General features: G+C 42.3%; 1 protein-coding gene across 2 annotated transcripts; it reads right to left on the bottom strand.

The window, feature by feature from the left end:
- Positions 1-87,468: 87,468 nt before the first annotated feature.
- On the bottom strand, positions 87,469-211,604 carry LOC148011904 (Pyridoxal phosphate (PLP)-dependent transferases superfamily protein). 2 transcript variants are annotated; one of them, XM_087669849.1, is made up of 9 exons: positions 211,446-211,604; positions 163,466-163,513; positions 163,047-163,175; positions 160,904-160,963; positions 142,349-142,505; positions 142,088-142,200; positions 141,852-141,910; positions 140,545-140,653; positions 87,469-87,884 (listed from the first exon to the last, which is right to left on the bottom strand). In XM_087669849.1, exons 1-9 carry the CDS (start codon positions 211,506-211,508, stop codon positions 87,852-87,854), a joined length of 771 nt encoding a protein of 256 aa, XP_087525975.1. In that variant the 5' UTR covers positions 211,509-211,604; the 3' UTR covers positions 87,469-87,851. The 2 variants fall into 2 exon arrangements, with proteins under 2 accessions (XP_087525975.1, XP_087525974.1); XM_087669848.1 differs by lacking the exon at positions 87,469-87,884 and adding an exon at positions 88,417-89,264.
- Positions 211,605-288,358: the final 76,754 nt, after the last annotated feature.

Raw genomic sequence — 288,358 nt, 5'->3', positions numbered from 1 at the left:
GCAACTGTAGGCTGTTTCTTGCTGCTCCAAGTGACTACAGCACTCCCAAAAGAGAACACATATCCACTGGTAGATCGTCTATCAGAAATACTACTAGCCCAATCAGCATCAGTGTATCCATGCAGCTGTATCTGAACCCCAGTCTCATAAAATAGACCATACTGCAATGTGGACTTCACATACCTGAGTATGCGTCTAGCCGCATCCAAATGCGGTTTCCTTGGAGCCTGCATAAACTGACTTACCAATCCAACAGCATAGCTCAAATCTGGCCTAATAATAGTCATATAAATCAAGCTTCCTACTATGCGTCTGTACATAGTAGGGTCTTCCAGAAGCTCACCTGCATCTGCGCTCAGCTTCACATTCTGCTCCAAAGGAACTGAAATAGGCTTACAGCCTGTCATCCCATATTTGGACAGCATGTCCAATCCATACTACCTCTGTAAGAGCTGTATCCCACTTGGTGATCTAATCACCTCAATGCCCAAGAAATAACGCAGCTCTCCCAAATCCTTCATCTCAAACTTCTGCTTCAATATAGCATTTTCACATGAAGGATATCTTCATCACCGTCACCTGTCATAATCAAATCATCAACATAAATGACAAGTAGCATAATACCTTTCTCTATTTTTCTCACATAAAGTGAGAAATCTGCCTTGGACATCTAAAAGCCAATAGTGACAAGATACTGTCCTATCTTGTCAGACCATGCTCTAGGTGCTTGCTTCAATCCATACAAGGCTTTCTTCAACCTGCAAACAAATTCAGGATGAACAGCATGCACATAACCTGGTGGCTGCTCCATATAGACCTCTTCTTGCAAATCACCATGCAAGAAGGCATTCTTTACATCCATCTGATGTAAAGACCATCCCTTTGATGCAGCCATAGCAATGACTGCTCTTACGGTTGCCATCCTTGCAACCGGACTGAATGTTTCTTCATAGTCAATGCCATATGTTTGTGCATACCCCTTGACTACTAATCTTGCCTTGTATCTGTTCACAGAACCATCTGCATTGTGTTTCACCTTATAAACCCACTTACAACCAATTGCATTCTTTCCTTTAGGCAAAGGTACCAATTCCCATGTAGCATTTGCTTCCAAGGCATCCATTTCTTCATCCATGGCTTTCTCCCATTTTTCTTTTCCCATGGCTTGCTCAAAAGAAGTGGGTTCTGGTTCCTGTATCACTTTGACCATATATGCATAGTGAATGGCTGTAAATCCATCATATTTCAGCCTATCCACAGGACACCTAGCTCTTGTAGACCTATGCAAAGTAGGTTCACTCCCAGGTGCTCTCAAAACATCCCTGGTCTTCCTTACTCCAGGTGTAACAATAGAAGGAATACCCAACTCATCATCAATGCTCTGTTTTGAGCCACTGGATTCACCATCCACATAAGAGTGACCTGCATTCACATCAAACATGGGCTGATCAACCTTCTCTTTTCCTTTTCGTGATACCTGCATACCACTATCTGCATTGCTTTGAGAAGATTCTCCTGATCTCAATCTGCCTATCCATGGCGAAGAATGTGAACCACTGCTAGAGGACGCTCCAGGTCCACTAACATTTTGTGACTGTTGCTGTGAATTCTGTGCAGCATTACCATTTTGTGCATCTACATCATCAATCACATTTACTAGTTTATACCAGCTACTCATCTCATCAAAAACAACATCTCTCGGGAAGAGAGTCTAGAAAGCGCCACCTCGCACTCGCAAGGAATGTCACAGGGTTTGTGATCTAGGTCTTCTCGAGTCTACCTCGCACGGGAGTATCCGACCATTCCCACTAGGATCAACTTGAAGTCCGGGTTCCTTGTAGTCGGGTCTTCCTAACGGTCTTCTAGCGTCGGTCTACAACTGCTCCACTTTGCACAGATGCAACTCTACCCAAACAGACTTATACCACACTTGGTTCAAAGAGAATGGAAAATGAGAGGGATGCATCGCTCGACCTCTCTGCCCATAGGGCATAGCCCCATTCTGATCCCCTAAAACAGTATGAATCAGGGTTCTAACCAACATTGTCTAAGGTCATCGTTCGACTTTTCCTAACATTTCTCATTGACATTTCCTTTGAGGAAAGCTCTCAGCTAACCAAGACCACCCTTCCGTAGGATAGACCCATTGGTCACATCCACCACACTTCCCTCGGGGGTTGTTTTAGTTATCTAATTACCTACCACATTATGTTTGACACACAAAAGTAGCTTCCTTAATTAACCCGTTAATCACAGGCTCCTTTACATAATTTAGGGCACATACACAAATACAAGATAACAAGATCAAACACTTAACTTATCTTCAGATTAATGTTTATCTCCCGCCCATACAGGAGAATTAAGTGTCCCTTTCTGCCTCCGTAGAAATAATCCTTCCATATCTCGGAAATAAAAACCCGAAGGTTTATCCTACCAAGATTCTGCCTTGTAACTAGTATCAAGGCTTAGAGATCCCATCTAGAGTCACGTAGAACACTTGTGTAGGGTCCGGAGGCATTGGGATTTATGGTCAGAGCCCCCCCTGGCACCCAAGCATCCTGCTACGCCAAGTAATTTCCACGGAGAGACCTCTTGCAGCGGGTTTGGTCCACATTCCCGGTGCAGATTCATAACCCCCTTGGTTAGGGTTTGGCGGTTTGTAGGGGTAGCTAGTGCCATCCTTCCTTAATTATCCCTTTAGGATATCATCCACAATTGAAGCAACTAGCCTAATAACATTTACTAGGGAAAACATCCCTTTTGTTCCCATGGCAATTTATCCTTATAGTTCCCGCCATGAAAATATAATCACTTGGATATTCATCCAAAACCACAACCAATCCTTAAGTATCCTTTTGGAAACAATCAAGATGAAAAAACCAACCTAACATCCTTTAACTAGGAAAACATCCTTTCCTAATCTAGCAAGTAACCACTCTGCTTACTAACCTCTTTTCCATCCTAAACAAGGTCAACCAAGGAAATGGACAAGCCTTATTCGCAACCCAACCAAGGGTATTTTATTCTTCTAGTTCTTTACTCATCTCCCTCTAACCAAGTTCAGTTAACACACTTGGCAACGCAAGACTTTTCATCTAGGCCTTCAGGATACAGTCTAGATGCATGCATCCCATCCATCTCTCTTAGTGCGGTACTATGCAAAATTTTCCAATCATACTTACCCATCATGCACATGGTGCGTTTAATATATTAGTACATCCTAAATGACCTTTAAGTCTCTTCAAACCTGACAAGGAATACTTATTCCTAATGCATTGGATCTCATTTGACTTGCGTATATGAAAGTCTAGGTTTCTATCCATCGGTGCATTTGCATCCTATGAACGGAAACTAATATTTTATGTGTTTAACTTTTATGCAGATGCAAATCATGATTTTTATTGGTTAGTTTAAGCATTGCTCTATGCGAAGGTCTATCATTTTATGTAAAAATTTATGAAAACCTTATCATTTCTGTAATATGCCATGCTCCCCCCCCATAGGAACTCCCCCCTTTAATTGGAAATTTTTTTTATTAAGTTAGTTATAAAAATTTTAACCCCCCTCTCTCTCCCCGCTAACAGCACATCGGGGAGAGAGAGAGAGAGGGAGTGAAGTGGTAGTATGGGGGGCATGCAGCCCCCGAGGTGGGAGGGGTGGCGGCCATGCCACCCATCTCCTCCCCCTCCTATAAAAGGGAAGGATCCTCCCCCTCCCTTGGCTACAGACGGCACCCCCCTAGATGACGGAAAACAGTAGCGCCCCCCACCTTCGTGCTCGTCACCTCCTCCTTGCGGCTACAATAGTGCCCCTGGGGCTTTCGACTGAAGCCATTCCCCCCTCTGTTCAGCAGTAACAGCACCTCCCCCCTCTCTAGGGCTTTCGACTGAAGCCACCCCCCTCCTTGATTGCCAGTCGGTTGCGACCCCCCATGAGTAGAAAAGAGGAGAGGGAGAGAAGAAGTGAAGGGAGAGAGAGAGAGGGAAGAAGAAGAAGAAGAAGAAGAGATAGAAGGAGAGAAGAGAGAAGAAGAAGAAGTGGAAGAAGAAGAGGTAGAAGGAGAGAAGAGAGAAGGAGAAGAGGGAAAGAAGAAGGAGAGGAAGAAAAAGAGGGAGAGAAGAAGAGAAGGAGAGAGAAGGAAGGAGAAGAGGAGGTAAAGAAGAAGGAGAGGAGAGGAAGAGAAGAAGAGAAGGAGAGAGAGAGAAGGAGAAGAGGAGGAAAAGAAGGAAAGGAAGAAGAGAGGGAGAGAAGAATAGGAGAGAGAGAAGAGAAGAAGAGAAGGAGAGAAAGAGGGGAGAGAGAGAAGGAGAAGAAGAAGTAGAAGAGATAGAAGGAGAGAAGAGAGAAGTAGAAAAAGAAGAAGAAGAGGAAGGAGAGAGAGAGAAAGAAGGATAAGAGAAGAGGAAGGAGAGAGGGAGAGAGTTGGAAGGAGAAAGAGAGAGGAAGAGAGTTGGAGAGTGAAGACGGTTTGAGGCGCCACACTCAAGCCACCCCTTCATTGGCAAAGGATCCCCTTCCTGTGACCTTTCCCTCCCGAACCGATCATCTTGAAGGCCGCTAAGGCCCGGACTATCCAAACCCCGAGTTGAAATGGCTCCCAAGAAGAAAATCACGGGAAGCGTAGGTGCCAAAGCTACCATTGGTATTGGTAATGCAGGAGAGGCAAGTAGAGCAACCTATGCGCATAAGATAATATGCATGAAATGGTAGAGTATGGAAGATCACATAAGTTTATATGCATGAAATGATAGCTTTTTTCCACATAGAATGATAAGGTTTTCGCATTATTTCACATAAAATAATAGCTTTTAAACCAATTCAGAGCATGAATAGTCATTTAGAATTCATGCTTCGCAATCATGATTTAAAAAAAACACATGAAATGTTAGTTTCCATTCGTAAGATGCATTTGCACCATTGGAAAGAAACCTAGACTTCCATATACGCAAGTCACATGTGAACCGGTGCATTAAGAATAAGTATCGTTTCCAGGTATGAAGAGAGTTAAAGGTTGTTTAGGATGTACAAATACACTAAATGCACCATGTGCATGATGGGTAAGGATGATTGGAAAACTCTGCATAGTACCACACTAAGAGAGAGATGGAAGGGACGGATGCGTCTAGACTGTATCTTGAAGGCCTAGATGAAGTGCCCTGTGTTGCCAAGAGTGTTAACTGAACTTGGTTAAGCTATGCAAGTCATATTAATGTGATATGGGGAACGGTTGATAAGATGTTAACATAAAGAATCTTATTTTCCAGATGCAACCCCAAGCGTAGGTTCCAAGTCCGACTCCTGCACTAAGTATAGCTGTGATTCAAGAGAAGAAGTTCCTTCTCAAACAAATTAAGCCACCCGAGTTTGATGGCAAGGGAAGGACTGTTCAAGATGATGCCGAGATCTGGATCGAGTCCATGGAGGACTATATTGAGGCAGCAGGAATTGCACCTGCTAACCAAGCCATGCTCGCCAAACATAAGCTTACAGGCGAGGCAAGGCTTTGGTGGAAACAGTGGTGCAAAGACCAAGAGATATCGGAGGGAACAGTCACTTGGGAGAAGCTTAAGGAAGCTGTGCGAGGGAGGTATCTGCCACCTACCTACCACACACAAAAGATGAACAAATTCTACAACTTGAAGCAGCTAGGATTATCCCTTGATGCATATTATTCAAAGTTTGTCTCACTCCTAAAGTACGCGCCTCCAATGGATATAACACAATAGGTGTCAAAATTCTGTGCTGGGTTGAATCCATCCATAAACACCCAATTGGAATCCATGTGCCCAAGGGACCTACAAGACGCACTCATTCGAGCTGCTCCAATAATACAAGAGGTGCAGACCAAACTAATGAATAACAGGACTTGGCCTTACAAGGATCAGAATAAGGGTATGTCTAAGGCTCAGACTAAGAGGGCGCAGAGTCAGAATCAAGGCCAAAGAAAGAAAGCTAGGACCAATGCTCTCAACAAATTTGTTCCTACACAAAGTAATGATCGCAACCCACGTTGTTTCCATTGCAACGAGCCCAGACACTTCAAGAGACAGTGTCCCAAGCTTAGTAGAGGACATCACCAAGGGCAATTCCAAGGGAAAAATAGAGCCGGTCATGGCCAAGGAACCACTGTTATGGCCAGAGGGAGAACCTCCAGTGTTGCCAACAAAAAACTAGACGATGAAGAAGACCCATACATGGATGATGACATTGAGAGGGCAACAGTTCACGCCTTCTTCACAAGAAAGGTCCGAATCGCCAATTCTCGGTGATTCAAACTCCATCAGATTATGAAGGTAAAAGCTTCAAAACCCTGATTGACTATGGCAGTACACATTTCTTTATTTCATCGATCTATGCAAAAAGATTAGGGATAGCCACAATAGATGCACCTACTTTACTTGTGGAATTAGCAAATGGTCGAGTACTAAGCAAACTGCTAAGGTGAAATTCCTACTGGGTGGGAAGCCAACTTCGGTGAGATTCAGGATAATGAACCTAGGTGTCCACGAATGTTTACGTGGAATGGATTGGCTAATACTCAATGATTCCCACATCCACTGTGGGAAGGGCCAAGTCTCCTTCCGAAATTCTGAAGGGAAACTAGTCACAACTCAAGCAGAGGCTGATAAGCCAAAAATACAGTTCGCAAAACCAACACGGATAATAAAAGGTGTTAGAAAGGGCCTACCTGTCTATCTCATTAAATTGAATAAGCTAGATCAGAATCAGGAATCTGGGGAAGAACCTTCATGGTTAAAGGAATACGCAGACGTATTTCCTGAAGATCTGACAGAACTTCCTCCTCAAAGGGAAGTCGACTATGAAATCAAACTTGTGCCAAGAGCTGCACTAGTCTCACAAAGAGGCCATATAAGATGTCCATTCCAGAAGCTATCAAACTGAAAGAGAAACTCAAGCAATTGTTAGACCAATGCTACATCCGTCCTAGCAATTCACCATGGGGAGCTCTAGTGCTGTTCCAAAAGAAGAAAGATGGAACGCTTCATCTATGCATTGATTATAGAGGGTTGAATCAATCAACCATAAAAAATAAATACCCCATTCCAAGAATAGATGAATTACTTGATCGTCTTCAAGGAGCAAAGATCTTCTCCAAGATAGATCTTAGATCTGGATATTATCAGATAAGGATCAAGGAAGAAGATATCCCGAAGCATTCAACACAAGGTATGGACACTTTGAATTCCTAGTGATGTCATTCGGGCTAACAAATGCTCCTGCTACCTTCAACAGGTTAATGCAGAATATCTTGATGACTTCGTACTCGTATTCTTTGATGATGCCCTAGTCTACTCTAAATAGGAAAAAGATCATGAACCCCAGCTTTGCATTGTTCCTGAAACAATGAGAGCACACAAGCTTTATGCCAAGAAGAAGAAGTGTGCATTTTTCAGGCGAGAGATTGAATATCTGGGATTCATTGTATCAGCAGAAGGGATTTCAGTAGATCCAGCTAAGGTCAGAGACGTTCTGGAATGGCCAACACCAACTTCTATCAAAGAAATACATAGTTTTCTTGGGTTGACAGGATGGTACAGGATTTTCATCAAAGATTATGCTTTGATTGCAGCACCTCTGACTGATCTACTAAAGAAGCAAGTAGCAATTGTATGGTCACTTTCCAAACAGACCAGCTTTGACAAACTAAAGCAAAGCTTAGTATTAGTATCCATCCTGAAACTACATGATCTTGGTAAGGAGTTTGAGGTGGTAACTGATGCTAGTGCACTTGCTTTAGGATGTTTGCTTATGCAAGAAGTTCATCCCATAGCATATTCTTTGAAGAAATTGAAGAGCCATGAAAGGATCAAGACTTGAAGCCAAATATGAAGTATCAAGAATTCTCTTTCAGTAGTGGACTTGTCTACTTTAGGACAAGATTATGTATCCCTGCAAGCCAAACTCTCAAGCGGAAGATACTTTGGGAAGCCCATGACTCCCCTTTCTCAGGACATCTTGGCTATGCCAAGACCCTTAATGCGGTTAGAAAGAGCTATTATTGGGATAGGCTCAAGGGTGACATTCTCAAATATGTCACGGAATGTTTGTCTTGTCAATGCATTAAGGCAGAACATGTTAAAATGCCTGGGAAATTGCAACCACTTGACATTTCCCAAATGAAATGGAAATTCATTAGTATGGACTTCATTGTTGGCCTACCCCAAGTTCAGGGAGGATACAACTCTATTATGGTTGTAGTAGATATGCTTACCAAGGTTGCACATCTCATCCCTATCAAGACAAACTATAAAGCTTCAGACATCGCAAGATTATTCATCAAGGAAATATTAAAACTTCATGGGTTACCCAGAAGAATCATTAGTGATCGTGACTCTCTCTTCACATCACACTTCTGGAGGGCTATCTTTGAGCCTATTAGGACTCAACTCTGTTTCAATATAGCTTACCATCCCCAAACTGATGGTCAAATAGAACGAGTCAATCAAGTCATTGAAGATATGCTTAGGGCATACTGCTGTCATCGCGAACCCAAAAAGTGGATTCAATATTTGCCACTAGTTGAGTTTGCCTACAATGCTTCTTACCAATAGAGTATTCAAATGACCCCTTTTCAAGCATTGTATGGGCATGATTGTCATACCCCTTTGAGCTTCTCAGATCAACTTTGAGGGTAGAAGCTTCAAGGCAGATGCTGAAAGACATGGATGATCAAATCAAGTCAATAAGACAAGACATCCAAGCTACCAAGGATAGATAGAAGGCTTACACTGACTTGAAACAGCAAGACAGATCCTTCGTCAAAGGTGATATGGTCTTCATCTGCGTACGCCCTAAAAAGAGTTCACTGTCCTTGGGAGAATACATGAAGCTAAGTTCGAGGTATTGTGGACCTTATAAGATCACTAAGTTCCTAGGGCCTAATGCTTACAGACTACAGCTGCCCGCAACCCTAAAGATTCATAATGTATTCCACGTTAGCCTATTGAAAAAGTATCTATCTAATCCAAACCATGTACTTGATGATCAGTAAATTGTAATGCCTAGCCAAGGAGTCCTTGAGCTACGGCTTGATAGAGTCCTAGATGTCAGGGAGAGGCATTTGAGGTCAAGGACTTTCAGGTCAAGGAAAATAGCAGCGCCCCCCCACCTTCATGCTTGTCACCTCCTCCTTGCAGTTGCAACAGCACCCCTGGGGCTTTTGACTAAAGCCACCCCCCCTCTGTTTGGCAGTAACAACGCCCCCCTCCTCAATTGCCAGTCAGCTGTGGACCCCCCATGAGCAGAAAAGAGGAGAGGGAGAGAAGAAGTGAAGGGAGAGAGATAGGGAAGAAGAAGAAGAAGAAGAAGAGGTAGAAGGAGAGAAGAGAGAAGAAGAAGAAGTGGAAGAAGAAGAGGGAAGAGGGAAAGAAGAAGGAGAGGAAGAAAAAGAGGGAGAGAAGAAGAGAAGGAGAGAGAAGGAAGGAGAAGAGGAGGTAAAGAAGAAGGAGAGGAGAGGGAGAGAAGAAGAGAAGGAGAGAGAGAAGAGAAGAAGAGAAGAAGAGAAGGAGAGAAAGAGAGAAAGAGGAGAGAGAGAGAAGGAGAAGAAGAAGTGAAGAAGAAGTAGAAGAGGTAGAAGAGAGAAGAGAGAAGTAGAAAAAGAAGAAGAAGAGGAAGGAGAGAGAGAAAGAAGGAGAAGAGAAGATGAAGAAGAGAGGGAGAGAGAGAGAAGGAGAAAGAGAGAGGAAGAGAGTTAGAGAGTGAAGACGGTTCGAGGAGCGACACTCAAGCCACCCCCTCATCGGCAAAGGATCCCGTTCCCGTGACCTTTCCCTACCGAACTGGTCATCTTGAAGGCTGCTAAGGCCCGGACTATCCAAACCCCGAGTTGAAATGGCTCCCAAGGAGAAAATCACAAGAAGCATAGGTGCCAAAGCTACCATTAGTATTGGTAATGCGGGAGAGGCAAGCGGAGTGACCTACGCAACGAATGCCCCTACGATCACGAATCAAACCCAGGTTCTTTAAGCTTTATAATTAATTATGTATTATATCTCGTGGAAGAAATGAAGGGGTTTGCTATATGCATGAAACAAGAATGAGTCTTAGGATTTTTGTTTACTCTAAGAGCTAGGTTGCATGCGTGAAATGGTAGAGTATGGAGTTCGCATAAGTTTATATGCATGAAATGGTAGAGTATGGAAGATCGCATAAGTTTATATGCATGAAATGATAGCTTTTGCACACATAGAATGATAAGGTTTTCGCATTATTTCACATAAAATAATAGATTTTAAACCAGTTCAGTGCATGAATAGTCTTTTAGAATTCATGCTTCACAATCATGATTAAAAGAAACACATGAAATGTTAGTTTCCATTCGTAAGATGCATTTGCACCACTGGAAAGAAACCTAGACTTCCATACATGCAAGTCACATGTGAACCGGTGCATTAAGAATAAGTATTCGTTGCCAGGTATGAAGAGAGTTAAAGGTCATTTAGGATGTACAAATACGCTAAATGCACCATGTGCATGATGGGTAAGGATGATTGGAAAACTCTGCATAGTACCACACTAAGAGAGAGATGGAAGGGACGCATGCATCTAGACTGTATCTTGAAGGCCTAGATGAAGAGCCTTGTGTTGCCAAGAGTGTTAACTAAACTTGGTTAGAACTGGAAGGATAAAGGACCCTTGGTTGGGTTGCAAATAAGGCATGTTTGTTGCCTTGATTGACTAGTTAATGCTTTGGGTTAGGGTTAAGTTACCATAAGGTAAAACCCAAGGGAAAGAGCAAGTCAAAATAAGTTAGCTTACCAAGAACATTTGCTTGCATAATCTTGTTTGAGATTATTGGGGTCTTGCCAAGTCGTGAACGATCTAGGATCGGATGGGAGCATCCGGGAAAAAGACCCAAGATCGGATGCTGGGAGCATTCAGATAAAAGGAGTCACACCTTAGTAGGTCGTACAAACGACCTCCGAAATGTTTGTGCTTGTATACTTAGGTACATTATTTGATCTCCTCTGATCAAGGAATTAATCCAAGGAAAAACATTTAATGCTTCATATTAAAAGCCTGGAGGGAGAGGCAAGGACAGTTACCTTTGACTGTTTGCCCGGCCCTATCCAAGGGGGTTGTTAGCTGCGCCGGGTATATGGATCTAACCTGTTGTTGCGAGAGGTCTCTTCGTGGGTGCTGCTTGGAGCAAGAGGACGCTTGGGTGCCAGGGGAGGCTCTGGCTGTAAATCCCTTGCCTCCGGATCCCGCACAAGAGGCCAACGTGACTCGAGATGGGATCTCAAGGCCCGTGTACTAGTCAACGGGTGGAACTTGGAGTAGCAATCCTGTAGATTGCTGGGATAGCCTTCGAGCATGATGTTGGATGTACTCCAGAATTATGATAAATAAATATCAGATATTTGAGGAAAAGGAACTTGCTTGACATTGTTTTTGTGTCAGTGCGCCTAAGTTATGTGAAGGAACCAGTGATTAGATTGATTAAATAAGGAAGTTGCTTTTGCATGTCAAAACATAATGTGGTAGGTAATTAGATGACTAAAGGAAACTGAGGAAAGTGCGGTGGATGTGACTTAGGTCCATCCTACGGAAGGGTAGTCCCGGTTATCTAGGAACTTTTCTCAAATGATGAGATATCAAGACTATGAAGACCTAGTATCAGTAGAGTTAGAATCCCCGATTTATGTTGTTTTAGGGGAAAGGAATGGAACTATGCCTTATGGCAGAGAGGTTGAGCTTCGCATCCCTCTTGTTTCCCATTCTCCATGAACCAAGTGCAACATGAATCCACTTCCACTCTATTGTTCCTATGCAAGTGGTTCAGATGCTAGCTGCTTCCTAGAGACCTTGCTGATAGGAAAGAAACCCTAGCCTCAGGTCGATCCTAAGTGGGAACGGCTGGACACTTTTGCTCAAGGCAGACTCGAGAAGACCTAGATCACAAACCCTATGTCATTCCTTGCAAGTGCCAGGCGGAGCTTTCTAGACCCTCCTCCCAATGGGCTGCTAAGACGTGTCCCACAACGGACAAGCGGACACGTTACAATTTCATGTGCATCAATCCATGTAGAATCCATTCTATTTGTCCACTTGACTCCCATGCAATCATCCCATATTTGCAATATTTCATGTACTAGGCTAGTCAATATTTCATGCAACTCATGCACTTGACTTTTCATAATCATGCACTTTAAGTATGGAAGAAAAACCATGAACAATAAGCAATAAGAATATTGGGAGGGTTAGAGGACACCCTTTTCGAGTGGGTAGTTAATGTCATCTTGCTAGGTGTCACGAGCCATCCACGGACTTCCGGTCTTATGCGTCTGCGTAACCCTGAGTGTCCTTGATTTCTTGATGGCCGTGAACGAGTCTTCGTGCTTGGCCTTCTGATTTCTCTTCAAGTTCTCTTCTTTCTCACCTTCTTCTTCTTCTTCTTCTTCTTCTCCTCTCTCTCCCTCTTCTTCTCCTTCTTCTTCTCCTTCTCTCTCTCCCTTCTCTTCTTCTTCTTCTTCTTCTTCTTCTTCTTCTTCTTCTTCTTCTTCCTCTACTCTTCTTCTCCTTCTCTTTCTCTCCTCTTCTTCTTCCCCTTCTCCTTTCTCTTCTCTCTTCTTCTTCTTCTTCTCTTCTTCTCCTTCTCTCTCTCCCTCTTCTTCCTCTCTTCTTCTTCTCTCTCTCCCTTCTTCTTCTTATTTTCCTGTCTCTCCCTCTTCTTCTCCTTCTTCTTCTTCTTCTCCTTCTCTCTCTCCCTTCCTCTTCTTCTTCTTCTCCTTCTCTCTCTCCCTTCCTCTTCTTCTTCTTCTCCTTCTCTCTCTCCCTTCCTCTTCTTCTTCTTCTCCTTCTTCTCCTTCTTCTCTTCTTCTCCTTCTCTCTCCTTCCCTCTTCCTCTTCTTCTCTTCTTCTCCTTCTCTCTCTCCCTCGTCTTCCTCTCCTCTCTCTCTCCCTTCTTCTTCTTCTTCTTCTCCTCACTCCCTCTTCTTCTCCTTCTTCTTATCCTTCTTCTTCTTCCTCTCTCTCTCTCTCTCTCTCCCTTCCTCTTATTCTTATTCTTCTTCTTCTTCTTCTCTCTCTCCCTCTTCTTCTTCTTCTTCACGGCAAGGGGGGTGGCGCCTGCTACTAGAGGCCATTGGGGGGAGGGGGGTTGTTTTTGAGCCAGGGGAGGGGGAGGAGGCTACGCTGTCGAGACGGGGGGGAGGGGGGGCGTGCTGCAGTTGGAGGGGGGAGGGCTTGCTACCTTTAAGGTGGGGGGGGAGGGGAGATGGCCATCTAACGGCCGCCACCCCACTCGGGGGGCTACATGCCCCCCTCTTATTACTACTCTCTCTCTCTCTCTCTCTCTCTCTCTCTCTCTCTCTCTCTCTCTCTCTCTCCATGCACACGGCAGGGGGAGAGAGAGGGAGAGTAAAAAAATTTGCCTTAAATTTAAAAAAAAATCCTTAAGGGGGGGTTCTTATGGGGGGAAGGCACGGGGGGAGCACGGGGGGGAGAATATTACAGTATTTGTTGGCTTCCCTCCTTGCTAAAATTCAATCTTTGACTGCCCATAATTTGCAACTGTTCTAGTGGACTGGTTTGGCTGAAAATGTTGCCATGTTCTTTGCTAAAAACTCTTGTAATTTTTACCATATCTTTCAGCCAATTGTATGGCATCTTGTAAAGAGGATGGTTTCATAGCTCCCACTTTTGACGATAGAGAAGATTCAAGCCCAAATATATACTTATTCAACTTGGCATTGTCGAATACTCCATCCACATAGATGGAGAGGTTAAGGAATTGGTTCACTCTTTGGGTCCTCATGTGCAAGACAATACTCCAGGCTTTTCTTAGCGTTCGACCTGTCTCCCAAACTAATCAAAATATGTCTTCTGCACGATAAGAAGACTAGCTCTACCCCTTAGGGAGAGACCACATGAGAGGTCTTCCAATTGCAGGTATTAAAGACTCCAACGAAAGCGCCGTCACCTCTACATCAACACTCAACTCTGAACTCTTGTCCTTTACTTCATCATGCAAGACCACTAGAGAATCATCACAAGCAGAATCCACCATGAGCATTCCGAGAACACCAACACCCGTGCCAGCTATGAGTGACCATTCCCAATAAAGAGTAGCCCTATTGCCACCTACAACAATCATATCACCAGCCAATCAGAACAGCAAAGTGCCACCAACGACCTTCATCCGCACCAACATCAACACTCCTCCAAGGCAAGCCACAATAGTCCCTTCCACCCACATTTTCGGTGCAAGCTCCACATGCTATCTTCGACGAAGAGTGCCATGGGACTAGCACTCGTCTAGGAGGGGGTAATGTTAACCTTTAGACGAACAAGGTGAAAAAGCTAAAGCAGAAGACAAAGGCCAACGCAAAAGTAAAACGGAAGACGAAGGCGTGCCAAGAAAAATATGGAAGCATAAGAAATGCAGAAAAGTCCTAAATAAGGGAAAAGGGTGCACAAGAAAAAGCACGAATCAATACTTTTGTAAAAGAGCGCAAGCGCATCATGGTTTAATTTAAAGAGCACCGGGCTCTCACCCGTGCAATTTGTAAAGGTAGATGGGTGGTAGGAAGGAAGCTAGGAAGATAGAAGGGCAATGGGAAAAAGGGCCTAGGCCACGGCCGGCCATGTAATAAAGGGAAAAAGGGGATGTCCGCCCAAAAGGGATTTAGGGTTTTGTATATAAAGTTGAAAAGTGAATGAGAAGCTCATTCTTGTGTGTGGCCAAAAGTAGCTCTCCTCCTCTTCTTCTTCTTCTTGTTCTTGCTTGCTTGAGCTTGTGCTTGAGAGAGGGAGTGTGAGAGTGTGAGGGAGTGAGTGTGTGAGGGTGAGCGACCGTGGGGTGGAGAAGCTCTCCATCTTCTCCTCTCTTCTTCTATTCTCTTCTCTTCTCTTATCTTGCTCGTGGTGATGGAGCTTGGAGCTTGGAGCGGGAGGATCAAGCTTGCTTAAAGCTTGCACTTGGATCATGGAGCTACCGAAGTGTGCGCGAGAGGAGGCAACTTGATCGGCATGAAGGTAAGCGCACTACACCCAGTAGGCATGAGAGCACGTAGGCTATGTGAGAGGTAGACATTAGCATTCGGCTTGAAACGCTTGAAGTAATAAGTGGTCCATGGGTCTTGGCGGTTGAGCGTGAGCTCCCACTACATGAATCTCACAAAAGTTGGCTTCCCACCCAGTAGGAATTTCACCTTAGCAGTTTTCCTAGTACAAGTAACCTCACGACCATTTGCTAATTCCACAAGTAAAGTAGGTGCATCTATTGTGGCTATCTCTAATCTTTTTGCATAGATTGGTGAAATGGAGTGTGTATTGCCATAGTCAATCAAGGTTTTGAAGCTTTTACCTTGATATTCTGATAGAATTTGAATCACCGAGAATTGGTAATTTGGACCCTTCTTGTGAAGAGTGGCGTGAACCGTTACCCTCTCAATATCAACATCCATGGATGGATCTTCTTCATTGTCCAGCTCCTTGTTGGAAATACTAGAGGTTCTCCCTCTGGCCATAGCGGTGGTTCCTTGGCCATGAGCGGCTCTATTTCGACCTTGGAATTGCCCCTGGTGATATCCTCTACCAAGCTTGGGACACTCCCTCTTGAAGTGTCCGAGCTCATTGCAATGGAAGCAACGTGGGTTGCAATCATTGGTTTGTGTTGGAACAAAGTTGTTGACAGCATTGACCCTAGCTTTCTTTCTTTGGCCCTGATTCTGACCCTGTGCTCTCCTAGCTTGAGCCTCAGACATGCCCTTATTTTGATCTTTGTAAGGCCAAATCCTGTTGTTCCTTGTTTTGGTCTGCACCTCCTGTATTATTGGAGTAGCTCGAATGAGTGCCTCTTGTAGGTCCGTTGGGCGCATTGATGTCAATCGAGTGTTTATGGGTGGATTCAAACTAACATAGAATTTTGACACCTGTTGCGTCATATCCATTGGGGGTGCATACTTTAGGAGTGAAACGAACTTTGAATAATATGCTTCAAGGGATAATCCTAGTTGCTTCAAGTCATAGAATTCATTCATCTTTTGTGTGTAGTAGATGGGTGGTAGATACCTCCCTCACACAACTTCCTTAAGCTTATCCCAAGTGATTGTCCCCTCCGAGATCACTTGGTCTGTGCACCACTGTTTCCACCAAAGTCTTGCTTTGCCTATAAGCTTAAGTTTAGCGACCATGGCTTGGTTAGCATGTGCGATTCTCGCTACCTCAAAGTAGTCCTCCATGGACTCAATCCAGATCTCGGCATCAACTTGAACAGTCCTTCCCTTGCCATCAAACTTGGGTGGCTTAATTTGTTTAAGAAGGAATTTCTTCTCTTGAACCACAACTGGACTTAGTGTAGAAACCTGCACTTAGGGTTGCGTCTGAACAATAAGATTCTTTATGTTAACATCTTATCATACGTTCCCATATTATGTTAATATGACTAGCACAGCTTTTTAGCTAAATGATTTAATCACTTAACACCTTAGCTAACATTTATGATCAAGATAGACAATTGTAAAAAGTCTTATCTATTCATGAAGGCATAACCCCCTTGAGTACATTTATTTTGGATAAGTAGGACTGGTTGATTGTTACATCAGTTTGGGAAAAAAAAGATTGTGTTACAATCGGCTACAGGGACATAATAATAATATGGAGTGGGGTCATGGATTTTCAGGAAATGGTAAGTCATAGGAAGCTTGGGATATCCCTTCCTTTGATATCCATTCTTCTCATAGCGCCCTAACACTTTGATTCTATCAGCAGAGATCACCTAGGTCACTCCTTCATAGACATACTTGTTCTGCTTGACTTGCCGACTGCTAACATGCAAAGTTGCGTTTACGCAAGCTTCGACAAAGATGAATAGCTTCACGATCTTTAAATTCTCCATCCACTTGATTCTCTTCAAGTTGGTCTGAAGGTGTGTGAGTCGGTGGACTGCTATGTAGTATATTCCTGAGTCTCTCGTCCATCTCCGCTCTGCATACAGGGGCAAAGGATTATAGATGCAGTCCAGAACATTCATCATGCCAAGCCTCTGATGATAATTCAAAGTATGCATTGCAATCATGAACATGACCTGGAACACCAAGAACTTGCTCCATGCTTCCTGACTCTGCAACCCAGCATCCATAAGTGAGTAAAGAAATATTTTCAATAGAAAACACTGCTCTATTGCACTCACCCTCCCCTGTTTATCCCCTTATTTCCTTTATTTTCCTCCATTAAGTTCCCTTACCACCTTTAGATCTCGTTGGTTTGCTTTGATACCAATTGTAACATGTCCGTTTGACCACTTGTGGGACATGCCTTAGCAGCCCATCGGGAGGGGAGTCTAGAAAGCGCCACCTGGCACTCGCAAGGAATGTCATAGGGTTTGTGATCTAGGTCTTCCCGAGTCTGTCCTGAGTAGAAGTATCTGGCCATTCCAACTTATGACCAACCTGAAGTCAAGGTTTCTTTCCTATCAGCCAAGTCTCTAGAAAGTAGCTAGCGTCGAGCTCCACATGAACCACTTTGCGTAGGAACAACAAAGTCAAAGTGGATTTATGTTGCACTTGCTTCATGGAGAATGAGAAACGAGAGGGATGCGAAGCTCAACCTCTCTGCTCATAAGGCATAGTCCCATTCCTCACCCCTAAAACAGCATAAACCGAGATTCTAACTCATTGACTCTAGGTCTTCATAGTATCGTTATCACGTCTTTTGAGAAAAGTTCCTAGCTAACTGGGACCACCCTTCTGTAGGACAGACCCAAGTCACATCCACCGCACTTTCCTCGGGTTGCTTAGTTATCTAATTACCTACCACATTATGTTTGGCATGCAAAAGCAGCTTCCTTAATTAATCAATTTAAACACGGGTTCATTCACGCAACTTAGGCATTAACATTAAAAAAACAATATGAAGCAAGTTTCTTTTTTAAATATCTGATCTTTATTTATCATAGTCTTGGAATACATCAAGTATCATGCCCGAAGGCTACCCCAACAATCAGCAAGATTGTTGCTCCAAGTTTCGCCCGTAGACTAGTACACGGGCCTCGAGATTCCATCTCGAGTCACGTCGATCTCTTGTGCGGGATCTAAGGGCAAGGAATTTACGGCCAAAGCCTCCCCTAGCACCCAAGTGTCCTACCGCTCCAAGCAGCACCCATGGAGAGATCTCTCGTAGCGGGTTCGGTCCATGTACCCGGCGCGGCTAACAACCCCCTTGGATAGGGCCAGGCAGGCAATCGGAGGTAACTGAACCTGCCTTTCCCTCTAGGCTATTAACCTAAAACATTAAGTGTTTGGCCTTGAATTAGTTTCTTGAGCAAAGAAGTTCAACAATGTACCTAAGTGTAAAATCACGATCATTTCTGTGGTCATTCGTACAACCAACTACTAAGGTGTGATTCCTTCTTCCCGAATGCTCCCAACATTCGATCCTAGATCGTTCACGACTTGGTGAGATTCCAAAGGCTTGGCAAGCTAGGTTTCTTATTTTCCTTTTTCTTTGGGATAGGGTTTGTACCCTAGCAACCCTAATTATCCTTACCTTAGGTCTCCTTGTAAAATAGATCATGGACAACCCCGTCATCCTCAGTTCGTCAACTTGCTGCTTATCTCCTAGATCCCTTGAAGTACCTATGTACCTTTATCTTTGATCTTAATTGATCAATATTGTCTATCCCCTTGACCATAGTTGGTCAAGATTGTTCTGTTTAGAATAGTTCCTACTCTGTCTTAAGTATAATCTTCTTAAGCCCTCTTAATAATTCTCACATGCACTAAGCTTTTACCTATCCCTCTAGAAGTCACCGAGGACTTTGACATGGGACTCATGGATCTCAGTCCCATTTGGTAAATTACAAACAATGTTGAGTTTTTCCAACAACTTTAATGCACGCAACGTAATGCCATGCCTTCATTTCAATGCTTACAATTTTGATATAATCCATTCCATATTTTATGCCACACATGCAAAGGTATTTTCTATGCATGCAATATTAACATTATCCTCTATGTAATTATTTACACGATCTATAACCTTCTTGAATGATCTGATCTTTATAACTTTATGTGATTATTGTATGAGTCTAGCTGCACTTTAATCTTTTCTGCAGTTTATTACATGTACCTTAGAATCCATCTTGCGATATGGAGATGCACTTTCTTCTTTCTATGTCCTCTAAAATGTATTTTGTAGGAACTTGTGCAAGGAGCAATGCACTTTATCCACGAAATCATGCAAGAATTTTTTGGGGTAATTTATGATGCAATTACCTAATCAATTTCACCTATTATGATGTCATCTTACAACGAAATTTATCTTGTTTGTTACAAACATCACATTAAATTCATACCAAGGCAATTACCCATCAATCACGCAATCAATGTGATGCATGTGAATATGACTTTCACCATGATAATTATAATCTATGATTTAATAATAGAGCAACCTGGGTTTGGAGTGATGTCTTGATTCCAATGGTATTTACGCCTGATGATAGACCATTCGTGGTTGCGGTACCATCTTGATTCAAGCAACCATCCACTCTTGCGGGGTTTTTGGCTATCCTTGTAGATCTATGCTTCAGGGCCATATTCGAAGATGCACGTACGAGGGATAGAATTCTTGCACTCTCCTATGCAACTTTAAGTAAATTTTTGCAGCCTCTCCGTTAGAGCAGCGTGCCGAGGCATCTTCTTGCGATGATGATGAGGAGGGGGGTTGCTATCAGGCAAAGGGGGGGGAAAATTGCTCTAGATCACCCAGGGGGGGCTGTGTTTCAGCCCCACAAGGGGGGGTGTGATGTGTTAGGTGACGAGGGAGGGGGGGCTATTGAAGATGACGGGGGGAGGGTAGCTTTCAAAGACAACAAGGGGGGGCTGTTGTCGAAGATGACTAGGGGGGAGGGGGGGCTTCCCCTTATATGGTAGGGGAGGAGGTGGTTTATTGGGGGGGGGGGGGGGGGGGGGAGACGGCCGTTAACGGCCGCCACCCCTCCACTTGGGGGGATGCATGCCCCCCCTTCTCCCTCTTTACTCCCTCTCTCTCTCTCTCCCCGACATGCTGTCGGCGGGGAGACAGAGGGAGAGTAAAAAAAATTTGAGTTAAATTTAAAAAATTTTAAGGGGGGGTTCTTATGGGGAAGGTGCGGGGGATGTTACATTATTTGATTAGGGATAATCTACCTAACTAACCTTCATATGGAAAGATAAAGCATAGCTAATAGGCTTAACATCTTGCATATGGGTGCACTCAAGGATCTTCTGTATGTACTACTTTTGTGACAAGTAAAGGATCCCCTCAAAGCGATTGTGTGTGATGCGCATCCCAATAATATGTGAGGCCTGTCACATGTCCTTCATCTTGAAACTCTTCTTGAGCAGAGATTTCAAAGCTTCCAGCTCATCATGAGCTCTCCTAGTAATTAACATATTATCCATATAAAGTACTAAGATAATAAGGTTGCCATCATGATCCCTCTTTGTGTAGAGACACGAAACCATATCACTATGGGAGTAAAATTGCAACCACATAAATGCATTAAATTTATGATATCATTTCCTAGGTGCTTCCTTAAGAACATAAAGACTCTTTCTAAATTTGTACACTATGTGTTCCTTGCCCTTTTCCTAAAAGCCCTTAGATTGTTGTATATAAATCTCATGATGCAAGTCCCCATGTTAGAAAGATGCCATAACATCCATCTAATAGAGATCTAACTAAGCAACCAAGGCCAATACTAAGCATAGGGTAGTCATTTTTACTACAAGATAAAAGACCTCATCAAAGTTGACACCATGCTCCAACTTAAAATGCTTAGTAACCAATTGTATCTTATATGTTGGCTTGGGACGTCCAACGGTACTCTTTAACTCGTACACCCACTTACATGGTAATGCATGTTTCCCATGGGACAAAGAAACCAAATCCCATGTATGGTTTTTTTGCAATGATTCAAACTCAAATGTATGTCTCTCTCCTAAGAGTGATTATTACCTCTGTGCATGGTCTTCCCATAAGGAACCCACTAGAATTTATCACCATAACATAGTCCATGGAGGGCTCAAACTAATCAAGCTGTTGTCTATCTCTAATAGATAGTCTCAAAACAAGCTGTTGTGGAGCATGTATATCTTATCCAACATCATGATCATGGACCACTCGAATATGAGTTGTAGGCTATCTAGCTCACAATATGGTAATAGGAGATTCCTCCTAAAATATCACCTTGCAACCTCAATTATTTTCTCAGGTTGCTTGTGCATCTTCTCCTCACGAAAAACAACATCATGGCTACGGATGACCTTCCTGGCATGTGGATCCCATAAGCGATAGCCCATCTCACTTGCATCCCCATAACTAAGAAGATGTATTTCATTGATTTATGATCTAGCTTATTACATTTGTCCTTGGGAATATGAAAAAAAGTCTCACATCTAAAGACACACAAATGAGCATTTGACAGAGGTTTTGTAGACCATACATCCTTTATAACCTAATAATCATTAGTAGTGTGTGGGGATTTGTTGATCAAGAATATAGTGATAGTAACTACCTTAGTCCAAAAATACTATCGTAAGCTTGCTTAGCTAAGCACACTATAAACTCTTTCCTGAATGACCCAATTCTTATGCTTGGCAACACCATTCTGGAGTCGAGTGTAAGGGGCAATCAATTGACACTTAATACCCTACTCATTGCAGAACTGTTAGAATGCTTTAGAGACATAGCCACTCCCATTATTTGACCTTAGATATTTTATATTATACCCAAATTGGTTCCCAATAAGAGCAAGCTAACATTGAAAGGTATCTTATACATCCAATTTTTGCTTTATGGGATATGCCTAGACCTTATGCAAATAATCATCAATGAAAGTTACAAAATACTTCATGCCACCTAGTGACTAATAGGGCATGGGACTACATACATCAGATTGAAAAGAGCCAAAGGCTCACCCATGTGTGTAATGCCAGACTTCTTATGAGAATTGTGTGTCTACCTATCATAAAGATGATGATCACATGAATCAAAACATTTGTAGTCAAGAGGGCAAAGGTACTACAAATGCAAAAGCATTTTCATTCCTTTTAAGGACATATGCCCAAGGCAAGGATGCCATAGATAAACATTGGTATGTTAGCCATAGCTAAATATGGAAAATAGAATCTGATACAAGCAAGGGATAGAGGTTGCTAGCCTTGGCACCTCCAGCAAAGACAAAATTCCCACGGGTAATCTTCCATGTGAAATCACCAAAGGATACATGATATCCTATATCATCCAATTGTCCAATAGAGAGTAGGCTTTTGGTCACAAGCCAAAACATGACATACATCATGCAAAACAAGAGTGTTTCCTAAGGCAAACTATAGTCTAACATCACCAATGCCAAGTCATTTCCTAGTCTTGTAGCCTTGAAACCAATCCTTATGTAGGGTAACATGGAAAGATGCCCTTGACTCAAGTAGCCAATACTGAGAAAAAGTGGACGTGGCATTAACCAAATGACTAGTATCAAGAGAAAAAGCAATCAATATGTAATCATCATCAAACTCAAGATCTAAGGCATTTATCTCCTCAATTTTCATCCTAGACTTACTAGAAATAATGTTGCAATCATTAGGCTCATCCTACCCTTTGCTCTTTCCTTTATCTATGCACTTATAGTCGCACATCTTATGGCCTCATGACTAAATATGACTCTGCTTTCCACAATAATGATATATAAGAGAGGCCTTATGACCACATGAATTATGTTGAGACTGCCTAGGAGACTAAGATCTTTGTGATTCTCTACCATAGCAATCCTTGTTGTCTTATATCATGTCTACCTCTAAGAGCCAATGCATGAGAAGTACAGGTTGCATCCACATTCTTTCTATTTATCTCCAATGTGAGTAAGGCACCCTTAGTGTCTTGGAGTTTCAAACCATCATAAGGCATATTAGCACACATAGCAATAGGGAACCACTGCATGAGTAGGTTGGATCTGGAGCTGCTCAACCAGTAGGACGGCCTCCATCACTGCACGATGATGTTTTTGAAGTTCTGTGAAAAAACGTGTCGCATTCAGCCCATCCGAGTGACGGCGATTCTAGGCCGAGTCCCAAAATTGGCCCTCGAACCGCTTGGTCATTCGACCCGCTGCTGCTTGGACCACTTGACTCGGACCAATCGACTTGGATGCATCAAAATTTGGCCCTCGGCCCACTCAACTTGGACACCCACTGCTTGGCCCGTCCAAATCGACCATTCAAACCAACTTCGAAATTCGGCAATCAACCCACCTAACTCGGCCCTTGGCCCACTCGGCCACTCGGCCCCCCTCGAACGGGCTGAATCGGACATTCGGCCTTGCAACTCGGACTTGTTGGGCCGAATTTGGATTTTTTCAAATTTTAACCCGTAGACTTGAAATTGACCGAGAGACCATGTAGAGCCGAAACCACATCATAGATCTATTACTGGGCTAAAATCTAGAGCAAGTAGTTCAACACTTGGTCAAAAAAAGTCCTTCAAATCACCCACTCGTCCCTTGAAAAACCACTCTTAGACTGGCTAAATTGGCATTTGGACCAGTTACATTCAGCCCTTTCTCATTCGGCCCTCGGCCCTCAAATGGGCCGAATCGAGCATTCGTCCCCTGCAATTCGGACCTCTTGGGCCGAATTTGGATTTGTCCAAATTTTAACATGTAGACCCTCAAACTGACCGAGAGACCATATAGAGCCGAAACCATATCATAGATCGATCAATGGGCTAAAATCTAGAGCAAGTAGTTCAAAACTTGGTCCTTCAAATCACGCATGGCATTTATCGTAATGGCCCTGCGGGCCAGGGGGGACTGCCCCCCTCAGACCCCCGCAGAGGCCCCCTCTGCACCTCCCCCAAGTAAGTTGGAGAGAGAACGCATGCTGTGACAAGTCCTTCAAATTAGACCCTAGTGTAGTAATGGCTCTACACGAGCATGGATTCTCACTTGCAAAAGAGCAACCAAAATCCCGTACCCGAACAGAGACAAACAGAGACCCTAGAACCTCAATGGGCCAATCTAGCCAACAAGGGCAAAAAGGGCACACTGCAAAAACACATACGTGTTGCATTCGAACTGCATCTAGTCAAAGCGGAAAGCAACAACATCAAGCTACAATAGTGAGAATGACTAGATATGACAGTCATAACGATAGATGCTCCTTGAATAGCACTGCACTGACGATCCAAGACATCAGTGGAGAATCCACATCTGGTCGTGTAGTTGGGGACTCAAGGGCATTTGTCAAAAGGCCTAAATTTACAAGCCAAGACTCGGAAGATGAAGACATAATACCACCTGCTTATCTTAGGGTCAAACTCACTGCGAAGAGAGAGCATACTATCAATGCTCTGATTGATGAAGGGGCAGATTTTAATATCTTGACCTATGAGGCATGGATCCTACTAGGCCAACCAAAGCTCACACCGACTAATGCAACTCTTAGTCCTTATGGGGGACACCCACAAGCACTTATAGGGAAGTGCAAAATCCTCACGACAATTGAAACTAAGAGCTTGCCTATCCTATTTCATGTTCCTCCAAATAATGCTAATTGCGGAAAGGAAACCCTCCTAGGAAGACCCTTCAAAAGGGTGACCAAGTGTGAGACCAACTATGTAGCACAGAGGATACGCCTGACACTACCGGAGGGTGTGAGGATAGTCACAACCTTTAGCAAGGGTGACCTCATCGAACCTCGAGGGAAAGGCAAGGAAGGTGCTGACATAATAGTCAAGCCTACTAACGAGAGCAAGGACTTGTTGGAAGAGTTGATACAAGCACAGGTCAAACAACGAGAACTAGTGAGTGAGGCCGTGCTTGAAACAAGAAGGTCAAGAGATAATGCCAAGGATAGCCTTTGGACTTACAAATATCGTAAAAGACCCCAAAAGAAGCCCAAGCCTTATAGACGAAGGCATCGATGGAGGGTCAACACAACACTATGATGGATATCCAAAGCGTTGCTACGTGCTCAAGGATATTACGCAAGTGCCAAAACCCCCTGCTAAATCCCCTTTGTCAATTGAAGGCCAAATTGTATCAAGATCAAAGAAGTGTAGGAGGAGATCTAAACAAAAAACCAAGTCTCAAGTCAAAAACATTGGAGTGATCGAGCCTCTCATAGTCGAAATTAAGAAACCAAACGGGACTAATAGGAGGGTAGATCCTCGGCCTAGCATGCTTGACAACCAGATATCAGATGTAATCATTAAGGATACACAAAAGCCACTAGTGCCCAAGGAGCCTTTGATTCCCCAAGAGGATAACAACCATCATAGGCACAACATTGCTCATGGCAAGGTTAAATGCTCAACAAAACAAATGGTAAAATCATCTAATAGCCAGGACAAATCTTCCAGCCAATGTTGGAGCCACTTAAGAGTCCCAAGTCTCCTACACCCTCTTCCCCTAAACGGACATAGGAAACACAATAGTCGTCAAGTGTGCTACTCAATCCCAATCTCTACCTACATTTGAGCTTCCAAACGTCCAAGAGGTAGGACATGACACCACCCTTAGCTCCCAACCTAAGGATATGCCTGCGCAATCCACCCTAGCTACCTCAACTGATGCTCGATCTACACAAGTGAATGCTCTAAGGGAAACAAAAGACACGACCACTTCCAATCGACCTAAGGACTTGACACCACAATCCACCAATAGTAGCAAGTCCATTGAACTAGCTGCTACTACTTCCAATCAGGGATCACAGCAGTCACCACCCTTGTCCGTGACAATGCCCCTTGCAGAACATGTCCTTAGTAGTTTACTTGTGGAGGAGGTGTCGCAACCAACTTCCTTGACAACTCCAGCACTTCCAAAGTGCCTAAAGCTTAGGTTGGAGCAGTTAAATAGAAGGGAATTGATGGAAGAGATAGACTGTCCAAAAAGAGAGGCAGTTGTACCCTCACAACCTGGTGAGGCTATTCAGCAGGCCGCGGCTGGAGACACTAGAGAAAGAGAATGCCGAGGCCTAGCCAAGCACATCGATGAAACTGACCTAGTTCAAGGTCCCGAGTCTTCAAGGGATACACCTCAATTGCCTAAGAAAAAGAAAAGAAAAGAACGAAAATGACAACGGCAATTGCAAGTGGCTGTAGACCCCAAGAAGATTGAAACCAAGAGTGTCGAAGAGCTGAGGAATAAAGCATCAAGTCCATCCACCAATGAACCCATTGATGTCTCTCCTAATAGCGGTGAAACCTCAAACACATCCGTGTGCTCTAAAAAATCAAAGCAGTCGTTACCATCAATGGTTGCTTGCAACACTCAATCCACTCAACTGAACTCACAGTGACCAATCAAGAGTGGATACAACACTGTCACGATAGGGTAACAAATTTATACCAGTCACATCCAAGGAGAACCATGATGCAATAACAAAGCCTCAGGAGAAACATGGAAACCCCAAGAGCATAAGCAATCCTAGCGTTGACCAATCTTGCTCATCTAGGCCTAAGCCCCCCGCTATGCTAAAGCCTAGGCAAACTCCTAGAACCTTGCATGAGATAGCAATTGAGCAAGCCCTCGTTGAACATAGATGTAAGGGGCATAGAAACCCTCCCCTTAAATATTAAAGAAAAATGAAAAAAAATTATTTCATTAAAATCAAATTTTTTTACTCCCCTCCCCTCTCTCCCCGTTGACAACAGTCAAGGAAGGAGAGAGGGAGTGGGAGTAGGAGTGGTGGATTGGTAGGGGAGGCATGCACCCTCCAGGTGGAGGGTGGCCATGCCAACTATCCCCTCCCCTCCCCTATATAAGGGGAGGCTTATTCCCTCCCCTTGAGGAAAGGAGGAGGCTATGCGGCCCGCCATCCTACTCATTCGGACTGACAAATGCCCCTGCTACCTTCAACACGTTAATGCAGGATATATTTAGGCCCTATCTTGATGACTTCGTACTCGTCTTCTTTGACAATACCCTAGTCTACTCTAAGCAGGAAAAAGATCATGAACCCCAGCTTTGCATTTTTCTTGAAACAATGAGAGCACACAAGCTTAATGCCAAGAAGAAGAAGTGTGCATTTTTCAAGCGATAGATTGAATATCCGGGATTCATTGTATCAGCGGAATGAATTTCAGTGGATCCGACCAAGGTCAGAGACGTTTTGGAATGGCCAACACCAACTTCTGTCAAAGAAGTACGTAGTTTTCTTGGATTGACAGGATGGTGCAAGATATTTATCAAAAACTATGCTTTGATTGCAGCGCCTCTGACTAATCTACTAAAGAAGCAAGCAGCAATTGTATGGTCACCGCTGAACAGACTAGCTTTGACAAACTAAAGCAAAGCTTGGTATTAGCACCCATCCTGAAACTTCCTAATCTTAGTAAGGAGTTTGAACTGGTAACTGATGCTAGCGCACTTGCCTTTGGATGTGTGCTTATACAAGAAGGTCATCCCGTAGCATACTCTCCGAGCAAACTGAAGAGCCATGAAAGGAATTATGCTACCCACGATCTGGAGCTGTTACCTGTCATCCATGCTCTCAAAATTTGGAGACACTACTTACTGGGTAACAAATTTGCCTTAGTGACAGACCACAAGAGTCTTAAATGGATCTTCATCCAGAATGAGCTCAATATGAGGCAACGTGAGAGCGGAGTTTTGATATCGAGAAGTGCTTTAAAATAGCTTAAAATTATGAATATCAAGGGAAAAATATTCAACATCGAAGACGGCGGCTCGACCTAGGACAATTTTAAGTGTCAAGTGCTTGAAAGACGCCCGTGCGACACTTGCGAATTTTTAGTAATTTTTCCATGTGCCTGTGCGAGTCAGGGAAGCTACCAGCTAGTCCAGGATACCGAGGTGGACACCCAGAATTTTTCGGAATGCGATTTGGACATCGAACGCGGGAAAGGCCGGGAAAAGGGCCAGAATTGAAGAGGTGGCCAAAGAGGAGGGCCAAAGGGGGTGCCTCTTGGGACCCCCCCCCCCCCCCCCCCCCTTAATTTCTCGTGGTGTATGGTGGTATGGCGTGAATACGACGGCGAAAAATTGACCCCCCCCCCCCAAAATCGATTTGATGGTGGCTGCACATAAGCCATGGCAATGACAATGCAAGGTTGATGCACAAGTCCTTTGCTTTGTATCACCGGTCTTCGCGTAGACAATGATGACCTGGTTGGACAGAGATAAAATCAATCTTTCTCTCTCCTCCCTCTCTCTCCTCTAAGGGGTGGTGCATGCGGGAAGAAGAAAGAAGAAGAAGGAATGGCGGATGCTTGTCCGACAAAGATCGGATTGCTCTGTGGATGAAGAGGGGCTGGAGACGGCAATGCAAGGTCATGCTGAGCATTAAATGCATGCTAGACATCAGTCCCATAATCAAGACCGAGAAATCGAGACCTAAAAATAAGCGGTAATGCTATTTTTATGAAGAAAAATGATCTTTTTATGCTATTTGCTTTATGAAATCTTGTTCATATGGGATGAAACTTCTTTATGACAATGTTTTCCATGAGTTTAATTAGTTTATGCTCTGAAAATCAGAAAATATAAGGCTACATAGCCAGAAATAGTGTTAAAATACATGGAAAACACGCATTTTAAGGGTAAAATTGGGGTTTTTTGCTATGTATAAGAGAAATATGATATGTCACACCAACTAAATCTGAGTTTTTCTGTCAATGAACTTAAGGGCCACAACCCACAATCAACCTTCATTTTCAATCATTATTTATTAAAGAAAAATAGAGAAAAATACCAAAAAAGGGGGAAATGGGTTTAAAATTAGGGAAAAATAGAAAATGGGCTGAGGAAAATTAGGAAAATTATATCTATGTTTATGCAATGTATGACGATGGCAAAGCACGAGGTTGGCCTCAGTTTGTCCCCGTTTCTATGTTTTGTGCGTTTTTATCGTTCTTTTAAAAGGAAAAAATGCATAGAAACCCTATCTAATTGATCAATGATACAAAATGCTAAGAGTTGGATTAAGAGGGGCTGAACCATTGAAAGAAAAGATTTGATTTGATTTATGCATTGCACTTGGCATATAGGAACCGGTTTAAATAAAGAGGATGGTAGCATGAGCATATGGCTTGGTGCCTCTTTTCAACGCAGTATGCGCTAGTGAAAATTCATGGAAAGAATGTTTTATGCACTATGCACGATGCTGACTTTTCTTTTGTCTGAGCACATATCCATACACGATTTACATTAAGCATAATAATTAAAAGGTATCAGAAAAACCTCCTGGATGCATGGCACTTGTCTTCCTTAGGTTGTGACCAACGATGAGCGTGAGACGACGTCCCAAGCTATAGGTTAGTTGTTGGGTCCTAAGGGGAAAGTGTAGTGAGGAATGGTACATCCTGGAATGTGAAATATTGGTACCTTGAGAGGAGTTTGTGCTCGTTTGTGTTATATGTTTAGCAGCGCATCAAAGGGCCAATCCCTGAGATGTAGGAGAGCTGCAGTGGGGCTCCGACTATTAGTCGGTGGAGGGCCTCCTATATGTGTGTGTGATGAGGCGTTATGCCTAAGTACTTTGGGATCTCCCTCTGAGGAGTTTAAGAGAAACGTTGGACTATAAACCACAAACGCAGAAATTAAGCTTTAGGGCAGTTTGTCCTTCAGCCTTAGATTGACGCTCCTGGTCCGCGAGGCCATGAGGGTATTTGTGTGTCATGAGCATGAGGTCCGGCTAGTGCTATAGCCAGTGCCAGCCCATTTCAGGTCCCATCAGTGGTGCGTCTGCCAAGAGCCGCCTATAAGTGGTGGTTTTCGGATCTAGGGTTTCTAGGGACCAAAAGGAAGTTGGTTTATGTCCTCTGACAAGGACTGTCAAGCCAAAATCCAAAAATCAGAACGTGCTGAGAGGGCTAGGTGGTGGTTAGAGTTAGTAAGTCATTACTCTTCTCAAAGGAGTAGCCCAGTACGTATAAGAAGCAGTGGTTTTAGTCACTTAGCTGCTCCATATATTCCGTTAGGTGTAGGAGGAAGCGTAAGTTCTTCCTCCCCTCCACAATTTTACCCACTTCAAGTGGGGGTGTGAGTCTGTCAGTTCAAGCTCCTACTGCTAATCCAATTGTCACCATGGTACAACCGATTGCAATTCCTGCAGGGATGCTGCATTTACCAGCCTTAGGAGTTCCCTTACCCATTTTTATATGGGTTAGCGGAAGAGGATGCAGAATTTCACATTTGTAAATTTCAAAGATTGATGTTCAATTATCGCATCCAAGATGAGGAACATCTCATGATGTTCTTCAATATGACGTTAAAAGAAAGGGCTGCGGTATGGTATCACAGCATAGAGTCTGGAACCATAATCACCATTGATCAATTCTATGCAGCTTTTCGAGCGAAATATGCCCCTAAAAGAGGTAGCCAATATTGGTTGCAGATCTTGAATGTAACACGCCAAGACCCTCATGAGAATGTGAAAGCATATGCCAAGAAGATGAAGGAAGTATTTCGTAAGTTGCAAACTTACATTCCCATTCCGTTGGCTACCCAATTGCAGCCATTGTAGAAATTGGATCCTCCATCAATATTATGAGTTCAAAATTGATGGAGAGGTTGGGTCTAGGCATCCAGAAAGATAGCTCCACCCTTCTGAGAATGGCTGATGATAGTCTAAGACAACCAGAAGGTTGCGTTACTAGAGTCCATGTTACAATTGCGAGTGTAGAATGTTTCTTGGACTTTAGGGTGATAAGATTTGCAGGACGTCCTAGCTATCGAGTCTTTCTAGGTAGGCCTTGGATCTTACAAATAGACTGTCAAGTCGATATACCTGCCAGTCATGTTCTAGGTAGAGGTGCTAATCGTGTAATAGTCGATGCTTATCCTGAGTCTCCTCAAAGTGAGAGAGCTCCTTTATCTTCTACTGAATTAGAGACAGCAGACGATCCATCTGGTAGTGAGACATCATCCAGCAATGAATCTAAAGAGGGGTCCACTACAAAGGATATCTATCAGATAACTCTAAATGAGCCGATAGAGCCGCAAGATAGGATAAGAGATGTAGATGTGATTGAGTTGGACCTTGGCACGCCGAATGATTCGCGGCCAATTAAATTAGGTTCCATGCTCAGTTCAGCAGAAAGGGAGGACTATGTATCCTTGATTCAACAATTCTGCGATATCTTTGCTTGGAGTTATGATGAGCTGAGAGGTATTCCTCCTAGCCTGGCTATTCATACTATTCTTGTAAAAGAAGGCAGTTGTCCTGTGCGTCAGAAAGTAAGGCGTATGCCTTTTGAATTGAGGGACGGGCTGTTTGAGGAGTTGCAGAAGTTAAGAAAAACTGGGTTAATCTTCCCTGTACAACACATGGAATGGTGTTCACCAGTTGTTATCAGGAAGAAGAAAAACAACCAGATTCGATTATGTGTGGATTTTAGAGAGCTGAATAAGCAAACGGTTAAAGATTACTACCCGTTGCCGTTTATTGACCAGATTTTGGATCAATTAGCGGGTAGGAAAATATATTCGTTTATGGATTGCTTTGCAAGATACAACCAGATGGCAATTGTAGAAGAGGACAAGTTGAAAACAACTTTTATTACTGTCTTTGGTACTTTTGCGTACCATGTGATGGCCTTTGCTTTATGCAATGCACCTGGATCGTGGCAACGAATAGTGGATAAGACCTTTGGTGACATCTCCCCAGACGAGCTAAAAGTATTTATTGATGAACTAGGGGTAGCCACTGTAAGGGAAAGGATGTTGATTATTTTAAGAAAGTGCTTTGAGCATTGCAAACAATTTTGTATCGCTCTTAACCCACGGAAGTGTGTCTTTGGAGTGCCTTATGGGCTATTGCTAGGCCATGTGGTCAGTTCAGTGGGAATAGCAACTGACCCTGAAAAGATCAAGGTTATAGTTGCTATGAGTCTGTTGAGAATCAGCAATCACACTCACCAAACAGTCTCTTTTTATGGAGCTTCAGGGCCAAGGACATGCAGGCTAACCTATCCCATATGCACAGTGGTGCATATTGCCGTTTCCTACTTTCCTATAAAGCATTGTAGTTGCTTCCTTTTCTTAATTCAATGATAGTACTCTTTTCTTTCCAGTGAAGTGTCAGTGTCATTGTCCACATACACAAGATTGTGTTTATGAGTCCAAGTCTCAATCTTGGAACCTAATTCACTTGTGTAACAAACAGTGTCTTTGTCTTCTGCATCATGAGTCCACACTTCTTCTTCCATCCACCATAACTCACTGCCATGCTCTAGATCCTATAACTTTAACATGGTATCAGAGCGCAGTTGAGCATGGCTTAGCATGGTTGAGGTCCTCTCTCTGCTCTCTTAGTCTCTCATAATTTCTATCCAGCTCAGCTCAAGTGTTTGACTTCATCTCCAACTCCATTTTCACTCTCTACCCCTTGGTAGCCATAGCCAACCTGCAACCTACCTTTGTTGGAGGAGCTGGATCTCCACTTACAGGGCATATCTTCACTTGCTTCCTTCTGAGAAAATTTTCTTCACTTCAAGGCGCTTCATTCCAGTACCTCAATCCATAACATTGGTGATCAATAACTCCAGCATTGCGAAAATTCGTCGTCGCTGTCCAGACTGCGCTGCTACTGATTCGTACGTCATATTCCTCTTGCACACGTCGCGATGCTGATGAAGATCATAGGGCTTTGATAGGCCTTGGAAAGAGCTACATTTCCATTAAATTTTTTTTGGAAATGATCAACCATAGCTCCTGCAATCTGCAAAAAACCAGGCCTCTCTCTGAAACCCTAAACTGTCAGCCATAGCCAAAATCTCTCAAGCTTCTTTTTTCCTCATTTTTCTCACTCTTGACACTAAACCAAGCTAAAGCCCACTCTAATCCATTGACCCAGCATCAAATCAAGGAGGGGAAGGACTTGAGAAGATTGAAGAACGACCGAACGATCCCGAACAAGAAGAATCAAGCTCAACATCAACACTGACATAGTGTGTTTTCACACTGTCATTAACTGTGTCTCTTGACACATTGCAATTTGCCCTTCTACTGATAAAATTTTAGAATTCTGGTGTTGATTTGCTGCAACCTCAACATGGGAAAAGACTCTCCAAATGCTCGATTCAAAGGAGTCGGGTTTCACACCTGGCAAACCCGCATCAAGATCATCTTGATGAAAAAGGTCTCTGGGCCATCACAAATGGCAAACAGAAGAAACCTCGGGACGCGGACCTTGCAACTACTTGGCAAAAGAATGATGACAGAGCCCAGGCCATTATCAAACTGGAGCTAGACGGCAGTTATATCCACCATGTGGATAACTGTGAGACTTCACAGGATACATGGAAGAGACTTGACACCTTGTTCGGTGCACAATCTAAATCATCAAAGTATGGTCTCCTGATTGAGTTCTTCAGGCTTGAAATGAAGTCCAGCACATCACTTGCCACACATCTAAATTACATGGAAGGACTCCTAACCCAACTTGCAGGAATCAACATTAAAATGGACGAAGATGTTTTCATCGGTGTTCTACTTAAGAGTTTGCCTCCTGAATATAATAATGTATCAACAACTTTAATCAACATGCCAAATCCTGAACTTGTTGATATCCAGGCATCACTATTAGAAGAGGAAAAGAAGCTAAAAACTAAGGAAGAACCAAGTACCTCTAGAGATGAGCATGCATTATATGTTGGCAACAGGTACAAAGGAAAGAAGGATCAGCTCTTCAGTGACTTCTGCAAAAGGACCGGACACACCGAGAAGTTCTGCCACGCAAGAAAGAGATCCCAAAAGGCCTATCTAGTCATAGTCAAAGAAGAAGAAAATGGAGCAAAGGAAGATGAAGATGAAGATGAAGACCACCAGGATCGGAAGGACAAGACTCATCAATCCTTCTACTCTCATAACTTTGATAGACTATTTTAAAAGCCTTGTATTTCCTTGCCCTAATGCTTCCTGCCATAAGCTTTGTAAACTCCTCATGTAACTTGGCATTACAATCCCTGTACACTTTGTGAGGCCCCTGTTACAGCCTCTGGATGTCCATCATGTTTTGGTGCCCACACTTAGCCTTTTCTGCGACAGCCTCTAGTGTCTACCATGTTTGTGGTGTGCCCACACTTTGAAGGTGGTTCTCATTACAGCCTCTACACACTTTGTGCCTTTCTAGTTGTGATTGAGGAGGGGTGTTGAGAATCAGCAATCACACTCACTAAACAGTCTCTTTGTATGGAGCTTCAGGGCCAAGGACATGCAAGCTAATCTATCCCATATGCATAGTGGTGCATACTGCAGTTTCCTACTTTCCTATAAAGCATTGTACTTGCTTCCTTTTCTTAATGCAATGATAGTACTCTTTTCTTTCTAGTGAAGTGTCAGTGTCATTGTCCACATACACAAGATTGTGTTTATGAGTCCAAGTCTCAATCTTGGAACCTAATTCACTTGTGTAACAAACAGTGTCTTTGTCTTCTGCATCATGAGTCCACACTTCTTCTTCCATCCACCATAACTCACTGCCATGCTCTAGATCCCATAACTTTAACAGAGTCCACCATGCACTCTGAAAGAGGTTCATAGCTTTCTGTCGCGTCGATAGGATACTATCGGAGGTTTATAAATGCCTTGGCAAAAAGGACGTTGCCATTAACGAACTTATTTTCCTTTAGTTGTTCATTTGAATGGAGCGACCCTTGTAAGGTAGCTTTTGAGTATGTGAAATAGGAGCTAGTAAAAGCGCCCGTTTTAAAAGGACCTAAAAGAGGCGAGGTGTTCTACATATTTTCAACACAGCCACCATGCATAGTATAAGCTATTGTTTAGCCCAAATTTGGGAGGAAAAGTGGTATCATCTGATAGCTTTTGCTAGTCAAAAATTGGGCATTTCAGATATCAATTATACCTACATGGAGAAGCTGTGTCTTGCGATGGTCTTTGGGACTAAGAAATTCAGGCACTACATCCTTTATGAAAAGATAGTGTTCTATACGAAGGCGGAAGGACTTAGATTGCTTATGAACAAGCTGCAGCCACATGACTGTTTGGCAAAGTGGTTAATCACTTTGCAGGAGTTCGATTATGAGATTAAGAGTAAGCCACCAAGGTTGTAGGGTATTGTGGAATGCCTTGTGGATTTCAGGGAGCCCAAAGAGATTTTGGCTGAAGGAAGTGATATTGAGGAAATGTTTAAAATTGATATAGCTTCTATCCCATCTTGGTATGCTGCTATTCTGCATTATCTATCAACAGGAGAGACGGGAGCTGGCTTATCAAAGTCAGAAAATAGAAAAATTAAACAACAGGCATTGAAGTTCTCCTTGATCGTAGGGACACTATATTGGCAGGGTGTTGATGATATCTATCTCCGATGTGTGATGTCTGACGAGGTTCCTTTCATCTTGGAGGAGTGTCATGACTCTGCATGTGGAGGGCACTTCGCGGGACGATTGACGGCGCAGAAAGCTTTACGAGCTGGATATTGGTGGCCGTCCATCTTCCAAGATTCTTTTGAGTATGTTAAGAGATGTGATACCTGTCAAAGACATGACAGTAGAGAGAATAGGAAACGTCCACTTACGCCTATCATGGCTATCCTTCCATTTGAGAAGTGGGGCATTGATTTTGTGGGTCCTATTACTCCATTGTCTACTACTCAGAAGAGATACATTATAGTAGCCATTGATTATTTTACAAAATGGTCAGAAGCGCGGGCAATGAGGCAGGACAATGCAAAAGAGACTGCAAGTTTCCTGTTAGAGCAGATTATCTGTCGTTTTGGTCCACAGAAAGAATTAGTATCAGACCGTGGAACCCATTTTTTGAATAAAGTGATTAAAAGCTTGACTGAAGCTTGGCAAATCAAGCATAACAAAACGACTCCTTATAATCCGCAAGCAAATGGACAAGTCGAAAGCACTAATAAACAGCTTGTGGGGATCTTGTCTAAAATGGTCTCTGATAAGAATCGAGACTGGGATAGGAAGTTGTATGTGGCAGTATGGGCGTACAATACAATGTTCAAGCGAGCTACCAGCCATACTCCATTTAAATTGGTTTATGGGGAAGAGTGTGTGTTACCCCTTGAGATTGAGTTGCCAACCATACGATTTGCAATTAACCATTCTTTGGGAGATGAGGATTCCCTTTTTGAACACTTCACGACCATAGCCCACCTGGATGAGCTGAAGTTACAGAGCTTATTACACAGGAGGTAGCTAAACGTCGGATGAAGCAGTTGCATGACCTTAGAGTGAAGAAATATACCTTTAAAAAAGGGCAATTAGTCCTCTATTACGATGCGCATAGGGAGTTGTTTCTAGGGAAGCTGGAAACTAAATGGGATGGCCCCTACAAGATTGTTAGGCTAGGGAAAAATAGGTCTACGTCTCTACTAGCTGATCTACAGGGAGTAGAGTTTAAAAATAAGGTTAATCTTAATCAGATTAAACCTTATTATTTCTAAGTATGCTAATACAAAGGAAATGCATTGTAGGTCCATGCTGGGGATGATTTGAGACCTACAAAAGAGCTCAAAGCCGATTGATGGGTTAGTTAATTCCTTATTTGGAGCACCCATATCTGGAGCAGAGATACCATCAGGGGAAACTCATCTGGTGGAGCAAAGGATACAAAGTGATTGAGCAAGAAGATGGAACCTTTGTGTGGGAGATCAAAGTCTTTTGCCATCACTGCTTACGATTGTTGACAAGTATCCCTGTTGAGTTCAATGAAAAGGTGGGATGGAGCCGTCCGTTCATCCTCCTAACATGCTAAACTTTGATTATCATAATTACAAATAGAGGAGTTCGTGATGGCAGGCTGTGTAAACCCATTATGGACGTACACATTATATTTTGACGGAGCGTCCAGGGGCCCTAATAAAAAAGGGAGTGTTGGAGTAGAAATCCGAGATCCCCGACGTAGAGTTACGATGAAGTTAGCTGCTTATCTCGGGGTAGGATTCACTAACAATATGGCAGAGTATAAAGCCTTGATTATGGGACTGCATATTGCCAAACAAGGTGGTATTTGTCGATTGTTAGTAAAAGGGGATTCCCAGTTGATCCTGAATCAGCTAGATGGGACATACAAAGTGCGGAATCCCATTCTCCGTATGTATAATCGGACTACAATGACCCTACTTGAAGAGTTTGAGAGAGTGTCTTTTCAGCTGATTCCACGTTACTAGAATCAGTTTGCGGATTCATTGGCAAATCTCGCTTATGAAGAAGACCTCTTCTTCAATTGTGGTCCTAGTTTGGATATTGTTATTAATGATGAAACATGACCCGGTCTTTTGTGGGGAATGTTATGTGGCAAACGATGGTTGATATGGGTGATGCAAAGAGTAGCCGAGACCAATCTACCATTATTATCTTGGACCCATAGGTTAATTCGATAACATGTTATGCGTACAAGTCTTGCTATATATGCAAGAGGGATGGGTCATAACCTTATGCATTTAGTTTAGGGGTGCGAGCATGTTTTTCCTCCTTGGAAAGGAGCTTATTATTGTATATCTGTGCTATTCTAGGGAAGGATGTGTAGGTGCTATTCTGTTTGATCTCATTAGGCCAAGAGGGCCAGTGTTGCAAGGTTTTGAATGTTTTATTTCATTAGGCCAGGAGGGCCGATTAAGTTTTGTAGTGAAGTGCTTTATTTCATTAGGCCAAGAGGGCCAGTTGTCTGTTTAGTGCAGGTACAGTTAATGGTTTCTTGTTTTAGTTTTTGTGCTAGACAGGTTCGGCAGAAGAGCTTGGAAGGAGCCTTTGTTGCACGGAAGCTTCTCGTGGCCCTATCCAGGTGATATCTCTCCTTTATGAGTACTGTGGTTTTTGTGCTATATGTGTCTGTGTGCTTGTAAGGGGTTTTTCTTTTCTTGTTGGGGACCGGAGACCAAGGCATGAAGTCCCAGGTTTAGGTTCAGTATGTCTGAGGGAGGTTTGAGTAGTCATTGCCTCCTGTAAAGACATTGCCCGACACCAAAAGACCTGTTTTAGACGGAAGTCTAGTGACCCTGTTCTGCTAGCTTGCTAGGCGGCCGTTCTAGGAGTTCTTATTAGTTGTGGGACAGTTAGAGAAGCCTGCCATAAGAAGAAAAATAATGATAATCTTGAATATCTCAAAGACAAAAAATATATACACAGGTGTGTAAAAAGGGGTTTTAACCCCTATAAAAATCGAAAAGGAAAGAAAGAAAAATTTATGAGCAGTTGATCATCGCCTAGCGAGGGCTTGGTAGGTTCCTGGGGACGAGTCAGACCTGGGGCCGATGCCTTGTCTTCCTAGGGGTGGCATCTTGCTGGAAAAGAAGAAAGTCAGGAAGGTTGGAGCGAAAATAAAAGTGAGTGTCAAAAAAGGATTAAGTGTCGCCTTGCGAGGGCTTGGTAGGTTCTTAGGTACTGAGACAGGACCTGAGGCCGATGCCCTGTTCTCCTTGGGTCACTACGCTCAGCTCCCTCCTTTTTACATACCTGAGTATGTCAATAAAATAAAAACCCTAAAAGAAGAAATGTGCTAAAAGAAAATACCACTTGATCAGGCAATAGGAGTCCTCGCCTAGTAGGAGCTCCTAGTTGTGTTGTCCTTAGTTAGGTAGGTAGTTCAGACCATAAGTGGTAACCTCTTTGATAGTTCTTTTTAGTTTGGCCGTGTTGGAGCAGTCGGTTAGTGACTAGCTTTGGAACTTTTATCAGATTATGCTAGGCATACTCCTTGTGGATGTCATGCCTTGGTTTTGTCAGGGGATAGGGTGAGCACTGTGCTAGGTTTAGTATGTATCTATTTTGTATCAGCTTGATGCTCTTTTGGTTGTTTTGTGCAGATCTATTGTGGGATTCGATGAGCTGAGTCGCCCTATCCCGTGGTCACCAATGAGAGCGGAGTTTTGATGCCGAGAAGTGCTTAAAAATAGCTTAAAATTATGAATATCAAGGAAAAAATATTCAACATCGAAGGCGACGACTCGACCTAGGACAATTTTAAGCGTCAAGTGCTTGGAAGATGCCCTTGCGACACTTGTGAATTTTTAGTAATTTTTCCATATGCCTGTGCAAGTTAGGAAACCTGCCAGCCAGTTCAGGATACCGAGGCGGACACCCAGAATTTTTCGGAATGCGATTTGGACATCGGACGCGGGAAAGGCCGGGAAAAGGGCCAGAATTGAAGAGGTGGCCAAAGAGGAGGGCCAAAGGGGGTGCCTCTTGGGACCCCCCCTCTTAATTTTTTGTGGTGTATGGTGGCATGGCGTGAATCAGACTGACGGCAAAAAATTGACGCCCCCCCCCAAAATCGATTTGATGGTGGCTGCACATAAACCATGGCAATGACAATGCAAGGCTGATGCAAAAGTCCTTCGCTTCATATCGCCGGTCTTCGCGTAGACAATGATGGCCTGGTTGGAGAGAATCAGTCTTTCTCTCTCCTCCCTCTCTCTCCTCTAAGGGGTGGTGCATGCGGGAAGAAGAAAGAAGAAGAAGGAATGGCGGATGCTTGTCCGGCAAAGATCGAATTGCTCCATGGATGAAGAGGGGCTGGAGACGGCAATGCGAGGTCATGCTAAGCATTAAATGCATGCTGAAAATCAGTCCCGTAATCAAGACCGAGAAACCGAGACCTGAAAATAAGCGGTAATGTTATTTTTATGAAGAAAAATGATCTTTTTAAGCTATTTGCTTTATGAAATCTTGTTCATATGGGATGAAACTTCTTTACGACAATGCTTGCCATGATTTTGATTAGTTTATGCTCTGAAAATCAGAAAATATAAGGCTACATAGCCAGAAATAGTGTTAAAATACATGAAAAACACGCTTTTTAAGGGTAAAATTGGGACTTTTTGCTATATAAATGAGAAATATGATATGTCACACCAACTAAATCTAAGTTTTTGTTGTCAATGAACTTAAGGGCCATAGCCCACAATCAACCTTCAATTTCAATCATTATTTATTAAAGAAAAATAGAGAAAAATGCAAAAAAATGAGGAAAATGGATTTAAAATTAGGAAAAATAGAAAATGGACTGAGAAAAATTAGGGAAAATTATATCTATGTTTGTGCAATGTATGACGATGGAAAAGCACAAGGTTGGCCTCGTTTTGTCCCCGTTTCTATGTTTTGTGCGTATTTATCATTCTTTTAAAAGGGAAAAATGCATAAAAACCCTATCTAACTGATCAATGATACAAAATGCTAAGAGTTGGATTAAGAGGGGCTGAACCATTGAAAGAAAAGATTTGATTTGATTTATGCATTGCACTTGGCATATAGGAACCGGTTTAAATAAAGAGGATGGTAGCATGAGCATATGGCTCGGTGCCTCCTTTCAACGCAATATGCGCTAGTGAAATTCATGGAAAGAATGTTTTATGCACTATGCACGATGCTGACTTTTCTTTTGTCTGAGCACATAGCCATACACGATTTACATTAAGCATAATAATTAAAATGTATCAGAAAAACCTCCTGGATGCATGGCACTTGTCTTCCTTAGGTTGTGACCAACGATGAGCATGAGAGGACATCCCAAGCTGTAGGTTAATCGTTGGGTCCTAAGGGGAAAGTGTAGTGGGGAATGGTACATCCTCGAACGTGAAATATTGGTACCTTGAGAGGAGTTTGTGCTCGTTTGTGTTACATGTTTAGCAACGCATCAAAGGGCCAATCCTTGAGATGTAGGAGAGCTGCAGTGGGGCCCCGACTATTAGTCGGTGGAGGGACTCCTATATGTGCGTGTGACGAGGCGTTATGCCTAAGTACTTTGGGATCTCCCTCTGAGGAGTTTAAGGAAAATGTTGGACTATAAACAACAAACGCAGGAATTAAGCTTTAGGGTAGTTTGTCCTTCAGCCTTAGATTGACGCTCCTAGTCTGCGAGGCCGTGAGGGTATTTGTGTGTCATGAGCATGAGGTTCGGCTAGTGCTATAGCAAGTGCCGGCCCATTTCAGGTCCCATCACAACGTTGATGGATTGAAGTGCTGGAAGAATATGATTTTGAAATCAAATACTAGCCTGGGAAGGAGAATGTAGTTGCCGATGCACTCAATCACAAGGCATTTCTGAATTCTCTAATTTTGCAAGATCCATCAACAGCAAGATCTCTAGCCACAAAGGTATCAATGCCAAACAACCCAATTCTTGAGTTAGCTAGAGAAGAGGCATGTCATGACCCAATCTATCAGAAATTGCTAAGGGAGATCCCCATCAAAGATCAAGACCCAAAGCTAAAAATGAAGTATCAAGAATTCTTTGTCAGTAGTGGACTTGTCTACTTTAGGACAAGATTATGTATCCCTGCTAACCAATCTCTCAAGTAAAAGATACTTTGGGAAGCCCATGACTCCCCTTTCTCAAGACATCGTGGCTATGCCAAGACCCTTAATGCGGTCAGGAAGAGCTATTATTGGAATAGGCTCAAGGGTGATGTTCTCAAATATGTCATGGAATGTTTGTCTTGTCAATGCATTAAGGCAGAACATGTCAAAATGCAAGGGAAATTGCAACCACTTGACATTCCCCAAATGAAATGGGAATTCATTAGTATGGACTTTATGGTTGGCTTACCCCAAGTTCAGGGAGGATACAACTCTATTATGGTTGTAGTAGATATGCTCACCAAGGTTGCACATCTTATCCCTATCAAGGCAAACTATAAAGCCTCAGACATCACAAGATTATTCATCAAGGAGATATTCAAACTGCATGGGTTACCCAGAAGAATCATTAGTGATCGTGACTCTCTCTTCACATCACACTTCTGGAGGGCTATATTCGAGGCCATTGGGACTCAACTCTGTTTCAATATAGCTTACCATCCCCAAAACGATGGTCAAATGGAATGAGTCAACCAAGTCATTGAAGATATGCTTAGGGCACACTGCTGTCATCGCGAACCCAAAAAGTGGATTCAATATTTGCCACTAGTTGAGTTTGCCTACAATGCTTCTTACCAACAAAGTATTCAGATGACCCCTTTCCAAGCATTGTATGGGCACGATTGTCGTACTCCTTTGAGCTTCTTAGATCCAACCTTGAGGGTTAAAGCTTCAAAATAGATGTTGGAAGACATGGATGACCAAATCAAATCAATAAGACAAGACATCCAAGCCGCCAAGGATAGACAAAAGGCTTACACGGACTTGAAACGGCAAGATAGATCCTTCATTGAAGGTGATATGGTCTTCATCTGCGTACACCCTAAAACAATTTCACTATCCTTGGGAGAGTACAAGAAGCTAAGTCCAAGGTATTGTGGACCTTAGAAGATCACTAAGTGCCTAGGACCTAATGCTTACAGACTACAGCTGCCCGTAAGCTAAGTCCAAGGTATTGTGGACCTTATAATATCACTAAGTGCCTAGGACCTAATGCATACAGACTACAATTTCCTGTAACCCTAAAAGTTCATAATGTATTCCACATTAGCCCATTGAAAAAGTATCTACCTAATCCAAATCATGTACTTGATGATCAGCAAGTTGTAATGCCTAGCCAAGGAGTCCTTGAGCTATGGCCTGATAAAGTCCTGGATGTCAGGGAGAGGCATTTGAGGTCGAGGACCTTGAAAGAATACCTCGTCCAGTGGAAAGATTATCCCAAAGAGGATGCCACCTGGATGGACGAAGATACTCTCAACCAACAATACCCCCAGGTCCTCTCGAGATGAGGACATCTCGATTCCTCTAAATGGGAGAGAATGTAAGGGGCATAGGAATCCTCCCCTTAAATATTAAAGGAAAAGGAAAAAAAAAAATCTTTCAATAAAATCAATTTTTTTACTCCCCTCCCCTCTCTCCCCACCGACAGCAATCGGGGAAGGAGAGAGCAAGTGGGAGTGGTGGATTGGCAGGAGGCATGCACCCTCCAAGTGGAGGGTGGCCATGCCAACTATCCCCTCCCCTCCCCTATATAAGGGGAGGCTTCTTTCCTCCCTTGGAGGAAAGGAGGAGGCTACGCGGCCTGCCATCCTGCTGCACAATCCCCTCTGTATTTGACTGCCCCAACCCCCCTGGGGCCTCATCCGCAGCCAACCCCCATCGCCTGGACTACAGGCATTCGCCACCTCCCTGCACCCTTTCGAACGGGGTCTCCCCCCCCCCTCCCCTCGTGACGGATTGCAACAACAATGTTGCAATGGTCGCTCCGCCACCCAATTCCCCCATGTGACATTCCCCCCCTCCCCCCCCGTCAACTTCCCGCATGCCATCTGGGGCCTTTGGTCCTGGTCAACCCCCCCTTTTAAACTGCAGATGCGGGACTCCCCTTGGGCCCTCCAGATAAACAACCTTCCGCCGCTGGGCCCAGACAAGCTGTTTCCCCCCCCCCCCCCCCCCCCCCAGTATTCAGATGACCCCTTTCCAAGCATTGTATGGGCACGATTGTCGTACTCCTTTGAGCTTCTTAGATCCAACCTTGAGGGTTAAAGCTTCAAAATAGATGTTGGAAGACATGGATGACCAAATCAAATCAATAAGACAAGACATCCAAGCCGCCAAGGATAGACAAAAGGCTTACACGGACTTGAAACGGCAAGATAGATCCTTCATTGAAGGTGATATGGTCTTCATCTGCGTACACCCTAAAACAATTTCACTATCCTTGGGAGAGTACAAGAAGCTAAGTCCAAGGTATTGTGGACCTTAGAAGATCACTAAGTGCCTAGGACCTAATGCTTACAGACTACAGCTGCCCGTAAGCTAAGTCCAAGGTATTGTGGACCTTATAATATCACTAAGTGCCTAGGACCTAATGCATACAGACTACAATTTCCTGTAACCCTAAAAGTTCATAATGTATTCCACATTAGCCCATTGAAAAAGTATCTACCTAATCCAAATCATGTACTTGATGATCAGCAAGTTGTAATGCCTAGCCAAGGAGTCCTTGAGCTATGGCCTGATAAAGTCCTGGATGTCAGGGAGAGGCATTTGAGGTCGAGGACCTTGAAAGAATACCTCGTCCAGTGGAAAGATTATCCCAAAGAGGATGCCACCTGGATGGACGAAGATACTCTCAACCAACAATACCCCCAGGTCCTCTCGAGATGAGGACATCTCGATTCCTCTAAATGGGAGAGAATGTAAGGGGCATAGGAATCCTCCCCTTAAATATTAAAGGAAAAGGAAAAAAAAAAATCTTTCAATAAAATCAATTTTTTTACTCCCCTCCCCTCTCTCCCCACCGACAGCAATCGGGGAAGGAGAGAGCAAGTGGGAGTGGTGGATTGGCAGGAGGCATGCACCCTCCAAGTGGAGGGTGGCCATGCCAACTATCCCCTCCCCTCCCCTATATAAGGGGAGGCTTCTTTCCTCCCTTGGAGGAAAGGAGGAGGCTACGCGGCCTGCCATCCTGCTGCACAATCCCCTCTGTATTTGACTGCCCCAACCCCCCTGGGGCCTCATCCGCAGCCAACCCCCATCGCCTGGACTACAGGCATTCGCCACCTCCCTGCACCCTTTCGAACGGGGTCTCCCCCCCCCCCTCCCCTCGTGACGGATTGCAACAACAATGTTGCAATGGTCGCTCCGCCACCCAATTCCCCCATGTGACATTCCCCCCCTCCCCCCCCGTCAACTTCCCGCATGCCATCTGGGGCCTTTGGTCCTGGTCAACCCCCCCTTTTAAACTGCAGATGCGGGACTCCCCTTGGGCCCTCCAGATAAACAACCTTCCGCCGCTGGGCCCAGACAAGCTGTTTCCCCCCCCCCCCCCCCCCCCCCCCCCAGTATTCAGATGACCCCTTTCCAAGCATTGTATGGGCACGATTGTCGTACTCCTTTGAGCTTCTTAGATCCAACCTTGAGGGTTAAAGCTTCAAAATAGATGTTGGAAGACATGGATGACCAAATCAAATCAATAAGACAAGACATCCAAGCCGCCAAGGATAGACAAAAGGCTTACACGGACTTGAAACGGCAAGATAGATCCTTCATTGAAGGTGATATGGTCTTCATCTGCGTACACCCTAAAACAATTTCACTATCCTTGGGAGAGTACAAGAAGCTAAGTCCAAGGTATTGTGGACCTTAGAAGATCACTAAGTGCCTAGGACCTAATGCTTACAGACTACAGCTGCCCGTAAGCTAAGTCCAAGGTATTGTGGACCTTATAATATCACTAAGTGCCTAGGACCTAATGCATACAGACTACAATTTCCTGTAACCCTAAAAGTTCATAATGTATTCCACATTAGCCCATTGAAAAAGTATCTACCTAATCCAAATCATGTACTTGATGATCAGCAAGTTGTAATGCCTAGCCAAGGAGTCCTTGAGCTATGGCCTGATAAAGTCCTGGATGTCAGGGAGAGGCATTTGAGGTCGAGGACCTTGAAAGAATACCTCGTCCAGTGGAAAGATTATCCCAAAGAGGATGCCACCTGGATGGACGAAGATACTCTCAACCAACAATACCCCCAGGTCCTCTCGAGATGAGGACATCTCGATTCCTCTAAATGGGAGAGAATGTAAGGGGCATAGGAATCCTCCCCTTAAATATTAAAGGAAAAGGAAAAAAAAAAATCTTTCAATAAAATCAATTTTTTTACTCCCCTCCCCTCTCTCCCCACCGACAGCAATCGGGGAAGGAGAGAGCAAGTGGGAGTGGTGGATTGGCAGGAGGCATGCACCCTCCAAGTGGAGGGTGGCCATGCCAACTATCCCCTCCCCTCCCCTATATAAGGGGAGGCTTCTTTCCTCCCTTGGAGGAAAGGAGGAGGCTACGCGGCCTGCCATCCTGCTGCACAATCCCCTCTGTATTTGACTGCCCCAACCCCCCTGGGGCCTCATCCGCAGCCAACCCCCATCGCCTGGACTACAGGCATTCGCCACCTCCCTGCACCCTTTCGAACGGGGTCTCCCCCCCCCCCTCCCCTCGTGACGGATTGCAACAACAATGTTGCAATGGTCGCTCCGCCACCCAATTCCCCCATGTGACATTCCCCCCCTCCCCCCCCGTCAACTTCCCGCATGCCATCTGGGGCCTTTGGTCCTGGTCAACCCCCCCTTTTAAACTGCAGATGCGGGACTCCCCTTGGGCCCTCCAGATAAACAACCTTCCGCCGCTGGGCCCAGACAAGCTGTTTCCCCCCCCCCCCCCCCCCCCCGTTTTTTTTTTTTTGCCGTGGGGAGAAAAGGAAGGAGGGTATAAGAAGGAAAGGGTGAGGGAAGAGAAAGAAGAGGTAAAGGGAGAGAGGAGGAGGAGATGAAAAGAAGGAGTAAGAGAAGGGAGGAGAGAGAGAGAAGGAGGAGGTGAAAAGAAGGAGCAAGAGAAGGGAGGAGAGAGAGAGAAGGAGGAGGTGAAAAGAAGGAGCAAGAGAAGGGAGGAGAGAGGGAGGAGGAGGAGGTGAAAAGAATAAGGAGTAAGAGAAGGGGGGAGGGAGAGAGAAGGAGGTGAAAAGGAGTAAGAGAAGGGAGGAGTGTGGGAGCTTTCGCTCAACCGCCAAGACCCTCGGACCGCTTATTGTTTCAAGCGTTCCAAGCCGAGCACTAATGGCTACCTCTCACATAGCCGACGCGCCATCCATATCTACGGGTGTAGTGAGCTTACCTCCATGCCAATTGAGTTACCTCCTCTCTCGCGCACTCTGGTAGCTCCACGATCCAAGTGCAAGCTTCAAGCAAGCTCCATCCTCAAGCTCCATGCTCCAAGCTCCATTGCCGCGAGCAAGAGAAGAGAAGAGAAGAGAAGAGAAGAAGAGAGGAGAAGATGGAGAGCTTATCCTTTTCCCGGTCCCTCACCCTCACATACTCACTCCCTCACACTCTCACACTCCCTCTCTCAAGCACAAGCTCAAGCAAGCAATAAGAGGAAGAAGAAGAAGAGGAGAGCTACTTTTGGCCATACATAAGAATGAGCTTCTCATTCACTTTTCAACTTTATATACAAAACCCTAAATCTCTTTTGGGCGATCATCCCCTTTTCCCCTTTTTTACATGGCCGGCCATGGCCTAGCCCCTTTTTCCCATTGTCCTTCTATCTTCCTAGCTTCCTTTCCACCGCCTGTCTACATTTACAAATTGCACGGGTCAAAGCCCGTTGACCGGCGCTCCTTGAATTAAACCATGATGCGCTTGCGCTCTTTTACTAAAGTATTGACTTGCACTTTTCCTTGCGTGCCTTTCTCCCTTATTTAGGACTTTTCTCGTTGTGCGTCTTTGTCTTCCGTTTCTCTTTGCCTTGGCCTTTGTCTTTGTCTTCTGCTTTAGCTTTTCCAGATTTTCTACCTTCATTCGTTTGAGAGTTAACATTACCCCCCCTCCTAGACGAGTGCTAGTCCCATGGCACTCACCGTCGTAGGTTGCAGGCTTTAGCATGCACCGAGGACGTGGGTGGCAAGGACATCTGTGGTTGCCATGGCAGAGTGTTGGTAGTGGTGGGGAGGAAGGTCGTTGGGGGCACGTTGGTGGGTTAGGTGGCTGGTGGTAGGGCTATTCTCTGTGGGGATTGCACTGACATAGTACAAGTGGCGGTTTGTTGGAGATTTTGCACATGACAATTCTTGGCGGGCTTACAGGATGATAAAGGATAGGAATTCAGAGTTGAGTGTCGATGAAGAGTGAATGACAACTTCGTTGGAGTCTTCAATACCTGCAATTGAAAACCTCTCATGGGTGGTCTCTCCCTAGGGGTAGTGCTAGTCTTATCTATCGTGCACAAGACATAGTTTAATTAGTTTGGGAGATAGGTCAAACTTTAAGCAAACTGAGAGTATTGTCCTGCACTTGAGGACCCAAACTATGTATGTATTTTGGTGCAAATATTATATGAGTGCTCGTGCATACTTAGATATTACGTAGTTAGAAGACCGCGAGCTGGGTTCTCATAACAATGTGTGGATTAAGCAAAGTTGTCCATGGTGAGAAGAAGTACACGTGAAGGTGTATGCAACATCCTTTGCATTGTGATTGCACGACATAACATAATTGAACACAGGGACACTGCACTATCGGTAGCTGGTCGCTATTGGACCTATGTGATGAGGATAGTGTACTTTTCATGGCCATTCATGCAGTGCTAACCACAATTGATTGCAATGGTATTAAGGCAAAGTGCAAGAGGGAATCGTGTGAATGGGTCAGGCTGACAGGTCTAACCATAGGCGAGACAAGCTCCATAGGTATGTCCTGCCCTTGATGTGCCCTGAACTATTGTGGGTGATGCTAGGGGGCTAGGGAACTAGGGACGGAGCTAGCCGACCAAGGCCACTAGACACACCTAATTTGAGGACCCCTAGGTGCTGTGCTGTGATCGTGGGTGCTTCTTATCATTTCGTTCTTTTCTCTTTTTTTTTCTTTTTTTTTTGGTGACTTGCCTGAGTACAACCATTGCAATATGTTGAGGCTATCAGCCTTTCAATGGGTTGGGAAATGTCAAGCTTTGAAGGCTCAGGAAATGGATATTACAGTGATGATGGTGCCCTAGTCTCGTTGTTAGAGAAGCAGTTGTTGAGATAGGGAGATGTACTTGAGACACTGCAAACCTCTTTGCAACACACGATGTTGGTACAATTGAGGTAACAACCGTCGTGAGCCCACTGTAGAATTTGACCCAGGAAGAAAGCGCAACTTATCACTATGATTTGGTTCGTGCAATATGAGCACTCACAAGGGTGATTTTTTGTGCTCGGTAGCATGGCTTTGTCATAGTTCTTTATGAGGTTGGTGGTCTTGCGGTGACTTGGGCATTGCACACGTTCACATGAAGACTTGTGGCATCCTACATCCACTTGTCACTTCATGAGAGTATATGCAAGTCGCATGCGTCAAGTACAACGAACAAATGCAATCATGTCAAGATATAACTTTTTCAAAATGCTGTGATGCTGATTGCAATGCCTATTCCAGTGCTTGCTAAAGATGTGGCATATATTAACGATAGGTAAGGGAAGTGTGTACAAGTGGGGAGCCTGCCCCTTTAATCACCAAAAGACAAAAAGTTATGGCAGGATGGCTTGTTAAGCTGCTTGTATATCATAGGGGCTATTTGATTTGTATAAGGCAGGGTGAATCCGGGTGGTCAGGCAATTGGGGCTCTACTGGTGTGGGGCTCCTATGACGCTAGGCAGGGAAGATGTCAGCAGGGACCTGAATGGTGTAGTCTCTGGCCGCCACCGCTTCCAAGATGCTTTTGAACAATGCATCAAATTCTTCCCTGTCTCAAGCTACCCTTTCTGCTTTTGAGCACCTGGTGCCCGAGCGTCTGTTGGGGGTTTGCACAACCGGTGTTGCCACACCTTGTGTGCTTCTTCAAGCTTCTACTCCCCTGACCTGGGGATTCTTCGGCCTACGTCCGTAGAGTCCCTTGGGGCCTCATTTCTTTGCATACCTTTTGAGGGTAGGCACGTAGCGCACCGGCGGAGGAGCTTGTGCTGCATGTTCCCTTCGACAACGGAGAGATTCTTTGCAAGCCAGCTACCTAGGTGCTCCATGTCTTCCTCATAGGGGGACCTGCAAAATGCGAACCAAGGATTAGGCCTTGATATAGGATAAAACCATTCGCATGAAAGGAATTATAGTATGGGTTATCAAACGCATATGATGAGAAGGGGAGAGGTGAGGCATGCAGTGGTTGTAGTAGAGGGATGGCCTCTGTGATGATGTTCATTTGGCCTCTAGGCCATTAGCAGATATTGGCTCATGCTAAGTTACACGGACTATTGGTCATGGAGTGGGGTGGGGCTCATCCTCGGAAGGATAGACCGGAAAAGGGGAAAGGTGTATAGAAAGGGATGGTACCCTGTCTACACCATCACATATGTTGGTCAGGGCTTCCTATGGTGGTAATGAGGGTTGCATGCCCTCCACCAGGAGGTGGGAATGGTCACACAACTTCTAAATGTGTGGTGAGAGGAGGACCTGAGGAGCTTAACCTGTTGATCCCAACTCTTCTCCCTGCACTTGACTATTATTGCTTATGTGTGTTGATAGTGTCTATACAGGGTCACAAAAGTCATTGTTTATTTATATACATATCCATGAATCCATGTCACTTCACCAGAATAAAAGCCAATTGTATAACTCCGGATTGTACTGGAGCATGGCACACGCATCTAGTACTCATGGCAGCTTACTCAATACCAATAGATATTTCGCAACATCGAGTAGCATGGAACCTTGTCCGAGTCTACTGGCAACATGTAACTCCTCCTCAGTGAGAACCTTATGAGTTGTCTTGACTAGGTTCAGCTAAGCCCGTACCCCGAATGGCAGCCAGCACTCGAAGGGAAGTTGGTGCCACATAGGTTGGGTCTCTTTGAGACTGCCATTTGGCCAATCGCTCCTTTGAGACTATCATGGTCTGGGCTCCTATTTCGGCCATTGCAACGCGGTTTTCACACCAATGCTATTCAAATTGACTTCGGCCCTTTGATAGTCTCTTTAGTTGCTCTATCTCTAAGAGATTTGGTTGGCAGAGCACATCATTGAATGTGACAGTTAAGCACAGAACGTCAGCTTCCTCATCAGAGATGAGTCACATGCGTATATACAGGAGCCTGTTATAGTGCTCATCAAGATGTTCTTGCTCTTCCCAGGATAAGGGAAATGGAAAGCATTCTTCGAGCTGCTCTTTAGGGAATGTGCCCATGTCTGCCAGGACATAGACATGTGCGAATACTTTGAGCTTAGCATCCAACTTAGTTAAGCACTCTGTGACACTTCTATGTTCAACAAGGGCTTGCTCGATTGCCATCTCATGCAAGGTTCTAGGAGTTTGCCTGGGCTTTAGCATAGCTGGGGGCTCAGGCCTAGACGAGCAAGTTTGGCCAATGCTAGGATTTCCTATGCTCTTGGGGTTTTCATGTTTCTCCTGAGGCTTTGTCATTGCGTCATGGTTCTCCGTGGATATGACTGGTATAAATTTGTCACCTTGTTGTGACAATCCACTCTTAATTGGTTAGTGCGAGTTCTGTTGTCGGTGGATTGAGTGTTGCAAGCAGCCGTTGATGGCAATGACTGCTTTGATTTTTTAGAGCATACGGATGTGTCTGAGGTTTCACCACTATTAGGAGAGGCATCAATTGGTTGGACTCAATGCTCTATTCCTCAGCTCTCCAACGCTCTTCATCTCAATGTTCTTGGGGTCCACAACCACCTGCAACTGCTATTGTTTTCGTTGTTTTCTCCTCTTTTTCTTGGTCAATGAAGGTGTATCTCTCAATGACTCAAGACCCTGGACTAGGTCGATCGTTGATGTTCCAATGGGCTGGCTACCTCTGGTGGAGTGTGGTGTCAAGTCCCTAGGGCGATTAGAAGTGATCGTGTCTTTTGTTGCCCTTTGAGCATTCATCTATGTAGATCGATCATGAGTTGATCTAGTCACATTAGGTTGCTCAGGCATATCCTTGGGCTGAGAGCTACAGATGGTGTCATGTCCCACCTTTTGGACATTTGGAAGCTTAGATGGAGATAGAGATTGGGATTGAGTAGTTTCCCTTGACGATTGTTGTAGTGCTTCCTATGTCCATTTGGAAAAAGAGGGTGTAGGAGATTTAGGACTCTTAGGTGGACTTGGCACTGGCTGAATGATTTGCTCGAGGCTATTAGACGATTGTGCCATTTGCTTTGTTGAGCAATCAGCCTTGCCCTAAAAAATGTTGTGCCTCTGGTGCTCATTATCCTCTTGGGAAGTCAAAATCTCCTTGAGCACTAATGGTCTTTGTGCATGCTCAATGGTTACATTGATTTTTCTCTATTTTCCTTGTATTTTTCCTTATTTTTTGCATTATTTAATTACTAAAAAATCAAAATAGGTTATGGGCTGTGGCCCTTAGTTCCTTCTTGCAGCAAAAATGAAAATTTAGTTGGTGTTCCTATTCATTTTCCCATTTTTATGCCCAAAAACATCATTTTCCCTTGATTTTCCATATTTTACGTGTTTTAGTGTATTATTTTGAGCCACAAGATGCATGTTTTTCTGATTTTCTAATTATGATCAACAAGTACTCATGGAAAACAACAACATAAACAATTTTTAGCCCACATGAACAACATTTTATCAATCAAAAGCCATGAAATCTCAAATTTCCTTTGAAAATTTTGAATTACCGCTTATTTGCGTGTTTCAGGTTTCGTGTCCATGGCTGCAAATCTGAAAATCAGCAGTACTTCATGCTCATGACGATCACAAATAACCATTTGCAGCCTGTGGAGCAATCCGATCAATGCCGGACAAGCCTCCATCATTCTTTCTTCTTCCTTCTTCTTCCCACATGAATTCCCCCTTAGAAGAGAGAGAGGGAGGAGAGAGAAAGAATGATTTTCCATCTCAGCATTCAAGCCATCAATTGAGGAGCGGAGAGCGGCAATAAGATCAGCATACAGAGGGGAATGAGGGACCAATGCCTGCTCTATGGGTTGTATGCAACCCCCATGGTTGATCCATCATGCATGAGGCGCATTTTTCGGCGCATGTTGGCGTGGCTTCTTCTTCCTTCTTCTCCACGATTTTTCCTCCTTCATTTCATGTGGCTTTCATTTTGGGCCCCAAGGGTCACTTACCCATTTGGCCAAACTTTGGTCCACCCCTTCAAATCTTGCCCACTTTGTGGCTATTTCCCCGTCCGGACTCGGAATTGAGGTCTGAAAAATCCTGGGCGTCCGACTTGGCATCATGCATTGGCCAGTAGCTCGTGTCAACCCGCACGACTGTCTAAAAAATTATGAAAAATCAACAAGTGTCGCTCGGACACCTTTAAAGCACTTTGGCGCTTAAAATCGTCCTAGATCAAGCCGCCGCCTTTGACGGTGAATATTTTTCCCTTGATATTCATAATTTTTAGCTATTTTTAAGCACTTCTCGGCACCTAAATTCCGCTCTCATTGGCGACCACGGGATAGGGCGACTCAGCCCGTCGAATCCACGAACATATCTGCACATAAATAACCAAAGAAGCATCAAGCTGATACAAAACAAATATACGATAAAACTCAGCACAATGCTCCCCCTACTCCTGGACAGAACCAAGGCATGACATCCACAAGGAGTAGGCCTAGCATCATCTAATAGAAGATCCGAAGCGAGTCACTAACCAACTGCTCCAACACAGCCAAACTAAAAAACCTACCAAAGAGGTTGCCCTAATGGTAGTCTGAACTACTGACCAACTAAAGACAACACAACTAGAAGCTCCTACTAGGTGAGGACTCCTATAGCCTGATCAAGGAGTATTTTCTTTCAGTACATTTCTTCTTTTAGGGTTTTTATTTTTTGAACATAGTTGGGCATGTAAAAAGGAGGGAGTTGAGCATAGTGACCCAAGGAGAACAGGGCATCGGCCTCAGGACCTGCCTCGGCACCCAAGAACCTACCAAGCCCTCGCAAGGTGACACTTAATCCTTTTCTAACACTCACTTTTATTTTCGCTCCAACCTTCCTTGTTTTATTATTATTTTCAGCAAGAATCCACCCCTAGGAAGACAAGGTATCGGCCCCGGGTCTGAATCGTCCCCAGGAACCTACCAGGCCTTCGCAAGGCGATGATCAACTGCCTATACATTTTCATTCATTTTCTTTTCTTTGATAGGGGTTAGAACCCCTTTTTACACACCTTCATATTTATATTCATCTTACAGGATGTTCAGGGTCTCTTGGCATCATCATTATTATCTTCTGGCAGGCTTCTCTAACTGCCTCACTACTAACAAGAACTCCTAGAACGGCTGCCTAGCAGGCTAGTAGAACAGGGCCACTAGGACTCCCTTCTAAAATAGGTCTTTTGATGCCTGACAATGTCTTTACAGGAGGCAATGACTACTCCGACCTCCCTCAAACATACTTAGCCTAAACCTGGGACTTCATGCCTTGGTTACCGGTCCCCAACAAAAATGTATCCCCTTGACAAGGACAAATACACATATAACAGGAAAGAAAGGTACTCATAAAGGAGAGGTATCACCTGGATTGGCCACAAGAAGCTTCCATCGCAGCAAAGGCTCCTCCAACCGCCACCAAATTCCACGAATCACAAAACCTGTCCAGCACAATACTTAAAACAAAAACCCAATTAAATGCACCCGCACTAGACAGGGAAATGGCCCTCTTGGCCTAATGAAATCAAACATGACTTTGCTACAAAACTGAATCGGCCCTCTTGGCCTAATGAAATCAAACACTTCTACTCATAACATCCTCCTGGAAACAACTATGATAGACATCAAAGCATACCATTCCCAGGGGAACAGGGCTCGTAGCCCTAAACTAGGTGCATTAAATTATGACCCATCCCTCCTGCGTATATCGCAAGAGGTGTTCGCATCACATGTCCTCTAATCAGTCTGTGGGTCCAAGATAATAAAGGCAGATGAGTCTCGCTTACCCTCTGCATCACCCAGATCAACCATCGTCTGCCAAAGAGGGCATGGTCAGAAAGCATACCCCACAAACGACCAGGTCCTATCTCACCGTCAATAGATATATCGGGACAAGGGCCACAATTAAAGAAGAGGTCTTCTTCATACACAAAATTAGCCAATGAATCGGCAAACTGATTCCAATTTCGTGGAATCAGTTGAAAAGACACTCTATCAAATTCGTCTTGCAGGGCTATGGCAGTATGATGGTACATGCAAAGGATGGGGTTTCATACCATGTACGTCCCATTGAGTTGATTTAAAACCAACTGAGAGTCCCCTTTCACCAATAACTGATGGATACCACCCTTCTTTGCAATATTCAAACCCATAATCAGGGCTTTGTATTCTGCCATATTATTGGTAAAATTCACCCTGAGATAAGCAGCTAACTTCATGACAATGCGTCATCGGGGGTCTCGGATGACAACTCCTACACTTCCTTTTTTGGATGCACCCCTGGTCGCTCCATCGAAGTACAAGGTGTACGTCCATAAAGGGTTTACATATCCTCCATCTTGAACTCTACTCGTAATTATGGTAATCGAAATTCAACATATTCAACGGGTGGATTGTAGGCTCCATCCTTCCATCATCATTGAATTCAACAGGGATGCTCGTCAAAATTTGTAGGCAGTGATGGCAGAAGACCTTGATCTCCCAAATAAATGTCCCGCCTTCTTGCTCAATCACCTTATATCCTTTGCTCCACCAAATGAGCTTTCCCTGATAATACCTCTGTTCTAAATATGGGTGTTCTAAATAAGGGATCAGACGACCCATCAACCTCTATCACGATTCCCTTGCAGATGTTTGATCGAGCTCTCCTAGACCTGCAAGGCAGTCATAGTATTACTGCAATCAGAAATAATAAGGTTTAATCTTATTAAGATTAACCTTATTTTTAAATTCTATCCCCGCAAGGTCAGCTAACAAGACTGTAGATTGATTCTTTCCTATTCTAACGATCCTATAGGGCCCGTCCCATTTGGGCTCTAGCTTGCCTAGAAATAATTCACGTCGTGTGTCATAATATAGAACAAGCTGTCCTTTCTTAAAGGTGTATTTCTTGGCTTTAAGGTCGTGTAGCTGCTTCATTCGGCGCTTCGCCACTTCTTGGTGCAATAAGCTCTGCAGCTTAAGCTCATCTAAATGTGCCAGTGTCGTCAAGCGCTCAAAAAGTGCGTCCTCATCACTCAAAGAATGATTGATGGCAAACCGAATAGTCGGCAGCTCAATTTCTAAAGGCAAGTCACACTCCTCCCCATATACTAACTTGAACGGGGTATGGCCATGGCTCATTTGAAAGTCGTATTATAGGCCCACACCGCCACTATAACTTTTTATCCCAATCCCGTTTCTTTTCCGACACAATTTTGGACAGGATGCCCACAAGCTGCTTGTTGGTGCTTTTAACTTGCCCATTGGCTTGCGGGTTATATGGGGTGGTCTTGTTATACTTGATTTGCCAAGTCTCTGTCAAACTTTTGATCACCTTGTTCAGGAAATGGGTTCCGCGGTCCGACACTAATTCTTTCGACGGACCAAAATGGCATATTATCTGCTCTAAAAGGAAACTAGCAATTTCTTTAGCATCATCTTTCCTTGTTGCACGTGCTTCTGACCACTTTGTGAAGTAGTCAGTTGCTACAATGATGTACCTCTTTTGTGCAGTCGACGACGGAGTAATAGGACCCACAAAGTCTATTCCCCACTTCTCAAATGGAAGTATTGCCATAATAGGGGTGAGTGGTCGTTTCCTATTCTCTCGACTATCATGTCGTTGACAAATATCGCATCTCTTGACATACGCAAACGCATCCTGGAAGATGGCAGGCCACCAATAACCTGCTCTTAAAGCCTTTTGTGCTGTAAGCTGTCCAGCAAAATGGCCGCCGCAAGCAGAATCATGGCACTCTTCCAAAATAAATGGCACCTCGTCAGGCATCACACGTCGGCGATAGATGTCATCAACCCCTTGCCGATATAATGTACCTGCGATCAAGGCAAACTTTAATGCTTGCTGCTTAATTTTCCTTCTCTCAGCTTTAGATAATTCGGATCCTGCCTCTCCCGTCGATAAATAATGCGTTATTGCAGCATATCAGGAGGGAATAGATGCCGTATCTATTTTGAATAACAACTCCATGTCACTACCTTCAGCCACAGATTCTTTCGGCTCCCCAAAGTCCACAAGACATTCCACGATGCCTTGCAACCTTGGTGGCTTACTCCTGATTTCATAATCAAATTCATGCAAAGTGATTAACCACTTCGCTAGACGATCAGGCAGCTGTAGCTTATTCATCAATAGTCAAAGCCCCTCCGCTTTCGTATAAAGCACGACTTTCTCATAGAGAATATAATGCCTGAATTTCTTGGTCCCAAAGACCATCGCTAGACACAACTTCTCCATGTAGGTATAATTGATTTCGGATACCCCCAGCTTCCGGCTAGCAAAAGCAATCGGGTGATACCACTTCTCTTCCCAAATTTAAGCTAAACAACAGCTGATACTATATATGGTGGCTGCTGAGAATATATAGAACATCTCACCTCTTTTAGGTGCTTTTAAAACGGGAGCTCTTGGTAGCTCATGTTTCACATCCTCGAATGCTACCTTACAAGGGTCACCCCATACAAACGAACAGCTAAAGGACAATAAATTTGTAAGCAGCAATGTTCTTTCTGCCAAGGCGTTTATGAATCTACGGTAATAACCAACCGAAGACAGAAAGCTATGAACTTCCTTCGGAGTGCGTGGTGGACCCATGGCAACTATAACTTTGACCTTCTCGGGGTCTGTCGCAATTCCTACCAAACTGACCACATGACCCAGCAATAGCCCATAAGGTACTCCAAAAACACACTTCTGTGGGTTTAGGGCGATGTAAAATTGTCTACAGCACTCAAAGCATTTTCTTAAAATGATCAACTGCCTTTCTCTCACGGTGGCGGCCCCTAAGTCATCAATAAACACCTTCAACTCTTCAGGGGATATGTCACCGAATGTCTTATCTGCTGCTCGTTGTGACGAACCAGGCGCATTGCATAAACCAAAGGCCATCACATGGTATGCAAAAGTACCAAATACAGTAATAAAATTTGTTTTCAACTTGTCCTCTTCTGCAATTGCCATTTGGTTATATCCTGCAAAGCAATCCATGAACGAATATATTTCCCTACCCACTAATTGATCCAAAATCTAGTCAATAAATGGCAACGGGTAGTAGTCCTTAACTGTCTGCTTATTCAGCTCTCTAAAGTCTACACACAATCGGATTTGATTATTCTTCTTCTTTCTGATCACAACCGGCGAACACCATTCCGTGTGTTGCACAGGAAAAATCAAACTTGCTTTTCGAAGGTTCTGTAACTCTTCAAACAGCCCGTCCCTCAGTTCGAAAGGTATACGCCTTACTTTCTGTCATACAGGACGACTGCCCTCTTTCAACGGAATTGTATGAATAGCAAGACTAGGAGGGATGCCTCTCAACTCATCATAACTCCAGGCAAAGATATCACGGAATTCCTAGATCAAGGCCACATAGTCCTCCCTTTCTGCTGTGCTGAGCATAGAACCTAATTTGATTGGCCGTGAATCATCAGGCGTACCAAGGTCTAGCTCGATAACATCTGCATCTCTTATACAATCTTGGCCCTCTATCGGCTCATTCAAAGTAATTTGATAGATGTCTTCCGTGGTGGATCCCTCTTTGGACTCATCACTCGATGATGTCTCACTGGCAGATAAATCTTCTAATGTCTCCAATTCTGTAGAAGATAGAGGAGCTCTCTCACTCTGCGAAGACTCAGGATAAGCATCAACCACCACACGCTGGGCACCTCTACCGAATATTAGTCGACCGGCGGGTATATCTACTTGGCAGTCCACTTGCAAGATCCAAGGTCGTCCGAGTAATACTTGGTAACTTGGACGGCCTGCAAAACGAAACACCCTAAAGTCCAACAGTCATTCTACATTTGCAACAGTGACATGGACCTTAGTAATGCAGCCTTCCGGCTATCTCAAACTATCATATGCCATTCTGAGAATTGTGGAGGTATCTTTCTGGATCGCAAGACCCAACCTTTCCATCAGTTCAAAACTCATAATGTTAACAGATGATCCCGTGTCAACAATGGCATAATCTACTAATATCCCATCGACATAGGCTGCAACCCTTGGGCAATGCTTCTCAGCATGCTGGAACCAGTCATCACCAACTCGCGCAATACCCAAAGGTTCTACAATATACTCGGTACGTAGGATCTTTCTAAATTCCTTGCGTACTCCTGGGGAAAGCTTAATAAGCTGTAAAAGATTCACATCCGGCTTGACTTCACAAAGAGAGCTTGCCAAATCGAATTCATGATAGTTCGATAGAGCTCGCTTTTCACGCCATACCATCCGCTCTTTAGGTCGCTGAATCGGCTTTATTGCCTCTTTTTTAACTTTCACCTTCTTCTTCGATGGTTCTTTATCGGCTTTACTCTCCAGGGGCTTCAAAGGTCCCCCTTCCAGGGCAGGATCCAAAACTTGCGTTCCTTTGTCGCCTTGTTTAGGGTTTCCGTCGACAGGCTTATCCTTGTCGGCTTCTCTACCTTTTTGACCTCTTGTAAGAACAGCTCGCAGATTAGAGGTTTCAGCATCATTAACGCGTACAGCCTCAATCAAACTAACCCCACTACCACTTGGTAGCTCCTCTACTGTAGTCTTTGGTCGTTGAAGTATTTGTTTAGGCACATCTTCTTGCTGGGAATCATTTCCTTGGGCACGATGATTAACAAGCCCTGACTGCCGACTACCTCACTGGAGGGAACTGATCTTACTCCAGCAAGTAGCTGCTAAATGGTCGGATTTTCCACAGATGTCGCACTTAACATTTGGGCAATTTCTTGGATAGTGCTGCCCACCACACCATTTGCAACTAAACCTCGAAGGTGCACCCTCATCTGGGTTTCTACTTCCTATCAAATTTTGTTGTTTTTTAAGGAAGTTGACATCAACTGCTATTTGCCGATACTGCTCCGTAATCATATCGGTATAATGCTTCATCATGTCCTTAACCTTGCCAAGAACATTGGAAGCACTCGACTCATAGCCTTGGTCATTACCATGTCGTTCCATAGGCCTAACAATTCGATTAGGCACTGGTTGTTGAGCCACAGGCATAGTATTAGAATTGACCGCCTGGCCTCCACCATTTGGAGTCATTTGACTGCCCGTAGGCATCGACATGCTAGGGGGAGCTGGTAATAAAGGCACATTCTGCATCATATTCCCTCTCCCATTAGGGTTAGCCATCGCTATCCCTTGGCCACTACTGCCGTTGGTCGTCGCCATATTGTTTCCCAATACTAAACCCATATTCGAATTGCCTCGAGAAGCATAGGCTGCTTGTAGTCGGGATTCCACCTCTTGTGCTCGTGTAATGGCAGTATCTATATCCCCCAAGGGGACACTACTCAACTGCAATTGGATGTTAAAGTCCAAACTATGTAGGAAATATTGCAATTGGGCAGTTGCGGGCATAGGAATAGAGGTGTCCAACTTACGGAAAACCTCTTTTATCTTCTTCGCATAAGCATGAATATCCTCATGTGGTTCTTGGTGGGTCACGTTGAGTACAGGCAACCAATATTGTCCACCCCTTTCAGGGGCAAACTCCCTTCGAAAAGCTCCATAAAATGAATCAATATTCAATATGGTTTCGGCTTCTAAACCATGATACCATATAGCGGCTCTTCCTTTGAGAGTCATATTGAAGAACATCATTAAATGTCCTTCTTCTTGAATGCGACAGTTAAACATCAGCTTTTGAAACTCCCTAATGTGGAGTTCCGCATCTTCCTCAACTAGCCCATTAAAAATGGGTAGCGGGTAACTTAGAGCCGGCAAATCCGTCGTTCCTGCTGGAATTGCAATAGGCTGCGCCATGATGAGGATTGGATTTGCACTAGGAATAAGGGACGGTGGGGTTACACCTCCCACACTTGATGTAGACTGGCTTGTGGAAGAAAGGGGAGCACTAGAGCTTCCACCTTCTCCTAACTTATTGCTTGTGGCCCCAAGACCACTAGATCCTCTCCCTCATAAGGGTTCAGCACTACTACGCTTAGGGGAATATCTCCTAAAAATTTCAGCACGTCGCCTGGCTCTTTCGTCTCTCTCTTGCTTTTGGATTTCTGCTAGACGATGCTTATCGATAAATAACGGATCAATCTCAGTATCCTTTGGCATAAACTGCTAGTTGGTCCCTAAACAAGGAGGATTCGAGGACCGCCACTTTTAAGCGGCTCCCGACAGACGCACCACTGATGGAACCTAGAACGGGCCAGCACTAGCTCATGCACTAGCCGAACCTCTATCTCACGCGCTCAACAACCCCACGGCCTCGCGGCCAGGAGCGTTGATGACACATACACTGCCTTCCTAAATGTCTTGCGTTTGTATTACGTCGTTTGTAGTCCACTCTTCTCTCACCCACTACTCCTCAGAGGGAGTCCCTTACACATTGCCTAATGGCACGAAGCACAGACATAGGGGGTCCTCCAACGGCTGAATACTGTGTTGAGATATCGAGCTCCACTCGTGATACGCCAGGGTGACCGTTGTGTATTTATGTCATCGACTTGTCAGTTGCAGATGCGATTGGTACACCGCCCCTGAATAATAGCTACATGATAGCTATCCTTATCTACTCTAGTTCGTGGCTCAGTTAGTATGCCACCTTAGTTAGTTGAGTTTGGTTTTGAGACCCATATCTAGGGTTCTTCTATTTCTTTTGTACTTGAGTTCTTTTGGCTTACACAACTAAGAAGAGGAAAACTGTTTTTAGCCTCCACCCTTGTGTGTCTTCCCCCATTGTGCAAGCAAGAAAGCTTCAAGCGAGACTCCTTCCTTCTCTCCCACAATCTTTACATGGTATCAGAGCCTTGTTCGTGGTAAGGAGCTCAAGAAAGCAAGCCAAGCTCGCGGTGGTCTGGTAAGAGGAGCAGTGTTGCTTTCATTTTCTGTTTTGGGAGCAGATCTCTGCAGGTAGCACAGCCGGAAAGTGCAGGAGTGCATTGTCTCAGGTTGAGACGCCCTTCGCGGTGAAGCAAGAGGGCAGTATATGATGTGGGAAATAGCTTTAGCTCTTGGCGACCTTGTTTTTTTGATTTGAGGCCATTTCGGGGCCTGTTTTGGAGGCGGAAGTTTTCTGCACGCACTCAGGAAAAAGCCTGTTTTATGCTGTGCAACCACTGTTCTACAGGTCAGTGAAAAGTTACTGTAGAAATCGCATCGTATGCTTGTGCGCAGAGACATTGGGAGTTACAGAATCATCCCTGTTGCTTGTTGATGCAAAATCGTCACTAGGAAGTGACTGTGTGGTCAAATACCACTTTCGCCAGTTTTGCAGATTTGTCCTTGTGAGGGTGAAGCTGAGTTTTTGCAGTGACAGAATTTTTCGCAGTGTTCTGTAATGGCGTCTGATTCTCTTTCACAGATTGTAACTGAAAAGCTTGACAAGAACAACTTCCAGGCATGGAAGTTTAGAATGACGAATTTCCTTATGGGAAAAGGATATTGGGAATTTGTTGCAGGAAATGAAGAAGAACCAGTTCTTCCTGATGTTCCCAATCAACAGCAAATGCAGGCATTCAAAGCATGGCATGAGAGAGCCAGGAAAGTTATGTACTGGCTATCTATCAGCATTTCAGACTCTATGATTGTGCATATTCAGGATGCAAGTACGCCAAAGGAGGCATGGGATACTCTGTCAAAGATGTATAGCACAAATACGCAAGCTAGGAAAATGCAGCTCAAGCAAGAGTTGCACAATGTGCAAAGAGAAAATATGAGCATCAATGACTACCACATGAAGGTGAAGAAGATTGCAGATGCACTTGCTTCCATTGGGTCGCCGGTGGAAGATGATGATTTAGTTTCTGTGACCTTGAATGGTCTAGAAAAGGATTATGCACAGTTTCGGACATCCATTTCAGTTCGTGAAAGATTTCCTGATTTTGAGGAGTTGATTGCTCTTCTAATTTCTGAGGAGCAGAGAAATGGTGGTGCATCTTCTTTAGGAGGAACTTCAAAAGAAGCTGTCTTCTACTCAAATGCTGGAAGAGGTAGAGGCAGAGGTAGAGGAGGCCGATTTGGAGGCCGTGGTAGAAATTAGAATATGCAGCAAACTCAAGAAAACCAGTCCTATGGAGGAGGACGTGGTAACTCTAGAGGCAGGGGGAGCCAAAGAGGTCGTGGTGGATGGCAAAGAGGTCAAAATGCAAACAGTAATGTTGAATGCTACTACTGTGGTAAAATGGGTCATATGGCTAAAGACTGCTATAAAAAGCAGAATGACATCATGAATGGAAAACTGCAACAAGGGAATTATGCATCTTCTAGCAGACAGGGTGATGACAGAAATGAGCATTTGTTCATGGTGCAGCACATGAACAATTCTGTGACAAGTGCAGAAGAAAGCAATGATGTATGGTATGTTGACTCAGGTGCATCAAACCACATGACAGGTCATGCAGAATGGATGGAGGATGCAAGGAAAATGGAAAAACCAGGATTTGTGGAGACTGGTGATGATACTGCACATCCTATTGTGCAGATTGGAAAAATTCCCTTGTCTATGCAGGATGGGAAAAAGAAATACATGTCCGATGTATTTCATGTCCCGAATATCACCAAGAATCTGGTTTCTGTTGGTCAAATGGTTGAGCAGGGCTTGCAGGTCAGATTTAATCCTCATGGATGCTTTGTTGAGGATATGAAAAATAAAGGTCGCTTGATAGCAAAAGGAAAGAAGAAGGGCAGAATGTTTACATTGGATGCAGACATGTCTGAATTGAGTGCAGCAATGTTTGCACATGGGACCGGTGTAGTTGCAGATATTGATATCTGGCATAAACGCATTGGTCATGTTAATGTACAACGACTTAAATCAATGCAGGCCCAAAATATTGTTGCAGGTTTGCCAAAATTCAAGGTTGCAGAAATGCATAAGGTATGTGAAGCCTGTCAGTTTGGAAAACAGGCAAGGAAACCATTTCCTAGACATGTTCAAGAGAGTGAGAAGCCATTGGAATTAATCCACTCTGATGTGTGGACTACTAAAGCTGCATCTCTTGGAGGCTGTCATTATTTTGTCACCTTTATTGATGACTATAGCAGAAAAGTTTGGGTGTATTTTATGAAAAAGAAAAGTGAAGTTTTTGGGCATTTCAAAACCCTTAAAGCTATGGCTGAAAAAGAAACAGGTCTGCAGATAAAATGCCTAAGGTCAGATGGAGGGGGAGAGTACCTCTCAAATGAGTTTGCAAAGTTCTTGCAGGAGCATGGCATAAAGCAGCAATATTCATGCAGTTATACCCCACAACAAAATGGAATTGCAGAAAGGAAAAACAGGCATATTGGAGAGGTATCTCGTGCCATGCTCAATGAAAAAGACTTGCCAGATTTTTATTGGGCTGAAGCAGTTGCTACAGCAGTCTATATAATGAACAGGACTCCCACTGCAGCAATACATGGGATGACTCCAGAGGAGAGGTATACTGGTAGGAAACCAGATATTTCTCATTTGAAAATTTTTTGTTGCATTGCCTATGTACATGTGCCAGATGAGTTGAGATCCAAGTTGGATCCAAAAGCTGAGAAGTGCATCTTTATTGGTTACTCTCTGCAGCAAAAAGGGTATAGATGCTATAACCCTTCTACTTGTAAGTTTACAGTGAGCAGAGATGTTGTTTTTGATGAGATGAGTAGCTGGTATAAACCAGTAAATGTGATTGATGATGTAGATGCACAAAATGGTAATGCTGCACAGAATTCACAGCAGCAGTCACAAAATATTAGTGGACCTAGAGCGTCCTCTAGCAGTGGTTCACATTCTTCGCCATGGACAGGCAGATTGAGATCAGGAGAATCTTCTCAAAGCAATGCAGATAGTGGTATGCAGGTATCACGAAAAGGAAAAGAGAAGGTTGATCAGCCCATGTTTGATGTGAATGCAGGTCACTCTTATGTGGATGGTGAATCCAGTGGCTCAGAACAGAGCATTGATGATGAGTTGGGTATTCCTTCTATTGTTACACCTGGAGTAAGGAAGACCAGGGATGTTTTGAGAGCACCTGGGAGTGAACCTACTTTGCGCAGGTCTACGAGAGCTAGGTATCCTGTGGATAGGCTGAAATATGATGGATTTACAGCCATTCACTATGCATATATAGTCAAAGTGATACAGGAACCAGAACCCACTTCTTTTGAGGAAGCCATGGGAAAAGAAAAATGGAAGAAAGCCATGGATGAAGAAATGGATGCCTTGGAAGCAAATGCTACATGGGAATTGGTACCTTTACCTAAAGGTAAGAATGCAATTGGCTGTAAGTGGGTTTATAAGGTGAAACACAATGCAGATGGTTCTGTGAACAGATACAAGGCAAGATTAGTAGTCAAGGGGTATGCACAAACATATGGAATTGACTATGAAGAAACATTCAGTCCGGTTGCAAGGATGGCAACCGTAAGAGCAGTCATTGCTATGGCTGCATCAGAGGGATGGTCTTTACATTAGATGGATGTAAAGAATACCTTCTTGCATGGTGATTTGCAAGAAGAGGTCTATATGGAGCAGCCACCAGGTTATGTGCATGTTGTTCATCCTGAGTTTGTTTGCAGGTTGAAGAAAGCTTTGTATGGTTTGAAGCAAGCACCTAGAGCTTGGTCTGACAAGATAGGACAGTATCTTGTCACTATTGGCTTTCAGATTTCCAAGGCAGATTTCTCACTTTATGTGAGAAAAACAGAGAAAGGTATTATGCTGCTTGTCATTTATGTTGATGATTTGATTATGACAGGTGACAGTGATGAAGAAATCCTTCATGTGAAAATGCTATTGAAGCAGAAGTTTGAGATGAAGGATTTGGGAGAGCTGCGTTATTTCTTGGGCATTGAGGTGATTAGATCACCAAGTGGGATACAGCTCTTGCAGAGGCAGTATGGATTGGACATGCTGTCCAAATATGGGATGACAGGCTGTAAGCCTATTTCAGTTCCTTTGGAGCAGAATGTGAAGCTGAGCACAGATGCAGGTGAGCTTCTGGAAGACCCTAGTATGTACAGACGCATAGTAGGAAGTTTGATTTATATGACTATTACCAGGCCAGATTTGAGCTATGCTGTTGGGTTGGTAAGTCAGTTTATGCAGGCTCCAAGGAAACCGCATTTGGATGCGGCTAGACGCATACTCAGGTATGTAAAGTCCACATTGCAGTATGGACTATTTTATGAGACTGGGGTTCAGATACAGCTGCATGGATACACTGATGCTGATTGGGCTGGTAGTATTTCTGATAGACGATCTACCAGTGGATATGTGTTCTCTTTTGGGAGTGCTGCAGTCACTTGGAGCAGCAAGAAACAGCCTACAGTTGCCTTGTCGAGCACAGAGGCTGAGTACAGGGGTGCAGCAATGGCTGCATGTGAGGTAGCTTGGTTGCATAAGCTACTTTATGATATGCATCAGTCTACAGATGGGCCAGTTGTCATTTATTGTGACAACATGAGTAGTATACACTTGGCAAATAACCCAGTCTATCATGCTAGAACAAAGCACATTGAGGTGCATTATCACTATGTGCGAGAGAGGGTTTTACTAGGTCTTATTGATCTAGTTTATGTCAGCACAGAGGATCAGGTAGCTGACATATTTACGAAGGCATTGGGCGCAGAGAAGCTGCGCAAGTTCAGAGACCTGCTTGGTGTGCAGGAATTAGGATTGAGCTCGAGAGGGAGTGTTGAGATATCGAGCTCCACTCGTGATACGCCAGGGTGACCGTTGTGTATTTATGTCACCGACTTGTCAGTTGCAGATGCGGTTGGTACACCGCCCCTGAATAATAGCTACATGATAGCTATCCTTATCTACTCTAGTTCGTGGCTCAGTTAGTATGCCACCTTAGTTAGTTGAGTTTGGTTTTGAGACCCATATCTAGGGTTCTTCTATTTCTTTTGTACTTGAGTTCATTTGGCTTACACAACTAAGAAGAGGAAAACTGTTTTCAGCCTCCACCCTTGTGTGTCTTCCCCCATTGTGCAAGCAAGAAAGCTTCAAGCGAGACTCCTTCCTTCTCTCCCACAATCTTTACATACTGCCACCCCTCTGCGACTCTCCTACACCTGGGGGATTGGCCCCTCGATGCGTCGCTCAGCATATAAACATTTCGCACAAAATCCACTCAAGGTACCATTTAATCGTATACAGGAATGTACCATTGTCCTTACTTCTCTTTCCCCTAGACCCCACGACTAGCCTACGGCTTAGGGTGTCATGTCTCTCACTCAACGTGGGTCAAGGTCCTAATGAAAACAATTGCTGTGCATCCAGGATTTCTGATACCTTTAAATATTTCCATGATTTATGCATATTGTGGATGCTAAGTGCTCAAACAATTATGAAATCAATATTGTGCACATGTGGAAAACATCCTTTCAATGATTTTCAACTACCGTTCTTATGCGGGATTACACAAACCTAGCACCGAGGAAACCCTCGTGCTACTAGGCTCTTATTTTATAATTATTCACCGACCTATATGGCATGCAAACAAAAATAGCAATCTTTTAATCATGTTACTCTACATTTAGACACATTCTAACCACTCTACCCTTCCATCGATCAAATGTTGCGTTGTGGTATGGATTTATAGGGCATTTTGCCATCATTTCATGTGTAAAGAGCGGGAAAAACACACTAGAACAAGAAGGTGGGTTTGAACTGAGACAAATCCTCATGCTTCAGTCCCCACAACCATTCACAAACATTGTTCTTAATTTTCATTAATTTTTCGCATCCAAAATGTATTTTTTTCTTATTTTTAGTTATTTTTCTCTATTTTCCTTGTATTTTCCCTTATTTTTTGCATTATTTAATTACTGAAAATTCAAAATAGGTTATGGAATGTGGCCCTTAGTTCCTTCTTGCAGCAAAAATGAAAATTTAGTTGGTGTTCCTATTCATTTTCCCATTTTTATGCCCAAAAACATCATTTTCCCTTGATTTTCCATATTTTACGTGTTTTAGTGTATTATTTTGAGCCACAAGATCATGTTTTTCTGATTTTCTAATTATTATCAACAAGTACTCATGGAAAAAAGCAACATAAATAACTTTTAGCCCACATGAACAACATTTTATCAATCAAAAGCCATGAAATCTCAAATTTCCTTTGAAAAATTTGAATTACCGCTTATTTGTGTGTTTCGGGTTTCATGTCCATGGCTGCAAATCTGAAAATCAGCAGCACTTCATGCTCATGATGATCACAAATCACCATTTCCAGCCCGTGGAGCAATCCGATCAATGCCAGACAAGCCTCCATCGTTCTTTCTTCTTCCTTCTTCTTCCCACATGAATTCCCCCTTAGAAGAGAGAGAGGGAGGAGAGGGAAAGACTGATTTTCCATCTCAGCATTCAGGCCATCAATTGAGGAGCGGAGAGCTGCAATAAGATCAGCATACAGAGGGGAATGAGGGACCAATGCCTGCTCTATGGGTTGTATGCAACCCCCATGGTTGATCCATCATGCATGAGGCGCATTTTTCGGCGCATGTTGGCGTGGCTTCTTCTTCCTTCTTCTCCATGATTTTTCCTCCTTCATTTCATGTGGCTTTCATTTTGGGCCCCAAGGGTCACTTACCCATTTGGCCAAACTTTGGTCCACCCCTTCAAATCTTGCCCACTTTGTGGCTATTTCCCCGTCCGGACTCGGAATTGAGGTCTGAAAAATCCTGGGCGTCCCGCTTGGCATCACGCATTGGCCAGTAGCTCGTGTCAACCCGCATGACTATTTGAAAATTTATGAAAAATCAACAAGTGTCGCTCGGATACCTTTAGCACTTTGGCGCTTAAAATCGTCCTAGATCGAGCCGCCGCCTTTGACTGTGAATATTTTTCCCTTGATATTCATAATTTTTAGCTATTTTTAAGCACTTCTCGGCACCTAAATTCCGCTCTCATACTTCTCCAACCAGAAATCTGGATCTGTGCCCCTATTTCCCTATTTCAGTCTATTATATAGCAAAAGAAAACCCTGCTATTTTCCTTCTTTTTTCCTATCCTAACCTTATCCTAATCAACAAAAATCAAAACTAGAGATAGAGATGAATGGTCCTACTCTAATATTCAACAACAAATCAAAAACCTACTTGCTAAGGAGATCGAATACCTCTTCAAACTCCCTCGCTTCTACCTATCTACCTCAAGCACCGATTCAGGGAAAACCCTACTCCAATGCTCAATTCGAAGCATGCAAGCGCTCAAGGCTTGAATCCATTTGTCCTGGCAACGGAATCAAAATGTAGGAGCTTTCACTCAACCGCCAAGACCCTCGGACCACTTATTGTTTCAAGCATTCCAAGCCGAGCACTAATGGCTACCTCTCACGTAGCCGACATGCCATCCATATCTACGGGTGTAGTGAGCTTACCTCCATGCCAATCGAGTTACCTCCTCTCTCGCACACTCCGGTAGCTCCATGATCCAAGTGCAAGCTTCAAGCAAGCTCCATCCTCAAGCTCCACGCTCCAAGCTCCATTGCCGCGAGCAAGAGAAGAGAAGAGAAGAGAAGATAAGAAGAGAGGAGAATATGGAGAGCTTCTCCTTTTCCCGGTCCCTCACCCTCACACACTCACTTCCTCACACTCTCACACTCCCTCTCTCAAGCACAAGCTCAAGCAAGCAACAAGAAGAAGAAGAAGAAGAGGAGAGCTACTTTTGGCCATACATAAGAATGAGTTTCTCATTCACTTTTCAACTTTATATACAAAACCCTAAATCCCTTTTGGGCGGTCATCCCCTTTTCCCCTTTTTTACATGGCCGGCCATGGCCTAGGCCCTTTTTCCCATTGTCCTTCTATCTTCCTAGCTTCCTTTCCACTACCTGTCTACATTTACAAATTGCACGGGTCAGAGCCCGCTGACCGGCGCTCCTTGAATTAAACCATGATGCGCTTGTGCTCTTTTACTAAAGTATTGACTTGCGCTTTTCCTTGTGCGCCTTTCTCCCTTATTTAGGACTTTTCTCCTTGTGAGTCTTTGTCTTCCGTTTCTCTTTGCCTTGGCCTTTGTCTTTGTCTTCTGCTTTAGCTTTTTCGGATTTTCCACCTTCATTCGTTTGAGGGTTAACAAGGAGAGAGAGAGAAGGAGGAGGTGAAAAGGAGTAAGAGAAGGGAGGAGGGAGAGAGAAGGAGGAGGTGAAAAGAAGGAGTAAGAGAAGGGAGAAGGAAGAGAGGAGGAGGTGAAAAGGAGTAAGAGAAGGGAGGAGAGAGAGAGAAGGAGGAGGTGAAAAGAATAAGGAGTAAGAGAAGGGAGGAGAGAGAGAAAAGGAGAAGGAGAGGATAAGAAGGAGTGAGGAGAGGGAGAGAAGGAGTGAGTAGAAAAAAAAGAATGAAAAGAAGAGGGAGAGTAGTTGAAGAAGAGGAGGAGTAGGAGAGAGGTGGAGGAAGAGGAAGTAGAGGAAGGGAAGGAAGAGGAAGAGGGGTAGAGGAAAAAGAAGAAGAGGTAAAGGGAGAGACGAGAGAAGTAGTAGAAGAAGGAAAAGAGGGAGGAGTAGAAGGTGAAAGAAAGTGGAAGAAGGAGAAGAAGAGAGGGAGAAGGAGAGGGAGAGAGAGTAGCAGAGTAAGAAAAACAAGGAAGAAGAAAAGAGGGAGAGAGAAAGAGGGTAGTCACCGGCTACAAGTCACCCGAACCACTCTCTCGACAACGAACCCCATTCAGTGGGTTTTTCCCAACCAAACATATCTACCCAAAACCCGTCTACCCAACCCCCACGAGGCGAATGGCTCCCAAGAAGAAAGTAGCGGGAAGCATAGGCGCCTAAGCCATCGGTAATGCTAGAGGGACAAGCGGAACAACCAACGCAGCACACACGAATCAAGCCCAAGTTCCAAGCATTAAAAATTTAATTTAGGACTTAGTTCCCATGGAAGGATTAATGTCGTACATAAGGTTTTGTTTATACTAAAAACTAAGCTGCATGCAATGGCAGGGTTGAACTCGCATAAGTTTTTACTCACCTAAAATGATAAGGTTATCACCTTACCTCACGTGAAATGATAACTTCTACACACATAAAATGATAGGGTTATCACCTTATTTCACATAAAATGATAGCTTTTTAACCAGTTCAGTGCATGAATAGTCATTTAGAATTCATGTTGCGCAATTTTGGTTAAAAGAAACACATGAAATGTTAGTTTCTATTCATAAGATACATTTGCTTCGTTAGGAACAAAACCCTAGGACTTTCATAGGCGCAAGTCACATGTGATCCGATGCATTAGAAAATAAGTACTCATTGCCAGGAATAAAGGGAGATACAAGCTGTTTAGGGGACAACTATACTAAATGCATAACGTGCATGATGGTTGGGAACTCCTGCATAGAACCGCACTAAGAGAATTGGAAGGATCGCATGCATCTAAACCGGATCTTGAATAATTAAATGAGGAATCACGTGTTGCCATGTGTGTTAACTGAGCTTGGCTGGAATTAGAGATTATAAGACCCTTGGTTGGGTTGCGAATAAGGCATGTCCATTGCCTTGACTGACCAGCTAGTGCTTCAGTTAGGGACTATTATACCCTAAGAGAGTACGAGTCAACTTACCAAGACCATTTGCTCTTGTTGAAATTATTGGGATTTCGCCAAGTCGCAGAAAGACCCAAGATCGGGTACTGGGCATCCGAAAAAAAGGAGTCACACCTTAGCAGTTGGTTGCATAAACTATCTCCGAAATGTTCGTGCTTGTACTTAGATACATTATTTGATTTCTTCACTCAAGGAACTAATTCAAGGAAAACACTTAATGCTTCAGGTTGAAAGCCTGGAGGAAGAGGCAAAAACAGTTACCTCCGACTGTCTGCCTGGCCCTATCCAAGGGGGTTGTTAGCCGTGCCGGGTATATGGACCTAACCCTCTGCGAGAGGTCTCTCTGTGGGTACATCTTGGAGTGGGAGGACGCTTGGGTGCCACTGAAGGCTCTGGCTATAAATCCCTTGCCTCCCAATCCCGTGCAAGAGGCCGACGTGACTCGAGATGGGATCTCGAGGCCCATGTACTAGTCTATGGGCGGAACTTAGAACAATGATCTTGTAGATTGCTGGGATGGCCTTCGGGCATGATGTTGGATGTAATCTAGAATTTTGATAAATAAAGAATAGATGCTTGAGAAGAAGGAACTTGCTTGACATTGTTTTTGTGTCAGTGCCTAAGTTACATAAAGGAACCCGTGATTAAATTGTTTAATTAAGGGAGCTGATTTTGCATGTAAAAACATAATGTGTTAGGTAATTAGATAACTAAAGCAAACTAAGGAAAGTGTGGTAAACGTGACTCAGGTCCGTCCTACGGAAAGGTGGACCCAGTTAGCTGGGAACTTTTCTCAAATGATGAGATGATAAGACAATGAGGACCTAGAGACTTGCCGGTAGGAAAGGAACCCTGACCTCAGGTCGATCCCAAGTGGGAACGACTGGACTCTTCCGCTCGGGGCACACTCGAGAAGACCTAGATTGCAAACCCTGTCTCATTCCCTACGAGTGCTAGGCAAAGCCTTCTAGACCCTCCTCCCGATGGACTGCTAAGACATGTCCCGCAATCGGACAAATGGGGCACGTTACAATAGAAGTGTCGCAGAATGCTTAACTGAGTTGGATGCTAAGCTCAAAGTGTTCACACGTGTCTATGTCTTGGCAGACATGGGCGCATTCCCTAAAGAGCAACTTGAAGAATACTTGCCATTTTCCCTATCCTGGGAAGAGCAAGAACATCTCGACGAGCACTATGACAAACTCTTGCACGAACACATGCGACTCACCTCTGACGAGGAAGCTGACGAACTACGCTTAACTGTAACATTCAATGATGTTCTCTGCCAACCAAATCTCTTAGGGATAGAACAACTAAAGCGACAATCAGAGGGTCAAAGTCAATTTGAGAAACGTTGGTTTGAAAACCATGTTGCGATGGCCGAACTAGGAGCCCAAATCATGACAGTCTCAGAAGAGCGATTGGCCAAATGGCGGTCTCAAAGAGACCCAACCTATGTGGCCTCGAGTACTGACTGCCATTCGAGATACGGACTTAGCTGAAACTAGCCAAGAGAACTCTCTGTCTGATAAGGTTCTCGCTGAGGAGGAGTTATATGTTGCGAGTAGACTCACACAAGGTTCCATGCTACTCGATGTTGCAAAATATCTATCGTTATTGAGTAAGCTGCCACGAGTACTAGATGCGCGTGCCACACTCCAATACAATCCGGAGTTCTACAATTGGCTTTTATCCCCGTGAAGTGGCATGGATTTGTAAATATGTATATAAATAAACAATGAATTTTGTGACCTTGTATAGACAATATCAATACACACAAGCAATGATAGTCAAGCGCAAGGAGAAGAGTTGGATTCGACAGCCTAAGCTCCTCAAGTCCTCCTCTCACCACACATTTAGAAGTCATGTGACCATTCCCACCTCCAAGAAGTGGGGGCATGCAACCCTCATTACCGCCATAGGAAGCCCTGACCAACATCTCTGATGGTGTAGACGGGGTATCGTCCCTTTCTATACACCTTTCCCCCTTTCCGATCTATCCTTCCGAGGATGAGCCCTGCCCACTCCATGACAATCAGTCCACACAACTTAGCATGAGCCAAGATCTACTAATGGCTGGAGGCAAAAAAAAATCATCATGGGGGCCATCCCTCTACAACAAACATTGCATGCCTCACCTCTCCCCTCCTCATCATATGTGCTTGATAACCCACTGTATAATCCCTTCCATGCGAATAGTTTTATCCTACCTCAGGGCCTAATCCTTGGTTTGCATTTTGCAAGTCCCCCTACGGTAGTAGCCATGGACCACATAGTGCAGCTAGCATGCAAGGAAGCTCTCCACCGTCGGAAAGAGCATAAGGCACTAGTGGCCCCACCAAAATGCTACGTGCCTACTCTAAAGAGATACGCGCCGAAAAGAGGGCATAAATGACACCACCCAAGACGCAGGCCAAAACCCCCCCAAGCCAAGAGGACGAGGGCTCAAGGGAGCACACGAGGTGTCGCAACACCAGTCATGCAGGCTCCCACTAGATGCTCGAGCACCAGGTGCTCGAAAGAGGAGAGGGCAGCTCGAGACAAGCAGGAATTTGACGCATTGTTTAAAAGCATTCTGGAAACATTTGTGGCCAGGGACTACACCATCCGGATCCCAGCCGACATCTGCCCAACCTGACAAGAACCCCTCACTAGCAGAGCCTCAGCCGCCCGACCACCCGGATTCACCCCGCCTCATGCAAATAGAGTAGCCCCTATTATATATAAGTAGCTTAACAAAGGCCATCCTGCCCCATAACTTTTTGTCTTTAAATGGTTAAAGAGGCAGGCTCCCCACCTGTATACACTTTCCTTACCTATTGCTAATATATGCCACGTCTTTAACAAGCACAGGAATATGCATCGCAATTAGCATCATAGGATTTTGATAAAGTAATATCTTGACATGATTGCATCTGTTCATTGTACTTGATGCATGTGACTTGGATATACTCTCATGAAGTGACAAGTGGATGCAGGACAACGCAGATCTTCATGCGAACATGTTCAATACCCAAGTCACTGCAAGACCACCAATCTCACAAAGAGCCGCGACAAAGCCACGTTGCCGAAAGTGAAAATCACCCTTGCGAGTGCCCACATCGCATGGCCCAAAGCATGATCTTAACCACTTCCTCTTTCTGAGTTACACTCTACGTCGGGCACTCATAACAACTCTTACCTCAATTGTACCCACATCGCACGTTCCAAAGAGGGTTGCAATATCTCAAGTGTATCTCCCCATCTCAACAATTACTTCTCCAACAACGAGGCTAAGACACAATCATTGCTGTAATATTCATTTCTTGAGCCTTCGAAGCTTGACATTTCCTAAACCGTTGAAAGGCTGGTAGCCTCAACATATTGCAATGGTTGTACTCGGGGAATGCCAAAAATAAAAAACAAAACAAAACAAAACAAAACAAAATACAAAAAAAAGAGAAAAAAAGAAAGAAAGAAAGAAAAAAGAACAAGAAAAAAAAAACAAAAAGAAAAAAGAAAAAGGAAAAAGAAAAGAAAATAATGAAAAAATAAGAAGCACCCCACGATCACAACATATAACATTCACGGTCGGAACCCACTAGGATCAACCTAAAATTTGGGCTCCTAGAGGCTAACGTCTCCTAATAGCATTCTAGCATCGAATCCTGGACAACCTACTTTATGTAGAGATACCCAAGCCAAAGCAAACCCATGCCGCACTTGGTTCAAAAATAATGGGAAATGAGAGGAATGCGCCGCTCAACCTCTCTACCCATAGGGCATAGTCCCATTCCAGTCCCCTAAAATGGCATGAATCGAGTTCTAACCTAACAATAACTAAAGGTTGAACGACAATAAAATCTTGTGAGAAGCCTCCCAGTTATCTAGAACTGCCTTACCATAGGGAAAACCCGTCGGGGGTTCCGTCCAGCCGCTTCCCTTAGTAGCTTTAGTTTTCTAATTAGGTCCTACCACATTTATGTGTGACACTTAAAGTCAGCTTCATTAATTAAGCCTTTTAGGGAACAAGGTTCGAGAGAAGGGAAGAAGAGGGAGAGAAGAGAAGAAGAGGGAGAGAAGGAGAAGGAGAGAGGAAGAAGGAGAAGGAGAAAAAAGAGGTAGAGGAGAGGAGAGGAGAATAAGGAGAATGAGAGAAGTAGAAGAAGAAGAAGAAGAAGAGGTAGAAGGAGAGAAGAAGAGAAGAAGAAGAGGAAGAGAGGGAAGTAGAAGAAGGAGAAAAGAAGTGGGAGAGGGAGAGGAGAAGAAGAGAAGAAGAGAAGGAGAGAGAGAGAGAGAGAGTAGGAGAATAAGAGAAAAGAAGAAGAAGAGGAAGAGGAGAGGAAGAGAAGAAGGAGAAGAGGAGAATAATAGGTAGACGGGAAAGAGAAAAGGGAGAGGAAAAGGGAAGGAGAGAGAGAAAGGAAAGAGAAGAGGGAGAGAAGAAGAGAAGGAGAGAGAGAAGAAGAAGAGAATAAGGAGAAGAAGAGAGAAAGAAGTAGAAGAGGAAGAGAGAGAGAGAGAGAGAGAGAGAGAGAGAGAGAAAGGAAGAGAGGGAGTGCGAGCTTGTGAGTAACTTCAAGGAGCCACACTCAAACCACCCCTTGGCGAAGGACCCCCATCCAGCGATCTTTCCTACTCAAACATGTCATCTTGAACCCATTAAGGTCGGGATTGTCCAATCTCCATGAGGCAAATGGCTCCCAAGAAGAAAGTCACGGGAAGCATAGGTGCCAAAGCTACCGTTGGTACCGGTAATGCGAGAGAGGCGAGCGGAGCGACCAACACAATAAATGCCCCTACGAACACGAATCAAACCCAAGTTCTTTATGTTTTATAATTAATTAGGTATTATTTCTTGTGGAAGAGATGAAAGGGTTGGTGACATGCATGGAACAAGGTCTTAGGGTTTTTGTTTACTCTAAGCACTAAGTTGCATGCGTGAAACGGTAGAGTATGGAATTTGCATAAGATTATATGCATGAAATGATAGCTTTTACACACATAAAATGATAAGGTTATCGCCTTACTTCACATAAAATGATAGCTTCCTAACTAGTTCAGTGCATGAATAGTCATTTAGAATTCACATTTCGTAATCATGGTTAAAAGAAACACATGAAATGTTGGTTTCTGTTCATGAGATACACTTGCACCGTCAGACAAAATCCTAGACTTTCATATATGCAAGTCACATGTGATCCGGTGCATTAGGAATAAATACTCGTTGCCAGGAATGAAGAGAGATAAAGGTTGTTTAGGACGTTCAACTTTACTAAGCGCACCATGTGCATGATGGATAAGGTTGATTGGAAAATTCTGCATGGAACCGCACTAAGAGAAATGGAGGAAATGCATGCATCTAGACTATATCTTGAAGGCCCAAATGACGAGACTTGTGTTGCCAAGTGTAATAACCGAACTTGGTTAGAACTAGAAGAATAAAAGACCTTTGGTTGGGTTGCGAATGAAGGCATGACCATTGCCTTGATTGTCCAGTTAATGCTTGGGTTAGGTTAAGATACCATAAGGAAGAAACCAAGGGAAGAGCAACTCAAAATAAGTTAACTTACATTTGCTTGCATAATCTTGTTTGAGATTAGTGGGATCTTGCCAAGTTGCAAATGATCCAGGATAGGATGTTGGGAGCATCCGGGAAAAAGACCCAGGATTGGATGCTGGGAGCATCTGGGAAAAGGGAGCCACACCTTAGCAGTCGGTCGTACAAACGACCTTCGAAATGTTCGTGCTTGTACTTAGGTACATTATTTGATCTCTTTGCTCAAGGAACTAATTCAAGGAAAACACTTAATGCTTCAAGTTGAAAGCCTGGAGGGAGAGGCAGGAATAGTTACCTCCGACTATCTGCCTGGCCCTATCCAAGGGGGTTGTTAGCCGCGCCAGGTATATGGACCTAACCCGTCGTGAGGGGCCTCTCCATGAGTGCTGCTTGGAGCGGGAGGATGCTTGGGTGCTAGGGGAGGCTTTGGCTGTAAATCCCTTGCCTCCAGGTCCCACACAAGAGGTCGACGTGACTTGAGATGGGATCTTGAGGCCCGTGTACTATTCAACGAGCAGAACTTGGAGCAGCAATCCTATAGATTGCTGGGATAGCCTTCGGGCGTGATATTGGATGTACTCCAGGGTTTTGATAAATAAAGAGCAGATATTGGATAAAAAGGAACTTTCTTGACATTGTTTTTGTGTCAGTGCCTAAGTTGCGTGAAGGAACCCGTGATTAATTTGATTAATTAAGGAAGTTGCTTTTGCATGTCAAAATATAATGTAGTAGTTAATTAGATAACTAAAGCAAACTGAGGAAAGTGCGGTGGACGTGACTTAGGTCTATCCTACGGAAGGGTGGTCTTGGCTAGCTGGGAACTTTTCTCAAAAGATGAGATAATAAGACTATGAAGACCTAGTGTCAGTAGATGTAGAATCCCGGTTTATTCTGTTTTAGGGAAAAGGAATGGGACTATGCCATATGGCAGAGAGGTTGAGCTTCGCATCCCTCTCGTTTCCCATTCTCCATGAACCAAGTGCAGTGTGAGTCCGCTTCGACTTTGTTGTTCCTACGCAAAGTGGTACATCTAGAGCTCGACGCTAGCTTCTTCCTAGAGACTTTGCTGATAGGAAAGGAACCCTGACCTCAGGTCAATCCCAAGTGGGAACAGCCGGACACTTCCGTTCGGCGCTAACTCGGGAAGACCTAGATCGCAAACCCTGTGTCATTCCTTGCGAGTGCCAGGCGGAGCCTTCTGGACCCTCCTCCCGATGGGCTACTAAGACGTGTCCCACAAGAGGAAAAGCAGACACGTTACAGCTCATTGGGCATTAATTGGATTTCTTATCTCAGAAAAGAAATAGACAATGACTCTCTATGCTGACTACAAAAGGATTGTGACCATTCCACAAACCTTGACACAGTATCTTGATCCAAGCTAATCCACTCCTCTCGCAAAAGTTGCCATCTCCTATATTGAAAGTGAATGCACAAAGTTTGTCTAGTGATGAAATACATGTAATTAAAACAAAAAAATGATAAGTAAAAGTGACTAGCACAACAATTCATCTAAGCAATACCTATATCACTTTAATCAAGGCATACAATTCAATAAACAAGATTTACCTGAATGTAAGATCTGATTGGTTGACCCTACACTTGATTGTCTCATCAAAATGTATTCTTTTGACCTACCATGGCTTGCCCAATAGCTGACGCATCCATTCCTCAGGCACACACTTGCATTGATAAGTAATCTTTATTTTCTTCAGAACCTCACATGAACCAAATAAATGTGCAAACAATGAAAATGTGAGAGTTGGATTTTAGGACCCAATTTGGACCGGTTCTTGAAGCATTGGAGCCCGTGTTTGGAGTCGAAAAGTGCTCGAGAGGTATTAAAGAGCCAATTTTCATGAAAATTCAAATGATGGCGAATGGCTGAGCTGGAGTTTACCTAGATGCATTTCGATGTCAGGAATCCAACACAAGTCTCGGTTCATCAATCGAATGTCATTTGACCCCCCATTTAATCCCTGCAAGGTTTGGTGTTGTAAAGTAGCCACTAGATTCAAAAGCAAAAAAGTGTGAGACATGCCCAAAGTTATAGATTTCGACGTCACAAAGCCAGTCGTCCACTCGGATTATGAATCAAAGTCAGTTTGCACCCCCAAATAGGCCAAAAACCCTTCCATGGTAGTGTGAAAGTGGTTTTCTTAAAAGTTGACATTTTACAAATGAAATGAAATGAAACTCTAAATGAAGAAAACATGCAAAAACATGTCGACATGCAAGGAGGGGGCGTTTTTTGATTGATACCCCATTTTTTGGGGATTTTTGTGCCTCTTGGATGCTCAATCATATAGAGAGAGAGGGGGAGATCATTGATCTATGCAGAGATGGCAAAATTTTGATGGTAACCATGTGTAATATGATAAAGGGAATAAAATTCTGATTTTTTGTATTTCTCTCTCCCCTAAGAGGCAATTCTCATGTGGAAGAATCCTGATTGATGAATGTTCGTCCGGCGTGGTACTGGATTGCTTTCAAATTGAGTGGAACTGAAGATGGATGATTAGAGAAGGGCTGAGCATCAATGGTGGATTGTTTTCCTGTCCCGAATCAGACTTTAAAAAACCCGCAACAAGGAAAAAAAATGGTAACTCTCTTTTATGAAGAAAATTTACTCTTTTTTTATATTTTATTGGTCAAATTAACGTTCATATTGGATGAAAATTGATAGACATGTTGTTTGTTGTTTGTTTGAGGGCTATGTGGAAAAAAAATCAGAATACATAATGTGATAATGCTAAAAATAATTTTTCAAAACTCGAAAAACATGCATTTTACAAAGAAAATGGGGTGAGAGAAAAATAGCAAAAATAAAAAAATAGATTTTTTGTGATAAATAAATAAGAAAAAATATAATGAGTGTTTGTGAATGTATGGTAGTGGCGAAACATGAGGTTTAGCGTCAAGTTGCCGTATCTCTTTATCAAAGTTTGTGATTTATCGCTTTTCATACATCAAAACATGATAAAATGAACCCCTACACCTATCTCTTTGTCAAAGTTCATGATTTATTGCTTTTCATACATCAAAACATGACAAAATGAACCCCTACACCTATACAACGGAAGCAATACCTAAAAGTAAGGGCTGGGGTGTTTGAATGATTTAATTTGGGTGATGTTTATTGCTGATTTTGTTGATGCATACCATGATATAGGGTTCATTGCATTTTAATTAAGAGGATAATAGCATGAGTGTTGTCTCGGTGCTATCCTTACATTGCCACAACGAGTTAGTAAATGAGAATTGGAAAGCCTGATTGTGTACGACATGTTTTTAATTGAAAATTATGTTTGAGCAATTTAAGATCATCCACCTTTGCATGTGCATATCAACCATGGTATCAGAATACAAAAAACTGGATGTATAGCACCTATTTTCTATTATGATGACCTACGCTTGAGTGTGTGAGACGACCTAAGCTGTAGGTTAGTCTATCATTTTCTTAGGGAATTATTTGGTAAGGACAAATGGTATCTCCGGGAATACGTTCAAAATGAAAGAGTGGAGCTTGTATCGTGTGTTTTATATGTTGAGGTAGCGCATCTTGGGGCCAATCCCCTTGATGTAGGAGAGCTATAGTGGAGCTACGGCAGTCAACCAAGAGGTGCTTCCCTATGTTTGTGTTGTGAGGTGTTCTACCTATATGTTGTGGGATCTCCCTTTGAGGGGAAGGGAAGGTAAATGTTGGACTGTGTCCTGTTACAAACACAAAATCAATATTAACGATTAGTGTAGTGTGAGCCTTAGACGCTCCTGGCCGCGAGGCCATGTGGGGTGTCTTATATGTCTTATAGATCTGGCTAGTGCTAGAGATCCAGTGTCGGCCCCGTTTTTGGTCCTGACAGGTGGTGCATTTGCCCGAAGCTGCCTAGAAGTGGCGGTTTCTGAATCTTGGTCATATACGGGACATGTTAGCCTTATGCTTTAATTGAGAGCCACCTTGAAGCGATGGATGTTAAGTTAGATTGGTTAAAAATTTGGTCATCATTATGACGATTAATCCAAGAAATCCCCAAAACCCAAAAGATACTTTGTTTATCCTGAATGGTCTAGTGGGATCTTGGACACAGCATGCGATTGACTATTTTAGTCTTTGCCCCGAAAGTGACACCATGCTTGAGTTTGGGTCAGTATGGGAAAATATCCATGGAGCTACCTCTAATATTAACAACCCATGGGGATAAGAGAAACGAGAAAGTGAAAGTAATGCTAAGATGGCACAGTCATCTATGATCATTCATGATGATAATGTCATAAAAGAAAAGACTGTGACAAAAATGGTCAATATGCACATAGGAGGATAGGTTGACTATGATCTCAAGAAACATTCGATGCTAGTGCCCAACGTAGTTGGGTATCATAGTGTGATTGTTAAGATCCATAAATCATTTGATGATGTCTATGTGTGTGGAACACCATTGTTAGCACGGAATACTTTATTAGGATCTATCCTAAGTTTGAGCAAAGTGGGGCCAGATGAGAATAGGCTCACTAAAACACCACTAGCAGATGATGGGATAGATTCCATATTGCATAGTGTTGGCCTCCCTAAACCACTTCATGGCTAGCGGAAAGCGAAGTTCATGGAGTCAATGACTTTTCAACACCAGTAGTGAGCCTCTATTTGAGTTAGATGAGGACTTTAGGAGCTCTAACCTCTCTGTCACTTGTTTTGATGGAGGAGGTAGTCATTCTAGAGCATTCATTTCATTGCCTTTCAATGCATTTTCTCCTCCACTTGGGATTTTGTGTGCATTTCGCAGGTAGTTACTACTTTCCACAGTCTACCTACACCTATTGAACATTGTCATTGTCATCTAGGATTTTTCCATGGTCACCCCTATTTTTTTGGCATTTTATTCAGGCATTTTATTCATCATTGATTAGCATTTATTACTGATTGGCTAGCATTTATTACTAGTCGACCAGCATCTATGGCCTCCCTTGATGCAGGTCATCCATATTTAGACATTTTTGGCTATATATAGCCAGTCCCTCCCATCATTCATTCATCTTCCTTTTTCCCTGGCAACAAGTGCACACTTTTACTCCGTTGTCTTTGTCTCTAGTGATGTTGTCATCATCAACTTGATATTGTGCCCTCAGTGACACTATGGGCTACCTATAGTAGGGACTGATCAATCTCCTTTTACTTTCCCATTTGTATCATCATTCTTTCTTGTTCAGTGCATATTTTATTATTCTTTTCTTGTAGCCCCTCTTTGTTCCTTTGTCTTTGTGTTTCCATTCCTTTCTATTCCACACTCTCACATGGTATTACAGCATGGTATCATTATCTAAGAGAGAAAAAAAGTTCTTGATTCTTGCAAAGGAGGCCATTCACATCTGTGTTTTGCTAAAAACACAACTATTTTCTTGAAGGTGACTACTTCTTTATATAGGCAACCATATTTCTCCCCTATGCAGACCCTCTACATCAACTTCCTTATGATCCTGTAGCTGTTTCCTCTTGTTTTTCGAGGCTGTCTACTACCGAAATGCAAATTTCTTATGGGTGTCTTGCAAGATTTTGAAGATTTCTTAACACAAGTTTCATAGCTTTGATGATACAAATGAGAAACTTTCTCAGCACTCCTCTGTATGGCAATGAGATTATAGCATAGATCCTGAAGAATGGAGGTCACCTAGCCCATTTGTTCGAAAAACCTCTCCTCCTTGTTCTCTCCATGTCTTGTAAGAGGACCGTTCTATTGGCCTTCATATGCCATTCATGGCATCCTCTATGCAAGTTTCTGTACTCCCTTCTTTAACCAAAGAGGACTAGCTTGATGGTTCAAACTGCTTGCTTTGGTCATATAAGGTGGAGTGTATCCTTGATACCTTCAATCTTTGGCATTTTGTTACCCATCATGTTCCTCGTCTAGTGGAGGATCCCACCATTGGATCATCAATGGATCGTGCGGCCTTATGGGATTAGCTCAACTCTAGAGCATAATCTTTTCTCTTTATGAGCTTACAAGATTCTATCCTAGTGCATGTGAGCAGGTTGCGCAAAGCAACAGGAGTGTGAACAAAGCTTGCTTCTTTGTACCATTAGAAGACATTTGCCCACCAGATTACTCTCGAGAAGAAATTATGGATGCTCGCTATTGATGATTCTCCTTCCACCATGAAGAATCATATTAGTAGGTTGGAAGATGTGAGGAATGAGCTTGTGTCCCTTAGCAAGATGATCTCTTTAGAGGATATGGCTATGATTCTTTTGACTTAGCTACCATCTCCCTGGTTTAATGTCTTCTACACTAGCCTTCTTACATTGAAGACTTATGAGAAGCTTTTATCGGAGGAGCTTGCCGAGCATGACAAGCACACCAAAGAGGTTGCCAATGGATCCACCTCCATTAAAGCTTTTTGTTGTAGGTTCAAGAGGGGGAAAGAAAAAGAAAGGGAACTCAAAGGCTAATAGACAATAGTTCTTCATGCCCTGACTTCGATTCAAAGAAGCCTGAATGCCCATATTGTGGCAAGGGAACACATCTAGAGGAGAAATATCGGAAGAAGTACCCTCACATTCATCCAAGAGCAAAGGATGGAGCTAAAACATTCGAGTCTTCTACCTCTACTCTAGCAATTACCCATGAATCAATGTTGTTCAGTTGGAGGAGCCTTCTTCAGTGGTTGCCTCATCTTCTAGGAGGCCTTGGTTGGTTGATAGTGGAGCTTCTAATTATACGACTCCATGAGGTGATTTGTTGCAAGATTTATGCCCTTTTGAGGGTTTAGCCACTGTTGGTGACATTGTATTGGTGCCTATTAGTGGTGTTAGCAATTTTCCTTTGATTCACAACCACACTTAGAGCTCCCTTTCATAGGCCCTCTATGTTCCCAACTTGGGCTTTCCACTCCTCTCAATTTATGTCATTACTAGGCTTGGTACCCAAGTTATCTTCACACTAAGTAGGATGTTTTTATTGAGGATTCTTCTAAAGGGGTTGTTTTCCCGACAAATTGGCATTAAAAATTGGGCTTTATAGGCTCCATTCCACTTCTCTTATATAGGGTCATTTGAGCTAGTTGTTTATTGATACACCCATTCTCGCTCGTGTACCATCTATTCCACAAGTTCCTTCCCATCCCCCCTTCCTCCAGTGGTTCCCTCGTATCCCCGATCCCTTTTAGAGCGGGACGATCTCAGTGATGTGGCTATGGATTTCCTGGCCCATAGTGTTTGAAAGGGGGTTTCATATGATCATGAGAAGCTTCTTCATCAGTACTCTACATCAATGGAATTCATTGACATTGGCATTCCTCTTGCCACCCTACTATCCATTTCGTCATGCCTTGTCATGTCCTCCATGTGAGCCTTTGTATGAGTCAAACGAGGACTTTAGGGGCCCTGACCTGTTTGTCACTTGTTTTGATGGAGGAGGTAGATCATTCTAGAGCACTTAGTTTATTGCCTTTCTGTGCATTTTCTCCTCTCCTCAGGAGTTTGCATACATTTCCTAAGTAATTATTGCTTTCCACAGTCTATCTACACCTACCAGACATTGTCATTGTCATCTACGATTTTTCCATGGTCACTTCTATTTTTTTGGCATTTTATCAGTCAATGACTAGCATTTATTACTGGTTGATGAGCATTTATGGCCTCCCTTGATGCAATTCGCCCATATTTGGTCATTTTTGGCTATATATATCTTGCTCCTCCCCTCATTCATTCATCTTCCTCCTTTCAAGGTAGATGCACACTCAAACTATGTCATCTTTCTCCATCTCTAGTGTTGTCATCTAGTCCCCTCATTAACACTATGGGCTATATGCAAGGATTGATCAGTCTCCATTCGCTTTTCCATTTGTATCTGCATTCTTTCTTTTTTAGTGCAAATTTCATTCTTCTTTTCTTGCACTCTCTCTATATTCCTTTATCTCTGTGTTTATGTTCCTTTCCGATGCGCACTCTCACAACTTTAGAGCTCATTGACAACCTTCTAGACTACAACTTGATGGGGGATGACTCTCTACTTGGTTGCTTTCTTTTTCACCTTGCTTTCATTTAGCTCATAATTTGATGTATGTGTGTGTGTGTGTGTGTGTGTGTGTGTGTGTGTGTGTGTGTGTGTGTGTGTGTGTGTGTGTGTGTGTGTGTGTGTGTGTGTGCACGCGCGTGCACGTGCGCGGGTGCTCTTTTCTACTTAGAGGAGTAAGCTATAGAGTTCATCTTCTTGTGCCAGAGCTCATGGAGATGGAGTGTGGAGCTATGAAGAAGCATGGCTACTAGAATGATAGGGAGCTTCAAAGCTCATTGACAACCTTCTAGACTACAACTGGATGAGTTTCATCATCCCCATCTATTTTCTTTTTTTTGTTTCAAGAGTTATGCTCAATCATAGAATAGATCCATGGTTAGGCTAGGCTTGTGAGACAACCCTAGTGAGGATACTTTGTAATGTGAGAGGCCATGAGGCATCAATTGGTTAAGAGTGTTTGATTTATGTGTCTATGTCCATCTAGATCCAAAGAGCATTCCTTACTACAAATTCCAACAAGCTAAAGCTCAATCCCTCTTAAATATGAAACAACTTGTTGTTCTCTGCAATCAATAACCCCAATCCCCACTTTCTCCTATTGCATGCAATTTAACCTTATTATAAACCATTGGATATCTTCCATATTGCTATCCACTAGTGAATTTACAATCGCCACCTTTTGACATAGATGTAACATGTATGTAAGCATCTCAAGGTACCCATGCATACCCTAATTCATGTTGATAAAAAATTTGGGATCAACAAACTTGTAAAAAACGCTTCATGTCGAAAGATGAGGCTGCAACAAAGCATTTTTTCCACCAAATTGGTCATGCATTAGATGTGGAGGTGAGAGAATTAGTATAAGTGAGAAATTTCTAATCTTTTAGTGTGCAGTATCATTCTCTTTCCTAAATGGATACCCCCGATCATGTCACCAACCCCAAAATAGGATTTGTCTATTGTTGCTAGTCCTAGATTAGGTTCAATTATTGTCAATTGCTCCAACTGCTAGCTCTAGCCTTGAATGGGTGCACAACTATTGTGTCCAATCTTTGAACTACACTTTGCAACCTTGCATGGCCCCAAAATCGACTGACTGCCACATGGAAGGCTAGACACTAATACTTGGTAGACTTGCCCATACAATATCCAACCCACAATTGCATGCCTAGCCATTTAATTATTACTCCAACAAAATGTTTTGGCCGATGAGTAGCCTCAACTTGACATTTATAACTACTTCACATTTGAAATTACATATCTAACCATGATTAATTCAACAAAAACATTTCATACGATGCCTGATCTCAACTTGAAATTTGTAATCTCTTTGAATTTAAAAGTGTTCCAAACTCACCAACCTTTTGCAACATCAAATAAATTATCCCTAAACCCCATGTTACCTAAAATCTCACCCAAGGGGCTAGTCAATGTCCCTAGCCAAGATCCAACTCAAGTACCCAATTGCCTTTTGTCCTTCACAACTTTTACCAATGTTTCCCAATGCCCAAAATGGTTCTATTTGTCACCATGACTCCATTTCAACTTAATTCACAAGTACACAACTTAATTATCCCAAGAGTAGTATGTTAAAAATTCGTGATCCCATGATTACTCCTTGTTAGATATAATGAAATATTTTATTGAGGTCAACATCTCTTATGGCAATAGGTGGCACCTTTTGAATTCTGCTTAGAGAAATAAATGTCCTAAGTTTTATTATCAACTCAATTTTTACTTGTTGAGACTTGTCCTCTTTTACTCATTGGCACTCACTATAATAAAGATACTTCTTTGTGAGTTAAAGTATTGGTTGTTTCTAGATTGTTGCATCGGCCCAATAATTCCTTATTTTTAAAAACACTAAATGGAATAACAAGGTTGGGTCTAAACATGGTGGAAAATCCTACCATTCCTTGTTAATCAAGACTTTATTCTTCATGTCATTTGCAACATATTTTGAAATCACAAGTTGGTATGATCTAGGTTACACAATCCACTTCTTGAACTTGTGGACTTTATGCATTGGTCAGATTGGGGTTTTATCCATCCTAATGTTTTTTTACAACTTGTAGCAAATGCAATATCACTCTGGGAGGATAAAAGATGGGTTGCAAAAAAGCTAATAAGGTGTGGCTTTATCTCTTTAGAGATGACCATACAAAATGGAGGGATAGACTACTACAATGATGAAATCAAAGATCTTGTATCAAGTTAAACCTTTTTGTCTAGAGCTCTTATTTGAGACCTCCGTACTAGTGACATAGTGCAACCATGGAAGATTGCTAATGGTTGCCAGATCTTTTGTTTTATATATGGGCAAACTACATAGCTTATTTTTTAAAATGTATAGTTGCTAGATTTATTGAGAGAATTTATTCCAAGGTTTGGGTTATGGTGACATTACAGAGAACTAATCAAGCATTGAACTTGGAAAAGTTAACCCAAACTTGTCAAATTGGGTCAACCTTGAACACGTGTTGTATGAGAAATGCTTTTTGCCTTCAGCTTTACCTTTGGAATTCATGGTCATATTGATCGCACTAGAGGGCTACTATTTTGACAAGTGGCTTCTATGATACCAATGTTACACACATGGACTTGGATCATCATTTATGCATTATGGTGCAAGACAAGCTTTTAGTGCTCAAGAACTTCAAAACTATCCTCTTTCTATGAGTCATCTTGCTACTTTCATGGGTTTTATTCTTTCTAGTGGAAGGTGAATTTGGCTTTCGTGTGTTGTCTACGCAATTTGTTGCACATTTGATTCTTTAATTCAATAATCCGTGTGTGTGTGTGTGTGTGTGTGTGTGTGTGGAATAGATGATCCAATATGAAGTGTCTCTAGCTTAAATATTCAAGGTTTACCAAAACAGCTTGATTTTTAAGTGACTGTTAGAAATATTAGGCTCCAGCCTTACGCTAAGCAGATTAGAGCTAGGAAACATAGGTAAATTCTACTTGCACAAGTCCATGTGTGACCAGCACACTTCCACTGCAACATGTGTGTGAACACTTTGAGAGTCAATGCCATACCCTCTAAAAATGAGGGTACTCCATGAACTTGCTATACCGAGTACACAAAAACTGTGAATTGGAAATTGGGGTATAAGACCTCTCTCCTTTTGTGTTCTCTCTCTTGCCTTTTGCATTCTATGTCTGCAACTTGGACCTGAAGTCCTCATAGCACTCTCAGGTTGAGAAACTTGGATGTGGCGCATCTCTTGCTAATACATAATATGCCCAAGAAACTGACTTGTGCTACATAGTTTACTACTCAGTAGTACCATATACATGGAAGACAAAGGGCACCAACCACCACATTTGCTTCTAGTCCCCTTTTTTGAAAGTTTTGCACGCTGGAAAGATTTATGCAGAACATAGGAGCCCTTTCCGACAGTTCTGAAAAGAGTCAGCTTCAGCCTCAACAAATCAGAAAACTACCCACATTTTCTCAGAAAGACACAATTACAAGCTTCCAACTGATCTATTATGTAAAAGCTTCACAAGCAAATTGCTGACATAGAGGGTATACACCAGCAAGGGAGGAGCTGCCTTACTTGTTATTGGCCTGACACATCAAATAAGTTAGGTGAAAGAAACTGCATCAAAAGGAGTTACATGAAAGAAACCAGCAACAAATATAGCATTAAAATTCCCAAGGTTTAAGAAGCTCAAGCCACTCTCTTTCATTTGGTCTCTGCTGTACTTTCAAATTTTCTACATACTTGGAGAGGTTCAGGGGAATCATGATAACATTGGCAGGATCATTCAGTGGTGAAATCTAAAATGCTGACATTACTTCATTTTTAAGTATCAGAATATCCACATATCTGACAAGATTCTACTATGTTTCAACATGTATATAGGATTTTCAAAAGTTGACTCAGAATTTTGCATTTGCAAGTTGCTTAACACATCCAAGTCCATAATCTAAGAACACCCTTCGAGGTTAAACTCTTCAGAGGTAAAAATATATGTGCTTATGAGTTTCTTAAATACATTGTTAGTCTACAGTTGAGGGCATCAATGTGAGGTTAAACTCACAACCACAAGAAGGCTGCTGACATTTGGGAGTAGTTGCATTCTCACTATTTACAGTTAATAAGGAGACTGTTGCAGATTAACAGATTGAGAACTTTTCCTGAACAGCACAGCTTTGACACTTTTATTCACTTTATAGCCCAAAACTCAATAAGCAGGACAAAATCATATAGACAGTTTACAACAGTTCTCAGAGAATTCTCTAAAGACACATTAATTAATCAATGAGCTGATACTGGCACACAATTTCCAGCACCAGCATGGAGAAAGCTAAATTGTAATAATCTATAATACCAAGCCTTCCTTCACAAGCTGCTCCAATCCCTTTTTCAACCTTGCAGCTGCTAACCTGCATCCATCCTCAGGCAAACCACCAAACGATACCCGGATATGTCCCGGTCCACCACTAGCACTGCCGGGAATCACCATCACACCATGCCTTTTAGCAAGCCAATGTACTACAGCAACATCGTCTGTTGCATTTTCTGGCAGCTTTGCCCATAAATAGATTGCACCTTGACCACCTTTCACTGCTTCTGCTCCCAAGGGTGACAGAGCATCCTTAACAATGTCGATATTCTTTGAGAGTTCTTGCACCCTGTCATGCACCCAGTCTGGACCCACCTCCAGGGAAAAGAGAGCCAGCTTCTGTCCAATGATGGATGCACAGATTGGGATGTTGTCTTGAATCTTCAACAGCTGGGCACCAAGGCCACCAACACATGATGGATATGCTATCTGCTCAAGAGGGGTTGAATGAATCTCTCTCTCTCTCTCTCTCTCTCTCTCTCTCTCTCTCTCTCTCTCTCTCTCTCTCTCTCTCTCTCTCCACACACACACACAAACAATGGTGGTGGTAAAAAGAATTCAATTTATGATGGAGAACCATGAACTGAGGCTACTGTGCCATTCTAGGAACTCTGACCAACTGAATCCAAAGTGCCACCTTTTCTTGGTCAAAACCCCCAACTAAGATTCATCCGTCGTAACCCTACATTAGATCTTCTAGGATAGTAGGAAAGCAATTGGCTCTTGCTTCTTGTGATTTTGTTTGTCCATGACAAGACATACCACGGATTTGTTGTATTCAGTGTTTTGGTCTCATAAAGTCATTTTGGCCTTGAGTAAACCTCTCTCTCTTTTCGTAAAAGGTAATTGTATTAATTACGAAAAAAAGGTACAAGTTTACATGATTACAAGATACACGAGGGCCCTAGGCCAACGTGTGTAAAATCCCAGAGCTAAGCCACGAAAAAGTTCCACAAGTCATGGCAAAGACCCAGAGGAAATTGCCCTATGCCAGGGAAGCAAGTCCTCCCGAGGGAGCAAGTCCGAGTGCCGAATGAGATCTATCTGCCAATGCAGGAGACCTTTAAGCCGGGCAATGTGTCTCGGTACATTAGAGGCCGAATCAAAAAGAAAGGCATTCCGTGTGGTCCAAATGTGCCAGCATCCCCAGTATCTGAAAAAGTGGAATAAGATCTTCATATGCAACTGTGGCGGTGTGGGGTAATTTGGGCGCACAAAAACACAATCGAAAGGGGTTAGTGAGGACCCCACCACTGCGCGCCAAACTTGTGACAAGAGTGACCAGATATTCTTGGCAAGCGGGCAAGAAATAAACCGATGTCGGGCCGATTCCATAGTAGTGGTACAGAAGAAACAATTGCCGTTCGAGATTCTCCGCTTGGAAAGGGCCGAGGCAAGAGAAAGACCACCAATCATCACCCGCCAAAGAAAGACCTTGCATTTGAAAGGTGTCTTATTCAACCAGCCCTCCATCACAGTCGCCTTCCACCATGACTGAGATTTCCGCAATCCCCATACAGTATTAGCTTTCACACCCAGCCATTGATGATCTTTAATGAGAAGATGATACACCTGATTAGTAGAGGCCATAAACCTCTCTCTCTCTCTCTCTCTCTCTCTCTCTCTCTCTCTCTCTCTCTCTCTCTCTCTCTTCGTGAAGATAATTGAATTAAGTAAATATTTACATCAAATCATCAGGTCAATGATGAAAGAACATACCCAAATGAAAATCTACAAAGACCCTAACACAGAAAATTCACACAGAAAGGACAGTTGGTGTGGAGCGAACAATATCCACCCAGGGAGCAGCAATGTTAGGAAAAACAAGATCAGCTGACACCATAGAGGAGATCTGCTATAACACTAAACCACGAACACGGGCCACATGACCATGAATGCCTGATACTGAATCAAAAATAAAGGCATTCCGAGTACTGACCATGAATGCCCGATACTGAATCAAAAATAAAGGCATTCCGAGTACGCCAAATATGCCACAAGGCTCTCCATCTAAGGAAATGGAAGAGGCAGGAGTAATCTGAATGCAAAGTAGACATAGAGGTCATCTTTCCCATAATCCACGAATGAGCTGATATCCTGTGCTGGGTCGCAGAGAACCACACACGGCAAACAGAACTCTAAATCTGTCGAGCAATAGGGCATGAGACAAAGAGATGAAGCAATGTCTCATCACATGTAATGCAGAATACGCAACAACCAGCAGAGATCTTGCGAGCACGCAACAAATCGCCAGTTGGAAGACCCCTGGGCCCCAATAAGCAACCTCCACATGAACACTTTAGCCTGATAAGGAACCTTAGACTTCCAAAGTTGGATGAATCTTTCCTCCCACTTCTTTTTGCTATCCCGAATATGCCATAATTTATAAGCCTTCCACTGGCCCATCTCTTGGCCTCCACCATCTGATGATATATCTAGTTGGCTAACTTTTTCTTGAAATCATCAGGAAGCACAAACATCCAATCACGCCAAGGAGACAATGGCTATAATGCAGGCAAAGAAGAGAACCTCAAAAGCTTGTCCTGCATAGATGACCAAATGTCGTGGTATCCTCGAGGCACCCAAAAGTGCTAATGAATATGCCGGAAAGAATAAAGACGGGGCTGCCCAAGAATTACACCATCAAGAACTGTCTACAATTCCAAATGAGCCATCCGATTAAACTTATCTTGCTGCAAATCTTTATCAAGCCAATCCAACCACCTGGAGGTAGCCAATACTTCTCGTTGCAGCGAATTCTCCTCCTTACAAATCCAGAGGCTGCCAAACTACAAAATGCAACATCTCCTGCCAACATGCAATGATATGAGAAAGGAGAAAAGACTGGGAGACCTTAATAGGCCTTGTAGAATTAAGCACATGCCACCAAGAAGCATGAATAACCGTGCTACCATGAGAGATGCCAGCCCTTTCTATGAAAAATATTGCAATATCTATCCAGGGATGACTCTCTACACATAGTGCCTACAAAAGAGCTAGCCTCAAAGTGGCCATATGCAAATTAACATCCAATAAAGCTGTTGCCCCCATCCTTTTAGGAGTAGTCACATGCTGCCACGAAATCCACACTTGACCCAAATGATCGCCTTTCTTTTTCCATAACATGAATCGGATAGGCCGAACCAATTCCAAAAGAGACTTCTGAGTCCGAGGAAGAAGTGGCAGAAAAAACAAAATCATATTAATCATGATGCATTGAGCAACTTTAAGTCTCACATTAAGAGGCCAGCCTTGAGATTTCATGTACATAAACTGATCATGAATATGGGATGACATCCAATCAAGCAAGGCATGGTGAGCTACATCCACACCAATAGGATAACCCAAGTGTCTGGTTATATCTCCCTTAGAAATCACAACTCCATGACAGCCCAAGTCCTACAAATCATTCTTCGTACAAGAGAGCAGTGTACATTTCTAAGCATTAATATGAAGTCCCAATGCCATAGCAAAAAGATTCCACGCAAGCATTGCCCAATTAACATTAGTGTGATCAGCCTTAAGGAACATAAAGGAATCATCTGCCAAAGATTGACCCAGAAGTTGAGCACAACTGGGAAGAGACAAACCAACAATCTCGCCTTGATCAGCCAACTTATCCAACAATGAGAGCATTGAGTGAGTGACTAAAACAATAGCAAAGGACTGAGAGGGCAGCCTTGCCGAAGAGAAATCAACAATCTCGCCTTGATCAGCCAACTTATCCCCAACAATGAGAGCATCAGGTAAGTGACTAAAGCAAACAGCAAAGGGCTGAGAAGGCAGCCTTGCTGAAGAGACCGAGACAAGGCAATTTCATCTATGATCCCTCCATTAAGTGCAATGCGAGCCACAGCACCCTGACTAATTGTATCAACAAGAGAAATCATGCGAGGACCAAATCCCATGGTGGACATTAGCTGCCGCAAAAAAGGCCAACTAACATGATCAAATGCCTTTTCAATATCAAGCTGAAGCATAACAACCTACTAGCCTAGGGCTTTGGCATAATCAATCCCCAATTGAACATTTGAAATGTTATGCATTATATTCCAACCCTTAATGAAATCGTATTGACGTAGATGAACCAAGTGCGGAAATACTTTTTGCAATCTATTGGCAATCATTTTAGAGAAGATTTTATACAAAGAACCCATAGCAGAAATGGGTCTCCATTGCTTCAAAGAGGTTAGAGAGGAAACCTTGGGCAATAACCGAATAACAACAATCTTCCAGTCTAAAGGCATCATACCAGAATTCCACACTTGCTGACACAAGTGAGTTAATGGGTCCTCAAGCTGCTCAACATGGGCTGAAAACAGCTCATTAGGAAGCCCATCCCAGCCAAGGCTTTTCCTTTGAGGTAAATAGAACAACACATCTTCCACTTCATCCTTTGTAATATTACCGTCCATCAAATCAACCCATTCTAGCTTAACTTGGTTACTAACCAGATCGCAAATGTATGGAAGAGTAGAGTGAACAACATCAAAAAGAATCTCCTGTGGACCCAGCAAAGATTTATAGAAGTCAACACACATCTAAATGATGAAAGTAGGATCGGTCACCATAACACCTTGCTCATCCATTAGACACACAATATTTTCCCGAGAGTATTTCTGATGTAAACAAGCAAAGAATTGATGAGATTGACAATTATTATCTTCCGCTCTGGCCAGCAATTTGTATTTAGCATATTCCTCTTCTTAAAGAGATTGAACCATAGTTGCACTCGTACGTAGTACGAATTGGTTCATACTATACGGTTCGTACCGTACCGTACCGTACGAATTCGTACCAAAAAACAAGCACCTTTTTTTTTTTTTTTTGGGTGGCGCATGGTGGTTGTTATTCTACCAAATACCAGCTACCCTCCCCACCACCGAGCCCCCCCCAGCCCCACCGGCCTCCCAACCCCGGGGGACCACCTTAGAAATAGCCACAGTGAGAGGCAAAGCCCGGCGCCCACGCCCCACCGGCCCCCGTCCCCGCAGAAGACACATGTCGAAGATACAAGGGATACTACGCCGCCACCGGAGGGCCCTGCCCCGCCGCTTTAGTCTCTCCATGTTAGACCGACCCATGCGGGACATCCTAAGATGAACACTCCAGGAGCAGTTCCACACCGCAATGGGAGTACCTCTAGACTGTATCCAGTCTAGATATCATTTTGTACCCACTCAATTTAGTTCAACATAGCATAAATGTTAGCTTCACTGGGACTTTTGAAATCTCCCAGACATTTTGTATGCAACGTTTTGGTCTCATAGGCCAACTTGGCCTCTTGTAGACGTTAATATAACTTTCTTTCTTTCTTTCTCTCTCTCTCTCTCTCTCTCTCTCTCTCTCTCTCTCTCTCTCTCAAGCATATATGCCTCTTATTTGTATGATCATTCATGTATGATGTATCCACTCCTATGTATGTACTTGTAAGTTATAGCGCATGCAGCATATGCCATAGAGGTTTTGGCGTGTTATCCTCAAGTATTCATCTTATATACTCCAATAGCATTGCTATTTAGACTTTAAACATTTGTTCTATCATCTGTAGTTCAAAATAATGAAGTTAAAATTTTTTTTCGTACTAATATCGTACCGTACCTAAAATCTTAAGGTACCATTTAGTACCGCATTTTATCGTGTCGTACCGTACCGTGCTTTTTGTACCTGACAACTATGGATTGAACTCTACATTTCAACCATTCAATGCATGTGAGCAAGTCATCAGTGCTATGCCCTGACTGATACAGAGACAACGAGTGGACCAACAAAGATTGCACATGCTACAATTCAGCTCGTAAAGAGGAACCATGCTGAATACCATACTGTCGGGACAACGCTTGTGCATTATCCCTAAAAACACCCCATGCTTCCATCCCTCCAAATAGGACCCTCGAGCTAAAAGAAGCAATCAATTGCTGAATGCATTCCGAAAACTGATTTTCCAACAGAAAAGATTGGTTGAAACAAAGAGGCAAACGAGCAAGGAGAGCCTCAAAGGCATGAACAGGTCTGTGGGTCAACTCCAAAACCAAAGGATAGTGGTCTGACAAGACATGTTGTCACTCGACCTATTTATCAATGATTGCAGTAAGAAAATAATCACTCTAACAAATGTAGATCCTATCAAGTTTGGCCCAGGCATTTGGATGCTGAAGAGAACGATAAGTATATCCAAACTGTGAAGGATGCATCCAAGACCATATGTTCTATTTCAAAGACACAGCTACCAGAGTATCCCAAGCCTGTCACTCACGACCATCCATGACCAAGTGCGGTAAAGTCGTCTGATCCGCACATACACATGCATTAAAATCACCCATAACAAAGCCTTGACGAGCCATGACAAGGTAGTGCAAGTCATCCCAAAGCTGATGACGTTCCCAAGCAGTAGAAGGAGCATACATGTCCCACTAGCCACAAAACCTCTCCCTCATATAGCATTTCCAGTATCAGAAATCTGCCACGAGGGTCTTAAGAAACCAAAGATCGTTGCAAGGAAGATTTGACAGCCAACATAACTCCAAATTTATGTGGAGCCCGACCACTAAGGAAAATTGTATAATCCTTATATACATAAAAAGATCCTGCCAAAGCATGATGTTTATGCTCCACAACACAAAAAACATCTCAATTTCCAACTAACACAACTTTCCACAACTCATATTGCTTACAAACCGAAGAAATGCCTTTAACATTCCATAAAGTAAGTCTCATGATAAATCACAGAAAAGAAAACTACTAAATCGCCACTTTCCCTTTCCCTTTAACATCAATGGCTTTAGCTAAGTGAAATCTCTCCATCTCACTTCGAATAGCATCTACAAGATCTGCCCTTTGCAAACCAGCAATCGAAGCACAAGTAGGAAACTGATGTTGCTGAGAATGGAAAACATCCCAAAGAGGAGGCATAAACCTCCCATGCGCATCAAAGTGCAAAGCGGAATCAAAATCCCTTTTATCAACCGCACCGACTGCAAAAAGATGTGAAGATTGAGGTTTTGTATAAAACCCCTTACCTTTGCGTTGAAAAGTCTGAGTGATAAGAGTGTAGAGGTGGGTGGATAGGAGTCGAATGAGAATCCTGTCTAGCATTACATCTAACCACAATGACCCAAGAATCATCATGAGGCAAGTTCCGACCAACCAAAAGCAATGCACGTTCAATACTAGCTTGGGAAACATCCTTCTTTCCATCATCATGTCCATGTTGGACAAGAGGATAGGATCAGCTTTTGGCTGTTGAACCATCTGCTAGGGATGATGCTCTTACATATCCATGTCAGGATCCAAAGAATGTTGCAAAACCTAAGGGCTTCTATCACATTCTGAAATGAAATGGCCCAATTGGCTACATCTAAAATAGTGTCTAGCAAATGTGCTTACAACCAACGTTTGCAAGCCAAGAACCTCAAAACGAATTTTGGTCGAGTGAGGTTTCCCTATATCCCAAAGTATACAGGCCCTGTTCCTATTGCGGGAGGCCAACTGAGGCTCCACCAACATCTCACCAATTGTTGTCAAAACCGAAGGAAGAGTCACCAAAGATGTGCAAGAAAATCAACCACCTCCACCCAAATTGGGCATGTCTGCCTAAGTACCTCCTCAAACTCAGTCATAGGCTTCCATGGGACCATATGTACTAGCTGACCATCCATGAACAAAGGAATATGTTGCATAATGTGAGCACGTACTTCCGGGGAACGAAACAGGACCTCAAAAAAACCCCTTGGTCCATCATAGATCACTTCAACAAGAGGAGTTTGCACTTGCCTTGAAGCATCAACTTGACACACCTCAACACTGATAAGCATGGACTGCAGCCAAGCACGAATCCTAGTAATCAAAGAAGTCTTTCCTGTAAAGTAAAAGATGGCTGCCCTCTCATGGAAAGTAACAATCTGCTGTAAGACCAAGCCAGTTCCCATGACAGCAACCACATGATCCCCTTCCGATAAAGAGCTCGCTTTACCCTCATTTGGAATGAACATAATCCAACATAAGATTGTTGGCAGTGGCCAGCATAAACTGAAGAGACCCATCAGGTATCAAGCATGAACATCTTGCTGAGGCAAATTCGGGGCACATAAAACTGGTTCATCAACCACCATCTTACAACGTTTACCCATCTCATCCCCATCCATCCACTGTCCAAAGTCTTCAGCTGACGAATCACCATCCGATTCCGCCAAATCTTTGTGATCTCCATGCCCTATATGCTGGTCAAGAAAATCCATATCAATACCATTTGACACCTGCAGATTCGTTATAACAGAAATCTCTCTGTCTATCTCTCTCTCTTTTGTTCTCAACCCTGGCTGGCTGTCTCAAATTTGAACAGAATCGGTCTCCTTCGGGCCCTGCGTGTATACTACACCTAGTATGCAGTCAGACTGTGAAGGACTGGACTTGCGCAACTTGTGCAACAAAACCTCCCAATGTGCCTCTCCTCTCTCTTTTTTTTCGTAATGGATGTTATATTTATAAAGTCCTAAACGACAAAAGAGTTACAAAAGTCATGGCAAAGATGCAGAGGAAATTTCCATATGCCAGGGAAGTAAGTCCTCCCAAGGGAGTAAGTCAAAGTGCCGAATAAGATCTATTTGCCAATGCAAGAGAACTTTAAGCCTAGCAATATGTCCCTGAACATTAGAGGCTGAATCAAAAAGAAAAGCATTCCGAATGGTCCAATTGTGCCAACAGCCCCAGTATCTAAGAAAGTGAAACAAGATCTTCATATGCGATTGTGCCGGTGTGGGGTATTTGGGCCGCACAAAAACCCAATCAAAAGGGCTTAGCGAGAAACCAACCACTGCTCGCCAAACCGCTGACAAGAGTGACCAAATTTTCTTAACGAGAGGGCAAGAAATAAATCGATGATGGGCTGATTCCACACTGATGTTGCAAAAGAAACAATTGCCGTTGGAGATTCGACACTTAGAAAGGGCTGAAGCAAGAGGAAGACCACCAATCATCACCCTCCAAAGAAAGACCTTGCATTTGAAGGGTGTCTTATTCAACCAGCCCTCCATCACAGTTACCTTTCACCATGACTGAGATTTACGCAATCCCCATACAATATTAGTTTTAGTAACCAGCCATTGATGATCTTTAATCAGAAGATGATACACCTGGTTAGCTGAGGCCTTTTCTAAATTCAGCCGGCCTGCAGGGTCCCAGTCTTGCCAGGGACGATCAGAAGCAAGGGCAGGAAAGGGTTGTCTACTCTCGAGCACCATCAAAAGCTGTCCCCATAAATCACGGTATCCACGAGGGATCCTAAAAAGCCTCCTGGCTGTATGAAACGATATCAACACATTGCGACTGGCAAGGGTGGCATCTGCAACTGAAGTCAAGCCCAAACGTGCCATGCGTTTAAATTTTGGTCTGAGCTCATGTTTGCCTTCCCAAGTTAGTAATCGCGAGGCTTCGTGAGCATTGGCAACATAATTGTCTGAGCCACTTTGAGGCGAACATAGAAGGGCCAAGCCTGCGACTTCCAATACAGAAACTTAGCTGCCAATTTCTATGACATCCACTCTAGTAGTTACTTCGGCCGAACATCAACACCCAAAGGATACCCAAGATGCCTGACAATGGAACCACGGGGCACAATCATTCCCTGCCAGTCCAATGACTGCAAATCTGACTCCGTGCAACTGAGAATGGCTGATTTTAAAGCATTGATATGAAGACCAGAAGCATGACCAAAGAGAGTCTAAACATCTAATGCTTTGCGAAGATTATCCTTGTCCGCACGCAAAATCATAAAGCTGTCATCAGCCAAGGATTGACTAATGAAGTGTTGTCCAAAAGGAAGAGACAATCCAACCAACTGAGTAGAAGCTGCCATATGAGATAACATCGAAAGAACCGGATGAGTCGCAAGGGCAAAAAAGAGAGGACTCAAAGGGCAACCCTGTCTCACAGAGCGTGCAAGGACAAATGGCTCGGTAACACCACCATTCAGCATAACTCGCGAAGAAGCCGCAACACTAATGGTGTAGATCAAACGAGACATCCGTGTACCAAAGCCCATAGTAGACATAAGTTCTGCAATGAAAGACCAGTCTAAATAATCAAAAGCCTTTTCCAGGTCCAATTGAATCAATACCACCTCCTGATTAGAGTGCCTTGCATAGTCAATAGTCATTTGCACATTTAAGACATTATGCAGAATGTTTCGGCTCTTAATGAAACCATATTGAAGAGGATGCACAATGGCAGGAAGATGCTTATGGAGCCGATTCGCCATCACTTTGGAAAAGATTTTATACATAGAACCCATCAAAGAAATTGGTCGCCAATGTTTCAACATAGACGGCGAAGAAACTTTTGGAAGCAGTTTGATAAGTCCTTTCCATGAGGAAGGCATGAACCCCGTTTCCCAAACCTGCTGAAACATAGCCGTCAATGGTTTCACCAGTCGGGTAGCAAAAACCTCAAAGAATTCATTGGTGAGACCATGCCAACCAGGGCTTTTATCCTTGGGCAAGTGTAACAAAACATCCATAACCTCCGCCTCACGAATATCTGTCTCCAAAGTAGTTTGCATGTTATGTAGAACCTGATTGCAGACCAAATCATAGAAAACTGAGCGGGCATGAGTAATTTGGTCAGAAGGTGAAGGAGTAGAACCAAGAAGGTCAAGAAAATAATTCCTACACATATTCACAATAGTCTGAGAATCAACGACCATTTGACCTTCTGCATCCTTAAGTCTAGTCATATTCTCTCGAGCAGAAGATGCATGGAGAGCTCAAAAGAACTTATGAGTCTGGCAAGCACTATCTTGCAAATTCTCAATCAAATTTTGCAATTTGGCCTGCTGATAAGATTTCAACTGAAACTCTTTAATAAGATCAACTAAACGCATAGCCAATGGCAACAGAAATACATCATTTGAAGTCTCGACAGTAGAGAACGAACCAAAGCCAGTAATTCCTCCACTGCTTGTCGACGCCGCCGACAAAGAAAGGCATGATGGATCCCATACTGCCGAATAACCCGTTGCACATTAGAGAGCAATCGTTCAAAAGAAGCATTACCCTTAGAGAAGAAGTCCAATAAAAATCTATCAATCAATTGCTGCATATAACCCTGAAAGATTGAATGCTTCAAAACGCAAAGGGAGTCTATCCAGAAATTGCTTAAAAGGTGCAATGGGTTGAACAAGCATTTCAAGCTGTAGAGGAAAATGGTCCGACTAGGCATATTGCTACAACACTTTCATTTCCAGCATCTCAGGAAGAAAAGCATCACCCTGCATGATGTACATGCGGTCCAACTGCGACCATGTAGTTGTATACTGTGCAGAATGAAAAGTAAACCCTGTAGAAGAAGGGTGTAACCATGACTAGAGATCTTGCTTAAGTACAGCAAGAGCAAACGCATTCCACACACGGCTTTCCGGAGCGTTCATCACCAAATGCTTTGATGTGGAAGAATCAACACACATATTAAAATCCCCCATCAAAGAACCCCGTCTGCCAAGTGACAAGGAGGTCTACAAAGTATTCCAAAGATCCCAACAGAATAAAGGGTCATTTGGAGCATAGAGCCCAAGTAACCATAAGATCTCTCCTTCAAATAAAACTTCAATCACCACAAAATGACCATGTACATCATTTTTAATAAGAACAGGCTGATATTTCTCATGTACAATCATAAGCACACCAGAATAATGCATGGCATATGTCCCTGCATAAAACAAGCGAAACCCATGGCAATCCACAACTTTTCTTGCTTCACCGTGACTCTTGTGCTCCAAAGCACACAAGACATCCCACTAATTTTCATGCAATAAACTCCACATGGCATGTTGCTTATTGCGAGAACAAATGCCTCACACATTCCACATGGCTATCTTCATGTGTATTCAAAAAAGAAAATCAAGAACGAGGCAAAGCTTGCCTCGATTTAACCTTTTCTGCTAGAATGTCAAGGACTCCCTCATCCAAAAAATCAGCTAACACGGCAAAAGAGTTCTGACGGCCAAATTTAGAGGTAGACAGTGTATCCACTGTCTTGGGAATGGAACGGGGATAACGACGATCCCATGGGGTAATCACGTTACCTCTAGCGTCAAAAGCCAACTTAGCAAGTGGGCCCTTCGGACCATCCCTATATACTTTCCTAGTGGGCTGATTGCGAGGAGCAGAAGAAACCGTAGCATGAGTAGTGTGCTCTGAAGACAACATGTCCTTCCTGCACATATAAGTACACAAGGAATCTTGTGAAGCATTAGGCACAATATCCGCCATGCTAGCATCAGACCTTTTACCTTTTTTGGCACGTATATCTACCCTCTCACGGGAATCCAATGTTAGATATGATCAATGCCCCACCCTCATTAGGTGCTACCAATGATCCATGGTGCTCAAAGTTGTAAGGCCCCCATTATGAGGAGAAGCCAAATGTGAGCCTGGACATTGGTTGAGTCCTGACTTGTATATCAGATGAGGTCTATGTGACCGGATGGCAAAAAGGTGACTGTTGTGGGTCTAATCTTTGGGTTAGACGGAGTGGTTAAGCTGGTAGCAACTCGAGGCACATTGCATTGAGTTGCGTGGTAAGGGAGTTAAAAGGGGCCCCTATTGTGGGGTCCGGGGGCCGCGGAAGCGGCCCCTGGCTGGGGGGTCCCAGGGGGGCCAGCGGCCCCCCTGGCGGGGGTCCGGGGGCAGCGCCCCCGGCCCGATGGTAAAGGGAATATTCCCTGGAATATTCCCTGGCCGACTAGTGGAGGCTCATATGGTAGGTCGGTCAGCAGGCCGACCTAACGACCTTCGCGGGCTATAAAAGCTAAACCCCTTCGCAGCCATCTCACACTCATCTTTCACCCAGTCAGAGTTGTTGTTCCAGCTAGCCTTAAGCTCTTCACCTATCTTCTGTCTAGATCGCCATCTAAGCTTCATTCATTGGAAGCGCACGGGTGGACAGAGCCATCTTTGTATCAGTTGTTTGGAGTTAAAGAATTTTACTGATTCTCCTCTTATCTGTTGTGTACTCTCTATCTCTTTCTCAGATTCTGTTCGCTGCGCCGTGTAATATTTTACATCCAAACCCGAAACATGTTGTTTGCCTTTATCCAAAACTTTAGGTGGCGGAGTCGCATCCTGCGACGGAGCATCAAGCACCATATCTTCCATGGGAGGCAAAACATGCTCAGCATCTAAAGTCGGTTGCTTCGCTGGACATTCGGCCATAAAATGCCCCAATTTTCCACACGAAAAACAATGCCCTGCAAAGTTACCCCATTTCAAACGAAAGTGCAAAGGATGAATACCAGAGCAATTAAGACGTAACCAAGCAAGCCTTTTCTGAGCAGTGTCCCATAACATACACAAACGGTTACGATTCGTGGCCCTTAGGCATGGCATCCTTTAATAGTGGCCAATAGACAACCGGACAGTTTTCCACTTCAACCCACACCGGGCATTCGTGTTGAAGCAAGCGCTGAAAATCTGCCATTGGGCACCATGGCACAACATGGACCAAACGGCGATCAAAGAACAATGGCAATTTAGTCAACAGATCAGCACGATGCTTCTCAGATTTCAACAGCACCTCATAAAAGCCTTGGGGCCCAACAAAAATCTCTTCAACACACTCCCCTTGTAGTAGACTTTGCAGCCACTGGCGAATATAGGAAAGCACTAGGATCCTATCACTAAATAAGAGTATAACAGCACGTTCATAAAACACTGAGAATGAGCGCAAAACATTTTTAGGGTCCATAGTGGCTTCCAGAACATCTTCAGTTTTAGAGTCAGAAAACACTTCATGATTATGTTGAATATAATCACCAAGCAGAGTGTTGGCAAACTCCAACAAATGCTCCCAGTCAGCATCCTGAGAATCCACAGAATCCGAAGCAACCTGAGCATAAGAACGTTCCTGATGATCCATTGTACCTTCCAAAGTATGCTTGGTGCGTTTGCCCGCAGGCTGGAAGTCAGGACCAAGTGGCATCTCCTCTGTGCAAGGAACCATATCCTCTGGTTCCTCTGTTTCAGAATCCGGACCAAGGGCTGCCACCATTTGGTCAATAAAGGCCATCTCCAGACCAACCATGTTGTATCACCACTTTAACAAGAGATCTGAAGCTATTTGCAAGGCGCTCTCTCTCTCTCTGTGTGCGTATTTACAGATAGGTACAGATCAATAGTCTGTTGTCCTCAATAGGAGAATGACCAGTCCACAGGCTCTGCTCGACAGCAATCTTTAGCCCAGGCGTAGATCAGTTGCTGCCGTTACCTGACCTGTGGAGGGTCGCAGTCATGTGCTCCCAGATCCTGGCGGTTTTGCAGTACGCTGGCTCATCTCTCTCTCTCTCTCTCTCTCTCTCTCTCTCTCTCTCTCTCTCTCTCTCTCTCTCTCTCTCTCTCTCTCTCTCTCTCTCTCTCTCTCTCTCTCTCTCTCTCTCTCTCTCTCTCTCTCTCTCTCTCTCTCTCTCTCTCAAAGCAGGACTCCGCAGGATGGAATAACGCACACCAGTTCATAGGACGGTTCCACCGGCTGTTCACAGGTGGGCGAGGGCAGGGCTCGAGAAGGGCAGAACAAACCCTGCGCTAGTGACGGAAGGTGTTAGGCAGTGCACGAGGCAGGTACACACGATCGCTGGTCAGGGGGAGCACGTCCGCAGACAGGAACGCATGTCCACAGGTCCACCATCGCACGCTTCTTCTCCACCTCTCCCTCCCTCCCTCCCTCCCTCCCTCCCTCCCTCCCTCTCTCTCTCTCTCTCTCTCTCTCTCTCTCTCTCTCTCTCTCTCTCTCTCTCCTCCCCCCCCCCCACTCTGCCTCGATGCTGAGCATCTCTGGAGACGACGAGGGGTAAACAGTAATGATGTATCGAAGGTTCTGGAAGGTCAGTTCTCGTTGTCGACGATGGTGGTGGTGTTCCTCATCACTGTGATTCCCATTAATGGTTGTCAAGTCTGATGCAGGACAGGTCATCAGTAATGCAAGCATGATGCAAGACAAGTTGTCAAGTTTGATACAAGTCTGAGGTCGTCAGTAATGCAGCCGTGAGCTCTCTCTCTGATACAAGCATGACCTCTTTGATATAGTAATGCTGTACTGACGAATGTCCTGTGACAAAAATACATGGTGTGACGAATGTCCTGTGACAAATGAGAATGCTGTAGTGAGAATGCTATGACGAAGGTACTGATGTAGGAGCACTGAGAATGCTGTAAATGTACTGACGCAGGAGTACTAAGTGAACAGTGACGGGATGTACCTGCAGTAAACAGTGGTGGGCCTTGTGAACAGTATCTACAGGGATGCGTAGTGACTGATGGGACAATTTTGTGTCGTGACTATGATTGTATAAGAAATTTGTTGACTCTCTCAGACTGACGTGAATACAGACCTGTGTGAATGTACCTTGTATACTCTAAGTTTGCCCCTAAAGAGGCATCCCCGTATACACCACTATATGAGGACATAATGAGATTTATGAGAATTGGGGATGTTCTACGACTTTAATGCACGCACAGGAAGCAACCAATCTGCTTTCTTTGACACTAGTGATGAGATGTTCAGAGATATTGCATTAGATGAAGTGGGATTAGTTAGATCAGCCCAAGATAGAGAGAGAACAGAATATGGAACACACCTACTGGCATTGGGAAGTGCACATGGTTTGGCCATCCTTAACAGGCTGCCACAGTGGCCAAGATCTAATGGTTTCACATGTTGGAATAACAAGAAAGGGTTAAGCACAGTGGACTATTTGATTGGATCACCCAACTTGATACCTGACATAAAAATCTTTGAAATCTCAGACAGACCAATTGGATTAGCAGCAAACCATGCTATTCTAGCTTTCACAATGCAATATGGGCATATACACGAAGCACAGCCATACATACCAAAATTACCATGCTATGATTTTGTGGAAGCGACCTCACACATATACAGCACTACTGTGCGAGATGCATTGAGGGAGCTAGACACACACGCCACTCTGGATGAGTTTATAGGACAGTTAGCCGAGATAATACACACTTCAGCAGCCTACGCTTTCCCACACACTACACCGTCAGATAAACCTCCACGAGGTAATGCCCCATAGAATGGTTGGTATGATGATGAGTGCAAAGAGACACGAGCACGTTTTTAGCGAGAGGTGGCACTTGGCATACGTACACATAAGCATGCTCGAACACTCTTCAGACGATTGGTACGCAAAAAGAAGCGGGAATACATGAGCAGACTAGAAACAGAAATGTATTCCATATTCTTGGGACAGGACAGCAAGAGAGCATGGAAAAAGATGCATGAGAACCAGCCACCCTTACAGATTGCTAGACTGGATGATTGGCATGGATATGCTTGCACACTCTATGATGTTCTTGGCCAAGAGCCTATGCCACTCCCCTCAACCTCAAGACCAGCAAATTGCAGATTTTTCACAGAAAAAAAAGTGAGGAATGCCATATGGAAACTGAAAAATGGAAAAGCCCAAGATCATGATGGTTTAGTAGCTGAACACTTCGCGCATGCTTGTGATATCTTGGCACCAATGCTGGCTCACATCTTTAATAGGGCAGTTTGTGAGGGATTTCCAACCTGTTGGTCAAACCATATTATTGTGCCGCTCTTTAAGAGTGGAGACCCCACGCTACCTAGTAACTATCGAACTATCATGATTGGACACATGCTGGTCAAAATATATGGCTCTATCGTGGAACAAGCATTGAGTGAATGGGCCGAGATGCATGGCCTGAGATCAAAAGGCCATGCTGGCTTCAGGAGGGTATATACAACTCTAGACCATATCTTTACATTGAGGGCAATCATCGAAGAAGGCAAGGCATTCAAGAAAAAGATCTACTACTGTTTTGTGGACTTTTACAAGGCCTTTGACACAGTGCCACGTGCTAGACTCATGAGAAGAATGCAAAACATTGATGTGCCTGTAAAGATACAGTGGAGTATCTATGCCTTGTATGAACAATGACGGGCAGAGTACGAACACCTGAGGGCATCTCAGATACAGTCAATAGCACCATTGGGGTGAAACAAGGCTGCCCACTTTCACCGACACTATTTGGGTTGTACATAGATGAAATTTCAGAATATGTGGACAGAACTAGTGGAGCCGGAGCCAGCCTAGCTAGAGTGCTGATACCATTACTGCTTTATGCCGACGATATTGTACTTATATCTGACTCAGCTAAGGGACTAAATAGACACTTGGATGCATTATCAGCTTTTTGTAGAGATAGAGATCTTAAGGTGAACCTTGGGAAAACTAAAGTTATGGTATTTAACACTTCAGTTGCTTGGGTGACAAGAGCTGAGCACTGGTTTACTTTTGATGGAGAGCCAGTGGAGATGGTTAGGCAGTATGTCTATTTGGGGGTCACATTGAAGGAACCACAGTTCTCTTGGAGAGAGACATCAGAGGCTCGTTTGGCAAAAGCATATGCAGCCTTAGGTGCATTGGAGAGGCAATGTGCTCACATACAATTTCATGAGCCGCGCACCAAATTGTGGCTTTTTGACACCCTGGTTACACCCACACTCCTATATGGGGCAGCTATTTGGGGTCCGAATCTCTTTCACACGAGGAGACAGCATTTGGGAGACCAGGATGGACCAGAGAAGGAATACTATGACAGGTGGGAGCATATGGAAAGACCACTGGCCATGATGATCTCACGTATGATACGAGCGAAGAGCTCGACCCCACATCAGATTATTAGAGCTGAGTTGGGAGTATCACCCATGGTGGCTGAGGCCTTGGTCTAGGCAGTGACTTTCATACATAGACTATGGGAGCTCCCCCAAGATAGATACCCACGGCTAGCCCTGGCCTCTTCTAGACAACTAGCAACAGATGGTGATAGACATTGTTGGTATACTCAAATGAGTACATGGATGAGTCTACATGGGCTGCAGATTGACAGACTACCCCCCTTTGACTATAGCCTGGATTGCCCTACACTTGACCTAAGCCGATCAAAGCTAAACCATGTAATCAGAGCAGACATACTGAAGTTAGATACGGCAAAGACCTGGATCCGACCCCCCTCCCCCCATGGCACGAGGATGGCACACTACCAGACCCACTTCCTTCAGGTATCTGAGGATGGTTTTATCACCCGACCCAATTACATGGACACACAGCTGCCTCATGGACTACGCACAGTTATTGGTCAGATCCGCACCTCATCCCACCACCTGAGGATTGAGAGAAGCAGATGGGAGGGTATACAGACAGAGGAACGCATATGCCCACTATGCGACAGAGAGCCAGAGACAGAGGAACACTACATCTGCCAATGCATTGTATATTATGATATACGAGGTAGATACCACTGTCTGTTTCGAGAGGATTTTGGACCCCTGAGACGGATCATGCAATTTGAGGATCAGAGATGCTTGGGATTCTTCCTCTTGGAGCTCCAGAGGCACAAAGCAACAATTCTACGGAGTAGGAGGCCCCCACAACTCGGCTCACATAGACAGAGAGCAGTCACTGACTTTTTCACTGATACACAACAGAGTATGGCAGATACCACTACTACTGCCACACAGCCTACAGGAGTACATCATCATTGGACCTCATCTTCTGTAGGTGTCCCTTTGGATAGAGCAGTGGCACTTAGCCGGTCTAGGCACCCACGTCCACGCAGACGAAGGCCTAGACATCCACACCACACACAAATTAAAGCCATCAGTGAGCGCCACAGGAGACAGATGCCCAGACGCCTTAGCCATGCAGAGATACACCTCCTTAGAGGTCAAACATCTCATTGATGGAGGGTTTTCTTTTTCTACTTTCACTTTTAGATCATTGACATGTTTCCCTTTTATAGGACACTATTTCATTTTTTCAGTCTTATAGGCATGTTTTTTATCTTTTCTCGTTCCAGATGAGAAACACACCATCATCATTGTATGTATTGCTTTGGTCTCATAGGCCACATTGGCCTTTTAGAGACGTTAATATACTCTCTCTCTCTCTCTCTCTCTCTCTCTCTCTCTCTCTCTCTCTCTCTCTCTCTCTCTCTCTCTCTCGTGAAGATAATTGAATTAAGTAGCAATATTTACATCAGACCATCAAATCAGCTAAGAAAAACATAACAAACACAAATCAAGGCGAAAGGCTACCAATACCCTGACATACAAATATCATACAAAAAGGATAGTTGGAGTGGAGCGAACAATATCCAGCCAGGGAGCAACAATGTCAAGAAGAACCAGAGCGGCTGAAACCATAGAGGAGATTTGCCATAACACTAAACCACAAACACAGGCCACATGACCATGGATACCCGAGGCAGAATAAAAACTAAAGGCATTCTGAGTACGCCAAATATGCCACAAAGCTGTCCATCCAAGGAAATGGAAGAGGCAAGAATAATCTGATTGCAAGGCGGACATGGAAGGCATCCTTCCCATAATCCACAAATGAGCTGATATTTGCTGTTGAGTCGCCGAGGATCACACATGGGAAACAAAATTCCAAATCTGTTGAGCAACAAGATAAGAGACAAAGAGATGAAGCAATGTCTCATCACATGTAGTGCAAAATACACAGCGACCACGGGAGATCTTGCGAGCATGCAACACATCCCCAGTTGGAAGACCCCCAATAAGCAACCTCCACATGAACACTTTACCTTGATAAGAAACCTTAGACTCAAGAGTTGAAGGAATCTTTCCTACCACTTCTTTTTGTTGTCCCAAGTATGCCATAATTTATTAGCCTTTCCAATGATCCATCTCTTGGCCTCGACCGTCTGATGATAGATTTGATTAGCTGATCTTTTCTCGAAATCATCAAGAAGCACAAACATCCAATCTCGCCAAGGAGAAGATGGTTGTAAAGCAAACAAAGGAGAGAACCTCATAAGCTTGTCCTGTAAGGACGACACAAATGCCAATGATAGCCACAAGGTACCCGAAAGTGCTGACAAATGCACTAGAAAGAATAAAGACACAGCTGTCCAAGAATGATACCATCATGAACTATCAGCAACCCCAAACTGTGAGAGGCTGAGAGGATTGAAGTTCAACTGAGAGTGCAATAGACAGTGTGGAGAGGGAAGCACAACACCCAATGCAATAGACTGAAAGAGTGTAATCTGAAAGTACAAAGGACAAACATTAAACCTTAGGGTTGTAAGGGGTGTTCACACCCGAACATGATAAGTGCCCATAAATGTGTAACATAGGCACATAAAAAGTGCCCCGTGTCCTACTGATCATAGACACTTGTTAGATTACGGGTACAGATTTCTTGAAAAGATGGAAGCACGAGACCGTTCATCCTCCCAGCCACGCCTAGATAAGTGCTGGCCCTCAAGCTTATCTCTTTGCCAGCCGTCAACTTCCTGGAGTCCTACTATTCCTGGACTCCCTTACTCTCTAGGCTCCCCTTAACCCCGTTCGGGCGCCCAAGAGCCCGGACGGTCATGCTCGTGCATGTTCCCCTAAATTTACCTTAATGTAACATTAAATATCCCTTTTAATGTCACATTCTACACTTATGACCTTAATGTGACATTAAATATCACTTTTAATGTCACATTAATGTCACATTTCCTTCCCCTTAAGAATCGGTTTCGTCCTCGAAAACGATATTTGGAAGGTCTAACTGTAAATCGGGAAACCTTTTCTTTAAAGTACTTACTCGCTCCCATGTTGAGCTTTCTTCTGAACAATCTTTCCACTTAACCAAACATTCTTGATAAATAGTATTCCTTGTTCGTCTATTACGAACATTTAATATTTTTTCTGGTTCATGTGGATTAGATTGGTCATAGAATAACTCCTCAATATCATCATTTAAGATTAGATTATCCAAATCACCCAGCTTCTTCCTTAATTTGCTTACATGAAAAACTGGATGTATTTTACTACCAGCAGGTAGTTGGAGCTTGTAAGCCAATTCTCCCATCCTTTTAAGTATTATGAAAGGACCACAATACCTTGGTGAAAGCTTTGGACAATGTCCCTTTTTCATAGTTTTAGTTTGTTCAGGCACCTTAAGATAGACCAATTCTCCTTCTTCAAAGGAGATGTCTCTTCGGTGAGGATCTGCATATGCTCTAGCTCGACTTTGAGCCTTTTTAATATTTTCTTGAGCAAATTTTAACATACTATTCATATCCTCCAAAAAGTCTTTAGCTGCCTGAACCTTTTCCTTATGCAGTCCTACTGCAAAAGAAGCTCTAGGCTGAAACCCATACATCAACATAAATGGACTATATCCAGTGGAAGAGTGTTTGGCACTGTTATATGCAAACTCTGCTATCGGTAAATACTCTTCCCAATTAGTTTGCCTTTTGCTTACATATGCCCTAAGCATATCTTCAAGAATTTGGTTAACCCTTTCAGTTTGCCCATCTGTTTGCGGATGATCCGCCGTACTCATGCTAAGTTTAGTATCCAATTTCCTAAATACCGCACGCCAAAAATGGCTATCGAATTTTCTATCCCGATCAGAAATTATATTTGCCGGAAGGCCATACAATCGGTATATGTTCTCTACGAACAATCTAGCCAATTCTGGTGTTTTAACATCAGTTGAAGTTGGAATAAACCTAGCCATTTTGGTTAACCTATCCACAATTACCCACACAGAGTCGTGCCCCCTCTGTGTTCTAGGTAAAGCAACAATAAAATCCATGGAGATACTCTCCCATTTTCCCGAAGGAATTTCTAATGGATGGAGAAGTCCTCCCATTTTTAATTTTTCAGCTTTATTAACCTGGCATTTATTACATTTGACCACATAGTCAAGGACGTCCTTATTCATTCCAGGCCAATAGAACTGCCTTTTAATAAGACTATAAGTCTTATTAACTCCTGGATGTACCGCACTAGGGGTATCGTGACACTCAAAGAGTATCTGGCGCCTTATTTCTATATCTTTCGGGACACATACCCTACCTTTGTAGAGTAAATAACCATTATCAATGGTAAAATTCTTCCACTTGAATCCAGTTTGAGCAACCCCTGATGCTCCATTTCCTAGTTGAACATCCTCAGATATTCCTTCCTCAGTAGAAGCACTTTCATTTGGATCCCCATTTTTTATTGCTTCCCATATGTTGGAATATGCCGGATCAACCTGGCATTTCCCTTTTAAAGATTCAAGCAAGCTGGAAGTGAACTGAGTAAAACTCAGTTCATTAATGATGGGCATTCTGCTGAGTGCATCAGCTACTATATTATACTTTCCTTTTCTATATCTTATTTCATAGTCGAACTCTTGGAGGAGTTCGGCCCATCTGGCTTTACGCCCATGTAAATCTGGTTGATCATTAAGCCACTTAATGCTTTCATGATCCGATAAAATCAAAAGTTTGGCACCATACAAATAGTGCCTCCATTTCTTCATTGCATGTACTATAGCATACAGCTCCCTCTCATAAACAGAATAATTCTGTTTTGCACGATCTAATTTCTTGCTTTCAAAAGCAACTGGTCGACCTTCTTGTAATAAGACCGCGCCTATTGCCTTATCACTGGCATCAGCTTCAACCACAAATGGTTTATTGGGATCCACTATTAATAATACTGGAGCTGTAGCAATAGCTACCTTAAGTTTTTGAAAACTTTCATTTTGGTCTGTTCCCCAATTAAAACTTTTCCCTTTCCCTTTAAGTTGGTCTGTCATTGGAACAGCTATTTTGGCATAATCTCGAATGAATCTACGATAAAATCCAGATAAACCTAGGAAGATCTGCAGCTCTTCCAGGTTCCGTGGAGGTGGCCATTCAATAATTGCCCTTACTTTTTCTAGATCCATGTTGATTCCCTCTTTCGAGATTATATGCCCTACCTCTTGTGCAAAGAATTCACATTTAGTTTTCTTCCCATAAAGGGAATGTGTTCTTAACAGTTGGAATACTAATAATAAGTGTTCCAAATGTTCTTCTCTCGATTTACTAAAGATCAAGATATCATCCAAAAAGACTACTACAAAATGTCCTAGATAGGGCCGTAAAACACTATTTATCAGCTTCATAAAGGTAGCTGGTGCATTAGTGAGGCCAAAAGGCATCACCAAAAAATCATAATGCCCGTATCTAGTACGAAATGCCGTTTTGGAAATATCTTGGGCCTTAATTCTTATTTGGTGATAACCTGATCTTAAGTCTATCTTTGTGAAGAATTTTGCCCCTTGCAATTGATCAAAAAGATCTTCCATTCTGGGCATAGGAAATTTATTCTTCACCGTTATTTTATTAAGTGCTCTATAGTCAACACAAAGTCGCATAGAACCATCTTTTTTCTTTACCAATTAAATTGGTGAAGCCCAAGGTGAATTACTGGGTTGAATAAACCCTTTATCCAGGTAATCCTTAATTTGTCTTTCAACTTCTTGATGCTGTGTTTCACTTAACCTATACGGTGGTTTTGAAATTGGGTGTGTATCCTTATTTATATCAATTGGGTGATTTATTTCACCCCTATCTGGTGGAAGGCCACTTGGTAAATCAGAAGGAAACACATCTTTAAAATCATCTAACAAACGATTCAATTCATTATTAACATTCAATTCGCAAACATAGGAAAATTGTTGCTTTATATTACAGAAAGTAAAAATACTCTGTACAGGAAGAGACCATAGCATATATACCTCACAAACTTCCTTCTTTATCAGCTTCTGAACTTCAGTAGAACACAGCAAAGGATTATCAGATACTTCATGTTCACCTTGAATGACAAAAGTCTTACCATCCCTTTCAAATTCCAGTGTATTATGGTGATAGCTACGTTTTAAGGATGGTTCCAATCCCCATAGCCACTCCCTCCCTAGAGCAATATCAGCTCTTTCCATGTTCATTATTTGGAAATCAAGCTTATCTTTATATCCTTGAATCTCGATTTCCAAATTGGATACCATTGTATCCCATATTTTATTGTCTTGGCCTTGCATCATACGTACAACGTATTGATGCTCACTGTTTTGTTGGGGAAGTTTCAATTTTTTGACAAGTGCATAATTTATAAAATTATGTGTGGCAGAGTCATCAATCATGACTCTAACCCGTTTTCCAGCTATCAATACATGTACTCTAAGTAAATCATGTGGCCCAAAAGTAGGCTGCCACAAAGAAGTTGACATACAACACTTATGTTGTATATCCCTGTGCAAGACCTCTAAAGATTTATACTTTTCATGGCCCTTTAATTCTAAGGTCTGCACTACATGGATTTGTTTTTCTTTTCCCTTGCCCTTGTCCTTTTCTTTGTCTTCCCCCTTTTTCTTTTGAGGGCAATTCCAAGCAGCATGGTTAGGGGATAGGCAATTAAAACACAATTTTTGTTTTTTGGCCTTATCAAAGTCATCAGGACTTAGCTTTGGCCTCATATATGGTTTCTTTTCAAAAGGTTGTTTTTTACCCTTTAAAAATGGCATTTTTCTTTTAAATTTTCCCACAAATTTTGAGGTTTCTAATTCCTTAGACTTGGGCTCCATAACAGTGAGACTGGTGAGTGTACCTGGACGCGTACTATCTTCATAAATTAATGCAAATTTAATTGCCTCTTCAAGCGTCTTAGGTAAACTCCGTTTTACTTCCTTTTTACAGGCTTTATCCAATCCCCTAATGAATCCTCTTGTTTTTTGGAATTCATCAATTCCTTCGAGTTTGAGGATTATCTCACGATATTCCTCCAGATATGTCAGTAGGGGCCGTCCCTTTTGTCTAACATAATCCCAATCTTCCCAGTTTCTTTCCATTTCATTTTCATGAAGAAATTCTTTTAAAAAAACAGATTCAAATTGAGCCCAAGTTTCAGGTATTTTATTCGCCTCCTTTAAAGTTCGCCACCACTTATATGCTTTGGGCCCCAAAGTTAAACTGGCCTCCAATGCTTGGAGATGTGGTGGGGTGTTTTTTAATTTATGTAAATCTTCCCATTTTTGGAGGAAATTAAAGATTGTATCTTTATTCCTATCTTTTTCCTCCCCGTAAAATTAAGGTGGTTTCATATCCTTTAAAACCGGATTATCCCTCAATTTATGGTAGGTTTGGGGTTCCTTAGGATCTCGCATAGTCACATCTAAATCTTTCGATGAAGATGGGACATCCGAGGTTTCTATCTTATTTTTATCTCTTTCCAACAATAAAGTTAGTTGAGATTTTATTTCAGTAAGTGTTTGAGTTAAAAACTCCATTTGAACCCCCTGAGTTTGCACACGAGCAGAAAGATCATCAAATTGCTCTCTCGTGGCAAAAAATTCTTCCCATTGTTCTTCTTGTATGTCTGGTTCATGGGGATCTGCCATAGGTTGATCCCCGAAACTAGAACTTTCCATTACCCTTTCTTTCCCTTTTTCTGCCATTAATACACTGGAATTGGAAAGCAAAAATAAGAAATTTGCATACAAGATAAAATACTTCCCTGATTTTAATGGCAGACTGTGACTTCAGTTGTATATGCTGTTTTCTGTCTGTCTCACAGCAGTCGCAATCCTATCCGTCTACTGCAATCTGATACTGGCAGCTCTACTTCTGATCTGGTTGGTCCTCGTGAATGCTGGCGACTCCACGCCTGGTCCTCGCGGCCCACATTTTTTTTATTTATTTCTTCTTTTTTCTGCCCGTAACGAGACGGGTGGGTCACCTTTATGTGATATAACCTTCCCTGCCCGCAACGAGATGGGTCACATTAATGTGACGTGACGTGGCTTTTCCCTTTTTATTTCTCTTCACGGCCCGTTTTTTTCACGCGACGGACCGGACAGAAGTGACGGCCCGTTTTCTTACGTGACGGGGCAGGGCGTCTCGGGGTGCTTCTGACTCACGGCCCGCTTCTGACTGACGGCCCGTTTTCTGACTGACGGCCCGTCGACTATTATCGACGTCTTAATGATCAGCAACTCCAGCGATTATTTTCGTGACGAGTCACGTCACGTCTTCACAGCTCCTGGTTCCGGCTGCTCATGCGATATGACCAAAACTGACGACCTGATGGATTCTTGTTCAATTAATGATCAGAAACATAGGCTCTGGTACCAATGTTAGATTACGGGTACAGATTTCTTGAAAAGATGGAAGCACGAGAAACCGTTCATCCTCCCAGCCACGCCTAGATAAGTGCTGGCCCTCAAGCTTATCTCTTTGCCAGCCGTCAACTTCCTGGAGTCCTACTATTCCTGGACTCCCTTACTCTCTAGGCTCCCCTTAACCCCGTTCGGGCGCCCAAGAGCCCGGACGGTCATGCTCGTGCATGTTCCCCTAAATTTACCTTAATGTAACATTAAATATCCCTTTTAATGTCACATTCTACACTTATGACCTTAATGTGACATCAAATATCACTTTTAATGTCACATTAATGTCACAACACTACTCTATGAGCATAGGCGTGAGTGAAACCCAACAAACCCCCTTGGAATGAAGAGTGATAAAAAAATACAAGGATCATCTACCACCAAAGGAGATCAATTTAAAGCATTGCAAAATGCTTCAAATTTGTCATGAGGAAGAGCTTTGGTAAAGATGTCTGCCACATTACTGGTGGTAGGATAATAGACAAGGCTGATATCACCTACATGTAGCCTCTCTCTAGCAAAATGATAATGTATCTCAATGTGTTTTATACATGTATGAAACACTAGGTTCCGTGCCACTACAATGGCACTCTTACTATCACTGAACAAAGGAGTAGGCTCCGTAACAGATACATCCAGATTAGCTAGCAAGTGTCTAATCCATACATATTCAACTATGGTTGTGAAAGTTGCCTTGTATTCAGCTTCACATGATGATGTGGCAACAATGGATTGTTTCTTGCTAAGCCAAGATACGCAAGATAAGCCAAGAAAGAAACAATTGCCACTAGTGGAGTGACGTGAATCATAATCACCAGTCCAATCAGAATCACTCTAAGCATGTAAGTGCAGTGGTCCCCCCTTGGCATAAAGCAATCCAAGAGATCTAGCACCCTGCAAGTAACGAAAGACACGCTTAACAACTTGCCAATGTGACATGTGTGGTTGATGCATATATCTACTCAAGGCTGAAACTGCAAACTGTATGTCTGGCATAGTGTTGCATAGGTAAATAAGGTATCCAACCGCTGGAGCATATGAGTGTATATCAAACAAATCATTGTCATCATGCAATAACAGTTTCAGTCCAGGTTCCATTGGTGTACAGACTGGCTTGCAATCTTGTAAGCCAAACCTCTCAAGTTTACCAATGTATCTTGACTGTGATAAACCAATACCTCTAGCATCATGTATGAACTGAATGCCCAAGTAATAATGCAAAGACCCCAAGTCTGACATCTCAAAAGTTTGCTACAAATTTTGTTTAAATGCTGAAATTTGATCAACATGTGTCCCTGTAAGCAAAAGGTCATCAACATTCAGACAAATGATCAACATGGATCCCCTCTCTTTACATACATAAAGGGAAGACTCAAATGAGCTGATTATAAACCCTTGGTTGAGTAAAAAAGCATCAATCTTTGCATACCAAGCCTTTTTCAGCTTGCAAACCAAGTGTTGGGATCCCTCAACTACAAAACCAATGGGCTGCCGCACGTATACTTCTTCATGAAGTTCCCCATGTAAAAATGCAGTTTTAATATCTAACTAATGCACAATCCATCCAAAGTGGGCAGCCAAAGCAACCATAGACCTGATAGGAGTCATGCAGGAGATAGGAGCAAATGTCTCCTCATAGTCAATGCCTTTCTTTTGTGCATAGCCCTTCTTAGCTACAAGCCTTGCCTTATATTTGTCAATGGATCCATCTGCATTCTTTTTCAACTTGTAGACCCATTTTGTTCCAATGGCTTTCTTCCCAATGGGCAAAGACAGTAAATCCCATGTTTGATTCTTAATGATAGAATCAAATTCATCTTGCATTGCTGCCATCCAATGCACACTATGTTGTGCGTCCTCAAAACATTCAGGCTCCTCATCATCAATTGTACTTGCTGCCATGACAAACTCCATGGTATGTGCAGTATCATACATACGAGCTTGCCTTCTAGTAGGACCAGCCATGGGAGCATCCAAATGACTATCTTTCATAGTCTGTAAATACCATCTAGGAATTTGTCTTACCTCCTGACATACACAAGCTCTTGCTGAATTTCAGATTCAGCACTTTGCTGAATATTCAGATCAGCCAATGGCTGATTTTCTGCATTTTCCAATGGAGCAGTTGGCTGAATATTAAGTTCACTTGCTGAAACTCCAGCTGAATCGCCAAAAGAAATGGGCAGCAGCCCTTCAAATACAGCATGGGCAGCCTGATATGTGTCAAAACGAGCAAGGGATAATTCTGATTTTTCATCAAAGAGTACGGCACTGGGCGGAGCACAGCATCACGAAGCCTTTCCGGCGGACCTTCTAGCGCCGCCTATGGGACAGATGGAGGCCGAGGAGGGTATCGTATTTTCTATGGCTGGTGACACATGGAGGCTTGGCCGGCTTGGCAGTGGGAAGCAGGCTTGCCCAAATGCAGGAGGGAGGTTGTAAGCGCTGCACATAGCAACCTCTGGAAACCCCAAAGCACTGCCTTTGGGCATGTGAGGCGGCACAGCTCGTGTGGAGAGGAGCATGCCACATCCTTCGCCGTATAGCACCTAGCCTTCGATGTATCTCATGGGGAGCTTTCTGCTCGCAAGTGGTCAACCAAGGCCGTCACCTTCTGTATGAGGCCGGGATGTAGGACACAATATTCATTATCAAGGCAGGGTCGTGTGTAGTGGTCGGTTTAGAGGCTCTACCCATTCGTCAGGTTCTAGAGCCCACAGCAAACCGCTCTGAGGTATGGGAGATCATAGGGAGGAGTCTTACTGTTGGCATATCTAAAAGGCGCAGTGTCAGGAGGCTTTCGCAAAGAGGGACTTTCAGTACAAGCGACCTTAGCAGAGCTCTGGACCTCCATCATCCACTCCCTCCGCGGCCGATGGGATCAGGTGCAGGGCGAGTCCAAGGCTCGTCAAGAGCTCCGATGTCATTTCATGCGCACTTGGGGCGGCCAAGACCTATTTTTCGTGATGCAGGCAAGCAGCCGCAGATGGCGATACACCCCTCCCCCCCCCCCCCCCCCCCCCCTTTCCATGGCTTCTTGCCCCCATCCCCCCCAACCCACCTTGAGAGGCTTGTATACATGATGTACTTGTGACTTTATGATGTACTTGTGACTTTCATCAGCTCCAGCTAGTCTGTTGAGCATGAGCACTCCGTTGTAATCAGTTTTTTTCTGAGTAATATAATCAGCCACATTTTACTTGCAAAAAAAATTAGACCTCTCAATCTAAAGGAACATAAATGAATCATCAATGAGAGACTATCCCAAAAGTTTTCCTCTAGTGGAAAGAGAGAATTCAATGATCTCACCATCAATAGTAGCTAACTTATTAAGCAAAGACAGCATTAGATGTATCCACAAAGTAAACAACAAAAGACTAAAGGCACATCCCTGATGAAGGGAGCGATAAAGAGTAATCTCATCAATCACACTTCCATTTAGCACAATGCATGCCACTGCATCAATGCTGATGGTATCTATAGGAAACATCATTCTAGGACCAAAACCTATGGTAGACATTAATTGTCAAAGAAAGGATGAGCTGACATGACCAAGAGCCTTTTTAATATCCACTTGAATCATAACAACTTGCTGATTAGAGACTTTGGCATAATCTATCCCCAATTGAACATTCATAATATTGTGCATAATATTAATTGTATACAAGGATCCCATTAGATAGTATACAAGGATCCCATAATAGAAATGGGCCTCCATTGATTTAATGTTTTAGGGCACGGGAGGGAGGGAGAGGGGGGGTGATCTTTGGTAACAAACCAAGCATTGTAATCTTTCAATCCAAGGCCATACAACTTGATCTCCAAACTTGCTAACAGTCAACATATGCTGAGAACAGTTCATTACGCAAGCCATGCCAACCAGGGCTATTCTTGCGGGGGTAGATGGGACAACACCTCAACCTCCTCAGTACCTCCATAAGGTCTGCCCATTTAGGCTTCACCACGTCATGCAACATGCCTAAAATATATTGCAGGTAGCATGAACCACATTAGTGAGAATTTGTTGTGGACCCAACAAAGATTCATAGTACTAACAAAGACAGGCTAAGGACTCTAAGATTTTAGTTGCAATGAGTTGTACTTGACAAGTACTTGGTGGTACTTGGTTACAAGTTTTGATCTAGATCATTTTATGCTTCCATACCCTCAGATAGGACATGTCTACCAAACGAAGCAATCAATTGTTGCATGTATCGTGAGAATTGATCATGCAACAAGAAAGATTGATTGAATTGCAAGGGCAGACGCCCAAGTAGGGCCTTGAAGACATCCACCAGGTGATGAATAATTTCCAAGACCAGAGGATAATGGTTTGAGATGACATGTTGTCTCTCCACCCACATATTAAGCATTGCCAGAAGGAAGGAATCACTCTAGCAAACATACATCATGTTCTATCTAGGTCAAGTTCTAGAATGTTGAAGCGAACGGAAGGTAAAACTTGGCTCAAAAAGATGGAGCTAGGCCCACATATCTAGTTTCAATGACGAGGTTGCCAAAGTATCCCATGTCTAGCATTCCAAACCATCCATCACAGAATGGGGCGAAGTTGCCTACTCTGCATTACTCACAGGTATTAAAGCCTCCCATCACAATCCCTTGACAGGCTATAGAGACACACTGCAAGTCTAGCCAAAGCTACAAACTCCCGAGCTATATTGGGTGCACTACCCTCCCACAAGCTAAAAACCCTCACCCTCATACATGATCTCCACAATCATAAGTGTGCCTTGAGCATCTTGGCAAATCAAAGATGGCTGCAGGAAAGAGCGAAAAACAAGCATGACCCCAGATCTAGTAGGTGCACAACCAGCCATTTTGTGTTGCTTGTGCTCCGCTACACAAAAAATATCTCAGTTTCCAGCAAAAATAGTACTCCGCCTTATTGTTTTCTTCCAAACAAGACACCCTTAACATTCCATAAAGCTATCCTCATGATAGAATAGGCAAGTGAAAACTATTGTTGTTGTGCTTTCCCTTTGGCATCTACAGTTTTACCAGCCCGAAACCTCTTTATTTCAATCCGAATGACATCTACAAGGTCAGCCCTCTGCAAACCAGCAATTGACACCCGAAAAGAAAAATATTGTTTTGCTAATTATGAAAAGCATCTCTTGATGGAAGCAATCTTCCTCAAGTATCAAACCACAAGGTGGAATCTAAAGAAATTTTATCTCCCAAACCTATTGTAGGCACAAAATGATTGGGGCCTAGAATAAAATCCCTTACTAGGGTGTATGCATAGGAACCGAACGAGATTCTTGGTGAGCATGATACTTACCACTGTCACTCAAGGAGCTTCCTTAGAAGCTTGATCCCCATAGGAAGGAAGAGGCTCATCCACAGGCCTGCCATCCTCCCTCTTTTTTTTTCGCCACGAATCCTACCATTCTCTCTCTTTTTCTCGTACTAGGTAATTGTATTAATTTTGAATAAGTACAAGTACAAGGTTGCAAGATTACAAGATGCAAGATGGCTCTAGGCCATCATGCATAAAAAGATACAGAGTCACAGCAAAGGAACAGAGGACATTGCCATATGCCAAGGAACTAAATCATCTTTGACCAAGATACCAACATGCTAGAGAAGGTCAAGCTGCCATTGGAGAAGTCCCTTAAGCTTTGCAACATGATGCTGAATGCCCGAGGTGGCATAAAATATGAATGCATTACGAGTGACCCAAATATGGCAACAACCCCAACATCTGAAAAAGTGAAATAGGATCTTTGTATGAAGTTGCAACAGACCATGATATTTAGTTTTACCAAAAACCTAGTCAAGAGGATGCATCCTTGTCCCCACCACAACATGCCAAATATCCAAGAGAAGAGCCCAAATCTTCCTGGCAAAACTGCAAGAGATGAGTGTAAGGGGACCCAACTGTAGTGGCACAGAAGAAACAATTTCCATTAGAAATACATTTGTGGTGAATGCAAGGGGAAGGCCCCCACTTACATTCTCCAAATGAATACCTTGCATTTGAATGCTGTCCTATTGATCTAACCCCAAAGATAATTGGCTTTGGTGGTAAACCATGCGCAGTCTCTGATCATGAAATGATATATCTGATTAACTAAAGAGGACTGAAGGGCCAAACGCCTTGGAAGATCCCAATCCTGCCAACAGCAATCAAAATCCAAGACAAGAAAGGGTTGCCCGTCCTACAACATATTGGAGACTCTAACCCAAACATCACCATAGCCACGAGGTACCCAAAAGACTCGTTTGATGGTGCGAGAGGATATCAAAGTGCCTCACCATTCTCTCTCTCTCTCTCTCTCTCTCTCTCTCAACTTATATGGATCTATATTGGAGCATGAACTCAATGAGTGGGCTGAAATGCAAGGCAAGAGAGCACAAGGAGAGGCAGGTTTAAGACGAGGATATACCACGCTGGACCATAGTCTCACACTTAGAGCCATTATTGAGGAGGATTGAGCCCGAGACAAGAGGATCTTTTGTTGCTTTGTAGACTTTTGCAAAGCTTTTGATACAATGCCTCGTACACACATCATGCAGAGATTGCAGGGAGTACCAGAGGGTATACAATGGGGTGTCTATGCATTATATGAGGCAGTGACAGGTCATGAACAAGCACCTGGGGGGACTATCAAAGAGGATTGACAGTACCATAGGAGTGAAACAAGGATGTCCACTTTCAGCCACATTGTTTGGTCTATACATAGATGAAGTGTCTGATTACATAGACCTAGGAGGAGGAGCTGGAGCCAACCTAGCAAGGGTACTGATACCGATATTACTATATGCAGATGATATCGTTCTCATTTTAGATTCACCAGAGGGACTGCAGCACCATCTAGATGCTTTGCACATCTTCTGTAGAGATAAAGACCTCACAATGAACCTTGGGAAGACCAAAACCATGGTTTTCAATACTTTAGCAGCATGGGTGACTAGATCTATGTACCAGTTCACATTTGGGGGAGACATACTAGAGCATATGGGCCCACGTTTTTCTTTGAGAGGGGTATCAGAGGCACGTTTGGCACATGGATACGCAGCACTAGGGGCACTTGAGAGTCAATGTGCTCACATACAATTCCAGGAGCCTGGCACCAAACTCTGGTTGTTTGACACCCTAGTCACACCTACATTACTATATGGAGCAGAGGTATGGGGTTGCAGCTTGTACCATAGGTGTCTTAGCCCACTCACTGATCAAATTGGAGTAGAGAGGGATTATTATGATGGTTGGGATAGCATGGAAAGGCCATTGATCATGATGATAGCACGCATGATTAGGAGTAAGGCCTCCACCCCACATCCCATTGTCAAAGTAGAGCTAGGGGCAACACCTATAGTTACGGAGGCACTCTTCAAAGTAGTGACCTTTTGGCACAGACTATGGAAACTTCCACGCCATAGATACTCTAGATTGGAACTAACCTCATCTAGACAACTAGCAGCAAGAGGCGAGAAGAACTTTTGGTTTTCACATATGGCTATTTGGATGAGCCTACATGGTTTGGATATTGACCGTCCTCCACCTTTGGATTATAGCCTTGACTGCCCTACACTTTCTCTCAGCCGATTAGAGTTGAACCACGTGATCAGAGTTGATATCTTGAGGATTGAGACAGCAAGGACATGGATCCATCCACCACTCCCTCTAGGATCGAGGATGGAGTTCTACAAGAGTCATTTCTTGTCTCTCTGATGATGGTTTCACTATTCGGCCAGCATATATGGACGCCCATCTCTCCCATAGCGTACGGGTTTCTATCGGACAGATTCGCACCTCCTCACATAGGCTTCAAATGGAGACAGGCAGATGGACAAATACCCTAGCAAAGGATAGGACTTGCCATCTTTGTGGTTAAGAGCCTAAGATGGAGGGGCACTACATATGCAGATGCACAATATACTATGACATACAAGGACGGTACCACTGCCTCTTCCATGATGGATTTGGACCCCTTCGTAAAGTCATGGAGTACGAGGACCAAAGATGCCTAGGTCTTTTCCTCTTGGAGCTCGAGAGGCACCAAACTCCATTAGTGCGAGACAAGAGGCCAGCTCACCCAGAGAGACACACACACAGAGCAGTGACAGACTTCTTCTACAAAGCGGACCCTACTAACACTACCAGCCTAGCAGAGACAGAGCCACCCCGCCAGACACCTTATAGGCCACACCATGGAGTCACATTGGATAGAGCCATTTTCCTTCGTTGAGCACGACGACCCCATCTACTAGGACCATGTCCGAGAAGGCCACACCACAGCCGGATTAGAGCCATTATCACGAGGCACCGAAGACTCACCACCAGGCATATCAGTGAAGCAGCTAGTGACCGCATCATAGCTGAGATCATGTGCAGATCTTGAGATCAGCTATAGCCCATAGTCTCCACTACACTTTTTTACATGGTTCTATCAAACCTCGTTCTCCTTTCCTTTCCTTTTCTTTTCTATCAATGGAACAACACTACACATGGTTCAATCTTAGTATAGTCCCATCATATAGTTATTTTCAGTATTGTTTCATAGGCCACCTACTTATTTGTAATGTTATCTTTACCTTATTGATGTGATGACATTAGACATGGATGTACTCTGGATTTTGTCTCATTGGCCACATTGCCCTTATGTAGACGTTAATCTCTCTCTCTCTCTCTCTCTCTCTCTCTCTCTCTCTCTCTCTCTCTCTCTCTCTCTCTCTCTCTCTCTCTCTCTCTCTCTCTCTCTCTCTCTCTCTCTCTCTCATACAGAGAAGACCTGGATCCGAACCCCCTCCCCCCATGGCACAAGGATGGCACACTACCAGACCCACTTCCTTCAGGCATCTGAGGATGGTTTCATCACCCGACCCAATTACATGGACACACAGCTGCCTCATGGACTACGCACAGTTATTGGTCAGATACGCACCTCATCCCACCACCTTAGGATTGAGACAGGCAGATGGGAGGGTATACAAACAGAAGAATGCATATGCCCACTATGCGACAGAGAGCCAGAGACAGAGGAACACTACATCTGTCAATGCACTGTATATTATGACATATGAGGTAGATACCACTGTCTATTTTGAGAGGGTTTTGGACCCCTTAGACGGATCATGCAGTTTGAGGATCAGAGATGCTTGGGATTCTTCCTCTTGGAGCTCCAGAGGCGTAGAGCAACAATTCTACGGAGTAGGAGGCCCCCACAGCTCGGCTCACATAGACAGAGAGCAGTCACTGACTTTTTCACTAATACACAACAAAGTATGGCAGATACCACTACTACTGCCACACAGCCTACAGGAGTACATCATCATTGGACCTCATCTCCTATAGGTATCCCTTTGGATAGAGCAGTGACACTTAGCTAGTCTAGGTGCCCACGTCCACCCGGACGAAGGCCTAGACATCCACACCACAAACAAATTAAAGCCATCATTGAGCGCCACAGGAGACAGATGCCGAGACGCCTCAGCCATACAGAGATAAACCTCCCTAGAGAATAGACATATCATTGATGGAGAGTTTTCCTTTCTCTACTCTCACTTTCAGATCACTGACATGTTTCCCTTTTATAGGACACTATTTCATTTTTTTCAATCTTATAGGCATGTGTTTTTCATCTTTTTCTCATTCCAGATGAGAAACACACCATCATTGTATGTATTGTTTTGGTCTCATAGGCCACATTGGCCTTTTAGAGATGTTAATATACTCTCTCTCTCTCTCTCTCTCTCTCTCTCTCTCTCTCTCTCTCTCTCTCTCTCTCTCTCGTGAAGATAATTGAATAAAGTGGTAAATATTTTATATTAGACCATCAGGTTGGCTTAGAAATAACGGAAAATAACAGTCATGAAGGAAAGTCTACACAGACTCTAACACAGAAATATCACACTAAAAGCACAGTTGGTGTGGAGCAGACAATGTCCAACCAAGGAGTAGCAATATCAGGAAGAACCAGGTCAGCAGACACCATAGAGGTGATTTGTCACAACACTAAACCCCGGATTTGGGCCACATGACCATGAATCCCAGATACTGAATCAAAAATGAAGGTATTCCGAGTACACCAAATATGCAATAAGGCTGTCCATCTGAGGAAATGGAAAAGGCAGGAATAATCTGAACTCAAAGAGGTTATGGAGGTCATCTTCCCCAAAATCCACGAACGAGCTAAAATCCGGTGTCGAGTCAACGAGGACCAAACACGGAAAAAAAAATTCCAAATCTGTCTTGCAACAGGGCAGGAGACAAAAAGATGAAGCACTATCTCATCACATGTAGTACAGAATATGCATTGCCCAGCAGAGATCTTAGAAGCACACAACACATTCCCAGTAGGAAGAGCCCAATAGGAAGAGCCCCAATAATGGATAAGGCAAATAAAGTATGGCGCATTCAGGAAAGCAAAAAGAAGTGGCAGGACAAATTCATCCAACTTTGGAAATCTAAGGTTCCGTATCAAAGAAAAGTGTTTATGTGGAGGCTACTTATTGGGGCTCTCTCTCTCTCTCTCTCTCTCTCTCTCTCTCTCTCTCTCTCTCTCTCTCTCTCTCTCGTAAAAGGTAATTGTATTAATTACGAAAAAAATGTACAGGTTACATGAGTACAAGATACACACTAGCTCTAAGCCAACATGTGTAAACTGTCAGTACAAAACCAGGAAAGAGTTACAAAAATCATGGCAAAGACGCAGAGGAAATTGCCATATGCCAGGGTCTCTCTCTCTCTCTCTCTCTCTCTCTCTCTCTCTCTCTCTCTCTCTCTCTCTCTCTCTCTCTCTCTCTCTCTCTCTCTCTCTCTCTCTCTCTCTCTCTCTCTCTCTCTCTCTCTCTCTCTCTCTCTCTCTCTCTCTCTCTCTCTCTCTCTCTCTCTCTCTCTCTCTCTCTCTCTCCGTGAAAATAATTAAATTAAGTAGTAAATATTTACATCAAACCATTAGGTCAACAAAAAAAACAGACAATAGTCTACCAAGACTTTAACACAAAAAGATCACACAGAAAAGACCACTGGAGTAGAGCGAACAATATCTAGCCAGATAGTAGCAATGTCAGGAAGAACCAAGTCAACTAACATCATAGAAGAGATCTGTCATAGCACTAAACCACAAACATGGGCCACGTGACCATGGATGCCCGAAACTAAATCAAAAAGGCATTCTGAGTATACCAAATATGCCACATGGCTGTCCATCTAAGGAAATGGAAAAGGCAGGAATAATCCAAATGCAAAGAAGACATGAAGGACATCTTTCCCATAATCCACAAACAAGTAGATATCCAATGCTCAGTCACCAAGGACCACACTCCGAAAACAAAACTCCAATCTGTCGAGCAACAAGGCAAGAGACAAAGAGATGAAGCAATGTCTCATCACATGTAGTGCAGAAAACACAACAACCAACACAGATCTTTTTGGCACGCAGCACATCCCCAATTGGAAGGCCCCCAATAAGCAACCTCCACATGAACACTTTACCCTGATACGGAACCTTGGACTTCCAAAGCTGGATGAATCTTTCCTGCTATTTCTTTTTGCTATCCCGAATATACCATAATTTACTAACCTTTCCAATGACCCATCTCTTAGCCTCCACCATCTGATAATATATCTAATTAGCTGACCTCTTCTCGAAATCATCATGAAGCATAAACTTCCAGTCCCGCCATGGAGACAATAGCTGTAATGCAAGCAAAGGAGAGAACCTCTGAAGCCCAACCTATATGCACAACCAAATGTCACAATATCCACGAGGCACCCGAAAATACTCACGAACCGGAAAGAATAAAGACGGGCTTTCCCAAGAATGACACCATCGAGGACTATCTACAACCCCAAACGAGCCATCCGATTAAACTTATCTCATTGCAAATCTTTATCAGGCCAATCCAACAACCTAGAGGTAGCCAGTACTTCTCCTTGCAACGAATTCTCCTCTTTATGAATATCAAGAGGGCGCCAAACAACAAAGCGCAACATCTCCTGCCAGGATGCAATCAAATGAGAAAGGAGAAAAGACTGGGAGACCTTAATAGGTCTCATGGAATTAAGCACATGCCACCAAGAAGCATGAATAATTGTGCTACCATGAGAGATACCAGTGCTTTCTGTGAAAAATTTAGCAATATCTGACCAAGGATGACTCTGTACACATAGTGCCTACAAAAGGGCTAGCCTCAAAGCAATCATATGCAAATTAGTATCCAATAAAGCTGCACCCCCCATCCTTTTAAGAGTACTGATATGCTGCCACGAAATCCACACTTGTCCCAAACGATTGCCTTTCTTTTTCCACAACATGAATCGGATAGGCATAACCAATTCCAAAAGGGACTTCTTAGTCCAAGGAAGCAATAGAAGAAAAAACGATATCATACTAATCATGATGCATTGAGCAACTTTAAGTTTGATATGAAGAGACCAACCTTAAGATTTCCAATACATGAACCTATCATGAATCCGGGAAGACATCCAATCCAGTAAGGCATAGGGAGCTACATCCACACCAATAGGATAACCTAAGTGTCCGGTTATATTTCCTTTTGAGATCACAATTCCATGCCAGTCCAAGGCTGCAAATCATTCTCCGTGCAGGAGAGTAGTGTAGATTTCTGAGTATTAATATGAAGTCCCGATGCCATGGCAAAAAGATTCCACGCTACCATTGCCCAATTAACATTAGGGCAATCAGTCTCCTTAAGAAACATAAAAGAATCATCTACCAACGATTGACCCACAAGTTGGGAACCACTAGGAAGAGACAAGCCAACTATCTCGCCTTGATCAGCCAACTTATCCAACAATGAGAGCATCGGGTGAGTGACTAAAGCAAATAGCAAAGGGCTGAGAGGGAAGCCTTGCCGAAGAGACCGAGATAAGGTCATTTCCTCTGTGATCCCTCCATTAAGTGTAATACAAGCCACAACACCCTAACTAACGGTATCAACAAGAGAGATCATGCGAGGAACGCATCCCATGGTAGACATTAGTTGCCGCAAAAAAGACCAGCTAACATGATCAAATGCCTTCTCAATATCAAGCTGAAGCATAACAACCTACTAGCCTAAAGCTTTGGCATAATCAATTCCCAATTGAACATTCAAAATGTTGTGCATTATATTCCGACCTTTAATAAAACCATATTGACATGGATGAACCAGGTGCTGAAATACTTTCTGCAATCTGTTGGCAATGATTTTAGAGAAGATTTTATATAAAGAACCCATAACAGAAATGGGTCTCCATTGTTTCAAAGAGGTTGGAGACGGAACCTTGGGCAACAACCAAATAACAGCAATCTTCCAATCTGAAGGTATCATACTAGAATTCCACACTTGTTGACACAAGAGAGTTAATGGGTCCTTAAGCTGCTCAACATGGGCTGAAAACAGCTCATTAGGAAGTCCATCCAAGCCAGGACTTTTCCTTCGAGGCAAATGGGCAGCACATCTTCCACTTCATCCTCTGCAATATCAACCTCCATTAAACCCACCCATTCTGGTTTAACCTAATTACTAAGCAACTCGCAAATATATCGGCAAGCATAGTGAACAGCATCAGAAAGAATCTCTTGCATAACCAACAATGATTTATAAAAGTCAACACACATCTAAATGATGGAAGCAGGATCAGTCACCATAACACCTTGTTCATCCATCAAACACGATATTTTCATGGGCATATTTCTAGTGTAGAAGAGCAAAGAATTGATGAGATTGACAGCTATTATCATGTAAAGCTTTGGCTCTAGCCAACAATTTGTATTTTGCACATTTCTCTTCCTGAAGAGATTGAACCCTACCTTTCAACCATTCAATGCATGTGAGCAAGTCATCAGTGGAATCCCCTGATTGACACAAAGAAGACAAGTGGGCCAATAAAGATTGAGCATGCTACAATTCAGCTGGTAAAGAGGAAGCATGCTGAATACCATATTGTTGGGATAACACTCGCACATTATCCCTAAAAACAGTCCATGCTTCCATCCCTCCAAATAGGACCCTCAAGCTAAAGAAAGCAATCAATTGCTAAATACATTCCAAAAACTAATTCCAAGACCAAAGGATAGTGATCTAACAAGACATGTTGTTGCTCCACCCACATGTCAATGATTGCAGGAAGAAAAGAATCACTCTGACAAATATAAATCATATCCAGTCTAGCCCAAGTGTTTGGATGCTAAAAAGAACGATAAGTATATCCGGATTGTGAAGGATACATCCAGGACCACATGTCCTATTTTAAAGACACAACTACCAAACCATCCCAAGCCTATCACTCAGGACCATCCATGACCGAATGCGGAGAAGTCGCCTAATCGCTAGATACACATGCATTAAAATCACCCATAACAAAGCCTTGATGAGCCATGGCAAGGCAGTGCAGGTCGTCCCAAAGTTCACAACATTCCTGTGCAATAGAAGGAGCATACACACCCACCAACCACAAAACCTCTCCCTCATATAGAATTTCCAAAATCAAAAATCTGTTGCAAGGGTCCTGAGAAACCAAAGATGATTGCAAGGAAGATTTGACAGCCAACATAACTCCAGATTTATGTGAAGCATGACCACTTAAAAAGATTGCATAATCCTTATATACATAAGAAGATCCAACCAAAGCATGTTATTTATGCTCCATAGCACAAAAAACATCCCAATTTCCAGCTAACACAACTTTCCACAACCAATACTGCCTACTACCCCAAGAAATACCTTTCACATTCCACAAAGCAATTCTCATGATAAATCACAAAAGAGATAACTACTAAACCACCGCTTTCCCTTTCCCTTTGATATCACTAGCTTTAGCTACCTGGAATCTCTCCATCTCACTTCAGATTACATCTACAAGATCTGCCCTCTGCAAACTAGCAATCGGAGCACGAGAGGAAAACTGTTGTTGCTATGAACGGAAAACATCCCGAGGAGGCACAAGCCTCCCACGTGCATCAAAGCACAAAGCAGAATCGGAAGTCCTTTTATCATTCACTGCAGGGGCACGTGAACATTGAGGTTTCATATAAAACCCCCTACATCTGTGTTGAAAGGTCTGAGTGATAGGGTGCGGAGGTGGGTGGACAGGAGTCGAACGAGAATCCTATCTGGCATTACGTCTATCCACCGTGCCCCAAGAATCATCCTTAGGAGACAAATTCCGCCCAACCGAAAGCGTAGCATGCTCAACACCAACTTGGGAAACATCCTTGACAAATGGTCATGAGGTAACTTGTACCAAGCAAACTGCTAAGGTGGAATTCTTTCTGGGAAGAAAGAAGACTTCAGTCAAATTCAGAGTCATGAATTTAGGTATCCATGAGTGTCTACTCGGAATGGATTGGCTTAAGTCCAACGACGCCCACATTCACTGTGGAAAAGGTCAAGTTTCTTTTCAAAACTCTGAATTGTTTGAAGCAGGTTGTGAAAGTGCAAATGAAGAATTTTCTCTGATAGCGGATGATCTTGTTGATGTCCCTACAGAGACCTCAGAGGCCAAAGATCTCAGGGTGCTGGATGGAATGACCATGGTTCCATTTGGGTTGATCAATGGACCACAAAGTATGCAGAATTTGTATAAGCAATGGATTAAAAGCATAAAAATTAAGTTCACCAATGGCTCCTATCGCGTTTCTATTGCGGGAGGCCAGCCAAGGCTCCACCAATATCTCACCAAGGGTTCTCAAAACCAAAGGAAGAAGTCGCCAAAGATGTGTAGGAAAATCAACCACCTCCACCCAAATTGGGCATTCCTACCTTAGCACCTCCTGAAACTCGACCAGGCCTCCAAGGGACCATATGTACTAGTTGCCCATCCATGAACAAGGAATACTGCATAATGTGAGCTTACACTTCCGAGGAACGAAAAAGAACCTCAAAAAACCCCCCCCCGATCCATCATAAATTTCTTCAACAAGAGAGGCCTGCAGTTGCATCTAAAGCAACATAATCCGACATAAGATTATTGGCAATGGCCAGCATGAACTGAAGAGACCCATCATTTTGTGAGCATGAAGCGTGAACATCTGGTTGAGGCAAATTTGGGGCACATAAGACTAGTTCCTCAAACGACATCCTACGATGTTTACCTATCTCATCCCCATCCATCAACTGCCCGGAGTCTTCAGCCAACGAATCACCATCCGAGTCCCCCAGATCTGTCATTCCCATGCCCTATATGCTGGTCAAGGAAGGCCATATCAATACCATTTGTCACCAGCAAGTTCTCCCATAACAGAACTTGAACTGATCACGAACTTCAATCTCAACCCTGACTGCCTGAGTCAGATCTGAAACAAGACCTCTCTCTCTCTCTCTCTCTCTCTCTCTCTCTCTCTCTCTCCGTACAGTGGCGGGTCTGCTCTCTTTGTCTGTGCATAGAGGCAGATTGCGCGTGCAACTGGAGAATGTACTGTCTACAGTCTCTGCTCGTCTCAGTAATCTGCTGTCCTCCTGGGCACAGATCTGTCCTTGTAAAATGTCTATCTGTCTGTCCCTGTTAATGTCTTTTTCCGGCCTGTGCAGGGACGTATTCTACAAGCGCAAACTTTGATCCTGGCAATTCTGTGGTACACTGGTCAGGGCTTCCACGCTGCAGAGCAGCACGATTACAGGTAGGCGGTGTGCAGGTCACATTGGCAAGCGCCAGGGGCCAGCGCAGGTGACAGCATCTCCGACTCTCTCTCTCGCCCAAGGGCTACAGTGCCAATTGGAGGCACTACAGGCCTTCTGCCAGGATAAAGACCTCACCGTGAACCTAGGGAAGACCAAGGTCATGGTGTTCAACACTTCAACCCAATGGATTCGACGGTCAGTACCCCTCTTCACATACGGCGGGGAAACCATGGAAGTGGTCCCAAGATACGTCTATCTAGGGATTACATTTTCAGGACCGAGATTCACTTTGAGAAAGGCAGCAGAAGATAGATTGACACGAGGCTATGCATCCCTCGGATCCATGGAGAACCATTGCACCCGCATACAATTCCAGGAGCCCCGTACAAAGCTCTGGCTATCTGACACTCTAGTCACACCAGCACTCTTGTAGGGGACTCCCATATGGGGATCCAGTCTCTACCACACGAGGAGGGCCACACAAGACCATCCACAGCCTCAGGAGGAGGCCACCTATGAGGGATGGGAGCAGATGGAGAGACCCCTGGTACTTATAATCTCACAGATGATCCGGAGCAAGCCCTCTGTGCCACACGAGATCATCCAAGCAAAGATGGGGCACTGCCCATCGTAGCTAAGGCCCTCTTACAAACAATGGCCCAACTATGGGACTCGCCCTGGCATCGGTACCCCAGACTCGCACTCGAGTCGTCCAAATAGCGCTCCAAGGGGAAACTGAATGCTAGTATGCCCGAACAGAGACCTGGTGTGAAGGAAACTTCTAGGGTTTGCACTGAGGACACACAGAGTGTACGACCATGACAGAAACACAAAGAGACAGACACAGACACAGAGGGCAAAACTCAAACCCTAAACGCAAAACTCAAAAACTCAAACCCTAAACGCAAAACTCAAAACTCAAACACAAAAACTCAAACACAAACAGAAGAAGGGAGAGAGAGAACACAACTCTGAAGTGAATGAATGTAAGAGTGTACAGTGTGCTCAAGGGCAAAGCAATGTCGGAGTGTGATATCCACCAAAGACGGATCCCAAGTTTGTGACCACCAGTCGGAGTGTAGGAGTGCTGAATAGTGAATGGCAGCAGGCTGGTCACCAAAACGCAGCAATCTGGAGGCTAGAAACTGGTAAACGCAACAGTGTACCACCAATCAAAGGCTAGAAACTATGCACAGTCTACTGTAAACAGCAGGCTGAACAGTGTCTGAGAGTGTCAGTGCCTGCAATGCTGAAAACGCAAGCTGGCTGACCCTGGAGATGATGGACAATAGGTTGAACAGCAGTCTGGGACAGTCTGGAGCGGTCGCCAGCAGCTGAGAGTTGTCGCCTACAGCAATGGACAGGCTGAAGATAATGTGCCTACAGTCGATGATGGCTGGAGAGCAAATGAAGGCGGGCTGTAGGCTTGAAACTGGGCACCAACAGCAACAAAGGGTGTGTGGCCTGGTGTAACCTGCAAACAAGGATAATGGCTGAATGGGGGCAGCCTGTCTATTTATAGATGTGGAAGGGTGCCCAAAAATTTAGGGTTTCCACTAAACTCTCTCAAACCGCTCCCTATTTTAGGGTTTCCACTGAACTCTCTCGAACTGCTCCCCATTTTACGGTTCTACTCTAAAAGAGCATTTTTAGTGTGTTTTGGGGCTGTTTAAGACTAATCAACAAGTAATGCATATTTTAGCTCAACACCCCCTCTCAGGCCCAAAACTGAGCTGAAAGGTTAGGCCAGCCATTGTGATTTTTATGTACCCCAAGGCATCCCACCCCAAAGCAGCCAAGGCATTGGACAAAGGGTGCACGTCGGCTGCCCAGTGGCCTACGAAGACTACAGAGGCGATGGTTATCTTACTAAGGGAATCCAAGTAGTCACCCCAAAGAGGACAAGGTATCGGACAAAGGGTGCACGTCGACTGCCCAATGGCCTACCAAGGCCTACAAAGGCAAATGGAACTACATGGATTTTATTTTATTTTTTGAATAAGTGAAGTAAATTTGATGGGATGCAGCCGATTGAGTAAAAGTGACCCAAAAGACGGGAGAAGGCAGGGTACACCCAACACATCACAAAACAGTACAAGCTAACCCATCCACTCAGGGTGTCGATGACGAGGAAAAATAGGTGATGAGGTATCCATGTGATGAAGGATGGTGGTATGGTAACAACAGCCGCCAGTGGAAACAACTTAGGATCCGCACAAGTGGTACTCTGCACAATGAGATGCAAAGTATGCTACATGCTGAAGAATGCTCATGCAGCAGGTGCCACTTGGACAGTATCCCCACGTCTCTAGCCTAGGGAGGACCAAAGCAATCTGCAAGTTATCCCTACACTAAAAGACAAAACCTTGCAAAAGAGATGAGAATCTGCAAACACAGAGGTTAGTGGTGAGATGCTCCAAAGCAAAACAGAACAGAAAGAAAATCCAACTCAAAATAAATGCAATGAATGTGTATGTGTGGGAGTAAATGCAACGAAAGACAAAAAAATGAAAAAACTAAGGATAATGAATCCTATGGGCCCGACTCTAAGAGTGTGAAAAATGAATGCTAGACTGACCTAGGGTATCCGAAAGGACCTAGAGGCATGCGAGTCGAAGAAGGTGGCTACCATCGCGTACATCCAGTAGCAGGGCTCTACCAAGGGAACGCTTGACGAGGTGGGGAGCAAGGTGAGATAGAGGCATGAAGTGCAACGGAATCGGAACCTGCAGACCAATCAGCCAGTCCCTCAAGGGTAGTGAAAGAGATGGGCGGCTAAGGCTGTACTCGAGCCGCATGTCCAGCAGCAACAACGCATGCTCAAGGAGCAGATGAAGCAGGAGCAGAAGGCATAGCCCCACTGGACTATGCAATCGGAGTGGTCAGCAAAGGCTTTTTAGATGGAAACCTTGGGCCTTGGAGCAACACTCCGCATCCACATGGCCTACTCTCTGGCAATGTGTGCAAAACCAGTTTCTCTTAGAGAGTTGCTGCCAGATAGGTCTACATTCTTTGGTTCCATTTGAGGAAAAGGAGTCACCCTTTGATTGGCTTGCCTTTGCATCTAGCGAGTTCTTGCCACTAGTGATTGTCCCTCCCGAAGAAGAGGCAACCAACCCCCTCTGCTCTGAATAAGGCTGTGATGAGGATTTTTTGTGGACTTGATCATACAGCCTCGCATAACACAAAAACTGGCACTCAATCTTCATCATCTTCCTTGTGCTACGGTACCCTTGTTCCCTTGTATCACATTCACTCCATGATTTAGATCTTCATCATTCCATTCATCAAAGTTTCCTCTCTCCTCTTCTCTTCTCCATGTTTGCCGAGTTCACTCCGTGTTCCTCCTCGCAAACCCTATTGTCCCGCTAGCACGTCATCTTTTGACATGGTATCAGAGCCAGATCTGCTCACCTAGTAGCAAAGATCCTCCACTCCAATGAAAGCAAAGACTGGTGGCAGGTTCGGCATCCACTTCTTCTTCCGCTGCATCAACACTTTTTTGGCGGCTGTTCTAAATTGCGTTTGCAGCCTACAACTCAGCCAAATCAGCCTAAGGCTCAGCCCAGCTTGCGTTTGCAGCTGGCTGACCTCCGCCTTCTCTGCCCAGCTTCTAGCAGCTGTTTTTCTACCGCTCGCCGGCTCCACCCAACTCTTGGCGGCTGTCTTCTGCCGCTGGCCTGCTCCGCCCTACATCCTGGCAGCTATTTCCTATCTCCCAGTGGCTCAGCTCTTGCTGCCGGCAGCTACACCCAATCTACCTATGTTTTTCAGGTGGCTGCTACTGGCGGTGCTGGCTGCAGACTGGTGGTTCTTCCTTCTATTGATCTATGTTTACAGCAGGTGGTTCCTCCCTATCTCCTTGCGTTTGCACAGGCTGCTGCTGGTGGCTCAGCAAGTCAGCTGGCGGCACAACCAGCACTATTGTTTCTCAGCTAGCAGCTTTTTCCCACAACCAGCAGCTGCACCTTAACTGCTGGTGGTTCTTCCTAACCACTAGTGGTTCAGCCCATTTCCAGCCCTTCCCTTGCCCTCCCACCCCTTGAGCGGCGGACATTGTGGCTTGTGGTTTGTGGCTGACCTCTTCCTTCTTCAGTTTGCCACACTAGTACCATGGCGTCTCCACCGATAGATTGCCCATCTACTGGGTGTTCCTAATACGGCACGAACGGTCATCCCACCGAAGACTGTCGACATCGACCTTTGCCCCCCACCCCTCCGGAGTACACGCAACTTCCACCAGGCACTCCTTGTGCCACCTCTCCTTTTTGGGCCACAGAGATCGTTCTACATCGGCTATCAAAGTATTATGCTCAAGGCAATAAGACGCATCCGATGCACACTAAGTCCTTTCGAGCACATGGGGGATCGATTGGCGCTATGACCTCCTGGAGATCATCGCAATGCCAGTGACAATCTTCTTCCACTTATTTTCAGGTACAGTGGCTTCCACCACCTACGGATCTGCAGTCCGCTCCATCGAGAGACAGTGATTGTTTGATACCGTCTCCTCGTCAGTCCACTCCTTCGAGAGACAATGGCTGCTCGACTCTTTCCTCTTCTTCGGCTACCCAGTCTGATCCACTCAGAGACAACGACTATTGCCCACCTCTTGCTCATTCTGAGCCCCGCCCTTCCCCACCCTCGACTACTCAGGTTCAAGAGGCTACTTCTAGGGGCTCTTCAGCTTCCCAGATACCTTCTTCGGCACGACCGGCAGCACTTCCTTCGTCATCAAACATTTTGGAGTCCGTGATCCATGAGTTTTTGGATTCCCTATCCACTTCTTCTTCGACTTCAGCAGGGGCCCCTCCACCTCCCACCTCAGAGGAAAACCTAAACCACATAAAGTTCTTCACCCATCCTCTACTTTCTTGGGGTGGCTGTCTTCAACCAGTCATCTCTTCTATTGATAACCTGGATCTTCAGGTACCACCTAGATTGGGACCTCGGAGGTTCAGCCGCGCCTTGGTGACGAGGCCTTCGTATTCCTTCCAGCATGGATGCACAGAGCTAGTGGCTTCTCTCTCAAGGTTGAGTTTTGGGTTCTCCAGTTCACTCTGTCTCCTGTTCTTTACTGCAGGTTCCCTTTTCGGTGGAAATCTTGGATCTTAGGGATCTTCTACATCTTCTTCCTCCTCTTCTCTTCTTGCCTTGGTCACTTGGTCAGCATGGAGCCACCTCCCGAGATCAAGTACGGGCATATCCTTATGGTTCTCCGCACCACACAAAGTCCGACATTCGTCCTATGCATTGCATGTTTTCATTATCTTTGTACTAGGGCACTTGGGCAAGTGAACAATTTCCTCATGAGGGACACTATCCAAGTGGCACCTGCTGCATGAGCATTCTTCAGCATGTAGCATTGCATCTCCACTTCACTCTTCTCTTGTTCCCCTTTTTGGGCCTGAGAGGGGGTGTTGAGAAACCCTTCACCCGCAGTTTGTGTTTTTGTGTTTCTGCATTTTGCGTTTGGGGTTTGCAGCCCCAAAAAGAGGCGTCATCCTAGACTGACTATGCCCATTTATAAGTCACTCTCTCATTCAGTCCTCACGGCTTATTCATTCAGTCCATCACCTCTTCTCTCCAGCCTCTCCACTACTCTCACACCCCTTCAACAGGACATTGCGGTTCGTGGTTCATGGCTGTCTTCATCATCTTCCTTGTGCTACGGCACCCTTGTTCCCTTGTATCACATTCACTCCATGATTCAGATCTTCATCATTCCATCAATCAGAGTTTCTTCTCTCTTCTCTTCTCTTCTCCATGTTTGCAGAGTTCACTCCGTGTTCCTCCCCGCAAACCCTGCTGTCTCGTTGGTACGTCATCTTTTGACAGCCGAGTCCCCCTGTCCTGGACAAAACAAGGGACGCAGGAAAATCCACCGGAGCAGGAACGTCTCGTCCCCCTCTCTCCCCCCCCCCCCTCTCTCTCTCTCTCTCTCTCTCTCTCTCTCTCGTCGCCACCACATGCACTCTCAATATTACCATTGTTAACCCCTATCACCTGAATTGGGCACCAGCATGTCACACCTCCTTGGTGTGCTTGACCTTTGCCGTCCTGCCATGACCTGCAATCATTAACTGTCCTGTACAGCCCATCATGCCACATGCTGTGAGCCCATTTCCTAAACCCTCGTCACTTTGTGCCTAGGCCAATACACCATATGGCTGGCGCTGCCCACATGAGGGCCAACCACTGCCATCACTTCTCTTGGCCACAATTCTGTCCATTGCAAGCTCCTGCCATCATTAGGCTTGTGAGGAGGTTACAGGACATCAGAGGACTGAAGAAGCAATAGTGAGGGATATATTCTAGTTAGTAACAGGTAGAGTACAAGCACCTCGAGGGCTGTCAGAAAGAGTGACGAGCATAGTATCCCAAAACGGTGTTTTGTATGCCTAACACAGTATCCAAAACATCTCCAAACCCGAGACTTCGAAATGTGCTTCAGGATCCAATAACTCCCCCCTCCCCCAGGGGCTGGTTTGTGGAAAAAAAGTTTTTGTTTAGTGGGGAGAGGCCTTGAACTTTACCCATCTGTATTTCTGTTTTTGACAGGCAATGTGTTTTAGTTATCTTTCAATTCTAGCCTTCAAAAACCACTTGTATTGAATGTGTTTACATGCCTATTTCTCTTCATTAGAGCCATTTATAGTGAGAGGATGGAAGCAATCACACAAATATTTGCATAACTAAGAAGGTAATACTAACTCTTGCCAGCAACCTGTAGCTACTAAATAGTGGCACAAAGGCTTGAAACCCTAAAAATGTCACGGTTCTTTTCATATTTGAGTAAGTGGTGTTATGTGCATTGATATATTAAAGTACCTACATATGGATTTAATGCTATAATCTGAAACGCCTCCCCCCACCCCCCTTTTCCAAAACTGGCTCAAACTCCGAAACTCCATATTTTCCTGTTTCCGTTTCCCTTGTTCCAAAACTCCCCCGTACTATGGTGACCCACACCATTGGGATTAAGCAGGGATGCCCATTGTCACCTACTTTGTTTCATCTCTATATTTATGAGATAGCAGATTATAGAGATGGATTAGGTGGCCCTAATGTCAGCCTTACAGGAATTATTGATTCCCATCCTGCCCTATGCAAATGACATCGTGCTTATCTCCAACTCCCCTGAGGGCCTATTGCTAACCAGATCAGAGCATAAGCTTACTTTCAGTGGAGAGCTTATTGAGATTGTCTGGTCTTATGGGTATTTGGGCATTGCTTTTAGAGGACCCAGTTCTCCCCGAAAAAATTCGCATATGCTAGATTGACATCCTAGAGTGATAGTGCAAACATACAGTTCCAGTAAGTCATGCACTAAGTTATGATTATTTAGGCACTCATCACACCAGCCCTTCTATATGGAGTAGAGATCTGGGGGCCTAGCCTCTACGACACAAGGAAAGAGCTACTTGGAGGGAAAGATAGTCCAAGAGAGGGATTAGCATGAAGGATGGCAGCTCATGGAGAGATCATTGGTGATGATGATAGTACATGTTTCCAAAAGAAATATCTCCCCTAGTGCAGTTTCAAGTGCAACTAATGGAGATATCAGCACTCATGGAGATGCAGTCTTCCTATTTACCACATGCCCATGGCCATGTGGATGCTTGCTCATCGATTACATGGTTAGAAAAGTGGATGAAACATTGTGATTTGTAGAATTTAGAAATCAAGTTGTAGAGGAAGACATGAATGTCAGAAAAGCTCTAACCTAAGCCCAAAACTGTCAGTCTTTTGGTGCCATTATGTGACCATAAAGTAAATTTGATGTCTCAAGAGAATGTTTTTAATTTGGACATTGAGAAGGAGCCCTTGGAAGAATAGTTGGAGGACTTTAGGACCTTAAACCATGTCCTTGAACAACACTCAGCCCATGCTTTATGTACTCTCTCTCTTTGGATTGCTACTGAATTACTAAAACAAGGTATAACTGAACCCTACAACTGCATTGCAAGATATCTACAGCGATACAGAAATCTTACAAAAGACCAACGGATTGGAGATTCTTCTCCTTAAGCATCCTCCAGCAATAAACCCTCGTAGCATTTGTAGTCATTTGATTTTGATCTGAGGGGAAAGATGGGAGACAATAGGAAAGTGTGATGCTTCAGCTTTCCCTACAGCTAGCTACTTGTTGGTAACAATGATTGTCCATAGGACAAAGTAAAGGCTCTGAATGTAAAGGCCTTGGTACACAATAGCAAACTCCCTAGTGCTTCATTTACTTCTAGAACAAAGACTTGTTATATAAATACATACAGATGCCAAGATTGTCACATGAGTATAACCCCAATTGCCTACGGAACCTTTCTAAAAGGTGAGACTATCCAAATGGCATATTATCTGTATTACTCACCACTCTCAGATTTGGCCTGATTCTCTCAGAAGTTCACTGACTACGCTGAAATTGCTAAGGGTCTCCAAAGCAAGCAAAAGCGCATCGGCCCACTCATTGTGAAGATTGCCAACTTATTGCTTTTCAGAGCAGCAAGCTCATTGGAAACTTACACCACACCGCACGAGAAGGAACTGTTGGTCATTTCTCATGCGCTTAAACTTTGGCATTGTTGTATATTTGGGATCTCACTTGTGGTCTGAACAAACCATCATGTTGACAGTTTTTATTTCTGATCAGCCCAACTTTAAAGCCCTTAAAACAACATGGATAGAATTCATGCAAGAGCTCAGTTTTCAGATATGCTACCATAAAGATGCAACTAAGCAAAGTTGTAGGCATGAGAACTAGCAATTCTTGTTTACAAGGAGGGAAGTTCAATCAAAGAATTTCGTAAGAGTGCCTCTGATCAAGAAACTGCCAATTATGCTGGAGAAGGTCATTTTGTTGGAGCAAAACTATTATAAAGGAGTACAACATAGCCTCCTCATTCTTTCTTCTGAAGGGTAGACATTCAACTCAAATTCTAAGGAGAAACCCATCACTCCCCATTGTAGTGCAAGTTGTTACCTTGCATATATGCAATTACCAGGAATACATTCTCTATATACTTCTTGAAAGACATTAAAATCAACTAAATAGGAGACCAAAGGTTTTAAGATTCTCACATATCCAATCCTCCAACCCATCATGCCATATGCTTTTGAAAAAGAAAATATGTTTAGAATATGATCTCCTTCGATACAAACATGCTTGAGCCCATTGTACATGAAGTACCTAGTCAAAAGGGGACATCATGTACTATTCATTAATATGATGAAAAAAAATTTGTACAATAACAAAAATCTTGAACATTGAGAATGACGGATCAAGTAAGGGAAATTTACCATAAGTCAAACACTAGGCATCTAGCATTTCCAAACTAGCATGGATTTGAATGAAATGAGAAAAGAAATTTATTCCACATCAAATAACCTTATTGCAGCTTAATCATTGACCAACTCCATTTGTTTTAGCACACTATTGAGCTCTCATAATGAAAAAGGTTTCTGCCCAACAGTTAAGGATGGATTTAAGGGCTGGTTAGTGATGAATGAAAAGAGATTAGAACTAGACTAAAATGACTAAGCATAACCATCGGTACTAAAAAGCAAGGTAAAAAATAAGGTAACTTTTGAGAGCTTGCTATTTCTAATGGTAGAAATCGGGTTTTCATACAGGAAAGAGCATCATTTCAAGCTCTCAATACCATAAATTGTTTTGTATTGAGAACAGCCATGTAAACTACCAAAGCAATGAGGAATCTTTAAAGTTTGCTATCTCTAATGATTGAAATGAGATCTCTAAAGAAGAAAGAACTTTTCACAAGGACATGTTTCCGTAACATTTACCTCTTGGCAAAGCATAATTCTAATTTTTTCAAGGTGGAACACTAAACGGTAACTCATTGGGGACACAAATACTAGAAACCCAAAAAGTCCACATGCCCCACAGGATGCCAGAACACTCCTATTGATCCACCCAAAATCCAGGTCAGCTCACATGTGGAAATGCCACAGAAACCCTGGTATCTAACACTTCCTTTAAATTCAAGGACTTCAATTGGAGAGAGATTGTAAAGCTCCTCTCAGTCAAAATGGCATGACCCACTTGAGTTTTTTTTACCCTGTTCTATTGAGAATTTTGCTTAATCACCCATTTTACAATTGGTCAATGAGTGTGTTGGAGAGATTAAAGGCATCAAGACAGAGAATTGAAACTCTTAAGGAAAAATAGAGGTGTGACAAAAGTTTTTAACCTTGGTCACAATTCAAAAACACTAATACCAGCAGAGGCCCATTTCTATACATTTTTTCCAAGCAGTCATATAAGCTGTTCTTATTCTGACAGGAAAAAACCCATTCTGCATGACCTTTGGGGATCAAGTTCTCTTTGAATGCAAGACCCCAAACAAAGCCGAGTATATTGTCCTTACTCATAAGTATTGTCTACTACAAACCATGCTCCTGCTGCTCTGCACAGTTCTGATAATCTCTGCATGAGGAAAGAAAGGCAAAAGTCATTAAGCGACATATAATTAAATAAATATTTATACTGAAAACTATTTAGAAAGAAAATCAAATCTATATAGGCAAAACATGTGCTACAGTTTGATCATTAAAGCAGCTTAAATGGAAGGTGCCTTGAAGAAGATGAGGGTAAGGGGATTACTCGTAGCAAAGGTTCGGGTATAAACATCCCAGAAGGATTCCCTGGGTTTACCACTGTAACTAGCTTTGGAATACTCTTGCCCTCTTTGGGAGAAAGTATTTCTTCAAGCCAGTCTAGAAGTTGAAAGAATAGACATATCAGTTAACCAGGACATTCACATATCAGTTAAACAGGACACAAACACTACATGATTAGAGCTTTGCAGTTCTCTTAAAGAAACATAGCATCCCATGCACATACAGGAACCCTGATTAGAAATACCTGCATCTGGCTGGAGCGTGTTTGGATCACTGGGACCAATTAAGATATTCGTAACACCAGTCATCTGAAAGCTCATGTATGCATTAAAGTAATATGGTATAAACATCACCACGGAATCTCCTGCATCACAGAGAGTAAGAACCAGGCTCACAAAAGCCTGATTAAAGTAATAAGGATAAGTGAGAAAACCAACAAACTTAGTACAAGCGGTACGTGCTGGATATGAGACATTATTGAACAGAAGCTGTAGATCAGTATCTCTTATCGGATTTCTGAAAAGATAAAACACAAATTTCCTAGTAGCAGTCTTATAGAAAATACAAATTGCTTGACACCACTCGTTTTGATAAAAAGGTCAAACTGCCTACAAAAACTACCATCTGCAGGAATAGAAAAGACAAATAGGAAAATAAAAAATCCAGGCTAGCAACTCTACTGAATGGCATCCTCATACTGAACATAGGGGAGGAACCAGTGGTATATAAAGCCAGTGAATCTCCACTTTGTCTAAGAAGGAGAAAGGGCCTGGCTTCCAAATCTGTAGGAAGGCTTCTTGCTTTGCATCTAAGTCCCAAGCTTGCCAAATTAGCCTTTCCGTGATTGAATAATTGTAAAATTAGCCCCTAAACACTGAATAATTTCCAGCTAGATGGTTGAATACTCTGCTGGAGGAGTCCTTTCCCACTCAATCACTAGGCTATATCTCGCCTTCATACATGCCAAGCTGCAATACATCTGAAATGTACTTGTTTGGGAAACCCAAGGAGTAAGATTGGGTAGTCACCCAATCGCTTATCCTAAGCGTGACCACCCAGATCCCATGGAACACAAGGGCTAAGATGGTTAGGTTGCTTTTGCATCTACCTTGCAAGGGAGTGTCCTGCTTGACCTATGAGGATCGACTTGAGGTTCCCAATGGCTCAGCTACAGTTGCTAGCAGCATTCTAGCATTGAGTTAAGAAAGCCACTTGTGTGATCAATCAAAACTCGAAGTGGACAGGCACCGCACTTGGTTCAATGAGAGTGAGAAATGAGGGAGAGTAGAACATTGATCCCTCTGCCCATAAGGCATAGTCTCACAGCAACCCCCAAAATAGTGCTATGCCGAGTTCTAAGATCTCGACCCTAACGAAGTCAACCTTCAGCTCTAACTGTAGTTGACAAACCAATTGATTGATAGAGTCCACGGGACTCACAAGCACTAATCATGTCCTAGACCCGTGAAAGTCTCCCTAGAGCCCTGCTAGTCAATAGGGTCTTGTGCAATTAGTCACACCTTGTGGAGAGTGTCAAAAGACAACGTACTAGCAAGACAGTAGGATTTGCAGAGAGGAACACAAAGTGAACTCGGTAAACACTAAGAAGAGAAGAGAAGAGAGAAGAAACTATGATGAATGGAATGATGAAGATCTGAATCATGGTGTGACTGAGATACAAGGGAACAAGGGTGCCGTAGCACAAGGAAGATGATAAACCACAAACCACAATGTCCTCCTAAAGGGGTGTGAGGGTAGTGGAGAGGCTAGAGAGAAGAGGTGACGGACGAATGAATCAACCGTGTTGAATGAGTGATAGAGGCAGCCTATAAATAGGCAAGAGACTGTCTAGGGTGGCGCCAAGAGAGAGGGCACCGACTGTCTAGGGTGGTGCCCCACTGTGGGTGCCCAGCCCCTTTTTGGGACTGTCCACTATGAAACCCTAAACGCAAAATGCAAAACACAAAACTACGGGTTAAGGGTTTCTCAACACTCCCTCTCACGCCCAAAAAGGGGAACAAGAAAAGAGTGAGGTGGAGATGAAAAGCTACATGCTGAAGAATGCTCATGTAGCAGGTACCACTTGGACAATGTCCCTCGTGGGGAAATTGTTCACTTGCCCAAGCGCCCTAGTACAAAGATGATGAAAACATGCAATGCATAGGAGGAATGTAGGGCTTTGTGTGGTTCCGAGAACCATAAGGATATGCCTATACTCAATCTCGAGAGTTGGCTCCATGTTGACCAAGTGACCAAGGCAAGAAGAAGAGGAGGAAGAAGATGTAGAGGATCCCTAAGATCCAAGATTTTCATCTAAAAGGTAACCTGCAATAAAGAACAGTTGACAGAGTGAACTGGAGAACCCGAAACTCAATATCGGGAGAGAAGCCACTAGCTCCGTGCATCCATGCAAGAATGAATACGAAGGCCTCGTCACCAAGTCGCAGCTAAACCTCCAAGGCCTTGATCTAGGTAGATCTTGAGATCCTAGGTATCAATAGGTGAGATGACCGCTGGAAGGAAGCCACCCCATCCAAGGGTAGAAGAAGGAGGTAAAAGGCCTCCGCCAGGTGTGCGAAGGATTGAGTGGTGGGTGGGACCCCCTTTGAAACTGGAGGAATAGGAGCCCCCTTCTAAGTTGCAGTAGATGTAGATACCCCCTCAGAGGGCAAAGAAAGATCATCCCCCTCTAAGGTAAATAGGGAATCCAAAAACTCATGGATCACGGTCTCCGAAATGTCTGAGGATGAAGAAAGTGCCGTTGGTCATGCTGAAGGAGGCATTTGGGGTGGTGAAGAACTCCCAAACGTGGCCTCTCAAACCTAAGTAGACGAGGGTGAAGGATGGGGCTCAAACTAAGCAATGAGTGGGCAACAGTCGTTGCTTCTCAATGGAGCAGACCAGGAAACCGAAGAAGAGGAAGGGGTCGAGCAACCACTGTCTCGAAGGAGCGGACTACAAAACCACAAGCCGCGGTAGCTACTATACCCGAAAATAGGTGGAACAAGACTGTTGCTGCCATTGCAACGATCTCCAGGAGGTCGTAGCGCCAATCAATCCTCCATGTGCTCGAAAGGACTTAATGCGCATCGGATGTGTCTTATTGCCTTGAGTATAGTACTCTGATGGCCGATGCAAAACAATCTTTGTGGCCCAGAAAGGAGGGGTGGCAAAGGTAGTGTCGGGTGGGAGACGCATATACTCTGGGGGGGGTGGGGAGCAAAGGTCGAAGTCGGCAAGCATCGGTGGTGTATCTGGTGATGCCACAATAGGAGCACCCAGTAGATTGGTCATCTGTTGGTAAAGAAGCCATGGGTATCAATGTGCCTTGCTGAGAAAGGAAGTGGTTAGCCACGAACCAATGAGCTGCAATGTTAGCCTCAAGGGGTGTGAGAGTAGTGCAAAGTACGAACCACAATGTCCGCCTCAAGGGGTGGGGGGGTAGTGGAAGGGCTGGAAGTGAACTGCCACTGGGGGGAGGATGCTACCAGTAGTAAGAGGTTGCAACCAGTAGAAAAACGCAGGATACAGTAGAATTGTGGAGCTGTCGGGTTGTAGAGAATAGCCGCCAACAGACTGGCTGAGCCGCCAGGTTACAGAGAACAGCCGCCAACAGCAAGGAGGAGCAGCCAACAGTCTGGCTGAGCCGTCAGCAGCAGAGAACAGCCGCCAGCCACAGCAGGGAGGAGCTGCCAACAGTAGGGAGGAGCCACTAGCAGTAGAGAACAACCGCCAGCAGAGAACATTTGCTAGCAATAGGAAGGAGTTGCCAGCAGTCTAGCTGAGCTGCCAACAATAGAGAACAGCCGCCAGTAGCAGGGAGGAGCCGCCAGCAGCAGAGAACAGTTGCCAGCAGTCTGGCTGATCCGCCAACAATAGGGAGGAGTCGCCAGCAGTCTGGCTGAGCCGCCAACAGCAGGGAGGAGCCACTAACAGTCTAGCTAAGCTGCAAGGTTGCAAAGAACAGCTGTCAGCAGTAGGGAGGAGCCGCCAGCAGTCTGGCTGAGGCGCCAATAGCATGGAGGAGCTGCCAACAATCTGACTGAGCCACCGGGTTGCAGAGAACAGCAGCCAGCAATCTGGCTGAGCCCCCAGGCTGTTCTCTCTGGCTGAGCCATTGGGTTGCAAAGAACCACCACCAGCAGCGTACCTAGCTGAGCCGCCATATTGCAGAGAACAGCCACCACCAGCAGGGAGGAGCCACCATTAGCAGTACAGAACAATCACCAACAATCTGGCTGAGCTGACAGCAACAAGGAGGAGCCGCCAACAATCTGACTGAGCCGCCAACAATAGAGAACAGCCGTCATGTCAAAAGAAAACGTACCAGCGAGACAATAGGGTTTACGGGGAGGAACACGGAGTGAACTCAATAAACACTGAGAAGAGAATAGAAGAGAGAAGAAACTATGATGAATGAAATAATGAAGATCCGAATCATGGAGTGAATGAGAAACAAGGAAATAAGGGTGCCGTAGCACAAGGAAGATGATGAAGACAACCACGAACCACGAACCGCAATGCCCTCCTGAAGTGGTATGAGGGTAGTGGAGAGGCTGGAGAGAAGAGGTGACGGACTGAATGAATTAGCCATGTTGAATGAGTGATAGAGGCAGCCTATAAATAGGTAAGAGACTGTCTAGGGTGGCGCCTGGAGGGAGGGCGCTGGCTGTCTAGGGTGGTGCCCCACTGTGGGTGCCTAGCCCCTTTTTAGGGCTGTCCACTATGAAACCCTAAACGCAAAATGTGAAACCCTAAACACAAAACGCGAAACACAAAACTGCGGGTGAAGGGTTTCTCAACAAAGAGACCTCTCATCTATGGTCTTGGTCCAAGCACAAGTGACAACCAATTCCTAGTAGTGGAACTCACTGTCGTGTGCTTGAAGATAGCCACTCCCACTCTCAATCCATCATCAACTGTCTTATTATTTCACAAGCACAATCATAAAACAGACATGCCAAGACAAAGAATACAATCTTTCCCAAACAAAGCTTTTATTGATTACATCTAGTGAATCGAAGCAACAAAGCACAAAATAGTTCTACTACTCATCAACTGTAAAAGTATATTGTGTTCTTCTTAAAAGCTAAGGCTTGATTGGTAAGATATCTTGATTAAAATGTAGAAGATTCGATACCATGGTTTTCGGATAGGGAGAAAAGTCTACCTTCTAATGAAAATTATAGCTTATCTAAAGACAATCATAAACCGATACGGTGGAGGTGGAAGAGGGGTTGCACTTGTCATTGCAACCACTTGCTCCGTCACAATTGCTTACTCCACTCCCATTGTGGTTCAAACTTACTCTATTACAACTGCAATCCTTCTCTTTGGATCCATTGTACCACAACAATTCTTGATTGGCTCTCAAAGTAGAGTGGATAGTAAAGAGCTTGGTTAGGAGAAGGTGACGGAAAAGGGGGCTAATAAGGACTAGGCTGAAGTTGGGGTAGGAAAGCAAGGTATAGAGAATCAGATGGCAAGGGTGTCATTGTAGAAAAGCTACTAGTCACAACTCCTCTCTCTCACAATCCTATTTCAAGATGGGGGGATGAAAAGCAAGGTGATGTTTTCTATAGCATGGCTATCTTTTACAAAACAGAAGCTTACAATCCGCTTGAAAAAAGACGAATCTAGCATCATTCAATCACAATTGGCTACGTAGCGAGCAGCACAAGCACCACATTGCATTGCGTCAAACAGCATCCCTCTTGTGGCTCATGACTAAGGCAGCAACCAAGGCATAGACCTTGCCATCTTGGCCTTGGCATACTCGGCGATGAGGCTACATAAGCTTTTTGAGCATCGTTGGCTACAAGCGAGGTGCAACCATTTGCTTGTAGGAAAAACTTCCCAGAATACCACCCATCCTGGCAATGTTGTCACCTAACTACACTTAACTACCAAGTGACTATCCATCAAGCTAGTCCTTGTAGTTATTCTACACTATAAATATAGTTTTTATAAACTTGCTTTGGGAGAGCTGTCTAAGTACCTCCTACTAATGAGTTGTCATACAACACCTCAATAATAGTGGCATTTATCCTCACTATTGAGACATAGTTAGAGCTAGCAAAAAATGTAGCAGTATTTTATTGTATGAAAATTAAGTACATTACATCCTCTCCCCCTTGGAGGAAACAAGATATCCTCATCTCGAGAAAATTTGGTGTTGAGTTCTAAGACCTATGGGTTAGGATCCACTATGCTTCCGCTACGCATCTAATTATATATAAATATGCAAATGTCAAGGCAACCTAGATAGTCCAAGTTCATTACGAAATTCCTTCCAAGGACTATTACACGAGTAGGGCTTATTGCATAGTCTCACAATGGGCTATAAGTTGTAGTGGGCTGTAGCTCCATTTGTTGTACTTAAAGGCTCTTTCAGTCTCTCCTTCGCTATTCGATAGTTGGATCTTCATCATCTAGCTCCTGAAGGTTAGCTCATGTTCTTGTTGCACATTCTCTACCTTGATCATTGGTAGTTTTGTTGGATATTGGGTTACATCGATTGAACTATGTAGGGCCATTTATATTGTTCAACTTAGGGCATTGGGCCCTAAAATAGCCCATTCCATCAAATTGAAACACCTTTGTCCATCATAGTTTGTATTGGATTGGGCTAGAGAGTTTACAAGATTGACCTGACCCTTCTTTGTTTGGTTATCTTATTGGTTTGACTACCCTATTTCGAGATGAGAGACTTCGAGTTACAAAGTGTGAGTAATACACTTCTAGAGATAAGTTGTATTGCTTCAGATTCAAGAATTATATTGGTTGATTTATACATAGTAGAAAGATAACTTACACACATAGCTTTTTTAATTTCTTTCCATGTAACAAGAACTTCAATAGTGCCACTATTCTTGCACCATTATTTCCACCAAAAACGTGTTGCACCATTATTTCCACCAAAGACGTGCTTCACCAATTAGCTTAAGCCTATTAGTGATTATTGCTTGGTTTGCAATGCTCATCCCAGTGGCAATGAAATAATCCTTCATGGGCTCAATCAAAATCTCAACGATGAACTCCTTGTCCTTCCCTTTTGCATTGAACTCATGAGGCTTGACTTGTTTTAGAATAAACTTCTTCTACTATAGTTCAATAGGGTTGGCGATGTGAGGAGTATCCTAGTAAGATTCAAGATTTTGGTTATGATTTCTTCAAGCGAGTCAGCTGATCAATCGTAAGAAATTTGCAATATACAGGCAATGTGGAAAAGAGTAAAGAGTCATTTGTATTATCATCCAAATCATAATACAAGAAAGACTCGAAGAGTCATTTTATTCATATCAAGATGGGACACAAAAAGTGCAACTATGGAACTTGTTTATCAATAGTGCTAAAGATAGGTGACTCGACAAAGACATCAAGAATGTTGTACTAGGTTGGCAAGTCTGGAAGTCCCTCTTGAGCATATATCGTATGACCGGATCTTCCTATCACCGCAACCCAATCAGGATTTTTGGGTCTAGGCCATTAATTGAATCATTAAATGTCAAGTGATGACATTCGGACTAGGCATTAATTATTTAAGTAATGCTAGTCCTACGCTAATTAATGTATGGGACAATTCAATGTCCAATGGGGGTTAGCACAATTAATGGAAATGGGCACAAGCCAATTCACTCGTTTGCCCAAACTAGTACATGGCCAAGAGACCGTAGACTCTAAATGGATGCATTACCACCATTACAATGTAGACTTGACACGCCTAAGATGCAACTCAAGCATGCTCACCTGACCTAAGTCATTAGGATGGCCATTACCAAGAAAGACATGGATCTCACTAACAGCAATACCTAGCACAAAGATGGCCTTCTACAAGGACCATCTTCTCAATCTTTATAATGATGGCTTTATTATTGGATCATGTCCTTCAGGACATGATGCACCTTATATCATATCTAAACCTCCTCACATCAACTCCATTGAGAAAATGAGATATTCTACAGAGGCATGTAAGTACAATCTCTGTCAAATATGCCAAATGCAATAGACAGACATAGCGGCATTACACATGTAGATAGTGGCAAGAGACAAAGACATACGTGCATTTGTAACCAGCCTTCCTTCTGTGGATGGGTGGTAAATCCCTGATTACAACTTAATTACAACAGCAAACAATTAATGCAAATCTGAAATTACAAATTTACCTACTGATCTTGGACAACGCCCACCCGATTGGCCCCAAAATTGACGCCCCTTTTGGTATTTATTTAGCTTTATTCAAGAAAAAGTTGATTTACAATGGGATTCTCCCAATCCCCTTCGCAATCCAAACTCCCCTTGCTATCCAAAGTGACCAGTAAGTCTTCAATCTATTTGCTCCTTGATTCAAGCACTTAATTGGCCTTCACCCGCTTTGATGGAGATGGAAAATGCCCCAAATTCAATTATTTGCTGGTCCCTCAACTTGAATAGGCTAAAGACAGCTTCAGCAGTGTTGAATCCAAGTCTTGGAGCTTCCAATTTTTGGCACGCTTCCCAAGGCTGCTGCTAAACCCTAATTTTTGTTGTAAATTAGGGTTTACATCAGAGAAATTTGCAATTTCTCGATCTCCAAGGGTCCAAATGCTGAGATCCTTGGAAAAAGGCTGTAAAATGGCTGGGAAATGAGAGAGAAAGCTATAGAGAGAGAAAATTCAGAGTTCTGTCGTGAAGAATGATTGAAAATCAGTCAAATGCAGTTGCTGCCTTGCCACAACAACTTGTAGATGCAAAGAACTGAAGAAAATCAATCATTTACTGCTGCTCCCCTGTCTCAATAGCCTCTAGATGCTGTCACGTGATGTTGATTGGTCTTCTCCCGCCCCTAGCTGTCTCAGAAGGTCCTCCAATGGCTGCAAATCAAACCAGCAACATCTCCTCCCTCTCTCTTGCAGGCTGAATACACTAAAAATGCCTCTATTCAGCTTCTAAATACGTTTTTCAGGCTTGCATGGGCATTTTTCACAAGTGGCAACCTTTCCAAATGGTTTTTCCAACGTTATCCATAATTAAATATTAATTTTCAGTCTTTAAATACTGAAAATTAATCTAATAATTATTTCGGTGCCCTAAAAAATAAACCGATTGGCCAATATTTAAATTGGCTAGGCAACTTCCATTCCCAAGTGTCTCTATGCCATCTTTGACCATCAAATTGGTGTTAGGTACCATTAAACACCACTTCTCTCATGTCACCAACTTATGACCAAATGAATGACCTAGGCCAACAACTGGCACCAGATACCACCAAGTACCTATGCGGCATAACTCATAGCAACTTTTGCCTTTGACATCCCATGATTTCCTCAGGTCCCGAGCTCGTAAATTTACTCTGACCCTAGTTACACCTCACATGTGCAACATTTACTTAAGCATGTGATTAAAATTAATACACATGTTAAGTGAGGTTTCAAAAATACATGTCCTCATGACAGCATTATACATATAGACACTACCTACTAATATACAAGTGTAAGTACGGGGATGAATGTGAAAATGATAATACTTTGAACTTAACCAACTTGATCAATTTATCACCATGAAAATTAGGAAAGAGAGAGAGAGAGAGAGAGAGAGAGAGAGAGAGAGAGAGAGACTATCTTCTATGGCAGCTTCTGCTCAGTTGGATGGATTGTCTCTTCCTTTTGGACAGCACTTCATTAGTCAATCTTTAGCTTATGACAGCTTTATGATTTTGCATGCGGACAAGGACAATCTTCGCAAAGCATTAGATGTTTGGACGCTCTTTGGTCATGCTTCTGGTCTTTATATCAATGATTTTAAATCAGCCATTCTCAGTTGCATGGAGTCCGATTTACAGTCATTGGGCTGGCAGGGACAGGTTGTTCCCCGTGGTTCCATTGTCAAGCAACTTGGGTACCCTTCGGGTGTTGATGTTCGGCCAAAGCAACTACTAGAGTGGATTTCACAGAAACTGCTAACTTTCTGTATTGGAAGTCACAAGCTTGGCCCTTTCATGTTCGCCTCAAAGTGGCTCAGACAATTATGTTGCCAATGCTCACATATTTCTTGCCATTGCTGCCTTGGACTACTACTACTTTGAATGCTTTTACTCGGCACATTCGTTTCATGTTATGAAAGAAGGATTCCTTGCATGCAGGCATTTCATGGATTTCTTGGTCGCATACATGTACCCCCAAACGCATGGCTTGTGGGGCTGTTTTGGATGCCAAAACTCATATGCTGGCACTTCGTTGGTCTCTTTTTCGTGCCAGGTGTGTCAATCATCACCCATGGGTCGTTATACCCGTTATTTTCTTGAGGATCACGAGCTTGTGCATGGTAATACACAAATTCGGAGCTCCTGGTAGCATGTTCTTAATGCAGACTCCCGGTTTTCTAGTCCTTCCTCATCCCTGCTTGTTCATTTGGTCTGCTCCTGGTAATTGGTTCTCCAGAAGACGCATTGGCATCCAACGGAAGACCACTTACATATTAACTCTTTTCAACTGGAATTGTTAGCAACCTCGCGATTACTTTCTTGGGAAAGCAAACATAAGCTCAGACCAAAATTTAACCGCATGGCACGTTTGGGCTTGACTTCAATTGCAGATGCCACCCTTGCCAGTCGTAATGTCTTGATATCGTTTCGTACAGCCAAGAGGCTTTTCAGAATCCCTCGTGGATACCATGATTTATGGGAACAGCTTTTGTTAGTGCTCCAGAGCAGGCAACCCTTTCCTGCCCTTGCTTTGGATCATCCTTGGTAGGACTGGGACCTTGCAGGTCGGTTGAATTTGGAAAAGGTCTCGGCTAACCAGGTGTATCATCTTCTGATTAAAAATCATCAATGGCTGGTTACTAAAGCTAATACTGTATGGGGATTGCGGAAATCTCAGTCATGGTGGAAGGCAATTGTGATGGAGGGCTGGTTGAACAAGACACCTTTCAAATGCAAGGTCTTTCTTTGGAGGGTAATGATTGGTGGTCTTCCTCTTGCTTCAGCCCTTTCCAAGCGTCGAATCGCTAATGGCAATTGTTTCTTTTGCACCACTACTGTGGAATCGGCCCATCATCGATTTATTTATTGCCCTCTCGCTAAGAATATTTGGTCACTCTTGTCAGTGGTTTGGCGAGCAGTGGTTGGTTTCTCGCTAAGCCTTTTTAATTGGGTTTTTGTACGGCCAAAATACCCCTCACCGGCACAGTCACATATAAAGATCTTGTTTCACTTTCTTAGATACTGGGGATGCTAGCACAATTGGACCACTCGGAATGCCTTTCTTTTTTATTCGGCCTCTAATGTTCCGGGACATGTTGCGAGGCTTAAAGGTCTCTTGCATTGGCAAATAGATCTCATTCGGCACTCTGACTTACTCCCTCGGGAGGACTTACTTCCCTGGCATATGGCAATTTCCTCTGCATCTTTGCCATGACTTTTGTAACTCTTTTATTGTTTAGTACTGAGATTTTACACACAATGGCTTAGAGCCATTATGTATCTTGTAATCATGTAAACTTGTATCTTTTTTCGTAATTAATACAATTACCTTTTACGAAAAAAAAAAAGAGTGAGTGAGTGAGAAGAGTCGATACCACATTGAGAGGGGAACTAGCCCCTCCCCACTTTTTAAGAATTTATTGAAACAAAACCACGGGCACAAAGTGCCTAAACCATATACAAAAGGACCGATTTGTTGCAATTCTGAAAATTAGGGTTTTGAAGCCCTAATTTCTGCAAACTCTGAGAAACAAGTTGATTTTCTTCGTTAGTGCTTGGATTAGACTAAGCTAAGTAGAAAGTGTTTCTTCAATGAGAGATAAATAGGAGAATACAAGGCATGTGGCGGAAATTTCAATATGAGAGCTTGTTTCAAATGAAGAGAGAGACCTCCAATATATAGGTATGGGAATTGGGTCCTCAAAAGTGGAAAGTAGAGGCTACATATGACAAGTATAGGGATACTTGTCTCTTCAAAATAATGCATGTCCTCTTCTAGATGCCACACGTCACTTTTCTAGAGAAAGAAGCTTCCAAACCTTCTACTCTAAAAATATCTCAAATGGTTAAGAATTTGAGATAGCTACTGAAGACAAAATTGTTCCTTATAAAATTCTGAAGTCTTTGATATGAACAAAATTTCCATTAGAGCAACTTTCAAAAATAGTAACCTCCGAAGTTTTAGAAGTTCGTAAATTTAGCTTTTGAAGAGCTTCATTATATAGGTTCACCGGTTCATAGTTTGTTTCTTCGATCATGAGCATCTAGTTTCACTTTTTGAAACTACTCATTATATAGGCTTCTAGTCAATGTGACTATTTGAGTGTAAATTCTTAGTCATCTGAGCTTTCTGGTCATTCTGTTCGCCCAACTAAAACTTTTAATTTCTCTTGTGCATCTCATCAATGATGACACAAGTATAATTATAGGGTGTTCTGGCCATTGGCCACCCTTAAATAGAAAGATGAACATTTAATCATATTTTGAAACACTTAAATAATACAAATCGCCTTTTAAAGTACATGAGCATCAAAGTAATTTGAAATCATTGAGCCATGTCTTGGTAATAATTGATATGCAAAAGGTTTGTTACAACAATCACTCATGCTTTCATGAGAACTCTTGTTCACTATGTCTGATTATGGCATTCCTTAACCAAAGAAGCTTGAAACACTTCCTTTTGAAGATCTGTACACACTGAGATGCAATGACCTAGCCTCAAACAACAATACAAGTTAGTCTTCCTTATGCGTACATACTTCTCAATGTCATAGCACAGGTTGGACCATCAATACTAACTCCACCTGATAGGAGACTCTCTCAAGTTACTATAGACAAAGTCATATAGGTATGCAGAGCTAGGAGGCCCCATCCTCGAGTCAAGTAATGCTCGCAATACTACAAAGAATCCAACCTATCATGTCTCACCACATGCAAATATTCTCAAAGGGATTCAATTCATGAGATCTAACCGTCCTTACTCCTCGGATAGGGTGGTCAATAACCTGATTTAACACTAATTATAGCAAGTATAAATTCACATAAACCGAAACCCACACTTTACCACTTTAATCTCAGATAATGGACAGCCTATTGGGCCCAAACTAGCACCCTTGTAGTATTTATTTATCTTCAATTGCAAATGGATGCACTACAACAAAGATTCACTAATCTCCTCTGCTAATCTAAGTGCCTCTTGTGTCATAAATGACCAACAAGCCTTCAAACCAATTTTCCCTTTGGTTTGCTCTGACCTACACCCTGCTCCTTGTTGAGAGACAAATCTAGCCCCAAATTTGATATTGGCTGGCTGGCCTCTTGAATCTCCTTGAAATTCTTCAATTTTAGCTGCTAGAATTCAAGTCCTAGGCCCTCAATTCTGAACATGCATTCCCAAGCAGCTATCAAACCCTAATTTTTGTTGTAAATTAGTGTTTATAGTAGAGATTAAACAAAATCTCCACTTGATGACTCAAATGGCTGGATTGTGCTAAGATAACTTGAGAGATGACTAGAGGATGAAAGAGAATGCTGAGGAGAGAGAAAACTCAACTTTCATTATTAGGAAATGGAAGAAATCAGCTATTGCCCTATCTAGACAACCGTGAAAGCTATCTCCACTAATGGAACACCCTGAACATGGTGTTGTCTAGCTGAAACAGCCCTCAAAGCACTATCACCTATAGCTATAGTCTCTTCTAGGCATGTCACTAAGTCTTGGAGGGTATCCTGCTAGACTGGAAATGGCCTATCAACCGTTGTAGCAGCAATGGCAGCCCTCTTGCCGCATCATAGTTAAGATCATGTATAGACTTGAGATCAGCTATAGTCTACAGTCTTTATCACTTTCTGCACATATTTCTACCAAATTTGGGTCTCCTTTTCTTTCTACTAATGGAACAACACTAGACATAGTCCTACTCTAGCATGATCCTATCGTAAAGTTATTCTTAGCATTGTCTTCATAGACCACTTACTTATTTTAATGTTGTCTTCACCTTACTGATGAGATGACATTAGACATGGATGTACTTTGGACTTTGTCTCATAGGCCGCATTGGCCTTACGTAGACATTAATATTTTTTTCTTTCTTTCTTTCTCGCTCCCAGCCTCAAAAATGTCTTTCCCACTTACATTGGTAAGTTTTGCCAAGTGGCAACCTTCTAATCCCATTTTTCAGCATTATCCAACTTATTAAATTAATATTCTAAAAATAATTTAATAAATATTTTGGTGCCCAAAAATTTAATTCCACCAACCAATAATTAAATCGGTTGTCTCCCATGTTAGGGCATAAATCCTAAGGGATCGAATTCCAATAGTTGCTTAGTCTTTTTACTTTGATATATGCATATAGTTACCTAAGATCAGCCTATGTAAAAGTGACCATAAATGTCATGTGGTATGTTACTTGTATTACAAGCGCCTGTTTTGATATTCCAGCAAACGTATTTCTTGAGATCAGATGAATGAAACCGAATGCAGGGAATGACAACGCCATGTTTTGCTGGTCATTGTTGATTAATCTTTATTTCTATGTCTTGTTTCCTGATTATCAAGGTTATTGTTTATGTGTTATGTGTTCATAAATATTCTCGGGTATGGATGTTGAAAACTATGTAGGAATTATGTCAATGATGAAGTCTAGCATTTCAACATATTTGTGTGTTTCTATATTTTCTGTTGTGGATTTAAATACCCACAACACTTTAGCGATCCTACCAATTTCATGGGAAGTCTCCTTATGATTTAGGCATCACGCCTAGAACTGATTTTCTAAAAGATCAGGTTGCAGGTTTCCAAAATGCTAATGTAATTGAAGGTTTACAAGGCGCCTTTTATGGGCAGCATATATGTTAGACAATTATCCATATCTGTCAAACCCAATTTTGACGAGAAGCAAATCTCGGGAGATAAGGAAGACATTAGCAAGGCAATAGCAGCAGGAAGTTTTGTTGAATGATGCAAGAGCAGTAGGAGGATTAGGCAAGCTGGATGAAGAACAGTTTGCAATTGATAGATAGGGTTATCACGATGTGGGTCCCTTTGGGGGTACCGCAACGGTATATAATTCTCCTCCTGGTTTTGAAGAATCTCCTCCAACCCTTGCAAGTTCACCAAATGTTTCAAAGGATGAAGAACCATTATTACCACCTAAGAATTAGGATACTCCTCCTAAGCAAGCATTTGAGAGATTGCAGCATATAGTGCTTGGGGGAATAGTTTTGTTGAGAAGTACAACACTTCAATCAAAGAAGTCTTTGAAATTTATTCCTTTACTGCCATTGCGTAGGTTTCAAAAGCAAAATATAATGAATCCAAATCAGCTTGTTAACCCAAAAGTAAGAGCTTCTAAGTATTCTGGAAGGAAGAAGGAAGATCCTGATTGTCGTGTAGTTAAGTTTGAGACAAGGTGGACAGCCAGTGGATTCAACCAAATGTATGGTGATCAAGTCAAGAAGTAGTAGTTTGCAACCACACTGCAAGAAAAAGCCATGGATTGGTTTAGTAATTATGGTATGGGAGCATTTAATACATATGATGCATTGAAAACTCCATTTTTAAGTAGGTTTAGAAATGATAAAATCCCTCGAGATATTTTGAGGAAAATCAAGAAAATCAAACAAAACAATATATTGGTTGAAGATTATGCTCAAAAGTTTAAGAATCTACTTAATAGATTGGATGTTGCAGATGCACCATCAATAGACATGCAGATTACTTATTTTATTAAGGGTCTTCGAAGTCAGGTCACGAATCCTATTGCTAATGTGGAGCTTGGTCAGAATGACACCTTAGATACCATGATAAGACTTGCTATGAGGCTTGAAAAGAGATTAGATACTTCTAGGTCAAAGACCCGAAAGGATGATGACTCTTCGGATTCAGATTCTATTTCTAATTTAGGATCAGGAAGTGATATTGAAGAGGAGGAGAGTGACTACACTTCAGAATCAGATGATGATTTTAGTGACTCAGATTATGATGAGTTTAGAAAGAAGAAGCACAAGAAGAAAAAAAAGAAATTGCTTTTAGCCAAGACCAAAAGTAAGAAGGCAAAAGATAAAACTAAGGAAGAGACTGTGGAAAGTAAACTGGATAAGAAGATTAAGCAAATGTTGAAAGATTTAGGTCTTTCTGACACTAAAAAGAAAGAAAAATATTGTGAAATTTGCCAAAGGAATGGCCATGAAACTCGAAACTGTTGGTACAATCCTAATGTTAGGATGGCACAGTAGATGCCAATGATGCAGCCTAGGCCTAGACTTATGCAGCCAGCTGCAGTTAATTAGGTTATGTCTGACATAGTACCTCAGAGGCCCTTTAGGGGACTAAGAAGAATGCAAGCAAGACAGCCTTGGGAAAATTTTTAGGCACAGCAACAAACTACTCAAACGGAAGCATGCCATTATTATGGAGATCAAGGGCATTTTGTTAGGCCTAACTGTGAGCTTTAGGCAAGGCATAGGACTGAGAGAGGAATGCCAGTAGCAAGGTCTCGCAATGATGCAAGACCTGCAGGAGCATCTCATCCACAGCATCCACCTGCCCCTATTGCAGTGGTCCTCATAGAGCTTCCTGACTAAAATGAGCAAAGGCAGTCTCCGGAAGGTTCAGATATTGTTGGTTATGGGAAAACATATCCCGAAACAACTCCCAAAGGGGCAAAGGATGTGTCAAGAAAATTATGTGTTGTAAGTTTGCATGTTGAATGTGATTGTTCTAATTGTATGAAGGTTGAGGAGTGTCCTAATGAAACTTTTGTATTAACTGTTACTCGGAGTCAAGTAGGTCCAAAGCTTGATTGGCAAGAACAAGAGAGGACAAGGAAAAAAGGCCAGAAGGCAAGTACAGACGTTGCAAAAACTTGCTGAAAAACAAGAATTTGAGCAATTTGATGATAAAGGGGCTCTACTCATGGTAGCTCAGTGTGGCTTGTTAAAAGGTGCAAGGCCTCTGGCAAGGCATAACTATATTCTTTGGGTCATCCAGCATTTCACTCCATGCTTCTGGGTTCAAGTCATGACTGTGCCAATCACCTAGCGGGCTATGCAAGGTGTTAGGGCATAAATTCTTAGGACTCGAATTCCAATAGTTGCTTAGTCTTTTTACTTTGATATATACATATAATTACTTGAGATCAGCCTAAGTAAAAGTGACCATAAAACCTGAGCAGTTATCAACCCTTAGACCGGCGTTAATTAATTAATTAATACCTAGTCTCTAATGTTACCACTAACATTAGTAGCCAATAAATTGATCTATGCCCAAATCTAACACCGGCTACCACCTAGTACCTGTTAAGCATACCTTATTACAACTTTGGCCTTTGGCATCACCTAATATCTCAAGGTCCTAGGTTCCACATGATGAAATAATTAACTTGCACCTCACATCTGCAAGTCACATTTGCACATTTGATTAACTTTTAATCAAATGTTAAGCAAAGTACTAAAATTCCACATCTTCATGATAGACACTATAGTAGAGTTGTCCATATCCCTTCAGTATAACTCCATGATGGATCTTGCAGATGGTAGGAGAACTAAGGAATCTCATACACTATGATGGCATCATCCTCTTTATTTCTTTCTCGTATAGATGAGTATATGTCATATGCTACCAACAAAGTAGGGGAACCAGAACTCATTTGCTTGTGCTCAATAATTTATTTCATGCTGATATCCTACCCGCCTATGCACTTTTCAAAAATTCTAGAGGAAAATTGAAATTTCAAGGGACTATGTTGTCCCAATAAGGTGCAGTATATGCATGCGTGAGTGTATTACTTGCTCCACAATTGCTGCATATACCTGCATCCACAACTTTCTAAGATCAATATGTCAACTCCACTATATGGACTGTGTCAATCATGAATGCCCAGAGGTGTTATCCCAATAAAAGCTTCCCATAGCAAGGAATGCCATAATGAAAGATGATGCTCCCAAAGAAGGAAAAGGAGCTCTCTATACCTCTTGTCTCAGAGTGCTCCATGTATTCCCCCATACCTTGGATATCCCATATGACTATCCTCATGAGTTACTATGGCTGCAAGGAGATAATCTCACTCCCCTGAACCTAGCTTCACATGGTCGCACCTACAATGTCAGATTGTGCCTCTTCAATAAGCTGCTCTGGCTGGAAAAATGCATCCTCCTTGTTCAGGATATGTTGTCACCAAGTAGTCCTATGTGACTACACCATCACCATGGCTTCCTTCCTTTTGAAGTTCTCTTGGAAAGCTCTCATCTTGCAACTCTCGGTTGCCTCTAGTGGGCATGGGATACTACCTCTCTGCTGCTCTATGTGGCTCCACTTGCTCGGTGACTCCCTCTCCACAGCTAGTCGAGGAGCCTGCATAGCAAGAACTGTTTCTAAGCCTGCTTGAGGAGCTCCAGTTGGTTCCTCCTCCAACCCTAACATAGGAAGATATCCAATAATAAAGTGAGGCACTCGGAGGAAATGAGAACTCATTTGGCAAATGGGTTAGCAGTTAGGAATGTTGTGACGTCCTACAAGGGTGTGGAGCAAACCAACTAACCAGTATGCACTTCTTGAGTGCCCAAAATTTGGACACTTGCAAGAGTCCAAGCATCTACTTTTGGAAATTAGCTCTAAGAACAGTGCAACTATTCACAAGAAACATTAGATTTCTTCGAGGATATAGATTTGAACACACTTCTTGAAAAAATGTAGCCTGGAAACACTAATTGTCAAGCGTATCGCATTATGGGACCTAAGTGTCCCACAAAGCATCCTTCCAATTTCAATTTTAATTAATACAACAAAAATAGAAAGTAGAGAATGTTAACTTTGCAAAGAGAAACTGACATTACCTGGTTAGCTCCAGCTGTGACCATCACAGAACTGTTCTGAAGCTTATTCTCTAGCTTCAACTGTATTGAAAAAACAAAAAAGGTATCAAAGCAGGCCAGAAGCACTTTAGAATCAGAGTCTACAGGACATTCAAAGTGGCACAAAAATGTTTGTGTTTCATGTGTCTTCTATTGACACAATCACATTGCTTAGTTTAAACACTGCAAAAGAATGAATCATATGTAGAAACCACTCGACAAGGCGAACATGTTGCACACCTTAAAATACATGGAAACGTATTGAATAGTTCCATTTTTCCAGGTAAAAATTAATAGTAAAGGCACCTCAGCAACAATCATTACTAAGGTAGATGCACAGTACAAAACTCAAGAGTATAAAAATAGAAAAGGCATGGATCAGGGCCATCTGCTCAAGAGAGGTGTCCTATATAAGGATAAGAAATAACCAATCCAGTGACCGATAATGCCAGACCATATGAGGTGCCCTTCACTCTTAACCAGAAAGTGACAAAGAGGCAAGTCTAAAGGCTATGGATGAGCTCATAAGTTTATTTTTCCAAGTACGAAAGGTTCTGCAGAAATATAAAGAACAAGACTTGCGTTTATAAGAAGAGTGTCCAAGTCTTAAAAGAACAGGTACAGCAAAAGCTGACATGTTAGTTAGTTGTTGACACTTGATTGCACAACATTGATTCCTCCCTTTATCTTTCAGGGTTGAGTGTGAGTGAGTGTTTCCACAATGACCACTCAATGGCTCTCACAACTCACAACGTCCACCAAAGACACATGGATGATGTACAGCTTTAATGTGCAGATGTGATCATTACTTATTGATTGGAAGTATGCAAGATTTATATTTCAGACCAGTGCTGCAACTTAGATACATCAGTTCAGTTTTCGAAATGAAAACTGCATATTAATGTCTCCAGTGGGCAGAAGGTAGGGGCGTAATGGTTGTGACTAGCAGCAGTGGCCAAAAGGTTGCGTTTGTCTATGGTGGTGTGCCACAAAAAGGTGAGAAGCCAACATGAATCAATGGCCAAATATCTGGGCAATTGACCCATTAATGACCCAATGAGTCTAGACATTAGATTAATCTTGAGTGAGATACAACTGAGTCTGTAAATAGACAATTGTTGGATATCAGTCAATGTAGCATGAATTGTGCAAGTGTCAAAGATAGTAGGGTGCTGAGGACAAAAGATAGGCATGCCCAAATGAAGCTGGACACTGTCTCAAAGTTGTGACAGCCAATGATTGGTCATTTCTCCATGATAATTCCCTATCCTCTCCAAAGAGAGCCTAAACAGCTAGCTTTTGGCCCAAAAGAGATGCATATCCTCAAACAGTCTCTTATTCCCCGACACCTCACAAAGCAGAGTGACTCATCTTGCAAGATGATCTTTATTCCTACATCCTGTAAGATGCTCAAGTCGTGTTGGTTTGGGATAGTCAATGGTCACTAACTTTAATCTTTCCTGCTCGTCCAACTGTCACAAGAATGATTCAATTGTTGATTTCATAAGCCATCACATCCACCATCAAAAGCATTCATTCCATAACCAACATTGTAATACTAGCTTTTTCATAAGTAGAAAAACATAACAGTGCAATGAGTTACAATGCTTCTATATTTATTCCTTGCTTTCTTCTTTTCCTGATTGTTTGCTAATTTTGTACTCTAGGATAAGCTAACTTTAGCCTAGGAATCATGATTCTTCCTAAACTAATTTTAGCCTAATTTTTGGCTAGGTTCACCCTTTTTATAGTTGCTCTTTTAAAAAAATTAACCATTTTATTTATTAGTTTTTATTACTGAACTTTATAATTCTAAGATTTCTCACTTAGTAATTTTTAACAGTGGATACCAAGGCACTGACTGTAAGCCTTGATGATAACAGTTTGTGGAAAGTGGTGATTAGGTTTAAAAGAAAATGAATCCCCTTAAGCCTTGCAAATTGAATCTTTTATAAGCTCATCTTAATCTCCTTCCATACAAGTTGCTTTTCAACTTTACAGCATGCTTGAGGTTAGCTCAACTGTGGCCAGCTATGAAGTATTTTACCTTACAATTGTTCTGCAATAATCTTGATATAGAAGTAGAACATCCTTTAAAATTTACGTCATCAATGTTCTGGAATACCTTATGCAGAAGGGCTGCTTTGAGTTCTGGGATTCCATCATCTGGACCATAGTTGCTAATTGATGGTACCGAAACTGCCTCCTTAATTTTCTCAAGAGCCTGAGGTGGAGGTTGCCAATGAACCACACCCTATACAATCAATCAAGATATGATTACCATCTACAGCATGCCTTTCCACAAAAATCACACTATCAAATGCATAAAACTGTTCACACTATCAAATGCCTAAAACTGCTGTGGTTTTCTGTATAGGATCCTAGACTCAAAAAATAACCTTGATTGCAATGTCAGCAATGAATTTTGAATCAAACAACCAGTGCATGTTAGCACTCCACAGCTCAAAAGATAAAGTAAACCAAAGCTCTGATGCATAAATACAAAAGCTCTGATGAATGTAATACTAGAAGTGATGAGATTACCTGTGCAAGTGACATACAATCCTTGGTGCCTCGCAGCAACTCTTGCATCTGTAAAAGTGTAAATTTGCCCCATCACTCGCACTTATCTAGATTGTGTCTCTTTACTGAAGTCAAATGCTTGAGTACCAGCAAGTAAGATGAAGCACAGAAAGTACAGCATGTCACTAAAAAAACAACTAATTATATCCCAACATCATACAAATAAGCAAAGGACTGTCCAAGGCCAACTATATATAGGGCTACATAAATATGCAAACCTCGGAGGGCCCATTACCCAGCCAGATGGTGTCCACAAGATTATCAAAGAGTCTAGCATATCATCTCTCACGACTAATGGGCATTCCCAAGGAGATTCACTTCATCAACCTCAATAATTGATCTTGTAGATGGTCCAAGAGCCAAGAGCTCTTGTACACACTGACAGCATCATCTTTCTTTTCTCTTAGGTTTATTTTCCTTTGCTATACATTGTGAGACATTTCAAGGATTAATTACACTTGCCGTTTTTTCTCCTAGGTCACTCTATGTATGCACCTACGCATCACAGTCAAACTGGCCAGCAAAAGGAATGAAGACATGAACTCGGAAGCTGAAGAATCCTCATAGATCGCAGAAGCAATGAGCAATACAATATGGCAGCCTTGAGTGAGTGCGAGATGTGTGAGTGCAGACGCTGCTAAGAGAGAGGAGTAGACTCACAATTTGTGTCTAGGCCGAAGGCCAAGAGTGAGAGAGCGCTAGGGTCCTATATATAGAAAATCCTATGTGCGACCTAAAATGTTCGGGCAGACTAACAGTCTCCAGCCACAACACAGCACCACAATTGGCCATAATGGACAAAATGACCAAACCAACCACAAGCGGACAATAAATGTTACAGACCGCTGAGCTCCCCCACTGACTCAAAGATATGGTTCACAACCAGGAGATGACATACAACATACAATGCTAGCACCTGGGCACTGAATCTGCCAAATCTGGAACAGAACTGGGATTCAGGAACACCATCTCTTAAAGAGATCCGACAAGGTTCAATACTCCACTCCCAAAGAAGTCTTGAAAGATGCTCTTGTGGAGACCTGAACTCAGAAGCTGAAGAATCCCCATAAATGACAGAAGCAATAAGCAAGATACAAGATGACAACCTTGAGTGAATGCGAGATGCACAAATGCAGGTGCTGGTGGGAGAGAGGAATAGACTCACAATTCGTGTCTAGGCCAAAGGCCAAAAAAGAGAGAGCACTAGGGTCCTATATATAGAAAACCCTATGTGCAACCTAAAATGTTCAGGCAGACTAAAAGTCTCCAGCCACAACACAACATCACAACTGGTAATGGACAGAATGACCAAACCCACCACAAACAGACAATAAATGTTATAGATCGATGAGGTCCCCCACTGACTCAACGATATGGCTCACAACTAGGGGATGACATACAACATACAATGCTAGCACCTGGGCACTGAATGTGCCCAAATCTGGAACAGAACTGGGATTTGGGGACACCATCCCTTAAAGAAATCCAACAAGGTTAATACTCCACTGCCAAAGAAGTCTCGCAAGATGCTCCTATGGAGACTGACTCCACCATGAATGGCTGCAAGAAACATCATTGATCCAAGAAGTGTTAGCATTGTACATATATTGGGTGTTAGGGCTCATAGTTAGAAGGCATTTCTCCTCTGAGGTAGGTGCATTTAATGCTGGCCAACTGCAGTTCTGGGCACATTTAATGCTAACCGACCTGCTCAAATCATTTGCATTTATTCAGCCTATTTATTGGCTCTCTCCCCCACCATTTAAAACTGAGTCTTATGAGCACCTTGCCTCCTGTTGGAAAAAGGGAGACTACAACACTTTTAGTTGCCCACAGCCCATGCCTTTGAACACACTCTTGACCCTTGGTATACAGATTCCATTTCCCAAGTTCATTGACTTTAAGTTCATGTGTTCTTGCTCTTCTTTTCAGTTGCTTGTGTTTACAGCACTTCTATCAGCTCTCTCTCTTTGCTGCGGTTGCACCATACCATTCTGACATGGTATCATGGCCCAAGCGTCTTGGTTCTGGTGCTGGTTGTTGATTTCGACTGTTATTTTAGGTCTGATCACACCTGCTGACTCCTGTAAAGTCTGTGTTTTGCTGCTATCTTGATCCGGCTGGACTGGATGTCAACTTTGGCAACTGGGTGTTTTTCTGCAGTTGGGCAACCAGTTCATCTGCATTTCCCATCTGTTCTACCTATGTTTTTACTGTCCCAGCCTGTTATTTCACTGTCCAGCCACCATCGATTTTGCATCAGCTGCTGACATGTTGATCTTCTATGCAGCCGTTTTTACTTTTTTGTTGCAAGCATCACTTCCTTCCCGCCTGCATTTTCATCCTCTCTGCGTTTTTATTTGGCTCTTCTTCAGTACATCTCAAAGGAAGTCTTACCAGTGGTTACCTCCTACAAGACATCTCTAGAGGTGTGTGAGAAGTCCTAGCTTATGTACGAGGCTCCATTGACCATGAGAGTTGCTACCCTCTACAGCCATTTACAAACTATTCAATTCAAGAAGACATAATACGATTCATTCATTTCTTGTGATGCTAAGACACGTCCAGGATCAGCTTCACCACATGCAATTTACCCTTCTCAAAGCCCATCTGTTACAAACTTTACTATACAAACTACCTTGGGAGTTTGATGTTGTAGCAAACACCTTACGAGCTCAAACGCCAATGAGACCTATCAGTTTTGATCATATGACCTCAATGCTACTTGAACATGATACTGCTTCACGTTGACAAGGGACCTTACCATCTCATTCTGGCAGCCACCCTTTGAGTGTATTGGTTGCTTCAAAGAGGGGTGACAAGTAGAAGAAGAAGAAAAGCCAATGCTATCATTGTAGTGAGAACAAGCATCTTCACAAGGATTGCAAGAAACTCGCAGTGTTGCGGAAGGAGAGGAAAAAGAGGAAGAAGAAAGGAGGATAATGATGACTCCAATGAGCCATCATTCTTGGATTCCGACTTTGACTCTCACCATGCAGCAAAGGCCACACCCACCTCTACAACTTTCTAGCCCTAGTGTTGTCATCCCTCACAACTTTCCAATACCAAAGAGGGTGAAACCAGCCCTCCTTCTCAGAAAGGGTGGTAAATGACCTGATTATACACTGATTATAGCAAGCAATAATTTAGCATAAACTAAAAATACAAATGTTACTGATTGATCTTGGACACTAAACTCTCGATTGGCCCTGAAACTAATGCCCTTGCAACATTTCTTTAACTTGTACTGCATTTGGAAGAAGTGTACTAAGATTGCTCCAATCTCCTTCAAAATCCAATGCTACTTGCAATCAAAAATAACCAACAAGCCTTCAATCTGATTTGCCCCTCAATCTAACACGGGTTTGGCCTCCAATTGACCCTTGGCTGGTTAAAATAAACCCAAATTCAATAGGGATTGGTTGGCCTCTTGAAATATCACAAACTCCCTGAATTTCAACTACTAATCTCATGTACTAGGCCTTCAATTTTCTGGCACAAGACCCAAGGTGGCTGGTAAACCCTAATTTCTATTGTAAATTAGAGTTTACAGCAGCAAATGCTCCTACTATTCGCCTTTAACCGCTAGATTCTCATGGAAACAGCAGAGATCTACTGAGAATGGGTGAGGACTTGCTAAAGATTGTTAGAGAATGCTGAGGAGAGAGAGAATTCAGAATTTCTACACAAAAAGGAAGGCACCCAAGAGTAGTTGCATGTTGCCAATTGCGCAAATGGTACTCATGCCTATTGATCCTAACCAAAAGCTGGTCCCTCCTGCTTCAAAGCCCAAAGGAGCTGTTCCCTATTGCTCAAGACCTCCTAGTTGCTGTCACCTGGTCCTGAACAAATCCCTGTTGGCTGGAATAGCTCCTAATCAATTGGCGCCTACTAGAACAGCCTCCTCCCTCTCTCTGAGCCTCCACAATACTGGAATGAGGCTGAGCCAGCCCGCAACAGCCCTCCCCTCATTTTCCAAGTAGCAGCCTTCTAAATAGATTTATCCGCCATTTTAATCATTTTTAGAATTAATAATTCTAAATATTAATTTCAGCCCTTGTCCTTACCCATAAAATTAAATGTGCCCATCCACAATTACATTGGCTAGGCCATTTTAACTCCCAAGTGGTCCTATGCATTGATTGGTCCCTAAATTGGTGGTAAATAATTAATTAATGTGTAGTTCCTAATGTCACCACTGACATTTATTGACCAATTAATTACCCTAGGCCAAAACTAACACCAGGCACCCACTAGTTCCTGACCAATATAACTTCTTACAAGTTTTGGCTTTGAGACCCACTACAAACTTGGGGTCATTGGCCTATCACTGACTCAACCGACTTGCATATCACACATGTAACCCACAGGTGCACATTTGATGTGACACCTAAGCCAAATGCTAAGCAAAGCATTAAAAATACAGGTCCCCATGACAAACCTCCCCCATGAAATCCTTCCAACCATCCCCAATGCACTACAATATATCAAAAGTGAGAGATACTGCACTAGAATTTTCAAAAGGCATTTTAGTAAAACAACATTGGCCACTATTGCTTAACCATGCCACTATCAAACACTTGCTGAAAATTTCCAGCTGGCATAAGCAAGAGATAATACCAAAAAAGAATCCCAAACTGTCCACCAGAGCCTCATGGAATACATCCATTACCAAAATAGCACAAGTGTTCTGACCAAACAACCATAGTAAAGCATAGACTACGCATAAACCATGGCTGAACTATCAATGGCATTACAAAATAGTGCTGTCCAATAAAACTCAACCGAAACCCACCGATAACTAATGCAAATGTATAGTCTTAGAGCTGCAGTGAAAACCATATATATTTGCATACCAACTATAGTGACTAGTACATTGAATAGTGATCTCAAGGTAAACATATTGTCAGCAATAGTAATTTGAATGCATGTTGAATACATCTCACACCCACTATACACTAGAGCTGTCCATCACTAGAGGACTGCAAGTGCTACCTCCCCCTTGAGCATCACGCAATGCTTTCAACCCTTGATTTGTTGAACCAAGGTGAGATCTAAGGTTGGCTCTAACTAAAAAGCATCAAGGTAAAGCTACAACAATTGAGAATGGTCTTCCAAGTCACCCTCTTCCATCCATTTAGTATCCAATGGTGAACAGTTTTGAAACTTCACCGCATACCTACTGGAAACTTTATCTCTAACCTATCTTTCCTTATGTGCCAAAATCTGCTCGGGTACCAAAATCTCATCCAGCTTGTCAACCACCTCAAGCCAAATTTCACCAAACATATCATTTGGCATATCACCATGAAAAGGCCTCAATAAGCTCGCACGAAAGGCATTATATATCAATCATTATGGAGGCAATTTCAGCCTATATACAACATAACTAATCTTCTCCAACACCTAAAAGGGCCCATATAGCACATATTCAGCTTTGGATATAATCTCTCTTTGCCTTTCATATTTTTCAGCCTTATATGTTCAAAACACGACAATACACGATCACCCTCTATAAACTACAAAGCACCTCTATGGTGATCAACTACCCTCTTTCGCTTCTATTGCAATTTTTGAAGTGCTTGTTTTACCTTCTAATAACTTGCATCCATGCTTTCAAAATAGTAACCAGCCTCAAAGATCTTATTCTTAGAGGGCAAAATAGAATGCACTTTCTTGCTCCACAATCTCAAATGGAGCCTTACCACTAGAACTATGCACTATATTATTATACGCAAACACAACCAAAGGCAAGTACTACTTCCATTGTATCTTATCTTAAGAAGCACCTCAAGGCATCCAAGATTGTGGAATTTGCCTCTTTGAACTAGCCATGTTTGTGGATGGAAGGTCAAAGAAAATTTCAGCCTGGTACCCATATTTTCAAACAACCCCTTCCGAACAAACCAGTCATCCGACGATCTCGATCGCTCACGATCAACTCAAACATGCCATGATATTTAAATATGTGTCACATAAACAATCGTGTCAACAGCCATATGATCAGCCTTAATCTTCTTCCTCATAGGAATGAAGTAAACCTGTTTACTGAACCTGCATATGATAGTCCAAATAGCTTCATTTCCTATACATGTCCAAGATAAAATCCATAGCAAGGATCTACCACCTACGAACAAAAGTTGCAACAAGTTTACCTCCTTTTGCCTATCATACTTGACCTTCTAGCGCACAATGCATGTATGAACAACCTGCTCTACATTGTGTCTCAAAGCAAGCCAATAGAAAAAGTGCTCCACTACCTTAACTATAGAATCAATATCTCTATGCTCCATATAAGAAGAAGCACAACTCTCTGTCATCACCCTTGGCCTCAATTGCTTTGTGAGACACTGTCACCCATGCATCTTCAAAAAGCCACCTCTAAGCACATAATGTTCATGCCTCTACCCTTTGCATAGCTGATCATAAACATTAGCAAAATTAGAATCAATAGCATATTGATCCTTCATGGCATCCAACTCAATGTGATAAACCTTATTGACAATCTAAATCTGAGGCTTGCAATAAGCCGTTACATTCCACTTGCCATTTGTACGCATACTCTTAAAATCAAATATAGAGAGGAAATTTGTCAATCTTATATGTTTCGTAAATAGCATACTCTAAGTTGGAAAATAGCGCAATGTTTGATCATTTGTCTATACAGTGAAATCAGCCCTCCAAAAGTGTGGAAAACAACTGCCAACTATGGAGGACAAAGAAATAAGAGACAAACCCGACTTCCTTCTTGGAAAGGGTCGTAATTCCCTAATCAGAAACACTTAATTACAACAATCAGAAAATAAATATAAACTGACATGCACACTTTATCTTAATAATCTTGGACAATAGACACCCTATTGGCCCCAAAACTGGTGCCCCTTTCAATATTTCTTTAAACCTTTATTAACTAACGGATTAGATACGAGCCAAGATTCCATAATCTCCTTGGTTGTTCCAAAAGCCCCTTGCTATACATGCAATCAATACACAAATTGGACCAATTGCCCCTTGAATTTCACCCGAGACTTGCTCTAATTAGACCCCAACTGGCCAAATGCTACCCCAAATTCACAATAGATGGGCTGGCATCTAAATTCTCTAACAATTCCACAAATTTCAAGTACTGAATTTAGAGTACAATGCCTTCTATTGTTGGCACAGTCCCAAGATGGCTGCTAAACTATAATTAATACTGTGAATTAGGGTTTATAGCAGAAATCCTCCTCTTGTCCACCAAAGCTGGCTGAGATTTGCTAAGATCTCCAAAGAATGGGCTCAAAATAGGTCAGAGAATATCAAAGAGAAAAAATTCAAAGATTTCTCGTGGGAAATGGCTGAATTTTGCCTGCAACCTGTCAAATCTACCCCTATAGCTACTGCCCATTGCCAAAGAAGCCCAAAACTACTGTCGTCAATCTCAAGATGCTGTTAGGTGATCCTGATGGTCCTTCTTTTGCTAGCGCCTAATCCCCTAGGGCCTCTAGTTACTGTCGCCAGCAGCAAATGGCTGAAAACTAGTCTGCAATCTCCTTGACATTCCTCAATTTCAGCTGCTAGAATTCAAGTCCTACACCCTCAATTCTGAGCACACATCCTAAGGTGACTATCAAATCCTAATTTATGTTGTAAATTAGGGTTCACAATAGAGATTTTCCAATATCTCCATCTCTAATGACTCAAATGGTTAGATTTTGCTAAGATAACTGGAGAGATGCTTGGGGGATGAGAGAGAATATTGTAGAGAGAGAAATTTCAGAGTTTAATTGCAAGAAATACTGAAAAACTATTGCTACCTTGCTCAAACAACCATGAAGCTATCACCTACAGCTTAGAACCACTAGAAAGATTGTTGCTCCTTCTTGTATGCCATCACCTGCACGAGAAGAACCTTGCGCTACTATCACCTACACCAGAAGGACCTTGAGCTATTGTCAGATGCACCTGAGGGCTCCAAATTTCTGTCACCTACTATAGGAATGGTCCCTGGTGGCTACAAACCACATTAGCAATATCTCCTTGCTCTCTAACAACCTTCTTTTCTTTCACAATGGCTGGAATAGACTTCCACCAGCCTCTAAAAACGTTTTTTCCACTTGCATGGGCAAGTTTTGCCAGGTGGCAACCTTCTAATCTATTTCCAATATTATCTAGCTTATTAAATTAATTTTTAAAATATTAATTTCAGAAATTAATTTAACAACTATTCTAGGGTTCAAAAAAAAAATTTCACCAATCAATAATTAAATTTGGTAAGCCAATTTGTCTCCTAAGTGTCCCTAAGCACTTATTAGCCCTTAGACCAGCATTAATTAATTAATCAATTAAAACCTATTCTCTAATATCACCATTGACATCAGTGGCCAATAAACTAGTCAAGGCCCAAGTCTGATACCACGTACCACCTAGTACCTATCAGACATAGCTTATTACAACTTTTACCTTTGGCACCAACAATTGATATCTCGAGGTCCTAGGTCACACACTATGAAATAATTAACTTGCACCTCACATGTGTAAGTCACATTTACATTTGATTAACTTTTAATCAAATGCTAAGCAAAGCAAAAAAATTTCACGTCCTCACATGACACATCATGAGGATATGTATTTTTAAAACCGCACTTAACATGTGGATTAATTTTTAATCACATGGTTAAGTACATGTTATACATGTGAGGTGTAACTTAGGTTAGAGTAAATTACGAGCCCATGACCCAAGGAAATCACGATATACATCTCAAGATTCGGGTGATTTACTTAGTGTTATCTCGTGCCAGTTGTTAGTCTAGGTCATTCATTTGGCCATAAGTGTCAATCGGTGCTACTAGAGAAGTAGCATTTAACGGTACCTTACACCACTTTGATCGTCAAAGATGGTACACAGACACTTCGGAATAGAAGTTGCGTAGCCAATTTAATTATTGGCCAGTCATATTTTTTTTAGGACACCAAAATAATTACTAGATCAATTTTCAGTATTTAAATATTAAAATTTAATATTTAATTATGGATAATGCTAGAAAAACCATTTGGGAAGGCTACCACTTGTTAAAAATGCCCATGCAAGACCCAAAAACGTCTTTAGAGGCTGGAGAGAGATATTTTAGTGTATTCAACCTGCAAGAGAGAGGGAGGAGATGCTGCTAATCTAATTTGCAGTCTTGGGGTACCTTTTGAGACAGCCAGGGACAGGAGAAGTCCAATCAACAACAAGCCATAGTATCTACAAGCTGTTGAGATAGAACAGCAACAGTAAATGACTGATTTTCTTCAATTCTTTGTATCTACAAGCTATTGAGACAGAGCAACAGCAATAAATGACAGATTTTCTTCAGTTCTTCACGAAGAAAGTCTGAATTTTCTCTTCCCTCAGCATTCTCTCTCATCTTCCAACCTTTCTACAGCCTTTTTTCCGAAGATTACAGCATTGAGATCACTAAAGGCTAAGAAATTTCAGAGTTCTCTGTTGTAAACCCTAATTTGCAAAGCAAAAATTAGGATTTAGCAATAGCCTCGAAAAGCATGCCAAAAATCGAAAGCTCTAAGACTTGGATTCAACAGGGCTAAAGCTGTTTTCAGTCAAATTCATATAAAGGGACCAGCAGATCAGTGAATTTGGGGTATTTTCCATCTCTATCAAAGCAGGTAAAGGGCAATTGACTGCCCGAATCAAGGGGCAAATCAAATTGAAGACTTGCTAGTCATTTTGGATAGCAAGGGGAGTTGGAATACCGAAAGGGTTTGGGAGAATTCCATTGTACACCAACTTCTTCTTCAATTAAGTTAAATAAATACCAAAAGGAGCAACAGTTTTGGGGCCAACAAGGTGTCCATTGTCCAAGATTATAAGTTAATTTGCATTTTTCACTTTGATAATAAACGTACTGTTGTAACTAAGTTGTAATTGGAAAATTACCACCCATCCACGGATGAAAGGCTAGTTACATGGTTCCATTGTTGGAATTACCACTCAATCCCTTAATTTGGTGGATCCAAGGCAACTAATTACAAGACAAAGCTTTGTGCTAGTACTGATTTTTACTCTCAACTGAGAAATTATAGCAATATATCTTCATACAATGAGATGGACTCAAGTACTGATGATGCCTCTCAGTATGAACATTCACATGGGAATGAAGGAAATGCAATGTCCGACCTTGGAGAAGGTGGGACCATGGACAGCAAGCTGAAAATGTTGTTGTTGGGCAAGATGCACGGCCATCAGGGCATAAGGAGGCTGATGACCAACAAAGTGAAGAGGAATTTGATGACTAGTTCAAGAATCGGATAAGGGCAGCAGCAAATCTCTTTGCTGAATTAGCAAAGGATCCTCAATTTACCCGATTTTCGAATGCTCCAAAGAAGGACAACAAAGGCAAGAAGAAGAAGGTACCTTTTATACCTTCGGGACAGCAAGATGATTCGAAGATAATGCCAAACCCTTCATTTGAAGCTCCCAAAGTTGGTACCTGCGGGGCTTCGGGACAGCAAGATGATCCGAAGTTAATGTCAAACCCTTCATTTAAAGCTCCCAAAGATACTAATGAAATCAAAAAATTGGTACCTATGGGGCAAGGAATGCAAATGCAAGGCCATCACGAAAGTGCCAATCCAATGGATTTTGGATAGTCAAGCATGCATGCTATGATGGGGCAGCCAGGATATTTTGATGGAAGCACGATTTTTCATGCTATGGTTGGACAAGGGCCACATACAGGAATGTATGGCACAAATCCCTATGGTATCCAGCAACCAATGCATGGTGTGCAAAACCCAATGTATTCAGGTATGGCTGGAAATATGCAAAACCCTATATATGGAAGCATTGGCTTGATGCCTGGGGCACGAACTAGCATGTTTGGTACTGCATCTATACCCCCGAATGCTTATGGGTCTCAAGAAATGAATGCTGGTCATGCAAATGCCCCGTTTGGCATTGGTTTTTAAGTAAACCCAGAAAATACACCCTTTTTGTAGCAGCTAATGTATGATAACTTGACACCCAAAGGGGTAGCAAAAGACTATGATGAGGATGGAAAAGGAGTGAAGTTTGAGTCTTTCAATGGTGTACAAGATAGGCTGAAAGCTTTGACTTTCATTCAGCAGTTTGATGCAACCTATTCAGGGGGAAACTTCACGAAGTTCTCAAAGATTTGAAAGGCAACCACTTTCTTGTAAGGGAATGCATTACAGTGGTGGTCCACTCTTCGATGCAAGATAGAGCACCGTCAACGTGGATACAATTCAACCAAATGTTTGCATCGAATTAGTTAACAAGTACCTTTAAGGTGGACATCGTGACAACTTGGAATAAGTTGGATGCTAAGGAATGTAAGAATTTGGAGCAATATAATAAGAAGTTTTGGGATGCATTGCTGCCTAATACTTCTTATCACCCCGTACCCCTTCATGAGCAAGTGGAAAAATATATTTGTGGGCTGCCCAAAGGAATCAAGGAATTTTGCATTAAATCCACCGTATCTAGCATGTCTCAACTCATAGAGATTGCTACTACAACCAATGCTTCATTGCGTGGGAAAGATTCACGCTTCCTAGATAGTGGGGAGAAGCCGAATAAGAAGTTGTTTAAGGCTAAGAAAAGGGGCAGATCTGAAAAACAGCTTGAAAAGTGGCTAAAATAGCAAAGAAAAGGCTCGAAAACATTGGCACAACGTAGGGAATTGATGACTACAAATAAATGTTTTATTTGTAAACAGGAGGGTTGCATTGCAAGAGATTGTCCCAACAAGTAGCAGGCTGGAAAATCAAAAAATCTAGGAGATTCTAATGGAAAGAAGCCCAAAACATAAATAGGATCGGTACCCCTTCCAAAATAAACTAGTCATTCGGGAGTCTTGATCACTAACGATTGACTCTGGCATGCCATGATACTTAAAGATGTGCTACAAAAACAATCGTGCCATATGATCAATCTTCATTTTCTTCCTCACTGGAATGAAATGGACTTGTTTGCTAAACCTGCAAATGATAGTCCATATCCCATCATTCCCTGTAGGTGTCTTAGGAAGCTTAAAAATAAAGTCCATTACAATGCTCTACCTAGGCCTATCTGGAATAAGCAAGGGGAATAAGCAAGGGCTGCAACAAACCCGACATCTTTTGCCTATCATGCTTTACCTTCTGGCATACGATACATGTTTTAACAAATTGTTCTACATCATGCCTCAAAGCTGGCCAACAAAAGAAATGCTCCACTACCTTGACTGTGGCATCAATACCTCTATGTCCTACATACGGAGGAGCATAATTTTCAGTGATAACTCTAGGCCTTTACTGCTTTGTGACACACAATCGTCTATGCATCATCAGAAATCCATCTCTTAGCAGAAAGTGTTCATGCCTTTGGCCATTGCAAAGCTGATCGTAAACATTAGCAAAGTCCGAATCAGCAACATATTGCTCTTTCATAGCATCCAACTCAACATGATAGACCGTGCTGCGGCTGAAATTTGTGGCTTACGTGATAGTGCATCAGCCAAATATTCTTTTTACCATCAATTTATACAATCTAAAAATGAAACATAGAGAGAAAATTTGCCCATCTCATATGCTTCTTTGACAATTTTGTCTACGTCAGAAAGTACCTCAAAGTTTGATTCATTTGTCTGCATTGTAAAATTAGTCCCCCAAGAAATAATGTTTCCATGTAGACAGCGCATGAATTACAGCCAAGAGCTCTTTCTCATAGACCTGCAATTTCTTTTCTGCACCATGGAAAATTCAGCTCTCATAAGCCACAACTCAGTCGTCCTGCATAAGAACATGCTGTTACCACATGCATCACATTGAACTATGAATAACTTCCTTAGATCGGGGAACACAAATACAGGATCTGAAGTCATCTTTTTCTTCAACTTTTCAAATGCTGAAATTTCCACTACTTCTCTTCACTATTCATATATCCTTGTATATGCAACCAAAGCTTTCCAATGAGCGGTGTAACAGGCTCTGCATGGCCTTTACATGCTGTAACCAGCCTTCCTTCCGTGGATGGGTGGTAAATCCCTAATTACAACTTAATTACAACAGCAAACAATTAATGCAAATCTGAAAATACAAATTTATCTACTGATTTTGGATAATGCACATCCGATTGGCCCCAAAATTGGTGCCCCTTTCGGTATTTCTTTAGCTTTATTGAAGAAAAAGTTGATTTACAATGGGATTTTTCCAATCCCTTTCGGTATTTCAACTCCCCTTGCTGTCCAAATTGACCAGCAAGTCTTCAATCCATTTAGCCCCTTGATTCGGGCACTCGATTGGCCTTTACCCGCTTTGATGGAGATGGAAAATGCCCCAAATTCAATTATTTGCTGGTCCCTCCACTTGAATAGGCTAAAAACAGCTTCAGCCTTGCTCAATCCAAATCTTGGAGCTTCCAATTTCTACATGATTCTTGAGGCTGCTGCTAAACCCTAATTTCTGCTGCATGTTAGGGTTTACAACAGAGAAATCTGAAATTTCTCAACCTCCAAGGATCCAAATGCTGAGATCTTCAGAGCAAGGCTGTGAAATGACTGGGAGATGAGAGGGAAAGCTGTAGAGAGAGAAAATTCAAAGTTTTATCGCAAAGAATGACTGAAAATCAATCAAATGCAGCTGCTACCCTGCCACAATAGCTTGTAGATGCAAAGAACTCAAGAAAATCAGTCATTTACAGCTGCTACCCTGTCTCAACAGCCTGTAGATATTGTCTCCTGCTATTGATTGGTCTTCTCCTACCCTTGGCAGCCTCAAAAGATCCTCCAATGGCTGCAAATCAGACCAACAGCCTCCCCTCCCTCTCCCTTGCAGGCTGAATTTATAGAGATGCTTCTCTTCAGCCTCTAAAGACGTTTTTCAGTCTTGCATGGCATTTTTCACAAGTGGCAACCTTCCTAAAGGGTTTTTCCAGCATTTTTCATAATTAAATATTAACTTTCAATCTTTAAATACTCAAAAATAATCCGACTGGCCAATAATTAAATTGGCTAGGCAACTTCCATTCCTGAGTGTCTTTGCACCATCTTTAACTATCAAAGCGACATTAGGTACCATTAAACGCCACTTCTCTAGTGTCACCAACTGATACTTGTGGCCAAATGAATGACCTAGGCCAATAGTTGGCACTAGATACTACCAAGTACCTGTACGGCATAACTTATAGCAACTTTTGCCTTTGACATCCCATGATTTCTTCGGGTCCCAGACTCGTAAATTTACTCTAACCCCAGTTACACCTCACATGTGCAACATTTACTTAACCATGTGATTGAAATTAATCCACATGTTAAGTGAGGTTTAAAAAATACATGTCCTCATGACAACCCTCCCCCTTGAAATCCTTACAATCATCCTCGATTGCACTGCCAAATGCATTAAAAGCAAAGTACTACACTGGAATTTCCATAGGACATCATAGTCAACACAACATTGTCTACTCCTGTTGAACCATTCCATATACCAAACATATGCTGAAAATTACCAGCCAACATAACATAACATAAGACTCACAAAGAATCTCAAAAACATTGCCAAATTATCATGTGACATGTCTATTACTCATGAGCTCAACTCATCTGGCAAAACCAAACCATAGTACAAAGAAAACCAAGCATAAACCATGGCTAAAACATCAATGGCATCATAACATATGTTGTTGTCCATGGAACTAGATAGAAACCATTGAAAAATGAGCATAATCTGATCATAAACTAATCACTTGCTGATCTGAGAATTGATCACAAACTGCTGCAAATGTGACCCCAAACTAATCACAAACTCATTGCAAAAACTGACTAGCAATCAGTGCAAAAACTGATGCACAACTGATCCAAAAAGTGACCATAAACGGTTCTCAAACTAATCAAAAACTGAACTGAAACTGATCAAAATTTTTGTCTCAAAATTGAGGCAAAATTCATGCTAAATTGATCATAAGCCGATGCAAAAGTATAGTTCCAATGCCTGGGTAAAATGGATTTAATGCAAAAATCCCTGATTCCTTTGGGCAACCCACAAACATATTTTTCCACTTGCTCATGAAGGGGTACGGGGTGATAAGAAGTAATAGACAGCAATGCATCCCAAAACTTCTTATTATATTGCTCTAAATTCTTACATTCCTTAGCATCTAGCTTATTCCAAGCTGTCATGATGTCCACCTCAAAGGCACTTGTCAACCAATTTGATGCAAACATTTGGTTGACTTGCACCCACATTGACAGTGCTCTACCTTGCATCAAAAGAGTGGACCACCACTATAATGCATTCCCTTTCAAGAAAATGGCTGCCTTTTGAATCTTTGAGAACTCTGTGAAGTTCCCCCCTGAGTAGGCTGCATCAAACTCCTAAATGAAAGTCGAAGCTTTCAGCCTATCTTGTACACCACTGAAGGACTCAAACTTCACTGCTTTCCATCCTCATCATAGTCTTTTGCTGCCCCTTCAGGTGTCAAGTTATCATACACTAGCTGCTGCAAAAAGGGTGCATTCACTGGAATTATATCAAAACCAACGCCAAATGAGGCATTTACATGATCACATTCATTCCTTGAGCTTGATCTTTGAGGCTAATCGTTATGTGGAAAACTTGGATGTAGCCTATGCAAAGATAAGTTATGCACTTCAAAGATCGCAAGAAAAGCAAAGGAGGGCAACTGATTGCTATAGACATGCTTTACAGTTTGCAGAGGGTGATTATGTATTGCTGCGTTTTGAAAAGGCAAGGCTGAAAAATATAAAAGGAAGAGAAAGATTCGATTGGACTCGAAGTTGAGTGTGAGATACTATGGGCCCTTCCAAGTGTTGGAGAAGATACGTGATGTGGCAAATTGGTTGAAATTACCTCCACATTGGCGGATACACAATGCCTTTCATATCAGTTTATTGAGGCCTTTTCATGGTGATGTACTAGAGGATATGTCTGCTGAAATTCAACCTAAGGTTGAGAAGCTGGATGAGATTTTAGTACTCGAGCAAGTTTTTGCACAAAAGGAAAGAAAGATCAAAGCTAAAGTTTCCAAGAGATATTTGGTGAAATTTCAGAATTTTCACCAAAGGATGCCAAATGGATGGAAGAGAATGACTTGGCAAACCATCCTCAATTGTTGCAGCTTTACCTAGATGCCTTTCAATCAGAGCCAACTTTAGTTCAGGCTCCATCAAGTTCAACAGAGCAAGGGCCCAGAGTATTGTTTGATGCTCAAGGGAGAGGTAGCACTTCCACTCCTCCAGTTATGGACAGCTCTCGTATGTGGTGGATCTTAGATGTATTCAGCATGCATCCAAGGTATTGTGCTATTAGTATATTTGCCATGAGGTCACTACTTAGTGTACTAGTCATTGCGAGACCCAGGCACTGGAACTCTACTTTTACATCAGCTTATGATCAATTTGGCATGAATTTTGCCTCAAATTGGAGACAAAAATTCTGATCGGTTTCAGCTCAGTTTTTGACCAACTTGAGACTCGTTTATGGTCACTTTTGGGATCAATTTTGCATTAGTTTTTGCATTGATTGCTGGTCAGTTTTTGCAATGAGTTTGTGCTCAGTTTAGGGTCACATTTGCAGCAATTTGTGATCAGTTTATGATCAGATCAGTTTATGATCAGATTATGCTCAATTTTCAATGGTTTGCATCTAGTTCCATAGACAACAGCATATGTTATGATGCCAATGATGTTTTAGCCATGGTTTATGATTAGTTATGCTATGATATGGTTTGGTTTTGCTAGATGAGTTGAGCTCATGAGAAATAGACATGTCACACGATAATCTCGCGATGTTTATAAGATTCTTTGCGAGTCTTATGTTATATTATAATTGGCTGGTAATTTTCAGCATGTGTTGGACATATGGAATGGTTGAGCCACAAGGCGCAATGTTGTGTTAACTATGATGCCTTGTGGAAATTCCAATCCACTATTTTGCTTTTGGTGCATTTAGCAATGCAATCAAGGACGATTGCAAGGATTTTAAGGAAGAGGGTTGTCATGAGAACATATATTTTTGAAACCTCACTTAATATGTGGATTAATTTTTAATCACATGGTTAAGTAAATGCTGCACATGTGAGGTGTAACTGGAGTTAGAGTAAATTTACGAGCCCATGACCCAAGAAAATCACGGGACATCAAAGGCAAAAGTTGCTATAAGTTATGCCGCACAGGTACTTGGTGGTATCTGGTACCAGTTGTTGGGCTAGGTCATTCATTTGGCCATAAGTGTCAATCGGTGACACTAGAGAAGTGGCATTTAATGGTACCTAATGTCGCTTTGATTGTCAAAGATGATGCAAAGACACTCGGGAATGGAAGTTGCCTAGCCATTTTAATTATGGCCAATCAGATTATTTTTCACGGCACCAAAATAATTACTAGATTAATTTTCAATATTTAACGACTGAAAATTAATATTTAATTATGGATAATGCTAGAAAAACCATTTTGGAAAGGCTGCCACTTGTCAAAAATGCCCATGCAAGACCCAAAAACGTCTTTAGAGGCTGGAGAGAGACATTTTAGTGTATTCAACCTGCAAGAGAGAGGGAGGAGATGCTAATGGTCTGATTTGCAACCTTAGGGGTAAGGCAACCAGGGAGGACAGGAGAAGTCCAACCAACAAAAGGCGATAACATCTACAAGCTGTTGAGATAGGGCAGCAGTAGTAAATGACTGATTTTCTTCAATTCTTTGCATCTACAAGCTTTTGGGACAGGGCAACAGTAATAAATGACAGATTTTCTTCAGTTCTTCACGAAGAAAGTCTGAATTTTCTCTCTCCTCAGCATTCTCTCTCATCTCCCAACCTTTCTACAGCCTTGTTTCGAAGATTACAGCATTGAGATCAAAGGCTGAGAAATTTCAGAGTTCTCTGCTGTAAATCCTAATCTGCAGGCAGAAATTAGGGTTTAGGAGTAGCCTCGCGAAGCATGCCAAAATTCGAAAGCTCCAAGACTTGGATTCAACAGGGCTGAAGCCGTTTTCAATCAAATTCAGATGGAGGGACCAGCAAATCAATGAATTTGGGGCATTTTCCATCTCCATCAATGCAGGTGAAAGGCAATTGACTGCCCGAATCAAGGGGCAAATCAAATTGAAGACTTCCTAGTCATTTTGGATAGCAAGGGGAGTTGGAATACCAAAAGGAATTGGGAGAATCCCATTGTACATCAACTTCTTTTTCAATTAAGTTAAATAAATACCAAAAGGGGCAACAGTTTTGGGACCAACAGGGTGTTCATTGTCCAAGATTATAAGTTAATTTGCATTTCTCAATTTTGTAATAAATGTACTATTGTAACCACAGTTACCTTCGTACGTCATATGGACTGGTTCGTACGGTATGAACCGTACAGTACGTATCCGTAAGAATTTTTGGGCCTATTTGAGCCACGTCACTTGCGCTACCTGGATCCCGCGTCCCGCGTTTTTTGCACCCCCGCTTTTACTCCGCCTGCTTGCGTGGCACTTTTTGGGGATAGGAAGCCTTAGATACCTCACCCCACCCCCTTTTCCAGCCATGCACTCCCCTCCCTAGCCCTCTTTGGATTCCTTCTAGCTGGCAGCCCTCTCTTTGACCGTTGACCCCTCTTTGACTGTTTGAACTTTTGACCCTTCTCTCATCTACAAAAGGTGCTCCTCTCCTCCATACTTCCACACCAATTCAGCAAGCACTTGTGACTTACAATTCTCATCTTCCTCTCTTGGATCTTGATTCTTGAATGGACTTGTGATTTGTCATTCTCGAATCTCACCTCCCATTCCCTCTTTCCCACATCAAATCTCATCTCCCATCCCCTCTATCCCACGCCCTATCAAAGCATTTGCCATTCTCATCTCCATCCCCTCTCTCTCACTCTTGCTCTTTTAACTTTACCCCAACCGTCGGGCCACTCAAGTCTCCCTCTCAACTTTCAAGAGTCGAGACTCAAGCATCTCTCTCTCTCTCTCTCTCTCTCTCTCTCTCTCTCTCTCTCTCTCTCTGTGTGGCCTCTTTATCTGTCATCAGCGCCATGACTCATGAGAAGCACAAGGCCTTCAATTTGCATGCGATCCATATGGAGAGGGACACAAAGAAGTCCAACTCCCACCATTGGACATACAAGTATTGCAAGAAGCACTATACAAGTGGTGCAACTCGGCTTCTCCAACATCTTTCCAAGACAAGGGGGCAAGTTGCTCCATGCAAGGAGATCCCTCAAAATATTGCGGAGGAGATTCTCGCCAAGATGAGAGGGGGATGCACAAGAGAAGGAGGAAGTGGCTTATCGGCACCAACTCCTATGCCTACTAATGAGAAAGCATCCAATGTGGGCGTATCTTCAACCGATGCGGGAGAGACCTCTACCATTGGTGGTGGGGGCTCCACATCCGCATCCGGCTCTAGTAAAAGACAAAGTGGAGGCTCATGCGGTGCGAGAGAGACAATCGTCCCTCTCTCAAGCTCTCGGTCATGTGCGTGGATCGGTTGCCTTTCTTAGAGAAAGGCAACAACCTGCGGACATTGAAATTGCATGCACAGTGATTGAGTGCAATCTTGTATTCAGTGTCCTAAAGCAAGAGCAACGGAAAAAGATGGTAAAAGCCACTGCCAATGTGGGTCCATATAAAGGATGGACCAGTGTCACATTCAATGACATGAGGACGAGAAAGATTGATGAAGAAAAGGAGAGGATTGATAGAGCCCTTGATCTTATTTGGGCCGCATGGATAAAATATGGTTCCTCCATTCTCACCGACGGATGGAGTGATCGTAAGAAATGGGGGGCATCATCAACATACTCATCTCATGTCCACTCTGCACTTACTTTTTGCGGGCCGTAGATACCGGCAAGAGAGGGAGAAAAACAACAGGCGCATTCATCTACCGCCACATTCGACAAGCCATCATTGAGGTATACATTGCAATTTGCGTTTTAAATTTATTTCACTTTCTTTCATTATGATAATATCATGATTTATAATTGAAATTTGATTTATACATAACTTGTAATTTGTAAATTGTGGTTATAGGTGGGCCCCTCAAATGTAGTGCAAGTTGTTACCAACAATGCATCGAATTGTCGGCGCATGGGCCATTTGCTTGAGGCCGAGTTCCCTATGAATGTGTAGACTCAACATTCCTTTGTCTGAGAGCTAAAATTTTACCCTTCCAGTACTTTGATACATCTGCAATTGCAGATGCTTTCACCCTAAAAGCTCCCTTCATACTTGGACGCATATGTACCCAAGACGAGCAATGATACATATCAGTGATCCAATTCCCTTCTTCATATTTTTTGTTATGTACTTCTATCGAGAGAATGCTTGTTCTCCTCTCAGGCATCATAACCTACGAATTAGATGTAAAGATGTATTAACCCCTAAATAATAAGCATTTTAAGTCTGTCCAATAATCACCAATATGCCATACAAATCAACATGGCATTAAGAGATGTTTACTTAGACTCCAGAGATGGTAGAGATAAGAGAAGGGTTGAAGGTTTCAAGCCAAGTTCTTGAAGATAAGAGACAGCAGAGTGAAAGTAGATTTAGGGAGAGGAGTAAATGGAAGAGAAGGGGTTCGAAGAAATTGAAGACGTAGAAGAAATACTCAAAAAAAAGAAAAAAGAAAATGTAGAAGAATACTAACAGAGATGAAGCCTGTCAGTTCTTTCAGCATTATGAGAAGATATAACTCTAATAGACAAAAACCTGTACAAAATAATACCTTCCTCTATGCTACTCAGATCGCCAATCTGATGCTTCCATTGGCTCCGAAAGGGGGTTAAATAGGAGGACACCTGAGCAGAATTCTGCCAGATCACTCCTTCATCTCTCACTTTGGAGTGTTGTTCACTACCTGAAAACAATGATCGTACGTTACGCGATTTTGTCAATCTCTCTTTTTACAGTAGGTGAATGTTGATACATTCAAGTTGACGGGCGCGACTCTTCCGAGTATACATAAGGAGGTGGACGAGGAGGAGGAGATGATTTTCGCAGAGCTCTATAGAGAGCTTATAGCAGCAGATACTCGTGACACTCGCAATCAACGTGCTCATGGGCGAGGAGTTCGAGTAGGTGGTAGCAGGGGCATGGTTGTTCGACAGCCTCCATCATTGAAGAGGGGTGGTTCGAGTGGCTTGCAGACATATGTAAGGCGGGGCTCTAGTAGCTCACATCCTATGCCTCATGATGGCATCCCCCCCTTGCCTACACAGCCACCACCTAGGGAGCCATCATTTGATGATGACGGTAACCTCATCAGTGAGGATGAGTATGAGTGTGTCTCATTATCGGATGCCGAGGAGTCATCTTCAAACTCTCTAGATGAGCACTCAGATGATTCTGATGATGATGATGATGATGATAGTGATGCCTCATCATAGATTCATATGACATAGGTCTCTCTCTTTTTTTGTATCAGATATACTAGATTGTAGTTGTATCGCATGTTTTGCGTAGCGGCTAGCCCATGAGAAAGCCAACCATGATGGTCACCCTCATGTATTCATCTTATTCTATAATGAAATGGCTATTTCCACTTTAAACGTGTATTCTATAATCTATCATTTAATGATTTATGACTTTTGTTATTTTAAAAATCATCTTATTTTTTTGTACTAATATCGTACCGTATATTATAAAATCATAAAGTACCAATTAGTACCGTATTTTATCATACTGTAAAGTATCGTATAATTCGTACCTGATAACTATGGTTGTAACTAAGTTGTAATTAAGAAATTACCACCCATCCACAAATGGAAGGCTGGTTACACAAACCACCCCCTTGAAATCCTTACAATCGTCTTCGATTGCATTGCAATGTGCCAAAGCATTCGTTGCTACTAGTACTGGAAATATATGCTCGCATCATAGTCAAACAACATGTGCACCTATTGCTTAACCATACTTATGCCCTTTGCATGTGAAATTCTAGTCACTTAAACTAGTTACAATCGATACACGTGAATCATAACCACTATCAGAACCATAAGGAATGCATCCACATGTCAAAATCCAACACTTTTCCAACCACTAAGACATTGTAATGCCTAAATTGAGCATAAACAACACCTCATAGCAATGATGTACCACATGATAGTCATGTAAAGCATACATCAGTTGCAAACCACATGTAACTTATGCAACTGTACTTCTCTTGCATCACCTACAAATGTACATTGCATGCCATCCATGTATCCCATACATGCCTTGCAAATACATATCACATCCAAATGTATACTCCATATATTCCATAATTCTAGCAACATTGCAAATGTATAGTTTCATAGCTTAGGTGCAAACCATACACATGCATACCAACTCAAGTAACTAGTACACTCAATAGTAATCCCAAAGGAAGAAATACTGTTAGTGCACAATATCTTGAATGCAAGCCAAGGCCAAGTACATCCAAGATTCACTACATAACCAAGATGTCTATCACTAGGGAAGTGGAGATCCAACCTCCGCCTTGAGCATCAAGCAATACTCTCGACCTTCTATGCTCTATTGAATCTCAAAGAGCCCGATCCAAAATTGGCTCTAATTGAAACATATCCAAGGTAAAGTGCATTACTAAGGATGATTTGCAAGGTTACCCTCCTCCATCCAATTGCATTCTTTCATAGGTGAAACAATGTTGAAGCTTCACCAAGAAGCACATGGAAACTTTACCTCTAACTTTACTTGCCTCAAAACCTCTACTAGATTCTAGGCCTTTGTCTCTTTGGAGCACACAGATCCTTGGAACTTTCACATTGCTGCAATTCTATCTTAACCAGCATGAACCTCGCATCCAGTTGACTAGCCCCCGTGTACTTGACATGTTAGGAGCACCAAATGCATTAGAAAACATTCTCGTTTGCATACTTTGGACCATTGCAATGTGACTATGCATGGGAATTTGCATACTACCAGCCATACCAAGATACATTTTCCCATACATTGCATGTATTACTAGCTGCATTTTTCCTCATGCAAGCATTACTAGCTGCATTTTGTCTCATGACTAACACTATACGAAGCACTTGCATGACCAAAATTTATACCATGAGTCCCAAACACAATGGGTTGCATATATACATTGCTAAACTTGTCACTCTATGACCCAACATCATGCCAACGTTGCTATATATGGAGCTTATACATATTACCAGCCATACCCAAATATATTGAGCCCTAGACACCAAGCATTCGTTGTTTTTTACATACCATAAGAAGTTGTGCCATACATCCTCCTATGCGGTCCTTGACTAAACATAGCAAGGAAACTAGTGCCACCATCAAAGTAACTTGACTACTCCATAATTGCATGCATGTCCTGCTATCCAAAACGCATTGGATTGGAACTTCCATGTTGGCCATGCATATGCATCAATTGCCCCATTGGCATTGTTTGCTTATGCTCACTACCCACATTTGGAACATCAGGCTGCTATATCGGCTCTTCCTTCAGTGCATCTTGTTGTCTCGAGGCTCTTTGAAGATGATTTCCTCTTCTTGCCTTTGCTGCCCTCCGTTAAGGGTTACAAAAAGCACATGAATTGAGGATCATTTGCCAATTGTATAAACATTTCAGCTGACGTTCTCAGCTGATCTTTAATTTCGTCATCAAACTCCTGTTCCTTTTGCTAGTCATCATCTTCAAGAGGTCTAGAAGATCTCATCTCTTGTCCAATTCCCTCATTCTTCTCAGCTTACTACCCATGTTGCGTGCCTTGTCCAAGATTATGTGAGAGTGCGCAGCGAAAGAAGAACACGAACACAGAGGAGAGGAGAGAGGAAGCAGAGAATGAAGGAAGAAAGTCTGCACTGACTGAGATGAATGCTGAATACACTGGAATGGACAGAACAGTCCCTGCACGCAGCCCGGAGCGTCAGTGAGAGAACCAGGACAGACTGGAAGCAGAGGCAGCACCAATGCCGGAGACGGAGACGGAGGGAGCAATGCTGTACCTGCAGAGCATGAATACTGGACTGACTGGGGGGGCTGCTATAAATAGCCCCCCAGCCAGCAAACTGGCCGACCAGCTAAACTGGCCGACCTGGCCAGATCTGGCCGACTATGGCCAGATCTGGTCCGACTGACCAGAACTGGTCCGACTGCCCAAAATAATGGGCAGTCAGCCCAGAAACAGCCCAGATTGGGCTGTAAAATGCCCAAGGCTGAATGCTGACTAAAGCAGCCTAAAAACACACTGACAGAGCTCCTCTGTCTCCTGTCAGACTCTGACAGGAGCTCACAACCACGAGATGACAGACTGAGACTGAATAAGAGCAGGCTAACACCCCCTCTCAACTCCTGGGAGAGTCTGAAGACCCAAGAACCGCATGTGATGAAGCAAAGAAGCCTGAGGCAACGGCTTCGTAAAGAGATCAGCTGCATTGGCCGCCGTAGGACAATAGACCACCACCAGCTCCGAATCCACGATCCGCTCTCGAACATAGTGATACTGAACCTCAATGTGCTTCGTACGAGCATGAAACACCGGGTTCTTAGCCAGAGCAAGAGCACTCTGGTTATCCACGCGCAGCTCCGTAGGTCCAGTCTGGGAAAAGCCAATCTCCGCGAGTAAGCGACGGAGCCAAACGGCCTCCATAGCGGTCGAACATAGGGCCCAATACTCAGCCTCTGTAGAAGAAAGTGCCACAGTAGGCTGCTTCTTGCTGCTCCAAGAGACAGCACCAGATCCAAGGGTGAAAGCATAACCTGTAGTGGATCGTCGCGAATCCACATCACCTGCCCAATCAGAGTCACTCCATCCAGAAAGGGTAATCCCATCTCCATACATGATCCCAAAGGATCGAGTCCCCTGCAAATAGTGAAGAACCCGCAAGGCCGCCTGCCAGTGATCCTGGGTAGGAGTCTGCATAAAGGAAGACAATAAAGCCACCACAAAGGAGATATCCGACCGAGTGTGAAGCAGCCAGATAAGAGAGCCGACAAGGCACCTGTAACGGGTGGGATCGGTAAGAGGAACTCCAGCTGTCAAAAGCTTGGACTCAGGGTCCATAGGGCATGAGATAGGCCGACAATCAGCCATATCAAACTCCGAAAGAAGCTCGGAGATATACCTGTGCTGCGAGATAAAAATGCCCTGTGCCAGCTGATAGATCTCCAGACCTAGAAAGAAGTGAAGGATCCCTAGATCCGTCATGTCAAACTCCTGCTGTAGAATGGACCGTGTATGCTCCACCTGCTGAGTGTCGCTCCCTGTAATGATAAGATCATCCACATACAAGATGAGGAACACCGAAAGAGAATCCACAACCCGTAAGTAGAGGTTGGGATCATAAGCGGAGCGCGCAAAACCACTCTGTAGAAAGAAGCGGTCAATCCGCTGGTACCAAGCACGAGAAGCCTGCTTTAGGCCATAAAGAGCCTTCCGCAGCCTGTAGACATGATCCTCCTTCCCTTGCACAAGAAAACCAGGATGCTGTGAAACATAAATCTCCTCCTCAAGAACGCCATTCAGAAAAGCAGACTTGACGTCCATCTGATAGACAAGCCAACGGTGATGAGCAGCAAGAGCCAAAAGCACTCGGATGGTGGACATCCTAGCTGTAGGAGCAAAAGTCTCAAAGTAATCCAACCCTGCACGCTGGGCAAAACCCTTGGCAACAAGCCTAGCTTTATGCTTGTCCAAGGAGCCATCTGCAAGATATTTGGTCTTAAAGACCCATTTCACACCAATCACCTTCCGTTTCGCGGGATGCGGTACAAGCTCCCACGTATGGTTTCGCTCGATGGAGTCGAGCTCGGCCTGCATAGCCTGTCTCCAAATATCCTGTGCAAGAGCCTCCTCCACAGTGGAAGGCTCGGAATCCTGAAGAATCTGTGACATAAGAGCATAGTTCACACATAGTGAACTGTCCCGCTGGGCCTGTAAACGTGCTGATCGACGTGGACCTGAAGAAGAAGCAGGAAAGTGAGTAACACCTGAATCCTGCATGAGCCGGCAATACCATAAAGGAATCCTGAGAGACTCCTTCTATGAGGGAGACTGGGGGGTCTCCGGAACCTTTTAAGCACCCAAATCGGAGAGGGACTCCCCCTCACCGAGTGAAGGTAAATCCTCCGCATCTGAAGAAGGCTGTATATCCCGAGAAGATCCCGAAGTGGCGGTAGAAGAGCTCGTAGAAGACGAAGGCACATCCACCAAAGGGGAAAGGGAAGCCGAAGGAGGAGGTATAGGGGGGGTGCTAAGGGTGATCCTGGAAGGAAGTGAAGGGAGAGAAGGTGGGGGGGGGTCCGTCGATGATGAAGAAACATCTGTAATAGAACCATCAATCGGATCCTCAGAGGCCGAAGCCTCATCAAAGATCACATCCCTGCTCACCTCAACCTGCCGAGTCGTCGGGTCGTAGAGCCGATATCCCTTCGTGGTCGTACTATAACCAACGAAGATAAGCTTTCTCAACTTAGAGTCGAACTTCGTCTTCCTCTTCTTCTTGTCCACATGGACAAAAGCATCGCACCCAAAGATGCGAAAGTGGGACACGGAAGGCTTCTTTCCAAAGAAAGCCTCATATGGAGTCATGTTCTGTAACGCCGAAGTCGGAGAGCGGTTGCATATATGCACCGCTGTAGCCACCGCCTCACCCCAAAGGAAATGAGGAAGACTCCTATGCTCCAGCATAGATCGGGCCATCTCAATCATGGTCCGATTCGCACGCTCCACCACACCATTCTCTGATGGTGTGTTCGGATGGGAATACTCCACCCGAATACCATGATCCCTGCAAAACTGAGAGAAAAGGTGAGAAGTGAACTCTCCACCGTGATCAGCTCGAACACCACGAACCTTGGAAGTTGTTTGGGTCTCCACAAACACCTGCCACTCACAGAAACGGGAGTACGCCTCGCTCTTATACTCCAAGAAATAAGGCCACACATAACGACTAAAGTCGTCCACAATCAGCATCAAATACTTGGCCTTCCCAAGGGAGGCCGTGCCCATAGGTCCGCAAAGGTCGGTATGAACCAACTCAAGCGGAGAAGTAGCCCTCCTAGAAGCAACCTGCGGGTGAGGCTGCCGGTGCTGCTTGCCCCTCAAGCAGCTAGGGCACAAAGTGTGAAGAGGAGGGAAATCAGGAAGTCCCTCCACCATCTTCCTCCTAGAAGCCCGGCGGAGAGAATCGAGGTTCAAATGACCATACCGAGCATGCCAGAGCAGCCCAAGCTCATGGGAAGTCCGCACAGCCAAGGCTGTGAGCGTATAAAGCCCACCCTCCTGTGTACCTGTCCAAAGAGCATCACCTGTAGTAGCATCCTCCACTGTGACTGCATCCTGAGTAAAAATGACTCGGGTACCTAACTGAGTAAGACCATGCACAGATAATAGGTTAAAACCCAAATCAGGCACATAGAGAACTTTGGCGGAGGAAGACCGCTTGTCAAAAAACATAGGTAAAGTCCCCACTCCATGAACAGGAACTGTAGAATTGTCACCAATGGTGACTGTACCCCCTCTGGAACGAAGATCCTGAAGCCAATCCTGACGGAAGGTCATATGTGAAGATGCTCCACTGTCGACGAGCCAAGGCTTCTCCTGTGTGGTAGAAGCTAGGGCAGTGTCTTCCTCAACAAAGAGATGCACAAACGCAGATTCTGTTGTGGCTGGGGCCGCCTTCAAGTCCTTCTCCTTAGGCTTCAAATGGGGATACTTCTGCCAACACTTCTCCTCGGGATGAGTGCCCTTCCCACAATGGGGACACTTGGGCTTCTTCTCCTTCGCATCCTTCTTATCTTCCTCCTTCTTGTCCTTGGACTTCTCCTTCTTTTGTTTCTTCTTCTTGCCACCACCTGTGGTAGCCGTAAATGCCTTGGTGGAGCCACTGGCTCCCACCTCTTTGAGTCGCTCGTCATGCTCCAAGACAAGCGGGGAAAGCTCCTCCCATAGGAGAGTCTCACGGGTTCTCGTAGTGATGAGGCTGGTGTAGAAGATATCATAACGGGGTGATGGCAGCTGAGTCAACAGAATCATCGCCATATCCTCAGACGATCTCAGATGACCAAGAGAGGCTAGCTCGCCTTGCATATCCTCCATCTTCGTGATGTGCTCCTTCATGGAAGAAGAACCATCAAGACTGAGCATCCGCAACTTCTTCTCCAGGGAAATCTTGTGGGCAAATGTCTTGTGCTGATACAAAGATGCAAGCTTTGTCCATACTTCCACCGCGGTCTTTAACCTGTGAACATGTACAAGAACAGAATCATGGAGACTCATAAAAAGAAAGGAACGGGCTCGAGAGTTGAGCCTATCCCATAAGGTTGCTCGGTCCATAGAGGTGCCATCGGACGAATCCACGGGGGGTCGGTCGATGGGCGAAGAAACAAGCTCCCATAGATCAAAGGTATCAAGGATGCAAGCCACCTTGCATGACCATAGGGAGTAGTTGGAACCATCCAACTTATCTTCCTTCGGAAAGGAAGGGAGAATCGGCACCTGTATAGAGGGAATCAAGGAAGGCATCCGCACAGTTGATGCAGTCTTCACTGAAGAAACCTTCGCAGTAGATGGAACCCTCTGAGATGCATGGACTGAAGAGGGACGAGTGCGAGGAGGGTCTTCCCGATGTCGAACTTCACGATAGTCCCGCCTCCGCTCAGAGGAATGATGAGAAAGAAGCTCATCCTCTGAGTCTTCAAAGCCTGAAAACTGGTAAGACATCTTCCAATCTGCAAAATACCAAAGAAAGTTGTGCCGCTGACGAAATAGGACCAGCAATGTGGTCACCAACCACCAAGACGCAGGCAGAGAGTGCCTACAAACACCTGGATCTGCAAAACGCAAATAGATCTGATGTCGAACACCAGAATCGAGACCACCAGCACCGGGAACAAGCCCAGACAGAGGTCGCCTGCAGGATAGGAGCAGCCGGGGTAGAAGCGACCTGCAAAACAGCAAAACGCAGGCTGTAGGAAGGTCGCCCTGCAGCAGAAGAGGTCGCCTGGCAGCAAACGCAGGGTTGCTGCGTCACTGGATGACGTGGCAGCCCCTGTGTACAGCAAACGCAGGCTGTACAGCCTTCTGATGCAGTCGCCTGGCTGGGATGGACCTGTGGGCAGCCGCCTGAAGGAATCGCCTGGCTGTTGTGGAACTGTGGGCAGCAGCAGTAAGGTATTTCTCTCGTCCTCCGTGCTCTCAATCAGGCAATGATACCATGTGAGAGTGCGCAGCGAAAGAAGAACACGAACACAGAGGAGAGGAGAGAGGAAGCAGAGAATGAAGGAAGAAAGTCTGCACTGACTGAGATGAATGCTGAATACACTGGAATGGACAGAACAGTCCCTGCACGCAGCTCGGAGCGTCAGTGAGGGAACCAGGACAGACTGGAAGCAGAGGCAGCACCAATGCCGGAGACGGAGACGGAGGGAGCAATGCTGTACCCGTAGAGCATGAATACTGGACTGACTGGGGGGGCTGCTATAAATAGCCCCCCAGCCAGCAAACTGGCCGACCAGCTAAACTGGCCGACCTGGCCAGATCTGGCCGACTATGGCCAGATCTGGTCCGACTGACCAGAACTGGTCCGACTGCCCAAAATAATGGGCAGTCAGCCCAGAAACAGCCCAGATTGGGCTGTAAAATGCCCAAGGCTGAATGCTGACTAAAGCAGCCTAAAAACACACTGACAGAGCTCCTCTGTCTCCTGTCAGACTCTGACAGGAGCTCACAACCACGAGATGACAGACTGAGACTGAATAAGAGCAGGCTAACAGATTAGGCATTGCATTTTCCCCAACACTTGGTGAATTTTCAGATTGAGAGGCACCATCCCTGCTTGATCACATCTCACTATCTCAAGACATTCTGACTCTAATACTCAACTAAATGCAATTTCAGCACTAGAGCAAAGCTTCTCACCTTCAACAGATGCCTCGTGCCCACCAATTTGAGGGAATTGATGGTATCCCCGTAATGGAACCTTGAAACTAGCCTTCCTTCTCGGAACAAAAGGACCTTGGGCTACTTTACCTACTCCTAGAGAGCTCCAAACTACTGTTATCTACTTTAGGATGGTCCTTAGTGGCTGCAAATCACATCAGCAACATCTCCTTGCTCTCGAACGACCTCCTTTTATCTCACAATGGTTGGAATAGACTTCCACTAGCCCTTAAAAACGTTTTTCCCACTTGCATGGGCAACTTTTGCCAGGAGGCAGCCTTTTAATCCCATTTTTCAGCATTATCCAACTTATTAAATTAATGTTCAAAATATTAATTTAACAATTATTCTAATACCCAAAAAAAAATCACTAGCCAATAATTAAATTAGCTAGGCCACTTTGTCTCCCAAGTGTCCATGAGCACTTATTAGCCCTTAGATTGACATTAATTAATTAATTTATGCCTAGTCTCTAGTGTCACCATTGACATTAGTGGCCAATAAATTGGTCTATGCTCAAATCTGACACCAGGTACCACCTAACACCTTTCAGACATGTCACATAACTTATTATAACTTTTGCCTTTGACAACAATTGATATCTCAAGATCCTAGATCCCATACTCTGAAATAATCAACTTGCATCTCATATGTGCAAGTCACATTAGCTTATTTGATTAACTTTTAATCAAATGCTAAGGAAAGTAATAAAATTTCACATCCTCATGATAGAGACAGTACACAGTGTGAAAGCTTAACAAGAGTGTACTTGCTTGCTTAACTAAAAAGATATATGAGAGTGCAACTAACGTTTAGGTCTACAGTTGACCTTAACCCCAAATCCACCAACTAACTAGAGTTAGGCTTATTTACTCTAGAGCCTAGTATCACTATTTTAATGCCCTAAGACACTAGGTGTACACACCCTATATTGACACTTTAATAAGTGTCCACACCACACCAATTACATAGGGCACTCCCTATAATTGGAAAATTCTAACACCCCCCTTGCAGTGCCAATGTGATGAACCACAAGAAAGATTTCTGAGAGTGCCCAACAAAAGAGAAACAGGCACACAGAGAGAAGCAAAAAGAGAGAGAGAGAGAGAGAGAGAAAGCAAAAGATAAGGGAAGAATACTGCACTGACTGAAAAAGAATGCCAATACAATGATGGACTAATCAGTCCCTACATACAGCCCAAAGCGTTAGTGAGGGCACCAAATCAAGCTGATGACGATGGCAACACCAAGCACAAATAGTCAAAGTGTCAAAGTATGCACTTGCAAAGGGGAAGACTGAAGACTAAATAGTGTGTGTGTATGTGTGTGTCTACCAAGTGGGGGACTAGCTATAAATAGCCATAAATGCCCAAATCTAACCGACCTGCATCTGTGGAGGCCGAAAATGTTAGCCGATCAGCACTAAATACTGGTCATAGAGAAAGAAATGCCAAAAAATTTAGGGGACACCCGATAAAAACCCAGATGATAAAGAAAATGTTTGGTGAGTGTAGGCAAACTGTGGAAAGCAGTCGCTTGCCTAGGAATGCACACAAGAAGCTGATAATTAAAGAAAATGCACCTAAACTACCAGAGCTTCTATGTCTCCACCAGACTTTGACAAGAGCTCACAACCAAGAGATGACACAATGGCATAATTAACATAGGCAAGCTAACACCCCCTCTCAGATCTTGGGAGTGTCTAAAGACCCAAAATCCTCATGTGATGAAGCAGAGAATGTTGAGCTCCTTGGCGTGAGGATCGAGACACGCAGTGCTTGCTAGCAGCAAAGAGAGTGAGACAGAGTGTAGAGTAGTGAGGAGAGTAAATACGACTTGTGGATACAATGACAAGTGTACCTCTTTAGGTTTTTAGATAGATATATATATATGAAAGTACAAGTGTGCTAAGAGTGTGTTCACACTCGAGCACATAGAAAAGGCACAAGGGCCCTTTATTCCCAACAACCTCCCACCTAAAGGCAATGTGCCTTAATAGGAGAAAAGAATCAGCTACGTCTAGGTATGTACAAAGCTGAAATACATATATCTATCCAACTCCCATCATCTGTCAGCAATGAGCAAACCGCTCTGTGGAAGACCCTTCGTGAGAAGATCTGTAGGATTATCATCCGTATGCACTTTGACAAGCTCAATGCTCTTGCTGTCAAGTACATCTCTAATGACATGATACTTCCCCCGTATGTACTTCGTCTTTGCATGAAAGATGGGATTCCGTACTAGCATGATAGCACTCTGACTATCACAGTGGAGAATAGGTAACTCTGTAATGCCAAGCTCTCCCACCAGACGTGAAAGCCATAAAGCCTCCTTGCGTACCTCAGTGGCAGCCACATATTCTACCTCTGTAGTAGACAATGCAACACACTTTTGTAGCCTCGAGATCCAAGAGACTGCTCCTCCTGTGAAGGTAAACACATACCCAGAAGTGGACTTTCTGCAATCCGCATGACCAGCATAGTCTGCATCCGTAAAGCCAACGACAGATACCTTCTGCTTTCCAAAACAAATGCACAAATCCTTTGTGCCTTTGAGGTATCTCATAATACCTTTCACTACTTCCCAATGCTTTTTACCAGGGTTTGCCATGTATCTGCTAACCACTCCCACTGCAAAGGCAATGTCTAGACGTGTAGCAACCATAGCATACATCAAATTGCCAACAGCTGAAGCATATGGTGTCTTGGCCATTTCAGCCTTCTCATCATCAAATGTAGGGCTGTCCTCTACACTGAGTTTCACATATGGAAGCAATGGAACCCCAATTGTTTCCCCCTCCTCCATATTGAAACGCTACAAAACCTTGGAGATATACTCCTGCTGAGATAGATAGAGTAGTCCTTTCGACCTATCTCTGAGTATTCGCATGCCAAGAATTTGATTTGCATCACCAAGATCCTTCATGTCAAGGCTGCCATGAAGACTTTGCTTCAGTGAGTCCAAGGCATGAGTATCCCTGCCAGCAATCAACATGTCATCAATGTACAGAACCAAGACAATCAGGCTGCCATCTGCGGCCTTCTTGGTGTACAAGCAGTGATCCACTTGACTTCTATGAAAACCTTGAGACTGCATAAATGTATCAAACTTATGATACCATTCTCTTGGTGCTTGTTTCGACCCATACAAACTCCTTTTGAGTTTACATGCCATCTTCTCTTTCCCTTTTGCCACAAACCCTTCAGGTTACTGCATATATATGTCTTCATGCAGCAACCAAGTCCAAAATGGTTCTCAATGTAGTCATCTTGACTACAGGAGAGAAGATCTCATCGAAGTCAACTCCATGTTCCTACTTGTACCCCTTTGCAACCAATCTTGATTTGTACTTTGGCGAGAAACCAGAAGTAACCATCTTGTAAACCCATTTACATGGAAAGGTTTTCTGCCCTTTAGGCAACTACACCAAGTCCCAAGTGCCATTTTTCTAAAGAGATTCCATCTCTGACAACATGGCTTTATACCATTTCTTGTTGTCCTGTCTGTCCATTGCTCCCTTGAAGCAAGACGGTTCACCACAGTCTGTCAACATGACATAATCAGCCACATTGTTTGCACCATGAACAAATCTATCAGGTTGTCTAGTAGCCCTAGACGATCTCCTGACCCAATGATCATTGTTTGTTGGCTGTTGAGCATTTTTAGCTTGCTATCTTGGCATTTCAGCCTGCAAATCAGTATTAACAACTCGTTGTCCTAGCTGTTCTTGCACATCTAGTGGCTCATCATTAAGGGCAATAGCTGGCTGAACATTTCCAGCATTATTTTCTACATTTGCAGGTTCATTTTCAGCAGGTATTTGCTGCTATACAGCGGGCACATTTTGCTGTCCAAAAGGTATTTCTTCCCAGAATACAACCCTACGGACCTCCTCAATCTTTTCGTGTTGTTTATGCATGCGACCTTCCCAGAAGATAAAAGCAGTGCTGCATACTACTTTCCTTTTCTCGGGATCCCATAATCTATAACCCATTTCACCCTCGTCACCATATCCTAGAAAAATGCATTTACAAGACTTTGGATCAAGTTTGTTGTGTTTTTCTTTACGAATGTGCACAAATGCTTCACAACCAAACACTTTCAAGTGTGCATACGAAGGTAGCTTGCCCGACCATGCTTCTTGGGGAACTTCCCCCCCCCCCCCCCCCCCCCTCCCAAAGACCTGTTAGGTGACCGATTAATCAAAAGTATGGTTGTGATAAGCCCCAAAAACCATGGGGTAATGCAGCATGAGATAGCATCGTACAAACCTTATCCCGTATGGTCCGATTTATACGCTCTGCAACTCCATTTTGGGATGGATTATGAGGGGCAGTGAGCTCCCTCTTTATCCCTTTGCTGTCACAAAATAGGATAAGTCCATACCTTTCGTGTCGCATCATCAACAAATGTGACAAAATATTTATTTTCCCCTCAAGATAACCTTGGCATCTAACATACATTGAAATGTACTAACTCTAGAGGAGAAGATTTCAGCAAAAGAGACTTCTTATGAGACGTCTGTGCATGTTTACCATAAACACAATGATCACAATGCTCAAAATCAGCATAACGAAAACAAGGCAAGTAACCCAAATGAGAAAGCGCTTTCATTCCAATTTGACTTATGTGTCCCAACCAGCCATGCCACAAAGAAACACTTGGCTGCTCGATCACGGCAACAACATGATCACTCACACTAGATACATAGAGAAGATACAAGGTATTACTTTTACAACTTCTCGCAATCACTCTAGATCCCTTACAGATCTTCCATTTCCCATCACCAAAGGTGATATGAAATCCATCGTCATCTAGCTGCCCTGTGCTAATCAAGCTCTTCTTGAGCTGAGGTACATACCATGCTGAAACTGCAACTACACACTGTCAATACCTGCAATGTCACATGCATAGTTGTTCCCAAGATAGACAACACCATGTCGACCCTCTATATAGTCAGAGAACCACTCACAATGAGGGGTGACATGAAAGGAAGCACCCGAATCTAGAATCCAAGCATGCATGTCATCATCCGTATCTACAAGTAAAGATGTGTACTAAAGTGTGAAGAGACCAGAGTATGTCATTCCCACTGTCACTGCCATGAGTGACTACATTCACCTCTTCAATTTTGACACTGCTCTTCTTAGGCTGACTCTCTTTCTTATCTTCCTTGCTATCATCTGTCTTCTTGCCCTTTTCTTTTTCTTTCTTCTATCTGTAGCAGTCATGTTTAAAGTGACCCTTCTTGCCACAATGATGGCATTCAACATCCTTGCCACGTGATTTACTGCGTCCCCTGCTATCAGATTTGCCTTTCTGCTGTGATCTGCCCCTAGTATGCCAAGCACTGGAAGACTTACTAGATGCATTGTTTTGCCGATTCATTTCTTCCATGAGTAGAGCACTCTTTACATCAGCATACAAAAGAATCGCATTAGAATTGCTCATAGCAATCCTGAATATATCCCAACTCTCTGGCAGAGTGCAAAGCAAGAACGTAACATTAAATTCTTCATCAATCAAGAACTTCAAGGCAACCAACTGGCTGAAAATGGAGTTAAACTCACTCAAGTGAGTAGACACTGCTATACTCTCTTTTATACGCAAATCCATAAGCTTTTTCAGTCAATACTCTTTGCTTGCAACACTCTTCTGTGCATACAGTTCTTCTAGTCAAGTCCAAATAGCATATGCAGAATCCAAACCTTCAACGTTAAACAACAAGGCATCAGAAATTGATAGCTCGATGGTTGAGCGTGCAAGCTCGTTTAACTCATCCCAATCTTCTTGTTCCATATCTGCAAGCTTTGCCCCTTTGGTCTTAATCGGCTTTGCTTGCTTCTTCTGCAATAGGATATTGTAGCACTGTTTTTGCCAGACTGCAAAATTATGTACTCCTTCAAGCTTCTTAATGTGCATGAGATTACTGCTGTCACTGCTGCCAGCTATGATTTTCAACCCAAATGTGACCAAAAATTTCAGCAAATGCAGGCCCAAACTGTCACATAAGTGACCAAGGTACAAATAAATACCAACCAGCAATAAATGACCACGTAGAAGCAGAAATTTCAGATCTGTAAGTAAATAATCAGAAGCACCAAACCATGTGCTACAAAACTCCACAACTAATTACAGCTGTTCCAAGGACAAATACATCACATTACATGAGAAGTCCCAAATTTTAGCTGCAATTTCTGTTGTACATGTACCCACGGGCACAATATTTGACACACACGGTCAAAAGCCCCAAAACTTTTGTGCTCAAAGCATCAACCATACATATGCACTCTCTCTGACCTGCATAGAATAGGCCAATTTTGCCAAAATAGAGCAATTTCAGCAAAACCCCCAAATTTTTCCAAGTGCTCAGTGTCCAAATTGCATGGAATTAAACCCGCATATACATAAAATGACCAAATGGTGCACAAATTTTGCCCAAACAGCAAAAGCCCCACATTGCACAGGGTCCGATGTGCATCAATGTCGGGAAATTGGATAAATTTCAGCCCAATTTTTGCATGTACATGAAAAGCCCCAAATGTCGGAGGCAAAATGTCACTAATTCTTGCAATTTCTGAGACATTGTCTTGTCCTGCATCACAATCCCCAAATCTAGGAAAAGCCCCAAATTTTCGGGCCAAGATTGCACAAATCTGCACTATGTATTATGTGCATGAACCTCAGTTAGAGGGAGGGTTTTCAAAAAAAAGATTTTGAAAGAAAATAATGTTTTGGATGACAGGTCCATTGACCCATTAGGACTGACAATGCCCGTTCGGGCCACAAGGGTCTCGTCAGCTACCGCGTTCGTCGTCAGCGCGTGCCCCTCAGTCGCCACACATCAGCTAGTCGCCCATTGCACAGCAATGCCCCCTCACACACCACCATTGCCTCCAGCCCCGTCACATGCCCTGCTGCCTGCTTCATTCGCCCGTTCACCAATCGTCTGCATCAGCACGCGATTGCCCTGTCCCCTGCGCCTAAAGTAGCTATCGCCTATCCACGGCCTATCACTCGCCGTCCAGCAGTCCATCACTGCTGCACACCCCCATCAATCCTGTCACCCACGCCTGCAACTCGATGACTTAGACTTCGTCAGTCCTGTTGCCCAACCTGCAACTCCGACTCTGCCGACTGACTCATGCACGACTGATGGAGTATTCAACACCTGCGCTCTGATACCAGTTTGTTGAGCTCCCTGGTGCGAGGATCGAGACACGTAGTGCTTGCTAGCAGCAAAGAGAGTAAGAGAGAGTGTAGAGTAGTGAGGAGAGTGAACACGACTTGTGGGTACAATGACGAGTGTACCTCTTTAGATTTTTAGATAGATATATATATATATATGAAAGTACAAGTGTGCTAAGGGTGTGTTCACACCCGAGCACATATAAAAGGCACGAGGGCCCTTTATTCCCAACAAAGAAGCCTAAGGCAAAGGCTTCGTGAATAGATCTGCTACGCCGTCCTTCATGGGACAATAGGCCACCGCCAACTCGGAATCCATGATCCGCTCTCAAACATGGTGGTACTGAACCTCGATGTACTTCGTGTGAGCATGAAACACAGGGTTCTTGGCCACAAGTAGAGCACTCTGGTTGTCCACACGCAACTTCGTAGGTCCTAGCTAAGGAAAGCCAAGTTTTGCCAACAGGTACTAAAGCCAAACCGCCTCCATAGCTATAGAACATAAGGCATGATACTCTACCTCTGTAGAAGAAAGGGCCAAAGTAGGATACTTCTTGCTACTCCATGAGATAACTCTTGAGGCAAGGGAGAATGCATAACCTGTAGTGGACCTCCATGAATCCACATCACCTGCCCAGTCAAAATCACTCCAACCAAAGAGAGTAACCCCCTCTCCATACATGATCCCGTAGGATCGAGTCCCCTATAAATAACAAAGAACACCTAAGGCCATGCTCCAATGCTTTTGAGTGGGAGTCTTCATGAAAGAAGACAACAGAGCCACAACAAAAGAAATATTTGGGCTAAGTGTGAATAAGCTAGATGAGAGAGCCAACAAGACACCTATAACGGGTAGCATCTATAAGGGGAACTCCAACTACCAAAAGCTTGGACTTGGGATCCATAGGGCATGAAATAGGCCGATATTGGCCATACCAAACTCGGAGAGAAGCTCGCAAATGCACCTGTGCTACGAAACAAAAATGCCATAAGCCATCTGATAAATCTCCAAACCAAGAAAGAAGTGAAGGATCCCTAGATCCGTCAAGTCAAACTCCTATCAAAAAATCTCCCGAGTACGATCAACCTCCCGAGTATGACTCCCTGTAATAATGAGATCATCCATATAAAAAAAGAGCAAAACATACCTATCACCCTCAACCTAAAAGTAAAGGTTGGGGTCATGAGCTAATCGATGGAAGCCACTCTAAAGAAAAAAGCAATCGATCCTCTAGCACCAAGCTCTGGGAGCTTGCTTAAGGCCTTCTGCAATCTGTAGACATGGTCTACCATCGGCAAGATACTTGGTCTTATAGACCCACTTCACACCTATCACCTTCCGTTTCAAGGGACATAGAACCAACTCCCAAGTTTGATTACGCTCAATGGAATCAAGCTCCTCCTGCATGGCCTAACACCAAATATCCTATGCAAGAGCCTCCTCAATTGTAGTAGGCTCACTATCATGAAGAATCTCTGACATAAGAGCATAGTTCACACAAAGTGCACTATTCTATTGGGCCTATAAGCGAGCTGATCTGCGTGGACCTGTAGGAGAAGCAAGAAAGTGAAAAACACCGAAATCTTGCATGAGCTGTTAGTACCAACGGGGAATTTGAATAGGCTGATCTTGTTCTGTGAGGGAGACTATCTAGCCTCCAGTACCTACAATGCACCTATTTGAAGTAGGGAATCCCCCTCACCAAGGGAAGGTAAATCCTCCTCATCTGAAGAAGGCTCCCCCTCTGACAGCTAAGCATCCTTATAAGACTCCAGAGAGGAGATAGAAGGGGTGGAGATATGCAACAAAGTGGAAGAAGTAGTCGCATCCATCAAAGGTGGTAGTAGGGAAGCTGAAATAGAGGATGGAGAAGGAGGAGGGGGAGGGGGAGGAGCCGAAGATGAAGAAGGGGTGTAAAGAGGCAATCTAGAAGGGAGAAGCAGAACAAGGGGTGGGGAGGGTCAGTTGATAACGAAAAATCACCTGTAATAGAACCATCAATAGGATCCTCAGAGGCCAAAGCCTCATTGAAGATCACATCCCTGCTCACCTCAAGCTTCTGTGTCGTCGAATTGTGGAGTCGATAGCCCTTTGTGGTAGTGTTGTAGCCCACAAAGATAAGCTTCCTTGACTTTGATTCAAGCTTCATCTTCCTCCTCTTCTTGTCCACATGGACAAATGCATCACATCCAAAGATGCGAAAATGAGACACGGAAGGCTTGCGACCAAAGAAAGCCTCGTAAGGAGTCATGTTCTACAATACAAAAGTTGGGAGGCAGCTGCAGATGTGAACCACATTAGCCACCACCTCATCCCAAAGGGTATGAGAAAGACCCTAATGCTCTAATATCAATCGGACCATCTCTAGCATGGTCCAATTCACACACTCCACCACACCATTCTCCGAAGGTGTATCCAGATGGATATACTCCATCCGAATGATGTGATCCTTGCAAAACTGAGAAAAGAGGTTAGAAGTAAACTTGCCACCATGATCTACTTGTATGCCACGAACTTTGGAAGTAGTTTGAGTCTCCACAAACACCTTCCACTCGCAGAAACAGGAGTACACCTCGCTTTTGTACCCCAGAAAATAAGGCCACGCATAACGACTGAAGTCGTCTATAATCAACATCAAATACTTGGCCTTCCCAAGGGAAGCCGTGTCCATAGGTCCACAAAGATTGGTGTGAACCAACTCAAGCAAGGTACAAGCCCTCCTAGTGGCGACCTGAGGATGTGATTGCCTATGCTACTTACCCCTCAAACAGCTAGGGCACAAAGTGTGAATAGGAGGGAGATCATGAAGTCCCTCCACCATCTTCTTCCAAGAAGCCTGTCCAATCGCATCAAGGTAAAGATAACCATAACAAGCATATCAAAGCAGCCCAAGATCGTGGAAAGACCTCGCGGCTAAGGCTGTGAGCGTGTAAAGCCCACCCTCCTGGGAGCCTGTCCAAAGAACGGTACATGTAGAAGCATCCTCCACTGTCACTGCATCCTGTGTAAAGATCACACAGGTACCAATCCGTGTAAGACCATGAACAGACAATAGTGTGTGATGCGTTTTCAACAGCATTAAACGCAAAATCAGTCCTGGAGGTGTCATAACTACATGTCAAAAATGCATAGTCCTCCTCAACGAAGTTGGAGGTAGCATCACCATCCAAAGACTAAGTGGCGGATGTCTCCTGGACAACCAAACCAAAGTCTTTTCTCCTTGGCCAATCTTTATGTACATTCTTCAATGTAATGGCCGAGCTTTTTACGGTCTTTTTACAGTAATGGCATTTTCCTTTCTTTTTCCCTTTATTTGCATCATGGGCAGTCTTGCCAAATGGCTATCCCACATCAGCGCTTGTCTGATTTTTCATTGGCTGCTTTGCTTTGCCTTTCCCTTTGTATTTGAAGCGCATGGCTACATCACCTAACCACATAGCAACATTCTTCGAAGTCTCATCCTCCTACAACAAGAGACCGGTCAACTCCACGAATGTGAGGAGCTGTTGCACCCCCCTCAAAGACAAATTCAACGAAGTGTGAAATCCAAGCATAAGACTCTGAAAGTAAGTTCAAGTTGATGTTGATCATCTCATCATCGGTCAACGCCTCTTCAATGTTTAGACTTCTCTCTCAAATCCTAAATGTAAGTTAGGTGATCTACGATAGCATCACCCTCATCCATGTGTGCACTAGCCAACTCTCTTCTCAAGTAGGAGATTTTGGCCTCATTGCACATTGCAAACATCTACTTCAGGATATCCCAAGCTACCTTTAAGGTCTTACATGACTAGATATGAGGTATAGTTGACCTCTTAACTCAAAGAGTTTTGCATTGCATAATCATCATCATCTTTGTAAAAGGGTGCTTGGATAAGTGAACAATTTTCCATGAGGGACACTATCCAAGTGACGCCTTGCTACATGCACATTCTCATCATGTAGCATTCATCTATGCATCTCATTGTGTAGATTACCCCTAAGTGGATCCTAAGCTATTTCCACCGATATCTCTCTTACCACCATATCTTTAAACCACTTCACCGTTTTCTTAATTCATCTCACCAACACCCTAAACGGGTCATTGAGATAGCCTTCTATTTTGTGATGTTGGATCTAAACCATCCCTTTATTTTTCCCTGTAGTAGGCATAGTTACTCAATCAAAAAAAGAAGTTCAAAGTGATTCCATCGCCTTTGCAAGTCCTAGTGGGCCATTGGCCAACCGACAAGCACCCTTTGTTTGATACCTTGGCCTCTCTAGGGTGACCCTTTGGGCTTCTGAGGTAAGATAGCCATCACCTCTATAGTCTTGGTAGGTCCTTTGGTAGCCCATGTGCACCCTTGGCTTGATGCCTTAGCTACTTTAGGGTGGGACACTTCATGGTATTATGGGCTGAGCTATGCTTGCAGTTCCTTTTTTGTTCTAGTTTTGGGCTTGAAAGGGGGTGTTGAGCTTAAAAATATATATTATGCATTAAATCCTCATTAGCTCATTAAAACAGCCCAAAACCCAAATAGTACCAAAGTTTTTGTATCCCATAAGCAAATGCCCAAACTTTGGAAGGATCCACATCTATAAATAGAGGCTGCCCACACTACTCAGTTCATCCCTTGTCATGCAAATTTCAGCCATTAGCTCCTCTTCCAGTGGTTGTCCAGCCTTCGCAATTGTTGCCACACATCAAGTGACCTGTTTCTAGATGCTAGCAACCACCTGGCACCTCAACCAAGCTATGTTTGTTGCTCCTCTACTAAGATCATCAGCTATCCTACAAGCCGCCTTGCATCAGCACACTCTCCTTATGCTCTCACCCAGTTTCCTACAGCCTCCGCCCAGCTATCAACTACCATCACATTCAAGTAGTTATACTGCTGCACTTACCAAATTCAGACCTAGAGACTGCTATGTTTTGATTTCCAGCCTACTATGGTTCCACTTTCAGCATCATCTTTGTAACATCCCCCGTGCCCCCGTGCCTTCCCCATGCAAACCACCCCCCCTTTAAATTTTTAAATTTTTTTCAAATTTTTTTTCTCTCACTCTCTCTCCCCTTGCCGACTGCATGGCGGGGAGAGAGAGAGAGAGAGAGAGAGAGAGAGAGAGAGAGAGTAAGAGGTAGAGAAGGGGAGCATGCAGCCCCCTAGATGGAGGGTGGCGCCGTCTCCCCACCCATACCACCTCCCTCCCTCCCCCATTATAAAGGAGGACAGCACGCCCCCCCTCGGGGTTAGCAAGTAGTGGCCCCTCCCCTACGTCGTCACCACCGCCACCATCATCATCATCTTACCCCCCCCACTTCATCGTCGCCGTCATCACCATCATCCCCCCCCCCCCCCCCCGGCCATCGTTTCGTCAAAAAAAGGAGAGAAGAAATCGTCTGATTTTTTTTCTGTCAGAGAAGAGAAAGGAGTTTGGAAGCTTCCAAGAGGCTTCCAAAGCATCTCCTTTAGGAGGTGTTTCACCCGCAAGACCCGACTTAATTTTTCCTTAATCCGTAACCACATCGATTCAAGTCCAAAGGCCGTGAGGATTGGTGGGAAGCTGCTAGACAATTTGTAGGAAATTCTTGCGCATCTAATAGCTATCCCCGCACATGAAGGCCACTAGATTTCCACAAAAGATGGCACCCAAGAGGCACGCAACGCAACTAGCAACTCTGCAAGTGTTTCTACCCAAGGCGGAGGAGTGGTTGCTAACGGGGTTTCGATTGTCAAGAATCAGGTCCATGATCCCGCACTCATTGTTAATGAACTCAATATGTTAAATGATTACATAACCTCGTATATACAAAGTTCATGAAATACGTATCGAATAAATTCATAGGGAATTTTTGCATTAGACACTCTCATAAAAATTGTTTCATTGCATTGTTTAAGAAGGTTCTCTTGAATTTAATAAAAAAGTCTAGCGCATGAGTTGCATGAATATTTGCAAACGGGGTGATTTCATGGAAGTCAGCTGCACTAATGGAATGACTCAGTATTACCTTCGTGCCCCAAATATATTAATTATGCTCCATCGTGTATTGAATTGGAAATGGCATATCCTAGGGTATTCTCTTGAGATTGATAGTGAAATGCATAAAGTATCACAATCATATGAGATACAGGCAAGGAAAACTTCTACATGCATGGGAAAGATTCTCGCATAAACAAGCAACATGTTAAGTCGCATGCATTGAAAGGACCTTCGCATGTGTCGTACAAAACTATTGCTTGTGACTAGTATTTATCATGGGTTTCTTTCATACCTTAATTGCATGATCATGAAAAGATAAGTGCATGGAAGGGTAGATATATCTTAAGAGTCTTTCTCTCAAATTGATTAGCGAAATCAAGTGATATGGTTGTCGCATCCATACTAGATGCATACGAAGGAACTATTGCATGCATGGGTAATATCAAGATTGCACGCATAGAAAGATTGCATGAAATTAATGTACATTAGAATGCTTTAATTCATACTTTGTACATTGGCCTTGAAATCGTTGATTAAAGTCAATACTTGTTTTAATCAACGTAGTTAGACAAGCTCAAAGAAAGGGTTAGAAAGGAGCAAACATTAGTGCATGTGAGTACTATTGAAAAAGGGGGTTAAGATCAGGTATTCTTGTATCATCAAAAGTATCCTTGGTCAATTAGAAATCGAAGGAAAGATCACATAGATACTTCAAGGAATCTAGGAGATAACCAGCAAGTTGACCAACCAAGGACAATGGGGTTGTCCATGACCTATTTTTACCAAGAGACCTAAGGTAAGGATAATTAGGGTCGGCACGGTACAAACCCTAACCCGAAGATAAAGGGGAAACAAGCAACCTAGCTTGCCACGCCCTTGGGATCTCGCCAAGTCGTGAACGATCTAGGATCGGATACTGGGAGTATCCGGGAAAAAGGAATCACACCTTAGCAGTTGGTTGTACAAACGACCTCCGAAATGATTGTGATTGTACAATTAGGTACATTGTTTGAATTTCTTTGCTCAAGGGACTAACTCAACACAAAACACTTAATGCTTCAGGTTAAAAGCATGGAGAGAGAGACAGGTTCAGTTACCTCCGACTGTCTGCCTGGCCCTATCCAAGGGGGTTGTTAGCCGCACCGGGTATATGGACCTAACCCGCCACAAGAGGTCTCTCCATGGGTGCTGCTTGGAGCGGGAGGACGCTTGGGTGCCAGGGGAGACTCTAGGTATAAATTCCTTGCCTCTGGATCCCGCACAAAAGGCCGACGTGACTCTAGATGGGATCTCAAGGCCCGTGTACTAGTCTACGGGCGGAACTTGGAGCAGCAATCCTGTAGATTGCTGGGATAGCCTTCGGGCATAATATTTGATGTATTCCGGGACTATGATAAATAAAGATCGGATATTTGAAAAAGGAACTTGCTTGACATTGTTTTTGTGTCAGTGCCTAAGTTACGTGAAGGGACCTATGACTAAATTGATTAATTAAGGAAGCTACCTTTGCATGTCAAACATAATGTGGTAGGTAATTAGATAACTAAGCAAACCGAGAAAAGTGCGGTGGACGTGACTTGGATCCGCCCTACGGAAATGTGGTCCCAGTTAGCTGTGAACTTTTCTCAAAAGACGTGAAAACGATACTGTGAAGACCTAGCATTAGTAGAGTTAGAATCCCGATTTATGCTATTTTAGGGGAAAGGAATGGGACTATGCCTTATGACAGAGAGGTTGGGCTTCGCATCCCTCTCGTTTTCCATTTTCCATGAACCAAGTGCAGCATGAATCCGCTTCAACTCTGTTGTTCCTACGCAAAGTGGTCAATTTGAAGCTCGACGCTAGCTACTTCCTAGAGACTTTACTGATAGGAAAGGAACCCTGACTTCAGGTCGATCCTAAGTGGGAACGGTCGGACACTTCCGCTCGGGGCAAACTCGAGAAGACCTAAATCGCAAACCATGTGACATTCCTTGCGAGTGCTAAGCGGCACTTTCTAGACTCTCTTCCCAATGGGCTACTAAGACGTGTCCCACAAGCGGATGAGCGGACACGTTACAATCTTAGCTCCAATGGTGGTTATAAACCTCCAGATCCATCACCAACTACTCCCATTGCTCTACCTTTGAGCATCTGTACACTCTCTCATTCATTTGCAGCATTCATTCACTCACTTTAGAGTTCTCTTTCTTCTATGTTTGTTTTTTGTGTTTTTGGGTTTATTATGTTTTTGACTGAGATATTGTGTCTTAGCCATGTTTGTACAATCTCTGTTTTGTCCACACAAACCCTAGCATCACTTCACAAAGCGTTCATTCACATTTTTTAACATTCTACCAGCCGACCATGCCACCAAAGAACATGGTTGTACATTAGTCACCACAATCAATCAGTAAGCATGATCACCATGGATAAATAGGACACCGTCTCATTTGGATAGCATGGAGATGGGGCCATCAAAGCCACTGGAAAGCACCCACCAACAAAACTCAATGAAGCATGCCAAAAACCACCCTCCTTTGAAGAAGACTCTAGAAGCACCAAAGATGCAGAGGAAACCCGTGAAGCTTGGAATGTGGTTAACGTACAAGATGATGAACCTATAGCTATTAACCAAAAACCGAGTATCATTCAAGCTCCAAAAAAAGCCTCACAAGATCAAGGTTATGCCATGATGAAGAAATCTCAAGCCACTCAAATGAAAAAGTCTAAATAAAAACCCGTGATATGCAAGATGATAACGAACAAAGAGAGTAGGAGATACTTGGGCTACTCATGGTCAACCAGCCCAAACAATCAAGAGTTCCAAAATCCACAACACAATTCACACATATGGTGATAGAAAAACACAAAGATGGGAGCAAAAGCAAAGTGAGTCCAGAGAGGAATCGCAACCACCAAAAAAGTAGACCCTCTTGATAGTTGAAAACGCAAAACGGAATACATAAGTGCGATCAAAACCTCCATCTTGTTGATCTTGTCCTTCATGGTTAAGTGAGTGAAATTGAAAGTTGAAGAATTCACATCTCAAGGGTCGTGCATGGAGAAGCAAATCATCTAGACAGCTACTATAGAGCAAATCCTACTAGTGTAAACAAGTACAAAGACATGAGAACTCATAACGAGGAATGACAAAGATCTAGAATTAAGCCGGTCCCAAAGAGTTACCTGATTGATTGCGAATCCTATGTGGAGATCAACGGTAGAGTGGGGAATGGATAAGGTAACAAACTCTCATAAGTCAAAGGTGTCTAGGATGCACTCCACCTTACATGGCCACAAGGCATCCTTTATTTTTTACTCTTGCACTCTCTTTAGAATTTCTCTCATCCTTAGAACTATACCAAAAGCATCTCAATATGAAGCACTGATGGTAGGTCAGCAAATATTCCTCTAGTATTTACATGCTACGCTTGTATTTCAATTAAGGACTAAATTGGAGGGATCTACCGGTTCTAACTAGGCTAGAGACATGGATCTTCGAACCTCCCACAACGGTTCCAATCAATTTGTGTGGTGCCTATGATGCTCACTCCAAGCTCACTCCAATAGGATGGAATAGATTAAGAGATAAAATGGAAATCAGGTCCGACTCTCTTGGACTACCATCAAGTCCAAAATTTCTGCCCTTGGAGTTAGGCATTGCTGCTGCTATCTTGGCATCACCCCCTTGCTGCTGGACAATTGTCTGCTGCTGATCACTGCTGTTCCTGGCCGCAAAACATGGGTTGCACCAGCCCTGCTGCCGCTGATGATGCCTTGCCGCTGTCTAGACCTAACCGTGCTGCTATTTCTGCCCCTCGATCTGCCATGATTGAAGACACTGCTGCAGATTGCTGCTCAAGAAGTCACACTCCTATTGCTGTCATCCAAAACAGCCTGCCACATCATTATTGCAACCAGACACAGCTGCATTTTGGCTGTCCTCTGTTGCCATGCATCTTATCAGTTCATCCTTCAACGATTACTTGACAATCTGTCATTTAATTTGGTTGCTTACTCACATTCGCTACCCATGAGAGTGCATCACACTCTCCTACTGTTCATGGCAGCTTCATTGACTCCATCAGCTCCCCTTCAAACTGCTCCTAGAGATGCAAAGGCCTATTATGGTCTCTCTCCGTCTTTGTGCCAAGCCTAGTCTCTGGCTACATCATAGTTGCCCATTCACTCCCTGAGCACTTTTGTGCTTCATTCCATTTGGATTTATCCCTTCGTTTTCTGAGCATACATTCGGTTTATTGGTCTTCGGTCAGTAGAGAACAGCATCAGTCACCTAAAACTTCTGCAAATCTGCATTATTTCAGACCTGAGCAAGCTGCCAGGTCTGCATTTCAGCTTCAGAGGATGGTAGTGGCCAGGTAAGCAACTAACAGGAAACTAGCCTATGATCATCCAACCATGGACGGTTCAAAATATATTTTTATCATTTTTCTAAGAAATTAGAATTCTACAAAACAATCAACTTAGAGTAAAAGTGACAGAGTACACATTAAAGCCCTGTTAATGGCCAAAACCAAAATAATGCTCTTGATGCCGGAAGAGAAGGAAGATTTAAAAAAATTATGAGATCAAACTACTTTACTGAGGCCTATAATTGGCGCTCTCTCTCTCTCTCTCTCTCTCTCTCTCTCTCTCTCTCTCTCTCTCTCTCTCTCTCTCTCCAAACGTGCTACCCCAGAGAGAATGTCACAAGTCAGTCTAAATCCGCCATTAGCCTATAGTGACTGTGTAGATCATCATTTTCACGCAAATTGCAGCAACAGAGGACAATTTGGCGTTTTATGGGAACCCTTCTTTCCTTTTGCTCGGCCATGATCCCGATACTTCGTTATGCTCACAATGGTGCGGTTTGTAACAAAGGAGATGAGCAAACGATGCGGGAGGAGGCAGGGGAACAAGACCTGGATCATCACAGGGGTCTCCGTGGCCAAGACACGCCGTGCGAGCCGAGAAGCGCCCGCCATGGAAATGTGCCTGAATGGCGTTGTTGCAATACTTCCCGGATCAAGAGACAAAAGAGAGAGAGAGAGGTTGGTCGGGGCGCGGGGGGGGGGGGGGGGGGGGGGGGGGGGGGGGGGGGTGGGGGCGGGGGGGGCCAAGGCACAGAGGGAAAGAGAAAGAGAGAGAGAAGAGGTTGGGGGTAAGGGTCAATAGGCTTCTTCTTTTCCCGTGAAGTACAGGACGAATGAAGAAAAAGCCGAAGAAGAAGAAGAAGAAGAAGGGAGGAATGATATAATGTGAAGCAGGGAGATGTCCTGCACCTAAAATGAACAACCCGAAAAGGACATGGCAGGAGGAGGAGGAGGAGAAGGAATCTCTCTGTGTTCGCTCCAGGCGACCCAAGATCCGGTCAGCGCTGATGCAAGCCGTGTAGTGGGCCCCAAACACGTGCCCTTTTACACCTATGAGTTTTTCATAGTATGTCTTACATTTTCTGTAAACAGAAAATAACATTAAATTCACCACCCCAACCCCAAATATGTGGAATAACCATAAGACCTAGGACACATGCAGGTCCATTTACGTCAGAGTCAAGCAACGCCTAAGTAAATTTCACTTGCACAAGTTTATATGGCCAAGGAGTCAAGTTTAATAGCACGTAATTGATTTGTTTGACCGCTTTCAACTTTGTACCTCGCCATGCCTAAGTTCATAAACTTATGATGGAGGTGCTCTGCCTGCAAAATGCAGCAACCACACGTAAGGTGAGACTTGTGTGGACCCCGTACTGTAACAATTTTAAATGTCTACAACCCACCTGTAAGTTGCATGCAACCATGTCATCATGACAATGCTCGTCAATCAACTCATATTTACTTGGTCAGATTTCGTCTAATGTTGGTTGTCCCTTCAGTGGGATGGCCTCGACCTTCCATGTTTGTCCCCTTGCTTCTCATGTCACTTAATCAAAGCTCCTAGATGCTTGCTTGCGATGAACATGATGCTACTATGTCAAGCCTTTTGCTCCATAATGCACATGCCTACATTTAACTGTTAGGATGTTCAAACCACACATCAGCATCTCTTTTCACACTTGTTCATCAATCATCTCATGGTGCTTCTTGTGATTGCCTCTTGTCTCCTAGCATGCCTTATTTGGCTCTTCTTCTTATTCATGATTATGAATAGTATGATGACAATCTATTGATGGATATGCTTTTGTCTACCCAATGCATCAACTTGTTCAACCTATGTGATCTCAACACATACCAAAGATGGAGGGAGAAATGAATACATACGATGATGTGTCAAATGATCTCTATGCTTTCAAGTAAGGAGCTAAATTTTATATACTATGTCACTTGAACAAAAGACATGCATGCCCAAATAGGAGTTGGAGCAATATGTTGACATTGAGGGTTCAAAATTAAAGACTTCGAGGCAAAATGGGGTGATAAAGGAGACTTGAAGACACTTTACCTAGGACCACTCTAGCTCAAAGGAGATTTGGAGGACAGTTCTCATGTTGGCCTTTAGTCACTTAGGGATAGACGATCCTTTATGGCCTCGATACCTATAAACTAAATGCCCATTCCAAAGGACCACTCTAGCTCAAAGGAGATTTGGAGGACAATTCTCATGTTGGCCTTTAGTCACTTAGGGATAGACGATCCTTTATGGCCTTGATACCTATAAACTAAATGCCCATTCCAAAGGAGTAACACTTTACCTAGGACCACTCTAGCTCAAAGGAGATTTGGAGGACAGTTCTCATGTTGGCCTTTAGTCACTTAGGGATAGATGATCCTTTATGGCCTTGATACCTATAAACTAAATGCCCATTCCAAAGGAGTAACACTAGTCTTCATATGTTTTTGGATTGGGAGATGGATCTAACAATACATTGGTTTTAGCCTCTTATAGGTAAGGTCCCACAATTGAGGCCCTAATTCATGCTTAGGTTGGAGTGCAATTAGTATGTGAGTGCACATCATTGCATAGGTTAATACACAAACAAGAAGAATAGGTTATTGATGTTCTTTTTGAGAAATATGTTATCATTTTAAGAAGGGTATTCTGCATGGTTGAGGGATAAGAGCTATTGTTGATGATGAGGAAAAGGGACACAAAAGCAATATCAAAAGGAGAAAAGAGTCTGGACAAAGGAGCATTTGAGCTTGATGCAAGTGGTAGTTGAGGCATATATCTCATGGTGATTGCATTTCAGAAATTTTCATCTAGCAAGTATCCTTTCACTTTGCTCTTTGCATCCTTGTTTAGTTTCCACTAGTAGGCTAGGTGAAGGAAGTTGTTAAGGAAAGAATAGTATAATTGAGTCAAGGACTCGGGTCTAACCTATGCAAGTAAGAGCTTCCTACATTGTGCCTTGAGTATGTGTAAGTGAGTAGAGGAGGGTGGGGCTAGGGGGTTAGAGATATAGTTGGTGGATGAAGGCCATTGAGCATCACTAACTTGAGGACTCCGAGGTGTAGTGCAATGAATTGATGTGATTTTTTCATTTTTCAAAATTTTTTCATCCCTCTTATTTGATGATGATGATGATGATTATTATTATTATTATTATTAGTGTCACATTTGGCCTTTTGCACTAATTGGTTTTGTGATTGGAAAGCTCAATTGATAGACAACCATGTGATCTTACTTTATACTATCACGAGATGCTTGTAGTTATGTTACCTGTTTTTTGATTTGCTAGTGTCGCTTTCAAACTTTAGATTTATTGATTTGCTTTTAAAAATTATTTGGTTGCACTCTTCTTGCTTTATTGATGATGAGCTATTTCTTCTTTTTTTTTTATACTTCCTCATTGCTTTCTCATTTTTTGCTTGTAGCTCTAGGAAGAGATTTTCATAGGGCATTGGGCTCTTTAGAATTTGATCCACTTTGTAGGGGTGGATCTTTGTTTTGCTTCTAGACTTGACTAACTATTTGGTTAGCATGGTTGATAATAGAACTGACTTTTTAAAGGTATTCTTCTCTAGATTCTACAATTGTATAGTAAGCTTTGCTTGTTCCTAATTGTTGAGCCTTAGTTGCAATTTTTTCTTTATAGCTCAAGTGAAGAGTGGCTCTTTCACCCTCCATCATTTCTTCATATAGATCCTAATGGCTCCTCTTAATCTTTGTAAGATGGCCGTGCAAACCACTAGATCCATCATTCACTGTAGTATGAAATATTTAAAATGATCTTTGATGGCAGGAAAATTTGAAGGCTAGTTTGATTTGAAGTGCACTATTACTATATTTACAAGCATTTTAAGGAACACAGAGGGTGGCTAAAGGTCTTGGACTTCTTAAGGGATATATCATCTACAAGAGAATGATCAATAATAAATCATCTTAATGAATCAAAGGTGGAGTTGCATGTAAGAGCTTCTACAATGGGACTACAATTACTCTGCAATTGAACAAACAACCCTTTTGGTGCAATGAGAGTTGTTAATTGTGACATTAAAAAATATGGGGGTCTATCATGCAATGCAACTCAACTACAAACATTCCATGCAAATTGACTAGAGGACAATTGCATTGTGAGTGCATTGCATAGACAACAATTGTAAGACTAGATCTAATTGAGTCGCATGATAGAGATGAGATTCACACTTTGCATAGATATAAATGTTAGAGAGAGGGGGGGCTATTATAGAATCCGAGATACACACTCGACTTTCTTATATACTTAAAAGATATATGGTAAATATTATACTGGCACAGAGAGAGAACATATGAGAGAAAAGAAAGATGTAGAGAGAGAGAGAGAGAGAGAGAGAGAGAGAGAGGGAGGGAGGGAGAGAGAGAGATTGACAACACACTAGGGACTTGGGCCAGTCCCCCCCCTTGTGGAGTTATATTATTGACAAAGAGCAAGCTCCTCCGTTACACATAAGCCAGTTCTTACTTGTAGATCTTGGGAACAAGATCACGGTTCCTTGCACGGTATACAACCAGCTAACACTTGCACAACTTGGAAGTTGGTACCTTTCGATCCTTCTTGAGTCTCCTTCTCTCCTACACAATATGTGTAGGGCTCTCCTCTTGGAGCTTGATTTCAGCAGAGCTTCTGCAGCACTTGATTTTAGCAGGGATTCCGCAACACTTGCACCTTCTCTTCTCCTCTTGGATACATGCAAAGTGATGCTTCCTTCACCTCTCTCTTACACCCAAGGAGAGCCTCCTCTTTTATAGGCTTTCAAGAGCTTCTCTTCTTGGAGAGAGAGTTGAGTTGATCTTCATGCAAGTTGTGGTTGTTCCACTCTGCAGCACTAATTTCGAGATATCTCTTTGTGCGTTGTTTGGATGAAAAAACGTCCAACACGAAAGTTGTAGATCTCGCTGTTTCCGATAATGTATGCGACCCGTTTTTAGAGATCATTTTTCTATTGCGATATATTTTAAAAATGGATTTTTCAAAAAAATAGTTTTTTAAATTGTACTCTTAACTTGTGGTCCATGCAACCACCTTGAGTCATAGATAAGGAGAGTTCATTAGATTGCCTTGGGCCTCAACCTTAAGATTGAATTCCACACAAAAGCTAGTGTCATTTTAGACCTTAGAAAGAGAAAATCGCTTTTCTCCTCACTTTTAGAGGATCACATCTCTCGTCTTTCTTGGTGAGAGAATTCCCTCTCTCGTCTTTCTTAATGAAAGAAAATACCTTAAACCTTGACTTGTAGGGGAGAGGATGACCCCAAATGAATGCAATGCTCATTATACACAAGTAAACATTCCCAGGCATCCCTGGATGCACACATAAATACATATACACGATGCTAATACACTTCCTCTTCTTAGAACTCAGTCCATCTTCATTTATGTGTAACTCCTTGGTTCTTGTGTACGCTCTTACACTTGGCAAACACTTCTTTTCCCCTTCATAACTTGTACTACCTGTACTAGATATCCCCGTCACTGTGCTTTGATCACCCCATTAAGTGATGCACTAGGAATACCGGTCTCTAAATGGTCTCATGGCCATGCTAGATCATCATCAACACTTAAAGAAAAGTGAGTCATTAATTTATTGACATAAACTTATTAAATAGAGAATGTGTAATAAGCAATCAATTTAGTGATTGGGGGGCGGGGGGGGGGGGGGGGGGGGGAGGGGGGTTATACTAGCTTTTAAGATTTGGCTATGTGTTAAGGATAAAAGTACATCAAAACCATATGAGACTCTGCCATGAGTAGAAGCTATTTTGTAATTGATGGATTGAGTAGCAACCAATGTAGGAGCTTCATAGATTTGGTTTGATCAAGTTGTTGAGTATTGGAAATAAGTAATAGCACTTCCTTGCTTGTCTTGATCTATGTAGAAATTTTAATTCCTCTATTATCGACAAGATCATCTATCATTCTTGGAATGGCATCAAAAGATTATAGTAGGTACAAATTCTTCTAATTGTGACGCACCATTTGGTCAATTACATACATGGAACTTTTGTTAATTTTTCAAATGGAGTCTCATTTGGATTGGAAATAAGGGATCATGAGTAGGTATAGGTGATGCAAAAGGACAAAGTTTAAGACTACGTAGGCATAATTCAAATGTATGGATCAATTTGCATGTCATTTTATCTTCTCTATAAATCTAGTCCTACAACTACTTTTAATTTAACCATTTGACATGCATTGTGAAGATTGAAAGTTTACCATTCCGTCAAACAAATCCTAACTAGCCTATTGCCAATGGCTTCGATTCATATACTAGTGTGAGTCTCTTATAACCTATTTTAATAATACCACAACAACACATTGCACTCGAGCATCGAGCATGTAAGGTATTGCCCGATTCAATGTCTATGCAACTCCATTGGCTAGTGCCTGTTTGACTTCATTAGCCCATAGCAAATGGACTATGGTCCATCAAATTTATACCATTCATGAAGGTTGGAGGTGGATGGATACTTGGAAGTTGTGGCAAATAGGGGTTCAAGGTTTATTGTTTTTGTCTCTAGTAAGTGGGACATCTAACTTTCTAAGACAGCATGGCTTTTTCAAGGATTTGCAATGTGAGCTTGAGGCGAAGATCAACCCCACTACACCCTTATACAAGCAAGTGATAGTGGAATGAAATGACCCTAGTAAACCCATTGTGGCTTTATGTGGCACGGCTTAAACAAAGATAATAGACATCTTCTAGGTTGGCTGCCATTAAGGAAGCAAAACAACTAGCCTAGCAATCCAAAATACCAAAACCATGTGAAGAATCAAAGGTGCATGAACCACACATGTCTAGAAAGGCCTTGTCTCCATTCAAACCTCCTTGTAGTCTCTCCCATCCACCTCTTTAGGTATGAATGATCTTTGTCCAAACATTAGACTGCAACTTAGTGCTCAACGTATATGTTGCTACTCCATAGGCTTGTTCCATCTCAATGTCCAAATAGGCCAAGCAATGAAATTAGCTCCCATATGTGATAATGTTTTGCAATCTAGCCTATATGGGTGAATTGCGAAGTGTTTATGACTCTCGTATGACTTTGATTTCATGCCTAACATATGAAAATATATATTTCCCTTCAAGATCATCATATTGACATGCTAGTCCTTTATTTATGACCTAAGCTATTGTTATACAAGTCTGTATTGTACAATGGTCGTTAGTTAATATATATGGGCCATGTGTGGCCCAACCATTGGTTAGTAGTTAAGGTTCTTTCAATCTTTGCTTGCTCTCTAATGATCTATTCCTTTTGTTGTGTCCCTTAATGGAGCCTCCACATAAATTGCCTATTGTTTAAGTGTTGGGTCATCCTTTCTTACTTTATGTCAAAGATTGCATACATGTGACTATAGACAAGGGATGTTGAAATGTGAATGAGATCATTGGAGGTATCTCATTCAGTGGATGTGGAGGATGTGTGGTCATTGAAGTAGATAGTGGTAATTGCGTTTGCAAGTTGGTAGCCAAGTGATAGACTTAATGATGAGGAACCATGGTGGGAATGAAGGGATTGTTGCTAAGAAAGTCACCTCCATTGATATTGTTGATAGTGGTTTGTTTAGCTTAGTGTCTCATTCTATGAAGATTGAGTTGGCGTGCTATCTTGTGCTCTTTGTCCCTTATGAGTGTGTAGAGTGAGGATAACTTCTCAATCTTCTCTTCACTTCTCCTCTCCTTTTCCAATATGAGGAGCACCACAATATGATGAAGGGGGGAGGAGGCATAGGGTGGTAAGGTTCTTATGGTCCCATAGAGTGCATTTGTGTGTGCTTGTTGTGAGAGGGAAAGCCTAGCTCCACCCCTTTGGCACTCCTATTGAGTGATTCCCTAGACTAGAGGTCATGGTACCACAAATGATATGGTGGATGTGAAAGTATGTTCTCCAAACAAACATAAAGTTTCATATAAGTGGAATTCCACATTTATCCTTAGATTGAATCACTTTTTTGTAGAAAAAGAATGAGCAATCTGTATGAGAATATAGGAGTTTCTCTTAGCTTGAGATACATTAAATTAGAGATACCCTAGGCTTGTGATGCTATGATACTCGCAATATCCTTGCAAAATATGTGGCTCAAAATTGGGAATATATTAAGGTAACCTATCTTGCCATAAAAGACAATACGTGAGGTAAACCTAGCATTATTGATCATGGAGCAACTAATGGATTTTTCATCTCCTTAACAATGTGTTCGGATATTTTCTTCATAATGTTTACCTACAAGCACAATGGTCTTATGCAATCAACTTTCAAAATCAAATATAACCCAAGTTCTCTCAATATTCTCAATTTTCACATTCAACATATAACACTTTTCAACTGTGTTTTGAAAGCCATAGTCTTGCCGCACAAGAGGTACGATAACATGGGATGTGGTAAGCTCTTGCTATAGTACAAAAGTAGTCCACAACATTATTGTATCATATTTGTATATATATAATGTTACTCTCTTTCATGCTTTCTCATTCTTGGGAGAAGTCTCTTTCCGAGTGCATGACTATGTTGCCTTGTAATCCAAGATTCTCGATATTGTCCAATTATATGAGTTAAGTGGTCTCCTTCCTACTTACCTTTACTTATTTGCTAGTGTAGAGATCCATCAATCTTTTTTTGAAACTTTGGATTGATATTTTGGTTGCCAATTTACATACATCATCTTTCATCTACAAGGAGTTCCTAATTACAACCACTTCTTTTACTTTTCCTTGATTGATTGAATCCCAAAATTCAAGAAGTCTCATATTTCTTCTTGGTTTTTTGCTAGTTCTTATTTAGAAGTATCATTTGCAAACAAGTAGTACTCCATTATAGGATCGGGTTATACCAAAATTGGAATTGGGTGTTCAAAAAATTTTATTAGCTAAGGCCATAAGCCTAAAGCAAGGAAAGTATATTGATACGAATCTATTTGATATTTCTTAATTGAGCCTCATTATATATTACTAGGCTATTAACATAAATCAAATAATTATTCCGATATAAAGCTATGCTACTAGTGGTGTGAGAAGTTCACCTCCAAAACAACTATTTGTTTGAATCAATGATCTTGAGTTTAATGTCCCTCATGCTTCACTCAAGTGCTTCACATATGCTACAAGTGGTTGATGATGTGCAAGTACAATACCATTGTGAAATGGTAAGGGAATACTATTAACATTAGCAATGGTAATACTTGAGGTTGAAATGATCACTCAAACAATTAAAAATATAGTCCTACTAATATGTGGGTTTTAGGGTCATTGAGGCAATTTGAATCCTTTAGAGGCTGCTTAAGATGATATTTTGCCCAATACAACCAACATATAAAGCAAATCAATTGTGCATTAGCACATATTAAAAGAAGGGACATTGAGAAACTTCTAATCTAAACTATGACTTACCTAGACATGAGTTAATTGTGTCATATAAACTCATATTCTCACCTCATGAAATATATGAGGGAATTAATGTCGAGGTTACATGTAAGACACAAAGTGGTCTTGGGAATGTGATAAAGTGGTATCTACTACTAATAGTAGTGTTGCTACACCCGCTATTTCCCCTACTTCTTGAAAGAGGGAGTCCTCTAGTGGAAGGGTCCCCTTGCTTTAAGAAGAGAATTAATGTTGAGGCTACATGTAAGACACAAGGTGGTCTCGGCAATGTGACAAAGTGGTGTCTACTACTAATAGTAGTGTTGCTAAACTAGGTATTTCCCCTACTTTTTGAAAGAGGGAGCTTTCTAGTGGAAGGGTCCCATTGCTTTAAGAGAAGAATGCTACTTTTTCTACCAATACACAAGCTCAAAATAAGAGATATCTTCCACCTAGAAGTGATTTGTCTAACTCTCAATGAAGAGTGATAATAAGGTCAAAGTATCTATCTCAAACCTCATGTAAAAGGTGGGCAAGATAGTAGGAAAGGCTAACTAATGTCTATGCCCCTTTGCAATGATTGGATGGCAATCTTTGAACGTTTTATTTACTATGATTAAGAGCTAAACATCATTTCAAGGATACAATGGGCTAGTTCCCTAATTACAAGAAGGATTAGTTGATACAATTCATCAATTTCTAGAAGCATGATGCCATTTTCATTTAAGAGGTCAATTGTGGGAGTAATATTACTAAGAGTTTTTGCATCTACTATAAGGGGTTATATTACTACTTGTAGATAAATAGATATTTAGGGTTTTTTGTAGCTTTCTCTTTGAATCATAAGCATCACCTCACATGGATGATGCACTTCATATGAAGGGCCAATAAACTTTTGAAGCCTCCACCCAAAATTGTTGAGCCTAGGAAGATCTAGTAAGGGACATCCCTTTCTTTGAAGAGGAGATTAAGAATGCAAGTTTCAAGATAATGACAAATAAATCACTTGGTTGTGATGGTCTCTTTGTGAAAATTTCCAAACCTTTTAGGACCTCTTCAACAAAGATGTGGAAGGTGCTCAATGAGGTTATCTTAGTAAATATTGGGCTCATTAAGCTCATCCCTAAGAATTTAAGTAGGCATATATGCAAGGATTGTAAGCCTCTAATTGTCCTTACTATCTCACAAAGTGATGTTAGATACTGAGAATTGTCGGGATTGCCTATCCTAAACCATTGGTCTTGTACATAGAAGGAAAATCCATAATACTATTTTGAAAGTTTTCTTTTGCTCGATGATTTTCTAAGTCTAAATACTAAATTTCTCTTGGTCATCTTGACCTAGGAAAGCTTATGATATATTTATGGGATTTTGTTTTCATTACACTAAGGAGAAAGGAGTTTATGGAAGTTTTTTTGAATATGGCCAATGATTGATCCAGTAGTGATTCATTCAAAGTTGGGATGATATTGTGATAAACACTTTGTATGATTTGCTTGGAAGGTGGAGTGTTTATTTGTGATTCTTTGATGAGTAGAGAACAAACACCATTGTTTTAGCATTTTCCATTGGAGGTGATTTTGGATCGTGAGTTATTTGTGTTTAAAGTTATTATAGAAAATTAGGTATATGGAATTTGTTTTATAATGCATGAAGTGTTATATTGCATTAAGCTTTTTTTTTTCCCATGTGAGTTCAATTTCTAAAATTTGTGCCTAAATGTAGTAGTCAAGTAGGTAGAGGTCATAGTAATTGTGGCCAATTTATGCTAATTTTCAATGAGCCATGAGAAAACAATCAACATCACAAAGAGTGATATGCAAAAGGTACCTAGGGAACAAACACTTCAATGTACAATGAAAACCAATGAATGACATAATAATGCAACAAGGATGTTTACTTCTTGGAAGGAAATCTATACATCAAACATTCATAAAATATTTGAAGAAAAATATGATTTGCTTCAAACTATCTGGCAATCATATTTTCTTGAGCAATATGCCACTAACTTTTGTGGGGCAACTATTACAGTAATAAAGAGTCCTTCCCCAACAGCTCATCTCCTATGGTGTAAATATTACCTTATTGAATCAAAGATAAATTATCTTTCCTCATTAAAACAATCATCTCTAGAAGATAATGATGCCACTTGAACTAAAAAGGCACGATCTTCTCACATAGTTCACTCGACTTTCCAAACTCATTTTGGTGAGGACATTAACACTTACATCAATATTGTTTTATAAAATCATTAAGGCATGTGCAAAAGTATAGCTTGTTAACCAATATATTGGTAGAAGGACCTCAAATGGCTTGTGTACTAAAAAGATTTGCACATTACTAAGATCCTTAGTATCTCATATAACGTCAACAATATTGGCAACTAAAAAGTGCCTTTTCATGTCCAAAAGTAAATCTAAAGTTCTCATATGGAAATAGTGATTCAATAGTGACATGTGTGACTTCATAAAATTAGAAATTACGCATAAAAAGTGTATGAGTTTGTGAAGATGGAGTATTCATTCAGTATGTACCTGAAAAATATAGGAATTCCTTGCACCTATTAGTGAGAGCATCTAAAACCGGCATGTTAAACTAGATTACTCCAATAGCACCATTGTCTCACAGTGAATCAACATTATGTCTCCAAAATATAACATGATAGTGGCTTGTCCTTTGCACATTTGTAAGTGTGGCACCTAGATTGCTTCACTTTTTATGCTAGGCATAATCTTTTCATTGACTTTTAATTGATCCTCATTTTTAATGTTTTGATGAACACATATGGTCAACATTATGCTTTATTTGTTCTCTATCAAGACACCAAATCAGAAAGCACATTCTCACTCAATCATTTGCCTCACCTTCTACCACCAACCTCATCAAGCAATTTTATGTAACATGAAAGCAATCTAAAGGATCTTACATAATTATAAGAATGTGTGGTACTCAATGCTATATTTATTGTATTGCAATCCACTTTTTAATTATCATTTGAAGGATCTTACATAAGTATAAGAATGTGTGGTACTCAATATAATAATTATTGTATTGCGTTTACTTTTTAATTATCATTTAAAGGCTCTTACATAATTATAAGAATGTGCGGTAATCAACACAATAATTATTGTATTGCATCCAACTTTTAATTATCATTTGAAGGACTAACATAATAACTTTTGTATTGCATCTGCTTTTTAATTATCATTTGAAGGGCCCACTTTCATATGAAAAGGTTCATCTTCTTTTCCAACAAACTTTCAAATGTATGACATCTTCTAGGTTTTTCACAATACAAACATGAACTTGAATAAGTTTATCTAGTGTCTAGCATAAAAAATGGAGCATTCATTGTGCCAACAAAATATAGATAATAATTCAGAATTGTCAAGAGTGTGATATAGTTTCCTATGCTTTTAAAAGAAGAATGGAAAAGCATTGCTTTGTATTATCATACACGACTAGAGTTCCTTTCGCGCGAACACTAGATTACTTTGCAACAGCTTCATGCATGGGGGGAGATTGCACCCAATTGGTCTCTTGTTCATGTCGTTCATGCTTTTTACATTGAATTTTGTGCAAAAAGTAGAGTTCTATTGTTCTCAGGGACCTTCTGGCATTCACTACGCGAGCGTATAGCATCCGATCTGGGCGCACCCCCATACCTTGTGTGAGTGCTCCACAAAGCATGTATTTTATGTATTAATCATCTTCAAGCTAAAAAATAATAGCCCAAATTACAAAATAGCAAGCTTTTAGCTTTTGAGTTTGCTTTAACACAAAATAGGAATAAAGCTAATGGGCGGTGCCCAAAGAGTCTGGCATGCCCAATATAATGTCCAAGTATAAATAACATAATCGTGCGCCCATGTGCATACAAAATAATAATAAATATCCAACGCCTCAATAAATAGGCACGACAAAATATAGGCGCCATGCCTAAGGTATGTGCCCATCAAAATATAAATGATAAATCGAATACTCGCTATCCTCCAATGCTTTCCTCCACCACTGCTGCTATCTCTACACATCAACTGAAGCATTCACAATCGTTAGTAAAATAATACAATTAAACCGACAAAAGTGAATACCTAGCAGTCTTCAGCTACATAAATAAATCAACTGGTTAGAAATCAATCCTAACCTTAATTTATTACAAGTGCGCACTCTAAACTCATAAACGTTTATTAATTTAATATGCATTTTGCGGAATCACCCGCTATGGAATCACCCATGTACACACTAAATTAATGAAACGCCCAAAAAGGACAGGCGTCCCCATCAACTTCTCGCACAAAGAATCCACTTTGTGTATGAGCCCCGGTCATCAAAGTTTACGGAATCCATCGTAAAACCTCACGGAATCCACCGTGAAATATGCCTCCTGGCATTAGGTAGCAACTCGAGGTACAATGCATTGAGTTGCAGGGTGTGAGAGTTATAGGGACTCGTATTTTGGGGTCCAAGGGAAATGCCCATGACCTAATGGTAAAGGAAATATTTCTTGGTCGACCAGGGAAGGTTCATAATAAACCAAACTACCTTCCTAGGCTTTAAAAGGAAGACTCCTCCAAAGCCATCATAAATCTATCTTTCAGTAGTCATAGTTTCTCTAGCTAGCATTAAGCTTTTTACCTATCATCTATTTGGATTGCGATTTAAGCATCATATTGAAAGTGTATGGGTGGATAGAGTTATCTTTCTATTAGTTCATTTGAGATTAAATCAATTTTCGGTCTTTTCATATTTGATATGTATCCTTTCCTCCTTGTTTTGAGTCTGTCCATTGTGTTATGTAAGTTTTACATTGTATTAGAGCCTAGGGGGCTTTAAGGAGTAAAGAGTACACAAGAGGTAAGGGATTCAGTAGGAAAGAGGAGAAATATCATCTATTGCATCAAGCAACGATGCCAGTGCATCATGTAGTGGTGTTGCTATACCAACAATTCAAACACTAAGGATTCATCCACCAACCTTCAGCAGGTAGAGGCAAGTTTGATGGCGCAAACTACACTTTGTGGAAGTGTAGAATTACACTATCCTTGATTCATATGAGCTTCTAGAGATGGCTTGGAAATGAAGAAATGCAGATGTGCTGCATGCCTTAGTTACAAGATGCTATGATAGTGTTTTGACCTTGATTCAACATACAACCAATGCATTAGAGGCTTGGAACGTACTAAGGAGTCACTATGAAATATGAAATTAAACAAGGATTCATAACTTGGAAAATCAAATAGCAACGGAGAAGTTTGTTGAAGAAGAGACAACTGAAGCATTTATCACTCGGATCAAGAATCTACATGACCAAAAGGCTGGCGCTGGGATATAAACAACTAGCGAGGAGCTAGCGAGGAGCTAGCGAGGAGGTGTCTTCAGATTTGTCCACCGATGTTTAATGGATTGGCAATTTCCCTAAACACTCAAGTGAGATCCCAAGCTTTGATGCTTGAGGAATTTTGTACACTACTCTAATAGAGGAGGAGTTGTAGCTTAAGCTCAAGAAGGTAGCAGTAGTGGAGATATTGCATTCTCAGCCAATGCGAAAGGCAAAGGTGGCTCCTCTACCAATGGTAACAAAAAGAAGAAGGGTGGTAAGAAAAAACTAAGTTTAAGGAGAGTGCTTCTACTACAAGACGAAAGGACATGCAATTATAGATTGTTATGTCAAGAAGGTTGATGAAAAAAATGGTATTGTGAAGACTAAAGAAAACAAGACAACCATTATGGTTGAACCAGAGTTGGAGTTAATCATAGTGATCATTGAGGAAGTGTGTTCCTCAGTGTAAGATATATCTACAACTAACTCATGGGTATTGGATAATGGCACCTCCTATCACATGGCCAATAAGAAAAGTCTATATAATTCTATATAGCCTTTTCAAGAATTCATCATTATGATGGTTGGGAATGATACAAAATGCCCTATTGAGGACACATGTACTATTTCCTTTGTTGCTGCAAATGGTAAACTAAAAAATATTTTAAATGTGTTGTATGTTCTAGAGATTAAGAGAAATGTGTTATTAGTTGCTTCTATAACTAATATTGGCCATGAGGTGAGGCTCATCAAGAGAAGTGCAGAAATTATCAACAGTATTGGCAAAGTTGTCAGCAAAGGAAAAAGAAGGAACAACCTATAGGAGCTAAGTGCTCTTATAGCCACAGTTGGTGTGGGCACAATTAAACTTTGGCATAAATGATTTGGCCATATTGGTTTTGCAGTATTCAAGGAGATACATAAGCAAGGTATGGTTGCTCACCTACTTGTAGTATTTGAAATGAAGGAACCACGTGAAGCTTATATAGTGGGCAAGCAACAAAGAAAGGCATTTCTACAAGAAAAAAAGAACAAAGTGAAGGCTCCTCTAGAGTTGGTACATGCTTGATTTATGCAGTAAAATACCTTCATAAGCCTTGGGAAGATCTTCTTATTTTATGTTGATCATTGGTGACTATAGTAGGAAGATATGCGTGTGGTAAGTTTAAAGAATGGCTAAAACTTGTTGAGAATGAAACAAGGCAAAGTGTGAAGAAGTTTAGAATAGATGGTGGTGGTGAGTTTAACTCAAAGGGGTTTAAAGACTTTTGCAAGAGTAAAGGGATTAAGCATCAATTGATGACGCCTCTCATACACCCCAGCAGAACGGTATTGTTGAATCGTGAAATCACACCATTATGGAAATGGCAAGGTGCATGCTTAAGTGCAAGGGATTGCCTAACCAATTTTGGGCAGAAGTTGTTAAAATTGCAATCTACATTCTTAATTGGAGTTAGACAAAGGCTCATAAGGGCAAAATTCCTCATGAGACCTATAGTAGTAAGAATCCATTTGTCTCACACTTTAGAGCTTTTGGATGTGAATGTTATGCACATGTTTCAAAGGATAAGAGAAATATATTAAAACCAAAAAGCATAAAATGTATCTTCTTGGGTTATAGTGATGAGCAAAAGACTTACAAATTGTATGACCAAGAGGCAACGAAGATCATAGCAAGCTGTAATGTGTTATTTAAGGAGTAGCCACATACATTGGAGAAGGAGAATACAAGTTCATCCACTTTATCATCTAATGAACAAGTAATCCACTATGAACGTGTCCCAAGAGCTATCCCTACACTCAAGGAGGAGGAAGCATCATCTTTAGAGACGAGGAGGAGAAAGTTTCACCAACCTGCAATCATGCCACTAGAAAAGACATTGATATGATGGGTGAAGTAGCTCTATGATCATAGTAACATTATGCCTACCATTGTTGAGAAAAAGGTAGATGGCCCAAGGAGGTCTTAGAGAATAGAGGAATAAAGAAAGGCTTCTGTTCACATAGTCAATATGGCCTTGATGAATGGGATTATAAGAGACATAAAGGAGCCAATAGACTTGGAAGAAGCATTTGTCGATCTAGCATGGGGAGTGTTTATGCAAGCTGAGACATCATAATGAAGATTGATACTTGGAAGCTAGTGGATTGGCCAAAAAAGAGGAAGATTATTGGCACCAAGTGGATTTAGGTAAAATACAAGGCTTATAGAAGCTTAGAAAAGAACAAAGCCAGATTAGTTGCATATGGATTTTTATAAGTTAAATAATTTAATTTTCAAGAATCATTGGATCTAATTGCTAGAATGACCATTATTCGCATGGTACTTGTAGTGGCTACTCATAATAAGTGGTTAGTTTACCAAATAATTATCAAATTGGCATTCTTGAATGGTGAACTCAAGGAGGAGGTGTATACGGCTTAGCTATCGAGGTTTGAGGGCCCCCATTCTAAGAACAAAGATTATAAGCTAAAGAAGGTATTGTATGGGCTAAAACAAGCCCCTAGAGCATGGTATCGACAAACATATAAATTATTTTTAGGCTTGAATTTCAAAAGATGTGCCTCAAATGCTAACTTCTATGTTTACAGGGATGGTGAAAAGTTTGTAGCGAGTGTCCTATATGTGGATGACCTTCTCATTACATATGACTATGAGGATATGATCCATCAGACTAGAAAGGCTTTGGGCTCTGAGTTTGAAATGATAGACTTGGGCTTGTTGCACTATTGTTTGACGATTGAAGTCTGTGGAAAAATCTATGTCTCTCAAAAAAAGTATACATGGGAGATTTTGAAAGCATTTGGCATGATTGAGTGTAAGAAGATAGCTACACCTATAGAGGTCAATGTGAAGTTATCCATTGAAGATACATTAGCACTAGCAGACATTGGGAGGTACAAGAGGCTAGTTAGCAATCTCATCTACTTGTGTAATACCAAGCCAAATAGCAATTTTACTATTGGTGTTTTGAGCAAGTTTTCAAACAAAGCATGAGAAAGTCATCGAAAACCTAGGATATATGTGCTTAGATACTTGAAGGGGAATCTTGGCTATGGTATCACATACACTTCTAGAAGTGCTCTTATGGGGAGTAGTGACTTAGATTGGGTAGGTGACAATGATTCCAAGAAATCAGTTTCTAGTTATTATTTTTCTTTGGGTTTAAGAATCTTCTCTTAGATCAGTAAGAAGCAAGCAACTATGGCATTGTTTTCTATCGAAGTAGAGTATAAGGCAACTTGCTTTGTTGCATGTGAATTAGTATGGTTAAGAGGATTTTATGGAATATGGGAGTCTAGGATGAAGATCCAACAATGCTAAGGTGTGACAATCAGAGTTGCATAACCATTGCCAAAAATCCATTTTTTCATGTAGGCACCAAACACATTGAGATCTAGTATCATTATATGTGTGGCTTGATCGAGGATGGGATAGTAAAGCTCCAACAAAGGAGAATGGAGCAAATGTCTTCACCAAAGCTCTTATGAAGGATCTGCTTCAAATTCTTTAAAGGCTCGGCAAGAGTATAGTTGACATTGAGGGGGGATGTTAGATATGCTCAATGTCCCATCCTCATAAGGTGCCACCAATGATCCATGGCGCTCTAAGTTGTAAGGCTCCCATTATGAGGAGAAGCCATGTGTGAGCAGGGATATTGGTTAGGTCCTGACTTGTATATCAGATGAGGTCTATGTGATCGGATGGCAAAAAGGTGAACTTTGTGGATCTAGCCTTGGTGGTAAAGGGAATATTCCTTAACTGACTAGGGAAGGTTCATAATATGGTTGGACATGCCAATTAGACTACCTTCTCGAGCTATAAAGCCTATCCAAATCCATCTGAAAATCTATCTTTCACCCAATCAGAGTTTTTTGAGAAAGCCTTAAGCTCTTCGCCTATCATTTATCTAGATTGCCATCTAAGCTTCATAGTGGAAGCATATAGGTGGATAGAGCCACTTTTGTAACAATTCAATTGATATTAATGCAGCTTCTATTCTTCTCATATTTACTGTGCATTTCTTACTCCTTGCTCAGATTCTTTTGGTTGTGCCATGTAATTTTTACACACACACACACACACACACATGTATGTATGTATGTATGTATGTATGTATATTCATATATTCTCTCTTTTTTTTTCCTCTCTCTCTCTCTCTCTCTCTCCCCTTTTGTACATGGGCATTTTCCATATGCCAATTTGGTCTCTAGTAGACATGAATATATTTTCATATTCTTCTCCCTTTCTCCCTCCATTCTCTCTCTATTTTCTTTTTTAAACCTCTTTCTTTTTTTTTTCAGCTCACTCACACACTCTCTCCCCATTCTCTTAGTCTCCTTTCTTTTTAAATCTCTCATTTCTTGAACTTTTTTAACTCTATATTTTTGTAATGGAAAAAAATCTCTCTCGTTCTCTCTCTCTCTCTCTCTCTCTCTCTCTCTCTCTCTCTCTCTCTCTCTCTCTCTCTCTCTCTCTCTCTCTCTCTCTCTCAATCAATCAATCAATCAATCAATCAATCAATCAATCAATCAATCAATCAATCAATCAATCAATCAATAGATGGACAGAGCTATGCACAAGTCAACAGGCAGACAAGGCTGTACCTTTCAAGGTTTGTGTAGTGCCAGAGGTAGCATAGTTTATGGGGGTGTGCCAAGCATAGGTTATCATGGGGTAGCATTGTCACCCCCCTCTCTCCATCCTTCTCTCTCTATCTTTCTTTGTCTCTCTCATTCCATCATGTTCCTATGCACCTTGCATCTTCTAGCCGCACACCTCTTCCTCATGAAGCCATTGACCTTTGCTGCCATTCGCCATTAGCCTCTCTGTCATCTAGCGCTAGCTTGTTGTTTACCTCTGCATCATGCCACCTACTAGCTAACCTTGCCTTGACCTCCTTTATGTGTGTGTGTGTGAGAGAGAGAGAGAGAGAGAGAGAGAGAGAGAGAGAGAGAGAGAGAGAGAGAGAGAGAGAGAGAGAGAGAGAGAGAGAGAGAGAGAGAGAGAGAGAGAGAGAGAGAGAGAGAGAGAGAGAGAGAGAGAGAGGATGTGATTAAAAGTTTGATATGTGGGGATTTTGGGAGGGAAATTTGAAATTAGGTTTGGGAACCCTTGATAGGTTCAAGAAGATTTTGGTGGTTTGGTGATTACAAAGCCACGATGAAAATAATAATATAGTATAGATTTGTCAACATAAGTTCATGTCTTCATCCTTAATGCATTGATCAATGCGCATAGATGCTTTAACTAACTTAGCATGTCTTGCAGTGTCCATTAGCCCTAACAACCTCACACTCAACTTAATTATCATATTTCATTTGACAATCAATATCTACCCTTTAGAACAAAAATGATTACCAAAAGATATCAAGTTGTACCATTGACTAAGCAATCATATGAATTACATAAATCTTATCATCCACAAAGTTTTTGACTCATGTAGTTTCTAATTAAGAAGTGTTCTGATTTGGTCAGAATTTCCTAGGTGTACATAGTGTCTATTCTCTCTTTCACCCTCTATCTCTCTTTCTCTTGCACCATGTCATTAAAAAATAAGCTCTTGATTTTATCGTTGGTGGGTTACTAAGTAGATATTTGCATCCTCTTAATGTTAAGGCGCAATTAAAGGATAGCTTTGTATGATGTATTGTGTGAAATGTCACATTCATCCATTATGATGTGATGCAAATGTGTCATACAACTATGACTTTGTGTGGTCCCATGATGATGAATCACATATCTAGTGCAAATATGTAAAGTGTGATGGCACATGTTAATGAATTTAACATATATGATTTGACATCCCATATGATGCTTATTTGAAGAATTGGTGATATGTCTACTATTAGTTTGCTCATGTGTGACTCAACATAGGATGTGTTCATGAAGTCTTGATAGTGCCAACTATCTGGCCAAGCAAAAGAGATGTCCAAGAGTATGTCAAAACATAATCTGCATGGAATCACCATCAAGCCTACAATCACATGATTGTGCGACTTTTATTCTTGTTCAACATGTTCTTGTTGAGTTGTATTGAGTTTGCATTTAATCAATCAAGCCCTTGAGGTGCCCCCTAGAAGGATCCCATTGGGCTCTATAATGTATTCATATAGCAAGTTTGTATGATGTGCAAGTGGTACACAAAAGGACATTGCAAGAGGAAATGAATTTCTTACTCTAGTTAAATGAAGATATTATCAGCATGTGAGTGGGGTAGTAGTGTAGTGGTTTGAGGGTGGGTTGAATATTATGGTGCATCAATTCAAATCCAAGGTTCCACTTCCTTAATAGCATGCTAACATAGCCATTAGTGGCCCCCACACCTACAAATGCCTTGATTTAAATTGATATTACATCTAGGTTTGTAAGATAGTTCCATTTTTCCTTCATATCATACTTATTCCATGACAAAAAGTTTTAGTAAACCCCCCCCCCCTCCCCCGCCCCCCCAAAAAGAAAAGAAAAAGGTAGCCAAATACATGAAATAAACTTACATATCACTAGTAGATGTCTTCTCCATTGGTTGTTAGAAAAAAAAGCTCATGCACATTATGGGATCATGACTTTTTTTAGATTATTATACTCTTTTTTATAGAATTTTGTTTGTATCGTCCCTCCTTTTAACATCACATTATGAAAAAGATCCTAACTTCTATTGGCATGATTTCAATATGCCCTTGTATCATGTATTATGTACCTCTCAAAGTATGATCTTGATCTAGACCCAAATAAACAATTCAAAGGCTAATCATAATGTACAAAGTAGTAAAAGGAAATCCCACATGTGACAATGTTTTGTGTTCTTGTCTATATGGGAAAACTCTCATGTGGTTTCCTGAGATATGAAAATATATCCTCCCTCACAATCCTTATATCCACTTGTTGGCCCTTTGCTTGCAAACCAAGTCATTATTGCATACATCACAATTCTGTTTTCTCCCAAATGCCTCCAAATCTCATGTGTTCTAGAGAAGTCCTAAATGTCTTTGATTTTGAAAATTCAAGAGTTGTTACTTTGATGACTGTCTTGGACCTTAGGAATAAAGACTATCTTCAAGAGGTCTTCCTAGATAATGACCAAGATGGCTAATCATTTTGCCAAGATGGCAAATAGAGCTTTAGATCTAGCAAAAAAATGGAGATTCCAAGAAATTGGTGTTCTCAAAGCTTGTAAACTTTATGGGAGTTTTTGTAACTTCTTACATATAAATAAATTGTACAATAGTACAAAAGAATAACTAGAACACAATGTCACAATTTAATGTGTTTCTCAAGTCATTACTTCTATGAGAGTGAACTTGTGCAAAATTCACTTTGGAACTGTGACAATGCACATTTTATTCAAGTTAGTACTTCTATCGTTTCCATCTCTAACTAGGTCTATTTGAAGTAGGGATTGCACCACACTTTTGTTCTCAAAAGGCAATATTATCTTAGAGAAGAGCAAGGTCAATAATGCATCATTGTTGTCTTTTATCTATTTGGAAAGTAATATAAGTAAAGGCATGGTGGAGATACTTATAATATACAATTATAATCTTGTGGGTTCTAAGTAAAAACTTCTTTAATGTGGATAATTGCATTATCATAAACATGAGAAAAAAATAAATATTCACAACATCTTCCAATGTAGCAAGTCATTAAGCCATGCTACTTAGCTTCTTCAAAAAGAGCCTAAAAATGTAGAGGTAGGCTTAAGAGAATTTAACACAGCTAAACAGTCACAAGAAAAAAGATCCAAGCACTCATCAAGGGGTTTATGTGGGCTATATGAACTAAAGGGAAATCCTTGAGAGAGAGGCAATAAGTTTCTAATTGGAGTCACTAGAACTAGATTTCTCTCCTTAAAAGACAAGAGTAATTCCAAAGTCGTTTCTGGCTCCAATGAGCCAATGTCTTCTTTAAAATTGGTGCAATATGGAGATAGTCCCAAAAAAGATGCTCTTCATTCTTCTCTATTCAAAAGGGGAACATGGGTGAGAGGGAGATGTGTTTGGCAAGGGTGACCCTCAAAGAGAGCTTCTTCAAAAGTAGGCACCATATGAAGACATTGACTTTAAAGGAAGGGGTTACCTTCTAGATGTGCTTAAGCCTTCTTTTTCAAGTTGCTAGCTTGGTTGCTAGGAAAATTTTCTTCCATCTCATATTGAGCCCCATGGCAACTATAGGGGTTGGGCCTTTGAAATCCCTTTTGTTCTTACACACCCATAATGGTCTCCTAGACATGGCTTCTAAATAAAATAGAATAGATGTAGATCTAGCAATAATGCACATTGGCCAAACCTCCCTTAACTCTATAAGGTTTCTTTTAGTCTAGCCTCTCTCATTGGTAGAGAGATTGATCTAGTTAATGTCATGGAACTCATGCTACTTAGCATCCCAAAGGTAAGACCAGATCTTCATGCCTCATGTGTGAAGCTTTCGTGCCATTTTGCTATCCCTATCTATCATGGCATTAGGAGGATCAAAAGCATGAACATTGACCCAAATAATCTTGGTTAGAAAGGGATTGCAAGTGCAAGATCTTGGAATAGTCCATCTAGCCTCATTCTAATAGTGAACTAGGGAGAGGGCATAAGAACCCTTTCACATAGAGTAGCCAATAAAGGCTAATTTTTGGCAAGCCATAAAGCAAACAATGACCATTATAAAGAGTGTTATGCAGGAATATTGATGCAATAAAGTTATTAAGGAAATGAACTTTCAATGTGCAATGAAAATTAATGAATGTCATAATAACATTGCAAGAACATTTATTTTCTTGGAAAGAAACATATACCAAGAAACCTATACACAAGGCGTTTAGAAAGAGATTCTTACCTTCCATAAAGCTTTATTGGCACATATTATTCTAGCATGATGCATCAATCAATAAAGAATCTTTCCCAACTTGTCATCTCAAAATGCCCCTTGAATTGGCAATGCCAGTTGAATTGAAAAAGGAATGATATCCTCACGCAATTTACCAACTTACCTGACTTTTCAAACTTACCTTTGGAGGAACTTCAATCAATATTCAAAAGCATCAGCAATGCATGTGCAAAGTACAACTTAGCAATCCTACTGTATAATGGTTCATAGAAGATCATTATAGCATATTGGTAACAATGCCTCAAATAGCATAATGTTAGCAATGCCTTGAATAGCTTGCCTATTAATATATTTAGTATCCCGCATAACATAAACAATATTGGCAACTAAAAAGTGTCTTCTCATATCAAAAAGCAAATCAAAAGTTCTCATATGGAAGCTAAAAAGTGTTATTTCATGTCCAAAAGCTAATCCAAAGTTCTCACATGAAAAATGAAGTTCAATAGTGAGATGTATGGTTTACAAGGTGGAAAATTTTATGAGAAGTATATGTCCTTTCAAAGTTGGTATTTTGACTTCAAACTACAAGTACTTTATATGGTTCCATCACTATAGGAGCATTTCTTTCACACTCACAATAAGTACTTGAAACAAGCACACGTATGTGGGTTGTGGATGATACCACAAATGATTATCCCATCAAGCTTTTGGAGCAATACAAATACATTGTATGTACTCAAGATATAACATTAGAATGGGTTGTTCTTTACACACAACTAAGTGTGCCATGTCCATTGCTTTACTTTTGATGCTTTGCATAATTTTTCATTGACTTTAGAGCAATGCTTTTTATGTATAGTTTGATGGACACACATGATTCTCATTGTAATTTAATTATTCTCTATCAAGGTAGCAAATCAAAAAATGCATTCTCATTCAATGATTAACCTCACTTTACACCACCAACCTTATCAATATATTTTGTGTCATAAAGTAGTGTTGAAGATCTTATAAAAATATAATAATTATAATGATAATCAATATAGTACTTGTTGATTGTATCCACTTTGCTTATCTTTTTTTCCTTGATTATCTCTAGGGCCACCTTTGACCCACATAAGTCGCATTTGAATGAGATTTGGTTAAAGTAATCGACTTGTCTTGTTGATTGATAAATGTAACTTGATGCTCTATTCACATAACATGAATAACTTAAATAACCACAAAGGAATTGATATAAATAAGAAAGTTAGTTATTTAACACAAGCCAAAGTCCTTAACAACTATAACAACATGATTAACTATGTCTTTTCAATCAATATGTGTTCAAGCACACAAGAAGGGTTGTGTATCACAAGTATCTTTTGAGCATTGCATTCGTATTTCCTTGTGTATATCCTTTGCAACATGAAAAGTGTCATTTCCCAACAATAAATTTCCTAGCATAACTTTCTTCAAAGTTCTATGTATGTAGTAAAATGAATATGAGTAACATGACTACTAACATGCATAAATTTAGCATCATAAATGGAGCATTCATTGATGACAAACTTATATGATTACTTAGAAATTGTTAAGATTGTGCCATCTATATTCTTATGAAGCACAAAAAACATTTCTTTTTTTGTCATAATTGCATTATCAATCAACATATTATATGTCTTCATCCTCAATGCTCGACAAATATGTTTAGGTGCTCTTTGTCTATGTGACCAATATGTCTAGGTGTTTTTGGCCTACATGACTAAAATGTTTAAGTGCTTTTTGTCTATGTGACTACTATGTCTAGGTACTTTTCTCAACCTACTATGTATTATAGTCTCTATGTGATCAATATGTCTAGGTATTTTTTGTCTACATGACTAATATGTTTAGGTGTTTTTTCCAACTTACCATGTATTATAGTGTCCACTCACCCTAATAGCTTGGCCCTTAACTTAAGAGTTAAAACTTGTTTCCAATCAATATCCATTCTTCATTTACAATAACATCGATTATCCAATCATATAAATGTATACAGCTAATTCCAATAAATTTTAGAGACCACAAAAAACAATGGTTATTAAAATGAGTAATTGAAAAAAGTAACTATTTTTGAAGTTCAAAGTGTGAATAAAATTATAAACGCACCAGGAGTTACTCAAGCATAATCTTCACATGCTACTATACGTAGCAGTTGCCAAAAACTAGTGATCACTAAAACAAATATGTGAGAATCAACAATTGAAATTGTTAAGAAGAGACAAAGGTGAGAGCTAAAAAAACAATATGCTAAAAATTGTAGATATTTAAGGCCTCAAAATATCTTTAAATCACTTCTCTATTCAAATTTTGTAGTCCTATGTGACTTGTGCACAAAACGTTTTATGTAGCACATAGATAATATTTATTGTAAAGACCCAACATCGGTCTCACTAACATACAAATTGTATAAACTTGTGATGGGTAAAAGTAAATTGTCTAACAAGACTCTTTGCATTAAGATGTCAGATAGGCTAAATAGAAGAATCCCATGCATACCTTGTCAACAACACTATCTTGCTGGTTGGAACAAGGGTTGTGAGGAGAGAGAGAGTGGTTCCTCTTTCTGCAAGCCTTGCCTTTTCCTATCGTCTATCCATTAAAGCTATCATTGGGATTTAGAATAATTATAGGAGTGGGGGAGTGACATTGAAGACTTGATGAGGTGGCATGGGAGTGGACATAGATTAAAGGAAATATCAAAAGAGCACAACAATGGCCTCACTTGAGCGGACAAAAACATCAAAGCCATATCTCATAGGTTGAGAAGATAATGGATCTATATTATCTTTCTTCTTCGTCTTGTTTTTTTTCTTCTTTGCATCCATGAGCATTGGAGGAAGAGATCATAGGTTAGGGAGTTGATCTTGAAAGTTGAGACTAGAATGTGAAAGGTGATAGGGTGGAGAGAGCACATGGAATTCTTGCAAGAATAAGGGTGCTTTTTGTTTTGTCCTAATTGTGGTGTCCAACATTTTTGGCTCTATTCTTGAAACTAAGAGTGAGAATTTTGCTCTCTTACCTAGTCAACTTCTTACATGGTAGATAATTAAGAAGGATGGTGATTGCTATGATTGAGAGGGTACAAATCCATTTTTCTTTATGGTGAACATGGTCATCTTTGAAACCCACTCAATTAGGTAGGAGGAAAATCTAATTGCTAATATTAGAATTAGATTAGGAGGATTTTTGATGGAAAAAGAAAATTAGAGTAGGCTTAAGAACCCTAGATCTATCTAGAACACAAGAAAAGCACAATAAAAAGAGGGCAAGAAGTATCATCATCATCTTATGAAGCATCATAATCTTATAAATGAATAAGAATTCAATAAAATATAGGTTATTGATCATTGTAAGGCTTGCAAATCCATCTTTGATAGGCTTGCATGCAACATATGGGATGTACTCATATTCTTTGATTGAGTTTCCTCCTTAAATTGTTTTATGGTTATGTCTCACATAGCTGGCTCGTTCTCTAGCTTAGAACTATTTATATCTCTCCATTCAATCCCATGGAGGCAAGAAACCATGAAAGATTCAAAGTTTATGATAGAATCATCAAATCAAATTCCTCATTCTAATATTGTTGCCAAAAGAGAGCTTGATAGCCTCATAACTTGAATATGGTTCCACTTGAGTTCTCCAATGGTAGATATGCAACCAATCCATTTCACTCAATGCCTCTAAGAAGAAGAAGAAGAAGAAGAAGAAGAAGAAAAATGGAGGAGAATAAACTTCTCCCACTTGATCCCTCATGCTCCCCTTCTCTCCTTCACTTCTTCATTCACACATGCTCTCAAGTAAGCTTTGGAGTAAAAAACACAATGTAGTATGCAAATGGGAGAAAGAAGAAGAAGAAGAATGGGATAGAAGCTTAATCTTGTTGAGATTAACCTTATTCTTGAATTCCACCCCATGTAAATCTGCTAATAATATAGTGAACTTATTTTACCTATTCTTACTATTTTGTAATAAGGACCATCCCACTTAGGCTCTAATTTTCCAGGAAAAAACTCCCTACGCATATCATAGTACAATATCAGTTGTCCTTTTTTAAAGACATACTTCTTCGCTTTCACATTATGAAGCCGTTTTATATGATGCTTAGCCACCTCTTGATGTAATAAACTCTAAAGTTTAAGCTCATCTAGATGTGCTAAGGTCGTAAAACATTTGAAAAGTACTGCTTTATTCTCTAGAGGATGGTTGATTGTGAATCTTACTGTAGGTAACTCGATCTCAATGGGTAATACACACTCCTCTCTATAGACTTATTTGAACGTGGTGTGGTTAGTAGCTCATTTAAAATTCGTATTATATGCCCATACAACCACATATAATCCCAATCTCATTTCTTTTTTGAAATGATATTTGACAAGATTTCCACAAGTTGCTTATTGGTGCTTTCAACATGCCTATTCGCCTATGGATTGTAAGGTGTCATTTTATTATGGTTAATCTATCTCAAGCTTTTGATCACCTTATTCAAGAAATGAGTTCCACAATCAGATACCAACACTTTTGGCATACCAAATTGATAGATTATCTATTCAAGAAGAAAGCTAGCAATCTCCTTTGTATCATCCTTTCTTATCGCTCGTGCTTCTAACTATTTTGTAAAATAGTTACTCACTACTATGATATACCTCTTTTGTTTAGAGGATGACAGGGCGATTGGACTTGTAAAGTCAATGCCCCACTTGTCGAATGGTAATAAAGTCACAATAGGAGTCAATGGGCACTTTTAATTCTCTTTACTATTATATCTTTTGCTAACCCTCAGACAAACAAGGTGGAAAATCCGAAAAATCGAAAGTAGAAGACAAGGCCAAGGTAAAAGTGAAACAGAAGATGAAGGCATGTAAAGAAACTTAAAACATAAGAAGTGTAAAAAAATCCTAAATCAAGGAGAGAGGCATATAAGAAAAAGCACAAGTCAATACTTTTGTAAAAGAGCGCAAGGCGCACCATGATTTATTTTAAGAGCACCGGGCTTTCACCCGTGCAAATTGTAAAGGTAGATGGGCGATAGGAAGGAAGCTAAGAAGATAGGAGGACAATGGGAAAAAAGGCCTCGGTCATGGCGGCCATGTAAAAAAGGGATAAGGGGATGATCGCCCAAAAGGGATTTAGGGTTTTGTATATAAAGTTGAAAAGTGAATGAGAAGCTCATTCTTGTGTATGGCCAAAAGTAGCTCTCCTCTTTTTCTTCCTCTTCTTGTTCTTACTTGCTTGAGTTTGTGCTTGAGAGAGGGAGTGTGAGAGAGTGAGTGCGTGAGGGTGAGGGATCGTGGTGGAGAAGCTCTCCATCTTCTCCTCTCCTCTCTTCTTCTCTTCTCTTCTCTTGTCTTGTCTTGCTCACGGAAATGGAGCTTGGAGGTGGAGCTTTAGGATCAATTTCGCTTGAGGCTTGCACTTGGATCATGGGGCTATTGGAGTGCTCGGGAGAGGAGGCAACTCGATTAGGCATGGAGGTAAGCTCACTACACTCGTAGAGAGAGTTAGCATGTCGGCTATGTGAGAGGTAACCATTTGTGCTTGGCTTGAAACACAGCTTAAAATGTTTGAACAATAAGCGATTCGTGGGTCTTGGTGGTTGAGCTTGAGCTCGCCTCTACATTTTGGTTCTGTTTTGCCAGGACCAACGGATTCAAGCCTTAAGTGCTTGCATGCTCCAAATCGAGCATGGAAGTAGGGTTTTTCCCGAACCGGTGCTTGAGGTAGATAGGTAGGAAGTGACAGAGTTTGAAGAGGTATTCAATCTCCTTAGCAAGTGAGTTTTTGGTTATTTGGATTTGGAAAAGCAGGTTGGAGTAGTGTAGGTGTTTTTTTTGTGATTTGGATGCATTAGGGTAGGGAAAAACAAAGAAAAAAAAGGAAAACAAGCATTGGGCTTTTTGCTGTCATAACAAGGCAAGAGGGTTTGCTTTGTTGCCAATTTGTATTTTGAAGTTTATTTGCTATTCCAGGTATATACAATCCTTCATTAGGGTCTATTCTTACATTCTCGAAGTTTATGTGACTCCTCATAACCAAAATCACTAGAATCAAGTTGATTTTTTTCATCACTGGTGGGAAACTTGTCCGCAAGAATCAGACACTGTTATTACCGGAATCTGATTCCCAGAATCAAACTCGGACAGACGGTTCAATTTTCAGACTCAAACCAATCCATCCTATTCGATCGGACATACCCTATTCGATTTTGGAAATCAGACATCCCAGAATCGGACACTTCAAATTGGACACCTGTCAAATCGGATATCTGCTGACTCCTAGAATTGGACACGCACAAAAATCGGACACACAAAAATTAGACCAACCCACAATCAGACCAACCTCAGTTGGGACCAACACAAACTGACCTCAGCCTCAACAATCGTCCGATTGGGGACCGCGGGACCAACCCAGTCGGACGACCAACCTCATTTGGTGACCATCTGATTGAACCATCCGATCGAACCGGACCACCTTCTGTCTAGTTGGACAACCCCCACTTGGGCCAGTCCAATCGGACCATCAAACCAGTGACCACCTACTGCGTTAGTCAGATCGGTGACCACCTTCTGTGCCAGTCCCGGACCACCTTTTGTGATAGTCTAGTCGGACAACCCCCACTTTGGCCAAACTTGGGAATCGGACCACCTTGGTCTAATTGGACTACCATCCAATTAGACATACCCAATCTGACTCGGACTATCCAATTCCTAGAGTCGCACCAATTGGACCATCCGATTCTGATAATTGGACCTTTGAGAATCGAACAAGAAAACTGTCAAAATTGAATAGGTGAATAGAATACAAATTTGACACATTTGAGCCCTAAAATTGACCAAGAGACCATATAAAGGTGAAAGCACATCATAGATCTATCACTGAGATGAAATCTAGAGCAAGTAGTTCAAAACTTGGCTATAAACCGGTCCTTCAAATCATGCATGGTATTTAGCATAATGGTCCTGCAAGTAGGGGACTACCCCCTTAGACTCTCGTAGCCCCCTCTGCACCTCCCCTAAGTAGGTTGGATAGAAAACGTGCACCTTAACATGTCCTCCAAACTAGATCCTAGTATAGTAATGGCTCTGCACAAGCATAGATTCTCACTTGCAAAACAAAGACAAACGAAGACCCTAGAACCTCAACAGTCCAATCTAACCAATAAGGGAAAAAAGGACATGCCACAAAAATATGTATATGTTGCATTCGGATTGCATCTAGTTAAAGTGGAATGCAACAACATCAAGCTACAATCGCGAGGATGACTAGACATGATAGTCCTGACGATAGATGCTCCTTGAATGACATGGCACACACAACCCAAGATATCAGTAGAGAATCCACATCTAGTTGTGCAGTTGGGGACTCAAAGGCATGTATCAAAAGGATTGAACTTATAAGCCAAGACATGGAAGATGAAGATATAGTATTAGTTGCTTATCTTAGGGTCAAACTCATTGCAAAAAGAGAACATAGTGTCGATGCTCTCATCGATGAAGGAGCATATTTCAATATCTTGGCCTATGAAGCATGGACCCTACTAGGCCAATGAGAACTCATAATGACTAATGAAACTCTTAATCCTTACAGGGGACACCCACAAGCGCTTATAGGGAAGTGCAAAATCCTTGTATTTATTGAAACAAAAAGCTTGCCTATCCTATTTCACGTTCCTTCAAATAGTGCAAATTGTGGAAAGGAAACCCTCCTAGGAAGACCCTTCAAAAGGGTAATGAAGTGTGAGGCCGATTATGTAGCACAGAGGATACACTTGACACTACTAGGTGTGAGGATAATCACAATCTTTAGTAAGGGTGACTTCATCAAACCTCAGGGGAAAGACAAGGAGCATTTTGACATACTAGGCAAGCCTAGTAACGAGAGCAAGGACTTGTTGAAAAAAGAGCTGCTACAAGCGCATGTTGAATGGAGAGCATCAATGAGCGAGGCCATGCTTGAAACAAGAAGGTTAGGAGACAATGCCAAGGATATAGGCTTTGGACTTACAAATATCGTAGAAGACTGCAAAAGAAGCCCAAGCCTTATAGATGAAGGTACCGATGGAGAGCCGTCACAATGCCACGATGGATATCCAAGTGTTGCTACGTGCTCAAGGGTATTACGTAGGTAATCGATGGATTTGGGTACCAAAACCCCCTCCTAAACCACCTTTGTTAGACAGCTGAAGGCAAGTTCGTATCAAAATCGAAGAAGCACATGAGGAAATCTAAATGAAAATCCAAGTCTCAAGGCAAGAAACCAAACATGACTATTTGAAAGGTAGATCCTCAGCCTAGCATGCTTAACAAGCGGACATTAGATGTAACCGTCGAGTGTGCACAAAGACCATTAGTGCCCAAGGAGCCTTTGACTTTCCAAGAGGATAATGAGCACCACAGGCACAACGATGCTCATGGTGATAAGGCTGATTGCTCAACAAAGCAAATGGCAGAATCATCTAGTAGCCACAAGCAAATCTTCTAGCCAGTGCCAAGTCCACCTAGGAGTCCCAAATCTCCTACAGCCTCTTTCCCTAAATGGAACAAAAAGCATAACAATAGTCGTCAAGTGCGGCTACTTAATCCCAATCTCTATCTCCATCAGAGTTTTCGAATGTCCAATATGCGGGACATGACACCACCCTTAGTTCTCAGCCTAAGGATATGCCTATGCAATCCACCGTGACTAGCACAAGTGAATGCGCAAAGGGCAACAAAAGACATGACCACTTTTGATCTGCTTAAGGACTTGACAATGTAGTCTACCAACAGTAGCTAGTTCACTAAACTAGCCACTACTACTTTCAATCAGGAATCATTGCCAACGCAATTGGATGAGGGGCTAAATGGAGGGGAATTAGCTAAAGAACAAGACTCTCCAAGAAGAGAGGCAGTTGTACCCTCACAACCTCGCGAGGCTGTTCAATAGGCTGTGGCTATATCCCATGAGGACACACAAGAGAAAGAGAGGATTGAGGCCCAACCAAGCACATCAATAGTTGACCTAGTTCAGGGTCCTGAGTCTTTAAAGGTTACACCTTGATTGGCCAAGAAAAAGAGGAGAAAACAACAAAAACAACGGGAGTGTTGCAAGTGGTTGTAGACGCCAGGAAGATTGAGACTAAGAGTGCTGAAGAGTTGAGGAATAAAGCATCAACCCCACCCACCAATGAACCCATTGCCATCTCTCCTAACGGCTTTGAAACCTCGGACACATCCATGTGTTCTAATAAATCAAAGCAACCATTACCATCAACGGTTGCTTGCAATGCTCAATCCACCGATAACATAACTTACATGGACCAATTAGGAGTGGATACAATACGGTCACAATAGGTTGGCAAAACTATACCAGTCACATCCGAGGAGAACCATGACACAATAGCAATAAAGCCTAGGAGAAACATCAAAACCCGGAGGACAAAAGCAATCCTAGCATCAACCAATCTTGCTCATCTAGGCTTGAGCCCCCAGCTATGCTAAAGCCCAAGGAAACTCCTAGAACCTTGCATGAGATACCAACCGAGCAAGCCCTTGTCGAACATAGAAGTTTCATAGAGTGCTTGATTGAGTTGGATGCTATTCGCACGCGCCTATGTTCTTGCATGATATACCAACCGAGCAAGCCCAGGGAAACTCCTAGAACCTTGCATGAGATACCAACCGAGCAAGCCCTTGTCGAACATAGAAGTTTCATAGAGTGCTTGATTGAGTTGGATGCTATTCACACGTGCCTATGTTCTTGCAGACATGGGCATATTCCCTAGGGAGCAACTTGAGGAATATTTGTCATATCCACTATCCTAGGAAGAGCAAGAATAACTTAAAGAGCACTATGAAAAGGTCCTATATGAATGGATGCAACTCATCTCTGATGAGAAAGACGGCAAACTACGCTTAATTGTGACATTCAATGAAGCGATTTTCCAACCAAATCTCTTAGAGATAGAGCAACTAAAGCAACAATCAGAGGGTAGAAGTCAATTTGAAAAATGTTGGTTTAAAAATTGTGCTACAATGGTCGAACTTGGATCTCAAATTATGACAATCTCAAAGGAGGGACTGGCCATGTCTCAAAGAGACCTGACATATGTAGTACCAACTTTCTTTTGAGTTTCCTGACCACCATTCCGAGTATGGACTTAGCTGGAACTAGCCAAGAGAACTCTCTGATTGATAAAATTCTCACTGAGGAGGAGTGCATGTTGCCAGTAGACTTGGACAAGGCATCATACCACTCGATGTTGCAAAATATCTGTTGTTACTGAGTAGGCTGCCATGATTACTGGATATGTATGCCACACTCTAGTACAATCCTAAGTTCTACAATTGGTTTTTATCCTCACAAAGTGATATGGATTTATAAACGTATATATAAATAAACAATGCGCTGGTCAAAATCCACACCATGGTGCCTTAGGTAAGCCATGTAGGTGGGATCATCCCTTTCATATGGTAGTGTGTTGCAAAAAACCATCCATATGTGTGTGTGTAGACAATACCAAAAGAAGCAAAGCCAACATACACACAAGCAATGATAATCAAGCGCATGTGATATGCATCGAAGTCAACACTATGGGATTCAGATAAGTGATGTCTCTTTGAGCTACACCTATTCATTATGGTTGAAGCATATGACTTCCATGTACTCTCACGAGTTGCCAAGTGAATACAAGATGATAGAGGTTACCACAAGACTACCAACCACACAAAGAACCATGATGGAGAAAGCGACAAAAATACCAAGAAAAAAAAAGCCACGACAAAAGCCGCACTGGAAGAGAAAATCAACCTTGCAAAAAGCACACAGTGCATTTGAGCATGGCCCAAAGCATAGTCATTGGCTACTCTCTCTTTCTTGGCCAAGCTCTACATTCGGGTAGGAGCTGTTAGAAATGCGGGATCTAGAGCATGGCAAAACCGGAAGCTATGGAGGATGAAATGAGAAGTGTGGACTTATGATGGAGAAGACAATGACACTGTTTGTTACACAAGTGAATTAGGTTCCAAGATTGAGACTTGGACTCATAAACACAATCTTGTGTATGTGGACAATGACATTGATACTTTACTGAAATGAAAAGAGTACTATCATTGCATTAAGAAAGGAAGCAAGTACAATGCTTTATAGGAAAGTAGGAAACTGCAGTAAGCACCATTGTGCATATGGGATAAGTTAGCCTGCATGTCCTTGACCCTGAGGCTCCATACAAAGAGGCTGTTTGAGTGTGATTGCTGATTCTCAACACCCCTCCTCAATCACAACTAGGAAAGGCACAGAGTGTGTAGAGGCTGTAATGAGAACCACCTGCAAAGTGTGGGCATACCACAGACATGGCAAAACACCAGAGGCTGTTGCAGAAAAAGCTAAGTGTGGGTACCATAAACATGGTGGACATCCAGAGGCTGTAACAGGGGCCTCACAAAGTGTACAGGGACTATAATGCCAAGTTACATAAGGAGTTTACAAAGCTTATGGCAGGAAACATTAGGGCAAGGAAAATACAAGGCTATTAAAACAGTCTATCAGAATTATGAGAGTACAAGGACTGATGAGTCTTGTCCTTCCGATCCTGGTGGTCTTCATCTTCATCTTCTTCTTCCTTTGCTCCATTTTCTTATTCTTCTTTGACTGCAACTAGATAGGCCTTTTGGGATCTCTTTCTTGCGTGGCAGAACTTCTCGGTGTGTCCGGTCCTTTTGCAGAAGTCACAAAAGAGCTGATCCTTCTTGCCTTTGTACCTGTTGCCAACATATAATGCATGCTCATCTCTAGAGGTACTTGGTTCTTCTTTAGTTTTTAGCTTCTTTTCTTCTTCTAACAGTGATGCCTGGATATCAACAAGTTCAGGGTTTGGCATGTTGATTAAAGTTGTTGATACATTATTATATTCAGGAGGCAAGCTCTTAAGTAGAACACCGATGCAAACATCTTCATCCATTTTAATGTTGATTCCTGCAAGTTGGGTTAGGAGTCCTTCCATGTAATTAAGATGTGTGGCAAGTGATGTGCTGGACTTCATTTCAAGCCTGAAGAACTCAATCAGGAGACCATACTTTGATGATTTAGATTGTGCACCGAACAGGGTGTCAAGTCTTTTCCATGTATCCTGTGAGGTCTCACAGTTATCCACATGATGGATATAACTGTCGTCTAGCTCCAGTTTGATAATGGCCTGAGCTCTGTCATCATTCTTTTGCCAAGTAGTTGCAAGGTCCGCGTCCCGAGGTTTCTTCTCTTTGCCATTTGTGATGGCCCAGAGACCCTTCTTCATCAGGATGAGCTTGATGCGGGTTTGCCAAGTGTGGAATCCGACTCCTTTGAATCGAGCATTTGGAGAGTCTTTGCCCATGTTAGATTTACGGGAACAGTAGCAAATCAACTTCAGACTTATTAGATTTGAGCAACAGAAGAATTGATTGAGAGACACAAGTGTTAAAAAACACTAACTGAGTGTCAATGAATACCAAATCTGCAAAAGTCTTTTACTCCAAGTGATCTTCCCCTTCTTGATTTGATGCTGATGCCTTCAGATCTGAGTGACAGTACTTTAATGAACTTCAGAGAGTATTGCTTAGTGATTAAAATCACTGTTGATAACTTCAGTGAGAGAAACAGTGAAAAATGTCAAGATTTTGAAGCTTTGGCTATGGTGGAATTTAGGGTTTCTGAGACAGGGGCCTGGTTTTTTGTTGATTGTAGGAGCTACAGTGGATCATTTTCAAAAATTTTTATATGCCTAGGAAGCTGATTTCATGGGCTACCAAAGCCCTATCATAATCATCAGAATCGTGGACAGTATGTAGCGCGCAGTCACGTCGAACAGCAGCAGGTGCATTTCTAACAGGATTCCGCGATTTTCGCAATGCTGAAGCCAGGGCGCAGTAATGTCATCAATTATTGTGCCAGGATGAAGCGCCTTGAGCAGAGGAGCAACTCCCTAGAAGAAATCGTGGGCTGAAATGGCCTGGTTGAAGAGTTATGGAAGCTCCAAGCAAGGTAGGTCCTGTCTGGCTATGGCAGACACAGAGTAGAGATTGGGGATTTTCACAATGCTGAGCTCCAGATGGTCCAATGTCCTAGATTGATGTGATACAGGGAAGCTTTGTGAGTTGGGGAATACTTTTCCAGAAGGAAGCTCCAAGAGATTTGACCTGTGGAGTGAGATATAAGTAGCTCAATTTGACAGGGTGCTGCTGGCTATGGCTGCCATGGAAGCTTCAGTGAGAGTAGAGTTGGGAGATGAAGTCATGGGCTGACATTGAGCTAGGCTGAGGTTGAAAGGAATCAAGAGAGGCTAGACAAGCAATGCCATGCCCAACTGGGCTCTGATACCATGTTAGAAATGCGGGATCTAGAGCATGGCAAAACCGGAAGCTATGGAGGATGAAATGAGAAGTGTGGACTCATGATGGAGAAGACAAGGACACTGTTTGTTACACAAGTGAATTAGGTTCCAAGATTGAGACTTGGACTCATAAACACAATCTTGTGTATGTGGACAATGACATTGACACTTTACTGAAATGAAAAGAGTACTATCATTGCATTAAGAAAGGAAGCAAGTACAATGCTTTATAGGAAAGTAGGAAACTGCAGTAAGCACCATTGTGCATATGGGATAAGTTAGCCTGCATGTCCTTGACCCTGAGGCTCCATACAAAGAGGCTGTTTGAGTGTGATTGCTGATTCTCAACAGGAGCCACACTCTCAACAATGGCAAATGTTTCTTCATCTACCGGGATTCAATTTGCTAGATGCTCTATTCCTTGTCCATGCATAGCTCACTGTAGTTGTTGTCACCTCAATTGTTCTGATGTCTCACATGTTATAAAGAGGTTTGCAAAATCTCAAGTGTATCTCTTCATCTCAACACTTGTTCTTTTAGCATCGAGGCTAGTAGCACAATCATCCTTGTAATATCCATTTTTCACAGCCTTTGGATCTCCATATTTCTCAATCCAAATGAAAGACTGATAGCCTCAATGTATTGCAAGGGTTGTATTCATTTTATCTAAAAAAAGAGAAAAAACAAAAATAAAAGAAAAGAAAAGAAAGAAAAAAAAAACCCATGATCACAGCACAACACCTAGGGGTCCTCAAATTAGGTACGTCTAGTGACCTTGGTCGGCTGGCTCCATCCCTAGTCCCCTAGCCCTTTACACATCCCCCACAATTGTTCACGGCACATCAAGGGCAGGACATACCTAGGGAGCTCGTCTCACCTAACTTGTCACCCTGAACCATTTGCACAATTCTTTTTCGCACTCCATATCAGTACCATTGCAATCAATTAGTGGTGAGCAAGGTAGCATCAATTAGCTCAATTATGCTACATCGTGTTGTCAAAATCACAAATGATGTCTCAAGAAGCCTTTGAGTATACTTCTCCTCAACATTGACAAATTTTTCCACCCCATTGAACCCTTGCTTCATCCACACATTGCTACGAGGAACCTGACCAACAATCTTCTAACTACATAATATATAAGTATGCACGTGTACTCACATAATATCTGCACCACAATCTATACACAGTTTGGGTCCTCAAGTGCAGGATATTACTCTCGGCTTGTTGCCTATTGACCTATCTCCCAAACTAATCAAACTACATCTTGTGCACGATAAGAAGACTAGCACTATCCCCTAGGAAGAGACCATATGAGAGGTTTTCAATTGCAAGTATTGAAGACTCCTACGAAAGTACCATCAGATCTTCATCAATTCTCAACTTTGAATTCTTATCCTTTATCATCATGCAAGCCCACCAAAGAATCGTCGCGCATAGAATCGTCAATTCTCAACTTTGAATTCTTATCCTTTATCATCATGCAAGCCCACCAAAGAATCGTCGCGCGCAGAATCCCCAAAACAACCATGAGTGCAATTCCCAACAAAAAACAACCCTATCACCAACTCCAACAACCCTATCACCAACCAATCAGGCCAACAACATGCCCCCAACAATGACCTTCATCCGTACCACCACCAAAACTCCTCCAAAACAAACTACAACAGTCCCTTCCACCCATGTCTTCGGTGCATGTCAAAGCCTACTACCTATGACAATGAGTGCTATGGGATTGGTACTCATCTAGGAGGGGGGTAATGTTAACCCTCAGACGAACAAGGTGAAAAATCTGAAAAATGTAAAGCAGAAGACAAGGCCAAAGCAAAAGTGAAATGGAAGATGAAGGCATGCCAATAAGAATTTAAAAACATAGGAAGTGCAAAAAAGTCCTAAATCAAGGAGAGAGACGCATAAGAAAAAGCACAAGTCAATACCTTTGTAAAAGAGCACAAGGTATACCATGATTTATTTTAAGAGTGTTGGGCTCTCACCTGTGCAAATTGTAAAGGTAGATGGGCAGTAGGAAGGAAACTAAGAAGATAGGAGGACAATGGGAAAAAGGGCTTAGGAGGCCACGGCCAGCCATGTAAAAAAGGGGATAATCCGAAAGGGATTTGGGGTTTTGTATATAAAGTTGAAAAGTAAATGAGAAGCTCATTCTTATATGTGGCCAAAAGTAGCTCTCCTCTTCTTCTTCCTCTTCTTGTTCTTGTTGCTTGCTTGAGCTTGTGCTTGAGAGAGGGAGTGTGAGGGAGTGAGTGTGTGAGGGTGAGGGACCATGGTGGAGAAGCTCTCCATCTTCTCCTCTCTTCTTCTCTCTATTCTCTTATCTTGTCTTGCTCACGGCAATGGAGCTTGGAGCGTGGAGCATGGAGCTTCAGGATTGAGCTCGCTTGAAGCTTGCACTTGGATCGTGGAGCTATTGGAGTGCTCAGGAGAGGAGGCAACTTGATCGGGATGGAGGTAAGCTCACTACAGTCGTAGGAGGCAACTTGATCGGGCATGGAGGTAAGCTCAGGAGAGGAGGCAACTTGATCAGGCATGGAGGTAAGCTCACTAAAGTTGTAGAGAGAGATGGCACATAAGCTATGTGAGAGGTAGCCATTTGTGCTCGGCTTAAAAAACTTGAACAACAAGATCGTATCTCTTTACATATGAAAATGTACCTTGAAAGATGGATGGCCACTAATATCTATCTCCTAAAGCTTTTGGCAAGTGAACTATCCAACAAAGTGCCCTTCACAAGGGAGTAATGAAACTCTTCTAAGATGAATGGAACTTCATCAACTATAATGCATCAATGATAAACATCATGTGCCCCATGTTGATATATAGTTCCTGAAATTAAGGCAAACTTTAAGGCTTGCTATTTGATTTTCCTTTTCTGAACCTTAGACAAAGAGGCTTTAGTATCTCTTGTGGATAGATTATACATTATTGCAGCATACCAAGATGGAATGGAGGCCATTTCCATTTTAAATAGACCCTCAAGGTCACTAACTTCAGCCAATATTTCTTTTGACTCCTCAAAGTCTATAAGACACTCTATCATACCTTGCAACTTCAATAGCTTACTCTTGATCTCATACTTGAATTTTTGCAAAGTGATTAAACACTTTGTTAGGCGATCAAGTGGCTGCAACTTGTTCAATAATAAACTCAAACCTTCTATCTTTGTATAAAATATATCTTCTAATATAGAATATAGTGCCTAAATTTCTTCATGGCAAAGACCATTAATTTTAGACATACACAATTTGCAACTAGTGAATGTGTGTCCCATATATAAGCTAAGCAATAGCTAATACTATATATCATGGCTACTGAAAACACATAAAACATCTAATCTCTTTTAGGTACTTTCAAAACTGGTGCTTCAGCCAATTTCTGCTCCATATCCTCGAACGATATTTTTCACATATGACTCCAAACAATTAGATAGTGAAGGATAGTATATTTATTAGTAGCAATGTCCTTCCAGCTAGTGTATTGTATTAAGAAATCGAGGGTAATATTTGATTGATGATAGGAAACTAAGTACTTCCTTGGGGTTTCATGATGGTAGACTCATAGCGATAATGACTTTAATATTTTCTAGATCAGTTGCAATTTTGTGTTTTGTCCTAGCATGGAACACTGGATTCCTAGTTAGCTGTATGTTGCTCATGTTGTCACAATGAATGACAATTGGACCATCTCCCTACACATCCAAATCACCTAATAAATTTTTGCAGCCATACTAGCTCACATGCTACCATAGTAGCACCTCTATACTCAGTCTCTATACTCGATAAAGCAACTGTAGGTTGCTTTTTGCTATTCCATGTAACTGCTACACTACCAAGGGAAAACATGAACCCACTAATAGATCTTCTGTCTGACATGCCAGTAGCCCAATCTACATATATGTATCCAAAGACCTATAAATCCTTACCTGCCTTATAAAAAAGTCCATAATGTAAAGTGGACTTCATGTACCTCAATATACATCTAATTGCATCCAAATGAGGCTTTCTAGGCATTTACATAAACTAACTGACAAGGCCAACAACATAGCTCAAGTCTGGCCTTGTGATAGTTATGTAAATCAAACTCCCTACTATCCTACTGAACATAGTAGGTCTTCTATCTCATCCCCAACGTCAGCACTCAACTTCACATTTTGCTCCAATGGTATTGAAAGAGGCTTACATGCTATCATACCATACTTGGATAACATATCCAAGCCATACTACCTTTGGGATAGCCATATACCATCATCACATCTAATCACCTCAATACCAAGAAAGTATCTAAGTTCATCAAAGTCCTTCATCTCAAACTTCTTCTTCAAGAAGTCCTTAACTTTAGCAATCCCATTGTCATTGTCACATGTAATAATCAAGTCATCCACATAATGACTATGATGACCAAACCTTCTTCTCCCCTTTTCACATAAAGTGAGTGATTAGCATCGGAAATACAAAATCCAATATTGACAAGATACTCTCCAATCTTGTCAAACCATGCTCTAGGTGCTTGCTTCAGCCCCATAGAGTGCATTCTTTAACCTGCACACATATGTGGGATGCTCTAAATCCTCATAACCTGTTGGCTGCTCCATATACACTTCTTCTTGGAATTCACCATGCAAGAAGACATTCTTAACATCCATTTGCTACAAAATCCAACCTTTGGCTTGCCTTCTTCCAAATGCAATCATGCATCTAATAGTTGCCACCCTAGCAAATTGGACTGAATGTATATTCATAATCTATGCCATATGTTTGAGCATAGCCTTTTGCAACCAGCCTAGCCTTATACCTGCTAATGGAACCATCTGCATTATGCTTGACTTTGTAAACCCACTTACAACCAATAGCTTTCTTACCCTAAGGCAAGGGTACCAAATCCCAAGTCTTATTGGCCTTTTAATGCAACCATCTTCTCATCCATTGCTGCATCCTAATGAGTATCACCAACAACATCCTCAAAACAAGTGGGCTCAACATCCTCAACTAGATTCACCATATAAGCATAATGTTGAGCTACATAACCTTCAAAAACAAATATTTTAACAGGGTATCTGACCCTGCTAGACCTGTGTACCACTGGATCACTCAATGGAGCCTTTACATTACTATGAGCTCTCTGTACACCTGGTGTCTTGACTGAAGGAATACCAAGCTCATCATCCAAACTTTCTGAACCACTAGAATCTCCATCAAATCCCAAATGACTAGTAGATGCATCATTACCATTTCGCACTTTCTTCTTTCCTTTGTCTTTGCCTGCAACACTTATAGATCCACCTGAAGATGTGGGGCTACTCCTTAGTCTCCCAGACCAAGGGCTCACTATAGGTGTAATACCAGATGATGTTTCTGGTCCACTAAGACTCCGTGATTCTTGCTTTTCTTTCTGTAAATAGCCATTGTGATCATTAACATCATCTAATACATCACCAATTGCTCATCTCATAAAAAATAACATCCTTACTCACTTTGAACTCATGTGTGACAGGGTTATAATAGTGATACCCTTTCTTCTCTAAAGAGTATCAAATAAAAACACATTTTTCAGCCTTTGGATCAAGCTTGTTCCATAGCTCATCTAGCACATGAACATATGCAACATAGCCAAATACCTTCAAGTGTGATACATCGGACTTCTTGTCAGTAAAGCATTCTTCAGGAGTCATCCCATGAACTGCAGCTATGGGAGTTCTATTCATAATATATAAATAGCAATATGGACAGCTTTAGACCAAAAATGTTTTTGCATATTCTTTTCAGCCATTAATGCCTGTGCAACTTCTACAATATACCTATTTTTTCTTTCTGCAACCCCATTTTGATGTGGGGTATACTTGCAAAAGTAAATTGCCTCTTTATCCCATGAGTCCTCAAGAGGCCACTAAACTCATTAGAGAGGTACTCTCCCCCTCCATTTGATATCAAGAACTTAACTTTCAAGCCTATTTTTGTTTGAATAGCTACCTTGAAAGATTTTAAGTGCTCAAATACATAACTCTTTTCCTTCATGAAATATACCCATAGCTTCCTTGAATAGTCATCAATAAATATGACAAAGTATTTGTTGCCACCAAGAGATACATTCTATGTAGGCCCCCAAACATTTGTATGCACCAAATATATTTCTGCTCACTTCTCTATCATGCAAAAAGGGTTGTCTCACCTGCTTACCAACATGGCATGCTTCACAGACTTTATGAAATTCTGCAACTCTAAAAGAAGGCAACCCTGTAACCAACCCTTTGGACTGCATTAATTTCAACCTTTTCACATTTGTATGTCCAATATGTTTATGCCATATTTGAATGTCTACAACCACATTTTTTCCTTTAGCATACATAGCAACGTCCATTGCAGGAATTCTAGCATCTTAAGTGAATATGCGGTCAACTCTACTTCCTGTTGCGACCAATCTGCACTTATCATTAAAGTCTTCTATAAAACAACCTTTTGCATTGAATGGAACCTGCAACCCTTGCTCTAACATTTGGCCAATAGACACTAGATTCTTTGTGATTGATGGCACATGTAATACATCAGTCAAAGTCTTTGTCTGGCCATCATGTAAGGACAAGGGAACCTTTCCAATGTGTGAAATTGGGTGGCACGAATCATCACCCGCTTGCACATAACCTAGATTTTGTAAGTCCTTCATCTCTCCAAACCATTCAACATGACTGGTAATATGATTAGATGCACCTAAGTTGACATACCATAGATCATCATGTGTCGCCTTTCCTGTAATTGCATTCTTCATATGCTACATAACAAACAAACACTCATTTTTGTCTTCATTCTTTGGTGAAGATGATGCATAGTTTCCTTACCGCAATTTATCACTGCGAATATCATCCTTCTTAGCATAACGATGGGTTGCAATATGACTTGTTTTGCCACAATAATGGCAAACAATATCAAAATTTCCAGAACCTCTGTTCTGCCATCCACCTCTTTCTCTAGAGCTCCCCCTACTCAAAAGTTTCCTTAGCCTCTTGAAACCTGCATTTCAACAAATTGTTGATTGAACCTATTTTATTGGTTATTACCAGTACGTCCTATGGCACGGCCTCTCAAAGAGGATCTACCACATCCCCTTCCTGAACTTGAGTAAAATGCTTGGACTTATTCACTATTTCTTTCAGACGAATCACCTTGCATATTGATCTCTTCGGTAATCATGAGAGAGACCATGTTATCAAAATCTGGAAATGGCTTCTATACATATACTAACGTAACAACTGATTTCCATGCCTTCTCATTATTAAGGCCACTCAAACTGGATGAAACCAAATCATCATCATCTACCAAAGCATCTACAATGCTCCTCACCTTCAGAACATATACTCATTGATAGACATTTCTCATTTCTTCAAGGTATTCAACTCTTGCTTGAGTTGAATCTTTTGGGCCTTTGTATTTACTGAAAACATGTTCTAAAAAATTGTCCAAGCTGCATGTGAAGTTTCTCCATTCTTGATGTGTCCTAGCATAGTATTATCAATGACTGCAGATAGCCAGTACATCACCTTTTTGTCTTTTACATTCCATTCTTTCCATGCCTTTAATTTATATACAGTCAGAGGGATACCCAGCTATGGCTCCTTTTCTTCAAGTGAAACAAACTCATAAAGGTCCTTTCCAATGAGGAAGTTCGTCATGCGGAACTTCCATGAAGGAAAGTTGTTCTTGTCAAGCTTCTCAATAATGGGATTTCAACTTCTCTCTGTCATTATCACATGAAAGGATACAACACAACAAGCTAGTCTTCTACAACCTTTCACAACAAGTGCATAGCAATACACCAAGCAACCTTTTTTATTGATTTCTCAAAAGTACATGTAATTTGCAAGCTGTTTGCAGATAAATCTTATGTTTGATTCCTGGCAAATACCTAAAAAATTATAGATTCAAAATTTATAACATGTGCATCCACTTTCGATCAATACAGCCGAAATCACAGTATATTGTGAAACTGCTATTTGCAATGTTGTGGTTTTGAAATGAGGCCTGGAACAGCCTTAGATGCCCAAAAAACTACTGATAAGACCTAAAGGATGTTGTTGTAGAATATACAATGCTCTGCTCGCACACCAAATCTCATAGCAATATGAAATTCTCACTCTACCCTATTTCCAGTGCCTCCATAGGCACCATCCAAGAGAAAGAGTGGAAGAATGGGAGAGCTTCTTACTTGTTGCTTGCTTGAACCTTGCTTCTTTTCTTTCATTTCAGCCTTCAAAATGAGCCTCTCTTAGTGGTGCCGCTCTGATACCATGTCAAGAATTGCGCGGTGGGGGGACTTGCTTGAGCTGCTATGGCAGACACACATTATATACACAATAGGAAGCTCACTCAAGAACACAAGAAGAGAGATGGATGCCAAAAAGTTTTCTTGCTAATTTTCTCTTCTTCTTTTGCACACAATACTGTAGCATTCCCCCGTGCATAAGAACGCTTCCCTTTTAAAATTTTAAAAGAATTACTTCAATTTTTTTTTCTCTCTCTCCCTGCTGACAGCATGTCGAGGAGAGAGAGAGAGAGAGGGAGTAGTGTGGGAGAGGGGGGCATGCACCCCCAGGTGTGGGGTGGTGGCCCCGTCAGACCGCCGTCTCCCCCCCCATAATCCACCCCCTCCCCACTACATAAGGGGAGCCCCCCTCCCCCTCTCGGGCAGGTCACCTGATAGCAGTACACCCCTCCTGCCTCCCCCCTCTACTCCGCCTGAAATCGCCGCTAGGTTGCCAGGAGGCCGACCCCCCTCATCATCAACATCATTTTCGTCTTCCTCCCCATCCTCAACTCGATGCCGTCAAGGTCCCCCTGTCAGAAAATAGGAAAACAAAAAAGCTTCCACAAAAAAAGCTTCCTAGGGGGTGTTTCACTCGCAGACCGCAGAAGGGCACAACTCGCTTGCGAAGGGAGTTCTCTTGTGAGAGGGAAGGACTGCCAGTTTGCAGAGAATTTCAACACACCCTCCACATGCCCGACTTATTTCCAAGTCCCAATTGCGATGGCCCCAAAGCGCCACACAAGAGGAGCACACGCGGGAGTAAGAGGAGCACATGTAGGAGTCCCCACTCGAAGCGCGAGAGTCGATAATACCCCTCCTGCAGAAGTTCAGGTTCCATCAAATTCACCCTTTCGTTTCCGCATGATATGGGTGCATTAAGTATAAATTTGCATAGGGAAAACCTAATTGCATTACTAGAACGCTTCGTTTTGAAAAGATCATAGGAATGTTTGAAAGAGTTTTAAATTGCGTGACAAGGTACTTATATTCCTCGCACCATCATGATGAAAGGTTGTTGCATTTTTGAATATATGGTTCATGTGTTAAAAGATGCACTTATGCAATAATATCCTAGTTGCATCACGCACATAGGTTAAATATATATTGAGATGCTCTTGTGCATTGGAAGGTTTGCATTGGGTAACTTACGTTGGCAAGAATGAGTTATGTTGTACACAATGCATTTGTGCAAAAAAAACAAAAACCATTGTGACGACCGTAAACAGGTTGATTCATAGAAGGATACATAATTAAAGAATAGGTAGTTGCTATGGAGAGGAATAAAAGGGTTATACTTTTGCATAAGCAATTGCATTCTATTTCGCGTGACTTACATGGGAAAGGAAAAGATTATGTTTTTATTTCAATATCATTGTAACTGTACATAGCATAACCTGCATGTATAAGCAACTTGCATGCATAAGTAAATGTATGAAAAGGAAAAGGGTTATATTTCATTTGATGAAAAGCATATAGGATGCAATACGCATGTAATGATAGTTACATTCAATATGAAAGATAGGGTAAGTTAAGTTAAAAAGTTGCTTAGTATTGCGCTTGCAGAGTTAATCCAGTGTTCTCGTACTTAGATCGTTCTATGTTGCAAGTCAGAGAGGGTACCAAGCCTTAGGACACGAATACTAGTAATATCGACAAACAAAGGGATGTAATTCCTCAAGATAGGCACTGCTACCTATCTCATGCAGCTAGTTTGCAGGGTCAAATGCTATTGCAACTAAACCATAAGATGCTACTACTACATCTTAGGCCAAGGGAGGCGAGATCTAATTACTAGTTAGATTTGTTAAGAGGTCGAGTAGTCGCCCTACTACAACTCTCTCTCTTGGGGACCGATTTGTCAAACTTAGGGAAATTGTGAATTATCAAGAAGCAAATTGACCCACCGAGGACGACGAGGTTGTCCAAGTATTTGACTATGGTACAAGGAGACCTAAGGTAAGGATAATTGGGGTCGGTAGGGTACAAACCCTAACCCAAAGAAAAAGGGAAAACAAGCAACCTAGATTTCCAAGCCCCTGGAATCTCGCCAAGTTGCGAATGATCCATGATCGAATGCTGGGAGTATTCGGGAAAAAGGAATCACACCTTAGCAGTTGGTTGTACAAACGACCACAGAAATGATCGTGATTGTACACTTAGGTACATTGTTTGAACTTCTTTGCTCAAGGAACTAATTCAAGGCCAAACACTTAATGCTTCAGGTTAATAGCTTGGAGGGAGAGGTAGGTTCAGTTACCTCTGACTGTCTGCTTGGCCCTATTCAAGGGGTTGTTAGCTACACTGGGTACATGGACTGAACCCGCCACGAGAGGTCTCTCCGTGGGTGCTGCTTGGAGCAGGAGGACACTTGGGTGCCAGGGGAGGCTCTGGCTGTAAATTCCTTGCCTTTGGATCCCACACAAGAGGCCGACGTGACTTGAAATGGGATCTCGAGGCCCGTGTACTAGTCTACGGGCGAAACTTGGAGCAGCAATCTTGTTGATTGCTGGGATAGTCTTTAGGCATGATACTTGATGTATTCCAAGACTATGATAAATAAAGATTAGATATTTGAATTGGAACTTGCTTGACATTGTTTTTTTGTGTTAGTGCCTAAGTTACATGAAGGAACCTATGTTTAAATTGATTATCTAAGGAAGCTGCCTTTGCATGTCAAACATAATGTGGTAGGTAATTAGATAACTAAGAAACCCGAGGAAAGTGCGGTGGACACAACTTGGGTTCATCCTACAGAAGGGTGGTCCTGGATAGCTGGAAACTTTTCTCAAAAGATGTGATAACGAGACTGTGAAGACCTAGAGTCAGTCAGTAGAGCTAGAATCCCAATTTAGGTTGTTTTAGGGAAGCATAATGGAACTATGCCTTATGGACAGAAAGGTTGAGCTTCACATCCCTCTCGTTTCCCATTCTCCATGAACCAAGTGCAGCATAAATCCGCTTCAACTCTGTTGTTCCTATGCAAAGTGGTTCATCTGGAGCTCGACGCTAGCTACTTCCTAGGGACTTAGCTGATAGAAAAGAAACCCTGACTTCAGGTCGGTCCTAAGTGGGAACGGACGGATACTTTCTCTTTGGGGAATACTTGGGAAGACCTAGATCGCAAACCCTGTGACATTCCTTGTGAGTACCAGGTGGCGCTTTCTAGACTCCCCTCCCGATGGGATGCTAAGACGTGTCCCGCAAGTGGACAAGTGCACACGTTACAAATACAATGTACATGAAGTATAAATAAGATACAACATAAAGGAAAGTTACCTACTAAGTCAAATGATGCATAATAGGCTGCATTAATCAATTGGCGCTATATCTTTGCCAGCTATAGGTAGGTGTAACAAACTAAATATAATAAGTGATAAGTTAGTGGCCATGTGAGTATCATTTTGACTAGCAACACTAAGTGTAGACATGCAGACCCATCTAGCCGGTCCATCATCAATGTCCACACATATTGAGCTTGCCATCTCAACATAACCACTGGCAAACATAACACTATGTGTTGCACGAGAAATATTAGGCTAGTCTTACGTAATTTTTGTAACTCTTCAAATAGCCCATCTCTTAACTCAAAAGGCATGTGTCGAGAATACACCTTACTTTCTGTCGGATAGCTTAACTTTCCTCTTTTAGGGGAATAGCATGCACAACTATTAGGGGGGAATACACCTCAATTCATCATAACTCCAAGTGACTATATTATGGAATTCCTAAGTTAAGGACATACGTTCCTTCCTTTCTTCCATGCTGAGCATAGACTCTAATTTGATCAGTCACATGAATCATTCAACAAACCAAGATCTATCTCTACCACATCCACATCTCTGATTCTACACTGAGCTTCTATATGCTCATTTAGAGCTATCTAGTAAATATCTTCCATAGTAGACTCTTCTCTTGATTAAGATGAAGTCTCCCTACTAAAAGGCCCCTCTAGTACATCCAATTTTGTTGAGGATATGGATGCTCTTTGGCTTTGATGTGATTTTGAGTAAGTATCAATTATAACTCATCTTACACCTTTGCCAAAGTTCAAACAACTAGCTAGTATGTCAACTTGATAGTCAATTGTAAGATCCATGGCCTTCCTAATAGCACTTGCTAACTTGGTTGCCCTGCAAACCTAATGATTCTAAAGTCCAAGATACATTCGATGTTAGCCATAGTTACGTGGACTTTAGTAATAAACCTTCCAATTGTCTCAAACTATCATTAGCCATTCTTAGAATTGTGGATGCATCTTTTTGGATCTCTAATCCTAGCCTCTCCATTAATTTCAAGCTTATAATGTTAACAAAGGATCTTATGTCCATAATGGCATGGTTCACCAATATACCATCAACATAAGCTAGCACCCTTAGGCAATGTTCTTCGGTATGCTCAAACCAATCATCACTAAAATGAGCTATACCTAAGGATTTGGAAATATATCCAATGCAAAGGATCTTCTTAAACTCTTTACACACTCCTAGGGATAGTTTAATTAGCTATAGGAGGTTAACATTAAGCTTTATCTCACAAAGAGAACTTGCTAGATCGAATTCTTGAAAGTTAACAATAGCTCTCTTCTCTCACTAAACCACTCACTCTCTTGGTTGCTTCATATGCTTAGGCACATCTTTCTTGGCCTTCACTTTCTTCTTCATCAGCTCCTTATTTAGGTCTACTTTGTCATCAACAAACTTCAAAGGACCACCCTTCAAGTTAGGGCTAAGGATTTGCTTGCCTTTATAATCCTCTTTAAGAGTTTCCTCAATAGGTTTTGGATTATCTTTATCTCTCTCTTTGGCCTTCTAGCATCTCGCAATCGCTCGTAAATTGAAAACACGAGTGATATTAACACACATTACTTCAATCAAACTTACGGCACTACCACTAAACAATTCTTCCACAACAACCTTTCCTCTTTGCAAAATCTACTTCGGTCCCTCATCTTGCTAAAGATTGGTTCCTTATCCTCAGTGATTAATAAGACTTGCTTGTCTACTTTCTTGTTGAAGGGATTTAATCCTGCTCCAGCAAGTGTTTAGGTAAGTGCCATGACTTCCCACTGAAAGGTGAGAAGGATTGAAGCTTGCTTGGAAGTGAGCCATGGCGGAGAGCAAGAGCAAGAAGAGACAGAGACACAAATGGGAACTCCAATGGTCACAATGTGTGACCGGGCCTTCCTTTATTCAAACTATTACTAAAAGAATAAAGAATAAAGTGACGATGACGGGCACCCGCCACCTGCAGTGTGTAGTGGCTGGTACTATCAGTGTAGTAATCCACGGGTGGCTAGGCAGAGGCGCCTTTACCCCCACCAACCTCCCACTTAAAGGTGAATTAGCTCGAGTGAGGAGTGAAAAGAAAAATAAAAGATAGTTTAATGTACACATATACCACAGGATGAGGAAACACGTCATCTCATCCAATGTCTATCAATCTCCCGAGGAAGGCAAAGCGCTCAGTAGTGAGGCTTTTCGTGAGCAGATCTGCACGATTTTCGTTAGTGGAGATCTTGACAAGGTCAATAGACTTGTCCTCCATGGCCCCACGTATGAAGTGATACCTCACCTCAATGTGTTTCATCTTCGCATGGAAGACCGGATTCTTTGCTAGATGAATAGCACTCATAGAATCTGAATGCAGCGTAGGTATAGTATCAATCCCAAGGTCATGAATCAAATGGCCCAACCATATCGCCTCCTTGCAAGCCTCAATGGCCGCAACATACTCATCCTCAGTGGTAGAGAGAGCCGTACACTTCTGAACCCTGGACATCCAAGAAACATCACCTTCAGTATAGGTAAAGCCATAGCCAAAAGTGGACTTCCTACTATCTGCATGTCTTACATAATTGGAGTCTGTGTAGCCCACAACTCCTGTATCCTGCCAACCATAGAAAATACACATATCTGATGTGCCCTTCAAGTATCTCATGATACCCTTTATGGCATTCCAATGCTTTTTTCCAAGTGTAGCCATATAGCGTGCCACAACACCAACTGCAAAGGCAATATCTAGATGAGTGGCTATTATGGCATACATCAAACTGCCCACGATTGATGGATAAGGGATCTTGACCATCTCGGCTCTCTGCTCATCTGTCTGCAGACAATCGGCTTGTGAAATATTCACATAAGAAAGTAATGGACAACCAATAGGCTTTACGTCTTGCATGCGGAAACGATCAAGGACTTTATGAATGTACTCCCTCTATGAGAGGTAGAGTAGTCCTTTATCCCTGTCGTGCTTAATGCACATACCAAGAATGTGAAAGGCCTGTCCCAAATCCTTCATCTCAAAGCTCTTCTTTAACTGAGATTTAAGAGCATCCAGCTCATCATGAGCTTTCTCTGCTATCATCATATCATCCACATAAAGTACCAAAATAAGAAATGAGCCATCACAAGCTTTTTTAGTGTAAAGACACGGATCCATAGCACTTCTGCTATAGCGTTGTGACTGCATAAAGGCATCAAACTTTTGATACCACTCCCTAGGTGCATGTTTCAAGCCATAAAAACTTTTCTTCAACTTGCAAACTAGGTGCCTGCCAAGTTCTGCAAAGCCCTTAGGATGTCCATGTATATCTCATAATGCCAAGAATGCAGTCTTGACATCCATCTGGTACAAGTCCAAGTCAAGTTGCACGATTAAAGCTAGAGACTAAGGCCAAAACCAAGCGTAGGGTGGTCATCTTGACCACATGAGAAAAGGCTTTATCAAAGTCAACTCCATGCTCCTGTTGAGCAACAAGTCTTGCCTTATAAGCAGGCTTGGGGTTTCCAGGGGTACTTTTCAGCTTGTACACCCATTTGCATGGCAAAGCTTTCTTGCCCTGAGGCAGTGCAACCAAATCCCAAGTCATATTCTTGTGCAGGGAGTCTATCTAAGATTGCATAGTCCTCTCCCAGGAGTGACTGTCACCCCTGCGCATAGCCTCATCATAGGTGAGAGACTCTCCTGTATCTGTAACCAAGACATAATGCATTGAGGGCTCAAATCTATCAGGTGGACGTCTATCTCTAGTAGACTATCTCACGGCAGGTTTTTTGGCCTGTCCAACACCCTGGCCATGTGTACCAACTGCTATTGTAGGCTATCCAACTAGCTGTGCAGGAGCACGTGGCTCCTCCTGGAATATAACCGTGCATATCTCTACCACCTTCTCAGACTGTCTGTGCATCTTGTCTTCATGGAAGACTACATCATGGCTGTGGATGACTTTCTGCACTTGCGGATCTTAGAGGTAGTAACCCAACTCGTCTACATCCCCATAGCCAAGGAAAATGCACTTGACACTCTTAGGATCCAACTTAGTACAATTGTCTTTGGGCACATGGCAGAATGCCTCACATCCAAAGACATGTAGATGCACATAAGATGGAGGTTTCCCAATCCATACATCCTCTGCAACCTGGAAATCCAAACCACTAGAAGGTGATCTATTTATAACATGCATAGCTGTACTGACTGCCTCAGCCCAAAAGCTCTATGGTAAGCCTGCATGGCTAAGGATACTATATACACGCTCTTGGATGGTTCTATTCATCCGCTCAGCCAAACCATTCTAGGGTGGGGTATAGGGGGTGATCAATTGATGCTTAATACCCCTCTCGTCACATAGTTGCTCAAAAGAACGTGACACATATTCTCCCCCATTGTCAGTCCTAAGGCATTTTAGCCTATGCCCAGTTTGGTTCTCAACCAATGCAAGCCATCTCTAAAATAGAGCCAAGACTCCAGACTTAAGCTTAATGGGGTAAGCCTAGACTTTACGCAAAAAATCGTCAATGAACGTCACAAAATACTTTGCACCACCCATAGACTGATAGGGCATGGGTCCACAGACATCTAAATGTACCAATACCACGGGCTCACTCACGCGTGTCCTACCAGACTCTTATGCTTATTCCTAGTGTGTGTGCCATAAAGACAATGCTCACATGAATCAAAACATGCGTAGTCAAGGGGCGGTAAGTACTGCAAACTAGAAAGCATTTTCATTCCCTTCAAGGACATATGGCCCAAATGGGCATGCCAAAGAGATACAGGTGGGATGGAACCCACTGACAAAACATAGTCAACAGAGAACCCATCAACTACAAGAGGATAGAGGCTGCCAGCTTTGGCACCTCTAGCAAGCACGTCTGCCACGGGTGATCTTCCAGGTAGAATCCCCAAATGAAACATGAAACCCAACATCATCAAGCTGCCCTACAGATATAAGACTGCATGTAAGCACAAGTACATGACATACATCCTGTAACAGAAAAGTACTGCCAATAGAGAACTGCAGTTGTACATCCCCAATGCCAACAATAGCTAGTGACCTGTCATCACCCAAGTGAACTGAACCAGAGACAGTGCGGTAGGAGTGGAACCACTCATGGCATGGTGTAACATGAAATGAAGCACCAGAATCCAAAATTCAGCACTGCACATACATAGAGTGAACATCGATCAATGACATAGCATTACAAGAACTAGCTGTAAGTATGCACTCCTCATCGGAGTCATCAGTTTGCATGACATTTATCTCCTCGATTTTCACATTGGATTTCACAGGCATAATGCTGCAATCAGAGGATTTTTCATGTACTTTTTTGTAACGTGTCTGCTCGGCCTCTTGTGGGACACGTCTTAATAGCCCATCGGGAAGAAAGTCTAGAAAGCACCACCTGGCACTCACAAGGAATGTCATAGGGTTTGTGATCTAGGTCTTCCCGAGTCTGCCCTGAGCGGAAGTATCCGGCCATTCCCACTTATAGGACCGACCTGAAGTCAGGGTTTCTTTCCTATTAGCAAGTCTCTAGGAAGTAGCTAGCGTCGAGCTCTAGATGAACCACTTTGCATAGGAATAATAGAGTCGAAGCAGATTTATGCTACCCTTGGTTCATGGAGAATGGGAAACGAGAGGGATGCGAAGCTCAACCTCTTTGCCCATAAGGCATAGTTCCATTCTGCTCCCCTAAAACAACATAAATCAGGATTCTAACTCTACTGACACTAGGTCTTCACAGTCTTGTTATCATGTCTTTTGAGAAAAGTTCCCAGATAACCGGGACCACCCTTCCATAGGACGGACCCAAGTGATGTCCATCGCACTTTCCTCGGTTTGCTTAGTTATCTAATTACTTACCACATTATGTTTGACATGCAAAAGCAGCTTCCTTAATTAATCAATTTAAACATGGATTCCTTCACATAACTTAGACACTGACATAAAAACAATGTCAAGCAAGTTCATTTTTCAAATATCTGATCTTTATTTATCATAGTCCTGGAATACATCAAGTATCATGCCTGAAGGCTATCCCAGCAATCAACAAGATTGCTGCTCCAAGTTTCGCCCGTAGACTAGTACATGGACCTTGAGATCCTATCTCGAGTCACGTCGGTCTCTTGTGCAGGATTCGAAGGCAAGGAATTTACAGCTAGAGCCTCCCCTGGCACCCAAGCATCCTCCCGCTCCAAGTAGCACCCACGAAGAGACCTCTCACGGCGGGTTTGGTCCATCTACACGGAGTGGCTAACAACCCCCTTAGATAAAGCCAGGCAGCCAGTCGGAAGTAACTGAACCTGCCTCTCCCTCCAGGCTTTTAACCTGAAGCATTAAGTTTTTTGCCTTGAATTAGTTCCTTGAGCAAAGAATTTCAAACAACGTACCTAAGTGTACAATCACGATCATTTCAGTGGTCGTTCGTACGACAAACTGCTAAGGTGTGATTCATTTTTCTCGAATACTCCTAGCATTCGATCGTTCGCGACTTGGTGAGATTCCAGGGGCTTGGCAAGCTATGTTGCTTGTTTCCCCTTTTTCTTTGGGTTAGGGTTTGTACACAACCGACCCTAATTGTCCTTACCTTAGGTCTCCTTGTGAAATAGATCATGGACGACCCCATTGTTCTCGGTTGGTCAACTTGCTGGTTATCTCATAGATCCCTTGAAGTACCTATGTACCTTTATCTTTGATCTTAATTGGTCAAGATTGTCTATCCCCTTGACCATGGTTGGTCAAGATGGTTCTGTTTAGAACAATTCCTACTCCGTCTTAAGTATAATTTCTTCTTAAGCCCTCTTAATAATGCTCACATGCACTAAGCTTTTACCTATCCCTCTTGAAGTCACCAAGGGCTTTGACATGGAACTCATGGATTGCAATCCCATTTGGTAAATTACAAACAACGTTGAAATTTCCCAACAACTTTAATGCAAGCCATGCCTTCATTTCAATGCTTACAATTTTGATATAATCCATATGATATTTTTATGCCACACATGGCAAGGTACTTTCTATGCATGCAATCTTAACATTATCCTCTATGTAATTATTTATACGATCTATAACCTTCTTGAATGATCTGATCTTTATAACTTTATGTGATTATTGTATGAGACTAGCTGCACTCTAATCTTTTCTGTAGTTTATTACATGTACCTTAGAATCCATCTTACGATATGGAGATGCACTTTGCTTCTTTTGATGTCCTTTGAAATGTATTTTGCAAGAAGTTGGGCAAGGCGCAATGCACTTTATGCAAGAATTCATGCAAGAATTTTTTTGGATAATTTATGATGCAATTACCTAATCAATTTCACCTATTATGATGTCATCTTACAATGAAATTTATCTTGTTTGTTACATACATCACAATTAAGTTCACACCTAGGAAATTATCAAACACGCAATTAATGTGATGCATGCGAATATGATTTTTCACCGTGATAATTATAATCTATAATTTAATAATAGAGCAACCTAGGTTTGGAGTGATGTCTTGATTCCAATGATATTCACGCCTGATAAACCATTCGCGGTTGCGGTGAACTACCATCCACACTTGCAGGGTTTCCGGCCATCCTTGTGAAACTACGCTTCGGGGCCATACTCGAAGATGCGTGTATGAGAGATAGAATTCTCGCACTCTCCTATGCAAAATTCTTGCTGCCTCTCCTTTAGTGGAGAAAAGACAATGAAGGGGAGGGGTGTATTTTCAGAAATGTTGAGGGGTGTGTGACCTCCCTTTAAGAGAGGGAAAGAAGAATCTTCCAGAAAATTCCCTCTCTCTCTCTCTCTCTCTCTCTTTCTCTCTCTCGTGATGATGATGGGGGGGTTTTCTGATCACTGGGGGAGGGGGGGGGGTTTGCACTGCTTGACGACGAGGGGGGGGGGGGGCGCTGTCCATTGACGAGGGAAGGGAGGGGCTGCTGTCGTCAGAGACCACAGGGGGGAGGGCATTGCCTGATGACGGGGGGGGGGGGGGGGGGAGGGCTCCCATTTATAGTGTGGAGGGGTGGTGTATGAGGGGGGGGGGGGAGACGGCTGTTCACAGCCAGCACCCCTTCCACCTGGGGGGCTGCATGCCCCCCTTCTCTTTACTCCCTGTCTCTCTCTCTCTCTCCCCACCATGCAGTCAGCAAGGGGAGAGAGGGAGAGAGTAAGAAAAGTTGAGTTAATTTTTAAAAATTTTTAAGGGGGGGTTCTTATGGGGAAGGTACGGGGGGGGGGATATTACATTTGTTTTTCCCCTTCTCTTTGCGCTTCTCATTACGCAACTCATGACACTGTGGGCGTATATGACCCTTTTTGCCGCAATGATGACATGTCACATTAGCATTTCTCCCAGAGACTTGTTGCACGACTTACCATGTGACATAGACCTAGACTGCTGCGAGTCTTTGCCACGGCCATTTCCACGGTCATTCTTGCCATTACCATCTCTGCCTCTAATAGTAAAAGCATGTGACACACGAGAGGCATCCAAGTTCTTACAGTTGATCTCTTCCTGCAGAATAGCACTCTCTACATCATGCAAGTTCAAAATAGTAGCAGGAGCACATAAGGCAGTGCGAAATATATCCCATGACTCACTTAGAGTCCCAAGCAAAAACAATGGAGTAACCTCATCATTAAAGGTAATATCGTGTGAAGTCAAGTTCTTGAGAATAGCATGGAACTGGCTCAAATGAGCAGACATTGTCATATTCTCCTTCATGCGCAGGTCCATAAGCTGCTTCAACCAATACATCTGACTTGCTAGACTTTTCTTGTCATAGAGGTTCTTAATTTTATCCCAAAGCTGCCAAGCACTCTGTGCTCCCTCAACCACATTGTAATGCACTTGTTCAGTGAGAGACAAGATGAGGTTGTACTTGCATAACTCATCAAGCTCATCCCATTCGTCATCAGTCATAGTTTCAGGCTGCTCGCCATACATCCTAGTGACTTTATTTGAGATTTCTACACCAATACATGCCAAACTTGGCTCTTCCAATAGGCATAATTTGTACTATCAAGCTTAGTGATGTTGAAGATAGCACTGTTAGTGGAAGAAGAACCCATAATGCAGTCCAAAATAGTGCAAACAGTTCAAAACTTCTTGTTGTTTTTTGCTGTAAACAGCCAGAAATACCACCAAAACCAAGGCAAAATGACCACGAATTGATAGCTAATAATGCTGCTCACCAAGCATAATCAAAAGTACATAAAATTAGAATGATTTGCCATGAAAATTCCACATCAGCCCATACATAACTGCTTGCTGTAATAAATTACAGCCAGGTACAATGAGAGCAAACTGTAGGTAAAATAAATGCACCAAGTCAACCACTAATTGTCAAAGTAGAACCAGCATCAAGCGCGCATAAATCAACATATGACAATCATACGAACATCAAGCAAACACCCAAGCATGTCAAACAAATCCGTTAGTAAGCCGGCACACCCCCTGTGTAATAGGGAAAAGTGTACACAACACTGGCAAGACCTGACACAAAGAGGTGTATGTTCATGGAGTGGGAAGCCCAAATCAACCCAAGTACATGTATGCAGACCACGGCATATCAACCATGCAACATCCAAGTGAAGAAGATCCCAGTCTTAGAAGACTCAAAGCTCAATAGCATAAACTACTTGCTCAATGTCTATCAAACACCCAACGATGCTCCCACTAGCACAAAAGCTATATGGATCAAGCCAAGAAGCTTAAGAAGGGCATATGAGAGCACCAGTGATGAAAGATCCAAGACCAGACATCAATAAGACATCGTGAGTATATAGGCTCTCTAACCTCCAATTAGAGCATCCATAGACATCAACTGTATCCCAAATACAACTTTAGCAAGGCAAGAAATATCCCAAGTAAGTTCTCGGAAGCCAAATGTAAGCCAAGACAAGGCATTAGTAGCAATCGGCTCCAAACAATGTAAGTAGCATGTAGTAAGCATGTCAAGACTGGTCAGACATAGGTAACATACATGCCATATGTACATCCAAGACGGAGCATCAAATGCATTCCAAAGCTGAGCTCAAGCTCAAATGAAGATCCTGAACCAAAGACAAGCTTGATGTCGTGCCCCGAAGGTCAATACTTCATTGCATATCCCAAAGACATAGCTCGAAACTAATAGGCATAACCAAACAGGAGGTAAAATAACTTGTCAACCAAGGTAGCATAAATCCCAACCAACATTCGCATCCAAATCAAGGCTCAATAGCTCTCAAATATCATATCTGGGCATAAAACATGATGACCAAGCATTAATACATCTAACAAGACACCCGAATGTGAACAAATAGCATTATGCATAAGCCATCCCTGATAAAACCTTACTGCCCAAACAATGTACATGAATAAATCCCTACATAAATTGAGCTATGAAAGCTCAAACCAAGTCCCAAAGCATCTCAAAACATTGGGCAAACATCTCCAAAGTATCTGGGCATCAAATACCAAGCCTCAGGAGCATCAAATAACCTAAGAGCATGACATTTTCTTGTTGTAAATCAACTCAGATCTGTTGCAGAAAATGATGTGATCAGAATTTGGTAGATCTGACATTGCCATCGTGTCTAGAGCATGCCAAAACCCCAAGTTAGACTCTTACCTTGCCTAAATCGGGTTCCGGATGCTTGAGATATGAGAAAAAATGGGATTTTTGAGCTAGATTTTAAAACAGGTGCAAAAAAAAACGTGAGCTCACTCTGGGGCCTGCTGGTTATGCTGAGGATAAGGGGGAAAATGGGGGCATACAAGGTGCCCAATGAAGCCAAGGAATACTTGCAAAGAGCTTATGAGGGCCAGGGAGAGGCAGGAAATGAAATCTTACCTCGGGGGAAGAAGCCATGGCTGGCATTAAAGCTCCAAGCTCTAGGTCTTCAATCCGGGCTGAAGTAATGCCAGGCCAAACTCCATGATCAAGCTCTAATACAAAGCTCTAATATAAGTTGAAAGGTGAGAAGGATCGAAGCTTGCTTGAAAGTGAGCTATGGTGGAGAGCAAGAGCAAGAGAGAGAGAGACACAAATGGGAACTCCAACGGTCACAATGTGTAACCCGGCCTTTCTTTATTCAAACTGTCACTAAAAGAATAAAGAATAAAGTGACGGTGATGGGCGCCTGCCACCTGTAGTGTGCGGTGGCAGGTACTATCAATGTATTAATACACAGGCGGCTAGGCAGAGGTGCCTTTACCTCAACACCCACATATATCACATTTAATATTGGGATAGTTTTGAGGGAAGTGTTGACCACCACATGACTTACAACTAAATCTTGATGGAGATGCATCAGGAGGCTTCCTAATGCCCATCATAATTTTTTGATGCTTTAGTAAATTAACATTGACAACAATCTATTGATATTGTTCAGTAATCATGTCAGTGTAATGTTTCATCATATCCTTAACTTCTCAACAATTTTTGTTGTAGAGGTTTCGTAAAAACTAGTGGCATTTGGAGCCACCCCTACAGTGCTAGGTTTTACAATCTATGAAGGGATTGGCAGCTACATAGATCCTTGGTTTATGATGGGACCTTGCCCAATGTTCATAGATATGGTGGGTCTTGAGTGGGCAAGATTCAACCCTACTATATGTGAAAGTAATTGAGGCAACCATTCATTTAAAGTCCCTAGACTCCCTCTGCCACTAAAAATTGGATGATTTGGATGGCTATAATAAAATGATGTGCTTGCTAAAGAACATCAGCTATATTTTTATTTGAAGTCTTGCTAAAGAACATCAAATGATGTGCTTCCTCATTGACTTGAAATCTGAGCATAAGTTTTTAGAAGTCTTTAATTTGTAATTTTGTATATTCTTTTGGACTTTCACTAAAAATAGGCAACAGACACGCTGAAGTGGGTAGAGTTGTCGTGGCTATTGGGATTTGTATTGCTTGTCCGGGTATTAAGGGTGGTTGTGTCATTTATATCGATATAGAAATAAGCTTAGGAGGAACAAATACAATGCTAATAATGGCACCACTAGGTGCTGGGATACATCACTTCAGCTCATCTTGAAAGGAGTTAACTATTGAGCTTTAGGTGCTAAGGATAAGCTTTTACTTGTGCATGCATTGGGATTGCTCTTACTACTACGAGGAGCTATAAGCTTCCTAACCTTAAGGGATACTGGACCAGTACAATCCAATGATTATTTGCGAAGAAATTTTGTGCGTTTCCTTAGCCATTCTTCACGTTGCTCTTGTTGAATGTAAGACATCTCTAGCATATGCTCATATTCTTTTCTTAATAGCTCTTTTTTGCTTTTGAACAAAGAGTCATACACTCAAAAATTGATTCTTAGGTCCTTATGGGAATCCTAAAGACTCCCCATGAATGCACCACCTATTGGGACTTGAAATGGTTGGCTCTAATGGCTCTAGCTAGCTCAAGCCAGAGGCTCCTAAAATACACCAGACAACCCCGTATAGCCTTGTGGCCAGGAGCGTCTAGGTACTATAAACGATTCTTCTAACTACTATGTTTATAGATACAATTTTTGATTGTTGTCCAACTAATTATCCCTCTCGACTCCAAGCAAAGAAGTTTTCTACACATAGGTGACTATCTTACCTTGAATCATATACATAAAGGGCATCTCCTAGCCAACCGCTATGGCGCTTACAGCTCTCTTATACCTCAAGGATTTTGGCCCTAGGATGCATTGTTTGAAACGTATAAATATCGTAATATACTCCTCTCTTGATATTTATCTTTCCAGGAGACTTTTCATAACCTCACATAATTTTTTCCCCAAGAATAAACTCACTAACCTATGGGTAGGGTTCCTCTTCCACTCCACATGGGTCAATGGGGTTTTTTTCCAAGCAATTGCTATGCATCCATGAAGTTTATTTTGATACATGATTTTATTCTTTTTCCATTCAGTAATGTATTTTAATACACAATATGAGGCCATGTTGAAGCAATCTACATACCATGGAACCCATATAAACATTGCACATTATTATTCCACAACATCAGGATCCATCTAATAATTAAATTCTTTTCAAACCCCCATTTTTTGACAATCTTATCCAAGTTTTCACATATGAATGCCTTCTAAAAACTAATTATTATTATAAAAATCATACTAATCAAGAATTTAAACAATATATTTCTAATTTTTACTCAATAAGAATGCTTTATATGTACATACACCATTCATTTTTCTCAATTTTGAAATAAAATGGGATTATCATAAAATATTTCATAAAATCGCTTTATTTTTTAAGATTTTGGGATTGCTTTGGCAGTTTGTTGATGCTCCACACATCCACTAATAGCCATCTTCACACTCCATTGCTTGCATCATATCACATTTTGGCACTCCTTTCTTCTCTCCCTCTCAGCCTATATGAATAGCTATTATGGTAAGAGAGAAAGAGAAGAGAGAAAGATTGAATACTAATCTTTTGATAGAATGCATCATTTTGTACATTTTTTCCAACAATGGAGAGCAAAAAAATTCAACAGCTCATAGGAGAGAGTGGCTTTTGGATTAGATAGCTACTTTGTTATGTAAAGCTGTGCCTCTTTAAATGGGAGATCTTACAAAATTTGATTGATAAATGGATGTTTGCAACACATTTTGGGCCACCCACTTTTCCTTAGAGCACTATGATGCCTCCTCATTTTTACCCCAAATACTTCAATTTTTGGTTGACTTTTTATGCCTAGTTGCAACTCTCATAGGGATGTTACTTTTCATGAGATAAGTAATTGGTATGCATCTAGTGAAGATGTATTGGATGATAGTGATGATCATATACAAATAGAAAAGTAGGAATTACAAACTCTTAGTGGACCAGAGATATCATTTGGTAGTAAATATACAGTCCTTAGTTAAGGAGACTGAGTAGTCCCACATATTCAGATGCATCTATTAGTGTTATAGGTAATGAAAAAGGAAAGTAAAAAGTGTTAGATGATAATAATACAGATCTATTAATCATGGAGTTCTTGATGGAGACTCTAGTTGCTTGGATAGTTTGGATGATGAGCTTGTTCTTCCTTCAATCAGAACACCAAGTGTACAGAGAGCACATCGTAATGTAAAGACTCCTTTGAGTGAGGCAGTAGTATGCAGTCTATCAATGTGATATTGCATGTGGGTTAGAAGATTATTTTTGAGGGTTATACAACTCATCATTTCTCTTATATTGTAAATGTAGTTGAGGATGCTAAGCCCACTTCTTTAAGGAGGCTGTTGGTCATACCCATTAGGATGTAGTAATGGATAAGAAGATGGTTGTATTATTAGAGGCCAATAGGACTTGGGATCTAGTAGCATTGCCCAAGGCAAGCTATTGTTTGTAAGTGGGTCTATAAAATAAAGCATAATACAAATGCTTTTATTAGCATATATAAGGCCAGGTAAGTTGCAAAGGCTATACACAAAAATATGGCATATATTATGAAGAGACATTCAGTCGAGTTGCTAGTATGGCAACTATTAGATATGTGATTGCTTTGGTAGCAACCAAAGGTTGGAGCTTATAGCAAATGGATGTGAATAATGCCTTCTTGTTTGGTGATTTGCAAACAAGAAGAGGTGTATATAGAGCAACCATTAGGTTATGATGATATGGAGCATCCCACATATATGTGCAAGTTAAAGAAGGTGCTCTATGGGCTGAAATAAGCACCTAGAGCACGTTCTATTGAAAATATTGGAGAGTATCTTATCAACATTGGGTTTTATATTTTATATGCAGATTACTCACGTAATGTGAGAATGTAATGTGTCCACCTATTCGCTTGTAGGACATGTCTTAAGCAGCCCATTGGGAAGAGAGTCTAGAAAGTGCCGCCCGGCACTCCCACGGAATGTCACGGGGTTTGCGATCTAGGTCTTCCCGAGTTTGCCACGAAGCAGAAGCATTCCAATAGTCCCCACTTAGGACCGACCTGAATCAGGGTTTTCCTAGTGGTCAAATTCCTAGAATGGTAGCTAGCATTGAACCCTAGGTGAACAACTTTACGCAAGAACGTCAGGGTCGAAGTGGATTCATGCTGCACTTGGTTCAAGGAGAATGGGAAACGAGAGGGATGCGAAGCTCAACCTCTCTGCCCGTAAGGCATAGTCCCATTCCGTTTCCCTAAAATAGCATATATTGGGACTCTAGTACTCTAGATTCTAGGTCATCGTTCCTTGCTGTCAATGTTCTTCGAGAAAAGTTCCCGGCCAACCGGGACCACCCTTCCGTAGGACGGACCCATGGTCACATCCACCGCACTTTCCTTAGGGTTTCTTTAGTTGTCTAATTACCTACCACATTTAGTTTGACAAACAAAAACAGCTTCCTTAATTAGCCAAATAATCATCGGACTCCTTCACGTAACTTAATTGCTGACAAAGAAAAACAATGTCAAACAAGTTCATTTTCAACAATTGATCTTATTTATCAGTCTTTGGAATACATCATAATAATCCAGCCCGAAGGCTAATCCATAAATCTGCCCGAAGGCAATCCAGCAATCCTTAGGATTTACTAATCCAAGTTTTTGCCAGTAGACTAGTATGGGGGCCTCGAGATCCAATCCCGAGTCACGTCCGCCTCTTGTGCAGGACCCGAAGGCAAGGGATTTATGGCCAGAGCCCCCCCTGACACCCAAGCGTCCTCCTGTTCCAAGTAGCACGCACGGAGAGACCTCTCGCGGCGGGTTCGGTTCACGTACCTAAGACGGCTAACAACCCCCTTGGATAGGGTTAGGCAGACAATCCCGGGTAACTGATGCTACTTCTCCCTCTAGGCCTTCAACTTGAAGCATTAATTATTTTTCCATCTTTAGTTCCTTGAGCAAAGAAGTACAAACAATGCTCTTAACTGTACAAACACAATCAAACTAGTGGTCGTTTGTTTGGCCAACTGCTAAGGTGTGAATCCTTCTCTCCGAATGCATCCAGCATTCGATCAGGGATTAATTGTGACTTGGCAAGATCCCCAAGGGTTTTGTTGTTTGTTTACCCTTTTATCCTTCGGTTAGGGTTTATACACTGTTAACCCAAATTAACAAACCCCTTCGGTTCGTTAAACTAAGATAATAAATCTTGGGCAACCTCATCGCCCTAACTTGATTGGTCAATTACTTGCTAGGCAATACATATTTACCCTAACTTGGAAACTTAGCCTCACAGAAGGGTGATGTAATAGGATGACTACTCATTCTCTTGCAAATTGAACTTGTACTTAGGACTTGCCAACCTCGTTCTAAGGAGTGGCAATACCATTTTGTGTTCTAGACATAAAAACCATGCGACGTTGCTACTTGTTGCACGAGACAAGTGTCACACCTAACTTGTGGGATTATTTTTCCCGTCAAACGGTGTTCCTTGGTCAAGAAATACGTTTGGTCAAGATGTAGGGTTTGGGATATCTTCTTGACCCAACCCAACCCTAACCATACTAGGCTGACAATGTTTGGCCCTAGGGTTTCTAAACTCAATTGAAAGTCTAGTATTAGGCCAATTTACCCTAAGGTAAAAACCCTAGATCGTTATTGTATGGGCATCCAATTAACCCTAACATTACGTGAATGTGGGTAGGACCTTTGGGATCGAAAGTCTTGACTTGGCATCCCAAGTGCGATAGTGGGCAAAATTTTTAGCATACTAAACTCTACCTAGCGCAATGAGGTTATCATTGTTTGAGTTACACCATTGCAAGCGAATTACCTAATCGATCTAATTGTCTTGCAACAAGAAGTGATATTTCCTTAAAGATGCTAATATTTTTCCTAAAAGATGTAGATAATTGCAAGACATAACATTCCATGCAAATATGCGATTCATAGACTTTTCCTTCTATGCATCTATAAAATGTACAATGACCATTTCTTTTCCTTGCCTAAACTATAAATATTGGCAATTTAGGGCTAACTCGTATAAAAACCTACGTTGGATTTCATCAAGAACTATGGTCATAACCCTTTTGCTTAATGCATTGAATTTGAACTTTAATATGAAATGCATCTTTTCCTAAAACAACTTCGATAAAAGAAGTTCATGCATGATGAATGTCATAAGACTATTGTTGACTTAATCCGTCCTACAACACCTAACCCAACCTAGGATGTAATTAACATCGCATACAACTTGCAAGGTACATAAATCCCTTTCATGCAATGCAACTACTTGGACAACATCTAATGGACGTCAATGATTAACTCATACGAATCACAACTAGGATATTATTATCTAAATGCATCATGCGCTATTCTTTTTCGTGAGGAAATCAAGAATGCATTTAGACAAATCCACCTTATAACCTATGCAATATGCATTTGGGATTGCAACTTGGAAGTGCAAGCATTTTTCAAAGGCATGACATGGACTAACTTTGTAAACGAATGGATAATTGCGTTTAGAATTTACAAATGTATTTAACTCGACTATGTGTATTAAAGACATGCTTAAATGCATTCTTTCCATGTGAAATCAATTTCTAAGAACCTGGGCATTGAGGTTTGGGGTGTTATCCACACGCAAACTCGAAGTAGAAGCTCTTGCATGTGCGCCTCGTGTCTTTTGTTTGGGGGCCATTCGACGCAGTAATCTCGTTCTAGCAACTCTCCTCTGCGTCACTCCATGTATTGAATCGATGTCTGTTCGTTATCTCCCTCTCTCACGTAGGGCCTTGGAGACTTGGTTATTAAGTTTCCTAGGGAAGGCACGGGGGAACGGGACTTTAGGAAGCTTAAAATTAGAAGCTTCTATGCTTCTGTCTCTGATAGGAAACGTGGAGAAGAAAAACAAGATGATGGAGAGGATGACGACGAAGTGGATGAGGATGAAGATTACAATGATGATGGTGATGGTGATGACACAAGCGGCAACTTGGCAGACTGCACGGTGGCGATGGCGGCAGCACAGCAACTCACGATCTTCTCTCTCTTCTCTCCCCTCCCTCAAGCTTGGGGAGGAGGTGGTTTTATAGGGCTAAGGGGGGGGGGGGGGGAGATAGCCTCCCACGTGGCTGGCTTGCATGCCTCCCCTGCCTCATGCTTCTCCACACCATACTCCTCTTACACTCCCTCTCCCCTGCTATGCATCAGCTGAGGGGGGGAGGGGATTATTAAAAAAAAAAGTCAAAATTTTAACCATTATCCCCCTTTTCCCTCTAGAAGAGGTGTTCTTGTGCGGGTTTGCGGTCTTCAAGCCACGGCCTCTTATGCATGTCACAGAGCTGGAATTTATCAATGCGCGTGGGGTAAGCACTTAACCACCACATTTACCGATGCGGGGGATTATTTTAGTTTGCTCTTTGCACGGATTATGGGTCTTGAATATTTCAAGGTGGAAATATTACATTCTCTCCCCCTTAGAGGAATCGAGATGTCCTCATCTCGAGAAGAGCTGGGGGTATTGTTGGTTGAGAGTACTTTCATCCATCCAAGTGGCATCCTCTTCGGGATAATCTTTCCACTGGTGGACGAGATATTCTCTCAAGATTTTGGATCTCAAATGCCTCTCCCTAACATCTAAGATCCTGTCAGGCCGTAGCTCAAGGTCTCCTTGGCTAGGCATTACAACTTGTTGATCATCAAGCACATGACTAGGGTTAGGTACATACTTCTTCAGTAGGCTGATATGGAATACATTATGAACTTTTAGTTTTTGGGGAGTTGCAGTCTATAAGCATTAGGCCCTAAGCACTTGAGAATCTTGTAAGGTCCACAATACCTTGGACTTAGCTTTTTGCATTTACCCAAGGATAGGGAACTCTTCTTTGGGCGTACGTGAATGAAGACCATGTCACCTTCAACGAAGGATCTATCTTGACATTTCAAATCCGTGTAAGCCTTTTGTCTGTCCTTGGCAGCTTGGATGTCCTATCTTATTGACTTGATTTGGTCATCCATATCTTCCAACATCTGCTTTGAAGCTTCAACCCTCAAGGTTGGATTTGAAAAATTCAAAGGACTACGGCAATCGTGCTCATGCAATGCTTGAAAAGGGGTCATCTGAATGCTTTGTTGGTAAGAAGGATTGTAGCAAACTCAACCAGTGGAAAATATTGAATCCAATTTTTGGGTTCATATCCTCAATGACTTGGTTGACTCGCTCTGTTTGACCATCAAAATGGGGATGGTAAGCTGTACTGAAATAGAGTTGAGTCCCAATGGCTTCGAAGATGGCTCTCTAGAACTGTGATGTGAAGAGAGAGTCATGATCACTAATGATTATTCTGGGCAATCCATGCAGTTTGAATATCTCCTTAATGAATAATCTTGCAATGTCTGAGACTTTATAGTTTGTCTTAATAGGGATAAGATGTGCAACCTTAGTGAGCATATCAACCACAACCATAATGGAGTTGTATCCTCCCTGAACTTGGGGTAGGCCAACAACAAAGTCCATACTAATGAATTCCCATTTCATTTGGGGAATGTCAAGTGGTTGCAATTTCCCTGGCATTTTGACATGTTTGGCCTTAATGCATTGACAAGATAAACATTCAGTGACATATTTGAGAACGTCACCTTTAAGTCTCTCCCAATAATAGCTCTTTCTGACCGCATTGAGGGTCTCGACATAGCTAGGATGTCTTGAAAAAGGGGAGTCATGAGCTTCCCAAAGTCTCGGTGGGTTCACTATATATATATTCTCTATATAACGTGTGTTCATGGCCTATTTATAAATATCCTAATCTGTGAATTTTTCTTGAATAAAACACAACCCTTTTCTATTCAATCTGTAAGTAATCCCTTTATATGACACCCTTCTGTATATAAAAAATGTAAAAAAATGGTGTTTAAAAAACCCCTTATTTTGAACTCACATTATATATACATATATTCATGAGTGACCCCCCGTGCCCAAAGTATCTTCTGCTTAAGTGATTAGCTTGCCGGTATATATAATCTCGTTCTACACTAGACAAGTCCACTATTGATAGAGAATTCTTGATACTTTGCCTATAGCTTTGGGTCTTGATCCTTGATAGGGATCTCCCTTAGCATCTTCTGATAGGTTGGATCATGGCATGCCTCTTCTCTAGCTAGCTCAAGAATTGGGTTGTTTGGCATGGATACCTTTGTGGCTAAAGATCTAGCTATTGATGGATCTTGTAAAATTAGAGAATTCAAAAATACCTTGCGATTGACTACATCGGTAACTACATTCTCCTTTCCAGGTTGGTATTTGATTTCAAAATCATATTCCTCCAGTACTTCAATCCATCGACATTGCCTCATATTGAGCTCATTTTGGGTAAAGATCCATTTGAGACTTTTATGATCCGTCACTAGGGTAAACTTGTTACCCAGTAAATAGTGTCTCCAAAGCTTGAGAGCATGGATGACAGCTAACAGCTCCAGATCGTGGGTAGCATAATTCCTCTCATGGCTCTTTAGTTTCCTTGAAGAGTATGCTATAGTATGACCTTCTTGCATAAGCACACATCCTAAGGCAAGTGTGCTAGCATCAATTATTACTTCAAACTCCTTACTGAGGGTTGGAAGTTTCAGGATAGGTGCTGATACCAAGCTTTGCTTTAGTTTATCAAAGCTGGATTGTTCAGCAGTTGACCATACAATTGATGTTTGCTTCTTCAGTAGATCGGTCAGAGGTGCTGCAATCAAAGCATAGTTTTTGATAAAGACCATGTACCATCCTGTCAATCCAAGAAAACTACATATTTCTTTGACAATTGTTGGTGTTGGCCACTCCAGAATGTCTTTGGATCTACAAAAATTCATTTCGCTGATACAATGAATCCCAGATATTCAATTTGTCGCGCTTGAAGAATGCACACTTTTTCTTTTTGGCATAAAGCTTGTGTGCCCTCATTGTTTCAAGGACGATGTGAAGCTGGGGTTCATGATCTTCTTCCTGTTTGGAGTAGACTAGGGTATCGTCAAACAAGACGAGAACGAAGTCATCAAGATAGGGCCTAAAGATATCCTACATTAGCCTGTTGAAGGTAGTAGGAGCATTTGTCAGTCCGAATGACATGACTAGGAATTCAAAGTGTCCATATCTTGTGCTGAATGCCGTCTTTGGGATATCCTCTTTCTTGATCCTTATTTGATAATATCCTGACTTGAGATCAATCTTGGAGAAGATCTTTGCACCTTGAAGACGGTCAAGAAGTTCATCTATTCTTGGAATATGATATTTGTTCTTAATGGTTGATTGGTTCAACCCTCTATAGTCAATGCATAGCCGAAGCGTTCCATCTTTCTTCTTCTGGAACAACATTGGAGCTCCCCATGGTGAACTGCTAGGACAGATGTAGCCTTGGTCTAACAGTTGCTTGAGTTGCTCCTTCAGCTCAATCGCTTCCGGGATGGACATTCTATATGGTCTCTTTGCAATTGATGCAGCTCCTGGCGCTAGCTTGATTTCATGATCAAATTCCCTTTGAGGAGGAAGTTCTGTCAGTTCTTCAGGAAAGATTTCTGCGTATTCCTTTAGCCATGTTCTTCCTTAGACTCCATTTCTGATCTAGCTTATTTAGCTTAATTAAATAGACAGGTACCCCTTTTCTAACTCCTTTTATTATCCAAGATGCTTTGGCCAGTTGAATTTTTGGCTTCCTAGCCTCTCCTTGAGTTGTGACCAATTCCCCTTCAGAATTTTGGAAGGAAACTTGGCCCTTTCTATAGTGAATGTGGGCATCATTTAGGTTTAAGCCAATCCATTCTGAGCAAACACTCGTGGACGCCTAGGTCCATAACCCTGAATTTGACCGAAGTTGACTTTCCACCCAGTAGGAATTTCACCTTAGCAGTTTGCATGGTACAAGTGACCTCATGACCATTTGCTAATTCCACAAGTAAGGTAGGTGCATCTATTGTGGCTATTCCTAATCTTTTTGCACAAACTGGTGAAATGAAGGAATGTGTACTGCCACAATCGATCAAGGTTTTGAAGCTTTTACCTTGATAATCCGATGGAGTCTGAATCACCAAAAATTGGCGATTCGGACCTTTCTTGTGAAGAGCGGCATGAATTTTTGCCCTCTCAAAGTTAGCTTCCATGGTTGGATCTTCTTCATCATCGCCAAACTTCTTGTCGGCAACACTGGTGGTTCTTCCTCTGGTCCTGATGGCGGCTCCTTGGCCACGGATGGTTCCTTGGGATGGTCCTTGACGTTGTCCTCTGCCAAGCTTGGGACACTGCCTTTTAAAATGACCAGGCTTGTTACAATGGAGGCAACGGAGATTGCGGCCATTACCTTGGGTAGGAACGAAATTATTGACATTGTTGGTCCTAGCTTTCTTCCTTTGTCTTGGATTTTGGCCTTGCGCTCTATTCGCTTGGGACCTATACACTCCTTTGTTTTGATCCTTGTAAGACCAAGTCTTGTTATTTCTTGGCTTGGTCTGCACCTCCTGTATTATGGGCGTAGCTCGAATGAACGCATCCTAAAGGTCTGTTGGGCGCATTGATTTGAGGCGGGTGTTTATGGGTGGGTTTAGTCTAGCACAAAACTTCAACACCTATTGTGTCATATCCATTTGTGGCTCATACTTCAAAAGAGAGATGAACTTTGAATAGTATGCATCAAGAGATAGACCAAGCTGTTTCAGCTCATAGAATTTGTTCATCTTCTACGTGCGATAGGCAGGTGGTAGATATCTCCCTCTCACAGCTCTTTTTAGCTTCTCCCAAGTAATTGACCCTTCCGAGATCCCTTGGTCTCTGTACCATTGCTTCCACCAAAGTCTTTCTTTGCCGGTAAGCTTCAGCTTGGCAAGCATTGCTTGGTTGTTGGCAGGTGCAGTACCGGCTGCTTTGAAATAATCCTCCATGGATTCGATCTAGATCTCGGCATCAGTTTGGACGGTCCTTCCCTTGCCATCAAATTTTGGTGGCTTGATTTGCTTGAGAAGAAACTTCTTCTCTTGAATCACAACCGTACTTGGTGTAGGGTCAGACTAGGAATCTGCGCTTGAGGTTGTGCCTGGGTATTGAGATTTTTAACGTTAAAAACTTGCTAAGCATTTCTCACATTACATTTCATGCCCATTCAGCTTTTAGCCAAGTGACCTAATCACTTAACTTCTTTACCAATACTTAAAACCAAGATAGTTATTGATAAAAAAAGTTTATTTCATTCATATGGGCATAGCCCTTCCGAGTACAATTATTTTTGGGAAGATGGAACAAGCTGATACATTAATTTGGGGAGAATAAAATTGTCTTACATTCAACTACGGGAACTGAGTAATAGTATGGATTGGGGTTATGGATTTTCAGGAATGGATAGGTCATAGGAAGCTTGGGTAGCCTTTCCTTTGATACCCGCTCTTCTCATAACGTCCCAACACCTTGATTCTGTTGGCAGGGATTATTCGAGTCACTTCCTCATACACATACTTGTTCTGCTTAACCTTTCAACCACCGACATATAGGGTTGCGTTTGCATGAGCCTCAACAAAGATGAACAACTTCACGATCTTTAAGTCCTCCATCCACTTGATTCTCTTCAAGTTGGTCCGAAGGTATGCAAGTCGGTGGGCAGCTATGTAGTAAATTCCTGAATCACCTGTCCATCTCCGTTCCACGTACAGGGGTGAAGGATTGTAGATGCGGTCTAGGATATTCATCATATAGAGCCTTCATCGATAATTTGAAGCATGCATCGCAATCACAAACATAACCTGGAACACAAAGAATCTGTTCCATGCTTTGTGACTCTGCAAGTCAGCATTGATAAGTAAGTAATGAAATATTCTTAACAACAACATTTGATCTCTTCTCCTTATTAAGTTTCCTCATTGGTTCGCTCTGATACCAAGTGTAACGTGTCTACCTGTTCGCTTGTAGGACATGTCTTAGTAGCCCATCGGGAAGAGAGTCTAGAAAGCACTGCCCGGCACTCCCACGGAATGTCACGGGGTTTGCGATCTAGATCTTCCCGATTCTGCCATGAATCGGAAGCATTCCGGCCGTCCCCACTTAAGATCGACCTGAATCAGGGTTTTCCTAGTGGTCAAATACCTAGAACGGTAGCTAGCATCAAACCCCAGGCGAACTATTTTTACGCAGTAGGAACCTTAGGGTCAAAGCGGATTCATGCTGCACTTGGTTCAAGGAGAATGGGAAACGAGAGGGATGCGAAGCTCGACCTCTCTGCTTGTAAGGCATAGTCCCATTCCGTTCCCCTAAAACAACATAAATCGGGACTCTAGTACTCTAGATTCTAGGTCATCGTTCCTTGGTGTCGATTTCCTTCGAGAAAAGTTCCTGGCCAATCGGGACCACCCTTCCGTAGGACGGACCCATGGTCACATCCATCGCACTTTCCTTAGGGTTGCTTTAGTTGTCTAATTACCTACCACATTTAGTTTGACAAACAAAAATAGCTTCCTTAATTAGCTAATTAATCACCGATTCCTTCACGTAACTTAAGCACTGACAAAGAAAAACAATGTCAAACAAGTTCATTTTCAACAATTGATCTTATTTATCAGTCTTTGGAATACATCATAATAATCCAGCCCAAAGGCTAATCCATAAATCCGCCCAAAGGCAATCCAACAATCCTCAGGGATTACTAATCCAAGTTTCTGCCCGTAGACTAGTATGCGGTCCTCAAGATCCGATCCCGAGTCATGTTGGCCTCTTGTGCAGGACCTAGAGGCAAGGGATTTATGGCCAGAGCCCTTCCTGGCACCCAAGCATCCTCCTGCTCCAAGTAGCACCCATGGAGAGACCTCTCGCGGTGGGTTCAGTCCATGTACCCGGCACGGCTAACAACCCCCTTGGATAGGGTTAGGCAGACAATCGGGTGTAACTGATGCTACTTCTCCCTCTAGGCCTTCAACCTGAAGCATTAATTACTTTTCCATCTTTAGTTCCTTGAGCAAAGAAGTACAAACAGTGCTACTAACTGTACAAACACAATCAAACTAGTGGTCGGTTGTTTGGCTAGTTGTGGCCAACTGCTAAGGTGTGAATCCTTCTCTCCGAATACATCCATCATTCGATCCAGGATCAATTGTGACTTGGCAAGATTGCCAAGGGTGTTGTTGTTTGTTTACCCTTTTATCCTTGGGTTAGGGTTTATACCCTATTAACCCAAATTAACAAACACCTTCGGTTCCTTAAACTAAGACAATAAATCTTGGAAAAGCCTCATCGCCCTAACTTGATTGATCAATTGCTTGCTAGGCAATACATATTTACCCTAACTTGGCAACTCAGCCTCACAGAAGGGTGATGTAACAGGATGACTACTCATCCTCTTGCAAATTGAACTTGTACTTAGGACTTACCAATCTTGTTCTAAGGAGTGGCAATACCATTTTGTGTTCTAGACATAAAACCATGCGCAACGTTGCTACTTGTTGCACGAGACAAGTGTCGCACCTAACTTGTGGGATCATTTTTCCCATCAAACGGCGTTCCTTGGTCAAGATGTAGGTTTTGGGATGTCTTTTTGACCCAACCCAACCCTAACCATACTAGGCCGACAATGTTTGGCCCTAGGATTTCTAAACTCAATCGAAAGTCTAGTATTAGGCCAATTTACCCTAGGGTAAAAACCCTAGATCGTTATTGTATGGGCGTCCAATTAACACTAACATTACATGAATGTGGGTAGGACCTTTGGGATCGAAAGTATTGACTTGGCATCCCAAGTGCAATAGTAGGCAGAATTTTTAGCGTACTAAACTCTACCTAGCGCAATAATGAGGTAATCATCGTTTGAGTTACACCATTGCAAGCGAATTACCTAATCGATCTAATTGTCTTGCAACAAGAAGTGATATTTCCTTAAAGATGCTAATATTTTTCCTAAAAGATGTAGATAATTGCAGGACATAACATTCCATGCAAATATGCGATTCATAGACTTTTCCTTCTATGCACCTATAAAATGTACAATGACCATTTTTTTTCCTTGCCTAAACTATAAAGATTGACAATTTAGGGCTAACTCGTATAAAAACCTACGTTGGATTTCATCAAGAACTATGCTCATAACCCTTTTGCTTAATGCATTGAATTCAAGCTTTAATATGAAATGCATCTTTTCCTAAAACAACTTCGATAAAAGAAGTTCATGAATGACGAATGTCATGAGACTATTGTTGACTTAATCCGTCCTACAACACTTAACCCAACCTAGGATGTAATTAACATCGCATACAACTTGCAAGGTACATAAATCCCTTTCATGCAATGCAACTACTTGGACAACATCTAATGGATGTCAATGATTAACTCATATGAATCACAACTAGGAGATTATTATCTAAATGCATCATGCGCTGTTCTTTTTTGCGAGGAAATCAAGAATGCATTTAGACAAATCCGCCTTATAACCTATGCAATATGCGTTTGGCATTGCAACTTGGAAGTGCAAGCATTTTTCAAAGGCATGACATGCACTAACTTCGTAAACGAATGGATAATTGCATTTAGAATTTCCAAATGTATTTAACTCAACTACGTGTATTAAAGACATGCTTAAATGCATTCTTTCCATGTGAAATAAATTTCTAAGAACCTGGGCATTGAGGTTCGGGGTGTTATCCACATGTGAACTTGGAGTAGAAGCTCCTGCATGTGCGCCTCGTGTCTTTTGTTTGGGGGCCATTCAACGCAGTAATCTCATTCCAGCAACTCTCCTCTGAGTCGCTTTGTGTATTGAATCGATGTCTGTCCGTTATCTCCCTCTCCCGCCATGGGACTAGGGCCTTGGAGACTTGGTTTTTAACTTTCTCGGGGAAGGCATGGGGGAACGGGACTTTAGGAAGCTTAAAATTAGAAGCTTCTAAAGAAGCTTCTATGCTTTTGTCTTTGACAAAAAATGTGGAGAAGAATAACGTGATGATGGAGAGGATGAAGAGAATGACGACGAAGTGGATGAGGATGAAGATTACAATGATGATGGCGATGGTGATGATGCAAGTGTCAACTTGGCGGACTGCACGGCGGCGATGGCGGCAGCACGGCAACTCACGATCTTCTCTCTCTTCTCTTCCCTCCCTCAAGCTTGGGGAGGAGGTGGTTTTATAGGGCTAAGGGGGGGGGGGGGGGGGGATAGCCTCCCACGTGGCTGGCTTGCATGCCTCCCCTGCCTCATGCTTCTCCACACCACACTCCTCTTACACTCCCTCCCCCCCTGCTATGCATCGGTTGAGGGGGGGGATGGGATTATTAAAAAAAAATTGTCAAAATTTTAACAATTATCCCCTTTTTTCCTCTAGAAGAGGTGTTCTCGTGCGGGTTTGCGGTCTTCAAGCCACGGCCTCTTATGCACGTCACGGAGCTGGAATTTATCAATGCGCGCAGGGTAAGCACTTAACCACCACATTTACTGATGCGAGGGATTATTTTAGTTTTCTCTTTGTGCAGATTGCGGGTCTTCAATATTTTGAGGCGAAAATATTATAGAGAAAGGATAATGCAGGTTTTGTTGTCATAGTCATCTATGTGGACGACTTGATTATTATAGGTAATAGTGATGGTGAATGTTTGAGATAAAGAATTTGGTTGAGCTAAGATACTTTTTGGATATTGAGGTAATCAGATGTGCATATGGTATTTGGATGTCTCAAAGTCAGTATAGCTTGGATATGTCATCCAAGTATAGTATGACAACATGCAAGCCACTTTTAGAGCCATTAGAGCAAGCATGAGCTATACTATTGAACTTGTGAGTTTTATGCAAGTATCTAGAAAGCCTCAATTGGATGCAATTAGACATATATTGAGGTATGTGAAGCCACCTTGAATTATGGGTTTCTTTACAAGGTAGGTAAGGATGTGCAAGTGTTTGGGTACACATATAAAAATTGGGCTAATAGCAAGTCTAATAGAAGATTTACCAATAAATTCATGTCTTATCTTAATAGTGCAACAATTAGAGTAGGAAAAAGCAATGAATATTTACTTTATTGAGTAGAAAGGATGAGTATAGAGGTGTTGCTATGGCAACATATTAGGTGGTATGGTTGCAAAAGCTATTGGGTGATTTGTATGTGCAAGATGATGGTCTAGTTGTCATTTATTGTGACAACATGAGCAGTATTATATAGCTAGCTAGGAACCCATTGTTCCATGCTAGGACAAAATACATTAAGGTGCATTACCATTTTGTGAGAGAGAAAATACTTACATGAGAGATTAACATGGTATATGTTAGTACCCAAGATCAAATATCTAACATTTTCACAAAGTTATTGGATGCAAAGAAGCTTTAAAACTTTAAAAGCTTACTTGGAGTTGCACAGATGTAGTTGAGCTTGAGAGTGGGGAGTGTTAAAATAGCAAGCTCAACAAGTGCAGACATTGATGATGGATCATCTAGTTAGATGGGTCTACACATCTACACTTAGTACATCAATGATCATTATGATCCTCACATGGCCAATGACTTATCACTTATTACATGTGGTTTGTTACACCTATCTACAATTGACATAGTTATAGAGCCAGTCAATTAGTATAGCTAGTTATACACTATTTGACTTAGTAGACTACTTTTCTTTATATTGTACCTTATATACTCTTTCTGTATTGTATAGTGCAAGGAAGAAAGAAGAAAAACCAGTAAGAAAACATTTTGGTCTCCTTCTCTCTTCTTATGCTCTTGAGTGAGCTTTTTCTTATGTATATTTGGCATAGTAGCTCAAGGAAGTCTCTCCATTACGCGATTCGTGAAAAATAGTATAAAATATTCTCATAAATAGGGAAAAGAACTATCATTAATTTTCAAACTAATGGGGGAGACGGTACCTTTATTTAATGAAAGGTCATTTAATGAATTCAAAAGGGGGGATACTACTCTTTATATAAGGTCAATTAACGAATTTTAGGGGGGGAAGTACCTTTTATTAAAGAGGTCATTAAGAAGGATTTTTTAGGGAAGAGGTGATGGTGATGATGATGGGGCTGAGATGGTGGATGAGGTGGGGGAGGGGGGACGTACCACTAGTTAATAAGTTAAAATTAGGCCACCTCCGTTCCTTTTTGAAAATGGTTAAGGTTTTTAAA

Source organism: Lygodium microphyllum, chromosome 28 (genome assembly GCF_053477565.2).
Source record: "Lygodium microphyllum isolate KBCC chromosome 28, Lygodium_microphyllum_v1.1.10, whole genome shotgun sequence".
NCBI lineage: Eukaryota > Viridiplantae > Streptophyta > Polypodiopsida > Schizaeales > Lygodiaceae > Lygodium > Lygodium microphyllum.
The sequence above is the reverse complement of the archived record's forward strand: the minus strand, read 5'-3'. Positions and strand labels throughout refer to the sequence as shown.

Bases quoted from the DNA above. Each gene is read 5' to 3' on its own strand.
- LOC148011904 (XM_087669848.1), bottom strand. From the start codon at position 211,508: ATGGCGGGCGCTTCTCGGCTCGCACGGCGTGTCTTGGCCACGGAGACC. The intron at 163,514-211,445 runs GTCTTGTTCCCC...ACACTTTTACAG, and splicing joins AGACCCCTGTGATGATCCAG to ATGCAAGAGTTGCTGCGAGG. The intron at 140,654-141,851 runs GTAAGGACAATA...CCTTTTGACTAG, and splicing joins GTAGTAGACAATACTTATGA to GTACTTCATGTACAATGGGC.